This window comes from Kogia breviceps, chromosome 11, assembly GCF_026419965.1.
Source record: "Kogia breviceps isolate mKogBre1 chromosome 11, mKogBre1 haplotype 1, whole genome shotgun sequence".
Lineage (NCBI taxonomy): Eukaryota > Metazoa > Chordata > Mammalia > Artiodactyla > Physeteridae > Kogia > Kogia breviceps.
Genome location: NC_081320.1, coordinates 38186065 through 38474422, shown reverse-complemented (window position 1 = coordinate 38474422; position 288358 = coordinate 38186065). Strand labels below are relative to the sequence as shown.

Sequence of the window (288358 nt, the reverse complement as noted above, 5' to 3'; positions counted from 1 at the left end):
GAAATCAGAGAAAAGTCAGATCCATAGGTGAAGGGATGTTTACCTCTGTGAATCAGTGAGAAGTAGGAGCAAATGAAATGAAAGCTGAATACAACATTTTCTGAATAAATGTAACTTTTCAGCTGTCATCGAAAAATTAATACTCACTGTGATACAACATATTTAGTTTAGAAATTTAACTTAAATTTAAAGCTTAATAATTAGATTTATTGAAGAAACAAAAACATATTTGTGGGTTAGAATAAATAATGTATTCTGCTACAGATAAGAAGACTACATAAATAAACAGAAATAAGACTAAATAAAGAGGAAAAAATATATTAGATGATATTAACATTAAAAAATGACACTCATCTAAATAAAGAGGAGAGACAGAAAGAGAGAACTCATATCCAGCATATATTTAAAACTCCTAAATAAGAAGTCTTCAGATGTTAAAAAAAAGTCTTCAATGAGAAGATAATGTAATAGAAAAATGGGAAAAATATACCAAAAGATATTTCAAACAAGAGAGTACAGAATGTTAAGTAAACATATCAAAAGATGCTTGGGGGCTTCCCTGGTGGTGCAGTGGTTGGGAGTCCGCCTGCTGAGGCAGGGGACACGGGTTCATGTCCCGGTCCAGGGGGATCCCACGTGCCGTGGAGCAGCTGGGCCTGTGGGCCATGGCCACTGGGCCTGCACGTCTGGAGCCTGTGCTCCTCAGCGGGAGAGGCCACAGCAGTGAGAGGCCTGTGTACCACAAAAAAAAAAAAAAAGAGAGGAAAAGATGCTTGGCTTCCTAGTAGTCAATAAAATGCAAAAAAGTGATACCTGGAAGTATCACTCACCAACCAGAAAGTTCAAATGAAAATGACAGGTATTATCAAGATGACAAGAATGTGTATAATCCTTGGATCTCATTCACTGCTGATGAGGATGAAAAATCATACAAATGTTTTGAAAATATTTAGAAATATCTAAAAAGATAAACACATGAAAGCTATGACTCACAAATTTTACTACTGCATGTATACTGAAGAATAATTTATACACACACCACCAATGATCAAGTCCTAGAATTTATATTCCAGTGCTATTCTCAATAGACACAAAGTGAAAATCACTTATATTGTAATACACATTGGAATAAATTAATTAATAGTTATGTATTTACACTATGGAATCCTATGCAACAGTGGCAATGCGTGATCACAGCAACAGGCAACCATATAGACATATTCACAAACAAAATAAAATATAAAAGCCCAATCCAAAAGTGATTTTACTGTGCCATTACATTTATATAAAATACAAAATACAGGTAAAGTGATCTTTTTGTTAGATACCAGAACAATATTCAACCTTAAGGGGAGTCACTAGAATGGGACCAGGGGGCCTCTGAGTATCTGGCAATTTTCTGTGTCTTTATCTAGGAGCTATGTATAGAGTGTATTCAGATTCTAAATTTTCTGAAATTTGTCATTTCCTTACAAACCATGCATGTTTTAGTTGTTTTTTATACATAACAAAAAGTAAAAATGGTAGACTAGGGAAGGTAATTATATTAGCACTTTAATATCCATGCTTTTCAAGGTGGAAGTGAAAGGTATTAAGTACTTGAAATTGTGATTACTTCTTAAAAGTAAGGTGAAAATTTCAGATTAATAAATAAGCCATACTTCTTCATATATAATCCTCAAAGAGGAGGGGTAGAAAGGAGTATTTTTTTAATTTAATACAGAATCGTTAAGATAGAAAATAATGAAAACAGGGCTTCCCTGTTAGCGCAGTGGTTGAGAGTCGGCCTGCCAATGCAGGGGACACAGGTTCCCGCCCCGGTCTGGGAGGATCCCACATGCCGCAGAGCGGCTGGGCCCGTGAGCCATGGCCGCTGGGCCTGTGCGTCCGGAGCCTGTGCTCCGCAATGGGAGAGGCCACGGCAGTGAGAGGCCCACATACCACACACAAAAAAAAGAAAATAATGAAAACAGACTAGGTTTAAAAAAGAGCACACTGGACTTCCCTGGTGGCACAGTGGGTAAGAATTTGCCTGCCAATGAAGGGGACGGGTTCAATCCCTGGTCTGGGAAGATCCCACATGCCACAGAGCAACTAAGCCCGTGTGCTACAACTACTGAGCCTGCGCTCTAGAGCCTGCAAGCAACAACTATTGAGACTGCATGACACAACTACTGAAGCCCATGCACCTAGAGCCCATACTCCACAACAAGAGAAACCACTGCAAGGAGAAGCCCGTGCACCACAACGATGAGTAGCCCCTGCTCGACATAACTAGAGAAACCCTGTGCAGCAACAAAGACCCAACACAACCAAAAATAAATAAAATTAAGTATTGTGACTTGTGAGATGACTCAACTCACGTGGCTGTAGGTAAGAGGCCTCAGCTCCTTGCCACATGGATCTCTCCTTAGGGCTGCTTGAGTGTCCTCATGACATGCCAGTTCGCTTACCCCAGGATGAGTAATCTAGCAGAAACCAAAGCAGAAGCTGCAATATCTTTTATACCTTTGGAAGCTGCACTTTGTCATTTCTGCAATGTCTTATTAGTTAAAAAGTCAGCCCTTTTCAAGTGCAAGGAGGCACACAGGTGCATGAAGACTGGGATATAATTAGGGGATGTTTAGGGCCATCTTGCAGGAGGGTTACCAAAGTGGCTGACTCACCGAAGACTGAATTTTGTTTTCTTCACTGATGGAGAGAAAATGATCAGTGAATCTCATTGGTGGTCTTTGAGATGTATCAAAGCTACCTCTTGCTCTAACCCCCAGCCGTGTGGCTGACAGGGTCTTGGTGCTCCAGCCAGGTGTCACGCCTGTGCCTCTGAGGTGGGAGAGCAGAGTTCAGAACATTGGTCTACCAGAGACCTCCAGCACCTTGTAATATCAAACGGCGGAAGATCTCCCAGAAGTACCTGTGTCAATGCTACGACCCAGATCTCCCAGAGGTATCCGTCTCAATGCTAAGACCCAGCTCCACTCAAAGACCAGCAAGATCCAGTGCTGGACAACCCATGCCAAACAACTAGCAAGACAGGAATGCAGGCCCACCCATGAGCAGAGAGGCTGCCTAAAATCATAATAAGGTCACAGACACCCCAAAAGACACCACTGGATGCGGACCTGCCCACCACAAAAACAAGATCCAGACACACCCACCAGAACACAGGCACCAGTCCCCTCCACCAGAAAGCCTACACAACCCACCAAAGCAACCTTAGCCACTGGGGCCAGACACCAAAAACAACGGGAACTACGAATCTGCAGCCTGTGAAAAGGAGACCCCAAACACAGTCCCCAAAGCCAAATGAGAAGATAGAGAAACACACAGCAGATGAAGGAGCAAGGTAAAAACCCACCAGACCAAACAAATGTAGAGGAAATAGGCAGTCTACCTGAAAAAGAATTCAGAGGAATGATAGTAAAGATGATTCAAAATCTTGGAACTGGAATGGAGAGTATACGAGAAACGTTTAACAAGGACCTAGAAGAACTAAAGAGCAGACAAACAATGATGAACAACACAATAAATGGAATTAAAAATTCTCTAGAAGGAAACAATAGCAGAATAACTGAGGCAGAAGAATGGATAAATGACCTGGAAGATAAAATAGTGGAAATAACTACCACAGAGAAGAATAAAGAAAAAAGAATGAAAAGAACTGAGGACATTCTCAGAGACCTCTGGGACAACACTAAACGCACCAACATTCGAATATAGGGGTCCCAGAAGTAGAAGAGAAAAAGAAAGGGACTGAGAAAATATTCAAAGAGATTATAGTTGAAAACTTCCCTAATATGGGAAAGGAAATCATTAATCAAGTCCAGGAAGCACAGAGAGTCCGATACAAGATAAAACCAAGGAGAAACATGTCAAAACATATATTAATCAAGCTATCAAAAATTAAATACAAAGAAAAAATATTAAAAGCAACAAGGGAAAAACAACAAATAACATACAAGGGGATCCCCATAAGGTTAACAGCTGATCTTTCAGCAGAAACTCTGCAAGCCAGAAGGGACTGACAGAATATATTCAAAGTGATGAAAGGCAAAAAGCTATAACCAAGATTACTCGACCCAGCAAGGATCTCATTCAGATTTGACAGAGAGATTAAAACCTTTACAGACAAGCAAAAGCTAAGAGAATGCAGCACCACCAAACCAGCTTTACAACAAATGCTAAAGGAACTTCTCTAGGCGGGAGACACAAGAGAAGGAAAAGACGTACAATAACAAACCCAAAACAATGAAGAAACTGGTAATAACAACATACATATCAATAATTACCTTAAAGGTAAATGGATTAAGTGCTCCAATCAAAAGACTCAGACTGGCTGGATGGATCCAAAAACACTACCGGTATATATGCGGTCTTCAAACCTAGGGACACATACAGACTGAAAGTAAGGGGATGGAATAAGATATTCCATGCAAACGGAAATCAAAAGAAAGCTAGAGTAGCAATTCTCATATCAGAAAAAAAGGGACTTTAAAATAAAGACCATTACAAGAGACAACGAAAGACACTACATAATGATGAAGGGATCAATCCAAGAAGAAGATATAACAATTGTACATATTTATGCACCCAACATAGGAGCACCTCAATACATAAGGAAAATGCTAACAGCCATAAAAGGGGAAATCAACAGTAACACAATCATAGTAAGGGACTTTAGCGTCCCTCTTTCACCAATGAACAGATCATCCAAAATGAAAATAAATAAGGAAACACAAGCATTAAATGATACATTAAACAAAATGGACTTAATTGATATTTATAGGACATTCCATCCAAAAACAACAGAACGCACTTTTTCTCAACTGCTCGTGGAACATTCTCCAGGATAGAGCATATCTTGGGTCACAAATCAAGCCTTGGTAAAATTAAGAAAATTGAAATCGTATCATGTATCATTTCCGACCACAACGCTATCAGACTAGATATTAAATACAGGAAAAAATCTGTAAAAGAATACAAACACATGGACGCTAAACAATACACTACTTAATAACCAAGAGATCACTGAAAAAATCAAAGAGGAAATAAAAAAATACCTAGAAACAAATGACAATGAAAACATGACACAAAACCTATGGGATGCAGCAAAAGCAGTTCTAAGAGAGAAGTTTATAGCAATACAATCCTACCTCAAGAAACAAGAAACATCTCAAATAAACAAGCCAACCTTACACCTAAAGCAATTAGAGAAAGAAAGAAAAAAAAAAACAAAGTCAGCAGAGGAAAGAAATCATAAAGATCAGACCAGAAATAAATGGAAAAAAAAAATGAAGGAAACAACAGCAAAGATCAAAAAAACTAAAAGCTGGTTCTTTGAGAAGATAAACAAAATTGATAAACCATTAGCCAGACTCATCAAGAAAAAAAGAGAGAAGACTCAAATCAATAGAATTACAAATGAAAAAGAAGTAACAACTGACACTGCAGAAATACAAAGGATCATGAGAGATTACTGCAAGCAACTATATGCCAATAAAATGGACAATCTGGAAGAAATGGACAAATTCTTAGAAAAGCACAACCTTCCAAGACTGAACCAGGAAGAATAGAAACTATAAACAAACCAATCCCAAGCACTGAAATTGAGACTGTGATTAAAAATCTTCCAACAAGGGGCTTCCCTGGAGGCGCAGTTGTTGAGAGTCCGCCTGCCAATGCAGGGGACACGGGTTCGTGCCCTGGTCTGGGAAGATCACACATGCCATGGAGCAGCTGGGCCTGTGAGCCATGACCGCTGAGCCTGCATGTCCGGAGCCTGTTCTCTGCAACGGGAGAGGCCACAACAGTGAGAGACCCGCGTACCGCAAAAAGAAAAAATCTTCCAACAAAGAAAAGCCCAGCACCAGATGGCTTCACAGGCAAATTCTATCAAACATTTAGAGAAGAGTTAACACCTATCCTTCTCAAACTCTTCCAAAATATAGCAGAGGGAGGAATTCTCCCAAACTTTTTCTATGAGACCACCATCTCCCTGATACCAAAACCAGACAAAGATGTCAGAAAGAATGAAAACTACAGGCCAATATCACTGATAAACATAGATGCAAAAATCCTCAGCAATATACTAGCAAACAGAATCCAACAGTGCATTAAAAGGATCATACACCATAATCAAGTGGGGTTTATCCCAGGGATGTAAGGATTCTTCAATACATGCAAATCAATGTGATACACCATATTAAAAAACTGAAGGATAAAAACCATATGATCATCTCAATAGATGCAGAAAATGTTTTCGACAATGTTAAACACCCATTTATCATAAAAACCCTCCAGAATGTAGGCATAGAGGGAACTTTCCTCAACATAATAAAGGCCGTATATGACAAACCCACAGCCAACATCGTTCTCAATGGTGAAAAAGTGAAACCATTTCCACCAAGATCAGGAACAGGACAAGGTTGCCCACCCTCACCACTATTATTCAACACACTTTTGGAACTTTTAGCTAGAGCAATCAGAGAAGAAAAATAAATAAAAGGAATCCAAATCAGAAAAGAAGAAGTTAAGCTGTCACTTTTTGCCACTAGATGACACGATACTATACATAGAGAATCCTAAAGCTGCTACCAGAAATCTACTAGAGTTAATCAATGAATTTGGTAAGGTTGCAGGATACAAAATTAATGTACAGATATCTCTTTCATTCCCATACACTAAAGATGAAAAATCTGAAAGTGAAATTAAGGAAACACTCCCACTTACCCCTGCAACAAAAAGAATAAAATACCTAGGAATAAACCTACCTAAGGAGACAAAGGACATTTACTCAGAAAACTATAAGACACTGATGAAAGGAATCAAAGACGACACAAACAGATAGAGAGATATACCATGTTCTTAGATTGGAAGAATCAACATTGTGAAAATGACTATACTACCCAAAGCAATCTACAGATTCAATGCAATCCCTATTAAACTACCAATGGCATTTTTCAGAAAACTACAAAAAAATTTCACAATTTGTATGGAAACACAAAAGACCCCGAACAGCCAAAGCAATCTTGAGAAGAAAAACAGAGCTGGAGTAATCAGGATCCCTGACTTCAGACTATACTACAAAGCTACAGTAATCAAGACAGTATGGTACTGGCACAAAAACAGAAATATAGATCAATGGAACAGGACAGAAAGCCTAGAGATAAACCCATACACATATGGTCACCTTATTTTTGATAAAGGAGGCAAGAATATACAATGGAGAAATCACAGCTTCTTCAATAAGTGGTGCTGGGAAAACTGGACAGCTACAGGTAAAAGAATGAAATTAGAAGACTCCCTAACACCATACACAAAAATAAACTCAAAATGGATTAAAGACCTAAATGTAAGGCCAGACACTATAAAACTCTTAGAGGAAAACATAGGCAGAACACTCTATGACATCAATCACAGCAAGATCCTTTTTAACCCACCTCCTAGAGAAATGGAAGTAAAAACAAAAATAAACAAATGGGACCTAATGAGACTTAAAAGCTTTAGCACAGCCAAGGAAAATGTAAACAACACGAAAAGACAACCCTCAGAATGGGAGAAAAAGTTTGCCAATGAAGCAACTGACAAAGGATTAATCTCTAAACTTTACAAGCAGCCTATGCAGCTCAACATCAAAGAAACTAACAACCCAATCCATAGATGGGCAGAATACCTAAATAGACGTTTCTCCAAAGAAGATATTCAGATTGCCAGGAAACACATGAAAGAATGCTCAACATCACTGGTCATTAGAGAAATGCAAATCAAAATTACAATGAGGTATCAATTCACACAGGTAAGAATGGCCATCATCCAAAAAATCAACAAACAATAAATGCTGCAGAGCTGTGGAGAAAAGGGAACCCTCTTGCACAGTTGGTGGGAATGTAAATTGATACAGCCACTATGGAGAACACTGTGGAGGTTCCTTTAAAAACTAAAAATAGAACTACCATATCACACAGCAATCCCACTACTGGGCATATACCTGGAAAAAAAAAACATAATTCAAAAAGAATCATGTTCCACAATGTTTGTTGCAGTTCTATTTGCAATAGCCAGGACATGGAAGCAACCTAAGTGTCCATCAACTGCTGAATGGATAAAGGAGATGTTGCACATCTTCAATATAAAATGGAATATTACTCAGCCATAAAAAGAAATGAAATTGAGTTATTTATAGTGAGGTGGATGGACCTAGAGTCTGTCATACAGAGTGAAGTAAGTCAGAAAGACAAAAACAAATACTGTGTGCTAACACATATATATGGAATTTTTTAAAAAACCAAAAAAATGGTTGGGAAGAACCTAGGGGCCGGACAGGAATAAAGACGCAGATGTAGTGAATGGACTTGAGGACATGGGGAGGGGGAAGGGTAAACTGGGAAGAAGTGAGAGAGTGGCATGGACTTATATATACTACCAAATGTAAAATAGATAGCTAGTAGGAAATAGCTGCATAGCACAGGGAGATCAGCTCAGTGCTTTCTGACCACTTAGAGGGGTGGGATAGGGAGGGTGGGAGAGAGATGCAAGAGGGAGGAGATATGGGGATATACGTATATGTATAGCTTATTCACTTTGTTATAAAGCAGAAACTAACACACCATTCTAAAGCAATTATAGTCCAATAAAGATGTTAAAAATAAATAAATAAATAATTTATACACCCCCCAAATTAAATCTTTTTAAAAAATAAATAAATAAATAAGAGCACTCAATAACATGGTAACTCTAAACCTAAGTATTTTCAATACTACAGTAAATGTAAATGGATTAATGTCTTCTATTAAAGTGTAATTTTTTATATTATGTGCAACTAAATTTTTTCCCAATATACAGGTAAAATAAAAGAATTACATTAGAAAGGAGAAAACATTCCATGTATTTAAAAACAATAAAATGATAAGCATATAATATGCATCTTAGATAAAGTAGTCTTTAAGTTCAGAACAATTTGTCATTATTGTAACTAGTATTATTATCCCAATTTCTTAAAAATATTTCAATACTTTTTCTATTTGAAAAAGTATTTTAAGATTTTTTCTTTCCTCTTTTGTGGTCTAATACGTGGTAAGTATTTAGGTGCTAACATAACCTAAAAATATATGGCTTTTTTTTTACAGCTGAACAGAACTGAATTGAGAAGAAACAGATAACTTGAATAGACTGATCACTAAAAGCAAAATAGAACCTGTAATTTACAAAAACTCCCTACCAACAAAAGTCCAGGATCAGATGGTTTCACAGGCAAATTCTACCAAATATACAAAGCAGAACTTACACTGATTCTTCTCAAACTCTTCGAAAAGATTGAAGAGTAAGGAATACTTCCGATGACATTCTATGAAGCCACCATCACCCTGATATCAAAACCAGATGGGGGGACTTCCCTGGTGTCACAGTGGTTGAGAATCTGTCTGCCAATGCAGGGGACATAGGTTCGAGCCCTGGTCTGGGAAGATCCCACATGCCATGGAGCAACTAAACCTGTATGCAACAACTACTGAGCCTGCGCTCTGCAGCCCATGAGCCACAACTACTGAGCCTGATAGCCACAACTACTGAAGCCAATGCACCTACAGCCCATGCTCTGCAACCAAAGGAGCCACCGCAATGAACAGCCCACACACCACAATGAAGAGTAGCCCCCGCTCACTGCAACTAGAGAGAGCCCGTGCACAGCAATGAACACCCAATGCATCCAAAAATAAATAAATAAATAAATTTACTAAAAAAAAAAAAAAAACAAAAAAGATGGGGACTTTTATGCTGGTCTAGCAGTTAAGATTTCGCCTTCCAGTGCAGGGGGTGTGGGTTCGATCCCTGGTGGTGGAGCTAAGATCCCACATGCCTCACAAATAAGAAACCAAAACAGAAAACAGAAAAAATATTGTAAAAAATTCAATAAAGACTTAAAAAGAACAGAGAAAGACATTACCGAAAAAGAAAATTGCAGACCAATATCTCTGATAAATATAGATGCAAAAATTCTCAACTGAATATTAGAAAACCGAATCTGACAACACATAAGAGGATCATACACCATGACCAAATCTGATTCACCCCCGTGTCACAAAGTTGTTTCAACATATGCAAATCAATCAACATGATACACCCCATCAACAAAGGAAAAGCACAAAACAAATGATCATCTCAATAGATGCCGAAAAAGCATTTGAAAAACTTCAACATCCATTCATGATAAAAACACTTACCAAAGTGGGTATAAAGGAAACATATCAACATAATAAAAGCTATTTATGACAAACCCACAGCCAATATAATACTCAATGTTCATAAGATGAAAGCCTTCCCGCTAAAATCTGGAACAAGACAAGGATGCCCACTCTCACCTCTACTCTCAACATAGTATTGGAATTCCTAGCCACAACAATCAAACAAGAAAAAGAAATAAAATCTAACCAAATTGCAATGGAAGAGGCAAAGTTGTCACTATATGCAGATGATATGATAATATATATAAAGGAAACCCTAAAAATTCCACAGAAAAACTACTAGGACTGATAAACAAATTCGACAAAGTAGCAGGATACAATATTAACATACATAAATTGGTTGCAGTTCTTGGTTCTACTTTTTGTTTTTTAATTTATGTTCACTGCATTGGGTCTTCCTTGCTGTGCACGGGCTTTCTCTAGTTGTGGTCAGTGGGGGCTAGTCTTCATTGTGCACAGGCTTCTCATTTCAGTGGCTTCTCTTGCTGCGGAGCACGGGCTATAGGCATGCGGGCTTAAGTAGTTGTGGCACACGGGCTCAGTTGTTGTGGCTCATGGTCTCTAGAGTGCAGGCTAAGTAGTTGTGGAGCACAGGTTTAGTTGCTCCACGGCATGTGAGATCTTCCTGCACCAGGGCTCAAACCCTTGTCCCCTGTATTGGCAGGCGGATTCTCAACCACGGAGCCACCAGGGAAGTCCATGGTTGCATTTCTTTACACTAACAATGCAATATCAGAAAGGGAATGTAAACAAGCAATCCTTTTTAAAATGGCATAAAAAAAACCCAAAATACTTAGGAATAAACCTCACCAGAGAGGTGAAAGACTTATATGCTGAGAACTACAAAACATTAGTAAAGGAAACTGAAGATGATTCAAAGAAATGAAGGACATCCCACTCTCTTGGACGGGAAGAATTAATAGTGTGAAAATGGCCATACTACCCAAAGCAATCTACAGGTTTAATGTGATCCCTATCATATTACCCATGACATTTTCCCCAGAACTTGAACAAATAATCCTAAAATGTATCTGGAACCATAAAAAGTCAGAACTGTCAGCACAGTCTTGAAGATAATGAACAAAGCAGGAGGCATAACCCTCCTAAACTTCAGACAATACTACAAAGTTACAGTAATCAAAACTGCATGGTATTGGCACAGAAAGAGATACATGGATCAATGGAATGGAATAGAGAGCTCAGAAATAAACCCACACACCTATGGTCAATTAATCTTTGACAAAGGAGGCAAGAATATACAATGGGGAAAAGATAGTCTCTTCAGCAAGTGGTGTTTTGAAAGTTGGACAGCCATATGCAAATCAGTGAAGTCAGAACATACCCTTACACCATACACAAAAATAAACTCAAAATGGCTTATATGCTTAAATATAAGATATGACACCTTAAAACTCCCAGAAGAGAACATAAGCAAAACATTCTCTGACATAAATCATACCAAAGTTTTCCTAGGTAGTTCTCCCTAGGCAGTACAAATACAGTAAGTCACCTACATACGAACCTTCAAGTTGCAAACTTTCAAAGATGCAAACGTCCATTCACATGTCCAATCATGTAAGTTAGTTCACATGCCTGGCATACATTGTCACGTGCATGCATCCTCTATAAGTGGTTGTGCTTTTGTGTACTTTACAGTACTGTATAGAGTACAGTAGTACAGTACCTTTATTTCAAGCCCAAGATGTCTGGAAGCAAGTGTAAAAGCAGCGGTGATGTAGCTGGTAATGTTAAGAAGCACCAAGCGATAATGATGGAAACAAAAATGAAAATAATTGAGAGAGTGGAGCGAGTCACAAAGATTTTAGACATCGCTCATTCTTATAACATCAATCATTCAATCATTGACACGAATCTAAACAACAAGGACAAGATCATGGAACATGTGAAGTCTGCTGTGCCAACGATGTTGACAAAATATTGAAGAAGCATGGAAAAGTGACGGAGGAGATGGAGAAACTTCTCATTTTGCGGATGCAGGATCAACATCCGCGCTGAATCCTGCTCAGCTTAATGCTGATTCAAGAGAAAGCTAAAAGGCTTTATGAGATTTGAAGAAGAAACATGGCAAAGAATCAGAGGGCACATCTTTTAATGCCAGCCATGGCTGGTTTCATCAGTTCAAGGCTACAGCCAACCTCAACAATGTAAAAGTAAGTGGAGAGGCAGCAGGTGCAGGTAGGGTAGCTGTCCAGGAACTTCCTGAAACACTTTGAGCAATTATTGATAATGATGTGCATTTACCCAACCAGGTTTTTAATGTGGATGAGACACAACTGTACTGGAAGAGGATGCCAGACCGAAGTTACATCAGTAAGGAGGAAAAGTGGATGTCAGGCTGTAAAGCAGCAAAGGCTAGGCTAACTGTTGTTTGTTGGCAATTCTTCCGGTGATATGAAGCTGAAGCCTCTCTTAGTTTATCATTCAGAGAACACAAGAACCCTTAAAAACATAGCCAAGGGCTCTCTTCCTGTTGTATGGAAGCGTAACCCCAAATCCTGGATTACATAGGCCACGTTCCAGGACTGGTTTTGCCACAACTTTATCCCAAATGTAGAGAGATATTGCTTGGAGAAGGACGTCCCAGCAAAACATTCTTTTGCTGCTCGACAATGCTCTGGGCCACCCCCCATTCATGGATGACTTTCATCCCAACGTCAAAGTAGTGCATCTGTCACCAAATTCTACATTGCTCATCTATCCTATGGACCAGGGAGTTATAGCGACTTTCAAGAAATATTTATGTCACACTTTTTGTCAGGCAGTAAAGGTAAGTGACAAATCAGGAAGAACCTAGGGACAATTTTGGAAGGACTATAACATCTACAAGGCCATCAAAAACATTGACTTTGCATGGTGTGAGGGTATGGCGGTCACCATGAATGAGGTTTGGAAGAAACTTTGCCCACAGTTTGTTCATGATTTTTGTGGATTTGAGAAGGTAGATCAGAAGTCCGAAGAGGTCTTCAGCAACGTAGTGACCCTCAGCGAGAAGCTGGAGGTAGACCTGCAAGAGGACGATTTCATTGAACTCCTTGCTGTGCAACATGAGGAGATTACTGATGGAATTGGAGGCCCAGAGAAAGGATGAAGAGGGACAGGAGGAAGAAGAAGTAACTGAAGAACTGAAGAGATTCACGACACAGAAAATGGCAAGGGAATCTTTGTTATTTGAGGAAGCACTGTTAGTTTTTGAGGCACAGGACCCAAACCTACAATGGTACCCAAAGGTGGCAGCAACCATTCAGAATGCAATCCAGTGCTACCTTGTCATCTATGATGAGAAGAAAAGAGCTACTACCCAGACATCAATGGATCATTTTGTCAAGAGGGTAGACAGAATTAAATCCAGCAAAGAACCAAAACCTGTGCCATCAATGTCAGGCATGAGTGAAATGGCAGCTTGCCCTCTGTCTCCTACTGCTGATAATCCTTCACCTCTACCTTCTCCCACTTCCTCTCCCTCCTCCGATCAGTAACTCTTCTCGCCTCTTCCCTCGATGCCAGCCCCAGTAGCCCAGCTGTTGTACTGTATTACTGTACTTTTCAAGTTACTGTACTGTAAGATTAAAAATGTTTTCTTTATTTTTGTGTTTGTTTTTAATATATTATTTGTGTGAAAACTATTATACACCTATTACAGTACAATACCATATAGCCGACTGTGTAAGTTGGGTCCTTAGGCTAACTTTGTTGGACTTACAAACAAATTGGACTTACAAACACACTCTTGGAACAGAACTTGTTCATATGTAGGGGACTTACTGGAAAAGCAAAAAAGAAACAGGGACTAATCAAACTTATAAGCTTTTGCACAGCAAAGGAAACCATAATGAAAATGAAAATACAACCTATGGACTGGGAGAAAATATCAGCAAATGATGAGACTGACAAGGGCTTAATTTCCAAACTATACAAACAGCTCATACAACTCAATAACAAAGTAACAAATAACTCAATGGAAAAATGGGCAGAAGACCTAAATAAACATTTCTCCAAAGAAGACATACAGATAGCCAATAGGCACATGAAAAGATGCTCATCATCACTAATTATTAGAGAAATGCAAATCCAAATTACAATGAGGTACCACTTCACACGGATCAGAATGGCCATCATTAAAAATATCTACAATTAACAAATGCTGGAGGGGGTATGGAGAAAAGGGAACCCTTCTACACAGTTGGTGGCCATGTAAGTTGGTGCAGCCAATATGGAAAACAGTACGGAGGTTTCTCAAAAAAACTATAAAGAACGTTGCCATATGATCTAGCAATACCACTTGTGAACATATATCTAAACAAAACTATAATTCAAAAAGATACATGAAACTCTATGTTCATAGCAGCACTATTTATAATAGCCAAGACATGTAAACAACCTCAATGTTCATTGAAAACTGAATGTATAAAGAAGGTGTGGTATACGTATACAATAGATATTACTCAGACATAAAAAAGAATGAAATAATGCCACTTGCAGCAACATGGATAGACCTAGATATAATGATACTAAATGAAGTAAGTCAGAAAGAGAAAGACAAATAGCATATAATATCACTTATATGTGGAATTGAAAACAGGACACAAATGAACATGTCAGCGAAACAGAAACAAACACACGCAGTTATAGAAAACAGAGTTCTGGTTGCCAAGGAGAGAGTGAAGGAAAGATTGGGAGTTTTGGAATACCAGAAGCAAACTATTCTACATAGGATGGACAAACCACAAAGACCTACCATAGAGCAGAGGAAACTATATTCAATATCCTGTGATAAACCATAATGGAAAAGAATATATATATATATATATATATATATATATATATATATATATATATATATATAAAACTAAATCACTTTGCTGCACAGCAGAAATGAATACAACAAAGCATAAAGGCTGGAGAGGGTGTGGAGAAAAGGGAATCCTCCTGCACTGTTGGTGGGAATGTAAACTGATACAGCCACTATGGAGAACAGTATGGAGGTTCCTCAAAAACTAAAAATAGAACTACCATATGACCCAGCAATCCCACTACTGGGCATATACCCTGAGAAAACAATAATTCAAAAAGATACATGTACCACAATGTTCACTGTAGCACTATTTACAATAGCCAGGACATAGAAGCAACCTAAATGTCCATCGACAGATGAATATATAAAGAAGATGTGGCACATATTTACAATGGAGTATTACTCCTCCATAAAAAGGAACAAAATTGAGTTATTTGTAGTGAGGTGGTTGGACCTAGAGTCTGTCATACAGAGTGAAGTAAGTCAGAAAGAGAAAAACAAATACCGTACGCTAACATATATATATATATATATATATATATATATATATATATATATATATATATATATGGAATCTAGAAAAATGGTACTGACGAACCTAGTGACCTAGTGACAGGGCAGGAATAAAGACACAGATGTAGAGAATGGACTTAAGGACACAGGGGGAAAGGGGAGACAGGGACATAGTGAGAGAGTAGCACTGACATATATACACTACCAAATGTAAAATAGCTAGTGGTAAGCTGCCACATAGTACAGGGAGATCACCTCCGTGCTTTATATCCCCCAGAGGGGTGGGATAGGGAGTGTGGGAGGGAGGCTCAAGAGGGGGGGATATGGGGAATATATGTATACATATAGTTGATTCACTTTGTTGCAAAGCAGAAACTAATACAATGTTATAAAGCAATTATACTCCAATAAACATGTATTTTAAAAACCCACAACCCTGTAAATCAACTACACTTGAAAATATTTCTTAAGTGCAAAAAATTTTTTGAATGTAAGTTTTATTGCGTGTGTGTACCACAGGTTCAAAATATATGAATTATGTCAAATTGATTACATTGTTTTTCAAAATAAAGAATTGTTGATATTTTACATCAGCTTCATCACACAAGTTTAATAGAATGTTCCGCCATGAACTGACTTCCCACCTTAGAGACACGAGATTCTCATTCTGAAATCTCTTTCTTGCAAAAATGTCCAATTAGCATCCTAGCATTACAGAAAAGAAATGCTTTTTTCCAGATCTCAAATTCCATACAACTTTACTCAAGACATCATGTATGTGTTTTCTCACACACACACACACACACACACACACACACTGTATTTTATTTTTACAAGAGATAAATCAACTGACATCAAGCATTGTAAATGGATGACCACAACAAAAGCAACAATGATTGCAATTACCAAACACGAAACACACTCATACTATGTCATAATATTGACATTCAGTCCAGTAATCCTCCACTGTAACAGCTCCTTTACTTTGCAGTGAAAGACATCATGTATTTTAAACTTATCAGCACTCACCTGAGGTCTTTAAAAATCAACAAAAACATAATTTTGTGTTCTCTTTTTTATTTATTCTGGTTCTAAGTGGTCATTTCTCAGCGAAAGTATTTACATATGTTAACGTCATTTTATAACATCATATTTCAAATGACTACCTTCTCTCCAAAGATGAAATATGAGGCACTCATAATTCGGCTCTCCAAAACTTTACTCTCTGAATCTGTATTAGCCTTCTGCTGAACTCCACACTGTTCATTATTCTCTGAGAATATTCTTTTTCTAGTATGGCCATCTCACACACTCTTTCATTTCATGAAGGTTTTTCCTACAATTTTATGCCTCATCTATTTCTGAGAATATGCATTATTTCAGATTAATATTTATAGACACAAAGACTTCTCTATAATTTCCTGAGAGTTTCAAGAACTCCTTCTTCTTTTTTTATTTTTTTTATTTTTTTTTTTGCAGTATGCAGGCCTCTCGCTGTTGTGGCCTCTCGCATTGCGGAGCACAGGCTCCGGGTGCACAGGCTCAGCGGCCATGGCTCATGGTCCCAGCCACTCCACAGCATGTGGGATCCTCCAACACCAGGGCACGAACCCGTGTCCCCTGCATCGACAGGCGGTCTCTCAACCACTGCACCACCAGGGAAGCCCTATTATTATTTTTTTAATACCTAGATTCTGAAGCTCTCCACAAAGCATTACTAAAATCGCATTTACATAAGTATCTACATATTAATCACACATTAATGCATTTACAATTGTATTATGATTTATTGCTAATTTTGGAGCATAAACGTAGCTGTCTTATTTAGCACCCTCTTGGAAACCACTTTAATATTTGCACTTAGAAATTGAAAGAGAATGGATAAATAAAAACCTGAAGAATATGCAAATACAAGTTACATATTTCTCATAAAATTAGGTGATTATCTAACCTTTATCCAGAAAAAAGAAGAGCCCAGATATTCAGCAGGCATGATACTCAAGAACGTATGGTCTTCCATCAGGAAAACATGCAGTAATCCATGTGGCAGAGTTTACCTGTGACCAGCTGGGGTTAGTGACCTATGCATTCCTTACATGCAACATATCAGGAGTGGAAAAAGGGAATTTGTCAGTTGTGGCAAGAAGTATAAGGAAGATTTGTAGCAGGTCATGCTCATATATTCAACAGAGGTACAATCAAAATTTTGCTCAATTCTGGTAGATCTAAGTCTGTATCTGTTACCTCCATGTCTTTCCGGAGGAAATGTTAGAACTAACTTATAAAAAAAAGTGTTTGTTTGTTTGTTTTAATTACAGTCACGGTGAGTAAGACATAGCTCAGAAAAGCTAATGTGACTTAGTGATTCTCTCATCAGGAAATACAGTTTCTACTTCCTTGTTTATTCTCCACATCCTGTAGTAAGTAAAGTTTCAATGAAAGATAAATCTACAGGGCAAAAAGAAAAGAAAATTTACATGTGTTGATAAGATCATTTTGACAGGTTTCACCACGTATGTCAGTGTTTCGGGGGATAGACACAAGCCAGAGCTCCCTACTCTGACATTTTCACTGATGTCATTCCCCTTGATCCTCAATTTGAAAGTGTCTAAAAATGTTTTCTTCTTTAAGAAATTAAATAAAGAATGCTTTCTAGACATGATCCTCTAATGATTTTCGGTCAGTGGTCGTCAACAGAGGAAAAGCACAGAATCTCATCCCCACGGAAGGGTGACGTTCAGTCAGGTAAGAAAATTCTCCCTGAAATCAGAGTTTCATCTTTAACATGCAATCAAAGGCTTTCACAGGTTCTTCATCACTCTGCACTCAGCCCTACCATATGGGATTGGCTCTGAGAATCTCACATCAGATGACTGACAAACAAGTCATAGTACACTGATCTGCTACCAGATCCTGCCTCTCTTAATGATCTCCTGCAGGGACATTGGAATCGTCTAGGACATTTCCTGGAGCCCTCTACTCTATACAGGTACACTTCCAAGTAGAAACAGGAGTTTTGATTCTCACTGGGACCCCTGCTCTGTCCAACCAACCTCTCTAGAAATATGATGTTCTAATCTCTCCTGATTAGAACATTTCAAGGTATCTCCCTGTGCTAATTTAGTAAAGGTCAAATAGAAACAAGAAAAAGCAAACTATGCAGGGAGCAATATATAAGGTTCCTTTACTTCATGTATTTACCTAATATACCCCAAAATTGAGAAATATAGATTCATTTCATAATGGTCAAGAAAAGAAGAGGAGGAACCTCCATGCCAACAGTGTATATAAAATGGAATCAATATTGCATAAACTCCAGCGTAAGCTTAGCTACGAGGTACTAACTCTTCTCATAAAGAAGCAATAGTTCTCCATCATTTGAGGCACACTGAGGACTCAGGCAGCTGGACACTGAAGATATAGCTTCCTCACTCGAATTCTGTACCTGCATCACAGAGCAATGAAATATTCCCAAAGAATTATTAAGGATGAGGTGAGGAGCCAAAATAAAAAAGATGAATCCATAGTCACCTCTACCATCTGTTCTGCTGGATATTACCACCATCTTGGCCTAATATGACCTTCCCACTTTTCTCTGGGCCTCCCTACTTTCCATCTCCATCCTCTCATTATATCTTACCTACCCTTGGAAACGACTCTAGTTTTTCCACTTATCTTTATCAACAAGTAATCCAAATAGCAACTGTGTATATAACTCCTTAGAAACCTCATGTCTGACTCAGTAATACATGACTTTCGAAGTCCAAAGTTTTCCTAATTCCCTTTATTATTTTTTTCTAATTTCCATGTACTTAAACTCTCAGTACATCCACTTTTCTCAGTTCATCTTCCCTGCAAAATCTGTCAACCTAGACATAGATTTAAGTACAACCCTCTAATTATCTCCTAGGGAATCCAGTTTTTAAAAAAGCCTCAGCAAGCCTTATGGACTTTATTAAAGACTCTTTAAGATAACCCATGGGAGATAGCAGTACACCCACAGATATCTATTTAATACACCCTCAGAGTAATTTTTTTATAAAGTCTCTTCTGGCCAATGAAGACTCTCAGCTCTTCTTCTTCAACATATGCAGTTTCTCACCGTTCTGATTACTCTCTGCTCTATCCCAGGTCCCCTCCCTTCCCTGATATTACATTCTTTCCCAATTGTGTATGTTGGTAAAATCAAATAACATAAAATATAACATGTTAATTATTATAAAGTGTACCGTTCAGTGATATTAACTACATTCATATTATTGGGCGATCAACATCACCATTTCTCTTTCTAATTCTTTTCTACGTTTTAAAACTGTAACTCTATATCCTTTAAACATAACTTTCCTTTTTGTTCCATAACCACCTGAAAAGCATCATTACCCTCCCAATTTCTATGGTTTTGACTACAATAAATATCCCATATAATTGAAATAATTAGTTGTACTGTTATGACTCACTAAAAGTCACAAAAATGGCATTTTGGTAGCTAAATTTCCTCAAGATTCATTCATGTTGTAGAATATTCTTAGATCTTTTCCTTCTTAATACTGGATAATATTGTATTATATGGGTATACCACACTTTGCTTATCCGGGAACTAGTGGATGAACACTTAGGTTGCTTTCATATTTTAGCTACTGTGATTATTACTGCTCTAAACACTGGAGTACAAATATTGCTTTAAGACCATGGTTTTAATTCCTTTGGGTATACCTCATAGTAAAATTCCTGGATCATGTAGTCATTCTATTTTTCAATATCTGAAAAACTGCCATACTCTTTTGAAAAGCAGCTGTATCATTCTACATTCCTACTGACATAGCACAATGCTTCCAACTCCCTCACATCCTCACCAATACTTGTTTCCTGCTTCTGAATGTGTGCGTGTGCTTGTATGTGTATGCATGCACACAAATATATAAACATGCCTTTAGTGATAAGGAGCATCTATTCAAGTGCTTAGTCATTTGTACATCTTTTTGAAGAACCATCTATTCAAGTCTTTTTATCCATTTTTGAATCAGGGCGTTTGCTTTTTGTTGAGTTGTAGGAGTTCTCTGTATATTCTGAATAGAAATCTCTTGTCAGATACATGGCTTTCAAATATTTTCTCCCATCTTGTGGGTTGCCATTTTATTCTGTTTACATTGCTTTGATACACATTTTTTTTAAATTCTGAACTGCAAAATGTTTATTTTTTTTGTTAGCTCTACCTTTGTTGTTCCTTCGTTTCATATTGAGGAAAACACTGCCATATCCAATGTCATGAAGCTCTTGTCCTGTGTCTTCTTCTAAGACTCTTTATTTTACTAGGTCTTATATTTAGTTTCTTGATACGTTTTCATTAATTTTTGCATATGATGTTAGGTAAGGGTCCATCTTCCTTCTTTTGCATGTTGACAACAAGACTTAGCACCATTTGTTGCAAATCCTATCCTTTCTACTTTGAAAAGCCTTGGCAACTTGTCAAAAATCATTCGGCCATATATCAGGGTTTATTTCTGGGTGTTCTATTCTATTCTATTCTATTCTATTCTATTCTATTCTATTCTATTCTATTCGTCTTGAATAAGGGAGAAAATAGTATAACCTATCCAGGTTGATGAAGCACATAAAGAAAGACCTGGACTGAGAATTAGGAGGGCAATATAAAACAGCAGGGAGTAAAAGACAGTGTGAGAGAAGATCTTGTATTTGTGAGTTCATGGAAATATGATCATGCTAAAACCACTAAATGCCTGCCTTTGAACAATATGGTAAATGTGCTAGCAAGAAGCATAACACTTACCCATCTCTGGGAAATATAGTATGGGCATAAAGATAAACTACGCACAAATATATTAAAAAGGGAAGGGTTTTCATGGTGTGAGAATATTGCGGGATTTGAAATACAATTTACTTCTGTTCTACCATTGTCTCTAAAATTTATCAAAGTGTATATACAAGCAATTCCAATTCTGGTAATGTGCTTGACAGGTTTCTTTATGAACTTCAGCAGACCAGTAAATGTACATTCATAGTAGGACTGTTCCCTAATCCACAAAACAAAACAAAAAAACTGGAAAGACTAGACTTCACTTTGTCAACACACATACAGATTTCATGATGGTTAACGGTCCAAAACAGAAGGTGAGCATGGGTGCAAGAGGTTAATCCCCAGGCTGAGGTGGGGTGCAGAGTTTGAGTGTAACACAGGCTGAAAAGGCTTTTGTCCTATCCTTGATTTTTGAGGTATGGAAATTCACAGGTCACGACCTTCATTTCAAAATGAATGAATGCACTATTCAATTTTTTTTAAACAGGCGAAGTAAACATGAGTGATAATAAATTCCAAACTGTCGCTAATCAAATAAGATACTAAGAAAAATTAAATAATATGATTTAAGAATGAAGTGGAGAGATTGTCCAAGATGGTAGCGTTCAAGGACCCAGAGCTTGATGCCTCTCATGGGCACACCAAAGTCACAACAGTTTACAGAACAGCAATTGATGAAAAAGGCCGGGACCTACCATGAAAGATGTTTTACAGGGAAAGACATAAGAAAGGCACCTCGGCAAGACAGGAAGGGAGGGCACAATCTCAATAGTGTCAAGACCCATACCACCAGGTGGGTGTCCCACAAATGGAAGAATAATTACAATTTCAGAGGTGCTCCCAGGTAGCAAGGGGTATGAACCCAACATCAGGCTCCCAAGCCCAGGGATCCTGTTCTGGAAAGAAGAGTTCCTAGAAAGTTGGGCTTTGAAGACCAGTAGTGCTTATTTTCCAGAGAGCCAGAGGGTTGTGGGAAATAGAGATTGCAATCTTAAAAGATGCTCACAAAATCCCAAATGATCTGAGAATCAGAACAGAAGCAGTCATTTGAAAGGATCCTGGGTCACACCTACCTCCTGATCTTGGAGAATCTCCCAGAGAGGCAAGAGGCAACTACAGCACAGCCTCAGGGACATAGACAGTGGCAGCAGCCATTTGGGGGAGCTCCTTCTGCCTCGTGGCCTCTGGTCTCAGCAAGCAGAATTTCAGAATCCTCCCTCTATCTTTTTAGCCTCAGGAGATAGCCCTACCCATTTCCACCAGACTATAGACACAGGTACTAGGATGCTGCAGGTCAAGCAACTAACTGAGCAGGGGCATAGCCCCATCCACCAGCAAAGAGGCTGCCTTCAGATCCTCTCAATGCACAGCTGCCGCTGGACATGGGCCCAGCCACCAAAAGCCCCAGGACCAGCCTCCACACCTCAGTGAACAGGCACCAGCCCCAGAGTTCCTGGCCCCTCTGACAAGTGAGCCTGCCCTGTCCTTGGAGTCAGCCTCACTGTCAGCAGCTGATTACTGCACAGGGACTGGATGGAGCTTGGACCTACCCAACAGCAAACCTGCTCTAGCAGTGGGATCAGCCTCATACACCCACAGGCACACACCAGCTCCAGGAATACCACAGCCCAGCAGCCTGTGTGACCAGAACACTCCCTTGCAGGCCAGAAGCAGCCATGGACTCAGCTGGGTCCTGACTCTGCCCGTCAGAATGCCAACACAAGATTAGGGATACCCCACACCCTGCAGATAGCTGTGTCAGGAACAGTGATCCAACACCAACTCTGCGACTCCTGGGCCCTGCAGCCAGAACTCAGGACCTGTCTCTTCCTCCCAGTAGCCAGCATAGCCCCAGGACCAGTGACTGGGCACTAGCCCTGGTATCAACTGGACTGCAATTCTACCCATAAGTGAACCAGCACTAGATTTGGTGTCCCCCAGGGTTGTGCAGCCAGCTGCCTTATGATAGTCTCGCCAAGCAGCACAGACAGCCTCCAGACAAGACAGAGCCTGGCAAACAAGCAGCCTGGGGACAGCCAAGCCTACCAGACCACCCACAGTAGTCAGCCTACCACAACAGAAGAGCCCAAGCAGCCCACATAGGGGGTACACCTAGAACATATAGTTCTAGTGACCAGGGGACAGTGGGCTGCTGGGACACATAGGACCTCTCCTATAAAAGGTCACTTCTCCAAAGTCAGGAAATGTAATGAACCTACTACATACATAGAGATAAAAACAGCAAGTTAAGAAAAATGAGGTGACACAGAAACACGATCCAAATGAAGGAACAACATAAGAACTCAGAAGAAGATCTAAGTGAAGTGGAGATAGCCAATCTACTCAAGAAAGAGATAAAGGTAATGACTGTAAATATGATGAAAGAACTCACGAGAAGAATGGATGACCAGAGCAAGAGTTAGACCATTAAAGAACAACAAAACAGAGATGAGGAATACAATAACTGAAATGAAAAATACACTAAAAGGAAACTACTATAGATGAAATGATACAGAGGAATGAATCAGAAAACTGAAGGACAGAGTACTGGCAATCAGTGAAGATGAACGGTAAAATAGGTAAAAATGAAATGAGGAAAGTTGAAAAGACTTATGAAACAATATCAAGTGTACTAATGTTTGCATTATACTGGTCCCAGAAGCAAAAAGGGAAGAGAAAGCAGTGTAGAACATACCTGAAGACATAAGAGCTGAAAACTTCCCTAACCTGGGAAAGAAAACAGACAACCAAGTCCAGTAAACAAACTAAGGCCCAAACAGGATAAACACAAAGAGGACGACACCAAGACTGATTGTAATTAAAATGGCAAAAAATAAAGATAAAAAGACACTATTAAAAGGAGCAAAGGGGGCTTACCTGGTGGTGCAGTGGTTGAGAGTCCGCCTGCCGATGCACGGGACGCGGATTCGTGCTCCGTTCTGGGAAGATGCCACATGCCGCGGAGCAGCTGGGCCCGTGAGCCATGGCCGCTGAGCCTGTGCTTCCGGAGCCTGTTCTCCACAATGGGAGAGGTTACAACAGTGAGAGGCCTGCGTTCCGCAAAAAAAAAAAAAAAAAGGAAAAAAAGAGCAAAGGAAAAGTAACAAGTTACAAACATGGGAACTTGCATAAAGTTATCAGCTGACTTTTCAGGATAACCTCTGCATGCCAGAAGGGAGTGGCATGGTATATTTAAAGTCGTGAAAGAGAAAAGCCTATGACCAAAAAAACTCTACCCAGCAAGGCTCTCCTTCAGATTTGATGGAGAGATCTAAAGTTTTACAGAGAAGCAAAACTAAAAGAGCTCAGCATCGCCAAACCAACTTTATGAGAAATCTAAAAGGGGCTTTTCTAAGTGAAAAAGGAAAGGTCATGACTGAAACATAAAAATTAGGAATCAAAACTTACTAAAGGAAAAACCTCATTGGTTAAGGCAAATATTCAACAAAGACAGTAAATCAACCACATACACAGCTAATAGGAAGGATGAAAGAAAACAATAATAAAATCATCTATATTCACAATAAGAAGTTAAGGGACACACAAAACAAGTAGATGTAAAATATAAGGTCAAATTCAGTAACTGTGGGGGAGGAGGGTAACAATGCAGGGTTGTTAGTGTCCATGTAAAATTAAGAGCTCAGCAACTTAAATAATCACACACACACACACACACACACACACACACACACACACACACAAAACTGAAAGAAATTCAAACATAATATTAAAGCTAGTCCTCACATCACAGATGAAGGGAATAAAAGGGGAAGAAAGGAACACTAAAGAAATTAAAGAGGGATTCTAAAAATACCCAAGACAAATGAAAATGAACAGACAATGATCCAAAATCTATGGGACACAGCCAACGCAGTTCACAGGGGGAAGTTAGAGTGATACAAGCTTATTCTTAGGAAACAAGAAAAATATCAAATAAACAACCTAACATTACACCTGAAGGAATTAGAAAAAGAAGAAACCACAAAACTCAAAGCTGTCAGACAGACAAATTAAGAAAACTGTACCATATGTAATCACATCAAAAAGAATAAGATACCTAGGAATAAACACACCTAAGCAGGTACAGGACATGTGCTCAGAAATCGATCAGCCACTGGTGAAAGAAGTTGAAGGCAACCCCAAAAGATGGAAAAATATAGCATGTGCATGGACTGGAAGAATTAATACTATTAAAATAACCATACTACCAAAGACAATCTACAGATTTAATGCAATCCCTAGCAGAATACTAAAGCATTTTCACAGAACTTGAAAAAGTAATTTTAAAATTTGTATAGAAACACAAAGACCCCAAATAGCCAAACAATCTTGAGAAAGAACAGAGCTGGAGGCATCATACACCTTGACTTCAGACTATACTGCAAAGCAACAGTAATCGAAGAGAATTGTACCAGAGCAGAAACAGACACAAAGATCACTGGAATAGAATAGAGATCCCAGAAATAAGCCCACACAATTATATTTAATTGATTTATGACAAAGCAGGCAATATGGAGAAAAAACTGTCTCTTCAATAAGTGGTACAAGGAAAATTGGTCAGCTACATGGAAAAGAATAAAATTAGATTATTTTAGCACACCATATATAAAATAAATGCAAAACTGAATAAACACCTAAATGTAGGACCAGAAACCATAAAACCCCTTGAGGAAAATATAAAATATTCTTCAACATAAATTTAGGTTCGGTCTACTAAGGCAAATGAAACAAAAGCAAAAATAAACAAATGGGACTTCACTAAACTTAAAAGATTTTGCACAGCAAAGGAAACCATAGACAAAATGAAAAGACAACCTGCTGAAGGAGAGAAAATATTTTCACACGATAAGAGGTTAACACCAAAAAATGACCAAGCAAGGGTTCATATCTAAACTACAGAAACAGCACATATAACTCAATAGAAAAAAAAAAATCTTTTTGCAAAAATGAGAAGACCTAAATAGACATATTTCCAAGGAAAAAATACAGATAGACAGCCAGAACTCACAAAGATGCTAAACATAGTTAATCGGCAGTAAAATGCAAATCAAAACTATGAGATATATCACCTCAGTCTTGTCAGAATGGCTGTCATCAAAAAGATCACAAATAACAAAGGTTAGTGAGGATGTGGAGAAAAGGAAACTCTTGTACACTCTTGATGTGAATGTGAATTAGTGCAGCTACTGTGGAAAGCAGAATGGAAGTTCCACAAAAAACTAAAAATAGAACTACCATAATATGCAGCAATTTCACTCTTGGGTATATCACAAGAAAACAAAAACACTATTTCAAAAAAAGGACTGCACACCAATGTTCATAACAGTGTTATTTGCCATAGCCAAGATATAGAGTCAAACTAAGTGTTCATCAATAGGTTAGTGGATAAAAAAAATTTTTCATGATGATTTCAGCAAAAAATGAAATTTTGCCATTTGCAAGAACATGGATGGACTTGGAGGGTATTATTATGCTTAGTAAAATGAGCCACAGAGAAAACAAGCATGGTATGTTATCACTTAGATAAATTGAATACAACAACAACAACAAAAAAAACAGACTCACAGATTAAAGAACAGACTAGTGGTTACCAGCAGGGAGAGATAGGGTGGAAGAGCAAAATAGTGATAGGAGATTTTGAGGTATAATCCACTATGTATAAAATCAATAATCTATAATGATGTACTCTATAGCATGGGGAATATAGCCACTCTTTTAAAATAACTATAAATGGAGAAGAACCTAAACATTTATGAATCACCATGTTGTACCTCTGAAACGAATATAATAATGTAAATTAACTATAGATCAATAAAATATAAAGTAAGAAACAATAAAGGGGAGACAGATTATTAGATAGAAATCAATTAAATAAACACAAGTTTTGGAAATCAAGGAATTAAAAAACAACATGTAAGACACAACTTTGGCATTTAAAGTGTACAATCTATTCATTTAAAAGAAATCATTTAAGTGGTAAAATATGGTACCCATTCTCACAATTTTGTATATCTAGGATAAATTATTATCTACAAAGATATGTTACAAATATTCACCCAAAAAGAAAGAGAAAATTTGGATTAACTGATTTTAGTATACAACTTTAATATCAAAGTCTCTATCTAAAATTGATTTGAATAGTTCTGTTAGCCACTTCTAGTTTTTTTGTGATGTAAAATCTTTTAAAGCATAAAAATCAGCCTTTCTATATTATTCCATTAGACATACATAGAAGTTAAAAGAAATGAGAAAACAGAACAATCAACCAGGAAGGTGAATTTACTGAGAAACAGTCATTCTTTCTCACTCCTCCTTTTCTTTTCCTCCTTTTCCAGGTCTCTTTTGGTTCCAGTCAAGAGAAGTCTTGAGAGTTCTGAGAATATTTCTTTAAGGGCTTCAAATCACCATACTTATATATATCCTCTGCCACAACTACACACACAGGAACAAAAACAAACCTCTGCTATCTACTCATGTAGGTTGGATTCATGCAAAATTAACTCCTACATGGAGACCAACAGGTGAGTTTTCTACCTGTTCTTTATAACGTCCTTCCATTATAGTAAATCCCACACATGATGAGGCAGAAGCGGTTATGTGAGCTTTCCCTTGAAGTCAAAAAAGGGAGATCAGGGAGCTGATCTCCCTGTGCTATATGCAGCTGCTTCCCGCTAGCTATCTATTTCATCTTTGCTAGTGTATATATGTCCATGCCACTCTCTCACTTCATCCCAGCTTACCCTTCCTCCCCGTGTCCCCAAGTCCATTCTCTACATCTGCATCTTTATTCCTCTGCAGCGACTCCTGCTAGGGATGGATACTTCCTTTTATGCTCAGGGGAAATCCCCTAGTTTGAATAGGATTTGAGTTTGACCCTGTGAAACCATCAGAACTTCCCACCAGAGATAAATGAGGAGATTCTGGCCTTTATTAGTATGCACAATGAACACGGGTGTCCTGGCTGTGCTTGCCAACCCTCCTATTTTATCCACCTATTTTTATCCACCTTCCTCCCTGTGAGCACCTTTGACCAACCCTGAGCTCAGACCCCTGACCTATTACAGTGACTTTGTCAGTCATGCTTTAAAAATGGACAGGTAATAAAATGAATTTAACCTAGAAGCAGCAGCTCAATAAGGGAAATAAAATCATCAGAAGTTATCTAATCACAGCCACAGCCATCCAGGACTCTGTCTTATCTGCCTGGTCATAAGAATGGGGCCTTCCTAAACTTGAAGGACATCCAATCAAATAAGTAAAGGTGTTGCTCACCTCTGGCTCTTGGAGGGATTGCCAGGCAGTCTACCCAGTGTATACTAACTGCAAAAAACTCTCATGGTTCTGAAACACCTATGTTCCAAGAAAGCTTTTTGGGGTGCATGGAGAAGGTTTCTTTTGACATCAAGCAAAAAATAAATCACCAAGCTCTTTGAGCACAGGGGTTCTGAAGAGGGCAGTAGAAGGAAAGAATGGACACAAAAGACGATCTCCTCTGAAGTGAAGGTCGTTTTTCCAAAAGAGTAGGATTTAGTCTCAGTTAAAGGAGAACACTTTTAAATAGCTGGGACAGCTCCAAACTGCAGTTTAGGGAACAAGTGCTTCAGAAGAACAGTGCCTTAAAGTTCCTGGCAAGGCAGCAAGAGGATGAAGAGTTGGTTTTCCAGTTTTGAACACAGGAGTAAAGAAGCAGAGGCATGTCTGACTAAAAGGCCCTGAGATCCTATGGCATCAATGGGTCAGTTGCACGGGGCAGGGGGTGTGGGCAGCGATATTTCTCTCTCAAAGTCTCTCAGCGCAGCCACCCCTCCCAACCCCATCCCCCTACTCCCTTCACCCTTCCTCCCTCCACTGGTGGGTCCCCAGGGCCAGCACTTCTTAAGTTGGAGCATTCAGGCACCATCTCTGCACTCTGGATTCTTCCTGGAGCCTGGCAAGTTCTGGGACAGGAAACCAGGTCTGCAAGGCTGCTGGGGTGCAGTCGGACCTGGAGGCCTGGAGGGGAAATGGAGCTCTGAAGCCCATCCACGTCCTTGAAGCCGAGGGAGGAACACATCCTCCTAACAGTACTTCTCAAGGGTCAGCGTGCTCCCCACCCGATGGCGACCATACTCACTTGAGGCAGCAAAGACTGCCTCTAACTGGCCCCCTTGACTCTGCCTTAAGGGTCCTCGCACATGTGTGATAGCTCAGGTCCCGGATCTCTTTGGTCAGCTGAGGCCACTCCTGCTGGGGTCCCTCCAGTCCCATCCCCCAGCCCTTCCCTCTGGGACTGTATCTAATAGAAGAAAGAGCACAGAGGAATTGACTGAATCAAGGAACCTGGGAGCCTGGGTATGAGTTTGAAGACCGAGAACCTAAGGCACAATTACATATTATTAGAAACTCTTGTGGGGTGTGTGGGGGGAGGTTAGGAGGCTGAGAGGCTGAGTCGACCTGGTGAGTCCAGCCCCAGGACACCACACAGCCCAGCCCCCCTTCCCTGCCATCAGACAAGGGGTGCCGCAAATCCAGCCGGGACTCTGCACTTCCCCCTCCCTGATTCTCCGCCAGAAGAGCAGGTGGACCCTCTCTGAGGGCAGGGGCAAGACAACGGACCAAGTCCCCCTGCACTAAGGTGCTACTGGATGCTCTTCCTGAACAGCAGTGCTGGCTTGGAGCGAACTCGTGCACCGCCAAAGTTGGTCTCATCCTGCAGCTGATGGACGCAGGCTTTAAGTCAGCTGCCTTGACTTTAAATCAATCAGCCCCCCCTTTAAGTTAGGTGAGCCGACTTTAAATCACTGTCTGCCCCTCAAGGCTGCAACTTCAAACGTTGGGAACTTCACGTTGATCCCAGCACCTAACATAGCAGAATGCACACTGTAGTCACCGCCAAGCCTGGCTTAGAGGCAGGATATAAGATAAGGGGATGGGTGTGCACACATGGTGATGAGGGTGTATTTCAAGTACCAGAAGGATCTAGGTACTCTGCGGTACAGCAAGCAGTGCACGATGCAGCAGCTCCCTGGCAAAGCTGGTGATGCACAGGGAGAGCAGGCACACCCAGGCATGCCGATGTTCCAGGACGGGAGCTGGGGCACAGCAGCTAGGAGGGTGTGAGAACAGAGGATCTGAGCCGTCTTGAGAAAGGCAGACACAGAGGATGGATGAGAAACAAAGACCATATGAAACATGGATTTGAAAAACACACTCTGCTCTTGAAATTGGGGTGGGGGCACCCCAGATTTGAATCCTCCTCCTCCCCTGTAGCTAGTGCTTTGGCATTTGCCCAATTACTTATAAAATGTGACTGATAATATCTAACACATAGAATACTGCATTTGGAGTGGTTTGTGTGTTTATGTTTCTATAGGGGAATAAAATTTTCTACAAGAAAAATGTATATTTTCTGAAATAGATTGAAACCCCTTTTTAAAAAGTACTATAATCGGACTTCCCTGGTGGCGCAGTGGTTAAGATTCTGCCTGCCAAGGCAGGGGACGTGGGATCGAGCCCTGGTCAGGGAAGATCCCACATGCCATGGAGCAGCTAGGCCCATGCACTACAACTACTGAGCCTGCAGGCCACAACTACTGAGGTCCGGGCACCTAGAGCCGATGCTCTGCAACAAGAGAATCCACCGAAATGAGAAGCCCGTGCACCACAACAAAGAGTAAGCCCCGCTCACTGCAACTAGAGAAAGCCCACACACAGCAATGAAGACCCAACGCAGGAAAAAATAAATTAATTAAAAAAAACTACTATATCCATCTGTACATATTTCTCTGGGAAGAACAGAGAGAAGGAGTGCAAGAGTGAGAAAGACCACACATCCCTGCACATCCCTGATGCAGGTGCTCTGATGGCTCAGATAGTTTTATCCCCACTTTAACAAAGGAGGAAACAAGCTCAGAGAGGTTTAGTAATTTCCCCAAAGCCAAACAGCTATTGAGTGGCAGAACCAAGATCTGAAACAAGTCTGTTACCTTCAAAGCCTAAGCCCTCATCACAACAAAACTCAATTAATATTTACATTTATCGAATTACATTGCAACCTGGGGAGATCTTGGAACAATCCTGAATAAGAGTGAGAAAGAAAGAAATACCATTGTTCCTACAGTCAACCAAAAATTTTGGACACCTGCTAGATGCCTGGCCTTTTTTGGGGTTCAGCAGTGATCAAGACAGGAAGAGTCCTGCTTTCAGGAACCATGTAGTGGGGAGGAGAGATGGGTGCAACTTGGGTGAGGGATTTCACCTTGCTGGACCTCTGTTTGCCCATCTGGAAAATGGGATGGGTGTTCCTCATTTTCTGGGATTGTCCAGCCGTCACATTCTCTGATTCCATAAGAAGCATTTCTTTTCCTGTTTCTGTAAAATTCATTCAGGCCATGAGCTGTAATGAATATTGTTAGCTGCTCCCCAAATCACTCTGTTCCCACCCTTTTCCTGTGATCAGGTCTTTCCCGAAACATGACTCACAATCAATCAAGTCACAGAACCTAAGGGGCACCCTGCAGAAAAATTCCATCCCTTGCTTCTCAGGAGCTCTGCGGTCTACCTGCCAGGTAAACTTAACTCACCTGGCACAAGGTGGCCATCCCTGGTTTCACATCAACATGATCACAGGCACAAACCTCCTTGTTTTTCCATTTTTTCTTTCAGTTACTTGTTGAAACAACTGCACAAATATGACTAAGGTATAAAATCAGGCATCTTCTGCCCCCAGTGCCTACTAATAAATGATTTTCTGCCACTTTAATGATAAAGGTAGAACATTTCAACATTCTGTTGCCCTTATTATTTGTCATTTTTGTTGATATTTCTATTGAATGCATCTTGCAATATTTTAGCAATGGAACATTTATTTAGGTTGTTCCAGGCCAGGCCTTTAGTTATAAAGGTTTTGTTGTTATATTTTTATTATGTTTCCCTTAAAAACCATTATCCTAACTAAATGGATTAAGTCAATTCTATAGGCATTTATCTTATGATATTGATGAAACTAATACATAGAGGGCAGTAGTACAAGTTGATTGGACTTGAGAACCTCTATTAGCACAGTTAAGTATAAATATTGTCTATATGTAAACCAAAGTACATGCTGAGTGAGATTCTCCTACTCTTTCACTGTCTGCCCCTCAAGCCTGTGAGAAACGGAATATTTCTTGCCATCTCAGTAAACAAAGGATGTCACAGTCATCAGCACTTGCAGCCCTCCAATGTGAGCCAGCGGGCCCTGAGGAACTCAGGATATGCAAATACAGAATGCTGGCCCCAGAGAGCTGAGGTGCATATCAAAGGAAGGATTTCAGTGAGCCCAGACTCTGGCATCTTCCCATACAAAGAAAAGCGCTGCATTCCTCACCTTGGGAGAGCTGGTTTTCCTTAGTTAACAAACACCTTTTGATGTTCCCCATTACCTGCGCCAGTCCCCTGCCCTGTCCCCTTCCCCCGGTACTTTAGCTCAGGGAGGAAGGAGCGCAAAGGGGCTCGGCTGAATAAGGGGTCTGCGAGCCTCGGGAGGAGTTTTCGGTCGCTTTCCCCGCAGTCCGGATGAGGGGCGCTGACGCTGCAGCCGGACCCTGCACCTCTCTAGCCCCGTTTCCCCTCGAGACGCTCAGGCCGAGCCCCTCCCCACGCCCCCCAGGCCCCATGAGCCAAGCCGAGGGCAGGGGTGAGAGGAAGGACCGAAGTTACCAGGGACCAGACGCTGGGGGCCGCTCTTTCTGCACAGCAGCGGCGGGTGGCAGCGAAAACCTGCCCCTCAGAAACTGGTCTTGCGCTGCAGCCCGGGCACCAGACAACACGGAGGGTTGGCGCCCACTTACCCTGCCCGCCGTCCCCACGACTGTCGCGGCTTCATCCGCCGGGGCCCCTCCAGAGCCGGCTGCTTCAGTGAGGCCGCCTCAGGCTCCGGGGCAGTTCCGTGACGGCGGAGGTAAGAGACCCCGAGCAGGGAGTTCCAGCTCTGCGGAAACGCGGGCTCCGTTCTGGGCGCTGGGGGTGGGACCTCTCTGTCCCGAGGCCTTCCTGGAGGGAGGGGGGCGCCGGGGCACGAGCCACCAGGAGCGCAGGGCCCCGTCGGGGTTCGTGGAGGGGCGGCCCGGCCTGGGGCCCTGCCCACTGTGACCGCAGCCCAGGCCCTTTTCTGGAATCCTACACAAAAATGTTAGAAAGATACACAGTCTATAGTAAATATTCACAAATGAGTCTTCCTGTTGTGCTTACTATCCTATTAAAGGTGTAAAATCCATAAACACTTTAAGTTCTAAGTTAAATATGAATTTTTACCTTTCTAATTATGTCTCTGTTCTTCACAATTGTCCTTCATGAATCAGAGACTGTGACATCACTAGTTTAAAATGAGCTTGTTAAAAAAATAAAACTCAGGCCCATCGGACCTACTGAATCACAATCTGCATTTTACAGTCTCTCCAGTGTACTTGTATACCCATGAATAGTTGAAAGGTACATTTCTACCGCGGCATGTCTTCTCTGTCTGAGAAATACACACATTTTATCCAGTTTGATATAAATAAAACACTCAAAAATGCATTTGCCTGCTTTGAAACTATCATTTTGTCATTTCTTTTCCAGATAAGTATAGTCTCTATACTGGTTTTGTGGATCACATGCCATACTCTTTTTTTGTAGTTAGAAATAAGGTAGAAAAAGTTACTTTGTAAATATTTATATATATATATATATATTTATATAAACGTTATATATATATAACGTTACAGGAAAGATTAGGAGTTTGTGGGTATAATTTATCTTATTCTTTTAAAATTGCAGCCTCCCTTTTAATACACTTTCTAACTTCTTGGGATGTTTCTAAATGAACTGTGTACTATATGCTTCTGTTACAGTCCATACAATATTTTATTGTCTTATTTTCTGTAACACTTTTCCATGGATTCTTTGGGCGTAAGATATATTAAAAGGGAGACTGCGATTCTGTGACTTGCCTGGTGATGCAGTGGTTAAGAATTTGCCTGTCAATGCAGGGGACACGGGATTGAACCCTGGTCCGGGAAGATCCCACGTGCCACGGAGCAACTAAGCCAGTGGGACGAGGGGTCCTGAGTCCTAGATCCAGGCTCAGCCTTCCCTTAGAGCTCCCCAGAGAGCTGAGGGCCGCGAGGGCAAGCTGATGGCCTTCAGAGTATCTTCTCTTCAGTCAAGAGAACCCATCGCTTGGTGCTTTTCTCCTTTCTTTTCAGCTAAGGTTCATTCTCCCCTCCCTTGTCACACTTTCCAACTTCTCATCCTGAACTCACTGGTTTCTTGGCTAGATCACCTCCACCGGCTTTCCAGTCAGCTACCTCAATTCAGTAAATAGCAGCAAGGAGGGTCCTGCTACAGGTTTGTGGCTTGTCTCACAAAGCCAGGGTCAGGCAGAATATTCTACTTGAATTCAGTTGTTCAGGTTGCCAAAAAGCCTTACACTACTGGTACTTCTTGAACGGATCCCGAAAATGGGTGTCAGATCATTTCTGTCATTTCCAGTGCCTGGGGTAGGAGATAAGGTAAATGCGGATTAAGCACCTGGGAGGTTCTTAACATCTGGAGAAAGAGTATTCCTTTCGTGTCAGGAGATACCGTTATAGAGATAAATACTATTCAATTTCATAGAGCATTTTGATACAAGATAGACTTTCTGGAGAGTTACCTGTTAAGGCAGCAGAGAAGAGAGTTTTGAGTACTCATGGGTGAACAGTCATTGGATAGAGCAGTGGCTCTTAAGTGAGGCTGATTTTACCCTCACCCTTCCCCCAGGATGTTTGACAATGGCTGGAGACATTTTTGTTTGTCACATCTGGAGAAGGGGTGCTGCAGGCATATAATGGGTAGAGGCCAGGATGCTACTACATATCATACAAGGCACAGGACAGCCCTCCCCACCACCCAAAAACAATGAGCTGGCCCAAAATGTCAATAGTGTGCTATGGAGAAACCTTGGATAGAGACCGAGGACTGAAGAGAGGCTGAGGTTGTCCGATGTACTCTCACGTCAGGTAGTCAGTCACATTTGCCAGACTGTTGTGTGGCCCTGCCCCTTTCCCAGAATCTGTAGCAGGCACATTGATGCCAATGCTTGTCATGTCCTTTGGGTGTGAAACCCTTGGGGGCTCCTGAAAGTCCTAAACACAGGAAGGAGTGATTTAGGAGGGTGACGTGGGAGCCCTAAAGTTCTCTTCCTAAAGAGAACTTTAGGAAGAACAAAATTGTCCTCATGTGTTTGGGAAATGTGCCAGATGGAAAAGAGAGGAGGTGTGCCCTGGGGTGTACCATTCCAGAAGGCAGACTGAGACTGATGCGTGCCAGGGAGTCAGATTCTGAATTTGGTATAGACTGCTGTAGCAACTAGCAATGCCTAGATCTGTCTAGAGACTGCTGGGTTGTCTGTCACTGCAATGTTCCTGTATAGGCTGATGCCCACTGATTGGTGATATGATAGAGGGGGGCTGATATAAAGGATGCTCTAAGATATTGTGAATCTACACTATTTTACAATTCTTACCCAGGACTCGGAGCTCCTCGTTCATGAGCTGCAGAGTTCCTTGGATGTCTGCTCTGACATGTTTCATCCTTTGACATGTACCACTCATTTTTCAGGTACAAAACAAAGAATAGTTTTGCACAAAGCCCAAAGGGATATACTGAAAGAGTTATCGGAAAAGAATAATACATAGGTATGTATTTGCATTGCCTTTCTCCAAATATTTGCGACAGGTTAGCTGGTTAGTGGCTGCTTTCTCGTGCTCCAGCCCTTATAATGTGATCACCTCAGAATATCACAGGGATTGGAGCCTGTCTGTCTCTGCCCATGGCCCCTAGTTTCTTCTTGTCATTGCTTTCGATACTTTGTAAGGCTCTTCTCTTTTCCTCCTGCTCACAGCAGACATTGAGTAACTTGTAGTTGTTACTGAGATACATATTTCACAGTATAGTCCTTTCGAAATGAGAAAGGTTTACTTATTGTGGAAAACAGTGTCGGCTCCTGGGAGTGTTAGTGTCACTTGGTAATGTTTTTCCTAGGGCTGCCATGGTAACTGTCCTTGCCTGCTGACTCCCTAAGGTTTGAAAAGAATACTTCCTTGGATCTCAGGTGATATTGGTACATTCCTTCATTCATTTATTCATTCAGGAAATATTTTCTGAGCACCATGTATGTGCCAGGTACTTTTAACATGGACAGTGAATGAAAGAGACAAAATTCCTACCCTAGTGAACTGTACATTCTGACTTAATTGGCTTGGGCGAGGCCTGGCCATTGGTAGCTTTTAAAACCCCTCCAGCTGGGTTTCAGAACCACAGGTATAAATGAAGCACTTTAGGAATTGCAAAGGCATTGCAGAAATCAAAAGTGGCTAATGGTATGCCTTCACTATTCCTGCATTTTTCTGCCTGCATCAGGACTGTTGTGCAAGTGCTTATCATTTTCTTTTCAGCCCTTTTTGTTGTTTGTCTGGACCTGTTATCCCTCTTTCTAACCGAACACCCTACCTCCTTGTCTTTCAACCTCCAGTCCATCATCTCTATGGGATTTATCGTAAACTTGGTGGGAAGCCATTTCAGGGTATAAACAGAGAAGTGGTGTTAGCAGAGATGCCTTTTTCATACACCATGCAGGCTATTGTAAGAGAATGGCTAGGAGGGGACAGGTGTAGATTTGGGGAGACTCATTAGGAGACTGGCTTTGTGCACAGTGGTTGCCTTGGAGATGGAGTAAAGCAGGCAGGTTAGAGTCCTATTTGGAAGGTTAGTGATGGCTTGGAGGTGAATAGGAGTTAGTGATGAATTGGATGTGGGGAATGTGGTTAAGGATGTGTAACTGAGTAAATGGAGGTGCTATTTACTGAAATGGGAAAAATTTTCTGCCCACATATTGGCCTGATAAACACCTTCTCACCCTTTAGACCTTGAATCAGAGTTTACTTCTTGTTTAAGTATATTTTATTTTATTTCATTTTTATTTGGGCTGTGGTGCCAGCTTGCAGGATCTTAGTTCCCCAACCAGGGATTGAACCCAGGCCCGTGAATTGGAGGCACGGGGTCCTAACCACTGGACCACTGGGGAATTACAAGCAGAGATTTTTTCTTTCTTTTTTAAATATAAGTTTAAATTAATTGCTTAATTAATTTATTTATTTATTGTTGGTTGTGGTGTGTCTTCGTTGCCATGCATGAGCTTTCTGTAGTTGCGGCAATTAGGGGATACTCTCCATTGAGGTTCAAGGGTCTCTCACTCCAGTGGCTTCTCTTGTTGCGGAGCAAGGGCTCTATTCACGCAGGCTTCAGTAGTTGTGGCGCGTGGGCTCAGTAATCGTGGCTCACGGGCTTACTTGCTCTGCGGCATGTGGGATCTTCCCGTACCAGGGAGCAAACCCGTGTCCCCTGCCTTGGCAGGCGGATTCTTTTTTTGTTTTGGGGTTTTGTCATTTAAATTAGATGTTTATTCATATACTAATTTACATCACAAAAGAAATTTCTCATTTTATAAGCCATTATTGTGTCATTAAAATTAGAAAGTGTGACTCTTTAACTATGTTTCTGGAATGAATATTTCAACTATTTCTCAAGTCTGATTTAAGAATTTTATTTATTATTTTAGTCCAAAACAGAAAAGCTAGTTGTTGAGCTGATATATGATAATATTAGTAGCTTACAACTAGAGTCAATAAATCATTCTTCACATTAATAAATTATGTTTTGCATTCCTTTTTTATTTTCAACTGTTTTTATTTTAAAAAACATCTTTATTGGAGTATAACTGTTTTACAATAGTGTGTTAGTTTTTCCTTTACAACAAAGTGAATCAATTATACATATACATATGTTCCCATATCTCTTCCCTCTTGCATCACCCTCTCTCCCACCCTCCCTATCTCACCCCTCTAGGTGGTCACAAAGCACAGAAGTGATCTCCCTGTGCTATGTGGCAGCTTTCCACTAGCTATCTAATTTACATTTGATAGTGTATATATGTCCCTGCCACTCTCTCACTTCATCACAGCTTACCCTTCCCCCTCCCCATATCCTCAAGTCCATGCTCTAGTAAGTCTGTGTTTTCTTCCCGTCCTACCACTAATCTCTTCATGACATGTTTTTTCCTTAGAGTCCATATATATGTGTTAGCATACGGTATTTGTTTTTCTCCTTCTGACTCACTTCACTCTGTATGACAGACTCCAGGTCCATCCACCTCATTATAAATAACTCAGTTTCATTTCTTTTTATGGCTGAGTAATATTCCATTGTATATATGTGCCACATCTTTTTTATCCATTCTTCTGTTGATGGACACTTAGGTTGCTTCCATGTCCTGGCTATTGTAAATAGAGCTACAATGAACATCTTGGTACATGACTCTTTTTGAATTATGGTTTTCTCAGGGTATATGCCCAGTAGTGGGATTGCTGGGTCGTATGGTAGTTCTATTTGTAGTTTTTTAAGGAACCTCCATACTGTTCTCCATAGAGGTTGTATCAATTTACATTCCCACCAGCAGTGCAAGAGGGTTCCCTTTTCTCCACACCTTCTCCAGCATTTATTGTTTCTAGAGTTTTTGACGATGGCCAATCTGACCGGTGTGAGATGATATCTCATTGTAGTTTTGATTTGCATTTCTCTAATGATTAATGATGTTGAGCATTCTTTCATGTGTTTGTTGGCAATTTGTATATCTTCTTTGGAGAAATGTCTATTTAGTTCTTCTGCCCATTTTTGGATTGGGTTCTTTGTTTTTTTGTTATTGAGCTGCCTGAGTTGCTTATAAATTTTGGATATTAATCCTTTGTCAGTAGCTTCATTTGCAAATATTTTCTCCCATTCTGAGGGTTGTCTTTTGGGCTTGTTTATGGTATCCTTTGCTGTGCAAAAGCTTTTAAGTTTCATTAGGTCCCATTTTTTTTATTTTTGTTTTTATTTCCATTTCTCTAGGAGATGGGTCAAAAAGGATCTTGCTGTGATTTTTGTCATAGAGTGTTCTGCCTATGTTTTCCTCTAAGATTTTGATAGTGTCTGGCCTTACATTTAGGTCTTTAACCCATTTTGAGTTTATTTTTGTGTGTGGTGTTAGGGAGTGTTCTAATTTCATACTTTTACATGTAGCTGTCCAGTTTTCCCAGCACCACTTTTTGAAGAGGCTGTCTTTTCTCCACTGTGTTTCCTTCCCTCCTTTATCAAAGATAAGGTGACCATATGTGTGTGGGTTTATCTCTGGGCTTTCTATCCTGTTCCATTGATCTATATTTCTGTTTTTGTGCCAGTACCATACTGTCTTGATTACTGTAGCCTTGTAGTATAGTCTGAAGTCAGGGAGCCTGATTCCTCCAGCTCCATTTTTCGTTCTCAAGATTGCTTTGGCTACTCGGGGTCTGTTGTGTTTCCATACAAATTGTGAATTTTTTTGTTCTAGTTCTGTAAAAAATGCCAGTGATAATTTGATAGGGATAGCATTGAATCTGTAGATTGCTTTGGGTCATAGAGTCATTTTCACAACGTTGATTCTTCCAGTCCAAGAACATGGTATATCTCTCCACCTATTTGTATCATCTTTAATGTCTTTCAAAAGTGTCTTATAGTTTTCTGCGTACAAGTGTTTTGTCTCCTTAGGTAGGTTTATTCCTAGATATTTTATTCTTTTTGTTGCAATGGTAAATGGGAGTGTTTTCTTAATTTCACTCTCAGATTTTTCATCATTAGTGTATAAGGATGCCAGAGATTTCTGTGCATTAATTTTGTATCCTGAAACTTTACCAAATTCATTGATTAGCTCTAGTAGTTTTCTGGTAGCATCCTTAGGATTCTCTATGTATAGTATCATGTCATCTGCAAACAGTGACAGCTTTACTTCTTCTTTTCCTATTTGGATTCCTTGTATTTCTTTTTCTTCTCTGATTGCTGTGGCTAGAACTTCCAAAACTAGGTTGAATAATAGTGGTGAGAGTGGGCAACCTTGTCTTGTTCCTGATCTTAGTGAAAATGGTTTCAGTTTTTCACCATTGAGAACGATGCTAGCTGTGGGTTTGTCATATAAGGCCTTTATTATGTTGAGGAAAGTTCCCTGTATGCCTACTTTCTGCAGGGTTTTTATCATAAATGAGTGTTGAATTTTGTCAATAGCTTTCTCTGCATCTATTGAGATGATCTTATGGTTTTTCTCTTTCAGTTTGTTGATATGGTGTATCACGTTGATTGATTTGCGTATATTGAAGAATCCTTGCATTCCTGGAATAAACCCCACTTGATCATGGTGTATGATCCTTTTAATGTGCTGTTGGATTCTGTTTGCTAATATTTTGTGGAGGATTTTTGCATCTATGTTCATCGGTGATATTGGCCTGTAGTTTTCTTTCTTTGTGATGTCTTTGTCTGGTTTTGGTATCAGGGTGATGGTGGCCTCATAGAATGAGTTTGGGAGTGTTCCTCCCTCTGCTATCTTTTGGAAGAGTTTGAGAAGGATAGGTGTTAGCTCTTCTCTAAATGTTTGATAGAATTCGCCTGTGAAGCCATCTGGTCCTGGGCTTTTGTTTGTTGGAAGATTTTGAATCACAGTTTCAATTTCAGTGCTTGTGATTGGTCTGTTCATATTTTCTCTTTCTTCCTGGTTCAGTCTCGGCAGGTTGTGCATTTCTAAGAATTTGTCCATTTCTTCCAGGTTGTCCATTTTATTGGCATAGAGTTGCTTGTAGTAATCTCTAATAATCTTTTGTATTTCTGCAGTGTCAGTTGTTACATCTCCTTTTTCATTTCTAATTCTATTGATTTGAGCCTTCTCCCTTTTTTTCTTGAAGAGTCTGGCTAATGGTTTATCAATTTTATTTATCTTCTCAAAGAACCAGCTTTTAGTTTTATTGATCTTTGCTATTGTTTCCTTCATTTCTTTTTCATTTATTTCTGATCTGATCTTTATGATTTCTTTCCTTCTGCTAAATTTGGGGTTTTTTTGTTCTTCCTTCTCTAATTGATTTAGGTGCAAAGTTAGGTTGTTTATTCGAGATGTTTCCTGTTTCTTAAGGTATGATTCTATTGCTATAAACTTGTCTCTCAGAACTGCTTTTGCTGTATCCCATAGGTTTTGGGTCATCGTGTCTCCATTGTCATTTGTTTCTAAGTATTTTTTGATTTCCTCTTTGATTTCTTCAGTGATCACTTCATTATTAAGTAGTGTATTGTTTAGCCTCCATGTGTTTGTATTTTTTACAGATCTTTCCCTGTAATTGATATCTAGTCTCATAGCGTTGTGGTCAGAAAAGATACTTGATACGATTTCAATTTTCTTATATTTGCCAAGGCTAGATTTGTGGCCCAATATATGATCGATCCTGGAGAATGTTCCATGAGCACTTGAGAAAAAATGTGTATTCTGTTGTTTTTGGATGGAATGTCTTATAAATATCAATTAAGTCCATCTTGTGTAAATTATCATTTAAAGCTTGTGTTTCCTTATTTATTTTCATTTTGGATGATCTGTCCATTGGTGACAGTGGGGTGTTAAAGTCCCCTACTATAATTGTGTTACTGTCGATTTCCCCTTTTAAGGCTGTTAGTATTTAGCTTATGTATTGAAATGCTCCTATGTTGGGTGCATAAATATTTACAATTGTTATATCTTCTTCATGGATTGATCCCTTGATCATTATGTAGTGTCCTTCTTTGTCTCTTGTAATAGTTTTTATTTTAAAGTCTATTTTGTCTGATATGAGAATTGCTACTCCAGCTTTCTTCTGATTTCCATTTGCATGGAATATCTTTTTCCACCCCCTTACTTTCAGTCTGTAAGTGTCCGTAGGTTTGAAGGGGGTCTCTTGTAGACAGCATATATATGGGTCTTGTTTTTGTATCCATTCAGCCAGTCTGTGTCTTTTGGTGGAAGCATTTAATCCATTTACATTTAAGGTAATTATCGATATGTATGTTCCTATTACCATTTACTTAATTTTTTCGGGTTGTTCTTGTAGGTCTTTTCCTTCTCTTGTGTTTCTTGCTTAGAGAAGTTCCTTTAGCATTTGTTGTAAAGCTGGTTTGGTGGTGCTGAACTCTCTCAGCTTTTGCTTGTCTGTAAAGGTTTTAATTTCTCCATCAAATCTGAATGACATCCTTGCTGGGTAGAGTAATCTTGGTTGTAGGATTTTTTCCTTCATCACTTTAAATATGTCCTGCCACTCCCTTCTGGCTTGTAGAGTTTCTGCTGAAAGATCAGATGTTAACCTTATGGGGATTCCCTTGTGTGTTATTTGTTGTTTTTCCCTTGCTGCTTTTAATATGTCTTCTTTGTATTTAATTTTTGACAGTTTGATTATTATGTGTCTTGGCGTGTTTATCCTTGGGTTTATCCTGTATGGGACTCTCTGTGCTTCCTGGACTTGATTGACTATTTCCTTTCCTATATTAGGAAAGTTTTCAACTATAATCCTTCAAATATTTTCTCAGTCCCTTTCTTTTTCTCTTCTTCTTCTGGGACCCCTATAATTCGAATGTTGGTGCGTTTAGTGTTGTCCCAGAGGTCTCTGAGAATGTCCTCAGTTCTTTTCGTTCTTTTTTCTTTCTTCTGCTCTGCAGTAGTTATTTCCACTATTTTATCTTCCAGGTCACTTATCCGTCCTTCTGCCTCAGTTATTCTGCTACTGATCCCATCTAGAGTATTTTTCATTTCATTTATTGTGTTGCTCATTGTTACTTGCTTCCTCTTTATTTCTTCTAGGTCCTTGTTAACTGTTTCTTGCAAGTTGTCTATTCTATTTCCAAGATTTTGAATCATCTTCACCATCATTATTCTGAATTCTTTTTCAGGTAGACTGGCTATTACCTCTTCATTTGTTAGGTCTGGTGTGTTTTTATCTTGCTCCTTCATCTGCTGTGTGTTTTTCTGTCTTCTCATTTTGCTTATCTTACTGTATTTGGGGTCTCCTTTTTGCAGGCTGCAGGTTCGTAGTTCCCTCTGTCTTTGGTGGCTGTCCCCAGTGGCTGAGGTTCGTTCAGTTGGTTGAGTAGGTTTCCTGGTTGGGGGGACTAGTGCCTCTGTGGATGAGGCTGGATCCCGTCTCCCTGGTGGGCAGGTCCACGTCCGGTGGCATGTATGGAGATGTTGGTAGCCTTATTATGATTTTAGGCAGCCTCTCTGCTAATGGATGGGGCTGTAGACCTGTCTTGCTCTTTGTTGGGCATAGGGTGTCCAGCACTGTTAGTTGCTGGTCCTTGAGTGAAGCTGGGTCTTGGTGTTGAGATGGAGATCTCTGGGAGATTTTTGCCATTTGATATTACGTGGAGCTGGGAGGTCTCTTGTGGTCCAGTGTCCTGAGGTTGGTTCTCCCACCTCAGAGACACAACCTTGACACCTGACTGGAGTGCCAAGAGCCTTTAATCCACACGGCTCAAAATAAAAGGGAGAAAAAATAGAAAGGAAAGAAAAGAAGGAAGGAAGAAAGGAGGAAGGGAGGGAAGGAAGGCAGGAAGAAAGGAAGGGAGGGAGGAAGAAAGGAAGGGAGGAAGGAAGAAAGGAAGGAAGGGAGGAAGGAAGGGAGGAAGGAAGGAAGGAAGGAGGGAAGGAGGAAAGAAAGGAGGCAAGAAAGGAAGAAAGAAAGGGAGAAGACAAAATAAAGTAGGATAAAATATAGTTATTAAAATAAAATTAATTATTAAGAAGAAAAATTTCTATTAAAGAAAAAAATAAAACCAAACAAAAAAAAAAAACCGGGTCGGTCTAACCCTAGGACAGATGGTGAAAACAAAGCTATACAGACAAAATCTCACACAGCAGCACACACATACACACTCACAAAAAGAAAAAAGGGGAAAATAATAGTGTATCTTGCTCCCAAAGTCCTCCTCCTCAACTTGTGATATTTTGCTGTCTATTCAGGTTTTCCACAGATGCAGGGCACTTCAAGTTGACTGTGGAGCTTTAATCCTCTGCTTCTGAGGCTGCTGGGAGAGACCTCCCCTCTCTTCTGTGTTCGCACAGCTCCTGGGGTTCAGCTTTGGACTTGGCCCCGCCTCTGCGTGTAGGTCGTCTGAGGGCGTCTGCCCTTTGCTCAGACAGGACGGGGTTAAAGAAGCAGCTGATTCGGGGGCTCTGGCACAGGCCAGGGGGGAGAGAGGGGCACGGATGAGGGGCGAGCCTGCGACATCAGAGGCCGCGTGACGCTGCACTTGCCCGAGGTGCACCGTGCGTTTTCCCTGGGAACCTGTCCCTGGATCCCGGGACCCCGGCAGTGGTGGGCTGCACACCTCCCGGGAGGGGCGGTGTGAAGAGTGACCTGTGCTCGCACACGGGCCTCTTGGTGGTGGCAGTAGCAACCCTAGCGTCCCACACCCGTCTCTGTTGTCCGTGCCGACAGCCGCAGCTCGCGTCCGTTTCTGGAACTCCTTTACACGGTGCCCGTAATCCCCTCTCCTCACACCCCAGGAAGTGAAGAGGCAAGAAAAAGTCTCTTTCATGAAGGATTTATCTGTAGTATGCAATGCTATAGATAAATCCTTCATGAAAGAGACTTTTTCTTGAAGGGTCCATCGATGTAGCACACTTCATTGTTGTCTTATTTTAAGAAATTGCCTCAGCTACCCCAGCCTTAGCAGCCACCACCCAGATCAGTTAGCAGCCATGGACATAGAGGCAAGACCCTCCACCAGGAAAAAGATTGTGACTCACTGAAGGCTCAGATGATGGTTAGCATTTTTTAGCAATAAAATATTTTCAATTAAAAAAAAGTCTCTTGTCTCTTCAGTAGCTCCGCGCCCGTTTCTGGAGCTCCTTTAAGCGGCGCACTTAAAGCCCTCTCCTCGTGCAGCAGGAGGCAAAGAGGGAAGAAAAGGTCTCTTGCCTCTTACGCAGCTCCAGACTTCAACTGGACTCCCTCCCGGCCAGCTGTGGTGCACTAACCCCTTCAGGCTGTTTTCACTCTGCCAACTCCAGACCTTTCCCTGGGATCCCACTGAAGCCTGAGGCTCAGCTCCCAGCCCCACACACCCCGGGGGGTGAGCAAACAAGCCTCTTATGCTGCTGAGTGCTGACCGGCACTGATCCTCTGTGTGAATTTCTCTGCTTTGCCCTCCGCACCCTGTTGCTGCGCTCTCCTCCGCAGCTCCGAAGTTTCCCTCTCTGCCACCTGCAGTCTCCGCCCACGAAGGGGCTTCTAGAGTGTGGAAACCTTTCCTCCTTCACGGCTCCCTCCCACTGGTGCAGGTCCCATCCCTATTCTTTTGTCTCTGTTTATTCTTTTTTTCTTTTGACCTACTCAGGTACGTGTGGAGTTTCTTGCCTTTTGGGAGGTCTCAGGTTTTCTGCCAGAGTTCGGTGCGTGTTCTATAGGAGAAGTTCCACGTGTAGATGTATTTCTGATGTATCTGTGAGGAGGAAAGTGATCCCCGCGCCCTACTTTTCTGCCATGTTCTCGCTCCCCTGAAGACACTCTTCTAAATCAAAAGCAGTTCTCTTAACTTGCTGTTTCCTTCTTGGGTCACATTATGAACTCTTTCCGTGGCCACAGGGCATGTGTACTTTTAATTTCAGGGACTGCTGATATTCCAGGATGTGGCCATCGATTTCTCTCAAGAGGAGTGAGAAAGCCTGGGCCATGATCAGGGAGAATTGTACAGGGATGTGATATGAGAGAAGTATAGGAACCTGCTCTCGTTGGGTGAGGATACCTTCCTTCCAGAATTCCTTATCCAACCAGAGGGATTAGAGTCCTTCATTTGCAGAATGTCTCCTGAAATCTTCTGCTTCCTACAATAGGGTTTCAGATTGCAACGTTTCAGGACAGATTGGGAATTTGTGGGTATAATTCATCTTCTTTTAAAATTGCAGCCTCCATTTTAATATACTTTGGAACTGCTTGGGATGTGTCTATATGAACTGAGTACTATTGCTTCTGTTAGAATCCTTACAATATTTTATTGTCTTTTTATCTGTAACAATTTTCCATGGATTCTTTGGGATTAAGGTATATTAGAAGAAAGACTGCGATTCTGGGACTTTCCTGGTGATGCAGTGGTTAACAATCTGCCTGCCAAGGCAGGGTACATGGGTTCGAGCCCTGGTCCGGGAAGAGCCCACATGCCGTGGAGCAGCTAAGCCCATACGCCACAGCTACTGGGCCTGCAGGCCACAACTACTGAAGCCCACACGCCTAGAGCCAGTGCTCCACAACAAGCGCAACAAGAGAATCCACCGCAAAGAGAAACCCGTGCACCACAACAAGGAGTAGCCCCCACTCGTTGCAACTAGAGAAAGGCTGCACATAGCAACAAAGACACAACGCAGACAAAAATTAATTAATTAATTAATTAATTTTTAAAAGTACTAAATCCTTCTATACAACTTCTCTGGGAAGAACAGAGAGATGGCGTGGGAGAGTGAGAAAGACAAGTATTTAGTGCACATCTCTCATGCAGGTGCTCTGCTGGCTCAGGTAGATTTATCCCCACTTTACAAAGGAGGAATTTCAGAGAGGTTTAGTAATTTTCCCAAAGCCAAACAGCTCTTCAGTGACAAAACCAAGTTATGAACCAAGTCTGTTACCTTCATAGCCTAAGTCCTCATCACAACAAAACTCAACTAATATCTACATTTATCCAACTACATTGCAACCTGGGGAGTTCTTGGCACAATCCTGAATAAGGGTGAGAAAGAAAGAAACAGCATTGTTCCTACAGGCAACCGAAATTTTTGGAGCAGCTGCTAGATGCCTGGCCGTTTTGGGGGTTCAGCAGTGATCAAGACAGGAAGAGTCCTGCTTTCAGGAACCATGTAGTGGGGAGGAGAGATGGGTGCAACTTGGGTGAGGGATTTCACCTTGCTGGACCTCTGTTTGCCCATCTGGAAAATGGGATGGGTGTTCCTCATTTTCTGGGATTGTCCAGCCCTCACATTCTCTGATTCCATAAGAAGCATTTCTTTTCCTGTTTCTGTAAAATTCATTCAGGCCATGAGCTGTGATGAGTGTGGTTAGCTGCTCCCCAAATCACTCTGTTCCCACCCTTTTCCTGTGATCAGGTCTTTCCCGAAACATGACTCACAATCAATCCAGTCACAGAACCTAAGCGGCACCTAGCAGAAAACTTCCAACCCTGGCTTCTCAGGAGCTCTGCGGCCTACCTGCCAGGTAAACTTAACTCACATGGCACAAGGTGGCCATCCTTGGTTTCACATCAACATGATCACAGGCACAAACCTCCTTGTTTTTCCATTTTGTCTTTCAGTTACTTGTTGAAACAACTGCACAAATATGCCTAGGATATAAATTCAGGCATCTTCTGGTCCCAGTGCCTACTAATAAATAATTTTTTGCCACTTGAATGATAAAGATAGAACATTTTATCATTCTGCTACCCTTACTGTTTGTCATTTTTGTTGATATTTCTATTGAACGCATCTTGCAATATTTTAGCAATGGAACATTTATTTACGTTGTTCCAGACCCAGCCTTTAGTGGTAAAGCTTTCATTGTTATATTTCTATTGGGTTTCCTTTAAAAATTATTATCCTACTTAACTGGATTAAGTCAATTCTATAAGCATTTATCTTAGGATATTGCTGTAATTAATACCTAGAGGGCAGGTGTACAAGGTGATTGGACTTCAGAACCTCTATTAGCACAATTAAGTATAAATATTACCTATATGTAAACCAAGGTACATGCCGAGTGAGACTCTCTGGCTCTTTTTCACTGTCTGCCCCTCAAGTCTGTGACAAACGGAATATTTCTTGCCATCTCAGTAAACAAAGGACGTCACAGTCATCAGCACTTGCAGCCCTCTAATGGGAGCTGGCGGGCCCTGAGGAACTCACGATATGCAAATACAGAATACTGGCCCCAGAGAGCTGAGGTGCATATCAAAGGAAGGATTTCAGTGAGCCCAGACTCTGGCATCTTCCCATACAAAGAAAAGCGCTGCATTCCTCACCTTGGGAGAGCTGGTTTTCCTTAGTTAACAATCACCTTTGGATGTTCCCCATTACCAACGCCAGTCCCTTGCCCTGTCCCCTCCCCATGGTACTTTAGCTCAGGGAGGAAGGAGCGCAGAGGGGCTCTGCTGGCCTGCAAGCCTCGGGAGGAGTTTTCGGCCACAGCCGGAACCTGCACCTCCCTTGCCCAGTTTCCTCTCAGGACGCTCAGGCCGAGCCCCTCCCCACGCCACCAAGGCCCTGTGAGCCAGGCCGAGGGCAGGGGCGAGAGGAGGGACCAACGTTTCCCGCGACCAGACGCTGGGGGCAGCTCTTTCTGCACAGCAGCGGCGGGTGGCAGCGAAACCCTGCCCCACAGAAACTGGTCTTGTGCGGCAGCCCGGGCAGGGGACCAGGCCGAGAGTTCGCGCCCACTTGCCCGGCCTGGCGTCCCCAAGACGGTCACGACTTCATCCACCAGGGCCCCTTCAGAGCCGGCAGCCTCAGTGAGGTCGCACTCCCTGCGGGCTCCGGGGCAGTTACCTGACACCAGAGGTAAGAGACCCCGAGCAGGGAGTTCCAGCTCTGCGGAAACGCGGGCTCCGTTCTGGGCATAGGGTTGGGGCCCCTCTGACCTGAGGCCTTCCGGGAGGGAGAGGGGTGCTCCGGGCAGGAGCAACCAGGACTGCAGGGCACCATCGAGGGTAGTGGAGGTGCGGCCTGGCCTGGGGTCTCGCCCAATGTGGCAGAAATTTTGCTCATGGCCATTTTGACTGGTGTGAGCTGGTAGGTTTTTGTAATTTGGATTTGCATGTTTTTAATAATTCCTAATGTTCAGCATTTTCCATACCTTTATCTTTTTTATTCAACATAAAAGGAAAAAGTGGGAGTACAATATACCTCTTGAAATAGTCTTCTCGGAAGCTTGTCCTCTTTGGAATTTCTTGGTCGATTTTCGACCCCAGGATGTTTTTTTGAGGGGAGGTGTCATTTACAGGCCTGCAATGATTATGAATATTTAGGGACCATTAGCACTGGGTTTAAAGCTGCTCTTGTGGGAAACGGCCACAAGGCGGCAGCATTTCTCCATTCCTAAATGTGGTTACTAGGGCAGCAGAGTCTCTCTGGAAGTCATGTTCCTAGGTTGTAAATTAGAATGGAATGTGCCAGGAGAAAAACCCCATGAGTTTATGTCTCATTCCTTCTTGTTCGTTGTTTTAATTTTTTTTTTTTAATCGGGGTAATGATTAGAATATGGTTTGTCCTAGGTGTACACAGTCTGGTTCATTTGTACATTATATATGTCTATTCATGTACAGAACCTCTTCCCATGTAAATTATTAGAGAGTGTTCCGTAGGCCTCCCTTGCTATATGGTCGTCCTTTTTGTTATATGTATTCAATAGGTATTTGTATACGTATGGTAACCCTAATCTTAATTTATCCATTCCCCCCACCTTTCCTTTTAGATGAGCATAGTTTGTTTTCTAAGTTGGTGCGTGTCTTTCTCTGTGGAAGTGTGATCATTTGTGTCAGTTGTTAGATAACACCTATAAGTGATATCATAGGATATATGTCTTTTGCTTTCCAACTTCCCTCATATTCTGGGAGTATCTCTAGGCTCATCTATGATGCCACAAAGAACAGTGTGTCATTGTTTTCCATGTCTAATATTCCAGTGATTACATGGACCACATTTTCTTTATCCTTTCACCTGCCGATGCCCATTTTGGTGGATTCCATGGCTTGGCTATTGTGAATAGGGCTGAAGTGCCACTGTCGCAGCCTGTGTCTTCTCGATTCTGGTCTTCTCAGGTGAGAGGCCCAACGGTGGGCCTGCTGGACCAAACGGTAGCTCAATTTTTACTTTTACATGCAGCTCCTTTCTGTTCTCACTATTGGCTCTTACCACTTTACATCTCACCAGAAGCTGGAGGGTATACAGTTCTCTAAAACCGCTTCAGCACTTATTGTTCGTAGACTTTTAGCTGATGGTCAGTGGACTGGTGTGAGTTGAAACCATTTTGTATATTAGATTTGCAGGAGTCTAATAATTCCTAACGTTGAGACTTTATCCATTTTCCTTTTGTTAAGAAAAGAGTGGATAAAATTTACCTCTTCATACTATCTTCTTGAAAAAAATTGCCTGTTTTGAATTACTTGTCCATTCCCTAGCTCAGGATATTTGTGGAGGGCAGGTATCCTTTACAGCCTTGAGTCGTTGTGAATGTTAAGTGACCATCAGCTGTGGGCTTAGAGCCCCTCTTGCTTGAAACGACCACAAGGCGGCAGCATTTCTACATTTCCGACTCTGGGTTTTTGGGCAACAAAGCCTCCCTGGAAATCATGTAAGTAGGCTGAAAATTAGAGTGGAATGCGCCAGGGCAAGTCCCCAAGAGCTTATGTGTCCTTACTTCCTGTTTGTTTTTTAAATTTAACTTTTATTTATTATCAGAGTCAATTTGATACAAATGTTGTGCTTGTTCTAGGTGTACAGAACCGGGTATAATACGTCTATGTATCCATCTATTCTTCTTTGGATCCTTTCCCATGTAGGTTATTAAAGAGTGGTGAATAGACCTCACTTGGTATTCCATAGGTATTTTGTGATTATATATTTCATATGTATTAGTACATGTCTCTTAACCCCCATATCCTAATTCATAAATTCCTTACATCTTTCCATTTCATTAAACATAATTTTGTTTTCTTAATGCATGCGTGTCCTTCTCTTGCAAATAAGTTCATGGGTATCAATTTTTAATTAACACCTAGAAGTGATGTCACAGGATATCTGTCTTTCAGTTTCTTTCTTCATGTTGGGTGATTATTTCTAGGTCCTTATATGGTGATGCAAACGGCACTATTTCATTGTCTTCCATGGCTAATATTCCATTGTTTACATGGACCACTTCCCCTTTGTGCATTTTTCTGTTTCTTCCAAGTCTTGGCTATGTTAAAGCTTCCTGCATTGCAGGATTGCCAGCCTGTGCCTTTTCTATTCTGCTCTGCTCAGGTGATAGGCACATCAAAGGACCTCCCAGATCACGTGGTAGCTCAATTTTTACGTTTAATGCACCTCCATTATGTTCTCACTACTGGCTGTTACCAGTTTATATCTTCCAGCAGCTATAGGGTACACATTTCTCTGAAACCCCTTCAGCCTTTATTTCTTGTAGACTTTTTGCTGAACATCGTTCTGATGGCTGTGAGGTGAGCATTTCTGTAGATTGGATTTGCATGGCTTTATTAATTGCTGATGTTGTGTGTTTTTCAATTCCCTTTTCTTTTAAAGAAAAAAGAATGAAAAGACAAAACGTGCATAAAGTATGCCTGTTGAAACAGTCTTTGTGATATGTTGATGTCTTTTGAATTTTCTGGTCGATTTACGACCCCAGGATTTTTTTTTTTTTTTTTTTTTTTTTTTTAGGCAGGAGTCGTTTACAGGCCTGCAATTATTTTGAATATTAAGTGACATTTAGTGCTGTCGTGTGATATGGCCGCAAGGCTGCAGCACTTCTCCCTACCAAATGTGGTTACTAGGGCAACAGAACCTTAATGGAAGTCCTGTTATCGGTTGTAAATTAGAATGGATTCTGCCAGAAAAAAAGCCCCTTAAATTTATGTCTCATTACTTCTTGTTTGTTTTTTAATTTAATTTTTATTTTTTATCACAGCAAATTTAATTGCAATGTTTTGTTTATTCTAGGTGTGCAAGATGTGGTTTTTTCACACATATACATATGTCTATTCTTCTTCGGATCCTTTTTCTATGAGGTTATGACACAATGTTGAGTAGGCTTCTCGGTATTCCGTAGGTCTTTAGTGAATATATATTTCACATGTATTTCTCTATATATTTTAACCCCAATATCCTAATGTATCCAATCCTCACACCTTTCAATTTGGTGAACCATAAGTTTGTTTAATAAATCTGTGATTGCATTTCTCTGTGGAAATATCTTCATTGGTATCAACTTTTAGCTAACACCTATAAGTGATATTATAGGATATGTGTTTTTTGCTTTCTGACTTAGTACAATTTGCCTGATTAACTCTAGAATCATCTATGTTGCTGCAAATGGCATTGTTTATTTTTTTCCCCAGCTAATATTCCATCTCTACATGTAGCACTTCCTCTTTGTCCACCCATCTGTTGGTGGACTTTTTGGTTACTTCTATATCTTGGTTATTGTAATACTGTGCAATGCAGATTTGCCTGCCTGTGTCTTTCCAATTGTGTCTTCTTAGGTTATAGGCCCAGGAATGGGCCTTCTGGATCATATCATAGCTCAATGTTTACCTTTTAAAGGCACATCCATTCTGTTCTCATTAGTGGCTCTTTCCAGGTTACGTCCCACTTAAAGTTGAGGATGTGCCTTTCTCCACAACAGCTTCAGCATGTATTGTTTGTAGTTTTCTTGCTGATGGTTATTCTGAGTGGTGTGAGCTGATACCTGTTTGTGGTTGGATTTGCATGTGAATCATAATCCATTGAAATTGAGCTTTAAGGCATGTCCTTCTGTTTTTCAAACTGTTATTACAGCTTACTTCTTCAATTTTTTTTCTTGAAGTATGTGTCACATTTTGAAATTTTTTGGCCATTACCTCCCTCAAGACATTTTGAGGGAAGGTTTCATTTACAGCCCTATTAGCACAGGCTTCACAGCTGCTGTTGCAGGTAAGGGCCAGAGGGCAGCAGCCTTTCTATGTTCCCCATGCTGGTATTAGGGAAACAGACCTTCCGTCCAGTGGTGTTTCTCGGTTATAAATTAGAGTGCAGTATGCCTGGATAAACCCACAAAAGCTGATGTCTCCTTACTTTTGTTTGTTTGTTAAATTTAATTTTTATTTTTTAGTGGAATAATATTCCATTGTGTACATGGACCACTTCTTCTTTGTGCATTCCTCTGTTGATGGACGTTTTTGTTGCTTCCAAGTGTTGGCTATGGTAAATATTGCTGGAGTGCAGGATTGCCAGCCTGTGACTTTTTGATTCTCATTTTCTCAGGTGATAGGCCCAGCAGTGGGTATGCTTCATTAACTGGTAGTTCAATGTTTACCTTTTCAAAGCACCTCCGTTGTGTTTTCATTAGTGGCTCTTACCACGTCCTGTCCCCGTTAGAACAGAGTTTACGCATTTCTCCCCAATCCCTTCAGCATTTATTGTTTTCAGCATTTTTGCGGATGGCCATTCTGACGGGTGTGAGCTGATAGGGTTTTGTAATTTGGGTTTGCATGTCTTTAAAAATTCCTAACATTCAACATTTTTCCACGCCTCTTTCTTTCTCTAAAAAAAAGAAAAAAGTGTGAGTACAATATACCTCTTGAAATCGTCTTCTTGGAATGTTAACCTATTTTGAATTTTTTGGTCGATTTTTGACCCCAGGATTTTTTTGGAGGGCAGGTGTCATTTACAGAGCTGCAAGTTTGGTGAATACTTAGTGACCTTTAGCAATGGCTTTAAAGCTGCTGTTGTGTGAAATGGCCACAAGGAGGCAGCATTTTTCCATTCCCCCATCTGGGTTCTAGGGCCGCAGAGACTTTCTGGACATCGTGTTCCTAATTTGTAAATTAGAATGGAATGTGCTAGGAGAAACGTCCATAAGTTTATATCTCATTACTACTTGTTAGTTGTTTTATTTTTTTAATCAGGGTAATGATTAGAATATTGTTAGTCCTAGGTGTACACAATCTGGTTCATTTGTACATTATATATGTCTATTCATGTACAGAGCCTCTTCCCATGTAAAATATTACAGAGTGTTCCATAGACCTCCCTTGCTATATGGTTGGTCTTTCTGACATATGTATATAATATGTAGTTGTATACATATAGTAACACTCACTAACCTTAATTTATCCATTACCCTCACCTTTCCTTTTAGATGAGCATAGTTTGCTTTCTAAGTCTGTGAGTGTCTTTCTCCGTGGAAATATGTTCATTTGTGTCAGTTAGTAGATAACGCCTATAAGTGATATCATAGTATATAGATCTTTTGCTTTCCGACTTACCTCATGTTTTGTGATTATCTTCAGGCTCACCTGTGGTGCCTCAAAGAGCAGTGTTTCATTGTTTTCCATGGCTAATATTCCATTGTGCTCATGGACCACTTCTTTATCCATTCACCTGTTGATGGCCATTTTGGTTGCTTCACTGTCTTGGTTATTGTGAATACATCTGCAGTGCAGTTTTGCAGCCCGTGTCTTCTCGATGCTTGTCTTCTCATGTGAGATTCTCAGTGGTGCACCTGCTGGATTGAATGGTACCTCCATTTTTACTTTTAAACGCAACTCCTTTCTGTTCTCATTATTGGCTATTACCACTTTACATCTCACCAGCAGCTAGAGGGTACAGAGTTCTCTAAAACCCCTTCAGCATTTATTATTTGTAGCCTTTTTGCTGATGGTCAGTCTACTGATATGAGTTGAAACCTTTTTGTATATTAGATAGCATGAGTCTAATAATTCCTGAGGTTGAGATTTTATCCATTTTCCTTGATTTTAACAGAGAGTAAATCAAACTTACCTCTTCATACAATCTTCTTGAAAAATTTGCCTGTTTTGATTTTTTTTGTCCATTCCTTACCTCAGCACAATTTTTTCGTGCAGGTGTCCTTTACAGCCCTGAGTCGTTGTGAATGTTAAGTGACCATTAGCTGTGGGCTTAACGCCGCTCTTGTGGGAAACGGCCACAAGGCTGCAGCATTTCTACATTTCCAACTCTGGGTTCTTGGGCAACACAGCTTTCCTGGAAATCATCTTAGTCGGCTGCAAATTAGAGTGGAATGTGCCAGAGCAAACCCCAAAGTGCTTATATTTCCTACTTCTTGTTTGTTTTTTAAATTTAATTTCTATTATTTATCAGAGCAAATATGATAAAAGATGTTGTTTCTCCTAGGTGTACAGAATCTGGTGCATCATATCAATGTATCTGTCTATTCATCTTTGGATCATTTCCTATGTAGGTTATTATAGAGTGTTGAGTAGATGTCTCTAGGTATTCCATAGGTATTTTGTGATTATATATTTCATATATATTAGTACATGTCTGTAAAGCACCATATCCTAATTCATCCATTCCTTACACCTTTCCATTTGGTTAAACATAATTTTGTTTTCTTAATCCATGCGTGTCCCTCTCTTGGAAATAAGCTCTTGGGTATCAATTTTTAGGTAACACCTAGAAGTGATGTCATAGGATATCTGTCTTTTGGTATCTTTCTTACTTCACGTTGGGTGATGATCTTTAGGTCCTTCTATGGTGGTGCAAACAGCACTTTTTCATTTTCATGGCTAAGATGCCATTGCATACGTGGACCTCTTCTTCTTTGTGCATTGTTCTGTTGATTTACATTTCGGTTTCTTCCACATCTTGGCTATGGTAAATGTTCCTGCAGTGCAGGATTGCCAGCCTATGTCTTTTTCATTCTGCTCTGCTCAGGTGATAGGCCCATCAAAGGGCATACAAGATCACATAGAACTTCATGTTTTACATTTAAACAAACATCCATTCTGTTCTCACTACTGGCTGTTACTAGTTTACGTCCCCCCAGCAGCTAAAGGGTACACAGTTCTCTGAAACCTCTCCAGCATTTATTGTTTCTAAATTTTTTCTGATGATCATTCTGACAGCTGTGAGGTGAACATTTCTGTAGATTGGATTTTCATGGCTTTATTAATTCCTGATGTTGAGCTTTTTTCATGCTTCTTTTTTTACACAACAACAAAAAGACAAAGTGTACATAAAATATGCCTGTTGAAATTGTCTTCCTGAAATGTTGATGTCTTTTGAATTTTCTGGTCTATATACGATGCCAGGATTGTTTTTTGACGTCAGGTGTTATTTACAGGCTTGCAATTATTTTGAATATTACTTGACTATTTAGCACTGGGTTTAAAGCTGCTGTTGTGGGAAACTGCCACAAGGCGGCAGCATTTCTCCATTCTCAAATCTGGTTGCTAGGGCAGCAGAGCGTTTCTGGAAGTCTTGTTCCCAGGTTGTAAATTAGAATGGAATGTGCCAGGAAAAAGTCCCTTAAGTGTATGTCTCATTACTTCTTGTTCGTTTTTTTAATTTAATTTCTATTTTTCATCACAGCAAATTTTATTACAATGTTTTGTTTGTTCTAGGTGTGCAAGATGTGGTTGTTTTACACATATACATGTGTCTATTTTTCTTCGGATCCTTTTCCCATGTAGGTTATGACACAATGTTGAGTAGTCTTCTCTTGGTATGCCGTAGGACTTTGGTGATTATATATTTCACATTTGTTTGTATATCTCTGTTAACCCCAATATTGTAATGTATCTAATCCTCACAGCTTTCCATTTGGTGAACCATAAGCTTGTTTAATGAATCTGTGATTGCCTTTCTCTGTGGAAATATCTTCATTTGTATCAATTTTAGCTAACACCTATAAGTGATATGATAGGATATGTGTCTTTCGCTTTCTCACTTACTACAAGTTGCGTGATTATCTCTAGACTCATCTATGGTGCTGCAAATGGCATTGTTTCACTTTTCTCATAACTAATATTCCATCTGTAAATGTACCAGTTCTTCTTTGTCCACCCATCTGTTGATGGACTTTTTTGTTGCTTCCATATCTTGGCTATTGTAATATTGTACAATGCAGATTTCCCTGCCTGGATCTTTCCAATTCTCTCTTCTTAGGTTATAGGTCCAGGACTGGGCCTCTGGGTCATATCATAGCTCAATGTTTACCATTTAAAGGCATCTCCATTCTGTTCCCATTACTGGCTCTTACCAGGTTATGTCCCACTTCAAATTGAGGGTATGCATTTCTCCACAACTCCTTCAGCATTGATCGTTTGTAGTTTTTTTTTGCTGATGGTTATTCTGACTGATGTGAGCTGATACCTCTTTGTGGTTGGATTTGCATGTGTCTCATAATCCCTTGAAATTGAGCTTTCAGGAATGTCTTTTTATTTTTCAAACTCTGAATACAGCTTACCTCTTCAAATTGTTTTCTTGAAGGATGTGCCATATTTTGAATGTTTTTGGCCATTACCTCCCTCAAGACATTTTGAGGGCAGGTTTCATTTACAGCATTGCAGTAGTTGTGCATATAAAGTCACCTTTAGCACAGGTTTTAAAGCTGCTCTTGCCGTTAACGGCCAGAGGGTGGCAGCATTTCTACGTTCCCCACTCTGGTAACTAGGGAAACATACCTTCCTCCCAGTGGTGTTACTGGGTCATAACTTAGAGTGGAATGTGCCTGGATAAATACTCAAAAGCTTATGTCTCCTTACGTATGTTTGTTTTTGAAATTTAATTTTTATTTTTTATTGGAGTAATATTCCATTGTGTACATGGACCACATCTTCTTGTTCATTCCTCTGGTGATGCACATTTTCGTTGCTTCCAAATGTTGGCTATGGTGAATATTACTGGAGTGCAGCATGGCCAACCTGTGTCTTTTTGATCCTCATCTCCTCAGGTGATAGCCCCAGTAGTGGGCATGGGAAAATGCTCAACATCATGAATTAATAAAGACATGCACATCCAATCTACAAAAACGTTCACCTCACAACAGTCAGAATGATCATCACCAAAAAATCTACAAACGATAAATGCTGAACGGGTATTAGAGAACTGTGTACCCTCTAGCTTCTGGTGGGAAGTAAACTGGTAACAGCCAGTAGTGAGAACATAAGGTAAAAATTGAGCTACCATACGATCTGGAAGGCCCACTGCTGGGACTGTCACCTGAGAAGACCAGAATCAAAAAGACAATGGCTGGCAATCCTGCACTGCAGCCATATTTACCATAGCCAAGAGCTGGAAACAACCAAAATGTCCATCAGCAGATGAATGCACAAAGGAGAAGTGTTCCTTGTACACAATGGAATATTAGCCATGGAAAAGAATGAAACAGTGCCGTTTGCAACACCATAGAAGGAGCTAGAGATAATCACACAACTTGAAGTAACAAGGAAACTGAAAGACATATCCTATGATATCACTTTTAGGTTTTACCTAAAAATTGATACACATGAACTTATTTCCAAGAGAAGGACCCTCAAGGATGAAAAAAACAAAATTATGTTTAACCAAATGAAAAGGTGTGAGGAATGTATAAATCAGGATATGCGGGTTGACAGACCTATAGTAATACATATGAAAAATATAAATCACCAAAACCTAGGGAATACCAACAGAGGTCTACTCAACACTCTGTAATAACCTATGTGGGAAAGGATCCAAAGATCAATAGATACATATATATAATGAACCAGATTTTGTACACCTAGAACAAACACAACATTTGTATCGAATCTGCTCTAATAAAAAATAAATTTAAGAAACAAACAAGAGGTAAGGAGATATAAGCTGTTGGGGGGTTGCCTTGGCACATTCCACTCTAATTTTCAGCCTACTAACATGATTTCCAGGAAGGCTCTGCTGCCCAAGTACCCAGAGTTGGAAATGTAGACATGCTGCCGCCTTGTGGCCATTTAACGCAAGAGCAGCTTTAACCCCACAGCTAATGGTCACTTAATATTCACAAGGACTCAGGGCTGTAAAGGTCACCTGCCCTCAAAAAAAGTCCTGAAATAGGGAATGGTCAAAAAACTCAACACACATCAAATTTTTCAAGAAAATCAGGGGTAAGATTTACTCATTTTTTAAAAGGGGGTAAGTTTTACTCACTCTTTTTTTTAAAAAGGAAATTATTAGAAATCAGGAATTATTAGACTAATGCAAATCTAATCTACAAAAGGTTTCAACTCACACCACTTGAATGACCATCGGCAAAACATCTACAAATAATAAATGCTGAAGGGGTTTTAGAGAACTGTGTGCCCTGTAGCAGCTGGTGAGATGTAAAGTGGTAAGAGACAATAATGAAAACAGACAGAAGCTGTGTTTAAAAGTAAAAATTGAGCTACCGAAGGGCAACAGCTGGGCCTATCATCTGAGAAGACCAGAATCGAGAAGGCACAGGCTGGCAAAGCTGCACTGCAGCAATATTCACAATAGGCAAGATAAGGAAGCAACCAAAATGTCCATCAACATGAATAGACAAAGAAGAAGGGGTCAGGGTACACAATGGGATTTTTGCCATGGAAAACAATGAAACACTGCTCTTGGCAGCACCGTAGATGAGCCTAGATGTAATCACAGAACATGAGGTAAGTCAGAAAGCTAAAGAAAAATATACTGTGATATCACTTATAGCTGTTATCTAACAACTGACACAAATGAACATATTTCCACAGAGAAAAACACTCACAGAGTTAGAAGACAAGCTATGCTTATGTAAAGGAAAACGTGGAAGCAAAGGATAAATTAAGATTACAGTGAGCATACGTATACAAATACATATTAAATACATATATCAAAAAGACCGACCATATAGAAATGGAGGTGTATCGAACACTCTGTAATAATTTACATGGGAAGTTGATCTCTACATCAAGAGATATATATAATGTACAAATGAAACGGAATGTGTACACCTAGACAAAATATTCTAATCATTACCCCAATTTAAAAAATTAAATGAAAAAACTGAAGAAGGAATGAGACATAAACTTCAGGGGCTTTTTCCTGGCACATCCCATTGTAATTTACAACCCAGCAACAAGACTTCCAGAAAGGCTCTGCTGCCCTAGTAACAAGTTTTGTGACTGGAGAAATGCTGCTGCCTTGTGGCCGTTTCCCACAACAGCAGCTTTGAACCCAGTGCTAATGGTCACTAAAGATTCACAGTCATTGCAGGCAAGTAACTGACACCTGCTCTCAAAAAAAAATCCTGGGGTTGAAAATAGACCACAAAATTCAAAACAGGGCAACCTTCCAAGGAGACAATTTCAAGAGGTATATTGAGAAGATGTTGGAAGAGTAAGACGCGGGGATCACCTTCCTCCTCACAGATACATCAGAAACACATCTACACGTGGAACTTCTCCTATAGAACACCCACCGAATGCTGGCAGAAGACCTCAGACCTCCCAAAAGGCAAGAAACTCCCCACGTACCTGGGTAGGGCAAAAGAAAAAAGAAAAAACAGAGACAAAAGAATAGGGACGGGACCTGCACCAGTGGGAGGGAGCCGTGAAGGAGGAAAGGTTCCCACACACTAGAAGCCCCTTCGCAGGCGGAGACTGCGGGTGGCGGAGGGGGAAGCTTCAGAGCCCCGGAAGAGAGCGCAGCAACAGGGTGCGGAGGGCAAAGCGGAGAGATTCCACAGAGGATCGGTGCCGACCAGCACTCGCCAGCCCGAGAGCCTTGTCTGCTCACCCGCCGCGGCAGGCGGGGCTGGGAACTGACCCTTGGGTGGATCCCAGGGAAAGGTCTGGAGTTGGCAGACTGAAAACAGCCTGAAGGGGTTAGTGCACCACAGCTGGCAGGGAGGGAGTTCGGGAGAAGTCTGGAGCTGCCGAAGAGGCAAGAGACCTTTTCTTCCCTCTTTACCTCCTGCTGCGTGAGGAGAGGGGTTTAAGCGCGCCACTTAAAGGAGCTCCAGAAATGGGCGCGGAGCTGCCGAAGAGACAAGAGACTTTTTCTTGCCTCTTCACTTCCTGGGGCGCAAGGAAAGGGAATTAAGGGCACCACATAAAGGAGCTCCAGAAACGGGCTCGAGCTGTGGCTGTCGGCACGGACAACAGAGACGGGTGTGGGATGGTAGGGTTGCTACTGCCGCCACCAAGAGGCCTGTGTGCGAGCACAGGTCACTCTCCACACCACCCCTCCCGGGAGCCTGTGCACCCCGCCACCGCCAGGGTCCCGGGATCCAGGGACTGCTTCCCCGGGAAAACGCGTTGTGGGCCTCGGGCCGGTGCAGCATCACGCCAGCCTCTGCTGCCGCGGACTCGCCCCACATCCGTGCCCTGCCCCCCGCCTGAGTGAGCCAGAGACCACGAATCAGCTGCACCGTTAATGCTGCTCCTTTGACCCCACCCTGTCTGAGCGAAGGGCAGACGCCCTCGGATGACCTGCACACAGAGGCGGGGCCAGGTCCAGGGCTGAGCCCCAGGAGCTCTGCAAACAAAGAGAGGGGGAGGTCCCTCCCAGCAGCCTCAGAAACAGCGGGTTTAAAGCTCCACAGTCAGCTTGAAGTGCCCTGCATCTGTGGAAAACCTGAATAGACAGCGAAATATCCCAGGTTGAGGGAGTGGACTTTGGGAGCAAGATATACTATTATTTTCCCCTTTTTTCTTTTTGTCAGTGTGTATGTGGGTGCTGCTGTGTGAGATTTTGTCTGTGTAGCTTTGTTTTCACCATTTGTCCTGGGGTTAGACTGACCCTTTTTTTTTTGGGGGGGGGGTTCTTCTTTGTCTTTAATAGAAATTTTTCTTCTTAATAATTATTTTTTTTATTTTAATAACTGTATTTTACCCTACTTTATTTTGTCTTCTCCCCTTTCTTTCTTCCTTTCTTCCCTCCTTTCTTTCCTATTTCCCTCCTCCCTTCCTTCCTCCCTTCCTTCCTTTATTCCCTCCTTCCTTCCTCCCTTCCTTTCTTCCTCCCTCCCTTCCTTTCTTCCTTCCTTCCCTCCCTTCCTCCTTCCTTCCTTCCTTTCTTGCCTTTCTATTTTTTCTCCCTTTTGTTTTGAGCCGTGTGGATTAAAGGCTCTTGGCACTCCAGCCAGGTGTCAAGGCTGTGTCTCTGAGGTGGGAGAACTAACCTCAGGACACTGGTCCACAAGAGACCTCTCAGCTCCATGTAATATCAAATGGCGAAAATCTCCCAGAGATCTCCATCTCAACACCAAGACCCAGCTTCACTCAAGGACCAGCAACGAACAGTGCTGGACACCCTATACCCAACAAAGAGCGAGACATGTCTACAGCCCCATCCATTAGCAGAGAGGCTGCCTAGAATCATAGTAAGGCTACCGACATCCCCATACACGACACCAGATGTGGACCTGCCCGCCAGGGAGACGGGATCCAGCCTCATCCACCAGAACAGGGGCACTGGTCCCCCCCAACCAGGAAACCTGCTCAACCCACTGAACCAAACTCAGCCACATATCAATAATTACCTTAAATATAAATGGATTAAATGCTCCCACCAAAAGACACAGACTGGCTGAATGGATACAAAAACAGGACCCACCAAAAATAGATAGAACTACGAACCTGCAGCCTGCAAAAGGGAGACCCCAAACATAGTAAGATAAGCAAAATGAGAAGACAGAAAAACACACAGCAGATGAAGGAGCAAGATAAAAACACACCAGACCTAACAAATGAAGAGGTAATAGCCAGTCTACCTGAAAGAGAATTCAGAATAATGATGGTGAAGAGGATTCAAAATCTTGGAAATAGAATGGACAACTTGCAAGAAACAGTTAACAAGGACCTAGAAGAAATAAAGAGGAAGCAAGTAACAATGAGCAACACAATAAATGAAATGAAAAATACTCTAGATGGGATCAGTAGCAGAATAACTGAGGCAGAAGGACGGATAAGTGACCTGGAAGATAAAATAGTGGAAATAACTACTGCAGAGCAGAAGAAAGAAAAAAGAATGAAAAGAACTGTGGACAGTCTCAGAGATCTCTGGGACAACATTAAACGCACCAACATTCGAATCATAGGGATCCCAGAAGAAGAAGAGAAAAAGAAAGGGACTAAGAAAATAGTTGAAGAGATTATAGTTGAAAACTTCCCTAATATAGGAAAGGAAATAGTTAATCAATTCCAGGAAGCACAGAGAGTCCCATACAGGATAAACCCAAGGATAAACACGCCAAGACACATAATAATCAAACTGTCAAAAATTAAATACAAAGAAAACATATTAAAAGCAGCAAGGGAAAAACAACAAATAACACACAAGGAAATTCCCATAAGGCTAACATCTGATCTTTCAGCAGAAACTCTACAAGCCAGAAGGGAGTGGCAGGACATATTTAAAGTGATGAAGGAAAAAAACCTACAACCAAGATTACTCTACCTAGCAGGGATCTCATTCAGATTTGATGGAGAAATTAAAACCTTTACAGACAAGCAAAAGCTGAGAGAGTACAGCACCACCAAACCAGCTTTACAACAAATGCTAAAGGAACTTCTCTAAGCAAGAAACATAAGGGAAGGAAAAGACCTACAAGAACAACCCGAAACAATTAAGTAAATGGTAATAGGAACACACATATCAATAATTACCTTAAATGTAAATGGATTAAATGCTCCCACCAAAGACACAGACTGGCTGAATGGATACAAAAACAGGACCCATATATATGCTGTCTACAAGAGACCCACTTCAGACCTAGGGACACTTACAGGCTGAAAGTGACGGGATGGAAAAAGATATTCCATGCAAATGGAAATCAGAAGAAAGCTGGAGTAGCAATTCTCATATCAGACAAAATAGACTTTAAAATAAAAACTATTACAAGAGACAAAGAAGGACACTACATAATGATCAAGGGATCGATCCATGAAGAAGATATAACAATTATAAATATTTATGCACCCAACATAGGCGCACCTCAATACACAAGTCAAATACTAACAGCCATAAAAGGGGAAATCAACAGTAACACAATCATAGTAGGGGACTTTAACACCCCACTGTCACCAATGGACAGATCATCCAAAATGAAAATAAATAAGGAAACACAAGCTTTAAATGATACATTATACAAGATGGATTTACTTGATATTTATAGGACATTCCATCCAAAAACAACAGAATACACATTTTTCTCAAGTGCCCATGGAACATTCTCCAGGATAGATCATATCTTGGGTCACAAATCTAGCCTTGGCAAATTTAAGAAAATTGAAATCGTATCAAGTATCTTTTCTGACCACAATGCTATGAGACTAGATATCAATTACAGGAAAAGATCTGTAAAAAATACAAACACATGGAGGCTAAACAATACACTACTTAATAACGAAATGATCACTGAAGAAATCAAAGAGGAAATCAAAAACTACTTAGAAACAAATGACAATGGAGAAACGACGACCCAAAACCTATGGGATACAGCAAAAGCAGTTCTAAGAGGGAAGTTTATAGCAATACAATCATACCTTAAGAAACAGGAAGCATCTCGAATAAACAACTTAACTTTGCACCTAAAGCAATTAGAGAAGGAAGAACAAAAAACCCCCAAATTTAGCAGAAGGAAAGAAATCATAAAGATCAGATCAGAAATAAATGATAAAGAAATGAAGGAAACAATAGCAAAGATCAATAAAACTAAAAGCTGGTTCTTTGAGAAGATAAATAATATTGATAACCCATTAGCCAGACTCATCAAGAAAAAAAGGGAGGAGACTCAAATCAATAGAATTAGAAATGCAAAAGGAGATGTAACAACTGACTCTGCAGAAATACAAAAGATTATTAGAGATTACTACAAGCAACTCTATGCCAATAAAATGGACAACCTGGAAGAAATGGACAAATTCTTAGAAATGCACAACCTGCCGAGACTGAACCAGGAAGAAAGAGAAAATATGAACAGACCAATCACAAGCACTGAAATTGAAACTGTGATTAAAAATCTTCCAACAAACAAAAGCCCAGGACTAGATGGCTTCACAGGCGAATTCTATCAAACATTTAGAGAAGAGCTAACACCTATCCTTCTCAAACTCTTCCAAAAGATAGCAGAGGGAGGAACACTCCCAAACTCATTCTATGAGGCCACCATCACCCTGATACCAAAACCAGACAAAGACGTCACAAAGAAAGAAAACTACAGGCCAATATCACTGATGAACATAGATGCAAAAATCCTCAACAAAATACTAGCAAACAGAATCCAACAGCACACTAAAAGGATCATACACCATGATCAAGTGGGGTTTGTTCCAGGAATGCAAGGAGTCTTCAATATATGCAAATCAATCAACGTGATACACCATATCAACAAACTGAAGGAGAAAAACCATATGATCATCTCAATAGATGCAGAGAAAGCTATTGACAAAATTCAACACTCATTTATGATAAAAACCCTGCAGAAAGTAGGCATACAGGGAACTTTCCTCAACATAATAAAGGCCATATATGACAAACCCACAGCCAGCATTGTTCTCAATGGTGAAAAACTGAAACCATTTCCACTAAGATCAGGAACAAGACAAGGTTGCCCACTCTCACCACTATTATTCATCATAGTTTTGGAAGTTCTAGCCACAGCAATCAGAGAAAATAAAGAAATACAAGGAATCCAAATAGGAAAAGAAGAAGTAAAGCTGTCACTGTTTGCAGATGACATGATACTATACATAGAGAATACTAAGGATGCTACCAGAAAACTACTAGAACTAATCAATGAATTTGGTAAAGTAGCAGGATACAAAATTAATGCACAGAAATCTCTGGCATTCTTATACACTAATGATGAAAAATCTGAGAGTGAAATTAAGAAAACACTCCCATTTACCATTGCAACAAAAAGAATAAAATATCTAGGAATAAACCTACCTAAGGAGACAAAAGACTTGTATGCAGAAAACTATAAGGCACTGATGAAAGAAATTAAAGATGATACAAATAGGTGGAGAGATATACCATGTTCCTGGATTGGAAGAATCAACATTGTGAAAATGACTCTATTACCCAAAGCAATCTACAGATTCAATGCAATCCTTATCAAATTATCACTGGCATTTTTTACAGAACTAGAACAAAGAATTTCACAATTTGTATGGAAACACAAAAGACCCCGAGTAGCCAAAGCAATCTTGAGAACGAAAAATGGAGCTGGAGGAATCAGGCTCCCTGACTTCAGACTATAATACAAGGCCACAGTAATCAAGACAGTATGGTACTGGCACAAAAACAGAAATATAGATCAATGGAACAGGATAGAAAGCCCAGAGATAAACCCACACACATATTGTCACCTTATCTTTGATAAAGGAGGGAAGGAAACACAGTGGAGAAAAGACAGCCTCTTCAATAAGTGGTGCTGGGAAAACTGGACAGCTACCTGTAGAAGTATGAAATTAGAACACTCCCTAACACCATACACAAAAATAAACTCAAAATGGGTTAAAGACCTTAATGTAAGGCCAGACACTATCAAACTCTTAGAGGAAAACATAGGCAGAACACTCTATGACAAAAATCACAGCAAGATCCTTTTTGACCCATCTCCTAGAGAAATGGAAATCAAAACAAAAATAAAAAAATGGGACCTAATGAAACTTAAAAGCTTTTGCACAGCAAAGGATACCATAAACAAGACCAAAAGACAACCCTCAGAATGGGAGAAAATATTTACAAATGAAGCAACTGACAAAGGATTAATATCCAAAATTTATAAGCAACTCAGGCAGCTCAATAACAAAAAAACAAACAACCCAATCCAAAAATGGGCAGAAGAACTAAATAGACATTTCTCCAAAGAAGATATTCAGGTCGCCAACAAACACATGAAAGAATGCTCAACATCATTAATCACTAGAGAAATGCAAATCAAAACTACAATGAGATATCATCTCACACTGGTCAGATTGGCCATCATCAAAAACTCTAGAAACAATAAATGCTGGAGAGGGTGTGGAGAAAAGGGAACCCTCTTGCACTGTTGGTGGGAATGTAAAATGATACAGCCACTATGGAGAACAGTATGGAGGTTCCTTAAAAAACTACAAATAGAACTACCATATGACCCAGCAATCCCACTACTGGGCATATACCCTGAGAAAACCATAATTCGAAAAGAGTCATGTACCAAAATCTTTATTGCAGCTATATTTACGATAGCCAGGACATGGAAGCAACCTAACTGTCCATCAACAGATGAATGGATAAGGAAGATGTAGCACATATATATACAATGGAATATTACTCAGCCATAAAAAGAAATGAAACTGAGTTATTTGTAATGAGGTGGATAGACCTGGAGTCTGTCATACAGAGTGAAGTAAGTCAGAAGGATAAAAACAAATACTGTATGCTAACACATATATATGGAATCTAAAAAAAAAATTCATGAAGAGATTAGTGGCAGGATGGGAATAAAACACAGACCTAGTAGAGCATGGACTTGAGGATATGGGGAGGGGGAAGGGTAAGCTGTGACGATTTGACAGAGTGGCAGGGACATATACACACTACCAATTGTAAATTAGATAGCTAGTGGGAAGCTGCAGCATAGCACAGGGAGTTCACCTCTGTGCTTTGTGACCACCTAGAGGGGTGGGATAGGGAGGGTGGGAGGGAGGGTGACACAAGAGGGAAGAGTTATGGGAACATATGTATATGTATAACTGATTCACTTTGTTGTAAAGGAGAAACTATCACACTATTGTAAAACAGTTATACTCAAATAAAGATGTTTAAAAAAGAGGTATATTGTATTCACACTTTTTTCCTTTTTTAAAGAAAAGAGAAAGGCATGGAAAAATGCTGAACATTAGGAATTTTAAAAGACACGCAAGTCCAAATTACAAAAACCTATCAGCTCACACCAGTCAGAAAGGCCATAAGCAAAATTCCGCAAACAATAAAGGTTGAAGGGGTTGTGGAGAAGCGAGGTGGTAAGAGCCACTAATGAAAACACAATGGAGGTGCTTTGAAAAGGTAAACATTGAGCTACCAGTTAATAAAGCATACCCACTCCTGCACCTATCACCTGAGAAAATGAGAATCAGAAAGTCACAGGCTAGCAATCTGGCACTCCAGCAATATTTACCATAGCCAACACTTGGAAGCAATGAAAATGTCCATCAACAGAGGAATGTACAAAGAAGAAGTGGTCCATGTACCCAATGGAATATTACTCCAATAAAAAACATAAATTAAATTTAAAAAACAAACAAATGTAAGGAGATATAATTTTTGGGGGGTTTATCAGGGCACATTCCAGTCTAATTTATAACCGCGGCACACCACTGGCAGGAAGGTCTGTTTCCCTATGTACCAGGGTGGGGAAGGTAGAAATGCTGTCGCCCTCTGGCTGTTACCTGCAACAGCAGCTTTACAATCTGTGCACAAGTACTACAGGGCTGTAAATGAAACCTGCCCTCAAAATGTCTTGACGCAGGTAAAGGCCAAACATTTTCAAAATGTGGCACATAATTCAAGAAAACAATTTGAAGAAGTAAGCTGTATTCAGAGTTTAAAAAATAAAAGGACATGCCTGAAAGCTCAGTTTCAAGGGCTTATGAGACACATGCAAATCCAACCACAAAATGGTATCAGTTCACACCACTCAGAATAACCATCAGCCAAAAAACTACAAACAATCAATGCTGATGGGGTTGTGGAGAAATCCATACCCTCAATTTGTTTGTTTTTGTGTGTGTGTGTGTGGTACGCGGGCCTCTCACCGCTGTGGCCTCTCCCGTTGCAGAGCACAGGCTCCAGACGCGCAGGCTCAGTGGCCATGGCCTATGGGCCCAGCTGCTCTGCGGCATGTGGGATCCTCCCGGACCGGGGCTCGAACCCGTGTCCCCTGCATCGGCAGGCAGGTTCTCAACCACTGCGCCACCAGGGAAGCCCCCATACCCTCAATTTGAAGTGGGACATAACCTGGTAAGAGCCACTAATGGGAACACAATGGAGGTGACTGTTAAAGGTAAACATTGAGCTACTATATGATCCAGCAGCCCCATCTCTGGGCGTATAACCTAAGAAGACAGAATTGGAAAGACCCAGGCAGGCAAATCTGCATTGCAGCAGTATTACAATAGCCAGGACATGGAAGCAACCAAAACGTCCATCAACAGATGAGTGGACAAAGAAGAATTGGTACATGTACAGATGGAGTATTAGCCAAAGAAAAAAATGAAACAATGCCATTTGCAGCACCACAGATGAGTCCAGAAGTAATCACGCAAATAGTAGAAAGTGAGAAAGCAAAAGACACCTATCCTATGATATCACTTATAGGCGTTATCTAATAACTGACACAAATGTACATATTTCCACAAAGAAAGACACTCACAGACTTAGAAAACAACTATGCTTATCTAGACAGAAAGGTGTGGGGAATGTTCATTGCAGCTCTATTTACGATAGCCAGGACATGGAAGCAACCTAAGTGTCCATCAACAGATGAATTGATAAGGAAGATGTGGCACATATATACAATGGAATATTACTCAGCCATAAAAAGAAATGAAACTGAGTTATTTGTAATGAGGTGGATAGACCTGGAGTCTGTCATACAGAGTGAAGTAAGTCAGAAGGATAAAAACAAATACCGTATGCTAACACATATATATGGAATCTAAAAAAAAAATGTCATGAAGAGATTAGTGGCAGAATGGGAATAAAACACAGACCTACTAGAGCATGGACTTGAGGATATGGGGAGGGGGAAGGGTAAGCTGTGACGATGTGACAGAGTGGCAGGGACATATACACACTACCAAATGTAAAATAGATAGCTAGTGGGAAGCTGCAGCATAGCACAGGGAGTTCACCTCTGTGCTTTGTGACCACCTAGAGGGGTGGGATAGGGAGGGTGGGAGGGAGGGTGACACAAGAGGGAAGAGTTATGGGAACATATGTTTATGTATAACTGATTCACTTTGTTGTAAAGGAGAAACTAACACACTATTGTAAAACAGTTATACTCAAATAAAGATGTTTAAAAAATGGATAAATTAAGATTAGTGTTACTATACGTATACCAATACATATTTTATACATATATCAAAAAGACTGACCATACAGCAAGGGAGGTATACAGAACACTCTGTAATATTTTACATGGGAAGAGGGTCTGTACATGCATAGACATATATAATGTACAAATGAACCAGGCTGTTTTCACCTAAGACAAACACTATTCTAATAATTACCCCAATTAAAAAAAAATTAAAAACCAAGAAGAAGTAATGAGACATAAACTTATGGGGGGTTTTCCTGGCACATTCCATTCCAATTTTCAAGCTAGGAACACGACGTCCAGAAAGGCTCTGTTGCCCTAGGACCCAGATTTGGGAATGGAGAAATGCTGCCTCCTTGGGGCCGTTTCCCACAACAGCAGGTTTAAACCTAGTGCTAAAGGTCACTAAATATTCACCAAACTTGCAGGCCTGTACATCACACCTGCCCTCCAAAAAATTCCTGGGGTCAAAAATTGGACAAAAATTCAAAAGAGGGCAACCTTCCAAGAAGACAATTTCAAGAGGTATGTTGTACTCACAGTTTTTTCTCTTTTTTTAGCAGAAAAGAGAAAAGCGTCTCAAACTGATGAATTTTAGGAATTTTGAAAGACATGCAAACCCAAATTACAAAATCCTATCAGCTCACACCAGTCAGAATGGCCTTCAGCAGAAATGCTTCAAACACTAAATGCTGAAGGGATTGTGGAGAAATGCGTAAACTTTGTTCTAAGGGGGACGTGGTAAGAGCCACTAATGAAAACACAATGGAGGTGCTTTGAAAAGGTACACATTGAGCTACCATTTAATGAAGCATACCCACTTCTGGGCCTATCACCTGAGAAAATGAGAATCAAAAAGTCACAGGCTACGGGCCTCCCTGGTGGCGCAGTGGTTGAGAGTCCGCCTGCCGATGCAGGAGACACGGGTTCGTGCCCTGGTCCGGGAAGTTCCCACATGCCGCGGAGCAACTAAGCCCGTGAGCCATGGCCGCTGGGCCTGCGCGTCCGGAGCCTGTGCTCCGCAACGGGAGAGGCCACAACAGTGAGAGGCCCGCATACCACACACACACACAAAAAAGTCACAGGCTGGCAATCCTGCACTCCAGCAATATTTACCATAGCCAACACTTGGAAGCAACGAAAAAGTCCATCAACAGAGGAATGCACAAAGAAGAAGTGGTCCGTGTACACAATGGAATATTACTCCAATAAAAAATATAATTAAATTTAAGAAACAAACAAAAGTAAGGAAACATCAGCATTTGTGGGTTTATCCAGGCACATTCCACTCTAATTTATAACTGTGGAACACCACTGGCCAGAAGGTCTGTTTCCCTAGTACCAGTGTGGGCAACATAGAAAGGCTGCCGCCCTCTGGCCGTTAGCTGCAAAAGCAGCTTTAAAGCCTGTGTTAATGGTCACTTCATATGAACAAGAACTGCAGGGTTGTAAATGAAACCTACCCTCAATATGTCTTGAGGGAGGTAATGGCCAAAAAATTGCAAAATGTGACACATACTTTAAGGAAACACTTGGAAGAACTAAGCTGTAATCACAGTTTGAAAAAGAAAAAGGACATGCCTTAAAGCTCAATTTAAACAGAGTATGAGACACATGCAAATTCAACCACAAAGAGGTATCAGCTCACACCATTCAGAATAACCATCATCAAGAGAACTATAAACAATAAATGCTGGTGGTGTTGTGGAGAAATGCATACCCTCAAATTTAAGGGGGGTGTAACCTGGAAAGAGCTAATAATGAGAACAGAATGGAGGTGCATTTAAAAGGTAAACACTGACGTACCATATGATCCAGCAGGTCCATTCCTGGACCTATAATCTATGACAGAATTGGAAAGACACAGGCATGTAAATCTGCATTGCACAGTATTACAATAGTCCAGATATGGAAGTAACCAAAAAGTCCACCAACAGATGGGTGGACAGAGAAGAACTGCTACTTGTAGAGATGGAATATTAGCTAGGGAAAAAATGAAAGAATGCCATTTGCAGCACCATAGATGAGTCTAGAAGTAATCACACAACTTGTAGTAAGTGACAAAGGGAAAGACACATACCCTATCATTTCACGTATAGGTGTTAGCTAAAAATTGGTACCGATGAAGACATTTCCACAGAGAAAAGCAATCACAGATTCATTAAACAAACTTATGGTTCACCAAATGGAAAGGTGTGAGGATTGGATACATTAAGATATTGGGATTAACAGAGATATACAGACACATGTGAAATATATAATCACCAAGGACCAAGAGAAAACTACTCAACATTGTGTCATAACCTACATGGGAAAAGGATCTGAAGAAGAATAGATATATGTGTATGTGTCAAAGAACCACATCTTGCACACCAAGAACACACAAAACACTGTAATCAAATTTGCCGTCAATAAAAAATAAAAATTAAATTAAGAATACGAACAAGAAGTAATGAGACATAAACCTAAAGGGATTTTCCTGGCACTTTCCATTCTAATTTGCAACCTAGAACAGGACCTTATTAAGGCTCTATTGCCCTAGTAAACAGATTTGGTAATGGCGAAATGCTGCCTTCTTGTGGCCGTTTCACACAAATGCAGCTTGGAACCCAGCATTAAAGGTCACTGAATATTCAAAATATTTGCAGGACTGTAAAGGACACTGGGCCCCAGAAAAAATTCTGAGGTCAGATATCGACCAGAAAATTCAAATGACGTCAACATTTCAAAAAGACAATATGAAGTGGCATATTTTACGCACATTTTCTCATTTTCTTTTTGTTTAAAAAAATGCATGGAAAAATGGTCAATATCAGGACCTAATAAAGCCATGCAAATCCAATCTATAAAAACGTTCACCTCACAGCTGTCAGAATGATCTTCAGCAAAATAGTCTACAAAGGATGAATGCTGAAAGGCTTTTAGAGAACTGTGAACCCTCTAGCTGCTGGTGTGACGTAAACTGATAAGAGCCAGTAGTGAGAAGAGAATGGCACTGCGTTTACAGTTAAAAATTGAGCTACCATACGATCTGGTAGCCCAACTGCTGGTCTTATCACCTGAGAGCACCTGAGTCAAAAAGACACAGGCTGGGAATCCTGCACTACAGCAATATTTCCCATAGCCGAGACTTGGAAGCAACCAAAATGTCCATCAACAAATGAATGCACAAAGAAGAAGTGGTCCATGTACACAATGGAATATTAGCCATGGAAAGAAGGAAACAGTGCCATTTGTACCACCATAGAAGGACATAGACATAATCATCCAACTTGAAGTAAGAAAGAAACTGAAAGACAGATATCCTATCACATCACTTCTAGGTGTTACCTAAAAATTGATACCCACGGACATATTTCCAAGACAAGGACACGCATGGATTAAGAAAACAAAATTATGTTTAACCAAATGGAAAAGCATAAGGAATGAATGAATTAGGATATAGGGGTTAACAGACATGTACTAACACATGAAATATATAATCACAAAATGCCTATGGAATATCAAGAGAGGTCTACTAAACACTCTGTAATAGCCTACACAGGAAAGGAACCAAAGATGAATAGCTAGATACATAGATATAATGAACCAGATTCTGTATACCTAGAACAAACACAATATTTTTATCCAATTTGCTCTGAAAATATATAAAATTAAATTTAAAAAACAAACAAGAGATAAGGAGACATAAGCTCATGGGTGTGTGCCCTGGCACATTCCACTCTAATTTGCAGCCTACTAACAGAATTTCCAGGAAGGCTCTGTTGCCTAAAAACCCAGATTGGAAATGTAGACATGCTTCTGCCGTGTGGCTGTTTCCCACAAGAGCAGCTTTAAGCCCACAGCTAATGGTCACCTAACATTCAGAAGGACTCAGGGCTGTAAAGGACACTAGCCCTAAAAAATTTTGCTGAGGTAGGGAATGGACCAAAAAATTCATAACAGGCCAATTTTTCAAGAAGATAGTTTGAAGAGGTAAGTTTTACTCACTCTCTTTAAAAAAAGGAAAATGGATAAAAGCTCGACCTCAGGAATTATTAGACTCATGCAAATCTAATCTACAAAAAGGTTTCAACTCATACCAGTCGACTGACCATCAGCAAAAAGGCTACAAACAATAAATGCTGAAGCGTTTTTAGAGAACTGTGTAACTTCTAGCTGCTGGTGAGATGTAAAGTGGTAACAGCCGATAATGAGAACACAAAGGAGCTGCGCTTAAAAGTAAAAATGGAGGTACCATTCGATCCAGCAGTCACACCACTGGGCCTCTCACTTGAGAAGAGCAGAATCGAGAAAACCCGGGTTGCAAAAGCTGTCCTGCAGCGTTATTCACAATAGCCAAGAGTGTGAAGCAGCGAAAAAGTCCATCAACAGATGAATGGATAAAGAAGTGGTCCATGTACACAATGGAATATTAGCCATGGAAAACAATGAAACAGTGCTCCTTGAGGCACCATAAGTGAGCTTGGAGATAATCACAGAACGTGAGTAAGTCAGAAAGCAAAGACCTATATCCTATGGTATCAGTTATAGGCATTATCTAATAACTGAAACAAATGAATATATTTCCACAGAGAAAGACACTCACAGACTTAGAAAATTCTATGCTTGTCTAAAAGGAAAGGGTGGGGGGAATGGATAAATTAAGATTAGTGTTACTATACATATAACAATAACTACTATATACATATGTCAAAAGACGAACCATCTAGCAAGGGAGGTCTACGGAACACTCTAATATTTTACATGGGAAGAGGATCTGTACGTGAATAGACATATAAAATGTACAAATGATTGTGTACACCTAGGACCAACAATATTCTAATCATTACCCCGATTACAAAACATAATACAACCAACAAGTAATGAGTCATAAACTTATGGACGTTTCTCCTAGCACATTCCATTCTAATTTACAAATTAGGAACACGACTTTCAGAAAAACTCTGCTGCCCTAGTACCCAGATTTGGGAATGGAGAAATGCTGCCTCTTTTTGGCCGTTTCCCACAACAGCAGCTTTAAACCCAGTGCTAATGGTCACTAAATATTCACAATCATTGTAGGCCTGTAAATGACACCTTCCCTCCAAAAATCTCCTGAGGTCGAAAATCGACCAAAAATTCAAAACAGAGCAACCTTCCAAGAAGACAATTTCAAGAGGTATATTATACTCACACTTTTTTTTTTCTTAACAGAAAAGAAAAAGGCATGGAAAATGATGAATTTTAGGAATTTTTAAAGGCATGCGAACCCAAACTACAAAACATATCAGCTCACAGCAGTCAGAATGGCCATAAGCAAAAATGCTGCAAACAATAAATGTTAAAGGGATTGTGGAGAAATGCGTAACCTAGGTTCTGAGGGGGACGTGGCAAGAGCCACTAATGAAAACACAATGGAGGTGCTTTGAAAAGGTACACATGGAGCGATTAGTCAATCAGTCACACCCACTGCTGGACCTATCACCTCAGAAAATGAGAAACAAAAACTCACAGGCTGGCAATACTGCACTCCAGCAATATTTAACATAGCCAACACTTGGAAGCAATGAATAAGTCCATCAACAGAGGAATGCACCAAGAAGAAATGGTCCATGTACACAATGGAATATTACTCCAATAAAAATATAAATTAAATTTAAAAAACAAACAGAAGTAAAGAGACATCAGCTTTTGTGGTTTTATCCGTGCACGTTCCACTCTAATTTATAACCAAGGAACACCACTGGCCACAAGGTCTGTTTCCCTAGTAACAGCGTGGGGAATGGAGAAAGGCTGCCACCCTCTGGCCGTTACCTGCAAACGCAATTTAAAGCCTGTGCTAATGGTCACTTCATATGAATAAGCACTGCAGGGCTGTTAATGAAATCTGCCCTCAAAATATCTTGAGGGAGGTAATGGCCAAATAATTTAAAATGTGACACATACTTTAAAAAAACACTTTGAAGAACTAAGCTGTAATCACACTTTGAAAAAGAAAAAGGACATGCCTTAAAGCTCAATTTCAACGGATTATGAGACACATGCAAATTCAACCACAAAGAGGTATCAACTCACACCAGGAAGAATAACCATCAGCAAGAAATCTACAAACAATAAACGCTGAAGGTGTTTTGGAGAAATGCATACCCTCAACTTTAAGTGGGATGTAACCTGGAAAGAGCCACTAATGAGAACAGAATGGTGGTGCCTTTAAAAGGTAAACACTGAGCTACCATATGATACAGGAGGCCCACTCCTGGGCCTATAACATAAGAAGACAATATTGGAAAGACACAGGCAGGCAAATGTGCATCGCAGCGGTGTTACAATAGCTAAGACATGGAGGCAACCATAAAGTACATCAAGAGTTGAGTGGACAAAGAAGAACTGATACATGCACAGATGGAATATTCGCTAGGGAAAAAAGTGAAAAAATGCCATTATCAGCACCGTAGATGATTCTAGAGGTAATCAGGCAAATTGTACCAAGTTAGACAGCAAAAGACACATATCCTATAATATCACTTATAGGTGTTAGCTAAAAATTGATACCAATGAAGATATTTCCACAGAGAAAGTCAATCACAGATTCATTAAACAAACTTATGGTTTACCCAATGGAAAGGTGTGAGGATTGGATATGTTAGGATATTGGGGTTAACATAGATATACAAACACATGTGAAATGTATAATCACCAAAGACCTACAGCATACCAAGAGAAGCCTACTCAACATTGTGTCATAACCTACATGAGAAAACGATCCGAAGTAGTATAGATATATGTATATGTGTAAAAGAACCACATCTTGCACACCTAGAACAAACAAAACATTTTAATCAAATTTGCTCTGATAAAAAATAAAAATTAGGGCTTCCCTGGTGGCACAGTGGTTGAGAATCTGCCTACTAATGCAGGGGACATGGGTTTGAGCCCTGGTCTGGGAGGATCCCACATGCAGCAGAGCAACTAGACCCGTGAGCCACAACTACTGAGCCTATGCATCTGGAGCCTGTGCTCTACAGCAAGAGAGGCCACGATGTGAGAGGCCCGCACACCGCGATGAGTGGTCCCCGCTTGCCGCAACTAGAGAAAACCCTTGCACAGAAACGAAGACCCAACACAACCAATTTTTTTTTCTTTTTTTAAAAAAGAGAGCCCAAATAAGTCAGAAATGAAACAGATGATGTTACAACAGACACCACGGAAATACAAAGTATCCTAAGATACACACAGGGTAACTCAGGGCTCAGACTGGACAGAGCCCACTCTCCATTCCCCTGTACATGACTTACAGGAGCCTCGGGAACTGAGGAGGGGGTCCCTGAGGAGACACACGGGATAGAATACATTAGGCATTAACGTGACTGCATTCATCTTAAACGTGCCTGAACTACATTGACACGAAATGATTTTGTCCTGTATGTACATCGGCACCTCTAGTCGGAAATTCAGGTCTTTGGCTTCACCACCTCTACTGACAGCATTAGCTTCACCTGCTGTGGACCTTCTCCTATAGGATTTCTAGAACCACAAAGCATCAAAGCTTTACAGGACCCAGAGTCTGTTCGACTCCACTCAGAGTCTCAGAGTCTCAACTGCACTCAGAGACTCCACTCTTGGAGGGCACACTCAAAGTAGTGTGCACGTCAGGACCCAGGGGAAGGAGCAGTGACCCTGTAGGCAAATGACCAGACAATACAATAACTGAAATGAAAAATACACTAGAAGGAATGAGTAGCAGAATAACTGTGGGAAAAGAATGGATAAGTGACCTGGAAGACAGAAAGGTGGAAATCACTGCCAGGGAACAGAATAAAGAAAAAGAATGAAAATAAAAGAAGACACCCTAAGAGACCTCTGGGACAATGTTAAACGCAACAACATTCGCATTATAGGGGTCCCAGAAGGAGAAGAGAGAGAGAAAGGACCCGAGAAAATATTTGAAGAGATTATAGTCAAAACCTTCCCTAGCATGGGGAAAGAAATAGCCACCCAAGTCCAGGAAGCACAGAGAGTCCCAGGCAGGATAAACCAAAGGAGAAAAATGCCGAGACACATAGTAATCAAATTGACAAAAATTAAAGACAAAGAAAAATGATTGAAAATGATTGAAAGGGGAAAATGGCAAATAACATACAAGGGAACTCCCATAAGGTTAACAGCTGATTTCTCAGCGGAAACTCTAGAAGCCAGAAGGGAGTGGCATGATAAATTTAAAGTGATGAAAGGGAAGAACCTACAACCAAGAGTACTCCACCCAGCAAGGATCTCATTCAGATTTGACAGAGAAATCAAAAGTTTTACAGACAAGCAAAATCTAAGAGAATTCAGCACCACGAAACCAGCCCTACAACAAATGCTAAAGGAACTTCTCTAAGTGGGAAACACAAGAGAAGAAGATGACCCACCAAGACAAACCCATAATAATTAAGAAAATAGTAATAGGAACATACATATCGATAATTACTCTAAACGTGAATGGATTAAATGCTCCAACCAAAAGACACAGGCTCGCTGAATGGATACAAAAACAAGACCCATATATATTCTGTCTACAGGAGACCCATTTCAGACCTAGGGACACAAACAGACTGAAAGTGAGGGAATGAAAAAATATATTCCATGCAAATGAAAATCAAAAGAAAGCTGGAGTAGCAATACTCATATCAGATAAAATAGACTTTAAAATAAGGAATGTTACAAGGGACAAGGAAGGACACTACAAAATGATCAAGGGATCAATCCAAGAAGAAGACGTAACAATTATAAATATATATGTACCCAACATAGGAGCACCTCAATATATAAGGCAACTTCTAACAGCTATAAAAGAGGAAATCGACAGTAACACAATAATAGCAGGGGACTTGAACACTTCACTTACATCAATGGAGATCATCCAGACAGAAAATTGATAAGGAAACACAAGCTTTAAATGACACAATAGACCAGATAGATTTAATTGATATTTATAGGACATTCCATCCCCAAACAGCAGATTATACGTTCTTCTCAACTGCACATGGAACATTCTCCAGGATAGATCACATCTTGGGTCACAAATAAAGCCTCAGTAAGTTTAAGGAAACTGAAATCATATCAATCAGCTGTTCCGACCACAATGCTATGAGATTAGAAATTAATTCCAGGGGAAAAAAAACCGTAAAAACACACAAACACGTGGAGGCTAAATAATACGTCACTAAATAACCAAGAGATCACTGAAGAAATAAAAGAGGAAATCAAAAACTACCTAGAGACAAATGGCAACAAAAACACGATGATCCAAAACCTTTGGGATTCAGCAAAAGCAGTTCTAAGAGGAAAGTTTATAGCGATACAAACCTACCTCAAGAAACAAGAAAAATCTCAAATAAACAATCTAAACTTACACCTAGAGGAAGTAGAGAAAGAAGAACAAAACCCTAAGTTAGTAGAAGGAGAGAACTCATAAAGATCAGAGCAGAAATAAATGAAATAGAAACAAAGAAAAACCACAGGAAAGATCAGTAAAACTAAAAGCTGGTTCTTTGAGAAGATAAACAAAAATGATAAACCTTTAGCCAGACTCAAGAAAAAGAGGGAGAGGACTCAAATCAATAAAATTAGAAATGAAAAAGGAGAAGTTACAACAGACACCACAGAAATACAAAGCATCATGAGAGACTACTACATGCAACTTTATGCCACTAAAATGGACAACCTGGAAGACATGGCCACATTCTTCAAAAGGGATAACCTTCCAAGACTGAACCAGGAAGAAATAGAAAATAAGAACAAACTTATCCCAAGCAATGAAATTGAAACTGTGATTTAAAATCTTCCAACAAACAAAGGCCCAGAACCAGAGGGCATCACATGTGAATTCTACCAAACATTTAGAGAATGTTTCTCAAAACATCAATGTTTCTCAAACTCTTCCAAAAAATTGCAGGGGAAGGAACACTGCCAAACTCATTCTATGAGGCCATCATCACCCTGACACCAAAACCAGACAAAGATACTACAAGGAAAGAAAATTAGAAGCCAATATCACTGATGAATATAGATATAAAAATCCTCAATAAAATACTAGCAAACAGAATCGAACAACACTAAAAGGATCATACACCATGATCAAGTGGGGTTTATCCCAGAGATGCAAGGATTCTTCAATATACACAAATCCATCAATGTGATACACCATATTAACAAATTGTAGAATAAAAACCATATGATCATCTCAATAGATGCAGGAAAAGATTTTGAGAAAATTCAACACCCATTTATGATAAAAAAAAAAAAACAACTCTGCAGAGTGTGGGCATAGAGGGAAACTACCTCAACATAATAAAGGCCATATATGACAAACCCACAGCAAATATCATTCTCAATGGTGGAAAGCTGAAAGCATTTCCTCTAAGATCAGGAACCAGACGAGGATGTCCACTCTCATCACTATTATTCAACATAGTTTTGGAAGTCCTAACCACAGCAATCAGAGAAGAAAAAGAAATACAAATTGGAAAATAAGAAGTAAAATTGTCACTGTTTGCAGATGACATGATACCATAGATAGAGAATCCTAAAGATGCCACCAGAAAACTACTAGAGCTAATCAATGAATTTGATAAAGTTGCAGGATACAAAATGAATGCACAGAAATCTCTTGCATTCCTATACACTAACAATGAAAGATCAGAAAAAGAAATTAAGGAAATATCCCATTACCACTGCAACAAGAAGAATAAAATACCTAGGAATAAACCTACCAAAGGAAGTAAAAGACCTGTACTCAGAAAACTATAAGACACTGATGAAAGAAATCAAAGATGATATAAACAAATGGAGACATATACCATGTTCTTGGATTAGAAGAATCAATATTGTGAGAATGACTATACTACCCAAAGCAATCTACAGATTCAATGCAATCCCTATCAAATTACCGGTGGCATCTTCTACAGAACTAGAACAAAAAATCTTAAAATTTGTAGGGAGACACAAAAGACCCTGGATAGCCAAAGCAGTCTTTAGAGGAAAAAAAAAAAAAAGAGCTGGAGGATTGAGACTTCCAGACTTCAGACTATACTACAAAGCTACAGTAATCAAGACAATATGGTACTGACACAAAAACAGAAATATAGATCAATAGAACAGGATGGAAAGCACAGAGAAACACACGTACCTATGGTTAACTAATCTATGACAAAAGAGGCAAGGGTATACAATGGAGAAAAGACAGTGTCTTCAGTAAGTGATGCTGGGAAAACTGGACAGCTACATGTAAAAGAAGGAAATTAGAACATTCCCTAACACCATACACAAAAATAAACTCAAAATGGATTAGAGACTGAAATGTAAAACCAGACACTATAAAGCCCTTAGAGGAAAACTTAAGCAGAACACTCTATGACATAAATCACAGCAAGATCCTCTTAAACCCACCTCCTAGAGAAATGGAAATGAAAACAAAAATTAAAAAATGGGACCTATGGGGCTTCCCTGGTGGCGCAGTGGTTGTGAGCCTACCTGCCAATGCAGCAGACACAGGTTCGTGCCCCAGTCCGGGAACATCCCACATGCCCAGAGCGGCACGGCACGTGAGCCATGGCCACTGAGCCTGCGCGTCCGGAGCCTGTGCTCCACCACGGGAGAGGCCACAAGAGTGAGAGGCCCGTGTACTGCAAAAACAACAACAAAAAAAGGGACCTAATGAAACAAAATCTTTTGCACAGCAAAGGAAAACATAAACAAGACGAAAAGACAACCATCAGAATGGGAGAAAATATTTTCAAATGAAGCAAATGGCAAAGGATTAATCTCCAAAAAGCAGCTCATGTAGCTCAATATCACAAAAAACAAACAACCGAATCCAAAAATGGGTGGAAGACCTAAATAGACATTTCTCCAAAAAAGACATACAGGTTGCCAACAAACACATGAAAGGATGCTGAACATCACTAATCATTAGAGAAATGCAAATCAAACCTACAGTGAGGTATCACCTCACACCAAGTCAGAATGGCCATCATCCAGAAATCTACAAACAATAAATACTGGAGAGACATTTATTGGATAAAAGGGAACCCTCTTGCACTGTTGGTGGGAATGTAAATTGATATAGCCACTAGGGAAAACGGTATGGATGTTCCTTAAAAACTAAAAATAGAACTACCACATGACCCAGCAATCCCACTACTGGACATTTACCCTGAGAAAACCATAATTCAAAAAGAGTCATGTACCACAATGTTCATTGTAGCTCTACTTACAATAGCCAGGACATAGAGGCAACCCAAGTGTTCATTGACAGATAAATGGATAAAGAAGTTGTGGCACATATATATAATGGAATATTACTCAGCCATAAAGAGAAACGAAATTGAGTTATTTGTAGTGAGGTGGATGGATCTAGAGTCTGTCCTACAGAGTGAAGTAAGTCAGAAAGAGGAAAACAAATACCGTATGCTAACACATATATATGGAATCTAAAAAAAAGTTCATGAAGAACCTAGGGGCAGGAAAGGATTAAGGACACAAACGTAGAGAAAGGACTTGAGGATACAGGGAGGGGGAAGGGTAAGCTGGGACAAAGTGAGACAGTGGCATGGACATATATACACTACCAAATGTAAAATCGATAGCTACTGGGAAGCAGCCACATAGCACAGGAAGATCAGCTCGGCAATTTGTGTCCACCTAAAGGGGTGGGATAAGGGGGTGAGAGGGAGGTGCAAGAGGGAGGCGATATGGTGTTATATGTATACGTATAGCTGATTTTTTATACAGCAGAAACTAACACACAATTGTAAAGCAATTATACTCCAATAAAGATGTAAAAGAAAAAAAAAGCCCAGAGATAAACCTACACACCTATGGTCCACTAAACTATGACAAAGGAGGCAAGGATATACAATGGAGAAAAGACAGTCTCTTTATAAGTGGTGCTAGGAAAAATGGACAGCTACATGTAAAAGAATGCAATTAGAACACTCTCTAACACCATACACAAAAATAAACTCAAAATGGATTAGAGACTGAAATGTAAGACCAGACACTATAAAACTCTTAGAGGAAAACATAGGAAGAATACTCTTTGACATAAATCACAGCAAGATCTTTTTTGATCCACCTCCTAGAGTAATGGAATAAAAAACAAACAAATGGGACCAAATGAAACTTAAAAGCTTTGCAAAGCAAAGCAAACTACAAACAAGATGAAAAGACAATCCTCAGAATGGGAGAAAATATTTGCAAATGAATCAACAGACAAAGGATTAATCTCCAATATATATAAACAGCTCATGGAACTCAACAGTAAAAAAAAGCAAACAACCCAATCCCAAAATGGGCAGATGACTTAAACAGACATTTGTCCCAAGAAGACATACAGATGGCCAAGAAGCACATTAAAAGCTGTTCTACATCACTAATTATTAGAGAAATATAAACCAGAACTACAATGAGGTATCACCTCACACCAGTTAGAACGGACATCATCAGAAAATCTACAAACAACAAATGCTGGAGGTGGTGTGGAGAAAAGGGAACCCTCTTGCACTATTTGTGGAAATGTAAATTGATACAGTCACTATGGAGAACAGTACGGAGGTTCCTTAAAAATCTAAAAATAGAATTCCCATATGACCCAGCAATCCCACTACTGGGCATATACCCAGAGAAAACCATAATTCAAAAAGACACATTCACCACAATGTTCATTGCAGCACTATTTACAATAGCCAGGTCATGGAAACAACCTAAACGCCCATAGACAGACGAATGGAAAAGAAGTGGTACATATAAAAAATGGAATATTACTCAGCCATATAAAGGAATGAAATTGGGTCATTTGTAGAGACGTGGATAGATCTACATACTCTCATACAGAGTGAAGTAAGTCAGAAACAGAAAAAACAAATATTAACAAATATTAATGCATACATGTGGAACCTAGAAAAACGATACAGATGAACCGGTTTGCAAGGCAGAAATAGAGACACAAATGTAGAGAACAAATGTATGGACACCAAGGGGGGAAAGTGGAGGGGTGGTGGTGGTGGGATGAATTGTGAGACTGGGATTGACATATACACACATATGTATAAAATAGATAACCAATAAGAACCTGATGTATAAAAAATAAATTAAATTAAATTCAAAAATTAAAACAATAATATTTAAAAAAGAGAAAAAAGCATTTTCCTTCCCATAGACATATTTATATGAATGAATTATTTCCATGTTTATATCTATAAATGCAAGAAGAGGAATAAAACCTACCTTGAACCAAAAAAGAAGAAAAACATAACCCACTGGTCATACAGAGGAAAACCCTATCAGGGCACTTGCTCCAGTGGCGAACAATTCTGAAGTTGGTCAGAGGTGGGGAATCGTCTCCCATGCAGCCAGCAGCGCCCCCGCAAGGAGCGTCCTCATTGCAAAGCTGGGGGACAGTGCCGAGGCATCTCTGAGTAAACGTGAGCTGAGCCCCAGGCTAGCTGCTACTGAACTGTTCCCACTCTTCCCAGGTAAAAATGTGTGCAAGTACTTGAAAGCCTAGAGGAAGGGCCGTGGAGCCACAACAGCCACAGTACACAGGCCGACTTGGTGCCTGGAGGTCAGCCAGGCTGGTCCTGGCCCCAGGCACTCTTATGGAAGCTTTCTATTTCCCTGCCTGACGTACCCCTCCTGTCCCAGCCCTCACTGTTGTTTTTCCCTTCCTCACCTTTGCCCGGGGAGAAATTCCAGCGGCAGGTATGGGTAATACATCCTCTTCTTTAGCAGGTGGCAGCCTGGCAACTCCTTCAGAAAGTCCAGCAGAGCCCCACTCACACTGGGGCACCCACAGAGCCGCAGGCCCTACTCCCTCCCACAAGCCCAGCCCCGAGACTGCTGACAGGGCAGAGAATATGACGTCAGGTACAGCTGCAGGGACTCTTGCTGCCTGGAGGGGTGTTTATATTGACCTCAGCCCAGGCACAGCTGAGAAGGGCTGGCCGGCCAGGTCAGGCTGCCCAGGTCAGCCAATCCTCGCCTCTCAGGGGCTCACAGTTGCAGAAAATGGGCCTTGCTGCACCGGCCAGGTCCAAGGAACAGGTGTGGCATCCTGAGGGTCAGGATAGACAAGGGGCTGCAGCTCTAGCTTGTTTTCTAATCATTTTATCTGGTCCATGAGTGGGAGACAACTTCAAGAAGACCCTCTCTTAATGAGAGAAACCCAGGAGTCAGGGAAATGAGGGGTGGTGGGTGGAGACAAAGGCCTGGTGCCCCGGTTGCAGTGGAAGCTTCTGGAAGACTTGGCAGAGGGAGGCCGCACAGAGTGAAGGTCAGGGTCACAGACCTGTTGGAGCCGCTGTTTGTTAGTTCAAGTTCTGCTCTGAGGTGCTCTGGGGCAGCTCTGACCAACAGGTGAGCTGGGGGTGCTCTGCAATGAGGGCTATGGGCACAGTTCCTGTGTGCCCAGCCCTGCCGGTGTACCTGCCCAGGGGAGCTCCAAATCCTGGGAGGGGCCTGACCACTAGAGCCCCGAGGGCTGCTGGATACCTGCAAAGGTGAGCTCCATATCCTGGGAGGGCCCTGACCACTAGAGCCCCGAAGGCTGCTGGATACCTGCAAAGGTGAGCTCCATATCCTGGGAGGGGCCTGACCACAAGAGCCCCGTGGGCTGCAGGGTACCTGCCCAGGTGAGCTCCATATCCTGAGATTGGCCTGACCACGAGAGCCCCATGGGCTGCTGGCGACCTGGTAAAGGATGTCAGGACAGTCAGTGAAGCCACCGAGGATATATATCCAGTAGTTCCTAATTCCTACACACTGCTGGTCATTCTACCATCCACCAGAACATGCTATTCTGTATTAGACTTCAATATGCCTTCTTCTGTATTCCATTATCCCAGAGTCACAAGAAGTTTTGGCTTGTGAGTGGCAGGACTCAACATACAACAGAAACAATACCGCTGAGGCGTCCTGCCCCAAGGGTTCAAAAATTCCCACACCATCTTTGGGGAAACGTTAGCTAAAGACCTAAAAGTTCTACCTCTGGAAAAGGGAACCCTCCTTCAATAGGCAGATGACATTCTGATCGTCAGCCCTACTAAGGAGGTCTCTGAACTACTTAGCCAATAAAGGATAGAAGGTGTCCAAGAAAAAGGCTAAAATATCACAGACTAAGGTGACCTGCCTGGGCTTTACTCTCACAGAAGGTCAGAGAAGGCCATCCCAGGAAAGGGAAGAAGCCATTTGCAGCCGTACCCCTTCTAAAACTAGAAGACAGCTTAGGGGTTCCTGGGGAGGCCGGGGTTTACTGCATCTGGATCCTAACTACAGTCTAATAGCTGGGCCTCGATATGAAACACTGAAAGGAAAAGATGATGATCCTTTTGAATAGAATCCAGAAGTGGCCATTGAAGAATGGAAAGAGCAGTCAATTCAGACCCTTGCCCTGGAACTCCCTAATTTAACTAAACCCTTTGACCTTTACATTCCCAGTCGAAGGTGAATCGCCCTTGGAGTATCAGTGCAAAAACTGGGACCACTTGAAATGGAACAACGCAAGAATGCCCTCCAGGTAGGAGAAACTACGGTCACCAAGGGCTTGGCCCGCCACCTCATCCGGCCAGGATACTGGGGGTATCGAAAAACCTGGAAATCAGGAGCCTGCAAGGCCAGGTCCCTCCCAAGAGAAAAGGACCCCACGTGGTGATCCTAACCACCCACCAGGCCCTGAAGTTGCAGGGATTGCTCTGTGGGCACACTGACCTCGAGTGAGGAGGCCCTCCAACTCCAGCCTCCAGAGAGACAACCGGGGGCAACAGACCCCCATGACGACTCGTGTGACCATCACTTGACCTGGAGCTTCTCTCAGAAAACAACAAGAGTGTGCCCCAAAAGAGCAGACTACTGCTTGCAGGACTTACTGCACCCAGAGCGGAGCTAATAAGCTTGGCGGGGAAACCGTAAATAACGCTGTCACCATAGAAAAGCCTACAGACACCGCGGTGACGGCAGCCAATGAGACCAGCTGGACTCCTGGCTACTTCAAAAGGCCGTTGACTCAGTGGGCGTCATGGTCCTGGATCATCACCGGCCCTGGACTGTCTGGGAGTTGAGCAGGCAGGGCTCTGACACCTGGTGCTGTTTGTACGTTAATTCAGGGGCCTAATTGAAGAAAGCGCAGACTGCTGGTCAGAGCATCTAGGCTGGCAGAAACCCTCAGCCTAATGTGGCCAAACAAATGTGGGGTGGGGTAAAGCTGCCGCCCCCCAGCAACTCTGCACATCTCTTTCCTGGACCCTCAAAAGTCATTAGAATCTAAGCACTTCCAATGCTGGTGCTCAGGCAGACAAGCAGTGAGAGAGGAGGCCTGGGGACAATCAACCTCACCTGGAGGCTGCCAGGGAGCAGTTCTGCCCCTCCCCCACAGGTATGAGGACTCCCAACTCAGCACGAAGCAGTTGCAGAAGAGGGGTCTGCACCCTCAGCCCCCCAAGAATGAGGAACGGGACAAAAGGCAGAGGAGGGGTTTGTCGCCGGCAAAGCCCATTAAAAATTCCTGGGAGATAAAAATAGAATCTGGGCAATAAAATAAAATCTAACCTTTTTTTTCCTTTGTGCTTTGTCTAATTTCACATGCTCCTAGGTTTCCACATGCAGAGGTCCCACACCCGGCACTTCAGACCCGATTTCCTACTGCAAAATGGCTGGGCCGACACCTCAGCTCTCGGGGCCCCGTGCAGACTCAGCGACATAGAGCCTGAGCTCCAGCCAACCCGGGCCGTGGAGAGCTCTGCCCCCTCCCTCCCGCTGACGCTGCCGGGATCCCTACCCAGCAGCCTGTCCCACAGCCCACGGGGGAGTGCACGCTCTCACCTCTCCATTCTCTGATCAAAATATAAAGTTTCCTTTGCTTCTGAAGCAAACTCAGTCTCGTTCTTTTGGCTCCAGTGACCCTGGGCAGGGGGACCCTTGTTGGGACCACTCTGTAGGATCAGTAACAGAAATTGAGAACATTGTACCTTCAATGAACAGATGTGTGAGCCAAACTGTAATTAACATAGAGCAGTGTGTAAGGCTCGTGTAAAATAAGATGTTTCTAACACTTCCATTTGATATTTCCATCACTTTATTATAAGCAAGTTCAGTGGAGGGCTTTGTCTTATTTGTCAGGTCAACATTAGAGAAATGACGTGATTTCTTTCCAACGATGTACAATACATCTAATAATCTTGGCTGAAGCTTCAATCTTGTTTTGATTGCTTTTCCATTGAAAATGATACCTCTCCTTCAACTCCCCCATGTCTGAGAAGTATAAAATCTTAGAACGTATTATTACCAAAGGGGAAACGCGGGAGGAGGGATAAATTAAGAGTTTAGGATTAACACATACAAACTGTGATGTATAAAATAGATCGTCAACAAGGAACTTCTGTATAACACGGGGAACAACATTCAATATTGTGTAATAACCTATAAGGGGAAAAATCTGCAAAAGAATACATAACTATATCTACATCATCTATCAACGATAGATAAAATGTAACCTAAAGGAGGTCGATGGTGAGCTCTTCTGCCCTGAAGATTTCAATCATCTAAAGCTCGGACTCTGCCTACTGCCCAAGGCCCTTAATGATCATACATGTACCCGTAGCTTAAACATTTCCCAATTTGGGGTTCGGGGAGACACTGATTTGGAAAAATCCCTGGTGTTCTCCTTACATGAAAGGGGCTCTACCTACAGCTAAAACATGCCTGACACCCAGAAGATGGTACACCGTTTGATCGGGAAGAGTTTGGAAATGACACGTCATCTCCTCAGCTCCTGGTAGTCGGCTTCACCCCTGCAGCCTTTTTTCTAACAAGCTCCCCACTTGAAGAATCAGCACATTTAACCTCCTGTTTTGTACAGTTAGGAATTTGTAAGGAGGATGAACGGGAAGAGGGGGAACCAATGAGAGACCAGCTCTAGGTGTTTGGACAGGCACATGCCATTCTAATTTCCAATCAGGAAGAAGAATTAACCAAAGGCTCAGCCTGCCCCCTGGAACCACAATAGGGCGTGTAGCAATCCTGTGGTTTTGTGGCCAGTTCCCAAAAGAGGACTTAAAAATGGAGCTCAGGAGCACTGCAATTCACAAACCTGCAGGGTTATAAATGATAATGATCTTCCAAAAATACACTGAGGTAAGGCAACGAAAAAGATTCGAAAGCAAGGCAAAATTTCAGGAAAAAGTTTTCAAGAGGTATGTTGGAGTCGCCTTTAAAGCACATGAAAAGTGGCAGAACTTCGCAAATGATGCAGTTGGCCAAAACATGTATTTTTCCTAAATATATTTAGCAAAAATGCATACACTCTTTTTGGCCAACTAAACAAGCAGGACATGCAAATCAGCACTACAAAGAAGTCTCACTTCCCATCTGTCAAAAGGGCCATCCTGGAAAAGTGTAAAAACCAGAAATGCAGGACAGGCCATGGAGAAAAGGGAGTCTTGTGACACTGATGAGTGGGATGTAAATTGCCAACGGCCACTCTGGAGTAGTGTATGGTGTTTCCTAAAACATCTAAAAAACAGAACTACAATGCATAGGGCACTTCCACTCATTGGCGTATATATTCAGAGAACCAAAAATCGACAGAACACGGGCACCTCAAAGTTTAGGGCTGCTTGGTTTGCAAGGACCTCGGCTTGGGTACACTGAAAATATCCTAGGAAAGAGAAAAATGGGTAAACAAGTTGTGGTACTTATGTACAATGGAATATAACTCAGCCATGAAATCAATATCATAAGGCTACTAACAGCATAATGAGTATATTTAGGAACGATGATGTTAAGTAAAATAAGTCAGACAGAAAAAGAAACTTATGATAACATATCACTTACCAGGGTTTTCGAAAAATTGCTACACATGAACTGAATTACAAAACAGAACACAGAGTCACACATTTAGAAAACACACTTATGGCTGCTTAAGGGGAAAGGTGAGGTGGGGTGATGCATAAAACGAGAGTTTCAAATGAGCACAGATACCGTTCCATAAACCAAATATGTAATAGACATGACCTACTCATTGCTCAATGAACTGGACTCAACACATCCTATTCACTGCAGAAGAATACATCTGCCTAGTAAGAATCTTAAAAAGTATTTATTGGGCTTCCCTGGTGGCGCAGTGGTTGAGAGTCTGCCTGCCGATGCAGGGGACATGGGTTCGTGCCCTGGTCCGGGAAGATCCCACATGACATGGAGCGGCTGGGCCTGTGAGCCATGGCCGCTGAGCCTGCGCGTCTGGAGCCTGTGCTCCGCTACGGGAGAGGCCACAACAGTGAGAGGCCTGCGTAACGAAAAAAAAAAGTATTTATTGATATCTCTCTGTAAGTGAATCAGCTGGGTGTAAAACGGCATAAACACAGCATTGAAAATCAGCTGAACCCCATTAAAAATAAATTATAAAAAAATAAAAATTAAAAAAACAAACAGTGAAAGAGAGAAACATTCTTACAAAATTCTTTCAGGGGCTGTGATGAAACCCTGATTGACCACATCTAGACACACAACTGGATGAGACATAAGGCTGGACACTCTTGGGGCCAAGAGGATTGGTGAGGTTGGGTGAGCAAATGCAGACCCTTTAAAGTAATACTGCGTGGTACCCATTCCATGGGTCCCAACTCTCCAGGTTCAAGGGAATCTTCCTACAGCTAAAACATGCATGGGAAACTCATAGGATGGTACATTGTGTGATCGGGAAATGTTTCTAAAACACATCTCATTTTTCATCCCTGGTGCTCGGGTTTGCCATTCCAGCCGCTTTATTAACAATCTCCGCACTTGGAGAATCAGCACCTTTATTTAACCTCCTGTTTCGTACAGTTTGCAATTTGTCCAGAGGATGAACGGGAAGAGGGGGAACCAATGAGAGACCAGCTCTAGGTGTTTGGACAGGCACATGTCACTCTAATTTCCAATCAGGAAGAAGAATTAACCAAAGGCTCAGCCTGCCCCCTGGAACCAGAAAAGGGCCTGAAGCAATCCTGTGGTTTTGCGGCCAACTCCAAAAAGGCGAGTTGAAAAATGGAGCTCAGGGGCACTGCAATTCACAAACCTGCAGTGTTATAAATGATAACAATTGTCCAAAAATATACTGAGGTAAGGAAATGAAGAGGATTTGAGATCAAGGCAGTATTGGAGGAAACAGTTTTCAAGAGGTAGATTGGAGTCGCCTTTAAAGCACCTGAAAAGCGGCAGAATTTCAACAATGATGCAGTTGGCCCAAAAGGGCGTATGCGGTTTTTTCCTGAATATATTCAGGGAAAAAACGCATAAGCCCTTTTTGGCCAACGAAACAAGCGGGCAATGCACATCAGTACTACGAAGAAGTCTCACTTCGCATCGGTCAAACGGCCATCGTGAAAAAGTGTAAAACCCAGAAATGCAGGATAAGCCATGGAGAAAAGGGAGCCTTGTTATGCTGGTGGAAGGGATGTAAATTGCAAACGGCCACTCTGGAGAAGTGTATGGTGTTTCCTAAGACATCTAAAAAACAGAGCTACAGCGCAAAAGGCACTTCCACTCATGGGCGTGTATCTTAGCCCCGACCCTGCGGCGGAGTCTGGATCCGGGCCAGCCACCGCCAGAGCGTCTGGTGTGCCACTGCCTTCCAGAGCCGCCTTCTGGCCGCCCTAGCCCCGGCCAGGCCGGCGGGGAGCGCCCCCTCTGGCGCGCGCTGTGGTGGGAGGGGCCTGAGGAGGTGGGGGCCTGCAGCGGTGCCCGACCGGGGCGGAGGCGGCCTCAGCCCCGGGCGACTAAAGGAGAAGGCGGGGCGGGAGGCAAAAAGCGTACAGCACCCAGTATTCTCAGGTGGTCTCCCATCCAAGTACTAACCAAGCCCGACCCTGCTTAGCTTCCGAGATCAGGCGCGTTCAGGGTGGTATGGCCGTACGCAGGGTTGGGGACCGTGGGCTGCCTCTTGAGGCCCAGCTTCTCTGGCGCGTGCGCCTTACCGCCAGCCCCGCGGCCAGCCCGCCCTGGCAGGGCCCCGCTGCCCGCCCAGCCAGGGGAATGGAGGTCTCGGGTACCGCGGGGTGGTGGAGGGGTTGGCGACCTCCCAGCCCAGGGCGGGAGGGACCCAGCAAACCCTTTGGCGCTTGGCGCCCCGCCCCAGATCCCGCTCGTCTCTCACAGGGATGTGGCCCCGGAACATGTCCGGGGACGTGACAGGAATCATCTTAGCCAACTCAACCCCAGACATTGTGCTCCAGGATACATGCTATGTAGTAGCACACTTCCATGACCTAATGTCCATGGGAGCAGTCTTCACTATTATGGGAGGCTCCTACACGGATTCCCACTATTCTCAGGTTTTACAGTTAACTCAGCATGAGCAAAAATTCACTTCACAAGTATATTTGTAGTAGTAAATATGACTTCCTGCAGCACTTTCTTGGCCTCTCAGGGATGTCACTACATTAGTCTGTGTGCCCTGAGGCACACAGAACATGACATATGTTGTCTTTAGGCTCATTCATCTCAGTAGCAGCAGTAATGCTAATACTCTTCATATTTTGAAAAGCATTTGCATCTAAACAAGAAGTCTTAGCAGTGGAAACTCCTACTCCTAACCTAGAATGGTTACACAAATGCTCTCCACCATATCCTATGTTTCAAGAATCCTATCTATGTAAGTGTAAAATAAGGAAGGACTCAAGTCCTTTTCAACCAGTTTCAAGCCAACACCATAACAATTATGCCTTTCTCAATAAATGAGATAAAAGTAAAAAGTAATGTAGATTGGTCAAAGTTAAATCATAGGCTAAAATCCTGTATATCACTATGGCATATAAATTTCATCTAGGTTCTCAAGATACAACATCACCGATTATGGAAGAACTTTTACATTTTCATCATCACACATTAATAGTGATTTTTAAAATAAGTTCTCTAGTCCTCTATATTATTTCACTAATATTGACATCTAAACTAACTCATATACATACAATAGATGCACAGGTAGAGAAAATGTGAACAATTTACTAGCCATTATTGTAATCTTAATTGCCCTATCATCATTGTAAATCCTCTACATGATACATGAAATGAATAACTCTTTCAAACCATAAAAAACTATGGGTCAGTAATGATACTGAAGCGACAAATACACAGATAATGAAGATTTAAATGTTGACTTCTCTGTAATCCCCACATCGGAGCTAAAACCAGGAGAATAAATACTGATAGAAGTCAACAACCGAGTAGTTAGAGATAGTCATTGAATATTAGTTTCATCTGAAATTGTTGTATGCTCCTGAGCTGTTCCTTCTCAGGCCTAAAAAGAGCTGCTATCCCAGGACGCCTAAATTAAAGAATCCTAATACCAACAGGACCAGGCCTATGTTGTGGACAAGGGAGCTCGTTTTTGTGAGTTCAAGACTGGACAGAGTGATATGGCTGAGATATGGAGTGAATCTGGAGCCCATGGGGATGCACTTTGCAAGCTCCAGGATAGGAATGGGGCCTCTAGGGTGCCACGCCACCCACCATGCCCTCCCAAGCAGGATCTTGGCAACATTCTCTGTCAGTGATGAGGCAGCCCTAGCACTTGTCACGCCCTGATGTTGTGTCCTATGTGGGCCCCATGCTCTTGGGACCACACCCCACACTCTTCAGGTCCATGCTACAGGGTCCTTCGTGCCTCAGGAGTAGAGACCACAGAGCAAGCAGTTCCCGCCCCAACCAGCAGGAGGAGGGGAGGAGAGCAAGGGCACCAGGGGAATCTCACTCAGACAACAACAGCCCAGCGGTGCCAGTGGGGGCAGTGATGATGCAGATGAGGCACAGACCAAGAGATGGGACCAGAGGACCCAAAAGGCAGCTGGTCAGGTCCTGGCTCATCTGCACCCCGGACACCTTTGTCCCTCATACACCCCCTTCCTCATACACCCTCTCCTTAAATGCAAATTCTTCAGATGCAAACAGGCAGAGCTTCAGACTGAAAGTCAGCTCTTCCAAAATGACCCGTGAGCAAACACTGCAGGATTCCACTCCAGTGGGTGCCCTGGAGTCGACAACTCAGGGACTGAAGTGGATATGGGGGCCAGGGCAGCGGGAGGGAATGGAGAGGGAGACTCTCATGGTTGTGGAATTTGGGTTTTGCAAGATGAAAAGTTCTAGGGGTGGTGGTGATGGCTCCACGAGAAAGTGAATAGATCTGATGCCTCAGAAACGTGCACTTAAAATGGTGATGATGGTAAAGGGTACGTGACGTGTTTTATTTCACTTAAAATAAATTCTTAAAATTATGTCTTGTTAATTGAGATTCCATTTTGACTCCTCTTCATCACAGATGTTGGAGGCCCAGACACAGTCTCCTACCTTAGGGGCCATCACGGTACCCTCACAGAGCATGTGGGAGACCATTCTTAGGGGGGGGCGCTAGTCTGTGCTCAGCTGACCTCTGTCCAGGGGGACCCAGGCCGTGGTGACCCCCATAGATTAGGCATATGATATGCTATGATATTAATAGGATACCACCAAGTGTTGTCACTCACCAGAACACAGAGTAGCAGCACACTCAAACATGACTGACCTCATATGATTGTGACCAGATTAAGAGAAGTAAAGGAACCACAGGTTAACTAGGGCAACACCGTTAATGCAGTTTGGAAATCTCAAAGGGGACAGGACGCAAAGAGCACATATGCAGTCTCCCCGTACATGTGATCCTGACCCATGAAGATGTGGTAAGACGCACACAGTCCCCGCACCCTATACCTGGGGTCACACATCCACACTCACCAGGGTGACACACCTCCCCAGACCCTGCACCTAAAGTCACACCTTCTCTCTCAACAGGTGACCCCTCCTGCCCAGACACCTCCACCTGGGTCACATGTCCATAGTCCCAGGGTGACCTCACCTCCGCAGACCCTGCACCTGGGGTCACACGTGCCCTTGGTCAGGACACCATGGCTCTGCTGGTGGCTCCCCTAATGTGGAAACAAGCTGGGTTCCTGGGACCTCCTGGGATGGGAAAAAGTGTCAGGTGGGTCTCCTCTCACCACACTTGTCCCAGAGAACTCCTCTTTTCCCTTTGGTTCTGTGTGATTTTAACTGTTTTTAAAGCTTTCATGCTAGAGTTGAACACACGACCTTGGTGCTGGCAGGCTCAGTCCTTTCTCGTCTCACCTACATATTGAGAAAACTCACAGGGCAGCAGGGCTGAAAGCCAAGGGGCAGCTCTGGACACTGCTGAGTAGGGACAGTAGACTGGAAGGAGAGGTCAGCAGCAGCCTCAGCTGTTACCCATCGGCCTTTTGCCCACTCTGAGGTATCCGGCAATCAATTCACCAGCTAAACCTGCCTCTCTATGCACCATGTACATGCTGGTGAATTGGAATTATTGCCAGGTAACCCTCCTGAGGATTCTCCATGAGCCCCAGGGAAGGTGAGCCTTGCAGGGATTAAGACGAAGGCCCTGACCATAGCACTGACCCTTGGGAGGACCAGGTCACCACACTCAGAAGAGAAGCTGTTATGTAGACAAGCCCACCTCAGCTCCAGACCCCGGACATCTAAGCACTGACCTTCAGATGCAGGCATGGAGCTTCCCAGTGCTGAGGCCAGGCCGGGTCTCTACCCAGGTCCCTATAGTCCTAGCACAGACATGGTCAGGTCGAAATGTTCTTATCATAGACAACACATGGTTAGCTCTAAACATAATCAGTAGACGGGACATGCAGAGGTCTAAATGTACCACATAGACAAAACTTGATCATGTTTAAACTAGCTTAGGGCTGATCTCATAGGAGGTACAGATCATACACATGGGTCTCTCATCTTTGGACACCCACATCAGGAAACTGAACAAAATCTTTGTCATTAATCATTTCAACAGGCAAAACAGAAATGTTACCAATTTCTCTGGCCACCTGATGGTCAGGATCCACGGGTGAGCCGTGAACTTCTTCTTATAGTGCAGCCCAGTCTGCTGCAAGGACAGACAACAAGTGGCCTGATTCCAGACTCCCAGGCTTCCAGAAGGAGGTGGCCACACTGGAAGCCCAGGCAGGACAGTCCTGCATGTTCCGGGCCGGGAGATCCGGTCTGTCCATTCCGCTGGCCGATTCCAGGCAGGGCGCTCAGGGCCGCTGAGAGCCCTGCACTCAGGTCCTGCTTCCCTGCAGCGTGTGCGTCTGTGTGTGTGTGTAGAGGGGGCGGTGGCTGATGGCTCCCATGGCTTCCGGTCAGGTGACCTCATGCCCTGGGGCTGACAGCCAGCATGGACACTGAGCTGTCTTCGAGGGGAGGCACGGGAGAAGTAGGGACACAGAAGCCATTGGAGAGGAGAACCCACCGTGGAACTCCTTGCACACTGGCTCGCCCCACCCGGGGACCCGCCTGCCCATCGTGGGCAGCAGGTCACACCCCAGCCCCCCACTCCTGAGGGCAGGGCACCTGCTCTTCCCACAGCACAGGGTCTCACATGAAGGAGACCCAGTGGGGACTGTCACTGTCACTGCCCCACTCCTGATACTGTGTTTGGGGAGAATGAACCCCTTTGACTGGGCGATGGGACCCTGTGAGGAAAGAGGTGGTGGCCCCATCCAAGTCGGGGCCTGGCTGAGAGATGGGAACACAGGAGCCAACTGCAGGGCCTGGAGGCCAGGCTAACTGGAGGGGCACCCCCAGCCTTGGCTGGGCTCTCCAACTGTGACATTGTAGCTTTAGGGGACCTGGAGCAAGTGAGTGAATGTAATGGGGGTCTAAACTGGACCCTGAATGGGGCTTAAAGAAGGTATGAAGGATGTTACTGAGGTAGTGACAGTCATTGGAAGACTAACTCTGTGTCAGGCCATCCTGCTCCATCCATTTAAATCCCTGAGATCTGTGACCTTTACGTGGCTATGCAGGATTGTTAGAGCAGGTACGTGTGGACATATCTGGAGCACAATTCAGTCTGCAACCAACTTGCAAGTGGTTCCAGCAAACACAAAGGTGTGCACCCAGGCAAGCGCAACACACAAACATATGCACGTGCACAGCACAAATATATTCACACACTAGCATATGAACACACATGCATGCATATGCCCATACACACACTAATGTGTGCAAGTGCACATAACTATGCACATGCACAGCATATATATGCAAACAGTCACATGCACACGCATAGCACACACACAGGGAATAAAGTGAATCGGTAAAGCATTCATTCCTGGACACAAGTGAAGCTGACATGTATTTTTGCCTTTTCTTAGCTTTGATGTTTTTCACAATAAAAAGTTTATGAAAGGGGCTTCCCTGGTGGTGCAGTGGTTGAGAATCCGCCTGCTGATGCAGGGGACATGGGTTCGTGCCCCAGTCCGGGAGGAGCCATATGCCACAGAGCAGCTGGGCCTGTGTGCCATGGCCACTGAGCCTGTGCGTCCAGAGCCTGTGCTCTGCAACAGGAGAGGCCACAACAGTGACAGGCCCACGTACCACAAAAAAAAATGTTTAAGAAAAAAGTTAATGGCAAATGACTTTTTTTTGCGGTACACGGGCCTCTCACTGCCGTGGCCTCTCCGTTTCAGAGCACAGGCTCCGGATGCGCAGGCTCAGTGGCCATTGTTCACAGGTCCAGCCACTCCGTGGCATGTGGGATCTTCCCAGACCGGGGCACAAACCCGTGTCCTCTGCATCCACAGGCAGACTCCCAACCACTGCGTCACCAAGGAAGCCCACAAATGACTTTTGATTCATAGGACTTTCTGACGTTATTCCACAAATATTATGACAGGAGAAATGAATATAGATATTACATGTGTCCACTAATGGATGAATGGAGAAGAAAAACATGGTCTATCAATACAAGGGAATGTTATTCATCCTAAAAAGGAAGGCAATTCTGACACAGGCTGCAGCAGGGATGAGCCTTGCAGGCATTATGCTCAGTGATGGAAGATAGACACACACAAAAAGAAACAGTGCTTGATCCACTCATACAAGGCCCCTAGAGCAGTTGGAAACATAGAGACAGAAAGTAGGATGTTGAGTTCTAGGGGCTGAGGGAGGGATGATGGGGAGTGTGTGTTTAAGGGGGACTGTTTCAATTTTGCCAAATGAAAAAGCTGGAGGACGAGGCGGTCAGGTTTGCACAACAGTGCGAATTACTTCTTGACCCTGAAATGTGCACTTAAAAATGGTTGAGATAGTAAAGTTTACGTTATGTGTATTGGACCACAATTTTTAAAACTTTTATAAAACTACATGAAATAGTCCATGAATACTACAAGATGCACAACTTCTCTAACACCTGAGGGATTAAAACCATAAGAAAAATACTGTGCATACACCTACCAGAATGGCAGACATGAAAGACATAGTATCAAATATCAGCAGGATGTGGACCAATGGAAAGCCTGGTACGCAGCGGGGGAACGCAACCACTTCTGAGACAATCGGGCCTCAGATAGCGAAGTCCCTGCACAACACAGACCCGCAGTGCTCCTCCCAGCTGAACACAAACCCACCAGCCCTGCACCAGAACACATGGACATGGACTCCGCAGCCACAGGAGCCAAACCTGAAAGAACCTGAAGGCCACCACAAGCGGATGCAGAAATGAACCATGCACGCCCCTATGAAGGGATACTCCACAGCAATGGAGTACATTTTGTTTAAAGGTAGTAAAACTATAAAAATTATTTTTGAAAAAAAACTATAGTCACAGATGAAAGAATCTATAGTTCTGGCACCTAGGGATTGTCAAATGCTCCTAAAAATGGATTGTTGTGGAAATGTTTATTATAAGGAAATTGACATATTCTCTAGGAAGGATGGCGTGAATGGGCCTGCTACATTTTCTACATTGAAGACATATACAGGTTTTGATTCTACTTCTGTTAAATCAAGTGGGGCTTCATTGGATTTCTGCTACTGCGGAGATAATCAAATTCTGGGTAGGGGTCAGGATAAAATTAGCTATAGGTGTTCTTGTGTAATAATTACTGTTGAAAGTGTAAATGATCCATTTATTAGAAAGACTGAGAATAGGATAACTGCTACATTACTTCGTATGAGATTGTCTGTGCTATTGTCCCTAGAGCTCCAGTGAGTGAGTATTTTGAATGTGAAGCTCATCCAGATCTGAGGATGGAATAAATGGCTAGGTGTGATATGACTAATATAAATAATATGACTACATTCATATTAATTAGTGGATAAAATATGGGAAGAGGAATTCATTTTGTGAGAGCCAGGGTTAAGGCTAGCATTGGAGCAATAATATATAAATAGATGATGTTGATGGACATAGTGGTTCTTTAAAAAGTAATTTGAATACCTCAGCAATGGGTTGTAATAATCCATGGGGGCTGATGATTTTTGGCCCTTTCTGGATCTGTATATAGCCAAGGATTTTCCATTTAGTTAATATGAGTAATGCTATGGTGAATTAAATTGGGTAATTTGTGAAAGAATGTTGATTATACACATATTCTTAAGAAGAGGACTTGAACCAGTGCACATAAAGGTTTCCGTATTACATAAGTGTCGGGCTCTGCCACCATAACAAACCCTGATCTACAGTAAGGTATGTATAAATTAATTGAATGTAGATTATATCATCATTTAGTTTGAAGACATTTTGTAAAGTAAGCCGAATTGCTCTTGTCCTTTCATACTGGAAGAAATCTGCAATAGACAGAAACCAACAAGGATGACTCCAGTGTGAACTCAGATCACGTGAGAATTTAATCGTTGAACAAAGAGAAAATTAATAGCAGTTATACAATTGAAATGTCGTGATCCAGCATCAAGGACATAAACCATATTGCCGATAAGAACTCCAGAATACAATTCCACTGTTATCCCTAGTACAACTTGTTCCATTGATCAGCGTTTTAGAAGAACAGGTGATAAACCATTTTGACTAGTTGGTCTACATTTTAATCACTCAGAGGTGGGTTTATTCTCCAAAAAATAAATGGCGCACGGGCTCAAGACACACCGGGTTCAGTAGTTGTGGCACTCTGGCTAAGTAGTTGTGGCCCACAGGCTTAGTAGCTCGGTGGCATGTGGGATCTTCCCGGACTGGTGATCGAACTCGAGTGCCCTGCACTGGCAGATGAATTCTTAACAACTGCAAGACCAGGGAAGTACCAGAATCGCAGTCACCCTTCTAATATACCTTAAGCCCAAAGAATCCATGGAAAACTGTTACAGAAAATAAGACAATAAAATATTTTAAGGACTCTAACAGAAGCAATAGTACTCAGTTCATATAGACACATCCCAAGCAGTTCCGAAGTATATTAAAATGGAGGCTGCAATTTAAAAGGAAGATGAATTATAACCACAAACTCCCAATCTGTCCTGAAACGTTGCAATCTGAAACCCTATTGTAGGAAGCAGAAGATTCCAGGAGACATTCTGCCAATGAAGGACTCTAAACCCTCTGGTTGGAGAAGGAATTCTGGAAGGAAGGTATCCTCACCCAAGGAGAGCAGGTTGCTATACTTCTCTCACATCATATCCCTGTAAAATTCCTCCTGATCTTGGTCCAGGCTTTCTCACTCCTCTTGAGAGAAATCGATGGCCACATCCTGGAATATCAGCCGTCCTTGAAATTAAAAGTACACATGCCCTGTGGCCACGGAAAGAGTTCATAATGTGACCCAAGAAGAAAACAGCAAGTTAAGAAAACTGGTTTTGATTTAGAAGAGTGTCTTCCATTATTCAATTATATATATATATATATATATATATATGTATACATATATAATATATATATATATTTTTACAAAGTAACTTTCTCTACCTTATTTCTAAGTACAAGAAAAGAGTATGGCATGTGATCCACAAAACCAGTATAGAGACTATACTTATCTGGAAAAGAAATGATAAAATGATGGTTTCAAAAGAGGCATATGCATTTTTGAGTCTTTTATTTATATCAAAGTGGATAAAATGTGTGTATTTCTCAGACAGAGAACACATGTCGAGGTAGAAATGTACCTTTCAACTCTTCACGGGTATACAAGTTCACTGGAGAGATTGTAAAAGTGCAGATTGTGTTTCAGTAGGTTCAGTGGGCCTGAGTTTTATTTTTTTAACAAGCTCAATTTAAACTAGTGATGTCACAGTCTCTGATTCATTAAGGACAATTGTGAAGAGCAGAGACATAATTAGAAACGTAAAAATTCATATTTAACTTTGAACTGAAAGAGTTTTATGGATTTTACACATTTAATAGGATAGTAAGCACAGCAACAACAATCATTTGTGAATATTTACTATAGACTGTATCTTTCTAACATTTTTGTGTAGGATTCCAGGAAAAAGGCCTGGGCTGTGGCCACAGTGGGCGGGGCCCCAGGCCGGGCACCTCCAGGACCCCGGATGGGGCCCCGCAGTCCTGGTGGCTCCTGCCCTGGGCGCCCCCCTCCCTCCCGGAAGGCATCAGGTCGGAGGGCCCCATCCCCTGCGCCCAGAACAGAGCCCGCGTTTCCGCAGAGCTGGAACTCCCTGCTCGGGGTGTCTTCCCTCAGCCGTCAGGGAACTGCCCTGGAGCCTGAGGGGAGTGCGGCCTCACTGAGGCTGCTGGCTCTGAAGGGGCCCTGGCAGATGAAGTCGCGACAGTCGTGGGGACGGCGGGCCGGGTAAGTGGGCGCGGACCCTCCGCCTGGTCCAGTGCCCGGGATGCCGCCCAAGACCAGTTTCTGAGGGTCAGTGTTTTGCTGCCACCCACCGCTGCTGTGCAGAAAGAGCTGACCCCAGCGTCTGGTCCCAGGAAACTTTGGTCCCTCCTCTCGCCCCCACCCTCGGCCTGGCTCACGGGGTCTTGGGGACGTGGGGAGGGGCTCGGCCTGAGTGTCCTGAGGGGAAACGGGGTAAGGGAGGTGCAGGTTCCGGCTGCGGCCGAAAACTCCTCCCGAGGCTCACAGGCCCCTTATTCAGCGGAGCCCCTCTGCACTCCTTCCTCCCTGAGCTAAAGTACCCTGGGGAGCAGGCAGGGCGGGGGACTGGCACAAGTAATGGGGAACATCCAAAGGTGATTGTTAACTAAGGAAAACCAGCTCTCCCAAGGTGAGGAATGCAGCGCTTTTCTTTGTATGGGAAGATGCCAGAGTCTGGGCTCACTGAAATCCTTCCTTTGATATGCACCTCAGCTCTCTGGGGCCAGTATTCTGTATTTGCATATGCTGAGTTCCTCAGGGCCAGCCAGCTCCCATTGGAGGGCTGCAAGTGCTGATGACTGTGAGGTCCTTTGTTTACTGAGATGGCAGGGAATATTCCCTTTCTCACAGGCTTGAGGGGCAGACAGTAAAAAAGAGTCAGAGAGTCTCACTCGGCATGTACTTTGGTTTACATATAGGTAATATTTATACTTAATTGTGCTAATAGAGTTTCTCAAGTCCAATCACCTTGTACGCCTGCCCTCTAGGTATTAATTTCAGCAATATCCTAAGATAAACGCTTATAGAATTGACTTAATCCAGTTAGATAAGATAATAATTTTTAAAGGAAACCCAATAGAAATATAACAACGAAAGCTTTACCACTAAAGGCTGGGTCTGGAACAATGTAAATAAATGTTCCATTGTTAAAATAGTGAAAGATGTATTCAATAGAAATATCAACAAAAATGACAAATAGTAAGGGTAGCAGAATGATAAAATGTTCTATCTTTATCATTCAAGTGGCAGAAAATCATTTATTAGTAGGCACTGGGGCCAGAAGATGCCTGAATTTATATCCTAGGCATATTTGTGCAGTTGTTTCAACAAGTAACTGAAAGACAAAATGGAAAAACAAGGAGGTTTGTGCCTGTGATCATGTTGATGTGAAACCAAGGATGGCCACCTTGTGCCAGGTGAGTTAAGTTTACCTGGCAGGTAGGCTGCAGAGCTCCTGAGAAGTCAGGGTTGGAAGTTTTCTGCTGGGTGCCCCTTAGGTTCTGTGACTCGATTGATTGTGAGTCATGTTTCGGGAAAGACCTGATCACAGGAAAAGGGTGGGAACAGAGTGATTTGGGGAGCAGCTAACCACATTCATCACAGCTCATGGCCTGAATGAATTTTACAGAAACAGGAAAAGAAATGCTTCTTATGGAATCAGAGAATGTGAGCGCTGGACAATCCCAGGAAATGAGGAACACCCATCCCATTTTCCAGATGGGCAAACAGAGGTCCAGCAAGGTGAAATCCCTCACCCAAGTTTCACCCGTCTCTCCTCCCCACTACCTGGTTCATGAAAGCAGGACTCTTCCTGTCTTGATCACTGCTGAACCTCCAAATGGGCCAGGCATCTAGCGGCTGCTCCAAAAATTTCTGTTGACTGTAGGAACATTGCTGTTTCTTTCTTTCTCACTCTTATTCAGGATTGGGCCAAGAACTCCCCAGGTTGCAATGTAATTGGATAAATGTAGATATTAGTTGAGTTTTGTTGTGATGAGGACTTAGGCTATGAAGGTAACAGACTTGGTTCATAACTCGGTTCTGTCACTGAAGAGCTGTTTGGCTGTGGGAAAATTACTAAACCTCTCTGAGCTTATTTCCTCATTTGTAAGGTGGGGATAAATCTACCTGAGCCAGCAGAGCACCTGCATGAGAGATGTGCACGAAATATCGGTCTTTCTCACTCTCCCACGGCATCTCTCTGTTCTTCCCAGAGAAGTTGTATAGAAGGATATAATTCTTTTAAAAAATAATTAATTAATAAATTAATTTTTGTCTGCGTTGGGTCTTCGTTGCTACGTACGGGATTTCTCTAGTTGCAGCGAGTGGGGGCTACTCCTTGTTGTGGTGTGCGGGTTTCTCACTGCGGTGGATTCTCTTGTTGCACTTGTTTTAGAGCACTGGTTTTAGAGGTGTGGGCTTCAGGAGTTGTGGTCTGCAGGCTCAGTAATTGTGGCGAATGGGCTTAGCTGCTCTGCGGCATGTGGGATCTTCCCAGACCAGGGCTCGAACCCATGTCCCCTGCCTTGGCAGGCAGATTCTTAACCACTGCATCACCAGGAAATTCCCAGAATCGAAGTTTCCCTTCTAATATACCTTAAACCGAAAGAATCCATGGAAAACTGTTACAGAAAATGAGAAGCAATAGTACTCAGCTCATAGAGACACATCCCAAGCAGTTCCAAAGTATATTAAAATGGAGGCTGCAATTTAAAAGGAAGATGAATTATACCCACAAACTCCCAAACTGTCCTAAAACGTTGCAATCTGAAACCCTATTGTAGGAAGCAGAAGATTCCAGGAGACATTCTGCCAATGAAGGACTCTAAACCCTCTGGTTGGAGAAGGAATTCTGGAAGGAAGGTATCCTCACCCAAGGAGAGAAGGTTCTTATACTTCTCTCACATCACATCCCTGTATAATTCCTCCTGATCTTGGTCCAGGCTTTCTCACCTCTCTTGAAAGAAATCAATGGCCACGTCCTGGAATATCAGCAGTCCTTGAAATTAAAAGTACACGTGCCCTGTGGCCACGGAAAGAGTTCATAATGTGACCTAAGAAGAAAACAGCAAGTTAAGAGAACTGGTTTTGATTTAGAAGAGTGTCTTCCATTATTCAATAATATATATATATAGATATGTATACATATATATAATATATATATATTTTTTACAAAGTAACTTTCTCTACCTTATTTCTAAGTACAAGAAAAGAGTATGGCATGTGATCCACAAAACCAGTATAGAGACTATACTTATCTGGAAAAGAAATGATAAAATGATGGTTTCAAAAGAGGCATATGCATTTTTGAGTCTTTTATTTATATCAAAGTGGATAAAATGTGTGTATTTCTCAGACAGAGAACACATGTCGAGGTAGAAATGTAACTTTCAACTCCTCATGGGTATACAAGTACACCAGGGAGGTTGAAAAAGTGCAGATTGTGTTTCAGTAGGTTCGGTGGGCGTGAGTTTTATTTTTTTAACAAGCTCAATTTTAACTAGTGATGTCACAGTCTCTGATTCATTAAGGACAATTGTGAAGAGCAGAGACATAATTAGAAACGTAAAAATTCATATTTAACTGTGAATGAAAAGTGTTTTATGGATTTTACACGTTTAATAGGATAGTAAGCAAGCAACAACAATCATTTGTGAATATTTACAATAGACTGTGTATCTTTCTAACTTTTGTGTAGGATTCCAGGAAAAGGGCCTGGGCAGTGGCCACAGTGGCCGGGGCCCCAGGCCGGGCTGCACCTCGAGGACCCCCGATGGGGCCCTGCAGTCTTTGCCCAAACTAATGAACAGTTGAAAGTCAAATGTAATACTTCATCAGACGACGTAAAAATGCTTGCTCGCTGGCAAGGATTGTAGAGAACACAAATAGACCCAGAGCAACCTTTGTCAAAAGAGAATATTGTGCTCAATGTACAGCCATAGCTCTTTTCCATATGAGCAAACAGTCAGGAGGATAAAAGAACTTGGTCAAACTCACACAAGTAAGTAGGACAGAATCTGGTCTGTCTGTCCTAAGCGTTGTGTTCTTTAACCACCAGGCTAGCTTTTCTCAGATCTGATTCATGCATACTGTAACCATATAGCTCTGTTTGCCTTGAATCTTCCCTGTTTATACGTATGCCTGCTGCCGTTTTAAATACGGCCCACTCTGACTCCCCAAAGCAACCGAGAAGGCACAATCATTTGGTCACGATATACATGGACCACTGTGCTGGGACTACCCAGGAAGCTTATTTAAATAGTGCAACTTAGGGCTTCCCTGGTGGCGCAGTGGTTGAGAGTCCGCCTGCCGATGCAGGGGACACGGGTTCATGCCCCGGTCCTGAAGATCCCACATGCCGCGGAGCGGCTGGCTCTGTAGGCCATGGCCGCTGAGCCTGCACTCCGCAACAGGAAAGGCCACAAGAGTGAGAGGCCCACGCACCACACACACACACACACACACACACACACACACACACACACACACACACACAAAAGTGGCAACTTCCTGAGCCCTACTCCAAATCTAGATAAGTTTTCTGAGGGTTGTCTCAAGAATCCAGCTACAAGTCTTTTTAAGTGCTTTTGTGGAAGTCCCCAGGTGAGTCTCTCACTCTCCTAAGTTAAGAAACTGTTTATTGGGCCTTCCCCAGATGCCCAGCCAGGTCCTGTTAAGGTTGGAGTCCCCGCACCACATCAGAGGAATGCTCCCGGCCAAGTCATCTCTGGAGCCTTGGAGAATCTGAATGGTCTCATGCTGGCCCACCTGCCACGACAAACCTCCTCCAGAGCATTCCCCTTCACACTTCACCTTCTACCACTCCCAAAGGCAGTCTGCTCCAATGAGGCCTGACTTTGTCTGTCCTAAGGGGCACCCGCTGATTCAAGCACTTTAGGAGAACAAGGTGCTGTGCTTCTCAACCAGGGTGGACCAACCTCTAAAATGGTAGTCCAAGCAGTCTCTACCTCCTGGGCACATCCCCTCTGCAACAGCCCAAGTACACGAATGTCCCATCTTTGCTTTCTCAAGGTCGGCAACAGGGAGTCCCCGCCTAAAGAAGGTTCTCTCTCATTTCCACACTATCCAAGGCTGCCCCAAATGTGCTTCTTTCCTGTTGGCCTGCTCAGGCTAAGGGCAGAATCGTCTCTTTCCTTCTCTGAGACGGACCAAATCGTCTTAGTAACACTTCTTCACGGTGTTGACCATGTCTTTCACGGGGGCTGCTGCTGAGCCTTTCTCTCATCCTTTCATGGTGGAGAGAGAGAGAGAGGATTCTAATGATTTTTACCTCTAGGGGAGAGGGCGATTGTTATGATTATGTGATCATTCTGTATTATGTCTTTTCGACAGGAATTTGTTTGGACTTTCACGTTAAAGTGGGCCCACCATTCCCGCTTTGTGGGGTCATTCAGCACCCTCATTTTGCACCTTTAACATCTCTCTCAGTATCACCTTGGAAATGTTTGAAACGGCATGAGTTTGTCCTCACGTTCCTATCAGCTGGGAATCCGGGGCCCCAACATGAACCTAACCATTGAGCGCAACACCTCTCCACGACCTGTGTAACACTGGGTAGGCCCCTTCACCTCTCGGGTTTTTGAAGCCCTCGGGTGTAAAAATGGGAGGGTTCTATGAATCTATATTTGGGGCAGGACAAGGTCGAGAAGAGTGTGTCTCTGCTATTCTTCTTCCAAAGTGGAATGTCTGCACTCTCTTCCCCATGGGTCCACATGTCACTTGTCCTTCAGGCCCACTGCCAAGGAGCCTTCCCTGATTCCCCAGTCCACACAAATCTCTGCCTCTTAGGGTCAGGGCCGTACAACCTAGCTGCCTCCTAACGTTCATCTTGCCTCTCAAGCCGATATCACGATATGGGTCTCTCTTGCCCTCCTGTGGCCCCTGGGGCTGTGCCAGCCCACCGGCACGCCCCACGTGGGGTGTCTACTAGACTAGGGCATGGGTGGGGAGGCCCCAGCGTGAGGGCCCAGGCAGAGTACCTCTGCCTCCACCCTGCTCTCCTCCACAGAACTGCCCCTCCTCCTCAAGCCTGACCCCCAAGTCACAGGTTTCATACGATGACCTCACTGGCTAGTGAGGACCTCACAGTCCTTCTCACTGTTTCCATGGCAGTGTAACTGTGCAAACAAAGTTTGCTGCCCTCAGAGAAACTTCCCTACTGGTTCTCCACCAGAGACCAGTCTCTTTGGTTGTCTGAGACAGAATGTGTGACCGGATCCTCTACACATATTCCAACCTGTGCTCTGTTCCCTGGCTGGGCGGTGCAGGAGGAACAGCGAGACCGGGCATCTGCGGAACAGGCGTGGGGTACACACAACCTCACCTGGCTGCCACGTGTTTCTGTGGCTCTTGCCCACTACGTACACCCGAGTGCTTTCCCAGATGTAAGTAATACCAGTGACCTGGGACACCTTCAGGGTCCCACAGTGCTCACTGCTGAGGACAAGTGAAAGGTCAGCCCCGGACTACTGTGCAGGAAGCTTGTGATCTTTATAAATATAGCCTTCCGCTTTGGGCTACAGGATGCTTCCATTCAGACCCTTTCCTGATGGGCCTCTTAGCAAAAGACAAGTGCGTTGTTGTGGGCAAGTTGTACATGGAGCAGTTTGAGGAAGAGGGCCACTCTTGAACCACACCTTCAAACCCAGGCACCTCTGTGCTGGCACGGAGACATCGAGATCGGTCCCCTCAGACACATCCCATACTGAGCTGCTGAGTACTAGGGGAGACGGTGGTGCCATAGTCATGGGAAGGACGGAAGAACCAAGGGGCAGGGGGTGATGAAGTGCTAGTGAGACCGGAGGGCTGAGGAGATGGTGCCCCAGGAGGCTGGGTTGATGTGAGCCTAGATATGGTACCCAGAAGCCGGGTTCTGAGTCTCCTGTTCACTCTGCCTCAGTAGTGGACCTCGTGCTACTCTAGAGACAAGGATCCCAGGGCGAGAGTTCAGTGTGTTTGAAACAGGCAGTATACATGGGGCCCAAGAGGGGTGGCCAAGGTGGGAGTGGTCCTGAGCCAAGTTATATTAGATGATTGTTTTCGAAATCTTGAAAGGCATTTCCATGAAAGCCTCAGAAATGACAGACAGCAAGAAATGGTTGGTTTCTCTGTTGTGGAAGGGACAGATGGAGAGGATCATGAGTGCAATGACTTTCGGGTTCTACTGTTTTCCCTGGAAACGGTGAAGAGACTTCCTCATGTGCTGCAGCCGTAGGCTCCAGGAATTGCCTTTGCAGCCAGTTTCCCTTCTCCAGGGACTCAGAGAGGTGATGGGCCAAGGCTGTGTTTTGGATGTCCAGGAGATGAAAGGTCTTCGGCCAGAAACTGGGAGAGACTTGAGAGAGGGTAATCCTGCCAGGAGACAGTGTACAGCCGAAGTGACTGATCACTTCTGATTTTCTTTGCAGCAGCAGCGGCTCCCGTTTCTCCTCCGACACCTGGTCACTACCACGTCCTCTACCGGGGATGTGAAGAAACGCAGTTGGGCTGGCATGGGGAGACCTACTGCCTGGCTGGTGGCTACCGGGCCTACGGGGACGTTCCTTTGGCCACACCAGCAAAGGTGCAAGCCGAGAAGCCAGTCGCCAGACGAGCTCTGAAGAGAAAGTGTGCTCCGGAGGACTTGGACAAAGATCTCCGCTGCTCCAGACCAAAAATCCGGCGATTGCAGGAGTCAAGCAGCTTACTAGGATTACAAGGTGCTGTGAATCTCAAGCAGAGTGGCCCCACCTCTGGGCACATCCCCTCTGCAACAGCCCAAGTACACGAATGTCCCATTTTGGCTTTTGCAAGGTCGGCAACAGGGAGTCCCTTCCTAAAGAAGGTTCTCTCTCATTGCCACACTATCCAAGGCTGCCCCAAATGTGCTTCCTTCCTGTGGGCCTGCTCAGGCTAAGGGCAGTGTCATCTCTTTCCTTCTCTGAGTCGGACCAAATCGTCTTAGTAACACCTCTTCACGGTGTGGACCATGTCTTCACGGGGGATACTACGGAGCCTTTCTCTCATCCTTTCATGGTGGAGAGAGAGAGATAGAGGATTCTAATGAATTTTACCTCTAGGAGAGAGGGCGAGTGTCATGATTATGTGATCATTCGGTATGATGTCCTTTAGGCAGGAATTTGTTTGGACTTTCACGTTAAAGTGGGCCCACCATTCCCGCTTTGTGGGTCATTCAGCACCCTCATTTTGCACCTTTAACATCTCTCTCAGTATCACCTTGGAAATGTTTGAAACGGCATGAGCTCGTCCTCACGTACCTATCAGCTGTGAATCCGGGGGCCCAACATGAACCTAACCATTGAGTGCAACACCTCTCCACGACCTGTGTTAACACTGGGGAGGCCCCTTCACCTCTAGGGTTTTTGAAGCCCTTGGGTGTTAAAATGGGAGGGTTCTATGAATTTATATTTGGGGCAGGACAAGGTCGAGAAGAGTGTGTCTCTGCTATTCTTCTTCCAAAATGGAATGTCTGCCCTCTCTTCCCCATGGGTTCACATGTCACTTGTCCTTCAGGCCCACTGCCAAGGAGCCTTCCCTGATTCCCCAGTCCACACAAATCTCTGCCTCTTAGGGTCAGGGCCCTACAACCTAGCTGCCTCCTCACGTTCATCTTGCCTCTCAAGCCGATCTCAGGATGTGGGTCTCTCTTGCCCTCCTGTGGCCCCTGGGGCTGTGCCAGCCCACCGGCACGCTCCACGTGGGGTGTCTACTAGACTAGGGCATGGGTGGGGAGGCCCCGGCGTGAGGGCCCAGGCAGAGTACCTCTGCCTCCACCCTGCTCTCCTCCACAGAACTGCCCCTCCTCTTGAAGCCTGCCCCTCAACTCACACGTTCCTTATAGGACCTCAGTGGCTAGTGATGACCTCACAGGCCTTCTCACAGTTTCCATGGCAGGGTAACGATGCAAACGTGCTGCTGCCCTCAGAGATACTTCCCTACCGGTTCTCCACCAGAGACCAATCTCTTTGGTTGTCTGAGAGAGAATCCCTCACCAGACCTTCTGCATTTACTCTAACCTGTCCTACGTTCCCTGAGAGGGCAGTGCACGAGGTACACCGACACCGGGCATCTGTCCAAGAGGCATGGTGTACGCACAACTTCCCCTGGCTGCCACATGTTCCCTGGGGCTTGCCCAGCACATACACCTGAGCACTTTCCCAGCTGCAACGAATACCAGTGACCCGGGACACCTTCAAGGACCCACAGTGCTCACTGCTGAGGACAAGTGAAAGGTCATCCCTGGACAAGTGTGCAAGAAGGTTCTGATCTTTATCAAAGGAGCCTTCCCCTTTGGGCTACAGGATGCTTCCATTCAGACCCTTTCCTGATGGGCCTCTTAGCAAAAGACAAGTGCGTTGTTGTTGGCGAATGGTAAATGGAGCAGTTTGAGGAAGAGGGCCACCCTTGAACCGCACCTTCAAACCCAGGCACCTCTGTGCTGTCGTGTAGACATCTAGATCGGTCCCGTCAGACACATCCCATACTGAGCGGCTGAGTACTAGGGCCCACGGTGGTGCCCTATTGAAGGCAGGAGCGGAAGAACCAAGGGGGCGTGATGAAGTGCTAGTGAGACCAGAGGGCTGAGGAGATGGTGTCCCAGGAGGCTGGGTTGATGTGAGCCTAGGCATGGTACCCAGAACCCGGTTCTGAGTCTCCCGATCACTCTGCCTCAGTATGTGGCCTGTTCTAATCGAGATAAAAGGATCAGAGGACTAGAGTTCCGTGTGGTTGAAACAGGCACTGTAAAAATGGGACCCAAGAGGGGTTGCCAAGGTGGGAGGGGTTCTGATCCAATTTATATTAGATTACCTTTTTGCAAAACTTGAACGATATTTCCATTAAAGCCTCACAAGTGACAGACTGCAAGAAATGTTTTCTCTGTTGTGGAAGGGAGAGATGGAGAGGATCATGCTTGCAATGACTTTCGGGTTCTAATGTTTTCCCTGGAAACGGTGAAGGGACTCCCTCATCTGCTGCAGCCGTAGGCCCTAGGAATCGCTTTTGCAGCCAGGGTCCCTTCTCCAGGGACTCAGAGAGGTGATGGGCCAAGGCTGTGTTTTGGATGTCCAGGAGATGAAAAGTCTCTGGCCAGAAACTGGGAGAGACATGAGAGAGGGAGATTCGGCCAGGAGACTGTGCACAGCAGAAGGGACTGATCACTTTTGATTTTCTTTGCAGCAGCAGCGGCTCCCGTTTCTCCTCGTACAGCTGGTCACTGCCACGTCCTCAACCGAGGGTGTGGGGAAACGCAGTTGGGCTGCCATGGGGAGACATACTGCCGCGCTGGTGGCTACTGGGCCTACGGGGATGTTCCTTCGGCCACGCCAGCAAAGGTGGAAGCGGAGCGGGAGCCAGTCGCCAGACGTGCGCCCAAGAGAAAGCGCGCTCCGCAAGAGTCGGACGAAGATCTTTGCTCCCGACCCAAAATCCGGCGATTGTAGCATGGTGCCAGGAGGCGGACTCCACAGAATCTTGCTGGCTGAGCCATTCTCAAGAGAGGGCCATGGCAAAGCTCACAAGGTTACCACCCGCCACCCCCCCAACGCACCATTTAATGCCCCCGAAGCAAGAACAGGATGGAGAGTCAAGCAGCACGCACCCTGCCCGGAGGTTCACATGCTCCTTTATTCCCAGCCCCTTCTGTCCCCAGTGGGGTCCCCTAATGCTCGGCAAAGTGTTTTTCTGTAACAGATTTCTAAAGTTCGCCACAGCTCAGACTTAGGTCACTACCCCTGTGCTGGGCACTCCTGCCACCCGGGAAAGGTTCCAAAGGTGGAGCAGCTCCAGGGGGTGCCAGGGATCAGAGCAAAAACTTCAGAGGCTGGGGATGAAGGAGTTTGGGCACAGTCCCTAAAGCATCTCAGTGGTTGAGCTTCTGTGAGAAGGCACATCCCCACTGTGTGGGGAGGTGGTGGGGGGAAGGGGTCCCTAGAGGAGGCAGCTAGGGGGAGGGCCTGAGGCTGGAAATGGGGAATGGCGTGCGGCCTCTGAGCGAGCACAGGCACTTAGCCCTTGAGGTTTCTGGGAAAGCTAGAGCCACAAGGGCCACGAGAGAAGGCAAGTGGAGCAGCAGAAGCCAGGTGCCAGATCTCTCCTCAGAACCTATACTTCTCCACGAGGCCGGGCCTTCCACGCTGAGGTAGGAGCGATCCTGGCCAGAAGGACAGCCAGCGGCAGCTCTGGGAGGAAGGGTGCTGCACTGGGGGCTCTGCTGCCATGGAAATGACTTCATTTCCTTCCACTCAAATACCGTACAGACTGGGTTCCTGCTCTGGTGAGTACAAGGGTCACTGACTCTCCCCAGAAGGTTGTTCAGTTCACATCCCCAAAGTCCCTCTATTCGGGCCCTGGGGGGCGTGTAGCAACTCCTGAGGGCGCTCTTTCCTGAGGCTGGCTGACCGAAGTGGGGGAGGTTCCTGATAGGTCCCAGGTGCTGGTTGAAGTCCCCAGAGAATGGTCATGAAGGCTGGAGAGTCAAGTAGGTGGAGAGAGAAGGCCGGGGCCAGAGGGCCCCTACCTGAATCCAGAGCTCACAAGGTTATTACCCCCCACCATTTCCAGAAACTATCTCTTCCCCCATACCAGCCCCAATGGCCCGGTACCGGGAAACCGGGAGCCCAGAGCACTTGTGGCCACAGAGACACTCGCACGCAGCCCTCGGCGTGGGCGGGGCCTGCTGCAGGCGGATGGGGACGAGGTGTGCTCCCGGGAGGCCTCGGGCTGAAGGTGGCCCCCTGAGAGAAGCACCCCAGCTTGGACAGGAAGTTTAGAGGCGGGGGAGAGCAACCTAGGGCGCCCCCTCAGAGCAGTGGGAGTGGGAAGAGGGCCGGGGGCAGAGGGCACCCGCGATGGGAGGCCAGTGGGCTCTCAGCAGAGGCCAGCTGAGCCCGCGGGACCTGCCTCTGAGCAGGGGCCGGGAGGGCAGTGCTGCCCTGTGGCTTCCGGGCTTCGTGGATCACGGCTCTCCGCACACGGGTCGTAGGGTCCTCTGACCCTGTATCGCCTCCCTCACCCAGGGCCCCTCGCGAGGCCGCGCCGCTGGGTGGCCTGTGTCGACGGGCACAACCCCATCACCCGCCCCTCTCAGACCCGCCGCCTCTGCCCGCCTGCCTGGCCCTGTGCAGCTTGCGACCCAGGGGGCCTCGAGGGTCCCCGCGCACTCCGCCAGCGGCCTCTGCTGGGTCTGCTGCTCCTGCTGGGTCTGCTGCTGCGGCCGGTAACCCGTGTGCACACCACGCCGGCCACCTCCAGCACCCCAAGTCCGCGGGAGCGCACGCGGGCCCTGATGCGGGACTTCCCGCTTGTGGACGGGTGGCTGCAGTGTGTGAGGGCTGCTTGGGGCCGTTGGGGGCCTAGCCTGGATCTGGGCAGCGGAGGAGGTCCGGAGGTGCCCACACAAGCGTGGTGTGAGGCTCCCTCAGGCTGCCCCAGGCCAGGCAATGTATCCTGCCTGATCCCAAGACCTAAGGGGCCCACCCACTTGCCTTGACCTCCCTCCAGCCACAACGACATGCCCCTGGTCCTGAGGCAGTTGCACCACAATGGGCTCCAGGCTGTTAATCTGCGCAAGTTCAGCCACGGCCACACCAGCTTGGACGGGCTGAAAGACGGTCTCGTGGGTGCGCAGGCACCAAGGGGACACACAAGGTGTCCCCGTGGCTGCTGGGGAATAGTGGGGTAGTTTGGGGGCCTCCGAGACCACAGGTTAGGCACATTGGAACTATGTTACCATAGTGACCTAGAAAGTGCCATGCCATGGATGCTGGGGGCTACAGGGGTCACCGTGAGCCACCCTGACGGGCATCCAAGTACCACAGACAAAAACAATGCGTTACAGGTGACTTCTGGGCACAGTGAGCGCTGTGCCAGCTGAGGAGGCGATGAGAAGCCCAAGGAGTTCCAAGCCCCAAACCAAGCCCTGGCCTTCCCTCACTTCTGTTCAGCCTACGTCCCATGCCAGACCCACCAACGGGATGCCGTGCGCCTCACCCCAGAGCAAATCGACCTCATCCGCCTCACGTGTGCCTCCTATTCTGCGCTGGAGCTTGTGACCTCAGTTAAAGGTACACGGGGGACTTCCCTGGTAGTCCAGAGGTTAGGACTCCACGCTTCCACTGCAGGGGGCTCGGGTTGGATCCCCGCTCACCGGGGAAGAGGCTCAGGTTCAAGGGCTCCTGCTTTGAACCATCTTCTACTCAACATGTAGAAAACAAAGCCTTGATCTGCCCTCCTAAGCCTTGTCCTCTCTCTCCAATTATGGAGTCAACAGACACTTACTGAGCCTCTAAGATATGTCAAGCACTGGTAGGCACTGGACATAACCTGATGAGACAGGAGGGAAAGGTTCAGTAGAACACAGGGTTATAGAAAAGGCACTTAAAAATATGTGAGAAATTCAAACTGTGTATGCTGCTATGAAGGAGCAGTTATGTAAGGCTGTGGGAGTCTACGTCAGCAGGAAAGAGATGGATGCGGCTTGAGGAGGGCCTCCCTTAAGAAATAAACTCTGGGGACTACCCTGGTGGTGCAGTGGTACAGAATCCGCCTGCCAACACTATTTACGGTGGCCAGGACAGGGAAGCAACCGAAGTGTCCATCGAGAGACGAACAGATAAAGAAGATGTGGCACATATATACAATGGACTCTTACTCCGCCATAAAAGGAAATGAAACTGAGTTATTTGTAGTGAGGTGGATGGACCTAGAGTCTGTCATACAGAGTGAAGTAAGTCACAAAGAGGAAATTAAATACCGTATGCTAATACATATATATGGAATCTCAAAAAAAAAAAGGTTCTAATGAACCTAGGGGCAGGGCAAGAATAAAGACGCAGACATAGAGAATGGACTTGAGGACTCGGGGAAGGGGAAGGGTAAGATGGGAGGCAGTAAGAGAGTAGCATTGACAAATATACAATACCAAATGTAAAATACCTGGCTAGTGGGAAGCAGCTGCACAGCACAGGAAGATCAGCAAAGTGCCTTGCAACCACCTAGAGGGGTGGGATCAGGAGGGTGGGAGGGAGATGCAGGAGGGAGGGGATGTGGGGATATACGTATGCATGCAGCTGATTCCCTTTGTTATACAGCAGAAACTGACACACCAGCGTAGAGCAATTATACTCCAACAGACGTTTAAAAACAAAAACAAAAAAAACAATCCGCCTGCCAAGGCAGGGGACACGGGTCGGCTCCCTGGTCCAGGAAGCTCCCACATGCCGCGGAGCCAGTAAGCCCGCGAGCCACCACTACCGAGTCCACGTGCCACAATTAGGGAGGACCGCGTGCTCAGAGCCCGCGCTCCGCAACATGAGAAGCCACTGCACTGAGAAGCCCGTGCACCGCAAAGAAGAGTAGCCCCGGCTCGCCGCAACTACAGAAAGCCCGCGCCCGGCAACGAAAACCCAACGCAACGAAAAATAAATAAATAAATAAATTCATTCATTAAACAAATAATCAAAAGTTATATTAAAAAAAAGAAAGAAACGAAAAGCAAAAATCTCTGCTGGGAATTCCCCGGTGCTCCGGTGGTCTAGTGGTTAGGACCCCGGGCCTCCACGTCAGGGGGCCCGGGTTCAATCCCTGGTTGGGGAACTGAGATCCTGCAAGCTGGCATCGCAGCCCAATTAAAAATGCAATAAAATAAAATATAACTAAATAAAACAAGAAAGCATCTCTGATTCAAGGTCTAAAGGGTGAGAAGGTGTTTATCGGGCCACTATGTGGGCAGAAAACGTTTCCCATTTCAGTAGTAGCACCTCCATTTACCCAATTACACACCCTTAACCCACATTCCCCCCATCCAATTCATCACTAACTCCTATTCACCTGCAAGCCATCACTAACCTTCCAAATAGGACTCTAACCTGCCTGCTTTACTCCACCTCCAAGGCCACCACTGTGCACAAAGCCAGTCTCCTAATGAGTCTCCCCAAATCCAGTCCTGCCCCCTCCTAGCCATTCTCTTACACTAGCCAGTGCGGTGTCTGAAAAAGGCATCTCTGCCAACCCCACTTCTCTCTTTATACCCTGCAATGGCTTCCCACCAAGTTTACGATCAATCCCAAACAGATGATGGACTGCAGGCTGAAAGACAACAAGGAGGTAGGGAGGGTGTCAGGTTCGAAAGAGGGATGAAGGGTCTGGACAAACAGCGAAAAGGGCTGAAAAGAAAATGATCAACACTTGCACAACAGTCCTGATGCAGGCAGGAAAAATGCAGCAATAGTGAAGGCATACCAATAGCCTCTTTTGATTTCTGCAATGCCCTTTGCAGTTCCCCACGTGCTTCATTGATAACTGTGATTCTCAAACCTAGCTGTACATTAGAATCATCTGGGGACATTTGAAAAACTACCAATGGCCAGGCCTCACCCTAAAGCAATTACATCACAATATACAGTTAACTGGGGCAGGAATTTTGTCGGTATCGTTCACTGGACATATGAAAAGTAAGTGGCACATACATGCTGCTCAGAAAATAGCTCCTGAATGAATGAAGGAAGGAAGGAAGGAAGGAATGCACCACTGTCACCTGAGATCCAAGGAAGAATTCTTTTCAAACCTTAAGGAGTCACCAGGCAAGGACAGTTACCATGGCAGCCGTGGGAAACACAATACCAAGTGACACTAACACTCCCAGGAGCCCACACTGGTTTCCACAGTAAGTAAACCTTTCTCGTTTCTAAAGGACTATACTGGGAAATACGCATCTCAGTAACAGCTAGAGGTTACTCAATGTCTGCTGGGAGCAGGAGGAAAAGACAAGGGCCTTACACACTATCGAAAGCCAGGACAGGAAGAAACTAGGGGCCACGGGCAGAGACAGACAGGCTCCGACAGGCTCCAATCCCTGTGACATTCCGAGGTGATCCCATTGGAAGGGCTCGAGCACGAGAAAGCAGCCACTAACCAGCTACCCTGTCTCAGATATTTGGAGAAAGTCAATGCAAATACATACCTATGCATTATTCCTTTCTGATCATTCTTTCAGTGTATCCTTTCGGGCTTTGTGCGATTCTTTGTTTGGTACCTGAAAAAGGAGTGGCACGTGTCAACGGATGAAACATGTCAGAGCAGACCTCCAAGGAGCTCTGCAGCTCAAGAACGAGGAGCTCCGAGTCTTGGGAAAGAATCGTGAAAGTAGTGTAGAATCACAAGATCTTAGAGCATCCTTTATATCAGCCCCCCCCCTCTATCATATCACCAATCAGTGGGCATCAGTCTATACAGGAACTCTTGGACTCTGCAGTGACAGACAACCCAGCACTCTCTAGACAGATCAAGGCATTGCTCGTTGCTACAGCAGTCTATATCAAATTCACAATCTGACTCCCTGGCACCCATCACTCCCAGGCTGCCTTCTGGAATGGGACACCCCAGGGCACACCTCATCTCTTTTCCATCTGGCACATTTCCCAAACACATGAGGACAATGTTGTTCTTCCTAAAGTTCTCTTTAGGAAGAGAACTTTAGGGCTCCCACGTCACCCTCCTAAATCACTCCTTCCTGTGTTTAGGACTTTCAGGAGCCCCCAAGGGTTTCGCACCCCAAGGACATGACGAGCATTGGCATCAACGTGCCTGCTACAGATTCTGGGAAAGGGGCAGGGCCACACAACAGTCTGGCAAATGTGACTGACTACCTGACGTGAGAGTACATCGGACAACCTCAGCCTCTCTTCAGTCCTCAGCCTCTATCCAAGGTTTCTCCATAGCACACTATTTACATTTTGGGCCAGCTCATTCTTTTGGGGTGGTGGGGAAAGGCTGTCCTGTGCCTTGTACGATATGTGGTACCATCCTGGCCTCTACCCACTAGATGCCTGCAGCACCGCCCCGACCAGATGTGAACCAAGGAAAATGTCTCCAGCCATTGTCAAACGTGCTGGGGGAAGGGTGAGGGCAACATCACCCTCACTCAAGAGCCACTGCTCTATCCCATGGCGTTGTTCACCCATGAGTACTCAAAACGCTCTCCTCTGCTGGCTTAACAGCTAACCCTCCAGAAAGTCTATCGTGTATCAAAATGCTATAGGAAATTGAATAGTATTTACCTCTATAACGGTATCTCCTGACACCAAAGGAATACTCTTTCTCCAGAGGTTAAGAACCTCCCAGGTGCTTAATCCGCATTTACCTTATCTCCTACCCCAGGCACTGGAAATGACAGAAATGATCTGACACCCATTTTCGGGATCCGTTCAAGAAGTACCAGTAGTGTAAGGCTTTCTGGCAACCTGAACAACCGAACTCACGTAGAATATCCTGCCGGACCCTGGCTTTGTGAGACAAGCCTCAAACCTGTAGCAGGACCCTCCTCGCTGCTATTTATGGAATCGAGGTAGCTGACTGGAAAGCCGGTGGAGGTGAACAAGCCAAGAAAGCAGTGGGCTCAGCATGAGAAGCTGGAAAGGGTGACAAGGGAGGGGAGAATGAGCCTCAGCTGAAAACAAAGGGGAAAAGTACCAAGCGATGAGTTCTCTTGACTGAAGAGAAGATACGCTGAAGGCCATCAGCTTGCCCACGGGGCCGCCCTCAGCTCTCTGGGGAGCTCTAAGGGAAGGGTGAGCCTGGATCTAGGACTCCGGACTCCTGGTGTCGGACCCCAGGCCTGACCATTCACTCAGACTCTCAATAAATAACTTGTATTCAAAGACCTTGCACGGGGACCCCATCTGGGAAAACATCGCCACACCCTCATAAGTTACAGGGGGAGACCCGAACTGGCCAAGCCATGACAGGAGCTGTGAGGGTGACAAAAGAGCATTGCAGGGATCCGACATCGGATCACCACAAGCCCTCCGCCCTCCTGGCTCCTAATGCCAGGGCCCCATCACCGCGTATCCTCGGACCCCCGTCCTGCCTCCATCGCGCACCCTTCCCCAAGGTTGGCCGGGGCCTGGAGTCACCAGCCCCTGTTCGGACCTACCCACCTCGCCGCTGCTGAGCTCTACCCATCCCGCTCCTTCCACACGCTTCGCCAATTCCGCGGCCCTGACTGAGCCGCGCCAGCCACCGACCGCCAGAACTTGGCGCGCCCGTGAAGTCACTGTCGTGCGCCTCTCCCGCAGCAAGGGGAATAGGGCTCTGGCACCCCGGCTGCGGCTCTTGTCGCTCGTGGCTCGATTGCTTCTGGCGCTTCGCCGGGACCTCACGGTCCGCGGTCCCAACGAGCCCCGGCCCGGGGTGCGCATCCCGCGGGCTCTATGGTGGCGGCAGGAAGAGCGGCAGAGCGGGCAGCGGAGCCCCCCGCGACCGGTGCTGGTGCGACCCGGGCCGCTGCTGATCTCCGCGTGGCGGCCCGAGTTGAACCAGCCGGTACGCCTCACGCTGGGCCCTTGTCAGCCCGCGCCACTGGCTTCGCGCGGCTGGAAGAATCGCCGCGCCCACGAGGACCAATTCTCAACATGTAGAAAACAAAAATAAAGCCTTGATCTTCCCTCCTCAGCCTTGTCCTCTGTCTCCAATTAGGGATTTAACAGACACTTACTGAGCCCTGAAGATATGCCCAGCACTGGCAGGCACTGGAGATAAAATGATGAGGCAGGAGGGAAAGGATTAGTAGAACAGAGGGTTATAAAAAGGGAACTTACAAATGTCTGTGAAATTAAAACTGTGTATGGTGCTCGGAAGGAGCAGTTACGTAAGGCCGTGGGAGTCTGTGTCAGCAGGGAAGAGACTGGTGGGGCTTGAGGAGGGCCTCCCTTAAGAAATAATCTCTGGGGACTTCCCTGGTGGTGCAGTGGTTCAGAATCCGCCTGCCAGCACAATTTACAGTAGCCAGGACCGGGAAGCAACCTAAGTGTCCATCGACAAACGAATAGATAAAGAAGATGTGACACATACATACCATAGAATATGACTCAGCCATAAAAGAAATGAAACTGAGCTATTTGTAGTGAGGTGGATAGACCTCGAGTCTGTCATACAGAGTGAAGTAAGTCAGGAAGAGAAAAAACAAATATCGTATGCTACCACATATATATATATATATATATATATATATATATGTATATAAATGTTCTCATGAACCTAAGGGCAGGGCAGGAATAAAGATGCAGATAGAAAATGAACTTGAGGACACGGGGAGGGGGAAGGATAAGCTGGGACGAAAGAACAGTAGCATTGACATATATACAATACCAAATGTAAAATACCTAGCTAGCGGGAAGCAGCTGCACAGCACAGGGAGTTCAGCTCAGTGCCTTTCGACCACCTAGAGGGTTGGGCACAGGAGGGTGAGAGAGAGAGACGCAGGAGGGAGGGGATATGGGGATATAGGCATGCATAGAGCTGATTCACTTTGTTACACAGCAGAAACTGACACACCAGGGTAAAGCAATTACACTCCAACAAAGATGTTTAAAAACAAAAACAAAAACAATCCGCCTGCCAAGGCAGGGGAAACGGGTTTGCACCCTGGTCCGGGAAGGCCCCACATGCCGCGGAGCCAGTAAGCCTGCGCGCCACCTCTACCGAGCCCACGCGCCAGAACTACTGAGGACCGCGTGCATCATAGAGCCCATGCTCCGCAACATGAGAAGCCACTGCACTGAGAAGCCCGGGCACCACAACGAAGAGTAGCCCCTGCTCGCCGCAACTACCGAAAGCCCACGCGCGGCAATGAAGAACCAATGCGACCCAAAATTCATTCATTCATTCATTCATTAACCAATTAATCAAAACATATATTAAAAAAAGAAAGAAACGAAAAGTAAAAATCTCTGCTGGGAATTCCCCGGTGTGGTCCAGTGGTTAGGACCCCGTGCCTCCACTTCAGGGGGCCCGGGTTCAATCCCTGGTTGGGGAACTGAGATCCTGCAAGCTGGCATCGCAGCCCAAATAAAAATGCAATAAAATAAAATATAACTAAATAAAACAAGAAAGCATCTGTGATTTAAGGTCTAAAGGGTGAGAAGGTGTTTATCGGGCCACTATGTGGGCAGAAAACGTTTCCCATTTCAGTAAGTAGCACCTCCATTTACCCAATTACACACCCTTGACCCACATTCCCCACATCCAATTCATCACTAACTCCTATTCACCTCCAAGCCATCACTAACCTTCCAAATAGGACTCTAACCTGCCTGCTTTACTCCACCTCCAAGGCCACCACTGTGCACAAAGCCAGTCTCCTAATGAGTCTCCCCAAATCTACTCCTGCCCTCTCCTAGCCATTCTCTTACAGTAGCCAGTGCGGTGTCTGAAAAAGGCATCTCTGCCAACACCACTTCTCTCTTTATACCCTGCAATGGCTTCCCACCAAGTGTAGGATCAATCCCAAACTGATGATGGACTGGAGGCTGAAAGACAACAAGGAGGTAGGGAGGGTGTCAGGTTCGAAAGAGGGATGAACGGTCGAGGCAAACAGCGAAAAGGGCTGAAAAGAAAATGATCAGCACTTGCACAACAGTCCTGATGCAGGCAGGAAAGAAAATGCAGGAAGAGTGAAGAAATACCAATAGCCACTTTTTATTTCTGCAATGCCTTTGCAATTCCCAAAGTGCTTCATCGATAACTGTGATTCTCAAACCTCGCTGTACATGAGAATCATCTGGAGAGATTTTAAACGCTACCAATGGCCAGGCCTCACCCCAAGCCAATTAAATCAGCATAGACATTTCACTGTATTGCATTTTATTCCCTGCCCCAAAACATACATTTAGCCCCAGGACAAGGAAAAGGGGATGTGACTAGCAATAGAGAGAAATTTTCTGCACAACAATGGCCATGGCAAGCTTAGGCACTTTGGGTGAAATCTCTCTGGGAAGTACTGGCAGTGGAAGAAAAAGCCAAACTGACACACAAGTATTGCCTGGTGTGCATTTCCAGCCTCTGCCTTCTTTCTCATCTCTTGGTGGCAGGTGGAGGAAGTGGAGAAAAGGTGAAACTTCTTTATAAACCGGCAGAAGGTTATAGCATCCTCTCACTATCTCTGCATAGGTTCTAGTCTCTGCAGCACTACAGAAGCTTTGCCCAAAGTAATGAACAGTTCAACGTCAAATGTAATACTTCATCAGGCGAATTAAAAATGCTTGCACACTGGAAAGAATTGCAGAGAACACAAATGGACCCAGAGCAACCTTTGCCAAAAGAGAATACTATGCTCAATGTACAGCCATAGCTCTTTTCCACATGAGCAGTCAGGAGGATAAAAGAACTTGGTCAAACTCACACAAGTAAGTAGGACAGAATCTGGTCTGTCTGTCCTAAGCGTTGTGTTCTTTAACCACCAGGCTAGCTTTTCTCAGATCTGATTCATGCATACTGTAACCATATACCTCTGTTTGCCTCGAATCTTCCCTGTTTATACGTATGCCTGCTGCCGTTTTAAATACGGCCCACTTGGACTCCCTAAAGCAACCGAGAAGACACAATCATTTGGTCACTCTATACATGGACCACTGTGGTGGGGCTGCCCAGGAAGCTTATTTAAAAAGTGCAGCTTAGGGCTTCCCTGGTGGCGCAGTGGTTCAGAGTCCGCCTGCCGATGCAGGGCACACGGGTTCATGCCCCGGTCCGGGAAGATCCCACATGCCGCGGAGCAGCTGGCTCCGTGGGCCATGGCCGCTGAACCTGCACTCCGCAACGGGAAAGACCACAACAGTGAGAGGCCCACGCACCACACACACACACACACACACACACACACACACACACACACACACACACACAAGTTGCAGCTTCCTGAGCCCTACTCCACATCTAGATAAGTTTTCTGAGGGTTGTCTCAAGAATCCAGCTACAAGTCTTTTTAAGTGCTTTTGTGGAAGTCCCCAGGTGAGTCTCTCACTCTCCTAAGTTAAGAAACTGTTTATTGGGCCTTCCCCAAATGCCCAGCCAGGTCCTGTTAAGGTTGGAGTCCCCGCACCACATCAGAGGAATGCTCCCAGCCAAGTCATCTCTGGAGCCTTGGAGAAGCTGAATGGTCTCATGCTGGCCCACCTGCCACGACAAACCTCCTCCAGAGCATTCCCCTTCACACTTCACCTTCTACCACTCCCAAAGGCAGTCTGCTCCAATGAGGCCTGACTTTGTCTGTCCTAAGGGGCACCCGCTGATTCAAGCACTTTAGGAGAACAAGGTGCTGTGCTTCTCAACCAGGGTGGCCCAACCTCTAAAATGGTAGTCCAAGCAGTCTCTACCTCCTGGGCACATCCCCTCTGCAACAGCCCAAGTACACGAATGTCCCATCTTTGCTTTCTCAAGGTCGGCAACAGGGAGTCCCCTCCTAAAGAAGGTTCTCTCTCATTGCCACACTATCCAAGGCTGCCCCAAATGTGCTTCCTCCCTGTGGGCCTGCTCAGGCTAAGGGCAGAGTCATCTCTTTCGTCTCTGAGTCGGACCAAATCGTCTTCGTAACACCTCTTCACGGTGTTGACCAGGTCTTTCACGGGGGCTGCTGCTGAGCCTTTCTCTCATCCTTTCATGGTGGAGAGAGAGAGGGGATTCTAATGATTCTTACCTCTAGGGGAGAGGGCGAGTGACATGATTATGTGATCATTCGGTACGATGTCCTTTCGACAGGAATTTGTTTGGACTTTCACGTTAAAGTGGGCCCACCATTCCCACTTTGTGAGGTCATTCAGCACCCTCATTTTGCACCTTTAACATCTCTCTCAGTATCACCTTGGAAATGTTTGAAACGGCATGAGTTTGTCCTCACGTTCCTATCAGCTGGGAATCCGGGGCCCCAACATGAACCTAACCATTGAGCGCAACACCTCTCCACGACCTGTGTTAACACTGGGGAGGCCCCTTCACCTCTCGGGTTTTTGAAGCCCTCGGGTGTAAAAATGGGAGGGTTCTATGAATCTATATTTGGGGCAGGACAAGGTCGAGAAGAGTGTGTCTCTGCTTTTATTCTTCCAAAATGGAATGTCTGCCCTCTCTTCCCCATGGGTCCACATGTCACTTGTCTTTCAGGCCCACTGCCAAGGAGCCTTCCCTGATTCCCCAGTCCAGACAAATCTCTGCCTCTTAGGGTCAGGGCCGTACAACCTAGCTGCCTCCTAACGTTCATCTTGCCTCTCAAGCCGATCTCAGGATGTGTGTCTGTCTTGCCCTCCTGTGGCCCCTGGGGCTGTGCCAGACCACCGGCACGCCCCACGTGGGGTGTCTACTAGACTAGGGCATGGGTGGGGAGGCCCCGGTGTGAGGGCCCAGGCAGAGTACCTCTGCCTCCACCCTGCTCTCCTCCACAGAACTGCCCCTCCTCCTCAAGCCTGACCCCCAAGTCACAGGTTCCATACGATGACCTCACTGGCTAGTGAGCACCTCACCGGCATTCCACAGTTTCCATGGCAGTGTAACTGTGCAAACAAAGTTTGCTGCCCTCAGAGAAACTTCCCTACTGGTTCTCCACCAGAGACCAATCTCTTTGCTTGTCTGAGAGAGAATGTGTGACCGGATCCTCTACACATATTCCAACCTGTGCTCTGTTCCCTGGCTGGGCGGTGCAGGAGAAACAGCGGGACCGGGCATCTGCGGAACAGGCGTGGGGTACACACAACCTCACCTGGCTGCCACGTGTTTCTGTGGCTCTTGCCCACTACGTACACCTGAGTGCTTTCCCAGATGTAAGTAATACCAGTGACCTGGGACACCTTCAGGGTCCCACAGTGCTCACTGCTGAGGACAAGTGAAAGGTCAGCCCCGGACTAGTGTGCAGGAAGCTTCTGATCTTTATAAATATAGCCTTCCGCTTTGGGCTACAGGATGCTTCCATTCAGACCCTTTCCTGATGGGCCTCTTAGCAAAAGACAAGTGCGTTGTTGTGGGCAAGTGGTAAATGGAGCAGTTTGAGGAAGAGGGCCACTCCTGAACCACACCTTCAAACCCAGGCACCTCTGTGCTGGCACGGAGACATCGAGATCGGTCCCCTCAGACACATCCCATACTGAGCTGCTGAGTACTAGGGGAGAGGGTGGTGCCATAGTCATGGGAAGGACGGAAGAACCAAGGGGCGGGGGGTGATGAAGTGCTAGTGAGACCGGAGGGCTGAGGAGATGGTGCCCCAGGAGGCTGGGTTGATGTGAGCCTAGATATGGTACCCAGAAGCCGGGTTCTGAGTCTCCTGTTCACTCTGCCTCAGTAGTGGACCTCGTGCTACTCTAGAGACAAGGATCCCAGGGCGAGAGTTCAGTGTGTTTGAAACAGGCAGTATACATGGGGCCCAAGAGGGGTGGCCAAGGTGGGAGTGGTCCTGAACCAAGTTATATTAGATGATTGTTTTCGAAATCTTGAAAGGCATTTCCATGAAAGCCTCAGAAATGACAGACAGCAAGAAATGGTTGGTTTCTCTGTTGTGGAAGGGACAGATGGAGAGGATCATGAGTGCAATGACTTTCGGGTTCTACTGTTTTCCCTGAAAACGGTGAAGAGACTTCCTCATGTGCTGCAGCCGTAGGCTCCAGGAATTGCCTTTGCAGCCAGTTTCCCTTCTCCAGGGACTCAGAGAGGTGATGGGCCAAGGCTGTGTTTTGGATGTCCAGGAGATGGAAGGTCTTCGGCCAGAAACTGGGAGAGACTTGAGAGAGGGAAATCCTGCCAGGAGACTGTGTACAGCCGAACTGACTGATCACTTCTGATTTTCTTTGCAGCAGCAGCGGCTCCCGTTTCTCCTCCGACACCTGGTCACTACCACGTCCTCTACCGGGGATGTGAAGAAACGCAGTTGGGCTGGCACGGGGAGACCTACTGCCTGGCTGGTGGCTACCGGGCCTACGGGGACGTTCCTTTGGCCACACCAGCAAAGGTGGAAGCCGAGAAACCAGTCCCCAGACGAGCTCTGAAGAGAAAGCGTGCTCCGGAGGAGTTGGACGAAGATCTCCGCTGCTCCAGACCAAAAATCCGGCGATTGCAGGAGTCAAGCAGCTTACTAGGATTACAAGGTGCTGTGATTCTCAAGCAGAGTGGCCCCACCTCTGGGCACATCCCCTCTGCAACAGCCCAAGTACACGAATGTCCCATTTTGGCTTTTGCAAGGTCGGCAACAGGGAGTCCCTTCCTAAAGAAGGTTCTCTCTCATTGCCACACTATCCAAGGCTGCCCCAATTGTGCTTCCTTCCTGTGGGCCTGCTCAGGCTAAGGGCAGAGTCATCTCTTTCCTTCTCTGAGTCGGACCAAATCGTCTTAGTAACACCTCTTCACGGTGTTGACCATGTCTTTCACGGGGGCTGCTGCTGAGCCTTTCTCTCATCCTTTCATGGTGGAGAGAGGCAGAGAGAGGATTCTAATGATATTTACCTCTAGGGGAGAGGGCGAGTGTCATGATTATGTGATCATTCGGTATGATGTCCTTTCGACAGGAATTTGTTTGGACTTTCACGTTAAAGTGGGCCCACCATTCCCACTTTGTGGGGTCATTCAGCACCCTCATTTTGCACCTTTAACATCTCTCTCAGTATCACCTTGGAAATGTTTGAAATGGCATGAGCTCTTCCTCACGTTCCTATCAGCTGTGAATCCGGGGGCCCAACATGAACCTAACCATTGAGTGCAACACCTCTCCACAACCTGTGTTAACACTGGGGAGGCCCCTTCACCTCTAGGGTTTTTGAAGCCCTCGGGTGTTAAAATGGGAGAGTTCTATGAATTTATATTTGGGGCAGGACAAGGTCGAGAAGAGTGTGTCTCTGCTTTTATTCTTCCAAAATGGAATGTCTGCCCTCTCTTCCCCATGGGTTCACATGTCACTTGTCCTTCAGGCCCACTGCCAAGGAGCCTTCCCTGATTCCCCAGTCCACACAAATCTCTGCCTCTTAGGGTCAGGGCCGTACAACCTAGCTGCCTCCTAACGTTCATCTTGCCTCTCAAGCCGATCTCAGGATGTGTGTCTGTCTTGCCCTCCTGTGGCCCCTGGGGCTGTGCCAGCCCACTGGCACGCCCCACGTGGGGTGTCTACTAGACTAGGGCATGGGTGGGGAGGCCCCGGTGTGAGGGCCCAGGCAGAGTACCACTGCCTCCACCCTGCTCTCCTCCACAGAACTGCCCCTCCTCCTGAAGCCTGCCCCTCAACTCACACGTTCCTTATAGGACCTCACTGGCTAGTGATGACCTCACAGGCCTTCTCACAGTTTCCATGGCAGGGTAACGATGCAAACGTGCTGCTGCCCTCAGAGATACTTCCCTACCGGTTCTCCACCAGAGACCAATCTCTGGTTGTCTGAGAGAGAATCCCTCACCAGACCTTCTGCATTTACTCTAACCTGTCCTACGTTCCCTGAGAGGGCAGTGCACGAGGTACACCGAGACCGGGCATCTGTCCAAGAGGCATGGTGTACGCACAACTTCCCCCGGCTGCCACATGTTCCCTGGGGCTTGCCCAGCACATACACCTGAGCACTTTCCCAGCTGTAACGAATACCAGTTACGTGGGACACCTTCAAGGCCCACAGTGCTCACTGCTGAGGACAAGTGAAAGGTCATCCCTGGACAAGTGTGCGGGAAGGTTCTGATCTTTATCAAAGGAGCCTTCCCCTTTGGGCTACAGGATGCTTCCATTCAGACCCTTTCCTGATGGGCCTCTTAGCAAAAGACAAGTGCGTTGTTGCTGGCGAATGGTAAATGGAGCAGTTTGAGGAAGAGGGCCACCCTTGAACCGCACCTTCAAACCCAGGCACCTCTGTGCTGTCGTGTAGACATCTAGCTCGGTCCCGTCAGACATATCCCATACTGAGCGGCTGAGTACTAGGGCCGACGGTGGTGCCCTATTGATGGCAGGAACGGAAGAACCAAGGGGGCATGATGAAGTGCTAGTGAGACTGGAGGGCTGAGGAGATGGTGTCCCAGGAGGCTGGGTTGATGTGAGCCTAGACATGGTACCCAGAACCTGGTTCTGAGTCTCCCGATCACTCTGCCTCAGTATGTGGCCTTGTTCTTATCGAGATAAAAGGATCAGAGGACTAGAGTTCCGTGTGGTTGAAACAGGCACTGTAAAAATGGGACCCAAGAGGGGTTGCCAAGGTGGGAGGGGTTCTGATCCAATTTATATTAGATTATCTTTTTCCAAAACGTGAACGATATTTCCATTAAAGCCTCACAAGTGACAGACTGCAAGAAATGTTTTCTCTGTTGTGGAAGGGAGAGATGGAGAGGATCATGCTTGCAATGACTTTCGGGTTCTACTGTTTTCCCTGGAAAAGGTGAAGGGACTCCCTCATCTGCTGCAGCCGTAGGCCCTAGGAATCGCTTTTGCAGCCAGGGTCCCTTCTCCAGGGACTCAGAGAGGTGATGGGCCAAGGCTGTGTTTTGGATGTCCAGTAGATGAAAGGTCTCTGGCCAGAAACTGGGAGAGACATGAGAGAGGGAGATTCGGCCAGGAGACTGTGCACAGCAGAAGGGACTGATCACTTTTGATTTTCTTTGCAGCAGCAGCGGCTCCCGTTTCTCCTCGTACAGCTGGTCACTGCCACGTCCTCAACCGAGGGTGTGGGGAAACGCAGTTGGGCTGCCATGGGGAGACATACTGCCGCGCTGGTGGCTACTGGGCCTACGGGGATGTTCCTTCGGCCACGCCAGCAAAGGTGGAAGCGGAGCAGGAGCCAGTCGCCAGACGTGCGCCCAAGAGAAAGCGCGCTCCGCAAGAGTCGGACGAAGATCTTTGCTCCCGACCCAAAATCCGGCGATTGTAGCATGGTGCCAGGAGGCAGACTCCACAGAATCTTGCTGGCTGAGCCATTCTCAAGAGAGGGCCATGGCAAAGCTCACAAGGTTACCACCCGCCCCCCCCCAACGCACCATTTCCTGCCCCCGAAGCAAGAACAGGATGGAGAGTCAAGCAGCACGCACCCTGCCCGGAGGTTCACATGCTCCTTTATTCCCAGCCCCTTCTGTCCCCAGTGGGGTCCCCTAATGCTCGGCAAAGTGTTTTTCTGTAACAGATTTCTAAAGGTCGCCACAGCTCAGACTTAGGTCACTACCCCTGTGCTGGGCACTCCTGCCACCCGGGAAAGGTTCCAAAGGTGGAGCAGCTCCAGGGGGTGCCAACGATCAGAGCAAAAACTTGAGAGGCTGGGGATGAAGGAGTTTGGGCACAGTCCCTAAAGCATCTCAGTGGTTGAGCTTCTGTGAGAAGGCACATCCCCACTGTGTGGGGAGGTGGTGGGGGGAAGGGGTCCCTAGAGGAGGCAGCTAGGGGGAGGGCCTGAGGCTGGAAATGGGGAATGGCGTGCGGCCTCTGAGCGAGCACAGGCACTTAGCCCTTGAGGTTTCTGGGAAAGCTAGAGCCACAAGGGCCACGAGAGAAGGCAAGTGGAGCAGCAGAAGCCAGGTGCCAGATCTCTCCTCAGAACCTATACTTCTCCACGAGGCCGGGCCTTCCACGCTGAGGTAGGAGCGATCCTGGCCAGAAGGACAGCCAGCGGCAGCTCTGGGAGGAAGGGTGCTGCACTGGGGGCTCTGCTGCCATGGAAATGACTTCATTTCCTTCCACTCAAATACCGTACGGACTGGGTTCCTGCTCTGGTGAGTACAAGGGTCACTGACTCTCCCCAGAAGGTTGTTCAGTTCACATCCCCAAAGTCCCTCTATTCGGGCCCTGGGGGGGTGTAGCAACTCCTGAGGGCGCTCTTTCCTGAGGCTGGCTGACCGAAGTGGGGGAGGTTCCTGATAGGTCCCAGGTGCTGGTTGAAGTCCCCAGAGAATGGTCATGAAGGCTGGAGAGTCAAGTAGGTGGAGAGAGAAGGCCGGGGCCAGAGGGCCCCTACCTGAATCCAGAGCTCACAAGGTTATTACCCCCCACCATTTCCAGAAACTATCTCTTCCCCCATACCAGCCCCAATGGCCCGGTACCGGGAAACCGGGAGCCCAGAGCACTTGTGGCCACACAGACACTCACACGCAGCCCTCGGCGTGGGAGGGGCCTGCTGCAGGCGGATGGGGACGAGGTGTGCTCCCGGGAGGCCTTGGACTGAAAGTGGCCCCCTGAGAGAAGCACCCCAGCTTGGACAGGAAGTTTAGAGGCAGGGGACAGCAACCTAGGGCGCCCCCTCGGAGCAGTGGGAGTGGGAAGAGGGCCGGGGGCAGAGGGCACCCGCGATGGGAGGCCAGTGGGCTCTCAGCAGAGGCCAGCTGAGCCCGCGGGACCTGCCTCTGAGCAGGGGCCGGGACGGCAGTGCTGCCCTGTGGCTTCCGGGCTTCGTGGATCACGGCTCTCCGCACACGGGTCGTAGGGTCCTCTGACCCTGTATCGCCTCCCTCACCCAGGGCCCCTCGCGAGGCCGCGCCGCTGGGTGGCCTGTGTCGACGGGCACAACCCCATCGCCCGCCCCTCTCAGACCCGCCGCCTCTGCCCGCCTGCCTGGCCCTGTGCAGCTTGCGACCCGGGGGGCCTCGAGGGTCCCCGCGCACTCCGCCAGCGGCCTCTGCTGGGTCTGCTGCTCCTGCTGGGTCTGCTGCTGCGGCCGGTAACCCGTGTGCACACCACGCCGGCCACCTCCAGCACCCCAAGTCCGCGGGAGCGCACGCGGGCCCTGATGCGGGACTTCCCGCTTGTGGACGGGTGGCTGCAGTGTGTGAGGGCTGCTTGGGGCCGTTGTGGGCCTAGCCTGGCCCTGGGCAGCAGAGGAGGTCCGGAAGTGTCCACACAAGCGTGGTGTGAGGCTCCCTCAGGCTGCCCCAGGCCAGGCAATGTATCCTGCCTGATCCCAAGACCTAAGGGGCCCACCCATTTGCCTTGACCTCCCTCCAGCCACAACGACATGCCCCTGGTCCTGAGGCTGTTGCACCACAATGGGCTCCAGGCTGTTAATCTAAGCAAGTTCAGCCACGGCCACACCACCTTGGACGGGATGAAAGACGGTCTCGTGGGTGCGCAGGCACCAAGGGGACACACAAGGTGTCCCCGTGGCTGCTGGGGAATAGTGGGGTAGTTTGGGGGCCTCCGAGACCACAGGTTAGTCACATTGGAACTATGTTACCATAGTGACCTAGAAAGTGCCATGCCATGGATGCTGGGGGCTACAGGGGTCACCGTGAGCCACCCTGACGGGCATCCAAGTACCACAGAAAAAAACAACGCGTTACAGGTGACTTCTGGGCACAGTGAGCGCTGTGCCAGCTGAGGAGGCGATGAGAAGCCCAAGGAGTTCCAAGCCCCAAACCAAGCCCTGGCCTTCCCTCACTTCTGGTCAGCCTACGTCCCACGCCAGACCCACCAACGGGATGCCGTGCGCCTCACCCCGGAGCAAATCGACCTCATCCGCCTCACGTGTGCCTCCTATTCTGCGCTGGAGCTTGTGACCTCAGTTAAAGGAACACGGGGGACTTCCCTGGTAGTCCAGAGGTTAGGACTCCACGCTTCCACTGCAGGGGGCTCGGGTTGGATCCCCGCTCACCGGGGAAGAGGCTCAGGTTCAAGGGCTCCTGCTTTGAACCATCTTCTACTCAACATGTAGAAAACAAAGCCTTGATCTGCCCTCCTAAGCCTTGTCCTCTCTCTCCAATTATGGAGTCAACAGACACTTACTGAGCCCCTAAGATATGTCAAGCACTGGTAGGCACTGGACATAACCTGATGAGACAGGAGGGAAAGGTTCAGTAGAACACAGGGTTATAGAAAAGGCACTTAAAATATGTGAGAAATTCAAACTGTGTATGGTGCTATGAAGGAGCAGTTATGTAAGGCTGTGGGAGTCTACGTCAGCAGGAAAGAGACGGATGCGGCTTGAGGAGGGCCTCCCTTAAGAAATAAACTCTGGGGACTACCCTGGTGGTGCAGTGGTGCAGAATCCGCCTGCCAACACTATTTACGGTGGCCAGGACAGGGAAGCAACCGAAGTGTCCATCGAGAGACGAACAGATAAAGAAGATGTGGCACATATATACAATGGACTCTTACTCCGCCATAAAAGGAAATGAAACTGAGTTATTTGTAGTGAGGTGGATAGACCCAGAGTCTGTCATACAGAGTGAAGTAAGTCACAAAGAGGAAATCAAGTACCGTATGCTAATACATATATATGGAATCTAAAAAAAAAGGTTCTAATGAACCTAGGGGCAGGGCAAGAATAAAGACGCAGATATAGAGAATGGACTTGAGGACTCGGGGAAGGGGAAGGGTAAGCTGGGAGGCAGTAAGAGAGTAGCATTGACAAATATACAATACCAAATGTAAAATACCTGGCTAGTGGGAAGCAGCTGCACAGCACAGGAAGATCAGCTCAGTGCCTTGCAACCACCTAGAGGGGTGGGATCAGGAGGGTGGGAGGGAGATGCAGCAGGGAGGGGTGTGGGGATGTACTTATGCATGCAGCTGATTCCCTTTGTTATACAGCAGAAACTGACACACCAGCGTAGAGCAATTATACTCCAACAAAGACGTTTAAAAACAAAAACAAAACAACAATCCGCCTGCCAAGGCAGGGGACACGGGTTGGCTCCCTGGTCCCGGAAGCTCCCACATGCCGCGGAGCCAGTAAGGCCGTGAGCCACCACTACGGAGCCCACGTGCCACAATTAGTGAGGACCCCGTGCTCAGAGCCCGTGCTCCGCAACATAAGAAGCCACTGCACTGAGAACCCCGTGCACCACAAGGAAGAGGAGCCCCGGCTCGCCGCAACTACAGAAAGCCCGCGCCCGGCAACGAAAACCAAATGCAACGAAAAATAAATAAATAAGTAAATTCATTCATTAACCAAATAATCAAAAGTAATATTAAAAAAAGAAACAAACGAAAGGTAAAAATCTCTGCTGGGAATTCTACGGTGGTCAGGTGGATAGGACCCCATGCCTCCACTTCAGGGGGCCTGGGTTCAATCCCTGGTTGGGGAACTGAGATCCTGCAAGCTGGCATCGCAGCCCAATTAAAAATGCAATAAAATAAAATATACCTAAATAAAACAAGAAAGCATCTCTAATTCAAGGTCTAAAGGCTGAGAAGGTGTTTATCGGGCCAGTATGTGGGCAGAAAACGTTTCCCATTTCAGTAAGTAGCACCTCCATTTACCCAATTACACACCCTTGACCCACATTCCCCACATCCAATTCATCACTAACTCCTATTCACCTCCAAGCCATCACTAACCTTCCAAATAGGACTCTAACCTGCCTGCTTTACTCCACATCCAAGGCCACCACTGTGCACAAAGCCAGTCTCCTAATGAGTCTCCCCAAATCCAGTCCTGCCCCCTCCTAGCCATTCTCTTACACTAGCCAGTATGGTGTCTGAAAAAGGCATCTCTGCCAACCCCATTTCTCTCTTTATACCCTGCAATGGCTTCCCACCAAGTTTAGGATCAATCCCAAACAGATGATGGAGTGCAGGCTGAAAGACAACAAGGAGGTAGGGAGGGTGTCAGGTTAGAAAGAGGGATGAAGGGTCTGGACAAACAGCGAAAAGGGCTGAAAAGAAAATGATCAGCACTTGCACAACAGTCCTGATGCAGGCAGGAAAAATGCAGCAATAGTGAAGGCATACCAATAGCCACTTTTGATTTCTGCAATGCCCTTTGCAGTTCCCCACGTGCTTCATTGATAACTGTGATTCTCAAACCTAGCTGTACATTAGAATCATCTGGGGACATTTGAAAATCTACCAATGGCCAGGCCTCACCCTAAGCCAATTACATCAGAATATACAAGTTCACTGGGGCAGGAATTTTGTCTGTGTCGTTCACTGGACATATGAAAAGTAAGTGGCACATACATGCTGCTCAGAAAATAGTTCCTGAATGAATGAAGGAAGGAAGGAAGGAAGGAAGGCACCACTATCACCTGAGATCCAAGGAAGAATTCTTTTCAAACCTTAGGGAGTCACCTGGCAATGACAGTTACCATGGCAGCCGTGGGAAACACAATACCAAGTGACACTAACACTCCTAGGAACCCACACTGGTTTCCACAGTAAGTAAACCTTTCTCGTTTCTAAAGGACTATACTAGGAAATACGCATCTCAGTAACAGCTTGAGGTTACTCAATGTCTGCTGGGAGCAGGAGGAAAAGACAAGGGCCTTACACACTATCGAAAGCCACGACAGGAAGAAACTAGGGGCCACGGGCAGAGACAGACAGGCTCCGACAGGCTCCAATCCCTGTGACATTCCGAGGTGATCCCATTGGAAGGGCTCGAGCACGAGAAAGCAGCCACTAACCAGCTACCCTGTCTCAGATATTTGGAGAAAGTCAATGCAAATACATACCTATGCATTATTCCTTTCTGATCATTCTTTCAGTGTATCCTTTCGGGGTTTGTGCAAAGCGAATCTTTGTTTGGTACCTGAAAAATGAGTGGCACATGTCAATGGATGAAACATGTCAGAGCAGACCTCCAAGGAGCTCTGCAGCTCAAGCACGAGGAGCTCCGAGTCCTGGGAAAGAATTGTGAAAGTAGTGTAGAATCACAAGATCTTAGAGCATCCTTTATATCAGCACCCCCTCTCTATCATATCACCAATCAGTGGGCATCAGCCTATACAGGAACTCTTGAACTCTGCAGTGACAGACAACCCAGCACTCTCTAGACAGATCCAGGCATTGCTCGTTGCTACAGCAGTCTATATCAAATTCACAATCTGACTCCCTGGCACCCATCACTCCCAGGCTGCCTTCTGGAATGGGACACCCCAGGGCACACCTCATCTCTTTTCCATCTGGCACATTTCCCAAACCCATGAGGACAATGTTGTTCTTCCTAAACTACTCTTTAGGAAGAGAACTTTAGGGCTCCCACGTCACCCTCCTAAATCACTCCTTCCTGTGTTTAGGACTTTCAGGAGCCCCCAAGGGTTTCGCACCCCAAGGACATGACAAGCATTGGCATCAACGTGCCTGCTACAGATTCTGGGAAAGGGGCAGGGCCACACAACAGTCTGGCAAATGTGACTGACTACCTGACGTGAGAGTACATCGGACAACCTCAGCCTCTCTTCAGTCCTCAGCCTCTATCCAAGGTTTCTCCATAGCACACTATTGACATTTTGGGCAAGCTCATTCTTTTGGGGTGGTGGGGAAAGGCTGTCCTGTGCCTTGTACGATATGTGGTACCATCCTGGCCTCTACCCACTAGATGCCTGCAGCACCGCCCCGACCAGTTGTGAACCAAGGAAAATTTCTCCAGCCATTGTCAAACGTGCTGGGGGAAGGGTGAGGGCAAAATCACCCTCACTCAAGAGCCACTGCTCTATCCCATGGCGCTGTTCACCCATGAGTACTCAAAACACTCTCCTCTTCTGGCTTAACAGGTAACCCTCCAGAAAGTCTATCGTGTATCAAAATGCTATACGAAATTGAATAGTATTTATCTCTATAACGGTATCTCCTGACACCAAAGGAATACTCTTTCTCCAGAGGTTAAGAACCTCCCAGGTGCTTAATCCGCATTTACCTTATCTCCTACCCCAGGCACTGGAAATGACAGAAATGATCTGACACCCATTTTCGGGATCCGTTCAAGAAGTACCAGTAGTGTAAGGCTTTCTGGCAACCTGAACAACCGAACTCACGTAGAATATCCTGCCTGACCCTGGCTTTGTGAGACAAGCCGCAAACCTGTAGCAGGACCCTCCTCGCTGCTATTTACGGAATCGAGGTAGCTGACTGGAAAGCCGGTGGAGGTGAACAAGCCAAGAAAGCAGTGGGCTCAGCATGAGAAGCTGGAAACGGTGACAAGGGAGGGGAGAATGAGCCTCAGCTGAAAAGAAAGGGGAAAAGTACCAAGCGATGAGTTCTCTTGACTGAAGAGAAGATACGCTGAAGGCCATCAGCTTGCCCTCGGGGCCGCCCTCAGCTCTCTGGGGAGCTCTAAGGGAAGGGTGAGCCTGGATCTAGGACTCCGGACTCCTGGTGTCGGCCCCCAGGCCTGACCATTCACTCAGACTCTCAATAAATAACTTGTATTCAAAGACCTTGCACGGGGACCCCATCTGGGAAAACATCGCCACACCCCCATAAGTTACAGGGGGAGACCCGAACTGGCCAAGCCATGACAGGAGCTGTGAGGGTGACAAAAGAGCATTGCAGGGATCTGACATCGGATCACCACAAGCCCTCCGCCCTCCTGGCTCCTAATGCCAGGGCCCCATCACCGTGTATCCTCGGACCCCCGTCCTGCCTCCAACGCGCACCCTTCCCCAAGGTTGGCCGGGACCTGGAGTCACCAGCCCCTGTTCGGACCTACCCACTTCGCCGCTGCTGAGCTCTACACATCCCGCTCCTTCCACACGCTTCGCCAATTCCGCGGCCCTGACTGAGCCGCGCCAGCCACCGACCGCCAGAACTTGGCGTGCCCGTGAAGTCACTGTCGTGCGCCTCTCCCGCAGCAAGGGGAATAGGGCTCTGGCACCCTGGCTGCGGCTCTTGTCGCTTGTGGCTCGGTTGCTTCTGGCGCTTCGCCGGGAACTCATGGTCCGCGGTCCAAACGAGCCCCGGCCCATGGTGCGCATCCCGCGGGCTCTACAGTGGCAGCAGGAAGAGCAGCAGAGCGGGCAGCGGAGCCCCCCGCGACCGGTGCTGGTGCGACCCGGGCCGCTGCTGATCTCCGCGTGGCGGCCCCAGTTGAACCAGCCGGTACGCCTCACGCTGGGCCCTTGTCAGCCCGCGCCACTGGCTTCGCGCGGCTGGAAGAATCGCCGCGCCCACGAGGACCAATTCTCAACATGTAGAAAACAAAAATAAAGCCTTGATCTTCCCTCCTCAGCCTTGTCCTCTGTCTCCAATTAGGGATTCAACAGACACTTACTGAGCCCTAAGATATGCCAAGCACTGGCAGGCACTGGAGAAAAAATGATGAGGCAGGAGGGAAAGGATCAGTAGAACAGAGGGTTATAAAACGGGAGCTTACAAATGTCTGTGAAATTAAAACTGTGTATGGTACTTGAAAGGAGCAGTTACGTAAGGCTGTGGGAGTCTGTGTCAGCAGGGAAGAGACTGGTGGGGCTTGAGGAGGGCCTCCCTTAAGAAATAATCTCTGGGGACTTCCCTGGTGGTGCAGTGGTTCAGAATCCACCTGCCAGCACAATTTACAGTAGCCAGGACCGGGAAGCAACCTAAGTGTCCATCGACAGACAAATAGATAAAGACGATGTGACACATACATACCATAGAATATGACTCAGTCATAAAAGAAATGAAACTGAGCTATTTGTAGTGAGGTGGATAGACCTCGAGTCTGTCATACAGAGTGAAGTAAGTCAGGAAGAGAAAAACAAATATCGTATGCTACCACATATATATGGAACATATATATATATATATATATATGTATTTATATAAAGGTTCTCATGAACCTAAGGGCAGGGCAGGAATAAAGACGCAGATAGAAAATGAACTTGAGGACAGGGGGAGGGGGAAGGGTAAGCTGGGACGAAAGAACAGTAGCATTGACATATATACAATACCAAATGTAAAATACCTAGCTAGCGGGAAGCAGCTGCACAGCACAGGGAGTTCAGCTCAGTGCCTTTCGACCACCTAGAGGGTTGGGCACAGGAGGGTGAGAGAGAGAGACGCAGGAGGGAGGGGATATGGGGATATAGGCATGCATAGAGCTGATTCACTTTGTTACACAGCAGAAACTGACACACCAGGGTAAAGCAATTACACTCCAACAAAGATGTTTAAAAACAAAAACAAAAACAAACAATCCGCCTGCCAAGGCAGGGGACACGGGTTTGCACCCTGGTCCGGGAAGGCCCCACATGCCGCGGAGCCAGTAAGCCTGCGCGCCACCTCTACCGAGCCCACGCGCCAGAACTACTGAGGACCGCGTGCATCATAGAGCCCATGCTCCGCAACATGAGAAGCCACTGCACTGAGAAGCCCGGGCACCACAACGAAGAGTAGCCCCTGCTCGCCGCAACTACCGAAAGCCCACGCGCGGCAATGAAGAACCAATGCGACCCAAAATTCATTCATTCATTCATTCATTAACCAATTAATCAAAACTTATATTAAAAAAGAAAGAAACGAAAAGTAAAAATCTCTGCTGGGAATTCCCCGGTGGTCCAGTGGTTAGGACCCCGTGCCTCCACTTCAGGGGGCCCGGGTTCAATCCCTGGTTGGGGAACTGAGATCCTGCAAGCTGGCATCGCAGCCCAAATAAAAATGCAATAAAATAAAATATAACTAAATAAAACAAGAAAGCATCTCTGATTCAAGGTCTAAAGGGTGAGAAGGTGTTTATCGGGCCAGTATGTGGGCAGAAAACGTTTCCCATTTCAGTAAGTAGCACCTCCATTTACCCAATTACACATCCTTAACCCACATTCCCCACATCCAATTCATCACTAACTCCTATTCACCTCCAAGCCATCACTAACCTTCCAAATAGGACTCTAACCTGCCTGCTTTACTCCACCTCCAAGGCCACCACTGTGCACAAAGTCAGTCTCCTAATGAGTCTCCCCAAATCTACTCCTGCCCTCTCCTAGCCATTCTCTTACAGTAGCCAGTGCGGTGTCTGAAAAAGGCATCTCTGCCAACACCACTTCTCTCTTTATACCCTGCAATGGCTTCCCACCAAGTGTAGGATCAATCCCAAACTGATGATGGACTGGAGGCTGAAAGACAAGAAGGAGGTAGGGAGGGTGTCAGGTTCGAAAGAGGGATGAACGGTCGAGGCAAACAGCGAAAAGGGCTGAAAAGAAAATGATCAGCACTTGCACAACAGTCCTGATGCAGGCAGGAAAGAAAATGCAGGAAGAGTGAAGGAATACCAATAGCCACTTTTTATTTCTGCAATGCCTTTGCAATTCCCAAAGTGCTTCATCGATAACTGTGATTCCCAAACCTCGCTGTACATGAGAATCATCTGGAGAGATTTTAAACGCTACCAATGGCCAGGCCTCACCCCAAGCCAATTAAATCAGCATAGACATTTCACTGTATTGCATTTTATTCCCTGCCCCCAAACATCCATTTAGAACCAGGAGAAGGAAAAGGGGATGTGACTAGCAATAGAGAGAAATTTTCTGCACAACAATGGCCATGGCAAGCTTAGGCGCTTTGGGTGAAATCTCTCTGGGAAGAACTGGCAGTGGAAGAAAAAGCCAAACTGACACACAAGTATTGCCTGGTGTGCATTTCCAGCCTCTGCCTTCTTTCTCATCTCTTGGTGGCAGGTGGAGGAAGTGGAGAAAAGGTGAAACTTCTTTATAAACCGGCAGAAGGTTATAGCATCCTCTCACTATCTCTGCATAGGTTCTAGTCTCTGCAGCACTACAGAAGCTTTGCCCAAAGTAATGAACAGTTCAAAGTCAAATGTAATACTTTATCAGACGACTTAAAAATGCTTGCACACTGGAAAGAATTGCAGAGAACACAAATGGACCCAGAGCAACCTTTGCCAAAAGAGAATAGTGTGCTCAATGTACAGCCATAGCTCTTTTCCACATGAGCAAACAGTCAGGAGGATAAAAGAACTTGGTCAAACTCACACAAGTAAGTAGGACAGAATCTGGTCTGTCTGTCCTAAGCGTTGTGTTCTTTAACCACCAGGCTAGCTTTTCTCAGATCTGATTCATGCATACTGTAACCATATACCTCTGTTTGCCTCGAAACTTCCCTGTTTATACGTATGCCTGCTGCCGTTTTAAATACGGCCCACTTGGACTCCCCAAAGCAACCGAGAAGACACAATCATTTGGTCACTCTATACATGGACCACTGTGGTGGGGCTGCCCAGGAAGCTTATTTAAAAAGTGCAGCTTAGGGCTTCCCTGGTGGCGCAGTGGTTCAGAGTCCGCCTGCCGATGCAGGGCACACGGGTTCATGCCCCGGTCCGGGAAGATCCCACATGCCGCGGAGCAGCTGGCTCCGTGGGCCATGGCCGCTGAGCCTGCACTCCGCAACGGGAAAGACCACAACACTGAGAGGCCCACGCACCACATACACACACACACACACACACACACACACACAGACACACACACACAAGTTGAAGCTTCCTGAGCCCTACTCCACATCTAGATAAGTTTTCTGAGGGTTGTCTCAAGAATCCAGGTACAAGTCTTTTTAAGTGCTTTTGTGGAACTCCCCAGGTGAGTCTCTCACTCTCCTAAGTTAAGAAACCATTTATTCGGCCTCCCCCAGGTGCCCAGCCAGGTCCTGTTAAGGTTGGAGTCCCCGCACCACATCACAGGGATGCTCCCAGCCAAGTGATCTCTGGAGCCTTGGAGAATCTGAATGGTCTCATGCTGGCCCACCTGCCACGACAAACCTCCTCCAGAGCATTCCCCTTCACACTTCACCTTCTACCACTCCCAAAGGCAGTCTGCTCCAATGAGGCCTGACTTCGTCTGTCCTAACGGGCACCCGCTGATTCAAGCACTTTAGGAGTACAAGGTGCTGTGCTTCTCAACCAGGGTGGCCCAACTTCTAAAATGGTAGTCCAAGCAGTCTCTACCTCCCGGGCAAACCCCCTGTGCAACAGCCCCAGTAAACGAATGTGCCGTGTGGGCTTTTGCAAGGTCGGCAACAGGGAGTCCCCTCCTGAAGAAGGTTCTCTCACACTGCCACACTATCAACGGCTGCCCCAAATGGGGTTCCCTCCTGTGGGCCTGACCAGGCCAAGGGCAGAGTTGTCTCTTTCCTTCTCCGAGTCGGACCAAACCGTCTCAGTGACACCTCTTCGCGGTGTCGACCACGTCCTTCACGGGGGCTGCTGCTGAGCCCTTTATCTCATCCTTTCACGGAGGAGAGAGAGAGGACTCTAGTGATTTTTACTTCTAGGGGAGAGGGGAGTGTCATGACTATGCTGCCATTTCCTGTGATGTCCTTGTGTCACGAACTCGCTTCGAATTTCGTATTAAAATGGGCCCACCATTCCCACTTGGTGAGGTCATTCAGCACCCCCATTTTGCACCTTTGACGTCTCTCTCAGTCAACACTTGGAAATGTTTGAAACGGCATGAGCTTGTCCTCACGTTCCTATCAGCTGTAAATCCGGGGCCCCAACCTGAACCTAACCATCGAGCACAACACCTCTCCACTCCCTGTGTAACACTGGGCAGGCCCCTTCACCTCTGGGTCTTCTTGAGGCCTCAGGCATGAAAATGGCAGGGTGCTATGAACTTATATTTGGGGCAGGACAAGGTCGAGAAGAGTGTGTCTTTGCTTTTACTCTTCCAAGCTGGAATGCCTTCCCTCTCCTCCCCATGGGTCCAAACGTCACTTGTCCTTCAGGCCCACTGCCGAGGAGCCTTCCCTGATTCCCCAGTCCACACAAATCTCTGCCTCTTAGGGTCAGGGCCGTACAACCTAGCTGTCTCTTTCAACGTTCATTTTGCCTCTCAAGCCAATCTCAGGATGTGGTTCTCTCTTGCCCTCACGTGGCCCCTGGGGCTGTTCCAGCCCACCGGCACGCCCCACGTGGGGTGTCGACTACAGCAGGGCATGGGTGGGGAGGCCCAGGTGTGAGGGGCCAGGCAGAGTGCCTCTGCCTCCACCCTGCTCTCCTCCACCTTACTGCCCCTCCTGCTGAAGCCTGCCCCTCAAGTCGAGGGTTCCTTATATGACCTCACAGATTCCACGGCAGTTTAACTGTGGAAACACGCTCCCCTCAGAGAAACTTCCCTGCCGGTTCTTCACCAGATACCATTCTCTTTGGTGGCCTGAGAGAGGATGTCTTACCAGATCCTCTATATCTACTGAAACCTGTGCTCTGTTCCCTGGCTGGGCAGTGCACGAGGTACACCCAGACCGGGCATCTGTGCAAGAGGCATGGGGTACACACAACCTCACCGGGCTGCCACGTTTCTGTGGCTCTTGCCCAGTACGTACACCTGAGTGCTTTCCCAGATGTACGTGATGCCAGTGACCTGAGACACCTTCAGGATCCCACCGTGCTCACTGCTGAGGATGACAGAAAGCTCATCCCTGGACTAGTGTGCAGGAAGCTCCTGATCTTTATAAAGGGAGCCTAACGCCTTGGGCTACAGGATGCTTCCATTCACATCTTTTCCTCATTGGCCCCTTAGCAAAAGACAAGGGCATTTTTTGTTGGCAGATGGTAAATGGAGCAGTTTGAGGAAGAGGGCCACTCTGGAACCGCACCTTCAAACCCAGGCACCTCTGTGCTCTCATGTAGACGACATCTATATACGGGTCCCCTCAGACACATCCCATACGGAGCTGCTGAGTACTAGGGGAGAGGGTGGTGCCCTCTTTGTGGGAAGGCCGGAAGAACCAAGGGGGGTGAGGAAGTGCTAGTGAGACTGGAGGGCTGAGGAGATGGTGTCCCAGGAGGCTGGGTTGATGTGAGCCGAGACTTGGTACCCAGAACCCGGTTCTGAGTCTCCGGATCACTCTGCCTCAGTATTCGGCCTTGTTCTACTCTAGATACAAGTATCCAAGGGCGAGAGTTCAGTGTGGCTGAGACAGGCAGTATAAATGGGGCCCAGGAGCGGAGCCCAACGTGGGAGGGGTTCTTAACCAAGTTAGATTAGAGTATTCTCTTCAAGCCTTGACAGGCATTTGCATGAAAGCCTCAGAAGTGACAGGCTGCAAGAAATGTTTTCTCTGTTGTGGAAGGGAGAGATGGAGAGGATCATGAGCGCGATGACTCTCGGGCTCTACCGTTTTCCCTGGAAACGGTCAAGAGACTTCCTCATCGGCTGCAGCCGTAGGCTCGAGGAATTGCTCTTGCAGCCAGTGTCCCTTCTCTAGGGACTCCTAGAGGTGATGGGCAAAGGCTGTGTTTGGGTTGTCAAGTAGATTAAAGGTCTTCAGCCAGAAACTGGGAGAGACTTGAGAGAGGGAGATGCTGGCAGGAGACTGTGCACAGCAGAAGTGACTGATCACTTCTGATTTTCTTTGCTGCAGCAGCGGCGGCTCCCGGTTCTCCTCCGACACCTGGTCACTGCCACGTCCTCTACCGAGGGCATGGACAAACGCAAGTGGGCTCCAGTAACTCCGTGGGAGTCTCTGTCAGCAGGGAAGAGACTGATGGGGCTTGAGGAGGGCCTCCCTTAAGAAATAGTCTCTGGGGACTTCCCTGGTGGCTCAGTGGGTCACAATCCGCCTGCCAGCACTACTTACAATAGCCAAGACATGGAAACCACCTAAGTGTCCATCTACCAACGAATAGATAACGAAGATGTGGCACATACATACAAAAGAATATTACTCAGCCATAAAAGAAATGGAACTGACCTATTTGTAGTGAGGTGGGGTGGATATATCTACAGTTTGTCATACAGAGTGAAGTAAGTCAGAAAGAAAAAAACCAATACCATACGCTACCACATATATATGGAATCTATTTTATAAAAAGGTTCTCATGAACCTACAGGCAGGGCAAGAATAAAGACGCAGATAGAAAATGAACTTGAGGACACGGGGAGGGGGAAAGGTAAGCTGGGACGAAATAAGAGAGTAGCATTGACATATATACAATACCAAATGTAAAATAGCTAGCTAGTGGGAAGCAGCTGCATAGCACAGGGAGTTCAGCTCAGTGCCTTGCGACCACCTAGAGGGGTGGGATCAGGAGGGTGGGAGGGAAATGCAAGAGGGAGGGGATATGGGTATACAGGTATGCATATAGCTGATTCACTCTGTTACACAGCAGAAACTAACACACCACTGTAAAGCAATTATACTCCAACAAAGATGTTTAAAAACAAAAAATCAATCCGCCTGCCAATGCTGACGACATGGGTTTGCTTCCTGGTCCGGGAAAATCCCACATGCCGCGGAGCAACTAAGCCTGCGAGCCACCACTACTGAGCCCATGCACCACAACTACTGAAGTCTGCGTGCATAGAGCCCGTGCTCCGCAACATGAGAAGCCACTGAAGTGAGAAGCCCGTGCACCGCAACGAGAAGTAGCCCCTGCTCGCTACAGCTAAAGAAAGCACACGCGTGGCAACGAAGACCCAACGCAACCAAAAATTAATTCATCAAGTAATTAAAACTTATATTTAAAAAAAAGAAATAAAAAAAACTCTGCTGGGAATTCCCCAGTGGTCCAGTGGTTACGACCCTGTGCCTCCAGTTCAGGCGGCCTGGGTTCACTCCGTGGTTGGGGAACTAAGATCCTGCAAGCTGGCATCAAAGACCAAAAAAAAATGAAATAAAATAAAATATAATAACACAAGAAAGAATCTCTGATTCAAGGTCTAAAGGGTGAGAAGGTGTTTATCAGGCCAATATGTGGGCAGAATATTTTTCCCATTGCACTAAGTAGCACCTCCATTTACCCAATTATACATCCTTAATCCATATTCCCCATAACCAATTTATCACTAACTCCTATTCACCTCCAAGCCATGAGTAACCTTCCAATTATGACTCTAACCCGCCTCCTTTACTCCATTCTCCAAGGCCACCACTGTGCACAAAGCCAGTCTCCTAATGAGTCTTCCCAAATCTACTCCCGTCCCCTGCTTTGCATTCTATTACAGTAGCCAGTATGGTGTCTGAAAAAGGCATCTCTGCTAACACCACTTCTCTGTTTATACCCTGCAATGGCTTCCGACCAAGTTTAGGATAAATCCCAAACTGATGATGGATGGCAGGTTGAAAGACAAGAAGGAGGTAGGGTGTTAAGTTAGAAACAGGGATAAAGGGTCTAGGCAAACAGCGAAAAGGGCTGAAAAGAAAATGATCAGCACTTGCACAACAGTCCTGATGCAGGCAGGAAAAATGCAGGAATAGTGAAGGAATACCAATAGCCACTTTTTATTTCTGTAGTGCCTTTGCCATTCCCAAAGTGCTTCATTTATAACTGTGATTCTCAAACCTAGCTGTACATTAGAATCATCTGGACAGATTTTAAAATACTACCAATGGTCAGGCCTCACCGTAAGCCAATTACATCACAATATACAGTTCACTGGGGCAGGAATTTTGTCTGTGTCGTTCACTGTACATGTGAAAAGTAAATGGCACATACATGGTGCTGAGAAAAGTTCCTGAACGAATAAATGAATGAAGGAATGTACCACTATCACCTAAGATCCAAGGAAGAATTCTTTTCAAACCCTAGGGAGTCACCAGGCAATGACAGTTACGATGGCAGCTGTGGGAAACACAATACCAAGTGACACTAACACTGCCAGGTGCCGACACTGGTTTCCACAATAAGTAAACCTTTCTCATTTCTAAAGTACTATACTGTGAAATACGCATGTAAGTAACAGCTAGATGTTACTCAATGTCTGCTGTGAGCAGGAGGAAAAGACAAGGGTCTTACACAGTATCTACAGCCATGACAAGAAGAAACTAGGGGCCATGGGCAGAGACAGGCTCCGACAGGCTCCAATCCCTGTAACATTCTGAGGTGATCACATTGTAAGGGCTCGAGCACGAGAAAGCAGCCACTGACCAGCTACCCTGTCTCAAATATTTGGAGAAAGTAAATGCAAATACATACCTATGCATTATTCCTTTCCCATCATTCTTTCAGTGTATCCCTTCGGGCTTTGTGCAAAGCCATTCTTTGTTTTGTACCTAAAAAACGAGTGGCACATATCAATGGATGAAACATGTCAGAGCAGACATCCAAGGAGCTCTGCAGCTCACGAACGAGGAGCTCCGAATCCTGGGAAAGAATCGTAAAAGTAGGGTAGAATCACAATATCTTAAGAGCATCCTTTATATCAGCCACCCTCTATCATATCACCAATCAGTGGGCATCAGCCTATACACGAACTCTGCAGTGACAGACAACACAGCACTCTCTAGACAGATCAAGGCATTGCTCGTTGCTACAGCAGTCTATATCAAATTCACAATCTGACTCCCTGGCACCCATCACTCCCAGGCTGCCTTCTGGAATGGGACACCCCAGGGCACACCTCATCTCTTTTCCATCTGGCACATTTCCCAAACACATGAGGACAATGTTGTTCTTCCTAAAGTTCTCTGCTCCCACGTCACCCTCCTAAATCACTCCTTCCTGTGTTTAGGACTTTCAGGAGCCCCCAAGGGTTTCGCACCCCAAGGACATGACAAGCATTGGCATCAACGTGCCTGCTACAGATTCTGGGAAAGGGGCAGGGCCACACAACAGTCTGGCAAATGTGACTGACTACCTGACGTGAGAGTACATCGGACAACCTCAGCCTCTCTTCAGTCCTCAGCCTCTATCCAAGGTTTCTCCATAGCACACTATTGACATTTTGGGCCAGCTCATTCTTTTGGGGTGGTGGGGAAAGGCTGTCCTGTGCCTTGTACGATATGTGGTACCATCCTGGCCTCTACCCACTAGATGCCTGCAGCACCGCCCCGACCAGATGTGACCAAGGAAAATGTCTCCAGCCATTGTCAAACGTGCTGGGGGAAGGGTGAGGGCAAAATCACCCTCACTCAAAGGCCACTGCTCTATCCAATGGCTCTGCTCACCCATGAGTACTCAAAACGCTCTCCTCTGCTGCCTTAACAAGTAACTCCAGAAAGTCCATCGTGTATTAAAATGCTATATGAAATTTAATAGTATTTATCTCTATAACGGTATCTCCTGACATGAAAGGAATACTCTTTCTCCAGATGTTAAGAACCTCCCAGGTGGTTAATCCGCATTTACCTTATCTCCTACCACAAGCAATGGAAAGGACAGAAATTATCTGACACCAATTTTCGGATTCCGTTCAAGAAGTACCAGTAGTGTAAGGCTTTTTTGCAACCTGAACAACCGAATTCAAATAGAATATTCTGCCTGACCATGGCTTTGTGAGACAAGCCACAAACCTGTAGCAGGACCCTCCTCGCTGCTGTTTATGGAATTGAGGTAGCTGACAGGAAAGCAGGTGGAGGTGCAGGTAAAACATCACCACAAGGCAATGAAACATTATCTTTTGCCATACTTCCCCACATATAGCCATTGCTGGCTTTTGCCAGTTAAACTGTCAGAAGAAAATACCCATTTGGCAAACACATTCATGAAATTTACCCATATCTCCTACTGTTTGCAAGCCAATGGAAGGCATCAGCTGCACTGCAGTGACCAAGGCTACCTAGTATCTATGTTCAAATATAAAGCCGGGAATCTATTCTAAAGATAAAAAGAAATTCTTACGATACTCTAGTACCCATTTGAACCTTTATTACCGTATTAAGTGCTTGCCATGTAAATATTACGTAACAGCGTATAACCCTAGAGGGCCACTTTCCTGCTTGCAATGGAGTGGAACATTCTAAGTACAGCGAGCATATATCCCCCCCAAATGCAAGTGTCAAGGAAGCAGGGACTTTGCTTTATTCACAACTGTATCCCTAGGACCAGAACAAGTCTTGGCATATAAGAAACGTTCAATGAATTATCTGTTGAATGAATAAATGAATCACAGGTTTTCTGGATAGTATTATCTTAACATACTTTTTAATAGTAAATTTGAAAGGAATTTGCTGTACACACACATGCCACTGACTTGCCGCATGATTTAACTCACAAAGCAAAAAAACATACTTTTGTCAAACTTCATGTCCTCAAAATGTGAGCAGCATCATTACACAGACTCATAGGGTAGGGTTAGTCACCAGATTTGTATACAAAACTCAGTCTCAGTTGCCTTCACTTACAAAGTGATCCACTGCCTCTCCTTTCAGTTCCCGTAACTACTTCACTTCAACTATTATACCAATGGCAATAGCCACCTAACGTCTTTTCTGCCTTTCAATCCATCCAAAACACTTCCACCGGACCATTCTTACTAATGTACTATTTGATTACAACAACCCTGGTTTATTCTCTTCTCCCTATGGCACCCTATTACCTAATCATAAATGCCAATGATCATCTTCATGGTAAAGCACGCACCTGCCAAGGGCTTCTCATTATCATCATTTAATCCTCACAATGCGATAAGGTACGTTTGGTTTTTATTCCACTACACAGAGGCTGCAGACTGAAGCTCAAAAAGGCCAAGTAAATGGAAATGGAGTTTTGAACTCAGGTTGTCTAACTCCAGAGCTGGAGCACTTAACCCATATCCTAGTGCCTAGCTGGCACGAAGGGCTCTTTAAGATACAGCCCAGCCTACCTCTTCACTTTTCTCTCCTACTCCCTCACCTTCAGGAGGGTATATAGGTTTTATTTCACACTCCCAATCCTATCACTTTGCTGTGGCTGCGTGAACTAAGAAGGAGTCTGAAACCAAGCGCGGGCTTAGCAGGAGGCAATGCTGTGGTATGAAAGCAATGCCTGTGAGAAGCTAAGCACCATGCATCCCTGTCCCCCTCTCATGTCCCGTGCTTTGGTCACATACATTCATTCTCCCCTTGCTGACATTATTCCCACTTGAAATGTGTGTCCCCATCTGCCATCTTGAATCACCCTTCAGGGGTCATCTCTAGCACTGTTATAAAGCCCTTTTCTTAACCCATTACTAGCTTCCCGACCCTCCAGCTCTCTCAACCCTCAGAGTCTACTTTTTCCCTGGCTCATGTTGTGCTGCCTCAACCCCCAAATCAGCTCTCTATATAGTGGGCTGGTGCCCTGTGCATAAATCTCTACCTTCTGACATAGCTAGCAAAATACCTCGAAATTAGCAGATGTTCAGTAAACATCGGACGGGCTTCCCTGGTGGCGCAGCTCTTGATAATCTGCCTGCTGATGCAGGGGCCACGGGTGCGTGAGCTGGTGTGGGAAGATCCCACATGCCGCAGAGCGGCTGGGCCCGTGAGCCGTGGCCCGTGAGCCTGTGCGTCCGGAGCCCGTGCTCCGCAACGGGAGAGGCCACAACAGTGAGCGGCCCGCGTACCACAAAAAAAAAAAAAAAGAAAAATTGACTGGAAAGTAAAGAGGTTCCCAAGCATCCCCTCCCACACACAGTTCCCCCTATTAGCTACATCTTATATTAGTGTATAGTGTGGTATATGTTACAATGTATGAACCAATATCCATACACTATTATTATTATTATTATTACTTTTTTTTTTTTGCAGCACGCGGACCTCTCACTGTTGTGGCCTCTCCCATTGCAGAGCACAGGCTCCGGACACTCAGGCTCAGCCGCCATGGCTCACGGACCCAGCCGCTCCGCGGCATGTGGAATCTTCCCGGACCGGGGTGCGAACCAGTGTCCCCTGCATCGGCAGGTGGATTCTCAACCACTGCGCCACCAAAGAAGCCCACATACACTATTATTAATTAAAGTCCATAGCTTACATTATGATTCACTCTTTAAATGTATTATGACGTGTCCACCATCACTGTATCATATTTGTTAGATGTATTAATCATTGTGAAGAACAAATTGTGGCGTCATTGATCTTTTCTACTTCATTAATTTATGGTTTATTATTTCTTTTCATCTACTCACTTTAGAGTTATTGTACTTTTTCTCAGTTGTCAACTGGGAAAAATAAAAGCACCTTATTATTTCATTCAACCCAGGTTTTTCAGCCTTCCATAGACAGTTTCTTGGGCCAGTTCCTCACCCAACGTGCCTCAAATCCCCAAGTCTTCTTTCAGTATCTTAGGTCTAACTTTTTAAATTCAGTTTTGCTTCTCTATCTCCTCTTCTCTATGTTACCAGTCACCTGATAAATCCAGATGAGTATACTGTAAATTCACTGAAGGAGGAACATCTCTACCTTTCTACTGCAAATAAATTATTCCAATTTCTTTCAGTTCACAGTTAAAAACAAAGGTCTCTATCATTTCATTTCCTAAAACATGATCTTCATCATGACCCTCAGGCTTCAGAAGCCTTCTCTGGTACTTAGGTTAGCCTTCAAGGTCTTTGTAATCTGATACATTTTTTCTACCTGCACCTTTTTCTCTCTCAGTATAGGCAAACGTTCCACTCAAATGAAGCACAATCCACAAATTAGCCTTTATGCATTTTATCCACATTATTCCCCACTGTGAAGCATCTCTTCCACCTGTGAAATTTTCCACAATCATGCCAGGTTATCAAATGATTGGTTGCAAAAACTCATTCTTGCACTTATAAAATATTAATATAAAGTAACATAAAGCAATCTAGACATAACTTTTTCTCAACAATCTATTTTATCTTGCTAAACGAACTGGCAGTTTCTTAGATGCATGAACTATACTTCATACTTTTTCGATCTTTAAGAACACAACGAAGGACTCATCACATTGTAGATTTGCTAATACTTACTGAAATGCAGGTATATATCAAATAGAACATACCTTGCCTGCCAGGCGACTGCAGATGATTCCATTGCTAGATATAAGAGAGTCTAGTATTTCCTGTTAAAGTAACAATAAAAATTTAAATCGATTTCTTTTTTTAAAGGGTATGGTGGGTAGATTGTATCAACAAACTTAACATCTAACCATAGAACTGGTTTAGTAAATATTTCCTATTTACCTATACTAAGTGAAGTGAGATACAACGGGCATGTTAATTAGAACTTTGAACAAAACATCATCTGGAAGGACACAGATTCCAGCACTCCACAGTGCTGTAATCTGTACTGCCAACCCTGCGGATCAACCTCACTTTAAAATCCGTCAAGCAACATTTTTTTTTAAGGACCGAAAAATATTTTTAATTGAGGCATAATTTACACAGAGCAAAATGCACAGTCTTAAGTGATAAGACAAACCACTGTACCAATCAAAATATAAAACATCTCACAGGGCTTCCCCTGTGGCGCAGTGGTTGAGAATTCGCCTGCAGATGCAGGGGACATGGGTTCGTGCCCCAGTCTGGGAAGATCCCACATGCCGCGGAGCGGCTGGGCCCATGAGCCATGGTCCGTGAGCTTGTGCGTCTGTGCGTCCGGAGCCTGTGCTCCGCAACGGGAGAGGCCAGAACATTGAGAGACCCCCGTACCACAAAAAAACAAAAACAAAAAACATCGCACGAGTTAAGCAGAATCATGTAACACAGGTTCTGAGGTTATTATGTCAAGGCTACAGACGTGTTATATTACAAAGCCATTTCAAAATACTTAAAAATACAAATACTTAAAAACTCAACTTTTCGTTTAAACGACAACAAAATATACTACATAGAAGAATAACAATCATTACTTAGCTGTGTTCCTCCCACAGCACACTTTTAAAGGAAATAAGACTTGCAGCTTAGCAAGCATCACTCTCATCTGCCCAGAACATCACTCCACTGACACATGCGGAGACGCAGCACTTAATTAATGAAAATAAGCCATTTGGAACAGATTCTTACCATGGTCAACATGAGCCAAAACACAGGTATTCCTGATGCTAGCCGTGTTTTTCTGGAGTGGAATCATCTTATCCAAACTATTGAGCACCACGGTCACTTATGTCCTGTGACTATTAATTAAACACGTATTACAAATGGCCGAAGATCGGGGCGTTAAAAGATCAAAGTTTCTACTGCTGGGAGCTGACAAGACTTCTCGAGTCCCTTAAAGTAAGAGCCCAACGGCTGCTTCCTGAAGGGACAGACCCACCCAGGCTCAAGTCCAATTTGAGCACTTCAACAAATACTGTACCACGACTGTACTTGCGGAGTTTACTCATCCTTCCGGATCGGCCATTTGCGATGAATCACAAAGCTCGTGGGGGTTGGGTGCACAGTGACACCTGGAACTCTGCCCCGTACTCTGTACTCGAGCATTATTTCTCCAGGTCAGCGATTACATACTGGAACGGTCTTATGCAGGAGGGAGAGAAGATGCCGACATCTCTCTCTTCCCCTGCTCGATCTTTTTCCAAGCCTCTCCTATCACTCCCACTTGCTTTCACTGGAGGTGAAACACCCAGCTTCCCGACTAAATTTTGGGGTCACGTGCAGGTGCAGTGAACATCTTCCATTCCTTTCCACACTGGGGAAACAAAGGAAAAACAAACCCTCAACTCTACATTCCCTTTATCCTCACTCCCTTTTTCTTTGAGGATCCCGGGTCCACACTGAGAAACGGCCGGCCCGGCCCGGACACTACGTTCGGACGGCAGCCGCTCCCAGCCCGGGCTCACCCCTAGCCCAGTCCCCGCCCTTCCGCCGCGGCGACCCGAGACCGCCACTGCCTGGAGTAGGCGGAAGATGACGCCCGGACGCCTGCGGACCCGCACTTACCGGCTTCCGCCGACCAGCCAGTCCCCCTTGGACCCCAGCGCCCGGCCACACCACGCACTTCGCAGGCACCCAGACCTCCGCGTCCACCAAACGCACGCGCGTCAGGTGCGGGGCTGAGGACGCACGCGCGTCAGGTGCGGGGCTGAGGACGCACGACCTTTGACCCGTCCGCGTCTCTGGCGCCGCCGGAAGTAGGCCGTGCGTCCGTTAAACCCGCCCCTCCCCGCCGACTGACGGGACTGAGGTCAGTGCGGTGGAGTTGCAGGAGCTGCGCGTGCGGAGGAGCTATGGAGCTGACCCCGGGAGCCAGGAGCATGAGGACCTGGAGTCTGTGTCAGATTTGTACCTCCGGGTAAGAAACGGCCGGTGTGGCGACCGCCGGGGCTTGGAAGCGAGCTGGGGTCTCGGGGAACGGAACCCTCAGAGTGGCCGCCCCGCCATGTTGGAGGACGCGGGGCCCAGCGACGCCTCACTTATCCCCGGGTCCGCAGATGCTCGCTGCTCACCCGCCAGCTACCTTGGGTTAAGCAGTTCTGCTTTGTCGGGTCCTATCCAGGGGCGCAAACTGAAATGCTATGGCGCCAGGCGGATAATATACACCTGTGTAGCAGCGGCTGGATGTCAGGCTGCCAAGTGTGGAGACCTGATCCGACGGGGACAGTGTATGCCCACAAAATTTCTTTTTAAATTTATTTATTTTTGTCTGTGTTGGGTTTTCGTTTCTGTGCGAGGGCTTTCTGTAGTTGCGGCAAGCGGGGGCCACTCACTATCGCGGCCTCTTTTGTTGCGGAGCATGGGCTCTAGACGCTCAGGCTCAGTAGTTGTGGCTCTCGGGCCTAGTTGCTCCGCGGCATGTGGGATATTCCGAGACCAGGGCTCGAACCCGTGTCCCTTGCATTGGCCAGCAGATTCTCAACCGCTGCGCCACTAGGGAAGCCCCTATGCCCACAAAATTTAAAAAAAATAAATAAAAGGAAACGGAAGGAGAGTAGAACGGTGTGCAAGTCTATGGGTTTTCGACCCGTGTTACACTTTCTTCTGTTCGTAGCTTTCCATCCCGGCCTGACCATATTCCCGTTCCCAGTCCCATCCAAACTGCTTTCCTTTGGGATCTGACGGACTGAAAATGTAGAAGGTAGTCTCCTGAAACCCAGAATTGGTCAGTGAGTTCTGCCTAACCTGTAAGCAGTCATCTCCTTCCTCAGCTTCCTTGCTGACCCAGAGATTAGACGACTATTTGCTAAATAACTATTATGAATATGTCAATCCTGTCGTACTGTAATCCCCTCCAAAGGAAAAACACTTCACATGGTGATGGAAAGCAGTTTCCCCATAGTTTCAAGGAAAATGTTTTAAATTACTAATTGGATGTAGATTTAAAGATAAGTCGACCTTTGAGGATTTGATTCGTATCTGAAAACCCTGATGTGCAAGAAAATTGTTTAATTTTTTTTCTAATCTTTAAATTAATTTCTATCCAACCTAAGTTCCTTTCCCATCCAGCTGTCAGGAAATTTCAGTCTTCATTATGTTGGAGGCTCCCTTTTCTCCAAGCAGTAAAATGATCCAGGGAGCAGAGGCATTGCCAATGCAAGAGGAGTCTTCTCTGGGCTTTAGACATTGGTAATGCTTCCCCCTGAAATGTCTCTTGCTGAAGTTCGCAGAATCCCTTCAAGAGTGGTGCCACTGCTGCTTTGAAGTTTACGTATGAGGTACAAGAATCTTGGCAAAGCTGGGAGCCACTGTTGTAGGCTTCCACCTAGCCAACACTTGATATCCAGCCACCTCCTGGAACACTGATAGAATGGGGCAAAGACCCCTGCTCTTCTAAGAACTCCCTACCCCTCATCTTCTACCTCCTTCCTCTCTCTGGGGAATCGTCCCCTCTTCCCTCTTTTGCAGTCCAGGACCATCTGTTTCCTCTTAGGACCTTATTTTCAGAAGGACATCTGATTTCATCTCTTCATGAATTGTTTTTTAAAAGACAGGAGAACGTGTTGACTTCAGGCAGCTTATATCCTCGGCCCTTCCAAAAGTCCTGCAAGAAGGAAATATCAGGGTCCTGACTACCTGCTTGAAATAAAGGAGGGGAAAAAAACTGGGAGAACAAACTCATTAATATTTCAATACATTGCCTCTCTTTAGGAGGATCAAGATTGTCAAGAGACCCCTTCAGGGAAATTTTGACCTGCATCTGCTACTTTTTCATCTTGCTGTTTGAATCTTTTTTTTTCATACTATGTAACTAAATCTTTTCAAATGTCTATTTCTTTCACTGTGTCAGTCAAAACAGCCATCTATCTCAGAACATCGTTTTTCTCTGCAATGTGTATATACAATTGCTCATGTGAGTTAAACTATGATAAGTTATTTATGTTTGCATAGGCGACATCATTGCCCACATGGAATGGGCATCATTGCCCACAGTAGGCACTCACTATTCAGTGTGTGAAAGACAAAAAAGTCCTTTTAAGCCTAAACTTTTCGTTTGGACTCAGCTCTTTTGATCTTTGTCCGTTCAGTTCTTTTCTCTATTTTCTTAATGTGTACACTATATTCAAGATGCAGTCTTAGGCAGTAAGTATAAAAATATCAATAAAGAGAGGTTCTTGCTTTCCAGGAACTCATACATCAGCTTTCTATAATTTAGGGTTTTTGAAATGCTCTGTAGCAACTTTAATTTTTAGTGCTATCTATTTTCTTTTCATTTCAGATAGAGTTTATTTTACTTACCTAGCAAAAGTGGAGACCTTCAAACCTTTACTCCAGTACTTATACCTTTAACATTTCAGGCAACTCTTGCAGTGCTTTGGTGATTCCAGTTACTTTTGTAGGTTTGCGGCTCTTCCAGAGATGTGAAGATTTTCCATAGTCCTCATACTTTGGTGTGATTTGGAATCATCTAGAAAGGTTAAAATTGCAGATTCCACAGCTCCACCTAAAATAGTCAGTAGATAATGAAGTGGATCCCAGGAATATGCATTTTTAACCAGCACTGCTGGTGATTCTGTTGCTACAGACACAATGCAATGGGCAGGTATTGGACTGTTCACTGGGTATGACAGGGAACAGAAAGAAGGGCTTTCCCACTATGTTTATAGTCTTGTGGGAATGATAGTCCCACAACAAAAATCAGGTAAACAAGATAACGACACATTATAGTAAATGAGATGAAGGAATTGAGCAGTTGGTTGAGATAGAGCAAATGGGAATGGTTGCTCTTTTCTCTTCACCTTTATTCCTTTCTTTCTTGATGCCTTAATGATTCATAATGGAAATTTGAAATAAATTTCACACTGTTCATATTTATTGAATAAAGATTTTGCATTTAACCAGCTCGGAGTGTTAAAATCAAGAAAGTTTAACCTGCCACATCTTTCTGTCAAAGGCAGTTGCTTTTCCATTCTGTGCTTTCTCAGTTGCCTTGTTCAAGTAGCCTGTAATAATAAAAAAAAATAAAATAAAAAAAGAAATGTCCCAACTCCCAAAAGGTTCAAATATGCCAACAAAAGTAAAACTTCCATTTCTTAAATCATCATCTTTCCACTTACTAAAACATTAGATCTTTTCTTCGTAGTTTGACTAGGGAACTAGCAGTATTTGCAAGAGCCATATTCAAGGGGTTTGGAAGTCTTGCTTGACTCCCTCATGGTGACCACGTTGACTAGGCAGCAGAAAGCATCTGATTCATCTGTACCAACAAAGAATCGTGTGTCATTCTGTTCTATACTTTTCTATAATATAGGAAGAGACTGTGTAAAGAGCAGATGTCTGGACTTGTACAGGACTTTTGATCCTTTATAGCATTACAGCTGTCGCACAGTAGAACATCGCCAGAGTTGGCCGGAAGTCTGCCCTGAAAGTATGATTCCAGACATGTCAAGTGTTTTAGGATATATCAGATGACTGAGAGTGCATTTACCCTTTACTACTTCTCCATAGAAAGTAGCTTTGGGTTTGGAGGTAAACTTTCTAACTCCTAACTAATCTTACTAGAGAAAGTAAGACTTCTAAGCTTTCTCTGTCCTCTCCACTTCCTGATTGCATTTTAGCCTATTCCTCTCTAGCTGGTATTTGGGAAGAGCAAAGAACAACTCAGATGTCTTGAGAAGCAGAGATATGGGATTTATCCACTAAATAATATTTCATAAGCATTCGTTAACTGTCAGGTGCTATGCTAGGCACCTGGAATACAGTGGTGAGCAAAACAGTCATGATGTCTGTGCTCACAGACGTTGCAGTCTCGTGAAGGTGTCAGTCAAAAACACTCAAAATAAGTATGAAATTGCAACAGTGATCAAATCTGTGAAGGATAGGCGCAAGGTAACTTCGGATCCAGAATAAAGAGGCTTGACTTTATCAGGGAAATGAGAAAAATGAGCTAAAATCTGAAGGCTGTAAAGCAATTAACTGGATTAAGACTGTAAGAAAGTGCCTTCCAAGGAGAGAGCAGCATGTAGCAGGAAGGAGCATGGAAAGAAGGAAATTGTCAGAGAAGGCCAGCAGGAGCAGAGAAAGGAAGAGGAAGCACGGTGTGATTTGAAGCTAGTGAAAGAGGCCGTGTTCAGTTTTTTCTATATCCTTAGAGCAATAAGAAGCCACTGAAGCTTTCTTTTCTTTCTTGTTTTTTGTTTGTGTGTTTGTTTGTTGAGGGGGGTACGAAAGAGAGGTGAGGAAGAGGCTAGGGAGATGAGGGCAAGAATGACCTGATCAAATTTATGTGTGAAAGGATGATTTTGGGTGCAATGTAAGAAAAGATTGGAGAGAGAACTAGTAAATGAGTTTAGGAAGGTATTGAATTGATTTGAATGAGCTATTATGAAAGCTTGGAATGGTGATGAGAGAGAGAAAAGCGGATTTAAGAGATATTTAAGAGGCAGAATTGACAGGAGCTGATGATGAACGAAATATAGGAGGGAGGTGAGGCGTGAAGGGTTAGTCCTAGGTTTCTGAGTGCAACTGAAGAGACGGTGATGCCAGTCACTAAAATAGGGAACAGGCCAATAGGCCCAAATTTGTTGGGGGAAAATAGTTTGATTAGGGGTATACTAAGTTTTGAGGTGCCACTGAATATCCAACAGGCCACTGTAAAGACTGGTACGGAGCTAAGAGAGGAGGTCTGAGTGGAGACGTACGAGTGAGAGGTGTTTCCACATAGTTAGTAATTACAGCTGTGGGAGTAGGGGCGTTGTCCTCACGAGGGAACATTGGGTGAGAAGGGGAGAGTGGGTAGCCCCAGTGTCGAGGAACTGCCCAACTTTCTGACTGACTATAGGAGGGCGAAGCTGCATAGGAGACCAAGAAGAAATAGTGAGGAAGGCAGGGAGAGAGAACTTCTCAGAAATAGAGGGAGTGGGCAATAACGTCAGTTACAACTTGAGAGGTTAAGTAAGATGAGGACTAAAAACGCCTGATGATTTAATCACATAGAAGTCACGGTGCACCTTCAAGCTGTGTTAGAGAAGTGACAGTGCTGGCAACCAGGTTGAAGTGGGTTGATAGGGGTGAGGAAACGGAGTTAACAAGTCTGAGAGGTTATATCGTGACTAGAGAAGGGATTCAGTGAGTTTTGGTTTTTGGAGCTTATGGACATAAACAGAAAATATTGATTAATACAAGATGGTTTAAATGAATGATGCAATGAGTGAAACAATCCATAGTGTCCCAAAGAAAAAAAGCAATTTTGAAGACTTGTAGTCATTTGTAGAGCTAACATATCATCCTTACTGTGTACTAAACACTCATGCGTATGCTGTACATGTGTGCATGTGTCAGTCCTTCCAACAACCTGATGAGGTAGATGGTATTATTGTCCTATTTGATATCTAAGGAAACTGGAGCATGGAGCATAGACAGGGTAAGTTATCCCACATCATAAATCTGGTGAATGACAGAGCCAGGATTTGGACCCAGGTAGTCTGATCAGTCTGAGTCTGTGGTCTCACCACCCCACCAGACAACCTCAGTGTCTGCAGTACTACCTCTGCCACATAATGTTATATAATGTCCAGGGTGGCTAGGGTACCATATGACTCCTATCCCTGGCAAGGGCTTCTGGGGATCTGAAGGTGGATAAGACCTCAATACTATGAATATGATTTATGTCTAAAGGCCAGAGTTTAGACGTAAATTGTTTCTTCAATTGATTACTTAATGGTGAGCAGAAAGACAGCATGACTTCAACAAGAAGAGAGCATGCCCAAATCGTTTATTATAGTCCTTAATAGGATGAATAAGGATTTTGACAAAGTGGACCCAGGCGATAGAGTTAAAATTTTTTTCAGATTCATTAAATCTTTAACCTGAGATTTCCTTCCGGGTTAGGAAAAAATTCAATGATTTGAAGATTGTATTTATGTAAGATCCAGTTAACTGAGGATCCACTGTAAAGATGTTTCGAAAACTAGGATTTTTGACATTTATTTTTCTTATATTTAGTCACTGGATAGGACATAAAGGAATTCAATAATCTCTTTCAAGTAGCTTATCGACCATCACCATTTTAATAACTTCTTAGACTTTTCAAGTAAAAAAAAAAGTCTGGAAAATTTTAATACTGCATTGAAATACTTAGAAATAAAAGAACCTGTGAAGCTATGTTTCAAATTTATATGTTTCAGGTCGGATTCTCGTCCTTATGAAATAGTCAAACAGCCTCGCCATGCACCAGAAGAATATAAACCAAAGCAGGGGGAGATTGATCTTGGTACTACCTACAAATGGCATCTTAATTCTTGTAAAGTGCAGCGTGTGGCAATAGCTCGGCCTTTGGAGAGACAAGTTAAAAAAGGGAAGTTGGATACTGTCCCGACCTATAAAGGTAACTTGCCATTTCAAAAACTAAAGAGCCAAAAACCAAAAACTTTACTTCCAGCTTTGAGATCTAACATCAGATCATGATTTTGGTGTATTGCCAAACTTAAGTCTCTGTGGCTTAGGAAAAAACTTTTTTCTCTGTTGTCTAAATAGTATTGTATATGAGAAAAAAGCAGACTATTTGCTTGATGGAGAGTTAAGAGACCTGGATTCCTGTCCAAATTCAGCCACTTAATTAGTTTTCTCTATCTCAAACCATGAAAACAAAGGATACCACTGAACAAGCATTATGTCATATTTGTCACATTATGCCACATTTAGTCGGCACTGTTCCTTTCCTTCCATCCCAGCATGAGTTGAAACTTTACTGAGCATACTGGAGCCTTTGAGAAAGTCAAATAAAGAGCAACCCTCTTCTCCATTGAAGTTCTGAACCAAACGATAAAGCAAAAGAGTTAGCAGGTAGAGAACCAAAATACTCCCTTTATACTGACAAAGGCTGGAGTAGAGGGTGAAGCTTGCATCTGTTAGCAGATGGTCCCTGATACTGAACCTCAGAATACAATAGGTTTGTCCACCCAGTGAGACAGTGTTGGAGCACCACCTAGGCAACCTGCTCCTCCAAGACTTCCAGCATGGAATACCTTCTGCCTCCTGGCAACTGACTTGGAAGAGTAAGGACTGTACAACGTATGACCAGTTTCTTCCCAAAAATCAATCTGATTATATAATAGTCTGTTGCTTTTTGGCAGGGGGTGGGGTCCTTTAGTTTTAAACAATAGGCTCTCTTGTTAGTTCATATTTTTTCTGTATTTTTTTTGTTGTTAATAATGTAATTGCATATTTAGGCTTAAAGCCTTTTCACTAGTTATGTGATATAACTGAATGGGTATGTCCTAATATAAAACCCTTTTGTACGAGTGATGCCATCCACGATAAAAGTCATGATTTATACGTTAAACCGGTAATAACAGAATACATACTTTTTCTTTAAATGTCACTCTTACCAGTTTAATGGGTCACTAAAGTATATGGTATCAGTATGCTGTGATCTATATGTCAGCCCAGGAAGGAGATCCGTACAAAGAACACATTTTTAAGACAATGCACATGGTGAACAAATATATTGTTATAATCTAATATAGCATATAGTAATTGCTAAGATATGTATTTATTGGTATGCAGAGGAGATAGTGTATTGTGTAATAATTTGACATAAAAGATAATTGGTGAACCATCTGTACTAGGTCTTTTAAACAACCATAGTAAGATTTTCTTTTCTTTTTTTTTCCCCACAAAGTCTTTTTAAAAATACAATAGTGATATTCCTTGATGCTGTGACTATTTACATATGAGACACACACATACACAGTAACACTAGTTCTGGCTTCTCATTACCTGGGTTTCCTATAGATTCCTGTACGTCCACTCCCGTAATACAGTGTTGAGGATTCCTGGGTTCCTTCTAGCCTTCTCTCTCCTCATCTTCCCTAGTGAGGAAAAGTGATTCTTGTATTTCCAGGTTTTCAGGCATGAGACAACAAATACTAAGGGCTGAGGGAATAATTCGTCATTCTGCGTGATGATTGTACTGCAGGCTTTGTACATACCTACTGCAGGACAGGTCCATAGCTGAAGAGAAATCACAATGGGAAGAGACTCTCTCTCACTGTCACCTAAGAATTAGAGAACAGAGCAAAGGCAGAAATGGGGTATGATTAAAAACAAGAACGAAAAACTCTATAAGATGGTGAGAAGGGTGACATCTAGATTCTGGAGATGTGGTTCTGTGAAACTGGTGGCTCTTAGACAAACATACCTGCCCCTAGCAGCCTTGCTTTAGAAAGTCATTCAGATTAAAATGTAGATAATGAAAATAGGTCAGTATTTGATTTGATACTTTTTAGGGATGACTCTTCTGTGTGCTGGGCACTATAAGGAATAGAGATCTGAATTGAGCATCGTTGTTGACATTTAGAAACTTTATAGTTGAGTTGAGAAAAAAAGAGCAGTAATAGCCTGAAGAATTAAATAGTCAAAGAGAAATCAAAATATGAGGTATCACAAGAAGAGGCAAATAATTCACTAGAAAATTAACGGAACAATTAGGACTTCAAACAGACTAAGCAAGATATCACTCCAGGCTAGTCTGGGAATGCGTCACAGACTAGTAAGTATTGATATATAGAAAGAGGAGGGATATCCAAAAAGCTAGGATGAGGTGAGCAAAAAAATCATAAAGCCAGAAAGATAAGAGGGTTGTTCAGTGAACATGGTGGGAACCAGAGAATTTCAGGATCTGAGAGATTGGTGTATAGTTCCAAAAATGTAGGTTGAGATCAGATTGTGAAGTCTTGGTTGTCAGACTGAGGCGCTTAACGTTTTTCTAGTAGCCAGTAAAAATTTTTCAGTTCTGCTACCAGATAGGACATAGCAGATGGCAGAAAGCCATTACTTCCACTGAAACAGCTTAAAAACATACATAAATTTTTAAAAATCTCTTTTTAATGGAAGCAAAGAACTAAAATTACAGAGACAGGGGAGCCCTTCCTAGATGAGCTGAGATGGCCAACTGTGTACTTCTCTGGGAGCATTTGTCAGGTCTAGGCCAAGGCTGAAGATTAGGGTAGCATCAGCAGTGGGACTCTCGTAGGGGAAGGGAAACCAGCGGAGCACCTGACATGTAGGCCAGTGTGACCAACCGGAATCTGTAAATACCCCTGATGTGTGGCTGGTTTTCCTTGCGGGATGTCTGCTGAGTCATTAGGGGGCATGGTAGGCTAGAGGACTGAACCTTCTAATCATCAAATCATGTTTAAAAGGAAGCTAACTAACAGAACATTGGTTTCCCAAGGGCAAAACCAATTTTCTATGGTAGAAAAAAATGTTTATGAGAGCTGAAAAAAAAATCATGTTTTAAATTTTTAAACGAGATTTAGAAAATTTGTTACAGGAAATCAGGATTTTTGTTTTTAAATTTTATTTATTTATTTATGGCCGCACTGGGTCTTCTTTTCTGTGCGCGGGCTTCCTCTAGTTGCGGCGAGCGGGGGCCACTCTTCATCGCGGTGCGTGGGCCTCTCACTGTCGCGGCCTATGTTGTTGAGAAGCACAGGCTCCAGACGTGCAGGCTCAGTAGTTGTGGCTCATGGGCCCAGCTGCTCCGCGGCATGTGGGATCTTCCCAGACCAGGGCTCGAACCCTTGTCCCCTGCATTGGCAGACAGACTGTCAGCCACTGCACGACCAGGGAAGCCCCAGGAAATCAGGATTTTAAAACCCATTTTGTATTAATATTTTAACCAAGATTGTCCTTTAATATGCATTCTGAGAGTTGCATAATGTACATTCCCATCCGAACTCTTTTAATCCAAACATACTTTCTGGTAGCTTGTTGCCTCAATCTACTATCATTTGTACATGTGTTTATAATTATGGCAATTATAGGGTTATTCATATATGAGTTATTTATAAGTGCTTTAGGACTAATAGAACACCATTGAAAATGATACATGCATGATACATGCATGATACATGCATTCTTTTCATTGAAAATGATACATGGATTCTTTTTTCAAGAAAACAGTATTTTTTTTCCTTAGATTTCAAGGCATCTGCATAGTGTACCCTGAGTCAAGTTTTGGTTGGCAGTGTCAAGATGGCTGCACTGCTCCTCGCTGTGTTCAAGTTAGAAAGAGGCATTGTGGTGTGACAAGTAAAGGCTCTGTGGCTTGGGAATCAAAGCACCTGTGTTCAAGTTTCAATGACACCAGTTTCTACTTGTGCCATCCTAGGTAAGTGACTCTTGTCTTTGAGGCTCAGTGTCTTCATTTGTAAAAGAATTACGTGCTCTGCCTACCTCTCAGAAGTTTTGCTCTGAGCATCAGGTCATGTGATACAACATAATGCGTAAACTAAAAGTGCTAACCAAATGTCAGAGATTATTAATAAGTCACTCAGTCTCTTTCCGTACCTGTTTCTCTGTTTTCAAATTAGGAGAATTACCTACTCAATACTCACTTTCTGTCCTGTAGCAAGGACTGTAAAATAACCTAATCTGCTTCGAGCTTCCGAGTAGTATGATTTCTGAGACGAGACTTGCCCTCTAAAGCTTCACAAGCACCCTAGAAGTTGTTACAGAGAATGGAGAGCTTGGATGGGGGGGAATAATGTGTTTCGAATGACAGTACTTCCAAAAAGGGAAAAGCACTTGCGAGAGTAGTTTAAGGAATGACTGACAGCTCTGAAGAAAATTTTCACGGTTACCGCAGGTAATTATGCACCTAATTGCTGCTCCCAGAATCACGATGCAGAAGAAGAATCAGGCTTGGTATGGGCACAATTATGTCCTCCTCCTCCTCCAGTGTGAAGAGAAATGCCAAGAAGGGAAGGAGGGAAGGAATGGTGCCATTAAGTGAAGTAGAAAGAACAGACTGCAATTATAAATGCTGAGACTTTCCTAATGAATTAAACTCTTAGTGGGTGTTTTTTCTTTGATCAATGATGCATTATGGGATAATATGATTTATTTTATCTTTTTAGTCTTTAGTAGCTTTAGAACTGTTTCAAAATATATACTTAACTGAGAACAAGTCCATCAACATTTGGTTAAAATATTTTTCATTATGTGGAAGTAGTTTGTTTTTATTTACTTTCGTACTAATTAGGGAAAATTATGTTGACTTGATATATTAGTCATATTAATAGAGCATCATTAAATGAATTTTCATGAAATCATTTCTGCAACAGATCTTCTCTGGAAAAGATTAAAGAATAAAGTATTTTCCAGGTTAAGCTCTACATAATACACACACACACAAACACACACACAGAGTCACACAACATTTTAACAGCACTGGAAACTAGTAATATTATTATTTAACCATCTGCCAGATTTAGAATGAATTTCCACTAAGCCAAACTTGGATAAATCGGATGAAGGAAGGAGGGCATTTGGAGACAAAATTTCCACCCCCACCCCATCCCATCTCCATCCTGTCTCCCTGCATGTCCTTGTTGTGGAGAATGAGAGCACAGAATGAGACAGAAAGGCTTTGTAGTTTATAAACCCTGCAGGGACAACAACGCTAAGAGTGCACCCTGATGTAAACCGCGGACTTTGGGTGAATGATTATGCTGTGTTAATGTCAAGTCACCCATTGTGACACATGTACCCTCTGGTGCAGGCTATTAATAGTGGCAGGCTGTGCATCTGTGGGGGCAGGAGGTACAGGGTTACTCTCTGTACTCTCCACTCAATTTTGTTCTGAACCTAAAACTGCTCTAAAAAACAAAGAATATTAAAAAAACAAAGACTGCATGGCAGGAAGAAAGGAGGGGAGTGTTCACCAGTCAGAGGTTGGGAAGCCCGTACCCCAGCCCCTGAATACATCAGATTTAGACTTCCTTTCATACAAAACTATCTAAGGCCCTGTCTGAGAATCGCTGTGTGAGAGGAGTCTGGTAATATGAAGCGAAGAGGAGACCTCAGAACATTAATCAGAGAAGGGGAAGGTGAACCTTGTCATCATAAGTTAGCAAACTTCAAAAAGGCTGTTTAAAAAGAGTGCTGATAATGTACCTTTCAAAGGGTCACAGTGTCCAATAAAACATGAAGAAACGTCCATTTTGTTAAGGCTTTAGCTTTTCTTCTCTCTCCACTCATTGGTGTTTTACATGGATGGGTAGAGTTTCACCCCATGTCACAGACCTAGGACTTTCACCAATGTCGCCCCTCCCCATCCTCCCCTTCAACAGGGCACACAGTTTGATAGCTGCCAGGGCTATCTCTCCATCACCTCCAATGTCCCCATCAGTTCTTCTTTATTTGTAGCCATTATGGAACTATAATGACCAATGACACAGATTTGGAGCAACTGGAACACTCGTATGTCGTTAGTGGGAACAGCCACTTTGGAAAACAGTTTGCTAGTTTCTTATAAACATGCACATACCATGTAAGCCAGCAAATCCACTCCTTGGTATTTATCAAAGAAGAATGAAAACTTAGTTTTACATAAAAGCCTGTATGTGAATGTTTATAGAATTTTATTCATAATCACCCCACGCTGGAAACAACCCCTAGGTCTTTTAACTGGAAAAATGATACACCTCTATAGTATACCCATACCAAGCCAATTCAAGGAACAAACTATTGATTCACCCAATATCATGCATGAATCTTAAATGTCTTTTGGTCAGTGAAAGAAGCCTCAAAGGCCACATAATGTATGATCCCACTCGCATGAAACTCTGGAAAAGGTAAAATTATATGGACAGAAAATAAATAAATGCCAGGGGGTGGGGGGTGGAGAAATTATTGACCACCAAGAATCAAGATAAGGGAATCTGCGAGGTGATGGAACCGTTATGTAAGAAACTGTGCTGGTCGACAAACAACTCTGAATTTGTCAAAACTCTTAGAACTGTAAACCACAGAGGCAATTTGACTGCATGTAAAATTATAAAAACCATCACCAGGAGGTGGGGAGACTGCAAGGAGGAATGCAGACTGTGATAAATGAGGATGACTGTACTGCGAATGAATCACATAACCAAACTGCAGGGGGTGGGAAGGAATGGGATGACCTAAGTCACTCTGGAAGTGGGTTCTCACTGGACACCATAAGGCAGTAGACAAAAAGAATACTATACAAATACTGTACTCTAGTTGGTAATTTCTTGTTTTGCTTTCACAGGGGTATGTGTTAGCAGCTCTGAAACTACATGTATAATAAGGTCAAACCAAGAAAATATATTGCAGATAATGAAAGCCAGGCTTCTCCCTGTCAGAGAAAGAAGTTGACAAACAAGAAAAAGGTATGGACTATAATAATGACCCTATGTGCTGGAATGGCATTCAAGGTTTCAGTATGAATGCATAGATACAGGAAAAAAAAATTGTGTGTGTGCGTGCACATGCACGCGTATTCAAGGATTAGTGTATACGCAGTCAACCTTTTAACCCTCCCAATGGCCAAAGCTAGACTGCTTTGAGCAACAAAATAATGATAGTGTTGGATTTCAACCCCTAAATATATATCTAGATACAGATATCTAGATATAGATATCTATAGATATCTATAACTATATCTAGATATATAGATATATATGCATCCCCTGGAGTCTATATGGATATACATAAAGTGCATAAATGGGGAAGAAGGGACAACTCTTCCCTTCCAAAGGATTCCAATTAGCAGAAGTAGAAGGAACGAAGAAAATAGAAGGTCACGATTAGAACAACTTCGTAATAATTGTTGTAGGCACAATCCACGGTGGATGCTAACATTAAGGGATAGTATTTTAAGAAGAAGCAGAATATTTGTACAGTGTCAAAGTATTGTCTCTAAAATAAGTATTTATTTATTACAAAGAGAAAAATAGTAACTTAATAGACAGGAAACTTGGCAGAAACTACCTGAACCAAGGATCAAGTCACTAGTAATAGGACTTATTGACATATTGTTCCCCCTGTTAGTATGTATTAAGAAGGGCAATAATGCATAACCTCACTCTAATCTTGAGAAAACACTAGATAACCCCAGATTGAGGGACATTCTACAAAACCTGTAGCCAGTGTCATGGTCAAAAGCGTCAAGATCATGAAAGACAAGAAGAAATTGAGGAAGCATCACAGATTGGAGGAGGCTAGAGAGGCAAGGCAACAAAACACAATGTGGGATCCTGGATTAGACCTTGGGCAGAATAAAGGACAATAGTGGAAAAATGGTAAAATCCCAAAATGTTGATATGTAAAAGCCAGAATATTTGGGATTTCATCACACTGTACATGAGAGAGGACCCAAGCCTTACATTAGTGTTTAGATTGTAAAATGTGGACTTTTTTCGGTGTCCTTGCGGAGTTACTAAAGATTACAAAGTATTTCAAACTGCCAAGAAAATAGAGGGGATTTCCTAGAAAAATTTATCTGAGTTGGAAATAAAGTTGTAACTTTTCCACTGTCCCGATAATGCTGTCCACTGCTTGTAACCTATGTAGGCTTTAGAGAAGGAAGGAAGGGAGGGAGGGAGGGAAGGAAGGGGAAAGAGGGAAAGAGTCAAGGAGAAAAGGAGGAAAGGACAGAAGGAAGGAAAGAAAGAAAAGGAAAGAAGGAAGTAGTACACTGTTGAGATCTCTGAGGTGTCCCATTACTTATCTTCTGTGTGGCTCAGCCTCATTAGGCTAACACAGTCTTACAAGTTACTGTAAAATGGTTGATTTTTGTCTTCATCAAGTGACCTTGGAAACTCCAAGGCCTGTAGCAAATGAAGGGGAATTTCAATTCCAGCACCATGAATGTTTTCTAGAAAGACTCACTGCTCATCTTGAAGCACTATACACTTGACCCTTGCACAATGTGGGAGTTGGGGCGCCACCCTTCCCCGCCATGGAAAATCCACGTATATGTGTAGTTGGCCCTCCGTATATTCAGTTCCTCCGTATCCGAGGTTCCACATCCACATATTCAACCAACCTTGGATAGTGCAGTATTTACTAGTCATAGAAATCTGTGTGTAAGCGGATGCAAGCAGTTCAAACCCACAACTGTATAAGAGAAGGAAGCTATTAAAAGCGGTTACTCACCAACCGCTGCTAAAAAGTGTCTGTGTGCAGACATCTCAAATCCATCCCTAACCTCCTCACAACAGCCAAAACTCAAGGTGGGTGAGCGCCTTCTGCTCCTGCTCTCCCAGCTACCACCCACTTCCGTACCTGCTTCAGGCTGCCCGTTTGGAACTTCTGGCCACTCTTTCCTGCCCTTGACATTCTTTTAGGTGTGATTCACATGAAGTAAATGACTGGGATGAGGCAGTGAGAGTGAATCTCTGTGTGATCCGCTCTGAATCCTGTAACCCACACCCCAAAGACAGCCCAGGGCACTGAGCCCAGCAGGGTTGCTCCTGGACTCGGAGAGGCAGCCAAGGGGACCATACCCAAGGCCACCACAACCTGAATGCAGATAAGTCACCTGCCTTTGTAAGGATGCCGCTGAATAATCAAAGTACATTTATTTCTGAATTCCTAGTCAGGATCATAAAAGAGAAACACTAACTCTTTGGTGATAGAAACAGTAGTAAAATACAGTACACAGGAAAGTCATTTGAATGATAACGAGACAAAAGGTACAACAGCAAATGAAAAATAGCAACTTTAAATACAAAGTGAAGCAGTTTAATAAGAGATGTTGTTAATAAGAAAAATGCATATCCCCTGTCTTTATTACATACTGTACAAAATAAAATATTGCACCTTTGAGTCATATAATAAATATATACAAAGAGTATTGTACAAATGATCTCTCTTTTAATTTAAAAAGCCTTCAACAATCAAGTGTGATTGCGATGAACAACTCACAGGCTGGTGTGACCTCGTCACGTTCCCGCCCCCATTCCCAACCACCAAACCCTCCACGTACAGTAGCGTCCATCCCAGTGTCAGTGAGGCTGCAGTTAACGAACAAGAGACCTGGTGCTCAGGATATGGCAGAGAGACTCAGCAAGCTTGTCCACAGACAAATCCAAAGCCAGAACGCACTGCTCACTTATGAGTGACTGCGGACTAGGGCCAGCACACCTGCTTCGGGTAACTTTGCTGCCGACAGGCTATAGGCAACATGTGCACAGGCAGCTGGGACCCCGAGTAAAGAAGTATGACCACTTATTTGGGGTTGTGTGCCATCTAAAGCCATAACTGGTAGAATGTTAAGGTAAGAGCCCCCTAACCAAATCAGCTTTAGAACTTACAATTAAATACTACTCCCAATGCCTTCAGCAGCAACATCTTCTCCAAACTTTACCTCCACCCTGATGCCATCACTAATGCCAGCATTGGCACGATCCAAACCCAAACCAATTCTGGCCTAACCCTAAGCCATAAAGCCAACTCTAGCCTTAACAATAACTTAACCTCCATTTTTCTCACCTGACCCAAGGCTAAAACTAAAATGAACCCTAAACTTATTCAACAAATCCTAACTCTAACTCCTCATCCTAACTGTACCTTCCAGCCTAACCCTAATTCACTTCGGATTTACTGAAAAATCGGTTCAAATTAAAACAATTATTTACTATAAACAGCTCTTTTCAGCTATCATGTTTCATTGTTAGATTACTTTCTCATAATTTTTCCAAAATAAAAATCCTTAGGAATTCTATCTTATGCATAAATTAGGTCTAACAAGGCTTTGATTTTTCTGTTTGTGTGCAAGAGAATAGTGCTGAGAAAAGTCTCATTCACAGCTCTTAAAAGAACGCTTTGAATATACTTCAAAATCAGTAGAAGAGGTTAACTTTCCCTCTCCTTTAATTTCCAAGATGCCGCATTTGGTCACAGATCCATTTCCGTAGTTGTGAAAATGGCAGCAATGTTTCCTCTGTGTTTTCTTCCCTAAGTTCTCTGAGAGCAAGGACAAGATGCCATTCCCCCAGGATGCCTGGATCAGTCAGGGTCACAAGCCTGTCCAGAGCGATTGTCTCCTTTTCACAGACTAAACGTAAGGGTCCATAAAAATGCCATTAGAGCCAACATCTTAACAACTACTGGCCAGAGCTTCTAAAATGTAAATGCCTTATAAGCCTGTTGCAACCCTACAACTGAGAGAAGTCATCAGTTGCTGTGTTTCTCAAGCCTTCAGGATGTCATACTCTGTAATAGTCTATAAACACAGACCTACTAGAGCATGGACTTGAGGATATGGAGATGAGGAAGGGTAAGCTGTGACGAAGTGAGAGAGTGGCATGGACATGTATATACTACCAAATGTAGGGTGGATAGCTAGTGGGAAGCAGCCGCATGGCACAGGGAGATCAGCTCCGTGCTTTGTGACCACCTAGAGGGGTGGAATAGGGAGAGTGGGAGGGAGGGAGACACAAGAGGGAAGAGATAAGGGAACATATGTTTAAGTATAACTGATTCACTTTGTTGTAAAGCAGAAACTAACACACCATTGTAAAGCAATTATACTCCAATAAAGATGTTAAAAAAAAAAATCACAGGAAGAAGCAGCTCATGACAATGCACAGGTGATCTTGGTGATTTCCTGATTAGAAGGACATGACGAGGTCCCACGTGCAATGGTGTGCCTGCTACAGTATTTTATGTTAGTCCTGGAACATATCATTTAAAAGAGTTTCAATTAAAAACCGGCCATGAGGAAATGACAGTCCCAAATTTTAACAGTGGTGATTTTGCATCTTCTGATTGTAGACTCTAGAGGGTTTTTTTGTAAAGAAATACATGTTTTTGTGCCAGCTACATGGGGAAGAGAGCTTTTACATTTTGTTTCATCTTCACAGCGGCATTAGGACCCCCCTGCAAAGTTTTATCCTTCTTTCTTTTTTTCTTTTTTTTTTTTTTAATTTTATCCTTCTTGACATGACTGACAGCACCTTTGTTTGTAGAGGTCTAATGAACACAAATTAAGATGCTTTACAAACGTACAGTAGTGAGTTGTGTCTGTGCAGCCTCTTGCAAAAAAATACATATATATATATATCCATTTAACACATAGCACATTAGAGACCTAGTTTAAAAACATGCTTGATTTTATGAAAAGCGGGAAACTGAGATCACAGAGGGAAGCAAAGAAGCTAAGCTTGGGTTAGGGCCACTGCTTGGCACTGGAGTCAGAAGTGCCCTGGACTCACTTCTTAGCTGGGCCAAGTGGCTTCTTGATGCCCTCCGGGGACGTCACAGCCCTTCAGGCCACCTCTTCCTCCCAGTGCTGACAACAGCACTAGCTTCTGGGGTGTCATGAACCCCAGGGAAAACTTATCAAAGCTATAGACCTCTCCCTAGAAAACTATATATGATTCCATTTCCACATAACTTCAGGGCATTTACACACCTGCCCAATCCCATCCAAGGAAGCCTCGTCTGAGGGGCTGAAACTCCAAAGCAGAAAGAGGCTGTGGAGAGGCTCCCGGTGCTCGTTAGAAGGCCACCGACCACCCTACTCAGGCAACTATTTTTTTTCTCTAAAGAACTCTAAGTTGCATTCACATCAAAGCAGCTAATCTCCTGATGTCCCAAGATACCACATCCGTTCAGAACAGCCCTGTGGGCGAGACCCTGACAAGGTTGGCTCCATGCGGTCCAGTTTGCACAAGGCTTCGGGGTGGTCACGGTACCTGAGAGGGGTACGTACTATCACAGGAAGGCCCCAGGCAGTGCCGCCAGGAAGAGGGTTTCTTCCCCGGTTCGCGGCATCTCTCAGCCACCGTCTTGCAGCTCCTCGTGTGGACACAGTCCACCTTCCGAGACTGGAAGCTCTGACCACAGGCTGACGTACAGGGTCTCCAAGGGCCTGCGCGCCAACATGCGTCACAAGCCCCCGACGAGCAGTTCCTCCAAAAGGTGGGTCTGAAATGAGAAAAACAAACAAAAAAGTGGACAACAGGAGAAAGTGGGGTGTCACTTCTTGCTGGGATCAAGCCTTTTACTGTACTGTACTTTCCGTATAGCAAAGGCTTGACAATTCGGACCTTATTCAACAGGAAACTCATCTGCATTGCTCCTGGCTGACTAAGCAAAGTGGTGGAGGAATCACAACCTCAGTAGAGGCGAGCAAACCACGTGTTTCCATGAGCCTCCAGCACCACATCAAGGCACGCACCTCAAAAGACACAGTCTCCTGATGAGCTGGAGCAGATCGATTTAGGCAAGGAAGAGAAGAATGACACATTTGTTAACAAACTGTAAGCTCTGTTAAATAAGCACTTGAAATAGATTCTGGTATGAGTATGAATTTGTTTGTGAGCAATCTTCTCTGCTAAGAGGAGTGCTCTAGTTTACATTTAGGACACACTCTTAACTCGTGGTGAGAGCTAACAAAGACCTTTTGGGAAGAGGGGTCTACCTCTAGCCTCCTTCTCCTTTAAGACAGAACAGAAAGTAATGCCCTCTGTTTTGTTGTTGTCAACAAGGGTCCACTGTATGTGTATATTTATTTGACAACCATGTGCCAGAGAATTTTCCGAATACTTTACATAGATTGACTCCTTTAATCCTCACAACTACCCTACACAGTAGCTACTTAATTTTTTTAATTGAAGTATCATTGATTTACAATATTATATTAGCTTCAGGTGTACAATGTAGTGATTCAATATTTTTATACTTTATACTCCATTTAAAGTTATTATAAAATACTGGCTATATTCCCTGTGCTGTGCATTACATCCTTGTACCTTACTTATTTTATACCTACTGGTTGACACCTCTCAGTCTCTTAGCCCTGTCTTGCCCCTCCTCCATGACTTTCCCCCCACTGGTAACCACTAGTTTGTCTCTGAATCTATGAGTCTGTTTCTGTTAGAGTCATTTGTTTTATTTTTGAGATTCCACATATAAGTGACAGCATATGATATTTGTCTTTCTCTGTCTGACTTGCTTCCCTAAGCATATATACACTCCAGGTCTATCCATGTTGCTGCAAATGGCAAAATCTCATTTTTTATAGCTGAGTAATATTTCACTGTATATGTACCACATCTCCTTTATCCATTCATCTGTTGATGGTTACTTAGGTTGTTTCCATATCTTGGCTATTATAAATAATACTGCTCTGAAAATTGGGGTCCCTATATCTTTTTGAATTTATGTTTTCATTTTCTTCAGATTTATACCCAGGAGTGGAATTGCTATATCATCTGGTAGTTCTCTTGTTAGCTTGTTAAGGAGTCTCCATACTGTTTTCCATAGCGGCTGCACTAATTGACATTCCCACTCACAGTGTACAAGTGTTGGCTTTTCCCATCCTCAGCAACATTTATTACTTGTTGTCTTTTTGACAACAGATATTCTGACAGGTGTGAGGTGATACTTCATTCTGGTTTTGATCTGCATTTCCCTGATGATTAGTGATGTTCAGCATCTTTTCATGTGCCTGTTGAATCCCCTCTGATTTTTGAAAAGACATTTACCCTGGATGGTGAGCCACCTTAGTGCACCCACTTTGGGGTATCTGCTCTTGTTCCCTAAGGCAGGGCTCCTGGAACTGATGTATTTGTACCACATGAGAATGTCTCACCGTCCCCTAAGATAACTGGAAGAGGACCCTAACCTGAGCTAGTTCAATCACTGTCTTTCTCCCAGGAATCTGGAAGTTGCTGGAACAAGACATATAAACCTGAAGGCTGGAGTAGTGGTGGCCATACTCTGCCACATGGGCCAGAGAAGTACAGTAAAATAACATTCAGAAAGAACAAAGAGTGAAGCAGACACACACGGAGCTGCAGAGCTGAGAGGAGAAATAACTCCTCCTCATTTCTTGGTTACAGTCCTTCCTGAGGTGTCATGGCATTATCCCTTTGGATCGAGACATTTTTGTGTTCCTATAAAAGGCTCCCTATCAGTGCACATAATCCGTAAGGAGTGTTGAAACATCACTGGAAATGTAATTAGATGGAGAAAATTCTGATCACCTGAACTTCTCTAAGAGACTATTACACATAGTTGGAAGCAATAGTTTGATTAGCCAGTTAGGGGGAGACTCTATTAAAGGGTTTACTTAATACTGTCCCATCAAGCTGTTGATAAGACTTGTAAGAGGAAAAGGGATGAGGGTGTCCGCTTAACTGCAGGGTTTTTGTTTTCTCCAGTGGGTATGAACCTCAGGGGGGCGAGAAGTTGAGTTGCTTTGGACAAGAGGGCAGAGACTGAGTACTCTTCAGCCATCCCCTATGCAGAGATCAGCTTTTCTACTGAGAACAGTTGAAGAAATAGTCCAAGAATACTCAAAGAAAACGTTTGATAAGATGCCAAATTGTTCTATGTGAGAATGGTGGTCCTATCTTAATAAGATATTTCCCACCCTCTTTGTATAACTAATTCCAAGTTGACTTTTGTTGTTTCCAGCCTAAAGGACCTTAACTAATACAGCCTCTTTTTCTGCTTTGTTAGAAGACAGGGCCGGTGGGAAGTCAGAAGAAACTATGTAGCTTCCTAAACATGAAAGATGAGAGAGGCACAAGGAGCTAGAGACCAAGGCAGATGCTGAAACTCAGGAGGCTGGTCATTGAGGATGCAGCGAAAGAGTGCAAGGTCAGTCCAGCAGAGAGTGTCCCCTCCTTCCGGGCAGGGATGGGGATGGGGAGGCCGGAGCTAGGGGGACACAGTCTGGGCACCAACACTGTGCACACAATTGGAACTCGTGTTTTTCTGTGTAAAACATGAAAGTAGACATGGCAGCAGAAATCATAAGGTAACCCTGTTTCTACTAGTCTTTCTCAATTTCTCATGCCTATTCAGTCCAGCTCTGTTCCTACCTCAAATAACCCTTTTCATCATCAGCAAGATAGAACTACTGATTCTGTAGGGCAGTAGATTTCAAGTCTGGCTTACTATCAGAGGTATGTGGGCAGCTTTAACAAAATGTAGATTATGAAAGAATTAAAAACAAAAGAAAACATAAACAAACGAACAAAAGAGATATAGATTGCCAGGTTCCACTCCCTCTGAAAGATTCTTATTCATTAAGGGCCACTTGAGGCCCAAGAATCTTTCAAGACACTTCCCAGGGAATTCTGACTCATGGCAGAGGTTAGGAATTACCTCTTTGGGGAACAAACTCTCTAGGTCCTCCAGCACGTCCTCAGATCCCTGTGTTGTCTTCTTGCCATAATGTGGGCTAGTTTACCCTGATAATTCTCACTCCCTTTATAACTCTTTTCAGTGGAAGCCACACCTCCCAAACCCTTCCCAGGGCCAATAATAGAGGCTAGCAGATGGCCTGCTCACCACTGATTCTCTACCAGTGGCCACTAATAATGTTACTCCTTGTAACACACCCTCTAATATTTACTGAGGCCCTACTATGGCAACTGGGGGTCTCCAGCCAGCCCACTGCATTGTAAAGTGAGATCTAGTACCTCACCTACCTTCAGCGAGCCCACAGGAAGCATGCCCAGTCAGCAGAAGAGGTCTGTGGGGGAAAATGAGGCCAGAAAACTGCAAAAGAAACCCACAGAAGCTCTCTCAACTAACCTAGTCCTTCTTCCATAAACCACCAGATATTTGGGGAAAACTAACAGCATGAAAGAAAAGTACTAGGACACTAGTACTAAAAGCTGAACAGCCAACCCTGGAGGAAGCAGAAACCATAGAGAAAATGAAAGGCAACTTGACTCTTTTCCCCCTTCAGGGTCTAGGAATTTTTCTTCTATTACTTCTTTTATGTCTGCCCTTTCACTTCATTTCCATATCTCTTTCTCTAAAATCCCACTTAATCAGATATCCTCCTGATAGATCCTTCCGTGCCTTTTATCCTCTCTATTTCTTGCTTCTTGTGTTGGTTGGAAAGTTCATGGCATATCCAAGGGACTGAAAGAAGGACAGTGGCTGGAACACAAAGAGTGAGACAGAGTGAGGTCTCGAATGAGGCTGTGCAGGGAAGTAGGACTTGACCTTGCAATATTTTATAGGGCACATTGTGGATTTTAGTCAACCTTTTCTCTAAGAGCAAGTGAAGCCTCTAAAGTGATGTTAATCGAGCAGGGAGACGGGGTGTGGTGGTGGTATGATCAGATTTGCATTTTGGAAAAGATTACTCTGGCTGCAGTAGGGAGACTGGGTTGGAAAGGAGCATGGATGGATGAAGGGAGACCAGTTGGATGGCTTGGCCAAGGGTGATGGTGGTAAAGATGGAAAAAAGTGGATGGGTTGGAGAAAAAAATACAAAGAGCCAAAAGTAACCAGAAAAGCACAAATTACAATAAGATATATTTTTTCATCCATCAGATTGGCAAAATTTTTTAAATATTGAAAACCTATATAAAGTTGATTAAAAGGGGGACTCTCATATATTGTTGGTATAGACATTTTGATGGTAATTTAGTAGTATCCAAATGAGCATTACTGTCAATTCAAGTCCATATCTAAAATTTATCCCATAAGAATATTACCCTTTGTGCATAAAGATGTTCCGGGATGTTCACCGCAGCATTTGTTTGTAATAGGGAAACAACTGGAACAATCAAATGTCCATTAGCAATGGAGTGAGGTAATTCAAGTACAGCAATTCAAAAGAATAAAGTGACTCATGTACTCGGATGGGAAAAAGGTCTATAATGTATTGATAAGTAGAAAAAACAAGTTTCAGAAAAATATAGCCAGTATGTTGTAAAGAAAGCTCAAACCACGTAGGTGTTTGTAATATAAATATATCTTTGAGCGTGCAAAGTAAAACATCTGGGATGATACATATCAATCTGTGTGTGGTCTCCCATCTTCCGAACAAAATTGGAAACTGGGTTTTCTGTTGAGAATAAGGGCAGCTGTTCCAAACATTTTCCATTCGAGGAGAATGGTTCTGGCTGGAATTGTTTTGGGAATAGGAAATGCAGCTGACCCTACATTGTCAAACCGTACTGAAGGCTCAAAGTAGAAACAGAGCCAATTGTCAAGGTCATCTCATTTTCTCCAGCAATACTCAGGATGTGGAGGAGGAAGGAAGAGCCGTAGAGTGAGCATCTTCTATGACCCAGGCTGCTTAAGTGCTTCACACTAAACCAATTAATCAAAACTTCCCGCAAACAAGATAACCTACAGACTGGGAGAAAATACTTGCAGATGATGTGACCGACAAAGGCTTGATCTCCAAGATATACAACCAGCTCATACAACTCAACAACAACAACAAAAAACAAGACAACCCTATCCAAAAATGGGCAGAAGACCTAAATAGACATATGTCAGAAGAAGAAATACAGATAGCCAATAGGCACATGAAAAGATGCTCAACATTGCTAATTATTAGAGAAATGCAAATAAAAACTATAACGAGGTTCCACCTCACACCAGTCAGGATGGCCATCATTAAAACGTCTACAAATAACAAATGCTGGAGAGGGTGCAGAGAAAAGGGAACCCTCTTACACTGTTCGTGGGAATGTGAGGTGGTGCAGCCATTGTGGAAGACAGTATGGAGGTTCCTCAGAAAACTAAAATTAGAATTACCATATGATCCAGCAATCCCACTCCCAGGCATATATCCGGAGAAAACTATAATTCAAAAAGATACATGCACCCCTATGTTCAGGGCATCACTATTCACAATAGCCAAGACATGTAACAACCTAAATGTCCACTAACAGATGAATGGATAAAGAAGATGTGGTACCTATATACAATGGAAAACTACACAGCCATATGAAAGAATGAAATAATGCCATTTGCAGCAACATGGATGAAACTAGAGATTATCATACTAAGTGAAGTTAAGTCAGAAAGAGAAAGACAAATACCATACGATATCACTTATGTGTGAAATCTAAAATATGACACAGATGAACCTGTCTATGAAACAGAAACAGAATTACAGACATAAGAGAATAGACTGGTGGTTGCCAAGGGGGAGGAGGCTGGGGGAGGTATGGAGTAGAAGGCTGGGGTGAGCCGATGTACGTTTGTATATATAATGGATAGACAGTAAGGTCCTACTGGATAGCACAGAGAACTATATTCAATACTCTATGGTAAGCCATAATGGAAAAGAATATTTTTAAAAAAGAATGTGTATGTGTATAACTGAATCACTTCGTTGTACAGCAGAAAATAACACAACATTGTAAATCAACTCTACTTCAATTAAAAAAAAAACCAAACAAACCTCCAAACCAGAATTTCACATGGACACCCCACTGTGCAGATCAGGAGGTTAGGTAGTCCAAGGTTACACAAGAATAGAGTGGTAGAACTCCAAATTTCCCCATTAGTGTTCCCTCTTGGCTTTCTCCTCACTTTCTCTGGCTGGAGCACGCTCCTCTGGGGTGGTGGAGTCGCCAGACCGAAGGGGTCTGGGTGACCTCTGAGTGACCTCAGGGAACAAAGTTCTTCTATCCCTAAATAATCTGTCAGCTCAGACTTCTATAAAAGAGGGAAGCATTTTTTTTCTTGTGTAAGCCCCTTAACGAGATAAATGTTAATTTTATTCTCTGCTAAAGTAAATTTTATTCTCTGCTAATAACGTTGGACGTTATTCTGTGCCAACGTCCTAATCAAACAGTTTCTAAACAAAGGAATAAAATAGTTCATTGAAAACACTAGGTTACAGATTTAATCTGTAAACCTAAATGAAATATTATTAGGCTTCATCAGCTTTGTATATAGAGGGAAAGATACCTGTCTATTCTCAATGCTACTTTTTCCTTTCTCTTTGGGGTGTCTCTGTATGTTGAACATCCAAATAATTTGTAATGATAAATAGTACATGTTAATGCGTATTTTGGTATAATACATACTGTTGAGGATGGCACCATGAGAAATCATAATTTAGTAGTAACTGTCCATTATGAGAGGTGGTACAGAGGACAGATGATGCCACTTTCAGGCGATCATAGTCACTACTGAGGTGGCAGAGGTTGTGTGCTGCCCTAGGGCGGGGCCGGTACCTCCTGTCATCACAGCCGGACTCAGAACAGTTGAGGTGTTGACAAATTATATGATGCTGCTGCTGCATCCTCACAGCTCGACCCAGGCAACGTCCAGGACACTGGAACAAAAGCACAATGCAGTATAAACAACGTTGTGAGCTCATTCATTCTGGGGTTCCAAAACCATGTGCTGTGGCGGCATTGCTAAGGACTAGCTACAGGGGGTCAGCTGTCCCCAAGGGAAGTTAGGGAGGATGGAAGCCCAGCTCTAAGGACCAGACAGGCCTCCTTCAGAGCCAGAAGTTTCCTTTCCTCCTCTTTTCCCGCAGAAACTTAGACCACGTGTGGGCAGAAGGGGAAAGGACAGGGCCAATCTGTCTGTAATTGACCAGGCTTAGGTTCAGAAATGACTGTGCTTAAAACCATAAGCCATGGGCAGGTTTGGGTTTTCCTGCTCAGAGCAAAAATGAAGGCTCTGTGTTGAGGTGAGTTCAATTACAGAAAAAACATATTTTGACATGCAGTTCTTAAATTTTTCTGTACTCATAACACCTATTAATTTTTCTTGTAATTTGTTTTATGCTTGAAAAGGTCTTTCCTGTCCAGTCCAGTTTAATTACTTTTCCACTGAGCACTTTAATCAAGTCAGAATTTATTCTGATGAGCGTGATGTATGTGAGTTTGGGCTCTCATTTTACTTTTTTTTCTTACATTAGTTGACCAATTTCCCTCATACAGTCTTTTTTTTTTCCTAACATTATTGTGATATAATTCACATACTGTACAAGTCACTGTTTAATGTATACAATTGAATGGTTTTTAGAGTTGTGCAACCATCACCACAATCAATTTTAAGACATTATCACCATCCCCAAAAGAAACCCTGTCCCCTTTAGCATCTACTCCCAATTCCTCCCATGGCCTCTCCCCCTCAGGCCTAGACAACTAACTCTTGAGCTACTTTTTTCTCTAGAGATTTACCTATTGTAGACACTTCGTATGAAGAGAATCATACAATATGTGGTCTTTTGTATCTGCCTTCCCTCCCTGACCATAATGTCTTTAAGGTTCATCACCTTGTAATACATATTAGTACTTTATTCTTTTTAATGGCCAGATGATATTCCATTGTACAAATATACCACATTTATCTATCGGTCAGTTATTTCCAATTTCTGAAGTTTTATTATGGGTTTGATTTGAGTTATTCCCACTTTTTGGTTCTTATAAATAATGCTGCTATGAACATTCACATACAAGTTTTTGTGTGAACCTGTTTTCGTTTCTCTTCGTTACATACCTAGGAGTAGAATTACTGGGTCATATGGTAACCCATACATTGAACCTTTTGAAGAACTGTCAGACTGTTTTCCAAAGTGGCTAGACCATTTTACATTCCCGTTTGCAAAGTATTAAGGTTCCAATTTCTCCATGTCCTCATCAACACTTGCTACTATCTCTCTTTGTGATTAGCATTTCGCTAATGACTAATGATGCTAAATATCTTTTCCTGTTCTTATTGGCCATTTGTAAGTCTTTATTGGAGAAACGTCTATTCAGATCCTTTTCAATATTTTAATTAGTTTATTTGTGTTTTTATTATTGAGTTTGAGTGTTCTTTATACATTTGTGTGTGTGTGTGTGTGGTATGCGAGCCTCTCACTGTTGTGGCCTCTCCCGTTGCGGAGCACAGGCTCCGGACGCGCAGGCTCAGCAGCCATGGCTCATGGACCCAGCCGCTTTGCGGCATGTGGGATCTTCCCGGATCAGGGCATGAACCCGTGTCCCCTGCATCGGCAGGCGGATTCTCAACCACCGCGCCACGAGGGAAGCCCTCTTTATACATTTTAGAAACAAGTTCCCTTTCATATATATGATTTTAAAATACTTTTTCCCACTCTGTGGGCTGTCCACTTTCTTGATCATGTCCTTCGTAGCAAAAAAAGTTTTTAATTTTGATGTGGTCCAATTTATTTTTGTTGTTGTTGTAGCTTGTGTTTTGGTGTCATATCTAAGAAACCATCTCCTAATCCAAAGCATGAAGATTTATGGCTACATTTTCTTCCAGGAGCTTTATTGTTTTAGCTCTTAAGTTTAGGTCTCTGATAAATTTTGACTGAATTTTTTATATATGTTGTAGGCTAGGAATCCAAGTTCATTCTTTTGTATGTGGCTATTCAGTTGTCCTGCACCATTTGTTGAGGAGATTATTCCTTCCCCATTGAATGGTCTTGTCACCTTTGCAGAAAATCAGTTGACACAGATACATGGATTTATCTCCAAACTTTCAACTCTCTTTCATCAATCTATGTGTCTATGCTATGCTAGTACCACACTGTCATGATTATTACAGTTTTGTAGTAAGTTTTGAAATTGAGAAGTCTGAGCCCTCCAACTTTGTTCTTTTTCTAGATTGTTCTGGCTATTCTGAGTCCTTTATATTTCCACATGAATTTTAGGATCAGCTTGTCAATTTCTGCAAAGCAGCTGGGATTTTGAAAGGGATTGTGTTGAATCTGTAGATCAGCTTGGGGAGTGCTGTCATCTGAATAATATTAAGTCTTTTGATCCATAAATATAGGATGTCTTTTCATTTATTTAGATCTTTAATGTCTGGGAAAAAAAACTTTCTGTAGTTTTATACTATTTATTTTTTTTGAACTATTCTTCCCTCTATGATGAGCTGCCTTTGAACTTTAAACTCATTTTACATGGGTTTGTTTCTGTACTCTAATTATATTCCATGACTCACGTCTATTCCTGTACTAATGCTGCACTATTTTACTACAACAGCTTTGCAGCATGCTTTGACATCAGATAAGGAAAGTCTTTCTATACCTCTAGTAATTCGCTTTTCTAAAAATTACTTGTCCTCACTCATTCTCCCATATGAATGTCAAAATTATTGTTAAGTTCCGAAAAAAGAATTCTACTGTAATCTGAATTGGAATTACATGTTTCAGTTCACTTAAAGGAATGGACTGTTCAACTTTTCTCTTATGTGTTTCAACAGTGTGTTACAGTTTTCTTTATAGATTCTGTGATGGTTAATTTTATGTGTCATTTCTCACCCATACCTGATCAGGTGAAATTTAATGAGGCTTTGGACTTGGATTCGGTGTTGGAATGGGTTAAGACCTCTGGGGATATTGAGATGGAGTGAGTGTATTTTGCACATGAGAAGGACGTAAATTTTGGGGGGACCAAAGGGCATAATGTTATGGACCCGTTTCTATCCCCTCAAAATTTATATATTGAAGCTCTAACCACCAGTGTGACTGTATTTGGAGATAGGGTCTCTAAGGAGGTTAGAGGTTAAATGAGGCCATAAGGGTGGGGCCTTAATCTGACAGGAATAGTATCCTTATAAGAAGAGGAAGAGACACCAGAATTCTGTGTGTGTGTGCATGGAGAAGAGGCCATGTGAGGATGTAGTTAGAAGGTGAAGTCTGACCCCAGAAAGAGAAGTCTGACCCAAACCAACCCCGACAGCACCTTGATTTTGGACTTCTAGCCTCTAGAACTGGGAGAACATAAATTTCTGCCGTTTAAGGCACCCAATCTATGGTTTTCTCTTATGGTGCCCTGCAGACTAAGACAGGGTCTACTACACATTTCTTAAGCAGTTTTTCCCAGGTATTTTTTATTATAATAGCATTCAAGGTGGTATTTGGAATACCGGTTCTGAGACTTCTGTGCACATATTACTAGTGTTCCTCTGCTCCTTTTCTTGAAGTCTGCTCTTGTCCCTATTGCCTCAAATCCATCTATCTTGTGGCTTGTTATTGAGCTGCTGCATTCAAAGGTACCCGACCTTGGTTATTAACCTTTGTACTGGAGACAGAGACACTATGATTTCCAAATGCAATCCTTGAGGTCAGACACATACATTCATCTTAGAGACCAATCAGACTTTTCCCCCAAATTAAAAAACACAGTATTAGAAACAAGGTGATGATTTGTATGTGTGTGTGTTTTATTATATATTAGTCTCTTAAATCAAATAGAAAACAAAAAGTGGAGCTACAAACCAAAGTTATGATAGTACTAGCTTTTCTCATTACCCGTCTATCTACTTTTACCAGAGGTCTTTATTTCTTCATAAGGCTTTGAGTTACTGTCCAGGGTCCTTGACTGCAACCTGAAGAATTCCCTGTGGCAGGCAGGTCTGGTGGTTAAAAACTCTCTCAACTCTTGATTAACTGAGAACGTCTTTATTTCTCCCTCATTTTCGAAGGAAAGTTTTGCTAGATATAGGATTCTTTGTTGACGGTTTCTTTCCTTCAACACTTCAAGTACATTGAGCCATGCCATCTGGCCTCCGAGGCTCCTGATGAGAAATCTGCTCATGACCTTCCCGGCAATTCTTCTCTCAGCTTCATAGACTTTCATAACGTACCTTATCGGGTCTTATGCAACAGAACATTTTGTATAGTATTGTGAAGTCAGTTAAGTTGTAACATATTTTGAGACCAGAATTTAAGGAAAAGGAATTGAATATTTCAAGTGTAGACATTACGAGGTCTTTAAAATTATTACACATTTTCAAACTAGAAATAAAAAGGCCACTGAAGTATCCTACAGATTTTAATTTATAACAAAGTGAATACCAATATCTAATAACACAAGTAAAGAAAAATTTCTTTGGGATCCTTTTTCCTAAGTGTAAAGGGGCCTTGAACTCAAAAAGTGAGAAAACCACTGTGGCTTATCCCCAGCTTTGATGGGTCCATTTCTTGCTCTGACCTCACAGTGCACCACTGTTATGAACTTCACAGAAGCCCTATAGGAGCCCAGCTGGGACCAGGTTTTTGGTCCTTAGAGCCCAGGAAGCTGCTTTTGGTGACCTGACGGCCTTGGACCCACAGTTACCTTGTTTTTTCCTTGTTTCTGCCATTTTGTTGATTTTTTTTTCTCTTTACTCCTTTTTATTTTTCTCTATTCTTTGCCTTTTTCTCATTTTTCTTTATTTTTCTCTCTGTATTATTTCTTAAGAGTTTTAAATTTTTTCTTCTCAATTTTTTGGTGTTTCTTTTCCATTTCTTCTGCTTTGCTTTCTTCCTTTCTTCTTTTTCTCATTTTTATCTTAATTTTAGTTAGTATTGCTAGATTAGTACAGTTCGCATAGTCAGTATTGTTGGTATAGTTAGCATAGTTGGTATAGTTAATACTTTATTAGCATAGTTAGTGTAGTTAGTAGTAGTTAGCGCTGTTGGCACAGTTAGCATAGTTAGCGTTGTTAGTTAGGATAGTTAGCATTGCTAGTTAGTGCTGTCAGTCAGTGTAGTTAGGTCACAAGTATGCAGGGCCTCACAGCCAACTGTGCTGACAAGGAGGCTCATATTGATGATTATGAGATCCTTCACACCATTGGCGAAGGCAGCTTTGCTAAAGTGAAGCTGGCCCGGCACATTCTGACCGGGAGACAGGTGGCTGTAAAGGTCATTAAAAAGAGGCGTCGGAGCTTCTCAACTTTCCAGCAGCGACTTTTCCGGGAAGTGCACAGTATGAAGGCTCTGAATCACCCCAATATTGTAAAACTGCTGGGGGTGATTGACACGAAGGAGACAATGTTCTTAATAATGGAGTACCTCAGTGGTGGGGACATGTACACCTACTTGAACATACATGGCCGTATGACAGAGGCACAGGCCCGAGGCCCGTTCCAGCAGCTGGTCTCTGCTCTGCAACACTGCCACCAGAGGGGCATCGTGCACCGGGACCTGAAGCCACCGAACCTCCTCTTTGATGCCAACATGAATATAAAACTCACAGACTTTGGCTTCAGCAACAAGTGTGATGACAGCAGGAAACTGGACACGTTCTGCGGCACAGTCGCGTATGCTGCCCCGGAACTCTTGCTGGGGCAGAGGTACAGCGGCCCTGCGGCGGACGTGTGGAGCCTGGGAGTAGTGTTCTACAACATGGTAACTGGGTCCAGTCCCTTTGTGGGAAAAGACGTGCAGGAGCTGCGGAAGCAAATCTTAAAAGGGCAATATCCCATTCCAAATTACCTGTCTGTGGAGATAAGGAGTTTATTACAAAAAATGATCTCCCTCAAGCCCAGTGACAGAGGCACCTTACCTGACCTCATGAAGCACCCATGGGTGAATATGGGCCAGAAGAAGCCACTCCAGCCACCCTGTGAAGAGGACCTGGAGGTGACAGTGAGGAGGATTCTGGACTCGATGTGGGACGAGATCCAGGACGGAGGAGAAGGCAGTGTGAGCTCCAAGAAACCAATGGTGGGGTCCTCCATCATAGCTGCAGGGCCCTTCTCCTCCGGGGACCTCAGTGGCAATGAACTCGAGCCTTTTCCAAGCCCTGAGTTGTCCACCCTGGAAACCAGGCGGCTCCACCAGGGAGAAAATATGCAAGAGCAGGAAGACCAGCAGGCAGGGCAGAAGACCAGTGAGCCTGCCTGTCCCCCACCCAGCCTGGACTCAAGGACTGCCACCCCCAGCCCAGCCCACCAGTGTGGCCCTGGAGCATACCCCTGCACCAGCAGCAGGACTGGAGCCCCAGCGGGAACCAGCTGCCCCCTGCATGTGTCCAACACTGGAAGGTCCTCCCACGCTGCACAGCCTGAGAGTATGTCCTCATCCATTCCCTTTGGCCACAGCCAGAAAAAGCAAGGGGTGGCTGGGACAGTCTGGAACTTTTTAAAAAGGCATCTTGGTGGTTGTTGCCAGCTGCCCAGCAAGAGGCGTCGTAATAAAGTGAGCCCATCTGAACCCCATGGGTGACCGAGGCAGGAAGGTCAGGCCGCCGCGCTCCCTGGGACCCGGTCCAGTGGAAGGTGACTGTGTTCTCTGCACGGCTTTCAGAAGCATCGTATCCAAGACCATGGCCAGCTCAGAGGATGGTCCGGAGCAGCCAGGGCAACAGAGAGGCCACGGTGGCTGCAGGTCCGCCCCTCAACCCTCACCTGGGTGAAACTTCAGAGACTGGACTGTCATTCCTGTGGCACGTCTCCCCTCCCCCAGTCTTCTGTGTTCCGTGTTGGTGGGGGAGGGATAGTTCTTGTTCCAAGAACTCCTTGGTTCTTCCAATTCTAGTTAATAAACTTGATGCTCCAGAAGGATGTATCACACTCTGCTTTGCGTCTTCCCTGCACAGAATTGGGGCTGTGCATTTTCCAGTTAGACAAGTGTGTAACCATGTAGTGCTCGGAGTTAATCAGAACAACTAAAGGGAAAAATGACCTAAGAGAATTAGCACAATGACTCCCAACAGCAACAACTGCTGCCCTGCAGGGCAGAAATGCAGAAAGTGTGAAATACCTTCCTGCACTAACATTACCGAACATTTTCAGAAGGGCCGAGGGGAACTTTTGGTCCCTGCAGCCTGTGTTAACGACAACAGAGAGGCCCTTAAGAGGATAAGAAGGTCCCGTGAACCAGCCTGTGCGCGGTGTGGTAAGGTCCCTGTGCAGCTGAGTTTCATGACTGTCACGCAGCAGTTGGGCTCTCCTCTTCCCCCGTGCGGAGGGGCCCTGATGCATGGGTGTATTTTATTTTTTTGATGTGCACCATTTTAAAAGTCTTTATTGAATTTGTTACAATATTCCTTCTGTTTTATGTTTTGGTATTTTTGGCCGCGAGGCATGTGGGATCTTGGTCCCCGACAAGGGATCCAACCCGCACCCCCTGCACTGGAAGGCGAAGTCTTCACCACTGGACTGCCAGGGAAGTCTCTTTTTAAATTTCATTGTTTTGATGCATGGGTTTGACCACAGGGACTGGATGATTATACTAGATGATCATACTTTCAAAACACTGGATTGGTCAGCGTTCCCTGGTTCCCTGGTTCAATAAGCCCTTGAACACACGGGTGACTGGGCAGGGTCTTCTTCCCAGAGGCCTCTCTCTGGGGGCACATGCTCTCAGAGGCATCACCTGCACAGTCCCATTGGCTCTCGTGCGCTTACAGGTCACTTGCCGACGGCGGAATCCTTCACTGCAAGACACAGAGCACTCTGACCACGTGCCCGTGAACCACCTAAACAAAAAAGTACAGGAGCTTAGTAAAGACAGGTAGGACAGATCCTACAGGAAGTGCCTTCCAAAGGAAAAATCGATCCTAACATGATGACTGTTTCAGGGCCCTCACACGTCTCTCTGGGAATGGGCAGCAGCACAGATAACTCCCAGCCATATGCTCAGAGTTGCTTTTACTCAGAGAAGCAACAGAATCACCACATGGAGACAGCCAATAGAGGGGCGGGATAGAGCCGTCTTCAAGTATGTGAGGAGCCATGACTTGTGTGGCTTCATAGAGGAGAGCTAGGGCAAAATTAGGTGGAAACTTCAAAAAGGTGGGTTTCAACTCACTGAAACCAAAGGGAAGAAAATATTGCTAAAATCACCTATGTGCTCTTTGTGCTCTGAGGCATTTGCATATTTTCTAATGTAATTGTCATCTTGTTCCCATTCTTACAATGAAGACACCGATGTCCACAGGGTTAAATAGCTATGGTCACATGACTAACATGCCAGCAAAGCTGGGACTGCTTCTAGATTTATCTCACCCTAAAGTTCATAATGATTAAAGGAGACTGAACTAGGAACTGGACACCTTGGAGATATTGAGTGCTCTGTTACTCAAGATGTTCGAGCTGCCACCAGGATGCTGCAGAGTAGGGGTTCCTAACCTGAGCCCCATGGTTCTCCAAGGGAACCATGGACTTGGATGGGAAAAGGATTACATCTTCATTGTCACTAAGCTCTAACGGCAATTGAGTATTGCCTTCAGTTGTAAAAATGCAGGCCACAACATATAGTAGGAGTAGCAGCAATACCTGTGATTTTGTTACCAATAGAAATCATAGCTGTTTTCACATGACATGAAAATTGTGGTAGGCATCCAAAACAGCAATTACATTCATCACCATTTCAAAGTCAATGGTACTAGTAGATCCTATTATTTAGTGTGTTAATAGAGAAGCAAATTTACTACTACATCACATTTAAAACTCCTTCAGTAACTGTATTTCAATATAATTAATTGGCTTCCTTTGTAATCAAGTATATTTTATTTTATAGATTTAAAACCCTTGTTTGAGAAGGGAGCCATAGGCTTCTCTAGACTACGGAGGGCTCTGTGGCACTGAAATGTGAAGGACTCCTGATGGAGAGGGATCTAGGGTTAGATGATCTCTACTGTTTCTTCTAGGTATGAAAGTGTATGACTCTGTTTTTTTCTAGGAGTGGCTAAAGGCTTGAGAGTACTTAATAAATAAGGATAAACTTCCCAATGTGAATTCTCACTTTGTGAGAATCAAGAATTGACATAAACCAGTTTTCTTGGATCAAATCCCTCCTAGTTATTCTAGCATCCGTTTGCTGCTTCCTGAGGGACAGATGACTCTTGCACAAGCTCTTCCTTTGAAGGATAGGAAGAGCTCATGCCAGAGTCAAGGTGCCTGCAGCACTGGAAGACAGGTCAAGGTGCCTACGGTACCCACGGCTCTTCTAAGAACGTGTTCCGAGGCATCTCCTTTGTTTCACCGTGTGACCATGCCTCCCACTTCTCCTCCAAGGCACAGATCATGGATCCGGGGTGGGCATTTGCACAGAGCAGTGAGCTGGACAACATTATGTACACCTCCGATTCCTCCTCAGTAAAATGAGGTTGATAATAGTGTCTGCCTCACAGGTTTGTGCTCAGTAAGTGCTACTACTGTTTGGTTTTTGTCTTGGTTTGTTTTTTTCTTTGTTTTTACTGTGAATTTTGCCACTGTGAGCTAAAATATTGCCTGCCATATCAGTAAACAAAGGATGTTGCAGCCATCAAGCCATCACATGGCTGCCCTGACGGTGCACCACCCGGAGGAGACTCAGGATGAGACAGCACAGGACACTGGCCCCAGGCAGTGGAGGTGCACATCAAAGGAATGATTTCAGTGAGCCCAGACTCTTGCTTCTTCCCCTACAGACAAAGGCGCTAAATTCCTTAACTTGAGATAGCTGGTTTTCTTTAATTAACAGTAATCTTTTCATGTTCCAACTACCTGGTCTTTTGTTGCAGAAACTCCTATATATCGTGGCTCCCCAATCCGCTCCTTGCCACTTCAGAACAGTTTCTCAACATTATCTGGGATGCTATGTCCCAAGCTTGAAGTGCTCAGAATGTCTGTCGAATAAAACATACCTCTCGACTTTTAGGTTGTGCAGTATTTTCCTTCCACAGCATCACTGGTCAATTATCTGCTAGGCACTATGCTATTCATTCAACAAATATTTTTAGAGTGTGCAATGGGCCAATCAGTGTGCTGAGTGCTGGGGATAACTTGTTAATAAGCACACCAGCTGTGGATTTGCTCTCCTGGAACTGATGGTCCAGTACGTGGGCAAGACAGGCAGATTGTGGTAAGAGCTGTGCAGAAGAATGACACGGAAATAGAAAAACATATAGCACAGGGGTCTGGTTTAGTTTGGGGCCTAGGTGGTTTCCCTGAAAATAGATGAATAGGAATAACTAAGTGAAAAGAGAGGAAGAAGTATGTGCAAAGGCCACGAGTCAGGAGACAGAACGGTATATCAAACCGGCGAAAAAGACTATTGTGGATGGAGATCCAATAACCAGGCTGGGAGACACAGCAATGAGGCAGAAAGGCAGCCTGAGACCCAAGCACGGAGGGACTTTTATTCTTTCACTCATGTATTCGGTCAGGCAGCAAATAGGTACTGGGCACTTACTTACCATGTGCAAGGCATTATTATAGACATTGGGGGACAAATTGAACAAGATAGACACAGTCCCTATGCCAGGAATTTTGACCTTTGTCTTAAGAAGAAAGGGAAGGCATGGAAGGTTTTTTTTTAACATCTGTATTGGAGTATAACTACTTTACAATGGTGTGTTAGTTTCCGCTTTATAACAAGTGAATCAGCCATACGTCCACATATATCCCCATATCTCCTCCCTCTTGCGTCTCCCTCCCACCCTCCCTATCCCACCGGTTTAGGTGGTCACAAAGCAGCGAGCTGATCTCCCTGTTCTATGCGGCTGCTTCACACTAGATGTCTGTTTTACATTTGGTAGTGTATATATGTCCATGCCACTCTCTCACTTCGTCCCGGCTTACGCTTCCCCCTCGTCGTGTCCTCAAGTCCATTCTCTACGTCTGCTTCTTTATTTGTGCCCTGCCCCTAGGTTCTTCAGATCCATTTTTTCTTCTTTTAGATTCCGTAAATATGTGTTACCATACGGTATTTGTTTTTCTCTTTCTGACTTACTTCACTCTGTATGACAGACTCTAGGTCCATCCACTTCACTACAAATAACTCAATTTCGTTTCTTTTTATGGCTGAGTAATATTCCATTGTATAGAGGTGCCGCATCTTTTTTTTAACATCTTTATTGAAGTATAATTGCTTTACAATGGTGTGTTAGTTTCTGCTTTACAACAAAGTGAATCAGTTATACCTATACATATGTTCCCATATCTCTTCCCTCTTGCGTCTCCCTCCTACCCTCCCTGTGCCACCCCTCTAGGTGGTCACAAAGCACTGAGCTGATCTCCCTTGTGTTATGTGGCTGCTTCCCACTAGCTATCAATTTTACGTTTGGTAGTGTATATATGTCCATGCCACTCTCTCACTTCGTCACAGCTTACCCTTCCCCCTCCCCATATCCTCAAGTCCATGCTCTAGTAGGTCTGTGTTTTAGTCCCGTCCTACCCTGCGGGAGTCCGGCTCCTGCAGGTCCAGGAATACCCGAGGGATGGACAGCGTCGGCGAGGGGAGGTTAAATAAATCAATAACACTCTGTATGTGCAAGCATGGTCTCATATTTTATTTTCTCACAGTCAGATTTATATACCCTAAGTCATTACATCATCAGGTGCGTAGCTAAAACCTCAGAAGATATTTATAATAGATTGTACCTAATATTTCTATATGTACTTTTAAAATAATTCTAAAGGTTCTCAAAACATCATTGTTTTTTCTTAGAGTAGGTTCAATCTGTACTAATAACAAAGCCAAGCTAATATGTAACAAGCCATTAAAAGAAATTATGAAGGAGGAAGTTTCCTGAACTTTCCTGTGTATCGCAGAGGTCCGCATGGACAAGTCTTAACAATGTATCCCTAAATTATCTACAATATATTTCACAATTCAATCTATCACTGTGTTTTTCTGGGCAAGAAGCCTTGTCTGAATGGACGAGTCACCAATTCTCCAATGTTGGCAGTTGGCTCTGTATGATTAATTTATCCTTATACCAGAACCAACAATACCCATAATCATTTATTACTCCCATGTAGGGCCATTGTTTTTTTTTATTATTGGTGTTTTCCATAGAAACAACCCTACATTTCCAGGTTGTTTGTTTTTTTCTCCCACCAGCCAGGGGGTGTTGTTAAAAAGTCCCAATTCGTAGGTTTTGGTTTGGGACAGGGAAGAGGATGTTTTACACGGTTAAGCTTGGGACAGGGGGCAAATCCCCCATATACTTTTTCAAGGCAGAAGCACAAAATGACAAAACAGCTCAGAAGAGATGTAGTCAGCTTCCTGGGCACAGCACTGCCCTGCAGCGCTGTCTTGGAATGTTGTTCTATGACCCTGTCATGGCACAGAGGCTCCAGGTTGGCTTCTAACACTACCCCTAGGCTCTTCATGACATTTTTTTTCCCCTTAGATTCCATATGTATGTGTTAGCATACGGTATTTGTTTTTCTCCTTCTGACTTACTTCACTCTGTATGACAGACGTCAGGTCCATCCACCTCACTACAAATAACTCGATTTCATTTCTTTTTATAACTGAGTAATATGCCATTGTATATATGTGCCATATCTTCTTTATCCATTCATCTTTCGATGGACACTTAGATTGCTTCCATGTCCTGGCTATTGTAAATAGAGCTGCAATGAACATTGTGGTACAGGACTCTTTTTGAATTATGGTTTTCTCAGGGGATATGCCCAGTAGTCGGATTGCTGGGTCGTATGCTTGTTCTATTTTTAGTTTTTTAAGGAACCTCCATTCTGTTCTCCATAGTGGCTGTATCAATTTACATTCTCATCAAAAGTACAAGAGGATTCCCTTTTCAACAGAGGAGCATCGTGATGAGTTTGTGTTTTGGATTTAAGGTTTTTTTTAACGTGGACCATTTTTAAAGTCTTTATTGAATCTGTTATAATATTGCTTCAGTTTTATGTTTTGGTTTTTTGGCCGCGAGGCATGTGGGACCTTAGCTCCCCGACCAGGGGTCGAACCCACACCCCCTATATTAGAAGGCCAAGTCTTAACCACTGGACTGCCAGGAAGTCCCATGAGTTTGTGTTTTCAAAGATGGTTGTGCTTATAGACTGGACAAGGCACTCTAGAGACAAAACTCAGGAGGCTCCTGGAGTGGTCCTAGTGAGGAATGATGATGGCTTGGACTCCATTGGTAACAGTGGGAAATTGACAAGAAAGGATGGAAGTGAGAGGAAGGGGGGAGTTTAGGATGCTGTCAATGTGATCTGGAACACTGGGGACGGATCAGATTTGGTGGAGATCATGAGTTTGACTTTGGACATTTTTAAAACCATTGATTTGTGTTGTCTGTGACACAGAAAGGTTAGTAATGCTTTTACCCCTGGGGGTAGAGTCTAAGGAACTGTGCTTTTAACTTGTGCCTCTCATGATCTGGCCTACTGCCTTATCTGCGGGGTAAACCCATGAAATGAGCTTCACTGTGCTCTTAAGGTACACTGTGAGTACAAGAAACAGATTTGGGTAGCGATTAAGAACACAAGCTGTGAAATCAGACTATCAATTTGAATTCTGGCCCTTGTAACACTGAGGCCTAGGGGAGTTGTTCCAACTGTAAGATAGAAAATGAACGACATCAACCTCATAGGTGACTGTGAAGTGATCCACATAAAGCACTTAGCAGAGTGCCTTGTACGGTACATGCTAAACAAATCTTCCTGGTTGATTTATTAAATCCAAATGACTATGCATTTTAAAACAAGCCAAAACCTGGTACTGATGAGATAAGAAGAGTGACTCTACACACACCTCAAGGGACAGTCCCGGATGTTACAGGGCTGGACCCAGCCATTGGCTTCTGGAGGTGCTCACAGAAGGCCTCACTCACTTCCTGCCCATTGGCCATTACGCACTGGGGTCTCTGAACTCGGGCTCCCAAGTGGCCGCAAGTGGCAGAACAATGTGTCCAGCTACTAAGCTCCCAGAAAGTCTCTACGGAAAGGAATGAATGTCACGACAGCCCCCTGGATGAGAAATGATGAGGGGCTGGAGACAACCTGGCCAAAGACCACTGCCAGCTGTTTTCTGGTTAGCTGCCTGTCTGGTGCTCTGAGTAGCACACTGAGAATAAGCCACCATACAGTGCAAGGGAGTCCTTTAAATCTCCTTTTCCTTCAACTAGCTTATTGTAATAACTGGTGGGAATGGCAGCCAGAATGGGGCCCTTGGACCACAGCCTGGGAGAGGGGCTACTGCGGACCAGCTGGATCTGCCAGAAAAATCTCAGAGAGAAGCTGGAGGTATCCTTTGCAGTGCGCTGGCTCCTCAGGACTCTCCAAGCAGAGCCAACAGGACAAGAGTGGAGGGTCTCTCAGGGGATGCCCTAATGGGTTCTATTTCTCCAAAGTGGATCAGGCCGAGAAATGAAAGATGTTTAGCAGGGAGCAGGAATTAAGCAGAAATGTTAAAGTTGCATTTCAATTCCATTCTTACTTTTCCATGAATTCTGAATCTAAACTTCAGATTAGTCTTGAAACTGCATACATCATTTGTCCTGGAGACATCTAGAAAGGTGAAAATGGGAGTTTCCTTTAGAAACGTTGAAGCTGACCCCCTCCAATAATTATAGCGTTTTTTTCTTTAATCCCCATTCTAAGCAGCCTTTCCCTTCATTTTTGACACATGGTAAAAAGATAAGGTAGGACACGATGATGACACATTTGTATATGAGCATAGAAAGTGCCAGATTTTTTTGTAATAATCCCAAGTAATTGACAGTTACCAGCTGTGTCCACAGGCTCCCTCACAGAGGGACTGATTTAACTTAATCGTTTTCCCGGTTTTCCTTTTGATTTAGGAATTTTTGTCCAAAGTTGCAAACGGTATCATTTGCAAAGGAGAAGGGAATATATTTGTAGTTGCCCCCTAGGATTACAGTTTATTTAAAACAAATTTTAAAAATAGCTATGTTTGGGCTTCCCTGGTGGCGCAGTGGTTGAGAATCCGCCTGCCGATGCAGGGGACACGGGTTCGTGCCCAGGTCTGGGAAGATCCCACGTGCCGCGGAGCGGCTGGGCCCGTGAGCCATGGCCACTGAGCCTGCGCGTCCGGAGCCTGCTCTCCGCAACAGGAGAGGCCACAACAGTGAGAGGCCCGTATACCGGAAAAAAAAAAGAACTAAGTTTATTATTTTCCATTTAATCCTTATGGCCATCTTGTAAATTAGATTAGTTTTACTTGCAGAGGTGGACACTTAAAAAAGCTAAGTGACTTTCCCAAGGTACTTCAGCTGGATTGGGGCCCAGTGTGTCTGTCTCCAAATCTAACTCTTTCTACTCTGTCACATTTCACAAAGACACCTTGACGATTCAAGGCAGGACATACGTGCATTTCTTTAAAAAAATGTTTTTTTACTGAGGTATAATTCACGTACAATAAAATGCTCAGCTATCAGGCATGCGGTTTTATGAGTTTTCACAATTGTATGCACTTATGTAACCGTGATCCCAAGCAAGGTATATAACATTTCATCCCCCACAAAGTTTCCTCTTGCCTCTTTTTTAACCAATTTCCCTCTCCTCCCAGGCAACTACTTCTTCATTTCCATTAATACACATCAGTACTATCTGTTCTTGGTCTTCATACGATACGTAATCTTGTGTGTTTGGCTTCTTTTGGTTAACCTAATATTTCTGGGATTCACCCATATTGTGTATATCAGTCATTCATTCTTTTTTAAAAATAAATTTTATTTATTTATTTATTTAGTTTTGGCTGCGTTGGGTTTTGTTGCGGCGCACGGGCTTCTCTCTGCAGTGGCTTCTCTTGTTGTGGAGCAAGGGCTCTGGGCACATGGCTCTCAGTAGTTGTGGCATGCGGGTTCTGTAGTTGTGGCTCGCGAGCTCTGGAGGACAGGCTCGGTAGTTATGGCGCATGGGCTTAGTTGCATGTGGGATCTTCCCAGACCAGGGCTCAAACCTGTGTCCCCTGCATTGGCAGGCGGATTCTCAACCACTGTGCCACCAGGGAAGCCCTCATTTTTTTTTATTGCTGAATAATATTCCATTGTATGAATACACCCACAAAGTTACACCTTATTCTCATAAACATTTCTGATTTTCTTAACTCTACCTCACTCCCTTGGCCTCCTAAAGAGTTTTGCAAGCTGGAAATACCTAGATTAGGTTCTTGTGACCAAGTACTGATATGTGTGGAAAAAAATATTTGTGAAAGAAGGCAAATGAAAGAATTGATTCCACAGTTCTTAGCAAATCTTCCCTCTATTAATATTTATCAAGTTAGTAATTGTTTTGCAACTAGAAGACCAGTGTCTGCATTACCACCAATAATGATGCAGATTTGGGATATGAGCTCCGTGGGCTTCCTCAGGACTGAATTGTTTTTTAAAACGTTCAATATGGAAGTAAAACGTTGAACCCCAGAAGGCTGAGGGGGAAGGGAACAGCTGGCTGGACGCCTAGGAATAATTTTACTCAGTTTACTTAGTTTACATAGTTAATCATTATGTAGTACACTTGAAACCAATATAATATGTCAATAATACATGAACAAAACCAAAATGGGCAATGGACATGAAAAGACATTTCACCCATGAGGATATACAGATGACAAGTCAGCTCATGAAAAGATGTTCAACATCACAAGCTGTTAGGAAAATGCGAATTAAAACCATAATAACATACCAGTACACACCTATCAGAATGGCTAAAAAAAGAAAAAAGAAAAAAAATTAGTGACAATACTAAATGAGGGTGAAGATATGGAGAAACTGGATCACCATATTTTGCTAGTGGGAATATAAAATGGTACACCAGTTTGACAGTTTCTTTAAAAAGTAAACATACAACTACCCTAGGACTCAGCTGATGCACTTCTAGGCTTTCATCCCAGAGAAAAGAAAACTTATGTTCACATGAAAACCTACACAGGAATGCTTATAGAAGCTTTACTCATAGTAGCCCCAAACTAGAAAAAAACCCAGATGTCCTTCAGTGGGTAAAGAGTCAAACAAACTGTGGTTCAACCATACATGGAATAGTAGTAAGCAATAAAAAGGAACCAACCAGTGATGCACACAACAACTTAGATAAGTCTCTAGAGAATTATGCTGAAAATCCAATCCAGAAAAGGTTATATATTATTCAATTACATTTGTGTAACATTCTTGAAATGACAAATTATAGAAATAGAGAAGAGTCAGTCGTTAAGGAGGGGTTGGAAGTGGGAGGGAAGTGGGTGTGGCTATATTAGTGGAACAGGAAGTCTCTTCAAGGTGATGGATTACATCAATGTTAATATCCTGGCTGTGATATTACACTACAGTTCTGCAAGATGTTACCTTTGGAGGGACACTAGGTAAAGGAACAAGAGAACTCTCTGTATTCTTTCTTACGACTGAATGTGAATCTACAATATCTCAAAATAAAAAGTTTAATTTAAAAATTGGATATAAAATCCACAAAGAGATTTAATTACATTGAAACACTTACCCAAAGCCCCACCCATCTATTGCACTTGTAAATACCACATTTCCCTGGTCTGAAGAGAATTAAATGTGAGAATCATCCATGTCCTCCAAGCCAGTGCTCCAGTCATACACTTGCTCTCCTTGCTCAGAATTTGGATTCACTTGGGATTCAGTCTCTCTCTGCTCTTTCTTCTAGCACTTTAGAAGTAAAAAAGAGTTCCTGTGAGTGCATTAATCTAGGAGAGATGGTAAAATGGCAGAATGTCATTCAGATGCTTTGCACGCCCACGACAGGAGACAGTGTCTAACCCTTGCTAAGCCTAGAATCGTAAGTCACAGTTCGAGCTCATATTAAGCACACATGGATGGCGATGACGTTTATAACAATCATTAACTTATATGCTATCAACCCATTCTTTCCGCACCCAGCAGAGCTAAGTTGGAATACTTTTGAAAGGTAATTTTTGTGCTCATGAGTTGAAAGCAGACACTAATCTGTCGTACCTTCAACTTGGTTTCCAGTACCAGGGCCAGGTGTCACTAGAACTCATGGTTCCTACCCCCACAATCTTCCTTTTTAACCTTAGTCAACTCCCTCACCAGTTCTCACAGCAGATGTTTGAACTGTTCGCCCCTCTCTTCAGGCCCTCTTCCTGACCTCTAACCCTCAACTATTTTCACTCTCAAGTACGTAATCTTATTTCCTACCTCCGAGAGAAAATGGAACCTATTATTCAGAAATCCTGCAAGCTCCCCATAATTCAACCTGTAGTTCCATCTATATCTACAAATACCGCTGGCCCTTCTCCTTGTGCTGCAGGGTGGGAGTATTTCATCTGTACTCATCCCTGACTATCTCTTCAGGGAACTAGATCCACTGATCCATTCTTTTTCACTGCTCTACCTTTATCATTTCCTTTCTTTAGCAAATAAATATTCTCAAGTCAGTCTCATCAACGGTACTCCACCGTCTTGAAGAAGACATTTCAAACCTCCATGCATGGCATACAAGGTGCACCATCATCTAAACTCTATACTCCTTTCTACTCCCGCCTCTTACCACTACGTAACAGGATCTCATTCTTCAACTATAGCAAATAATTTGCAGTTCTTTGAATGAAACATTGTACTATGCTTTTTTTCCTTTATAACTTTGTGTATCTCATTCCTTCTCTCTTGAAGGACTTTACCATAATTCTCTACCTGGCAAACACTACCTCCCTTCCATCTCAAGGCCTCTTTTGTGAGACTTTTCCTAACTCTCCCTTTCCTCCTGACCCAGTCTGGGTGAAGCATCCCTCATTTATGCTCTCAAATCACATCCAGGGTTTATCTCATTGATCTCCAAATATCTCTTTTAAGTGTTTGTCTCCCCTACCACACTGTGAGATCTTTGAAAAGAGGGACTCTGACCTGTCTTTATAGTCATAGCCCTTAGCACAGAGTGAACATCCAAGAACTCATTCATTCAACATATAGGTATGTTAATGTTTGCTGAATAAAGAAATGAATGCTTTGGTAAAATTTCATCTAAAGACAGGTAATAAAAAAAGCCAAAGAATCTCCTAATATTGCTTCACTGTGAAACCAAACTACAGGATTTTAAACAAGAGAACATTGAAACCTATTGTCCAAGCTTTATATTCAAGGATGCTGCCAGGAGATGGAGGGGACTCCTAAGATGACACTTGTTCTACTGCCTCTCTTCTGGTATGATGACTGTGACACATGTGAATCGAAGTAAGTGAATTTTCTGTAGCAATGCCTCATACTCAACTCAGCAACTTCCTTACAACTCTTCTTTGAGCCACAATTTTTCAAATACCGAAGTAAAGGATAAAATACCTGTTCTAAAATATTCTTAAGGTGAGAATAGGCCTCTGTGGGGTGAATTTCAGTTCCACTCTCAATAGATCTATCATATTAATCACTAAAACTGGACCGATGTTTTCGAGCCAGGCTTGTCGCAGAACTGCCTGTGTCTGATTAAAAAAGAAAGAAAAATGTAAAGCTCGTGATTTGAAATAAGTAAAGCACATGAGAAAATCCTGATTAATAAGCAGCTCATTTCCATACTCCTTTATCACAACTCAGACCATGCCAGTCAGACACAGGTGTTCAACAGACATTAACAAAGTATATAACACAGAAGCATAGAACTACAGACAAGAAATCGTCCTTGCCTTTATGGAACTGACAACTTATTTATGAAGGATAAATAAAATTATGTAAAAGACAGTGAAGAGGGCTTCCTGTGTGGCGCAGTGGTTAGGAACCTGCCTGCCAACGCAGGGACATGGGTTCGAGCCCTGGTCCGGAAGGATCCCACATGCTGCGGAGCAACTAAGCCCGTGCACCGCAGCTAATGAGCCTGCGCTCTGGAGCCCGCGAGCCACTACTGCGGAAGCCCGCATGCCTAGAGCCCGTGCTCCGCAACAGGAGAGGCCACGGCAGTGAGAAGCCTGCGCACCACAATGCTGCAACTGGAGAAAAGCCCACACGCAGCTGCCAAGACCCAGCACAGCCAAAAATAAATAAATTTATTTTTTAAAAAAACACAGTGAAGAGTTTCGTGGAGACAGTGAAGAGTTTTGTGGAATTTTACACACACACACACACACACACACACACACACACACACACACAGTTTACTGAATTTTATTCAGTAAATAATCAGAAAACAAACACTCATGTTGCAAACACACAGGTTGAGAAACAGAACATTCCCCCAGAAGTCCCCTATGTATGCCTTCCTGATCATAAACAACCTCTCAGCATTAACCACTATTCTGCTATTCTAAAGTCAGGTCTGTTCATTTTACTCGTCTTCTCAGGGCACCTAAGACACTACAAAGACTAAGGCTGTGCTTCTCCAGTTGGGGGACCTGTGCCCTTACAGGCAATCAGACGGGAAGTTACAGAATAATTACAGCATATCTTCTTGGAATTATCAAATTTTCTCCATTTCTACAAGAAAACCTCATTTCATTGTGCTTTTGTTTTACTGTGCTTCACAGATGTCGCATTTTTTACAAACTGAAGGTTTGTGTCAACCCTGCATCAAGCAAGTTTATTAGGACCATTTTTCCAACAGCATTTGCTCACTTCATGTCATTATGTCCCGTTTTGGGAATTCTCACAATATTTTACAATTTTCATTATTCATCTATTTGTTGTGGTAATCTGTGATCACTGAACTTTGATGTTACCATTGCAACTCAAAGAAGGCTCAACAATCGTTAGCATTTTTTAGCAATACAGTATTTTTTAAATTAAGGTACATACATTTGTTTTTTAGACATAATGCTATTGCATACGTAAGAGACTTCAATATACTGTAAACATAACTCTTATATGCATTGGGAAACTAAAAAAAGTTCATGTGACTCGCTTTACTGTGATATTCATTTTACTGCAGTGGCTCAGAACCAAAACTGCAATATCTCAGAGGTATGCCTGAAATTTAAACCTTTTCTTATTCTTTTTAAAAAACATTAAAACAAATCGGGGCATTTAAGAAGTAGGACACAAAGGTGACAACATTTTTAAAGATAACACGTAAGGTTTCAAAGAAAAATTATTTTAAAAACTGAATTTAGAAAGCCACTCTTGAGTTTCACGTCGACCCGAGTTACATGCTCACTCTGGCCTTAGGGGTGAACTTTTTGAACTTTGGTGGGAAAGATAAGAAAGTCTAGGTTAAGGATCTGGAAGAGTAAGAGAGGGGAGGAGGAAGGCAGAGAGACAGCGTGTGTAGGTGGGAGGGGGGGTAGACTGACAGACCAACAAAAGACACTCAGTATCTTGCTATCAATTACCTCTCACAGTTCAGAAACTTTTCCACCAGAGTGAAACCTCCAGATCCTCCTAAACACCTCTCCCATTTTTGCTGAGTTCTTCTCCAAGAGGACATGACAGACACATCAAGGTACCTTAAAGTCATTCTCTCTACTACCCCTTCAAATCTTGGGGGATTTAACTCCATCACAGACCAGAACACTACTGAATGTGAAATGTAAAACCAGCTTTCTGATGGTCAGTGAAATGTCCCAAGTGGCAGAGTCATCGGCAGTCAGTTCCTCCTCTCTCCCCACACCTTCTTTAAGCAGTTAAATATTTCCATGTTACAATCCACTACCTGCGGACAGACCCCTTCCACAGCATCCACAATAATGCACCCATCACAAATGCAAACAGCCGTCGATACTTCTGAGGAGAAATCCACATGTCCTGGAGAGTCTATCAGATTAATCAGGTACTCCTCCTCACCTGAAATGAAATTGGAAGACACACATTTTCAGTTGTGCAAGTATACAGTACTCTTCCTCAGGCAACCCTGAGTAAGAGAGCTTCTAAGAAATGACTGAATAAAGCTAAAGAAGACAAAAGCTCAATCAACAGCTACCATTCCAATTTAGGAATTCCCAACGATGGAACTATCGATTCCAAACAGCATCAGTGGGCTTCCCTGGTGGCTCAGCGGTTGAGAGTCCGCCTGCCGATGCAGGGGACACGGGTTCGTGCCCCGGTCCAGGAAGAGCCCACATGCTGCGGAGCGGCTGGGCCCATGAACCATGGCCGCTGAGCCTGCATGTCCGGAGCCTGTGCTCTGCAGTGGGAGAGGCCACAACAGTGAGAGGCCCGTGTACCGCAAAAAAAAAAAAAAAAAAAAAACCCAAAAACAAACAGCATCGGTATAAAAGTTTAAAGGATTGTATTTTTCTAATAATCTAGTAACCACTTATCAAGAGCTACTGTGAGCCAGGCACTGTGCTAAACACTTGTGCTCATCACACATTATTGAGCCCTTAAAATATCCATACAACATAAACATTCCTCTACTCACTGTGCAGATTAGGAAATTGGGACTACAAGAAACTAATGGAAAAGACACAAAGCAGGTAGCCAACTACTTCCCTACAACTTCTCAAAGAGCAGTGTGTGAATATGCACAGCAAGACTTACAGTCAATTCTAAGTCACAAATTTAAAGAGCAGCTACTATGTGCCAAGCAGTGTGCTACGTGCTCTCACATTTGATATACTGTATTCTTTAATCCTCACAACAAAGTTGTAAGCTGAGGGCATGACTCATGCCTATGTGTCCTGTTTTAGCACTGAAAGTCTCACATCCCGTCAAACGCCAACGTCAGTCCCACGTCCCACTAAGCCTTAAGTCAGTCCCAGGCAAACCAGAACTCCTGGCCACCCTAGGTTACAGAGACATCATATTATCAATACAAGGTAATTAAGTAAACCAGCCAGAAAACCGGTAGTTCATTAGAATTCTATACTCATTCCCCATTCACTGATAAATCTGATACAATTCTCTTTTAATGGCATAATCATTACTTAAATGATCAAACACCTGAATATACCTATACTTTACTTTTGCTCCTCCTCTTAACTCAGTGTTTTTCAACTTTTGTGTGCTCCAGAACTACTACAGGGCTGAATGTTATAACTTATGGGCCATTTAAAGGAATTTCCCCAGTGTGATGTTAACAACTTGATGACCTGATTAGTGCCCTGTGTGACACTGATAATGATAAAACAACAACACTGTAGTAACCAAAGCCACAGCTCACATTTGTGGAGTGCCTATCTGGGCACTATCTGGCACTGTTCTAAACATTTTATAGACATTATCTAATGTTTTCTTACAACAACGCTTGCAGTAGTTACTACCATTAGGCCAATTTTACAGAGCAGGAAGCTAGGGCACGGAAAAGTAAAATATCTTTCTGAAGAACATCCAGCTAGAATCCAACTCTAAGGTAAATTGCCTAAGATCAAAGAATTCAAAATGGAAGAGTGAAAGTTCAAACCCATCTACCTTCAAAGTCATACCTTTAACCCCGATCCTCAAGATGGCATATATTTAATCTCACATGCCAAGATTCCACTGGTAGTGAATTTCTGAACACTAGGTTAAGGATTCCAAAATGCAGTGGGCTCGGTGGGAAATTCTGCCACCAATCAGCAAGACTGCCTTCTTCAATACCACTCCTTCTCCTGCTTCCTCTTTTCACACAAATTGCTTTGTAAGGAATTCTGGCTCTGATGCACCCACCAGGGAAGACTCCAACCAGAGAGCACTGTGGACATCTCTAAACAAAGTCAAAGAACCTGTGCCCTGGAACAATGGCCCCGTGTGCCTCCTTAATCGAGTCTTTTACTGTCAGGTCTCACAGCATCAGTCTCACAGCTACCCTTTAGGATAAGCACCAGGGTCCCAACCAAATAAACCAGAGAAAAGTGAGCAGTGCTAGCAAGGTTCAGGGTTCTATCTGCTCCCATCACATAAAACAAAAGTTATGAGATTCTTGAAGTCATTCAGCATTTTTGCAGCCCAACCCTTCATTTCCTAAACATGCTAAAGCCCCCACAAGGGAAGACATTTACCCAAGGTCACAAAAGCAGTTGCAAGACAGAAACACACCCGGGTCTATCTACCACCTTAGTCACTTCCTATGAAGGTCACAGATGCCTCTACACTTTGCAGCAGAGGAAACAACACTTGTTTGTTCATTTGGCTAGGAACCAGAATAAGAAACCCTGGAGTGAAAAAAGATTGATGTTCACTTCCTGGAACCCATATAAGGGTTCTAAACCTCTGCAACCTACTCAGAACTTCTCTATGTTCACATCACCCTGGAGAGAAAGTCAGAGATCAAGGACCAGCTATCTTTCACTCAATTTCACATTGCTAAGATGTGCCATTACCATAAAGCATGGGGCCTATTGTTAGAACAACTGAAACAGTAACAGCAGCACACCTTTGACTAAGAGTTAGAGTGACACAGAGAGAGATACATGCGTGCACACACACTTAAGATGAGAGACTTTAGCATGCTTAAGAGCTGACAGGCACCAGGACAAAGGAGATAAGTCCAGAGCACAAGTCTCAGTGACAGGAGGCAAGCAAGGATGCTAATAATGTTACAGTTTGAGGGGCAGTGGCAAAAGGTTGAGAGAATGCTCCCATTTTCTGTGAAACAGAACGTAAAAATGTCTGCTGAGATTGTAGGAGAGGGACTGAGAGGTGGACTGAAGAGACTAGAAGGTTTAAGAGAGCTGTTGGAGAGAATGAGCAAGGCCCGAGAGACAACATACTGGAATTCTGCCAGCAGCCCGAGGACCAGCCGATAACCCAGCACAAGTATGAGGAGAAAAAAGTGGAGAGAGTTAGCTCTATCGGGGTAGAGTTTTACTGGGAGGACAGAAGGTGAAGAAAGCAAACTGAGGACCTTGGCAAGACTGTCAGCAAAAAGACAAATCTGGGTTGTATGAGGCAGGAAGTAAATGAAGGACAGTGATGCAGCTCGAGACTGAAGGGCTTTCTGAAATCAAAGAATGGGTACCTTGCTACGCAGGCAAGAGAGCTGGGAAGAGTAAAGATTGTGGAGAAGGGAGTGTTTGAATTTGAAATGTCAAAGATGAACAGTTCTGGATGATGCTAAAATCCAGAAAGTAGCCATGCCAGAGGGAGGGTGAAGTGGAGATCTACACGTCACTACTGATGAAGCCATGCCGTTGGAGAGGTCATTTTCAGAAACGGTAAAAGCTACCCTGGTGGATCTGGGTAAAAAGGAAAACGATGAGCCAGGTGCCAAAGTCATTAATGAATGGGGACTGGGGACTGACTGATTTCCAAAGACTCCTGGTGCAAACGACGAGTCTGCAAATGTAATTACTTGGCTCCCAGGACTACTACCACATGCTAACTACTCTGTCTTCAGGGGAGTTTCTTAACCCCTGTGAACTCCATCTTGCATACATGTAAAATGAGGATAACATCCATCTCACACGATTGCTGTGAGGATCAAACAAAATCACGCATATGAGGCATCTGGCTCAGAATCCAACTATCGTGCACCCATTTTCTTAGATCTGGCATCAACTGAATGCATCACAAAGTAAAGCATTCATTATGTTAAGAGGAAATAATCTGATCTTTAGTCAAACAAGGGACAATGGAACCCTTCCCTCCCACCTGGGTCCCAAAGGAAGACGACAGAAATCAGAACCTCGGGTTAATGTTCACATATCTGGAAGGTAAGGGAAGCGACTGATACATGTCGGCCTTGTGTGAATCTGGATGGCATGAATCAGTTTCCCCGCGGCCTAGTCTTAAGAGATTAAGACCAGAGAGCCACAGAGTTGAAACTAACGTGGGTGTAAACTCTCCACTTGCCCACAACCACAACCCCTATGGAGGTGTTTATAAAGAGGTGAACCTGCACATGGATCTCTCTGCAGAAAGCCCTGCCATATCCTTGGTCTCCGCATTTGGAGTACATCCAAGCTACAGTGTGGCTGCCACCTGGGTAAATACTGAGTATCCCACTGAACCAGGTAGTTAGCTAGCTAGCACATATGCCTGAAGTACAAACTGAAAGCCTGTATGTTAACGCCAACTGCAATTTGTTCTACATAGTGCTTTACAAAATTTTTTTTTTTTTTTTGCGGTACGCGGGCCTCTCACTGCCATGGCCTCTCCCGTTGCAGAACACAGACTCCGGACGTGCAGGCTCAGCAGCCATGGCTCACGGGCCCAGCCGCTCGGCAGCACGTGGGATCTTCCCAGACCGGGGCACGAACCCGTGTCCCCTGCATCGGCAGGCAGACTCCCAACCACTGTGCCACCAGGGAAGCCCCCAATTTTTACTATGTTGCCAGTATTTTAAAAATTGGAGGATTTTACAAAAAAATCTTGATGCCAAGTTTTCTTGAAAAAACAAAACAAAACAAAACAAAAATACGGGGCATCAGTCAGCTGCAGCTGACTACACTAGCCCACAGCCAGGTAGTGGGCGGTGTTTCATGGGTGGGCAGAGGCTACTCTCTAACTCATAACAGTCCCACCCAGACTGCCTCATTCATGCAGAGCTGTTGACACCAGCACCATGTCAAGAACTAATAATATAGTACTTAATAATCAAATTAGGCTGGTGTTGGAATAAGTAGTTAACTCTTTGGGGGGGAATTTAAGTTAGACATCTACCTCACAGTTTGCATGTATACACATAACACGTGTACAATTATGGTAGGATTAAATGTAAGAACTGAAAGTATAAAAGAACTGGTGATAAACTAGAAGTAATTTTTATTTCAGTCTTGTGTTTTAATGTATATTCTACAACATACTGAATTTTCTATAATACATATAAACTTGTAAATTTATTTAAAATTTTTAAAAAGACAACTTAGAGTGAAAACTTCATTTCAGAAGTTCTGCAATAGCAATATTTGCTCACAGGTATAAAGAACAGCTACAGGGTAGAAATGACAACAACAGGCCTTCAGACAACAACAGTCCAGGAATTTCTAAGTATTTAATCCATCTGAATACATTTCTCTCATCTATAGTTGCATCCTAGGCTAAAGGATTCAAAGGTATTATATCCTCTTAGGATTTTTTTATAGAATGTATACTGGGATTGGGATTATTTCCTAACTCTTGAAATGACCAGATAAATGTATAGTATCCTTATGAGAAGGGCACAAAGAGAGGTGGCTAAGAAATAGGAAAATAACAAGATTTAACAATATGGCCCCAACATTTATACCAAATTTTAGTCACAAATGTAAAGATGAGAGAGGCTCCATTTTCTCAAGGAAGAACTGGGGCCCTGGAAAATGCTAAGATACGAATATCACCTTGATGGTTTTCAACACTCTATCTGTAATATGCATAGTTTTGGTAAGCTTATTTGTTTACCTTAAACTAGAAAAATACCTTATCTTTCAATCCAAGTGAGGATTTGAAAACATTTTTGAAAGCTGGTTAAATTAAGAGTCAAAACCAGAAAGCACTTTATTAACATTTAGTACAGAGATCCTCAACTAACAGGGCATTTGGAAGGGGCATGGGAAGGAGGGAAGAAGTGGTAAACACAAAAATCACCTGCAGAGTTTCTTCAACCATCAGGTCTCCCTCCTCCAGAAGGGAGATCCCCTTCAGGTTGTCCCACCTTCACAGCAGGAAGTGCCCCATTCCAGAGAGTCAATGCTGAGATAGTGATGAGAATGTATCTCATCTCTCGGATGTTTTGAGAACATGTCTCAGTCAACATCCCCAACTTCCACCCCCATTTTGCAGATGTGGAAAGCAAGGCTCTAACTGTCAAGTGTGGTGACTGCCTAACCCACAGCCCCTTCTAGGCCATCATGGTCACAAAGAAACATGTTGAATACTTTATGGCTCCACTCCAATCACCACTGATCAGACTAGGAGATGACCATCCAACTACAGGCTGGCAGTCCATAGGTGCAACCTCTGCCATAGCCTGGCATCAAAACACAAGCTGAGCAACATCCTGCTCTTGAGATGTATGCTCGTAAACGTAGGAGAAAGCAGCAGTAAGCAACAGAACTACGGGAAAAAAACAGGAGTTGAGAGGAGGGGTCAGGGAAAGGGGAGTTTATGAAGATGGAGGCACTAAGGGTAGGCAAAAGCTATAAAATAGAGAAAAGACTTACAGGGTGAAAACAGATAAAAACAGAGAACTCAACCCAAGGATGACGGTGGAGTTCCAGAGGGAAGATCCGTTAACTTTTACTGATGGTCTCTAGAGCCATCCTGGAACCAGAATCAACATCTGCCTTCAGTTTCTTTGAGATGTCATTCCAATAATGCTCCTGCTTTTGGATTTTCATGACTCTTGTTTCCAGTATCATTTCACACATATTCTGTTAATAAGCCATCCCACCCCAACCCAAGCTAGCTTAAGCCTCTGCTCTGTGCAATCGAGAAAGTATATCTAGGACACTCTGAAAGCAAGTTATCCAAGGTCATACAGTTCAACAAAATAAAGATTAGACCATTCAATTCCCTGGGACCTATAGCCATTTTCCTGCAACACTGTACCACAAAGACAAAAGGGAACTGGAATGACTAAAGGTGATGATACATAAAGTAAACCTTAATAAAATGGTTTAAAAAGGGGTGAGGGAGGGCTTCCCAGGTGGCGCAGTGGTTGCGAGTCCGCCTTCCGATGCAGGGGACACGGGTTCGTGCCCCAGTCTGGGAAGATCCCACATGCTGCAGAGCAGCTAGGCTCGTGAGCCATGGCTGCTGAGCCAGCGCGTCCAGAGCCTGTGCTTCGCAATGGGAGAGGCCACAACAGTGAGAGGCCCGCGTACTGCAAAAAAAAGGGGTGGTGGTGAAGGAACTGGAGACAAAGTCCAGAGAGCAACTAAAATTGACACTAAAGTAATCTTCAAATGAAAACAGACTAATAATATGAGTGTGGAAAAAGGAAGGCTACAAAGCTCTTAAAATCTATAAAAATAAGGAGAGAAAAGAAATAAACTGACCACTGACCCATTCACTGGATCACAGAATGAGGATGTTTAAAAGGTGAGAGGTAGTTTTTAAAAAATAAGGCATCAGGAGCTTCCCTCATGGCACACTGGTTGAGAATCTGCCTGCCAATGCAGGGGACACGGGTTCGAGCCCTGGTCTCAGAAGATCCCACATGCCGCGGAGCAACTAGGCCCATGAGCCACAACTACTGAGCCTGTGTGTCTGAAGCCTGTGCTCTGCAACAAGAGAGGCCGCGATAGTGAGAGGCCTGTGCACCGTGATGAAGAGTGGCCCCTGCTTGCCGCAGCAAGATAAAGCCCTAGCACAGAAACGAAGACCCAGCACAGCCAAAAATAAATATTAAAACAATAAAATTAATTTAAAAAATAAGGCATCAGTTTAAATACTAAACACTGGGAATTCATGTACCTAAAAGCTTCAAAACTGGTTTAGTTTAAAAACACTGTAAGACTCACCTCAAAGAGAAGAGTCATGTCCCATATAGTACAACCCTTGGTGTCAGTCCCAGAGATATGAAGGATAAATCACAGGTCTATTAGGAAAATGAAATATAGCTTTATTATTTTCTTCTAGTTATAAAAATTCACATTTTGTATAAAGTTTCCAAACAGTGCAAAATAAATATTTTGAAAAGTGTTAAGTTTCACATAATGCAGCCCCTAATAACTACAGTTAAGGTTCTGGTGTTTCCTTCCAGACACCTTTATCTATATATATAATATATTCTTATTACTAAAACACATTCATATCTTATAAGTATTTACTCTGCAACTTGCTTTTTGCCTCCTACTTTACGTTTTCTATATAATTACATATAGGTCAAACAGTTGCTTGAACAGCTGCATAGCATTTCACAGCATGGATGTATCAGTTTACTTAACTATTTTCCTTAACTATTTCACTATTTTCTTTAACTATTTTCCTTAACTATTTAAGGTTGTTGGCATTCTTTTCCCTAATACAAACTGTTGGGTGAATGTCAATGAACATATATCTCATGTGCCTGTATGACTGTTTCTGTCAGATAAATTCCTGGAAGTGTTACTGTCAAAATGGCATCCTGATCTGGGGATTAAAACTATAGTGATCATGGCAATGCATACACAGTCAAGTAAATAAGACTCTAGATCTAATAGGCAGGCCATAGGACAGAAGGAGGACCTAGCGAGGACATGGGACAATAAGGCTGAACCAGCAAGGTTCTAACACTCCAGACCTTCCTCTAAAGAAATCTATACAATCACCTGGGTGGAAGGGGGCACCTGTGAGCTGCCAGTTCTTCTGCCCTCAAGCCAGTCAGATGTCCCCATCTGTATTCAAATCTGGACAGCCTGACTCTGATCTGACAACAGATCATCTGGAAAGGTCAGAATGAAATTTGTGGAATGCAAAGCAAAAAACCTGAGGCCTGAAACTAATTCAGGAAGAGAAAGAAGGACACAAAAGATACAAAAACCATTGTTCTTTAAAACACAGATCGATTTACCTTTTGCATAATGTAGTGAAATGGCACTGGATTTCATCGTGATCCCTCGGACATGTTCATCCTCTCTGCTGTCCATGTACCTTAACTGTAAAAATGCAACATATGCATCCTTATTTCCCAATGAATTAAAATGTAATATTAAAATGACTGATTTGGATTTTTGTTTTAAACACTTAACTTTTTAGTCTTATTGCCATGAAATTGTTCGTTTTGTCCATTATTACCTTCTTAATTTCTGCAGCATTTTTCTTTCCTAGTACCACTTCTTTCTTCCACCTTTCCTTTCTCCTGATCAATGTTGAACTTTATATCAGTTGTAATGCAAGACAATCATAAACTGTCTACGTTGCTAGTAACTTTTTTTAAATTAATAGGCTTTATCTTTTTAGAGCAATTTTAAGTTTATACAAAACTTGAGGGCTTCCCTGGTAGCGTAGTGGTTGAGAGTCCGCCTGCCGATGCAGGGGACACGGGTTTGTGCCCTGGTCCGGGAAGATCCCATATGCCGCAGAGCGGCTAGGCCCGTGAGCCATGGTCGCAGAGTCTGCGCATCTGGAGCCTGTGCTCCGTAACGGGAGAGGCCACAACAGTGAGAGGCCCACGTACCACAAACAAATAAAAAAAAAAAAAGAAAAGAAAAATTGACTGGAAAGTAAAGAGGTTCCCAAGCATCCCCTCCCACACACAGTTCCCCTTATTAGTTACATCTTATATTAGTGTATAGTGTGATATATGTTACAATTAATGAACCAATATCAATACACTATCATTAATTAAAGTCCATAACTTACATTAGGATTCACTCTTTAAATGTATTATGACGTGTCCACCATCACTGTATCATATTTGTTAGCTGTATTAATCTTTTTGAAGAACAAATTGTGGCTTTATTGATCTTTTCTACTTCATTAATTTATGGTTTATTATTTCCTTTCATCTACTCACTTTAGAGTTATTGTACTTTTTCTCACTTCTCAACTGGGAAAAATAAAAGCACTTTATTATTTCATTCAACCCAGTTTTTTTAGCCTGCTATAGACAGTATCATGGGCCAGTTCCCCACCCAACGTGCCTCAAATGCCCAAGTCTTCCTTCAGTATCTTAGGTCTACTTTTTAATTTCAATTTTGCTTCTCTATCTCCTCTTCTCTATATTATCAGTCACCTGATAACTCCTGCTGACTATACTGTAAATTCACTGAAGGGAGGAACATCTCTACCTTTCTACTGCAAATAAATTATTCCAATTTCTTTCAGTTCACAGTTAAAAACAAAGGTCTCTATCATTTCATTTCCTAAAACATGATCTTCATCATGACCCTCAGGCTTCAGAAGCCTTCCTTTGGTACTTAGGTTAGCCTTCAAGGTCTTTGTAATCTGATACATTTTTTGTACCTGTACCTTTTTCTCTCTCAGTATAGGCAAACGTTCCACTCAAATGAAGCACAATCCACAAATTAGCCTTTATGCATTTTATCCACATTATTACCCACTGTGAAGCATCTCTTCCACCTGTGAAATTTTCCACAGTCATGCCAGGTTATCAAATGACTGGTTGCAAAAGCTCTTTCTTGCACATAAAATATTAATATAAAGTAACATAAAGCAATCTAGAAATAACTTTTTCTCAACAATCTATTTTATCTTGCTAAATGAATTGGCAGCTTCTTAGATGCATGAACTATGCTTTATATTTTTTCGATCTTTAAGAGCACAACGAAGGACTCATCACATTGTAGATTTGCTAATACTTACTGAAATGCAAGTATATATCAAATATAACATACCTTGCCTGCCAGGCGACTGGAGATGATGCCATTGCTAGATATAAGACAGTCAGCCAGAGTAGTTTTTCCTGTTAAAGTAACATTAAATATTAAATGTTAATTAACATTAACATTAAATATTAATTTAAATCGATTTTTTTAAAGGGTGAGGTAGGTAGATTGTTTCAACAAATTTAACATCTACCATAGAACTGGTTTAGCAAATATTTCCTATTTACCTATACTAAGTGAATCGAGATACAATGGGCATTTTAATTAGAACTTTGAACAAAACATCATCTAGAAGGACACAGATTCCAGCACTCCACAGTGCTGTAATCTGTATTGCCAACCCTGCGGATCAACCTCAGTTTAAAATCCATCAAGCAACATTTTTTATTAAGGACAGAAAAAATTTTTTTAATTGAGGCATAATTTACACAGAGCAAAATACACAGACTCTTAGGTGATAAGACAAACCACTGTACCAATCAAAATATAAAACATCTGACAAACAACTTTTACAGTTACTCAAATCTGTCCGACCAAGAATTTGATCAAGTTTATTGTAATGATTGCATCAGTCATCAGATATCCATAACTGTGTCCAGGCCTATAAACTTAAACTCTTGATAGCTCAGCATGACAAAAGGATAGCACAGCAATCATTTTTTCCTCTGAATGATATACTGGGTAAAACATCACCACAAGGCAATGGAACATTATCTTTTGCCATATTTCCCCATGTATGGCCTCAGCTGGCTTTTGCCAGTTAAACTGTTGGAAGAAAATACCCATTTGGCAAAGACATTCATGAAATTTACCCATATCTCCTACTGTTTGCAAGCCAATGGAGGGCATCAGCTACACTGCAGTGACCAAGGCTACCTAGTATCTATGTTCAAATATAAACGTAGGAATCTAATGATAAAAAAAATTCTTATGATACTCTAGTACCCATTTGAACCTTTAGTACTGTATTAAGTGCTTGCCATGTAAATATTACGTATCAGCGTATAACCCTAGAGCGTCACTTTCCTGCTTCCAATGGAGTGGAACATTCTAAGTACGGCGAGCATATATCCCCCCAAAATGCAAGTGTCAAGAAAGCGGGGACTTTGCTTTATTCACAACTGTATCCCTAGGACCAGAACAAGTCTTGGCATATAAGAAACGTTCAATAAATTATCCGTTGAATGAATAAATGAATCACAGATTTTCTAGGATAGTATTATTTTAACATACTTTAAAATAGTAAATTGTAAAGGAATTTGCTATACACACACATGCCACTGACTTGCCGCATGATTTAATTCACAAAGCAAAAGAACATACTTTTGTCAAACTTCATGTCCTCAAAACGTGAGCAGCATAATTATAGAAACTCGTGGGGTAGGATGTCACCAGATTTGTATACAAACCTCATTCTCAGTTGACTTCACTTACAAAGTGATCCATCACCTCTCCTTTTAGTTCCCATAACTACTTCACGTGAACTATTATATCAATGGCAATAGCCACCTAACGTCTTTTCTGCCTTTCAATCCATCCAAAACACTTCCACCGGACCATTCTTACTAATGTACTTTTTGTTTACAACATGCCTGCTTTATTCTGTTCTCCCAATGGCTCCCTATTACCTAATAATAAATAATGCTAATGATCCATCTTCATGGTAAAGCACGTACCTGCCAAGGGCTTCTCATTATCATCATTTAATCCTCACAATGCGATAAGGTGCGTTTGGTTTTTATTCCACTACACAGAGGCTGCAGACTGAAGCTCAAAAAGGCCAAGTAACTGGAAATGGAGTTTTGAACTCAGGTTGTCTAACTCCAGAGCTGGAGCACTTAACCCATATCCTAGTGCCTAGCTGGCACGAAGGGCTCTTTAAGATACAGCCCAGCCTACCTCTTCACTTTTCTCTCCTACTCCCTCACCTTCAGGAGGGTATATAGGTTTTATTTCACACTCCCAATCCTATCACTTTGCTGTGGCTGCATGAACTAAGAGAGAGTCTGAAACCAAGCGCGGGCTTAGCAGGAGGCAATGCTGTGGTATGAAAGCAATGCCTGTGAGAAGCTAAGCACCATGCATCCCTGCCCCCCTCTCATGTCCCGTGCTGTGGTCACATACATTCATTCTCCCCTTGCTGACATTATTCCCACTTGAAATGTGTGTCCCCATCTGCCATCTTGAATCACCCTTCAGGGGTCATCTCTAACACTCTTATAAAGCCCTTTTCTTAACCCATTACTAGCTTCCCGACCCTCCAGCTCTCTCAACCCTTAGAGTCTACTTTTTCCGTGTCTCATGTTGCGCTGCCTCAACCCCCAAATCACCTCTCTATATAGCTGGGCTGGTGCCCTGTGCATAAATCTCTACCTTCTGACATAGCTAGCAAAATACTTCGAATTTAGCACATGTTCCATGAACATCAGACGAGTTAAACAGAATCACATAACACAGGTTCTGAGGACATTATGTCAAGGCTACAGACGTGTTACATTACAAAGCCATTTCAAAATACTTGACAAATACTTAAAAACTCAACTTCTCGTTTAAAAGACAACAAAATATACTACATAGAAGAATAACAATCACTAGTTAGCTGCGATCCTCCCACAGCAAACTTTTAAAGGAAATAAGACTTGCAGCTTAGCAAGGATTACTCTGAACTGCCCACAGCATCACTCCACTGACACATGTGGAGACGCACCCCCTTCGTTACTGAAAATAAGCCACTTAGAAAGGATTCTTACCATGGTCAACATGAGCCAAGACACAGATATTCCTGATGTTAGCCGTGTTTTTCTGGAGTTGAATCATCTTATCCAAACTATTGAGCACCATGGTCACTTATGTCCTGTGACTATTAATTAAACACGTATTACAAATGGCTGAAGATCGGGGCGTTAAAAGATCAAAGTTTCTACTGCTGGGAGCTGACAAGACTTCTCGAGTCCCTTAAAGTAAGAACCCAACGGATGCTTCCTTCTGAAGGGACAGACCCACCCAGGCCCAAGTCCAATTTGAGCACTTCAACAAATACTGTACCACGACTGTACTTGCGGAGTTTACTCATCCTCCCGGATCGGCCGTTTGCGATGAATCACAAAGCTCGTGGGGGTTGGGTGCACAGTGACACCTGGAACTCTGCCCCGTACTCTGTACTCGAGCATTATTTCTCCAGGTCAGCGATTACATACTGGAACGGTCTTATGCAGGAGGGAGAGAAGATGCCGACATCTCTCTCTTCCCCTGCTCGATCTTTTTCCAAGCCTTTCCTATCACTCCCACTTGCTTTCACTGGAGGTGAAACACCCAGCTTCCCGACTAAATTTTGGGGTCACGTGCAGGTGCACTGAACGTCTTCCATTCCTTTCCACACTGGGGAAACAAAGAAAAAACAAACCCTCAACTCTACATTCCCTTTATCCTCACTCCCTTTTTCTTTGAGGATCCCGGGTCCGCACTGAGAAACGGCCGGCCCGGCCCTGACACTACGCTCGGACGGCAAACGCTCCCAGCCTGGGCTGGCCCCTAGCCCCGTCCCCGCCCTGCCGCTGCGGCGACCCAGGACCGCCACTGCCTGGAGTTGAAGGAAGAGGACGACCGGACGCTTGCGGGACCGCACTTACCGGCTGCCGCCGCCCACCCAACCCGTCTCGGATCCAGGCGCCCGGCCACACGATGCGCGTCGCAGGCGTCCAGACCTCCGCGACCACCATACGCCCGCGCGCCGGGGGCGGGGCTGAGGACGCACGACCTTTCACACTCCCGCGCGTCTGGCGCCTCCGAAAGTAGACGGTTCGTCCGATAGCCTAGCCCCGCCGGTTGCCTGGACTGAGGCCGGCGCGGTGGAGTTGCAGAAGCTGCGGGTGCGGAGGAGCTGTGGAGCTGACCCCGGGAGCCAGGAGCATGACGACCTGGTGTGTGTGTCACATTTGTTCCTGCGGGTAAGAAAGGGCTGGTGTGGCGACCTCCGGGGCTTGGAAGCGAGCTGGGGTCTCGGGGAACGGAGCCCTCAGAGTAGCCGACCTGCAAAGGTGGAGGATGGGGGCCCAGCGACGTCCCACTTATCCCCGGGTCCGCAGATGCTCGCTGCGCACCCGCCAGCTACCGCGGGTTAGGCAGTTCTGCTTTGTCGGCTCCTATCCAGGGGCGCAAACTGGAATGCTATGGCGCCAGGCAGATGATATACACCTGTGTAGCAGCGGCTGGATGTCAGGCTGCCAAGTGTGGAGACCTGATCCGACGGGGAGAGTGTATGACCACAAAATTTTTTTTAAACTTTATTTATTTTTGTCTGTGTTGGGTCTTAGTTTCTGTGAGAGGGCTTTCTCTAGTAGCCGGCAAGCGGGGGCCACTCTTCATCGCGGTGCGTGGGCCTCTCACTATCGCGGCCTCTCGTTGCGGAGCACGGGCTCTAGACGCGCAGGCTCAGTTGTGGCTCACGGGCCTAGTTGGCCCGCGGCATGTGGGATCTTCCGAGACCAGGGCTCGAACCCGTGTCCCCTGCATTGGCAGGCAGATTCTCAACCACTGCGCCACCAGGGAAGCCCCTATGCCCACACAATTTTTAAAAAATAAATAAAAGGAAACGGAAGGAGAGTAGAACGGTGTGCAAGCCTGTGAGTTTTCGACCCATGTTACACTTTCTTCTGTTCCTAGTTTTCCATCCCGGCCTGACCATATTCCCGTTCCCAGTCCCATCCAAAGTGCTTTCCTTTGGGATCTGACGGACTGAAAAGGTAGTAGGTAGTCTCCTGAAACCCAGAATTGGTCAGTGAGTCCTGCCTAACCTGTAAGCAGTCATCTCCTTTCTCAGCTTCCTTGCTGACCCAGGGATTAGACGACTATTTGCTAAATAAATAGTATGAATATGTCAATCCTGTCATACTGTAATCCCCTCCAAAGGAAAAACACTTCACATGGTGATGGAAAGCAGTTTCCCCGTAGTTTCATGATAAATGTTGTTTTTAATTACTAATTGGATGTAGATTAAAAGATAAGTCAACCTTTGAGGATTTGATTCATATCTGAAAACCCTGATGTGCAAGAAAATTGATTGTTTTTCTAATCTTTAAATTAATTTCTATCCAACCTAAGTTCCTTTCCCATCCAGCTGTCAGGAAATTTCAGTCTTCATTATGTTGGAGGCTACCTTTTCTCCAAGCAGTAAAATTTTACATCCAGGGAGCAGAGGCATTGCCAATGCAAGAGGAATCTTCTCTGGGCTTTAAACATTGGTAATGCTTCCCACTGAAATGTCTCTTGCTGAAGTTCGCAGAATCCCTTCAAGAGTGGTGCCACTGCTGCTTTGAAGTTTATGTTTTTCTTTTTGCGGTACACAGTCCTGTCACTGCTATGGCCTCTCCTGTTGTGGAGCACAGGCTCCGGACGCGAAGACTCAGCAGCCATGGCTCAAGGGCCTAGCCACTCCGAGGCATGTGGAATCTTCCCGGACCGGGGCACGAACCTTTGTCCCCTGCATCGGCAGGCAGACTCTCAACCACTGCGCCACCAGGGAAGCCCTGAAGTTTATGTTTGATGTACAAGAATCTTGGCAAAGCTGAGAGCCACTAGGGTTCCACCTAGCCAACTCTTGATATCTGGCCACCTCCTGGAACACTGTTAGAATGAGGCAAAGACCCCCGCTCTTCTAAGAACTCCCTCCCCCTCATCTTCTACCTCCTTCCTCTCTCTGGGGAATCGTCCCCTCTTCCCTCTTTTGCAGTCCAGGACCATCTGTTTCCTCTTAGGACCTCATTTCCAGAAGGACATCTGATTTCATCTCTTCATGAATTGTTTTTATAAAGACAGGAGAGGGCTTTCCTGGTGGCGCAGTGGTTGAGAATCCGCCTGCCGATGCAGGGGACATGGTTCATTCCCCGGTCCGGGAAGATCCCACATGCCTCGGAGCGGCTGGGCCCATGAGCCTGTGCGTCCGGAGCCTGTACTCACAACGGGAGAAGCCACAACAGTGAGAGGTCCGCATACCAGCAAAAAAATAAAAAATAAAAAAAAAATAAATAAAAAGACAAGAGAACGTGTTGACTTCAGGCAGCTTTTATCCTCGGCCCTTCCAAAAGTCCTGCAAGAAGGAAATATCAGGGACCTGACTACCTGCTTGAAATAAAGGAGGGGAAAAAAACAAGGAGAAGAAACTCATTAATATTTCAATACATTGCCTCTCTTTAGGAGGGTCAAGATTGTCAAGAGACCCCTTCAGGGAAATTTTGACCTGCATCTGTTACTTTTTCATCTTGCTGTTTGAATCTTTTTTTTTCATACTATGTAACTAAATCTTTTCAAATGTCTGTGTCTTTCACTATATCAGTCAAAACAACCATCTATCTCAGAACATCGTTTTCTCTGCAATGTGTATATACAATTGCTCATGTGAGTTAAACTATGATAAGTTATTTATGTTTGCATAGGCGACATCATTGCCCACATGGAACCACAAGGATTTATGAAAATTCTGACGTGCCTTGTCCCACAGCTGAATGTTTGGGAAAATATCCTCTGTATGGCAGTGTTCTTCCACCTCAGAGTCTGAAGCCCAAGGAATAATTTTGAGCATATAGTGGTAAAATGGAAGGAATAACAACATTTAAGTAAATATCAAGAAACTGTTTGCTTTACCTATTTTTCTCCCCACTCTTCTGGGTTTTTTTGTTTTTGTTTTTTGAATTTTTGAATTTTTTTAATTTATGTTTTATACAGAAGATTCTTATTAGTTATCCATTTTATACATATTAGTGTGTATATGTCAATCCCAGTCCCACTCTTCTGATTTTAATAAGGTGTTTTTGTTTTTAACTCTTTAAACCATTTAGTTGATTTAGTTGAACCAGTCTACGAAGCAAGAGACTAGTTGAGTCACAACTTGAGGGAAACATAAAGATGTGAATTAAGTTAAATGAGAAAAATGAGAAGGAAAGGGGATATATAAAAAGTTCTATTGATTGTTTTTCTTAACCTGCTAAAATCTCTGGTGTTTATCTGCTTTCCGTCGTGACCAGAACCTAGAAGAATGCAGCAGCTTCCTAATGGTTATGTTTGTATCTACTCTAGCTTTTGCATCTCTGATCTGTTTTCTAACTTTAGCCAAGATGACCTTTTTATGTACTATTTATTTTTTATTTTATTTTATTTTTTTATTGAAGTATCGTTGATTTGCAATGCTGTACAGCAAAGTGACTCAGTTATACACATACATTCTTTTTTTAAATATTCTTTTCCATTATGGTTTATTGACAGGATATTAACTATAGTTCCCCATGCTATACAGTAGGACCTTGTTGTTTATCCATCCTATATGAAATAGTTTACATCTGTTGGGACTTCTCTGGTAGTCCAGTGGGTAGGACTCTGTGCTCCCAAGGCAGGGGGCCCGGGTTCCATCCCTCATCGGGAAACTAGATCCCGCGTAGATGCCGCAGCTCAGTGTTCACATGCCACAACTGGGAAGACTGCATGCTGCAGCTAAGAACTGGTGCATCCAAAATAAATTTTTAAAAAAAGAAAAGAAGTTTACATCTGCTAATCCCGAACTCCCAGTCCATCCCTCCCCCATCCCCCACCCCCCGTGACAAACACAAGTCTGTTCTCCATGTCTGTCAATCTGTTTCTGTCCTGTAGATAGGTTCATTTGTGCCATATTTTAGATTCCACATATAAATGATACCACATAGTATTTGTCTTTCTCTTTCTGTGTTATTTCACTTAGTATGATAATCTCTGGTTGCATCCATATTGCTGCAAATGGCATTATTTTGTTCTTTTTTATGGCTGAGTAGTATTCCATTGTATATGTGTACCACATCTTCTTTATCCATTCATCTGTCGATGGACATTTAGGTTGTTTCCATGATTTGGCTACTGTGAATAGTGCTGCTATGAACATAGGGGTGCATGTATCTTTCTGAATTAGAGTTTTGTCTGGATATATGCCCATGAGTGGGATTGCTGGATCATATGGTAATTCTACTTTTAGTTTTCTGAGGAACTGCCACACTGTTTTCCATAGGGCTGCACCAACTTACATTCCCATCAACAGTGTAGGAGGCTTCCCTTTTCTGCACACCCTCTCCAGCATTTTTTATTCATAGACTTTTTTATTTTTGTGGTACGCGGGCCTCTCACTGTTGTGGCCTCTCCCATTGCGGAGCACAGGCTCTGGACGCGCAGGCTCAGCGGCCATGGCTCACTAGTCCAGCCACTCCGTAGCATGTGGGATCTTCCCAGACCGGGCCACGAACCCGTGTCCCCTGCATCGGCAGGCGGACTCCCAACCACTCCGCCACCAGGGAAGCCCCATAGACTTTTTAATGGTGGCCATTCTGACTGGCGTGAGGTGGTACCTCATTGTAGTTTTGATTTGCATTTCTCTAAATACTTAGTGATGTTGAGCAATATGACCTTTTTAAAATGCAGATCTAATCCTGTCACCTCCCTGCTAAAACTGCTGTTATATTTTCCCATTATATTTAATGTTTACCAAAATCCCTTCATTGTTTTCTCCCTGCTTTCTTTTCTGACTTGTTTTCACTGTAATGCCCTTTGCACTCTTACGGTTACATCTCATAGGACATTTTTATTTCTTGGAAGTACCAGGCTTCTCTTGTCACAGAGCTTTCCAAGATACTATGTTACCTGTGAGGAATTTTTCCTGCCTCTTTACCCTGATTAATGCATATTCAACCTATAGCTCTCAACTCAGTTATCACTCTAAAAAGGCTTCACTGACACTCATCCAGTTTGCAGGCTAGGTAAAAGTCCCCTATGTAAGTTCTCAAAGCATCTGCCTGTTATTTATCATTAGATTAGTTTCATTGTTCCATGAAGGCAGGAACTATGTCTATTCTTATCTCAGCATTCTATTTCCAGAAACCTTTTACAATGCCTACTAGCTCATAGTAGGCATTGACTATTTATTCAGTGTGTGAAAGACAAAAAAGTCCTTTTTAAGCCTAAACTCTTCATTTGGACTCAGCTTTTTTGATCTTTGTCAATTCAATAGGTTCTTTTCTCTATGTTCTGAATGTGTACACTATATTCAAGGTACAATCTTAGGCATTAAGTATAAAAATATCAATAAAGAGAAGTTCTTGCTTTCCAGGAACTCATACATCAGATTTCTATAATTTAGGGTTGTTCAGTGAACATGGTGGGAACCAGGGAATTTCAATATCTGAGAGATTGGTGTATAGTTCTAAAAATGTAGGTTGAGATCAGATTGTGAAGTCTTGGTTGTCAGACTGAGGAGCTTAACATTTTTCTAGTAGCCAGTAAAAATTGTTCAGTTCTGCTACCAGATAGGATATAGCAGATGGCAGAAAGCCATTACTTCCACTGACACAGCTTAAAAAAATACGTAAATTTTTAAAAATCTCTTTTTAATGGAAGCAAAGAACTAAAATTAGAGAGACAGGGGTGCCCTTCCTAGATGAGCTGAGATGACCAACTGTGTACTTCTCTGGGAGCATTTGTCAGGTCTAGGCCAAGGCTGAAGATTAGGGTAGCATCAGCAGCGGGACCCTCCTAGGGGAAGGGAAACCAGTGGAGCACCTGACACGTAGGCCAATGTGACCAACTGGAATCTGTAAATACCCCTGATGTGTGGCTGGTTTTCCTTGCGGGATGTCTGCTGAGTGATTAGGGGGCATGGTGGGCTAGAGGACTGGGCTAGAAGAGCCCACAGATATACACCACAGTCTCACTTGGGAGCAGGTGCTTAGGGGAGAAAGTCCCACTAGAATGAAGGCTCTACCACAAACACATCACAGGTCTTGTCCTTGAGAAACTTGTAACTAGAGGAAGACTATGTCTAACTGAAGGTGCCGCTGAATGCCAGCTGCACTCAGTTCCTGACTGGATCAAGGTGACCTGCCCCGTATCCTATCTGTATAACATAGGAAAGAGCAAGCTGTCTTCTGTTCAAAATAACATCAATTTTAGTTTCTATGGTTTTCTTATACATGACATTCGGCATAGAGTAAAACATTATGAGACCTATGAAGAATCAGGAAATATTTAAAGAGGTGATGGTCAAGAAACTTCCAAAATTGTTGAAGGAATCAGGCTTCAGAGTCACGAAGCTCGATGAACCCCAAAATAAACACAAAACCACATCTGGCAACTGTCGTCAAACTTCTGAGAACCAAGTAAATTCTTAAAAGTTGTAAGAGCAAAAACTACATATTACTGACAAAAGAAAAATTAGAAATGTATTGCACCAGAAACTATGGAAGCCTGAAGTTAATGCAATGACATTTTAAAGTACTAAAAGGAAATTTCAAACCCAGTGAATCCCAGCATTTTATATGTAGTGAAAATATCCTTCCAAAATAATGTAAAACAAAGACGTTGTTAGGGAAAAAAAGCAAAGAATTTCTTAGTAGCAGATACATACTACAAAAAGTACTTAAAGTTCTTCACATTGAAGGAAAATGATTCCCTAGAGAAGCATGAAATGCAGGAAGGAATGAAGCATACAGAAGGGGTAAATAAGTGGGTAATTGTAAAAGGGTATTAATTATATTAGGTGGTTTTATACAAATAAAGTCACAATAATTATATTAGGTGATTTTATACAATATAGAAGTAAAATATAACAATAGCACAAAAAGCAGAAGGATGTAAACGGAATTAAACTGTTGAAACCTTCCAGTGTTTTAGAAGTGGTGAAAACATCAATTTAAGTTTGACTAGGAGAAAAAGATCCCCTAAGAAGTCAAAAATGCATCTTTATTCTAAAAATACAGAAAGTTATCATTAAAATGCTAATGGAGAAAATGCAATAATAAGCATACCCTTTCTTAATCCAAAAGAAGGAAATAAGGGGTAAGGGAACAAAGAAAATATGGGACCAACCAAAAGCAAATAGCAATATAGTCAACTTATAAATGAAGTGACATCAATCCTTACATTAAAAGTAAATGAAATACGTATTACAATTTAAAACTCAAAGATTTATTACTCAAACATTAAAAAGATAGGAAGATATTATGGAAAACTTATACCGATAATTGTTCTAAAATGGAGCAGTGCCTTGAAAAATACAATTGGCCAAACTGACTCACGAAGGGAAAACCAGAATAGCCTTATATCTGTTAAAGAAATCAAATGTGTAGAATTTAAGGTGTAATTTACAACTAGAGCATAAAGAAAATTGGAGCATTTCTAATTTCTGAGTGGGTTATAGATGGCTAGATAAAAGTATTTCCAACCTAACAGTAAGCAGCCAGATAATATACAAAATCGTAAATATTCGTGAGTCCTTCAGAAAGCTGAGATCACAGGGGAAGTGAAAAACAACAGCAAACCTCTAACCTGAAGGAAGAACAGGAAATTATCCTGGGCCCAACCATTAGAGATCTACATCAAGGAGAGGGACAGACACACTGAGAGAGCCCCACCACTGAGACCCAGGGACACGAGGTTTGCTTAAGATTGAGGCTGGTGGGCTTCCCTGGTGGCGCAGTGCTTAAGAATCCGCCTGACGAGGCAGGGACATGGGTTTGAGCCCTGGTCCGTGAAGATCCCACATGCCGCAGAGCAACTAAGCCCATGCGCCACAGCTACTGAGCCTGCGCTCTAGAGCCCGTGAGCCACAGCTCCTGAGCCCGCGTGCCACAACTACTACTCTAACCCTTGCGCCTAGAGCCAGTGATCTGCAACAAGAGAAGCCACCGCGAGAAGCCCACGTGGTGCAACAAAGAGTAGCCCCTGCTCGCCGAAACTAAAGCCCGTGCGCAGCAAAGACCCAACATAGCCAAAACTAAAATAAACAAATAAATTTATTAAAAACAAAAAGATTGAGCCTGGACCTGGACAACAGAGGAACACCCCCTCCACACACACACCCACCAGATTGCTGAGCACTGAATAACAAGCAAAAACAGTGTACCATTGGAGAGAAGCAAGGTTACAGAGAGACATTCTCTGAGGTGCAGGTGCAAAGAGAATGCCTAAAGCTGAGGATGGCACAGAAATTAAGAAAACCAGCCCTCCCTCCCCCGCCCCAAAGCACAAGATAATGCCAGAGGAATTTAAAGCTGATGGTACACTGAAGGTAAGCCTAGCAAAAACAAAAGCCAAACCTAGCTCAGCTACTGATTGAGCTGACTTAACCCCCCTCACTAAAGGCCTGGCAAATGAAGATGTATATCCACTTCTGGGCATAAATACTATTTATCCCAGTCCCAACTGTGCTACACACAATATCCAGCTTTCAAATACAAATTATAAATTGCACAAAAAGTAATATTTTATTGAAGCACAGCAATGCCATTCATTTACATATTATCTATGGCTGCTTTCATGCCACAGTGTCAGAACTGAGTAGTTGCAACACAGACCGTATGGCCCACAAAGCCCTAAATATTTATGTAATGAAAATGAAAAAATACAATATTAAAATGTGTGGGATGTATCTAAAGCAATGCTTAGAGGGAAATTTATAGCATTAAATGTTTGCATTAGAAAAGAAGACAGTCTTAAATCAATAACTTAAGGGTCCATCTTATGAAACTAGAAAAATGAGCAAATTAAACCCAAAGCAAAGTAGAAGGAAAGAAATAATGAAGAGCAGCAATCGATGAATCTGTAAACACAAAAACAATGAGAAAATCGATGAAACCAAAAGCTGAATCTGTTAAAAGATAATAAAGTTGAATAACCCTAACCACACTGACCACGAAGAAAAACAGACACTAATTACAGATATCAAGAATAAGAATACGGATCTCACTATAGACTCTATAGAACCTTATTTTACATTATTGTTTCTTGTATTTCCTTATTCTTATTTTTGATGATTTCATCAGGTTGCTGTTCATTCCATGTTTGCCTCAAGAACGCAAAAATTAAAATTTAGGAAGTAAAATTGACAGGATGGGAAAACAACTTGAAACAGGGAGAAGGGAGTGAGGGAGAGAAAATTAGCTGGGTGAAACCTTTACCTGAGACACCAAATTCAAAATAGTGTTTTCTTGTTGATGTGTTATTTGGGGGGAATATGAGTCTGAGCAAGATGGTGAATTCAGTTGGGGCATACTAAACTTCAGTTTACCTCTTGTACATCTGTATAGAGGTGTCTAGTAGGAAGATGGATATGTTGGTTTGGATTTGAAGGGCGGTCTGGAGTGGAGATTCAACTTTGGGAGTCATCAGCTTATAGGTAGGGGTAAAACTGTGAGGCACGTTTGATGATGTGTCGATTGAGAAAGAAAGGATGGAGCCCCCTGACTGTATAAAAATTGGCCCCAATTCCATTTGATATTGAAACAATCCTCTATGGCTAATACGAGTTTTTGTTTTTAATGTTTTAAGGGAATTTTTAGAAGATCTATTTTTATTTCCATTTTTTTCTCAAATTTACCTAAGTAATTTTTTGTTTAAATTCCTTTATGCAACAAAGGTTCTCACCTTTAGGTATATTTTTCTGAATTTCACAAATCTTTTCAACTGAAGTAATTCTGAAATGGAATTATGTTTCTGAGAGCCTATCTCCAATAAGAGGAAACAGCATGGGCGTGGAGTATGTTTGGACGCCAGCTGAGTAAGAAATCTCAGCTAGGAAGGGAAGGCTGTGGGTGGATTCACTAGGGATGATGTCTGTGAAAAAATCAGCCTTGCTGTTACTTCAAGTTAAGAATAAGGTTATGCAGCAAAGGTCAAGATCAGATTCCTTAAAGAACTTTCAGTCCACGGACTGGTCCAGGCTGGATACTGGGTGGCACCGCCTGGCAGGAAGATTCACATGTGCTCGACTATTTCTAATCTCAGTGATTTCTCACTGTGCTGTAAAACTGAGGCCAAGAAAACCAAGGAATCATCTGAGAAGTGCTAAGTCATACAAACGTACATACGAAATAATTTAAGAAAACATTTCAGTGTATAAACACTTGTCAAGTAGAGTTATTAGTTATACTTTTGTTCTTAACTATTCCTTAATAGGGATTTGACAGTGCAAGTGTAGCCCTAGTAATAGCTAGGTCTGCCATATTCCTGTTTTTGTTCTGGGCAATTGAGCTGTTTTGGTTTCTGCCCACTGTTGATTATTTCATTTGTGGGTTGCAGGAGAGCTTGCATCTTCCTAGTACATTTATTCTCTACCATTATTCTGTTCTGTTCTAATCATTCATGCATTTAGTCATTGAATGTTTTTGAAAACTTGCTGTATACAAGGCACTGTGTTAAGCATAGAAAATGCACAACTGTGAATAAGACTTGGTCCCTGCTGTTGACAAGATCACAGTCTGGTGGGAATAAAAAGATATTTTATAAATATCTTCTAAAATATATGAACCAGAGAAGAAGGAGCCCAGAGGGGGCAGAAGATAACTCTAGGAGTATTGGGGAAAGCTTTACCGAGGGAATTACATTTGCTCCAGGACTCAGTGGGTAAGTCAGAGTTTGCCTGCAGTGGGGAAGGGCATTCCAAATAAAGAGAACAATGTATGCTAAACCTCGGGGTGATGACAGATCATGGAATGTCCTGGAACCTGTTAGAGGTTCATTATGGCTGGAGCATAGGATGAGCGAGCAACATGAAGCGACAGGAAATGAAGTGACCCCGTTCAGTTCATGAAGAAACATATAGTATTTAGTGGTCAGAACAGTCCATATTGCTAAGATCTGTAAAGAGCGAAGGGGCAGGGAAAAAAATAGTATATGGACCACTGATCCAGACAATCTATTAGCAACTTCAAATCATTAAGAAAAAATTAAAATTAAAGCAGAACAAGTACTCTTTCTCATTCCCTGAATAATTATCTCACCTGTGAGGATACACCTGACCAACTCTGATTCTCCAAGTGGTATTTACATGCAGGTGTTTATGAATATCAAGTGGTATTTACATGCAGGTATAATATTGGGAAGCCATAAGGAACCCACACAGTGTAGTCCTGATGCTTAACTGCATGATCAAAATCCAATATAATGCAGCTTGAGCTTTGTAACCTCCACTGACTTTTTCATACCGTGATAGTGAGATAATAACCATTGTCGGGCAGCAGTAACTAAAGGTCCACTCACTTCCAGTGTGAAAACCTGAAATGAAAAGTCCACGCCTGCATTTTGTTAAGAAGGATCGGGACAGAAAATGAGGGCTTAACATCTGGCAAATTAAGGTTTGCTCGTTTGTCTTTTTTAAAACGTGGTAGATTAAGCATTGAGTCCATCCAGAAAATCTGTTCTCATGCAGAGTGAGATAGGATGATTGGATCTCCAAGCACTGTCCAGCTCTACCATTTCACTGAGTTTCAGCCAAGACGAAGGACTTTTCCACCCTCCTCTAGTCTATATAGTTGTCCGCTTATAGGCAGGAAGCTTGACAAGATCATCTGGGATCCTTGCCAGCCCGAAGTCAATCATTTTGCTGTCTCATTCTCTGTGAGTTGCTGTGGTTCTAGAACAGTTTCAGTGTGTTACACAAGCGCATCCTCTTTCTAACTGTTCTACAGAGTCATTGTGGATGGAATGGGGGAAATACAGATACAGAAACCTACAAAGAAATAACAAGGAATATACGGCTGTTCTGTCGCTAATCATCTCAGTTCGGATGTGGAAAGTTCTTCTGTGCTGTATGCAAGTAATGCCCATTGTTGAAACCTGGAGTGCCTGGGTTTTGTTTTGTTTTGAACATTAAACTCTGGAGCAGCAGTTTTCACACTTCATGCAGCAGAATCACCGGGGGGTGGGGTTAAAACACAAATCTCTAGACCCCATTTCCAGAGGTTCCAACACAGCAGGCTTGGGATGGAGTCTGAGAATGTGCATAGTTGACATGTCCCCAGGTTATGCCAGTGCTGCTGACCTGAGGACCACACTTGGAAAACAGCTGCTCTAGAGTTTGCTTTCTAAGAATTGGGAATTAATGAGACAGGGTTTAATCGGCAGTGTTGATAGTATAGAGTTTTCATTTTTAAAGCGCCACCAGCCGGCGAACGAGAGTAATTATCCTTTAAAGGTTGATGTATACCTCGCAATGGCATACCCCCCAATCCTTAGAAACACTTTCAGGAAATTGTCATTGTAAGTTAGTGTAAATTGTCCCAGGATGTAGACAAAGTCACTTTAATATTAAAGTGTGCTTTTTTTATGAAGGAACGTTTTTAGGTGGCAAAGTTGTAAGCAATGCTTCCTTGTGTCAGGCTCATGTTCTGGGATTAAAACTAAAATAAGAAAGTTATCCTCCAACTCTGTGCTGTGTGGTTTCTGGTATCTAAGGCTCAAATAAACTAAGGTGAGGAGAAAGAAAATATCAGGGATTGCAACCCAGCATATAGATAACTAAGCATTGATGTAGCCAGTACATCACATCTCTAAATAGAGGAGGTTGGGCCAGTTGATTTTAAAAGCTCCTTGAATGTGCAAGGCTTGATGCCAAGTCCCTCTCCTGGCTGCATTCCCAAGGTAGGGCCTTCAGGCCTTGATTTTCTGTGCCTTGATCCTCCTGGACTGTTCTCTCCTGTGAGCATCAGCTCTTTTCCAGAAAACCTCAGTTCCAAGGTTCTGGAATTGCTGGGAAGAATGGAAGTCTCTCTTGCAGCTCACAGATTTCCCTGTAAGTCCACCCCAGAACAGCTCAGATTCATGGGAGAGCTGGTGCAAGATCCTCAGGGGCCAGAGGACATAGGACAATGACAGCCCTTTCCCAGCCCAAGAGTTCCTATCTTTTCAATTCTCAGGATAGCATTTCAGTGCCCCAAGCACTCCAGGAGCAAATGGAACATTTTATCACCCAAACATGGTCATTCCCAAGTTTTCTTCTACAGAATACATGGTTACCAAACACCAAAATGTTGTTATTCTTTCATATCCTATGCATTGGTGATAAAACAGATTAAAGAAATACGATGTGACCTCTCCCTCCAAGAGCTTACCTGCTAATGGGGTGGAGGAGGGAAACCAACCATGGCAATAGTTCTGCAGTAGAGGAATGTGGCCTTCCCTGACCCCCATATGCTCCTGAGAGACACCTGGGCAACCAGCACCTTTCCCTACCTCAACAGCCAGCACCCTGTAATGGTGGTAATGGTGTCTTCCACCAGTCTATGAGTTGCTTGAAGGCAAGAATGGTTGTTTTCCAACTTCATATTCCCATTGTCCAGCCCAGGCACAAAGTATGTTTCCTGAGTGAGTTCATAAATGAATCTGGTAAAAGTACATGGTTCTTAAAATCCAGGAAAATAAAAGTCTGTGAATGAATTCCTGATTCTTTATGACCTTGTTTTTATTATTCATCTTTTCCATGCAAGTGTTATGCAGGTTTGTTTCAAATTTTGCTTCCAGGAAAAGAGTCAGGTGGTCCCAAGCCCTCGTGTGTTTTGGTCCTGCTTTAACTCATCCAAGGCTGCACTGCAGAGATGTTAGTCCTGCCGTGCCATGTCTTGTTTGCATGAACTTCTGAATTCCTTCTTTTTCAAAGTATCAAAGAGGACTTTATCCTCAATTTCGGTTATAAAACAAAACTATCCTCACAGTCTGTATATGGTTGTTGCAAAGCCTCTTTGTAGATGCCTCTTTGAATGCATCCATCTGTCCATCCATCCCCTGAGCACCCCCAGGCTGTGGATGTGCAAGTCCCCATGGGGCACCACGAGGGATACGGAGAGAGCCAGGACTCCGCCCCTGTTCTCAAAGAACTCAGCAAAGCTTACTAAATGCAGCACGGTTTACTCAGAGCAAAAGCCTGAACCTAACATAGTTTCCTGCTCCCTTTGAATTAAGAGGCACCTGTCATCTTGGCTATTGGAAGAAATATCACCAGACTGGAGCACAGCCATCTCTCCGTCGTGATTGGAGGCATCGTGGAAGCACCCCAGTGACCAAACGTGACCATCCAATGTCCTGTAAAAGGTGAGTGGTCATTTCCAGTGGGAGAGCACAAGGCCAGCCCAGTGTGGCCGGGAGTTGCCAGCTGGCATTTTGGTAGCTCAGACAGCCCTACAAGCTTAAAATCTGATTTTCCAGCACCCAACAGAGTATCTGTCTTTCAAGGGTGAGCTGACACCAGCTCATGAGACCAGTGTGTAAAACAGAATGCAGTTTAATCATTCTCATTGAGGACTCTGAGGACATGTACAGGACCTGCCCTGTACACTGGCATGCTCATATTGGCAAGACCAGGACACCCTGTCCCGGTGAGCAGATCTGCGCAAAAGGCCAGCTTCTAGCAGGTGATTGCTTGGTGAGTGTGGAGTCGGAGCAAGGAGGTTTGTTGGAAATCATTAGCTGTGTCCTCCAGCTGGACAAAGGCTGTGCTAGGCAAGGCCAGGTTGGAGAGTGGGAATGTCAGGGTCCCGTGGCCTAGACTGTCTGTCCTGGACTGTCCTTGGGTGAGCATCACCAGTCTGTGCCTCAGCGGCTCTTTCTGCTTTGTTTAACAATAGCAGCTAAACCTTCTTTCTAACTGACTCATTCTTTCTTTAATAGAAATACCATTTTCAGTCTGACGTTGTCTTAATCTAGGGCCATTCTGTCTCTTTAAGCCATGGATTCTTAAGTCTTACCCCGGGCCCATGCATGCCCCAACTGAGATTAATATTATACGCTGTACACACGTACATTTTATGGGGGCCAGGGGGCCTGTGTGAATAGCTTTGATCAGTTTCTCAGAGAGACTTATAAACTCCTCAAAATTAAGATCTACTATGTTAGGGTGACCTTGCATGTGCCTGTCATTTACTGTACGTTGATTTAATTCTCTGGGGAACTGTATTTGCCTGGTTTCCTAGTTCTAATGGGGTACCTGGAGCTGCAGCCACCTAAGATGAGTCTTGCCGAGGCCAGAGAGCCCAGGGTAACCGGAGGAGCCCTTACGGCTGGTCTCGGTACCAGAGTAAAGGTGCACGTAATGACAGGATCCTAGGACACGGCCATTCAGCTCTAAGGCTCTCCCTCCCTGTCATTGTCAGTTAGTTACTTGCCATGTTTCCTGAGCTGCACCTTGGCTTCACAAGCAGTGGAAAGTTGCTAACGCCCAAGATATTATTTTTCACCCCTTGGAAGTCCCTGCAGTGTTTGGCCTACGCAGACTTTTGAAAAATCTCTCCAGCCTTCCAACTGACTCCACCCACAAATATGTGAGTTTTCTGGCAAAACACACCTACCATCACAGAGCGGGTGGCGTTCTCTGGCTGCAGCAAGGAGAGAAGCAGAACGGAACTCTGTAGTTGCCAAGCCACAAATGTCTAGAGTTTCTACATCTCTACACCTTCAGAGGATTCTGCAAAATAGACCTGACTTCTATTAAAAGAAACCTCAACTTTTAACATTATTTCTAAATTTCTTACTTCCCCACAATAGTTTACAATTAGGCTTTTGGGGGGACGAGCCATTGAAAGGACTGTGGTGTATTATTTGCTGTCGTAAGTCAGGGACTGCATTCAGTGGAAACTGTTTTCATGAGTGAAGCCTCCAGCTAAGACCATTAAGCTTGTCTTGGTTTATTCTCCGGCCAGGCCCAGTCAGCGTGTGTGCCCCTCCTTGACTCTTGCAGTCCCTTGGACCCTGTGCTGTGCCCCCTCAGGCCCGCGATGCAGCTCGGTGTTGGCAGTCTTCCTCTGCCTCTTCCCTCCTCCCCCCACCCCCCCTTTCAGCTCGTACTAGGAATGGACCCATTTGGTCTTGCTTTTACCTGGCAGTCATCCCCTATGGCCTACACCCCAGGAACTCATCAGGAGTTCCTTCCTTTTCAAAATAAACACCTCATTTGAGTTATGTGCCATTTTAAATAAGCCTGCAGTGAACTTACTGTGTTTTTTTATGGGCAGATGTCATAGCTAACTTTGCTTTTTATGGAGATTCATCTTTTTAAGTGAAGATGAAGTAATGATGAAGTTGATAAAGGGTTGGAAGACTTGGGTTTTAAGACAGATCCGTCACTAGCTAGTATATGACCATAGGTGAGTTCTGTGTCCGTCCTACTCTCATCTCTAAAATAGGAAATATCCTATATTAGTGGAAGAAGGGACTTGAGTTATCATCTAACTCAGCCCCATTTGATAGAGGAAGGCATTATACCATTTACAGACTTGAATACTGCTTTCCAAAATTACACTTTCATATTGCAAACTGAGATTAGATTATTACTGTCAGTCAGCGGCATGTATCAATTTTTCTTTTATTTTTCAGTTGCCCTTAAAATGTTTTCTACTAATCAGAGTGAGCTTATCTATTCATACCTTTTAGACAGATTCATAGTTCTTTCTTATAGCCAAACATGTTTTATTTAATGTGTGTGGTGTAGATATCAATAGTGATTGTCCCTAGTCACTCTTCTATGATATTTCTAATCATGATATTAAGTAATAGAACCTGAGAGTCTGCATTTCTAAGGGTTCAAAATTCTAAGTTATTTGCGAGAGTTATTTGTCTTATTCTTTGCTTTTGGTTTTTGCATTACGTGGGCCTCTCACTGTTGTAGCCTCTCCCATTGCGGAGCGCAGGCTCCGGATGCGCAGGCTCAGCGGCCATGGCTCACGGGCCTAGCCGCTCTGCGGCATGTGGGAGCTTCCCGGACCCGGGCACGATCCTGCGTCCCCTGCATCGGCAGGCGGACTCTCAACCACTGTGCCACCAGGGAAGCCCTGTCTTATTGTTTTTTAAAAAATAAGTTTCTTCTAAAAACGAGAGGGATGGGGAGTTTAAACTGCACCCTCTCTGCCACCTTCTGGTAAGACAGGGAAGCTCGTCTGAATAAAATGACCAGTAAATATCAAGAACTGGGTATTTTATTTTTTCGAGCATTAATGCTTAGCAAGAACATTATTTATCCTATAATTTCGTGTTAGGTGTGTAATGGGTTGCTTGTTTTTCTTATTACTTAAGCTCATTAGAGGTGCAGCTGATCTGAGTCTCTGCTCTAAAGTGTTCTTGTGTGTTGGGCTCCTCTTTCGTCTCCAAGAAACTCTCTTGGCCCACAGGTTGGAATGAGGTTAAGCTAAGAAGATGCTTTGGAAAACAGTTTGGCAATTTCCCTCAAAGTTAAACATTTGACCCAACAATTCCACTCCTAGTTATATACCCAAGACAAATGAAAACATATGTTCACACAAAAACTTGTACCAGAATGCTCATAGCTACTTTATTTTTAACAGCCAAAAAGTGGAAACAACTTAAATATATATCAGCTAATGAATGGATAAAGAAAATGTAGTATATCCATACAATGGGATTTTATTTGGTCATAAAAAGGAATGAAATATTGATACATGCTAAAACATGGATGAATCTTTAAAAATGATGGTGAGTGAAAGAAGCCAGACACAAAAGATCACACAGCGTATGATTACATATCCATGAAATGTCTAGAGCAGGCACATCCATAGAGACCGATTAAAGGCTGCCAGTGGCGAAGAGGAGAGGAAAATGCAGGAGAATGGAGAGTAATGACTAATAGGCAAGCGTTTCTTTTTGCGGTGATGAAAATGTTCTGGAATTAGATAGTACTGATGGTTGCACGACTTTATGAATACACTAAAAAAAACAAAACACCGAATTGTATACTTTGAGAGGGTGAATTTTATAGTATTTAAATTATATCTGATTAAAATCATAATCATAATACAATATATTAGCATGTAAAGTTAAAACTTACAGTACAATCATATATTTTATGAGTGTATGACTATATGGCAAAAATATACAAACATTCATGGGAAGGACATATACCAATGTCAGGATTGTTGGTACTCCTGGGAGAGAAAAGAAGAAAGCAAAGTTTAGGGACAGAACTTTAGCTGTAGGCGTAATGCTCTATTGCTTAAACAAGAACTAAAGCAAATAAGGCAAATTGCTTTCTAGAAAGGCTAAACTTACTAGTGATATAGATTTAAGCCCTACACCTCTGTCATTTCTGAGTTCCTCATTGATAGGAGAGGATGGGGAAATAAGTAGGTAGAAGGTACAAAGCTGAGTGCACACAGTGTGTGTACAAGCAGATGGTGGGAAGCAAGGGTCTAAGCAGGTAGCAGCAGGGTGCTTGGTGCTCTATGCGATGAATAGAGAGAAGGTAAGCCATTCATACCTAAGAGATGCTGGTCAGTTTCAGAAGAAACATATTACATAAATTTAACAGTATCTTCTTAATCCGGAGAATTTTTTAGGCTTAAGATGCTGTGAAATATGCCTAGAGTTTTGTTGATGTCTAACTGAATTATTAGCTTTCTTTACTGGCTTTAATGATTTCCCTTACAGGGGAGGACTTTGAGAAAATTTTTGTGGTGCAGCAAGATTATATGCTTAAATTCCTGAACACAGCCTCATGTGTCTGACAATTATTTTCCCCCGACAACTACTGGTTGACATTATGCAATGTGGAACTCAGTTGCCGTGATTTAACATCTTTAAGTCACAAATCCCTTTGACCACCCCCCATGCCCTGCAGAAAACTCTCTCTCCAGAAAAATACATTTACCCACAACATTTTCCATATAACTTTCAGAATACTTAAAGAGAAACCCTGAGGATAATCTGCTTCCTCTTGTTTTATGAACCGAATATTTTAGTGCTTTTGACCATATTCTAAATTAAAGCTAAGTTATCTTGCTTCATCTCTAGTTTTTGAAATGTATCCCCTCTTCTGTATTATGTTTATCTCTTATTTACACCATATACAATCCTTGAAAGCTAATATGTTTTAAAGTATTTTTAAAACCTCTTCTGCCACGCAAAAAGCCTACCCCCCTCCCTTGTTTTTCCTACTTCTGCCTATGATACAGAAATTTTCCCACCATTCTCCTCTCTGATCTGTATATTCAATCAATCAGTCAATCACAGAAGGTTGGAAATTCCATCCATCTTTCCATCCATTTAGCAAGCATTCACTAAGCATCTACTAAGCCCAATCTAGTTCCTTAGTGTACAGAGATGAATAAGATCTTGTTTTTGCAGATATATAGGCACGGAAACCATGATATAGCAAATGCAAAAGTATAAGTGTTTATGAAGACACACGGAGGAGAGAAGAGTTAAGTCTCCCAAAGGATCGGAGAAGGTTGACAGAAGAGATGACACTATAACCAGGCCACTTGGAACAAAAAGGAAGGCCATTTTTGTTGAAACAGTGTATATGCAAAAGCACAGAAACATGAGAGCTCCTGGCTTATTTGCAAAACCATAAGCAGATCCACATGACTTAAAGCAGAGGGTGTGAGGGAGAGTGGGAAGATGTGGGTTTGGAAGTATACATTGGGACCAGATTGTGAAGGGCTTTTACTGCCACGCTAAAACCCTTGGACTTCCTTTTATTGGAGGCGGGGAGGCAAAAAAAATTTTTTTCCTAATATACCTTATTTATTTATTTATTTATATTTATTTTTTAACATCTTTATTGGAGTATAACTGTTTTACAATAGTGTGTTAGTTTCTCCTTTACAACAAAGTGAATCAGTTATACATATACATATGTTCTCATATCTCTTCCCTCTTGTGTCACCCTCCCTCCCTCCCTCCCTATCCCACCCCTCTAGGTGGTCACAAAGCACAGAGGTGACCTCCCTGTGCTATGCAGCAGCTTCCCACTAGCTATCTAATTTACATTTGGTAGTGTATATATAACTAAATAAAACAAGAAAGCATCTCTGATTCAAGGTGTAAAGGGTGAGAAGGTGTTTATCGGGCCAGTATGTGGGCAGAAAACGTTTCCCATTTCAGTACGTAGCACCTCCATTTACCCAATTACACATCCTTAACCCACATTCCCCACATCCAATTCATCACTAACTCCTATTCACCTCCAAGCCATCACTAACCTTCCAAATAGGACTCTAACTTGCCTGCTTTACTCCACATCCAAGGCCACCACTGTGCACAAAGCCAGTCTCCTAATGAGTCTCCCCAATTCCAGTCCTGCCCCCTCCTAGCCATTCTCTTACACTAGCCAGTATGGTGTCTGAAAAAGGCATCTCTGCCAACCCCACTTCTCTCTTTATACCCTGCAATGGCTTCCCACCAAGTTTACGATCAATCCCAAACAGATGATGGACTGCAGGCTGAAAGACAACAAGGAGCTAGGGAGGGTGTCAGGTTAGAAAGAGGGATGAAGGGTCTGGACAAACAGCGAAAAGGGCTGAAAAGAAAATGATCAGCACTTGCACAACAGTCCTGATGCAGGCAGGAAAAATGCAGCAATAGTGAAGGCATACCAAGAGCCACTTTTGATTTCTGCAATGCCCTTTGCAGTTCCCCACGTGCTTCATTGATAACTGTGATTCTCAAACCTAGCTGTACATTAGAATCATCTGGGGACATTTGAAAATCTACCAATGGCCAGGCCTCACCCTAAGCCAATTACATCACAATATACAAGTTCACTGGGGCAGGAATTTTTGTCTGTGTTGTTCACTGGACATATGCAAAGTAAGTGGCACATACATGCTGCTCAGAAAATAGTTCCTGAATGAATGAAGGAAGGAAGGAAGGAAGGAAGGCACCACTATCACCTGAGATCCAAGGAAGAATTCTTTTCAAACCTTAGGGAGTCACCTGGCAATGACAGTTACCATGGCAGCCGTGGGAAACACAATACCAAGTGACACTAACACTCCTAGGAACCCACACTGGTTTCCACAGTAAGTAAACCTTTCTCGTTTCTAAAGGACTATACTGGGAAATACGCATCTCAGTAACAGCTTGAGGTTACTCAATGTCTGCTGGGAGCAGGAGGAAAAGACAAGGGCCTTACACACTATCGAAAGCCACGACAGGAAGAAACTAGGGGCCACGGGCAGAGACAGACAGGCTCCGACAGGCTCCAATCCCTGTGACATTCCGAGGTGATCCCATTGGAAGGGCTCGAGCACGAGAAAGCAGCCACTAACCAGCTACCCTGTCTCAGATATTTGGAGAAAGTCAATGCAAATACATACCTATGCATTATTCCTTTCTGATCATTCTTTCAGTGTATCCTTTCGGGGTTTGTGCAAAGCGATTCTTTCCTTGGTACCTGAAAAATGAGTGGCACATGTCAATGGATGAAACATGTCAGAGCAGACCTCCAAGGAGCTCTGCAGCTCAAGAACGAGGAGCTCCGAGTCCTGGGAAAGAATTGTGAAAGTAGTGTAGAATCACAAGATCTTAGAGCATCCTTTATATCAGCACCCCCTCTCTATCATATCACCAATCAGTGGGCATCAGCCTATACAGGAACTCTTGAACTCTGCAGTGACAGACAACCCCGAACTCTCTAGACAGATCAAGGCATTGCTCGTTGCTACAGCAGTCTATATCAAATTCACAATCTGACTCCCTGGCATGCATCACTCCCAGGCTGCCTTCTGGAATGGGACACCCCAGGGCACACCTCATCTCTTTTCCATCTGGCACATTTCCCAAACACATGAGGACAATGCTGTTCTTCCTAAAGTTCTCTTTAGGAAGAGAACTTTAGGGCTCCCACGTCACCCTCCTAAATCACTCCTTCCTGTGTTTAGGACTTTCAGGAGCCCCCAAGGGTTTCGCACCCCAAGGACATGACAAGCATTGGCATCAACGTGCCTGCTACAGATTCTGGGAAAGGGGCAGGGCCACACAACAGTCTGGCAAATGTGACTGACTACCTGACGTGAGAGTACATCGGACAACCTCAGCCTCTCTTCAGTCCTCAGCCTCTATCCAAGGTTTCTCCATAGCACACTATTGACATTTTGGGCCAGCTCATTCTTTGGGGGTGGTGGGGAAAGGCTGTCCTGTGCCTTGTACGATATGGGGTACCATCCTGGCCTCTACCCACTAGATGCCTGCAGCACCGCCCCGACCAGATGTGAACCAAGGAAAATGTCTCCAGCCATTGTCAAACGTGCTGGGGGAAGGGTGAGGGCAAAATCACCCTCACTCAAGAGCCACTGCTCTATCCCATGGCGCTGTTCACCCATGAGTACTCAAAACACTCTCCTCTTCTGGCTTAACAGGTAACCCTCCAGAAAGTCTATCGTGTATCAAAATGCTATACGAAATTGAATAGTATTTATCTCTATAACGGTATCTCCTGACACCAAAGGAATACTCTTTCTCCAGAGGTTAAGAACCTCCCAGGTGCTTAATCCGCATTTACCTTATCTCCTACCCCAGGCACTGGAAATGACAGAAATGATCTGACACCCATTTTCGGGATCCGTTGAAGAAGTACCAGTAGTGTAAGGCTTTCTGGCAACCTGAACAACCGAACTCACGTAGAATATCCTGCCTGACCCTGGCTTTGTGAGACAAGCCGCAAACCTGTAGCAGGACCCTCCTCGCTGCTATTTACGGAATCGAGGTAGCTGACTGGAAAGCCGGTGGAGGTGAACAAGCCAAGAAAGCAGTGGGCTCAGCATGAGAAGCTGGAAAGGGTGACAAGGGAGGGGAGAATGAGCCTCAGCTGAAAAGAAAGGGGAAAAGTACCAAGCGATGAGTTCTCTTGACTGAAGAGAAGATACGCTGAAGGCCATCAGCTTGCCCTCGGGGCCGCCCTCAGCTCTCTGGGGAGCTCTAAGGGAAGGGTGAGCCTGGATCTAGGACTCCGGACTCCTGGTGTCGGCCCCCAGGCCTGACCATTCACTCAGACTCTCAATAAATAACTTGTATTCAAAGACCTTGCACGGGGACCCCATCTGGGAAAACATCGCCACACCCTCATAAGTTACAGGGGTTGACCCGAACTGGCCAAGCCATGACAGGAGCTGTGAGGGTGACAAAAGAGCATTGCAGGGATCCGACATCGGATCACCACAAGCCCTCCGCCCTCCTGGCTCCTAATGCCAGGGCCCCATCACCGTGTATCCTCGGACCCCCGTCCTGCCTCCAACGCGCACCCTTCCCCAAGGTTGGCCGGGACCTGGAGTCACCAGCCCCTGTTCGGACCTACCCACTTCGCCGCTGCTGAGCTCTACACATCCCGCTCCTTCCACACGCTTCGCCAATTCCGCGGCCCTGACTGAGCCGCGCCAGCCACCGACCGCCAGAACTTGGCGTGCCCGTGAAGTCACTGTCGTGCGCCTCTCCCGCAGCAAGGGGAATAGGGCTCTGGCACCCTGGCTGCGGCTCTTGTCGCTTGTGGCTCGGTTGCTTCTGGCGCTTCGCCGGGACCTCACGGTCCGCGGTCCAAACGAGCCCCGGCCCGTGGTGCGCATCCCGCGGGCTCTACAGTGGCAGCAGGAAGAGCAGCAGAGCGGGCAGCGGAGCCCCCCGCGACCGGTGCTGGTGCGACCCGGGCCGCTGCTGATCTCCGCGTGGCGGCCCCAGTTGAACCAGCCGGTACGCCTCACGGTGGGCCCTTGTCAGCCCGCGCCACCGGCTTCGCGCGGCTGGAAGAATCGCCGCGCCCACGAGGACCAATTCTCAACATGTAGAAAACAAAAATAAAGCCTTGATCTTCCCTCCTAAGCCTTGTCCTCTGTCTCCAATTAGGGATTCAACAGACACTTACTGAGCCCTAAGATATGCCAAGCACTGGCAGGCACTGGAGAAAAAATGATGAGGCAGGAGGGAAAGGATCAGTAGAACAGAGGGTTATAAAAAGGGAACTTACAAATGTCTGTGAAATTAAAACTGTGTATGGTACTCGAAAGGAGCAGTTACGTAAGGCTGTGGGAGTCTGTGTCAGCAGGGAAGAGACTGGTGGGGCTTGAGGAGGGCCTCCCTTAAGAAATAATCTCTGGGGACTTCCCTGGTGGTGCAGTGGTTCAGAATCCACCTGCCAGCACAATTTACAGTAGCCAGGACCGGGAAGCAACCTAAGTGTCCATCGACAGACAAATAGATAAAGACGATGTGACACATACATACCATAGAATATGACTCAGTCATAAAAGAAATGAAACTGAGCTATTTGTAGTGAGGTGGATAGACCTCGAGTCTGTCATACAGAGTGAAGTAAGTCAGGAAGAGAAAAACAAATATCGTATGCTACCACATATATATGGAACATATATATATATATATATATATATATGTATGTATGTATATACAGGTTCTCATGAACCTAAGGGCAGGGCAGGAATAAAGACGCAGATAGAAAAGGAACTTGAGGACACGGGGAGGGGGAAGGGTAAGCTGGGATGAAAGAAGAGTAGCATTGACATATATACAATACCAAATGTAAAATACCTAGCTAGCGGGAAGCAGCTGCACAGCACAGGGAGTTCAGCTCAGTGCCTTTCGACCACCTAGAGGGTTGGGCACAGGAGGGTGAGAGAGAGAGACGCAGGAGGGAGGGGATATGGGGATATAGGCATGCATAGAGCTGATTCACTTTGTTACACAGCAGAAACTGACACACCAGGGTAAAGCAATTACACTCCAACAAAGATGTTTAAAAACAAAAACAAAAACAAACAATCCGCCTGCCAAGGCAGGGGACATGGGTTTGCACCCTGGTCCGGGAAGGCCCCACATGCCGCGGAGCCAGTAAGCCTGCGCGCCACCTCTACCGAGCCCACGCGCCAAAACTACTGAGGACCGCGTGCATCATAGAGCCCATGCTCCGCAACATGAGAAGCCACTGCACTGAGAAGCCCGGGCACCACAACGAAGAGTAGCCCCTGCTCGCCGCAACTACCGAAAGCCCACGCGCGGCAATGAAGAACCAATGCGACCCAAAATTCATTCATTCATTCATTCATTCATTAACCAATTAATCAAAACTTATATTAAAAAAGAAAGAAACGAAAAGTAAAAATCTCTGCTGGGAATTCCCCGGTGGTCCAGTGGTTAGGACCCCGTGCCTCCACTTCAGGGGGCCCGGGTTCAATCCCTGGTTGGGGAACTGAGATCCTGCAAGCAGGCATCGCAGCCCAAATAAAAATGCAATAAAATAAAATATAACTAAATAAAACAAGAAAGCATCTCTGATTCAAGGTGTAAAGGGTGAGAAGGTGTTTATCGGGCCAGTATGTGGGCAGAAAACGTTTCCCATTTCAGTAAGTAGCACCTCCATTTAGCCAATTACACATCCTTAACCCACATTCCCCACATCCAATTCATCACTAACTCCTATTCACCTCCAAGCCATCACTAACCTTCCAAATAGGACTCTAACCTGCCTGCTTTACTCCACCTCCAAGGCCACCACTGTGCACAAAGTCAGTCTCCTAATGAGTCTCCCCAAATCTACTCCTGCCCTCTCCTAGCCATTCTCTTACAGTAGCCAGTGAGGTGTCTGAAAAAGGCATCTCTGCCAACACCACTTCTCTCTTTATACCCTGCAATGGCTTCCCACCAAGTGTAGGATCAATCCCAAACTGATGATGGACTGGAGGCTGAAAGACAAGAAGGAGGTAGGGAGGGTGTCAGGTTTGAAAGAGGGATGAACGGTCTAGGCAAACAGCGAAAAGGGCTGAAAAGAAAATGATCAGCACTTGCACAACAGTCCTGATGCAGGCAGGAAAGAAAATGCAGGAAGAGTGAAGGAATACCAATAGCCACTTTTTATTTCTGCAATGCCTTTGCAATTCCCAAAGTGCTTCATCGATAACTGTGATTCCCAAACCTCGCTGTACATGAGAATCATCTGGAGGGATTTTAAACGCTACCAATGGCCAGGCCTCACCCCAAGCCAATTAAATCAGCATAGACATTTCACTGTATTGCATTTTATTCCCTGCCCCCAAACATCCATTTAGACACAGGAGAAGGAAAAGGGGATGTGACTAGCAATAGAGAGAAATTTTCTGCACAACAATGGCCATGGCAAGCTTAGGCGCTTTGGGTGAAATCTCTCTGGGAAGAACTGGCAGTGGAAGAAAAAGCCAAACTGCCACACAAGTATTGCCTGGTGTGCATTTCCAGCCTCTGCCTTCTTTCTCATCTCTTGGTGGCAGGTGGAGGAAGTGGAGAAAAGGTGAAACTTCTTTATAAACCGGCAGAAGGTTATAGCATCCTCTCACTATCTCTGCATAGGTTCTAGTCTCTGCAGCACTACAGAAGCTTTGCCCAAAGTAATGAACAGTTCAAAGTCAAATGTAATACTTTATCAGACGACTTAAAAATGCTTGCACACTGGAAAGAATTGCAGAGAACACAAATGGACCCAGAGCAACCTTTGCCAAAAGAGACTAGTGTGCTCAATGTACAGCCATAGCTCTTTTCCACATGAGCAAACAGTCAGGAGGATAAAGAACTTGGTCAAACTCACACAAGTAAGTAGGACAGAATCTGGTCTGTCTGTCCTAAGCGTTGTGTTCTTTAACCACCAGGCTAGCTTTTCTCAGATCTGATTCATGCATACTGTAACCATATACCTCTGTTTGCCTCGAAACTTCCCTGTTTATACGTATGCCTGCTGCCGTTTTAAATACGGCCCACTTGGACTCCCCAAAGCAACCGAGAAGACACAATCATTTGGTCACTCTATACATGGACCTCTGTGGTGGGGCTGCCCAGGAAGCTTATTTAAAAAGTGCAGCTTAGGGCTTCCCTGGTGGCGCAGTGGTTCAGAGTCCGCCTGCCGATGCAGGGCACACGGGTTCATGCCCCGGTCCGGGAAGATCCCACATGCCGCGGAGCAGCTGGCTCCGTGGGCCATGGCCGCTGAGCCTGCACTCCGCAACGAGAAAGACCACAACACTGAGAGGCCCACGCACCACATACACACACACACACACACACACACACACAGACACACACACACAGACACACACACACAAGTTGAAGCTTCCTGAGCCCTACTCCACATCTAGATAAGTTTTCTGAGGGTTGTCTCAAGAATCCAGGTACAAGTCTTTTTAAGTGCTTTTGTGGAACTCCCCAGGTGAGTCTCTCACTCTCCTAAGTTAAGAAACCATTTATTCGGCCTCCCCCAGGTGCCCAGCCAGGTCCTGTTAAGGTTGGAGTCCCCGCACCACATCACAGGGATGCTCCCAGCCAAGTGATCTCTGGAGCCTTGGAGAATCTGAATGGTCTCATGCTGGCCCACCTGCCACGACAAACCTCCTCCAGAGCATTCCCCTTCACACTTTACCTTCTACCACTCCCAAAGGCAGTCTGCTCCAATGAGGCCTGACTTTGTCTGTCCTAAGGGGCACCCGCTGATTCAAGCACTTTAGGAGAACAAGGTGCTGTGCTTCTCAACCAGGGTGGCCCAACCTCTAAAATGGTAGTCCAAGCAGTCTCTACCTCCTGGGCACATCCCCTCTGCAACAGCCCAAGTACACGAATGTCCCATCTTTGCTTTCTCAAGGTCGGCAACAGGGAGTCCCCTCCTAAAGAAGGTCCTCTCTCATTGCCACACTATCCAAGGCTGCCCCAAATGTGCTTCCTCCCTGTGGGCCTGCTCAGGCTAAGGGCAGAGTCGTCTCTGAGTCGGACCAAATCGTCTTAGTAACAACTCTTCACGGTGTTGACCATGTCTTTCACGGGGGCTGCTGCTGAGCCTTTCTCTCATCCTTTCATGGTGGAGAGAGAGAGGGGATTCTAATGATTCTTACCTCTAGGGGAGAGGGCGAGTGTCATGATTATGTGATCATTCGGTATGATGTCCTTTCGACAGGAATTTGTTTGGACTTTCACGTTAAAGTGGGCCCACCATTCCCACTTTGTGAGGTCATTCAGCACCCTCATTTTGCACCTTTAACATCTCTCTCAGTATCACCTTGGAAATGTTTGAAACGGCATGAGTTTGTCCTCACGTTCCTATCAGCTGGGAATCCGGGGCCCCAACATGAACCTAACCATTGAGCGCAACACCTCTCCACGACCTGTGTAACACTGGGTAGGCCCCTTCACCTCTCGGGTTTTTGAAGCCCTCGGGTGTAAAAATGGGAGGGTTCTATGAATCTATATTTGGGGCAGGACAAGGTCGAGAAGAGTGTGTCTCTGCTATTCTTCTTCCAAAATGGAATGTCTGCCCTCTCTTCCCCATGGGTCCACATGTCACTTGTCCTTCAGGCCCACTGCCAAGGAGCCTTCCCTGATTCCCCAGTCCACACAAATCTCTGCCTCTCAGGGTCAGGGCCGTACAACCTAGCTGCCTCCTAATGTTCATCTTGCCTCTCAAGCCGATCTCAGGATGTGGGTCTCTCTTGCCCTCCTGTGGCCCCTGGGGCTGTGCCAGCCCACCGGCATGCCCCACGTGGGGTGTCTACTAGACTAGGGCATGGATGGGGAGGCCCCGGCGTGAGGGCCCAGGCAGAGTACCTCTGCCTCCACCCTGCTCTCCTCCACAGAACTGCCCCTCCTCCTCAAGCCTGACCCCCAAGTCACAGGTTTCATACGATGACCTCACTGGCTAGTGAGGACCTCACAGTCCTTCTCACTGTTTCCATGGCAGTGTAACTGTGCAAACAAAGTTTGCTGCCCTCAGAGAAACTTCCCTACTGGTTCTCCACCAGAGACCAATCTCTTTGGTTGTCTGAGACAGAATGTGTGACCGGATCCTCTACACATATTCCAACCTGTGCTCTGTTCCCTGGCTGGGCGGTGCAGGAGGAACAGCGAGACCGGGCATCTGCGGAACAGGCGTGGGGTACACACAACCTCACCTGGCTGCCACATGTTTCTGTGGCTCTTGCCCACTACGTACACCTGAGTGCTTTCCCAGATGTAAGTAATACCAGTGACCTGGGACACCTTCAGGGTCCCACAGTGCTCACTGTTGAGGACAAGTGAAAGGTCAGCCCCGGACTAGTGTGCAGGAAGCTTCTGATCTTTATAAATATAGCCTTCCACTTTGGGCTACAGGATGCTTCCATTCAGACCCTTTCTTGATGGGCCTCTTAGCAAAAGACAAGTGTGTTGTTGTGGGCAAGTGGTACATGGAGCAGTTTGAGGAAGAGGGCCACTCTTGAACCACACCTTCAAACCCAGGCACCTCTGTGCTGGCACGGAGACATCGAGATCGGTCCCCTCAGACACATCCCATACTGAGCTGCTGAGTACTAGGGGAGACGGTGGTGCCATAGTCATGGGAAGGACGGAAGAACCAAGGGGCAGGGGGTGATGAAGTGCTAGTGAGACCAGAGGGCTGAGGAGATGGTGCCCCAGGAGGCTGGGTTGATGTGAGCCTAGATATGGTACCCAGAAGCCGGGTTCTGAGTCTCCTGTTCACTCTGCCTCAGTAGTGGACCTCGTGCTACTCTAGATACAAGGATCCCAGGGCGAGAGTTCAGTGTGTTTGAAACAGGCAGTATACATGGGGCCCAAGAGGGGTGGCCAAGGTGGGAGTGGTCCTGAACCAAGTTATATTAGATGATTGTTTTCGAAATCTTGAAAGGCATTTCCATGAAAGCCTCAGAAATGACAGACAGCAAGAAATGGTTGGTTTCTCTGTTGTGGAAGGGACAGATGGAGAGGATCATGAGTGCAATGACTTTCGGCTTCTACTGTTTTCCCTGGAAACGGTGAAGAGACTTCCTCATGTGCTGCAGCCGTAGGCTCCAGGAATTGCCTTTGCAGCCAGTTTCCCTTCTCCAGGGACTCAGAGAGGTGATGGGCCAAGGCTGTCTTTTGGATGTCCAGGAGATGAAAGGTCTTCGGCCAGAAACTGGGAGAGACTTGAGACAGGGAAATCCTGCCAGGAGACTGTGTACAGCCGAAGGGACTGATCACTTCTGATTTTCTTTGCAGCAGCAGCGGCTCCCGTTTCTCCTCCGACACCTGGTCACTACCACGTCCTCTACCGGGGATGTGAAGAAACGCAGTTGGGCTGGCATGGGGAGACCTACTGCCTGGCTGGTGGCTACCGGGCCTACGGGGACGTTCCTTTGGCCACACCAGCAAAGGTGCAAGCCGAGAAGCCAGTCGCCAGACGAGCTCTGAAGAGAAAGTGTGCTCCGGAGGAGTTGGACAAAGATCTCCGCTGCTCCAGACCAAAAATCCGGCGATTGCAGGAGTCAAGCAGCTTACTAGGATTACAAGGTGCTGTGATTCTCAAGCAGAGTGGCCCCACCTCTGGGCACATCCCCTCTGCAACAGCCCAAGTACACGAATGTCCCATTTTGGCTTTTGCAAGGTCGGCAACAGGGAGTCCCTTCCTAAAGAAGGTTCTCTCTCATTGCCACACTATCCAAGGCTGCCCCAAATGTGCTTCCTTCCTGTGGGCCTGCTCAGGCTAAGGGCAGAGTCATCTCTTTCCTTCTCTGAGTCGGACCAAATCGTCTTAGTAACACCTCTTCACGGTGTTGACCATGTCTTTCACCGGGGCTGCTGCTGAGCCTTTCTTTCATCCTTTCATGGTGGAGAGAGGGAGAGAGAGGATTCTAATGATATTTACCTCTAGGGGAGAGGGCGAGTGTCATGATTATGTGATCATTCGGTATGATGTCCTTTCGACAGGAATTTGTTTGGACTTTCACGTTAAAGTGGGCCCACCATTCCCACTTTGTGGGGTCATTCAGCACCCTCATTTTGCACCTTTAACATCTCTCTCAGTATCACCTTGGAAATGTTTGAAATGGCATGAGCTCTTCCTCACGTTCCTATCAGCTGTGAATCCGGGGGCCCAGCATGAACCTAACCATTGAGTGCAACACCTCTCCACGACCTGTGTTAACACTGGGGAGGCCCCTTCACCTCTAGGGTTTTTGAAGCCCTCGGGTGTTAAAATGGGAGGGTTCTATGAATTTATATTTGGGGCAGGACAAGGTCGAGAAGAGTGTGTCTCTGCTATTCTTCTTCCAAAATGGAATGTCTGCCCTCTCTTCCCCATGGGTTCACATGTCACTTGCCCTTCAGGCCCACTGCCAAGGAGCCTTCCTTGATTCCCCAGTCCACACAAATCTCTGCCTCTTAGGGTCAGGGACGTACAACCTAGTTGCCTCCTAACGTTCATCTTGCCTCTCAAGCCGATCTCAGGATGTGGGTCTCTCTTGCCCTCCTGTGGCCCCTGGGGCTGTGCCAGCCCACCGGCACGACCCACGTGGGGTGTCTACTAGACTAGGGCATGGGTGGGGAGGCCCCGGTGTGAGGGCCCAGGCAGAGTACGTCTGCCTCCACCCTGCTCTCCTCCACAAAACTGCCCCTCCTCCTGAAGCCTGCCCCTCAACTCACAAGTTCCATACGATGACCTCACTAGCTAGTGAGGACCTCACAGGCCTTCTCACAGTTTCCATGGCAGGGTTACGATGCAAACGTGCTGCTGCCCTCAGAGATACTTCCCTACCGGTTCTCCACCAGAGACCAATCTCTTTGGTTGTCTGAGAGAGAATCCCTCACCAGACCTTCTGCATTTACTCTAACCTGTCCTACGTTCCCTGAGAGGGCAGTGCACGAGGTACACTGAGACCAGGCATCTGTCCAAGAGGCATGGTGTACGCACAACTTCCCCCGGCTGCCACATGTTCCCTGGGGCTTGCCCAGCACATACACCTGAGCACTTTCCCAGCTGTAACGAATACCAGTTACGTGGGACACCTTCAAGGACCCACAGTGCTCACTGCTGAGGACAAGTGAAAGGTCATCCCTGGACAAGTGTGCGGGAAGGTTCTGATCTTTATCAAAGGAGCCTTCCCCTTTGGGCTACAGGATGCTTCCATTCAGACCCTTTCCTGATGGGCCTCTTAGCAAAAGACAAGTGCGTTGTTGCTGGCGAATGGTCAATGGAGCAGTTTGAGGAAGAGGGCCACCCTTGAACCGCACCTTCAAACCCAGGCACCTCTGTGCTGTCGTGTAGACATCTAGCTCGGTCCCGTCAGACACATCCCATACTGAGCGGCTGAGTACTAGGGCCGACGGTGGTGCCCTATTGATGGCAGGAACGGAAGAACCAAGGGGGCGTGATGAAGTGCTAGTGAGACTGGAGGGCTGAGGAGATGGTGTCCCAGGAGGCTGGGTTGATGTGAGCCTAGACATGGTACCCAGAACACGGTTCTGAGTCTCCCGATCACTCTGCCTCAGTATGTGGCCTTGTTCTTATCGAGATAAAAGGATCAGAGGACTAGAGTTCCGTGTGGTTGAAACAGGCACTGTAAAAATGAGACCCAAGAGGGGTTGCCAAGGTGGGAGGGGTTCTGATCCAATTTACATTAGATTATCTTTTTCCAAAACTTGAACGATATTTCCATTAAAGCCTCACAAGTGACAGACTGCAAGAAATGTTTTCTCTGTTGTGGAAGGGAGAGATGGAGAGGATCATGCTTGCAATGACTTTCGGGTTCTACTGTTTTCCCTGGAAAAGGTGAAGGGACTCCCTCATCTGCTGCAGCCGTAGGCCCTAGGAATCGCTTTTGCAGCCAGGGTCCCTTCTCCAGGGACTCAGAGAGGTGATGGGCCAAGGCTGTGTTTTGGATGTCCAGTAGATGAAAGGTCTCTGGCCAGAAACTGGGAGAGACATGAGAGAGGGAGATTCGGCCAGGAGACTGTGCACAGCAGAAGGGACTGATCACTTTTGATTTTCTTTGCAGCAGCAGCGGCTCCCGTTTCTCCTCGTACAGCTGGTCACTGCCACGTCCTCAACCGAGGGTGTGGGGAAACGCAGTTGGGCTGCCATGGGGAGACATACTGCCGCGCTGGTGGCTACTGGGCCTACGGGGATGTTCCTTCGGCCACGCCAGCAAAGGTGGAAGCGGAGCAGGAGCCAGTCGCCAGACGTGCGCCCAAGAGAAAGCGCGCTCCGCAAGAGTCGGACGAAGATCTTTGCTCCCGACCCAAAATCCGGCGATTGTAGCATGGTGCCAGGAGGCGGACTCCACAGAATCTTGCTGGCTGAGCCATTCTCAAGAGAGGGCCATGGCAAAGCTCACAAGGTTACCACCCGCCCCCCGCCAACGCACCATTTCCTGCCCCCGAAGCAAGAACAGGATGGAGAGTCAAGCAGCACGCACCCTGCCCCGAGGTTCACATGCTCCTTTATTCCCAGCCCCTTCTGTCCCCAGTGGGGTCCCCTAATGCTCGGCAAAGTGTTTTTCTGTAACAGATTTCTAAAGGTCGCCACAGCTCAGACTTAGGTCACTACCCCTGTGCTGGGCACTCCTGCCACCCGGGAAAGGTTCCAAAGGTGGAGCAGCTCCAGGGGGTGCCAACGATCAGAGCAAAAACTTGAGAGGCTGGGGATGAAGGAGTTTGGGCACAGTCCCTAAAGCATCTCAGTGGTTGAGCTTCTGTGAGAAGGCACATCCCCACTGTGTGGGGAGGTGGTGGGGGGAAGGGGTCCCTAGAGGAGGCAGCTAGGGGGAGGGCCTGAGGCTGGAAATGGGGAATGGCGTGCGGCCTCTGAGCGAGCACAGGCACTTAGCCCTTGAGGTTTCTGGGAAAGCTAGAGCCACAAGGGCCACGAGAGAAGGCAAGTGGAGCAGCAGAAGCCAGGTGCCAGATCTCTCCTCAGAACCTATACTTCTCCACGAGGCCGGGCCTTCCACGCTGAGGTAGGAGCGATCCTGGCCAGAAGGACAGCCAGCGGCAGCTCTGGGAGGAAGGGTGCTGCACTGGGGGCTCTGCTGCCATGGAAATGACTTCAGTTCCTTCCACTCAAATACCGTACGGACTGGGTTCCTGCTCTGGTGAGTACAAGGGTCACTGACTCTCCCCAGAAGGTTGTTCAGTTCACATCCCCAAAGTCCCTCTATTCGGGCCCTGGGGGGGTGTAGCAACTCCTGAGGGCGCTCTTTCCTGAGGCTGGCTGACCGAAGTGGGGGAGGTTCCTGATAGGTCCCAGGTGCTGGTTGAAGTCCCCAGAGAATGGTCATGAAGGCTGGAGAGTCCAGTAGGTGGAGAGAGAAGGCCGGGGGCAGAGGGCCCCTACCTGAATCCAGAGTTCACAAGGTTATTACCCCCCACCATTTCCAGAAACTATCTCTTCCCCCATACCAGCCTCAATGGCCCGGTACCGGGAAACCGGGAGCCCAGAGCACTTGTGGCCACACAGACACTCGCAGGCAGCCCTCGGCGTGGGCGGGGCCTGCTGCAGGCGGATGGGGACGAGGTGTGCTCCCGGGAGGCCTTGGACTGAAAGTGGTCCCCTGAGAGAAGCACCCCAGCTTGGACAGGAAGTTTAGAGGCAGGGGACAGCAACCTAGGGCGCCCCCTCGGAGCAGTGGGAGTGGGAAGAGGGCCGGGGGCAGAGGGCACCCGCGATGGGAGGCCAGTGGGCTCTCAGCAGAGGCCAGCTGAGCCCGCGGGACCTGCCTCTGAGCAGGGGCCGGGAGGGCAGTGCTGCCCTGTGGCTTCCGGGCTTCGTGGATCACGGCTCTCCGCACACGGGTCGTAGGGTCCTCTGACCCTGTATCGCCTCCCTCACCCAGGGCCCCTCGCGAGGCTGCGCCGCTGGGTGGCCTGTGTCGACGGGCACAACCCCATCGCCCGCCCCTCTCAGACCCGCCGCCTCTGCCCGCCTGCCTGGCCCTGTGCAGCTTGCGACCCAGGGGGCCTCGAGGGTCCCCACGCACTCCGCCAGCGGCCTCTGCTGGGTCTGCTGCTCCTGCTGGGTCTGCTGCTGCGGCCGGTAACCCGTGTGCACACCACGCCGGCCACCTCCAGAACCCCAAGTCCACGGGTGCGCACGCGGGCCCTGATGCGGGACTTCCCGCTTGTGGACGGGTGGCTGCAGTGTGTGAGGGCTGCTTGGGGCCGTTGTGGGCCTAGCCTGGCCCTGGGCAGCAGAGGAGGTCCGGAGGTGTCCACACAAGCGTGGTGTGAGGCTCCCTCAGGCTGCCCCAGGCCAGGCAATGTATCCTGCCTGATCCCAAGACCTAAGGGGCCCACCCATTTGCCTTGACCTCCCTCCAGCCACAACGACATGCCCCTGGTCCTGAGGCTGTTGCACCACAATGGGCTCCAGGCTGTTAATCTAAGCAAGTTCAGCCACGGCCACACCACCTTGGACGGGATGAAAGACGGTCTCGTGGGTGCGCAGGCACCAAGGGGACACACAAGGTGTCCCCGTGGCTGCTGGGGAATAGTGGGGTAGTTTGGGGGCCTCCGAGACCACAGGTTAGTCACATTGGAACTATGTTACCATAGTGACCTAGAAAGTGCCATGCCATGGATGCTGGGGGCTACAGGGGTCACCGTGAGCCACCCTGACGGGCATCCAAGTACCACAGAAAAAAACAACGCGTCACAGGTGACTTCTGGGCACAGTGAGCGCTGTGCCAGCTGAGGAGGCGATGAGAAGCCCAAGGAGTTCCAAGCCCCAAACCAAGCCCTGGCCTTCCCTCACTTCTGGTCAGCCTACGTCCCACGCCAGACCCACCAACGGGATGCCGTGCGCCTCACCCCGGAGCAAATCGACCTCATCCGCCTCACGTGTGCCTCCTATTCTGCGCTGGAGCTTGTGACCTCAGTTAAAGGAACACGGGGGACTTCCCTGGTAGTCCAGAGGTTAGGACTCCACGCTTCCACTGCAGGGGGCTCGGGTTGGATCCCCGCTCACCGGGGAAGAGGCTCAGGTTCAAGGGCTCCTGTTTTGAACCATCTTCTACTCAACATGTAGAAAACAAAGCCTTGATCTGCCCTCCTAAGCCTTGTCCTCTCTCTCCAATTATGGAGTCAACAGACACTTACTGAGCCCCTAAGATATGTCAAGCACTGGTAGGCACTGGACATAACCTGATGAGACAGGAGGGAAAGGTTCAGTAGAACACAGGGTTATAGAAAAGGCACTTAAAAATGTGAGAAATTCAAACTGTGTATGGTGCTATGAAGGAGCAGTTATGTAAGGCTGTGGGAGTCTACGTCAGCAGGAAAGAGACGGATGCGGCTTGAGGAGGGCCTCCCTTAAGAAATAAACTCTGGGGACTACCCTGGTGGTGCAGTGGTACAGAATCCGCCTGCCAACACTATTTACGGTGGCCAGGACAGGGAAGCAACTGAAGTGTCCATCGAGAGACGAACAGATAAAGAAGATGTGGCACATATATACAATGGACTCTTACTCTGCCATAAAAGGAAATGAAACTGAGTTATTTGTAGTGAGGTGGATGGACCTAGAGTCTGTCATACAGAGTGAAGTAAGTCACAAAGAGGAAATCAAATACCGTATGCTAATACATATATATGGAATCTTAAAAAAAAAAAAGTTTCTAATGAACCTAGGGGCAGGGCAAGAATAAAGACGCAGACATAGAGAATGGACTTGAGGACTCGGGGAAGGGGAAGGGTAAGCTGGGAGGCAGTAAGAGAGTAGCATTGACAAATATACAATACCAAATGTAAAATACCTGGCTAGTGGGAAGCAGCTGCACAGCACAGGAAGATCAGCTCAGTGCCTTGCAACCACCTAGAGGGGTGGGATCAGGAGGGTGGGAGGGAGATGCAGGAGGGAGGGGATGTGGGGATATACGTATGCATGCAGCTGATTCCCTTTGTTATACAGCAGAAACTGACACACCAGCATAGAGCAATTATACCCCAACAAAGACTTTAAAAACGAAAACAAAGAAACAATCCACCTGCCAAGGCACGGGACATGGGTTGGCTCCCTGGTCCAGGAAGCTCCCACGTGCCGCGGAGCCAGTAAGCCCGCGAGCCACCACAACCGAGCCCACGTGCCACAATTAGTGAGGACCGCGTGCTAAGAGCCAGTGCTCCGCAACATGAGAAGCCACTGCACTGAGAAGCCCGTGCACCACAACGAAGAGTAGCCCCGGCTCGCCGCAACTACAGAAAGCCCGCGCCCGGCAACGAAAACCCAATGCAACGAAAAATAAATAAATAAATAAATTCATTCATTAACCAAATAATCAAAAGTTATATTAAAAAAAGAAACAAACGAAAAGCAAAAATCTCTGCTGGGAATTCCCCGGTGCTCCGGTGGTCTAGTTGTTAGGACCCTGTGCCTCCACTTCAGGGGGCCCGGATTCAATCCCTGGTTGGGGAACTGAGATCATGCAAGCTGGCATCGCAGCCCAATTAAAAATGCAATAAAATAAAATATACCTAAATAAAACAAGAAAGCATCTCTGATTCAACGTCTAAAGGGTGAGAAGGTGTTTATCGGGCCAGTATGTGGGCAGAAAACGTTTCCCATTTCAGTAAGTAGCACCTCCATTTACCCAATTCCACATCCTTAACCCACATTCCCCACATCCAATTCATCACTAACTCCTATTCACCTCCAAGCCATCACTAACCTTCCAAATAGGACTCTAACTTGCCTGCTTTACTCCACCTCCAAGGCCACCACTGTGCACAAAGCCAGTCTCCTAATGAGTCTCCCCAATTCCAGTCCTGCCCCCTCCTAGCCACTCTCTTACACTAGCCAGTATGGTGTCTGAAAAAGGCATCTCTGCCAACCCCACTTCTCTCTTTATACCCTGCAATGGCTTCCCACCAAGTTTACGATCAATCCCAAACAGATGATGGACTGCAGGCTGAAAGACAACAAGGAGGTAGGGAGGGTGTCAGGTTAGAAAGAGGGATGAAGGGTCTGGACAAACAGCGAAAAGGGCTGAAAAGAAAATGATCAGCACTTGCACAACAGTCCTGATGCAGGCAGGAAAAATGCAGCAATAGTGAAGGCATACCAAGAGCCACTTTTGATTTCTGCAATGCCCTTTGCAGTTCCCCACGTGCTTCATTGATAACTGTGATTCTCAAACCTAGCTGTACATTAGAATCATCTGGGGACATTTGAAAATCTACCAATGGCCAGGCCTCACCCTAAGCCAATTACATCACAATATACAGTTCACTGGGGCAGGAATTTTGTCTGTGTCGTTCACTGGACATATGAAAAGTAAGTGGCACATACATGCTGCTCAGAAAATAGTTCCTGAATGAATGAAGGAAGGAAGGAAGAAAGGAAGGCACCACTATCACCTGAGATCCAAGGAAGAATTCTTTTCAAACCTTAGGGAGTCACCTGGCAATGACAGTTACCATGGCAGCCGTGGGAAACACAATACCAAGTGACACTAACACTCCCAGGAACCCACAATGGTTTCCACAGTAAGTAAACCTTTCTCGTTTCTAAAGGACTATACTGGGAAATACGCATCTCAGTAACAGCTTGAGGTTACTCAATGTCTGAGGTGAGCAGGAGGAAAAGACAAGGGCCTTACACACTATCGAAAGCCAGGACAGGAAGAAACTAGGGGCCACGGGCAGAGACAGACAGGCTCCGACAGGCTCCAATCCCTGTGACATTCCGAGGTGATCCCATTGGAAGGGCTCGAGCACGAGAAAGCAGCCACTAACCAGCTACCCTGTCTCAGATATTTGGAGAAAGTCAATGCAAATACATACCTATGCATTATTCCTTTCTGATCATTCTTTCAGTGTATCCTTTCGGGCTTTGTGCAAAGCGATTCTTTCCTTGGTACCTGAAAAATGAGTGGCACGTGTCAACGGATGAAACATGTCAGAGCAGACCTCCAAGGAGCTCTGCAGCTCACGAACGAGGAGCTCCGAGTCCTGGGAAAGAATCGTGAAAGTAGTGTAGAATCACAAGATCTTAGAGCATCCTTTATATCAGCCTCCCCCCTTCTATCATATCACCAATCAGTGGGCATCAGCCTATACAGGAACTCTTGAACTCTGCAGTGACAGACAACCCAGCACTCTCTAGACAGATCAAGGCATTGCTCGTTGCTACAGCAGTCGATATCAAATTCACAATCTGACTCCCTGGCACCAATCACTCCCAGGCTGCCTTCTGGAATGGGACACCCCAGGGCACACCTCATCTCTTTTCCATCTGGCACATTTCCCAAACACATGAGGACAATGCTGTTCTTCCTAAAGATCTCTGCTCCCACGTCACCCTCCTAAATCACTCCTTCCTGTGTTTAGGACTTTCAGGAGCCCCCAAGGGTTTCGCACCCCAAGGACATGACAAGCATTGGCATCAACGTGCCTGCTACAGATTCTGGGAAAGGGGCAGGGCCACACAACAGTCTGGCAAATGTGACTGACTACCTGACGTGAGAGTACATCGGACAACCTCAGCCTCTCTTCAGTCCTCAGCCTCTATCCAAGGTTTCTCCATAGCACACTATTGACATTTTGGGCCAGCTCATTCTTTGGGGGTGGTGGGGAAAGGCTGTCCTGTGCCTTGTACGATATGGGGTACCATCCTGGCCTCTACCCACTAGATGCCTGCAGCACCGCCCCGACCAGATGTGAACCAAGGAAAATGTCTCCAGCCATTGTCAAACGTGCTGGGGGAAGGGTGAGGGCAAAATCACCCTCACTCAAGAGCCACTGCTCTATCCCATGGCGCTGTTCACCCATGAGTACTCAAAACACTCTCCTCTTCTGGCTTAACAGGTAACCCTCCAGAAAGTCTATCGTGTATCAAAATGCTATACGAAATTGAATAGTATTTATCTCTATAACGGTATCTCCTGACACCAAAGGAATACTCTTTCTCCAGAGGTTAAGAACCTCCCAGGTGCTTAATCCGCATTTACCTTATCTCCTACCCCAGGCACTGGAAATGACAGAAATGATCTGACACCCATTTTCGGGATCCGTTCAAGAAGTACCAGTAGTGTAAGGCTTTCTGGCAACCTGAACAACCGAACTCACGTAGAATATCCTGCCTGACCCTGGCTTTGTGAGACAAGCCGCAAACCTGTAGCAGGACCCTCCTCGCTGCTATTTACGGAATCGAGGTAGCTGACTGGAAAGCCGGTGGAGGTGAACAAGCCAAGAAAGCAGTGGGCTCAGCATGAGAAGCTGGAAAGGGTGACAAGGGAGGGGAGAATGAGCCTCAGCTGAAAAGAAAGGGGAAAAGTACCAAGCGATGAGTTCTCTTGACTGAAGAGAAGATACGCTGAAGGCCATCAGCTTGCCCTCGGGGCCGCCCTCAGCTCTCTGGGGAGCTCTAAGGGAAGGGTGAGCCTGGATCTAGGACTCCGGACTCCTGGTGTCGGCCCCCAGGCCTGACCATTCACTCAGACTCTCAATAAATAACTTGTATTCAAAGACCTTGCACGGGGACCCCATCTGGGAAAACATCGCCACACCCTCATAAGTTACAGGGGGAGACCCGAACTGGCCAAGCCATGACAGGAGCTGTGAGGGTGACAAAAGAGCATTGCAGGGATCCGACATCGGATCACCACAAGCCCTCCGCCCTCCTGGCTCCTAATGCCAGGGCCCCATCACCGTGTATCCTCGGACCCCCGTCCTGCCTCCAACGCGCACCCTTCCCCAAGGTTGGCCGGGACCTGGAGTCACCAGCCCCTGTTCGGACCTACCCACTTCGCCGCTGCTGAGCTCTACACATCCCGCTCCTTCCACACGCTTCGCCAATTCCGCGGCCCTGACTGAGCCGCGCCAGCCACCGACCGCCAGAACTTGGCGTGCCCGTGAAGTCACTGTCGTGCGCCTCTCCCGCAGCAAGGGGAATAGGGCTCTGGCACCCTGGCTGCGGCTCTTGTCGCTTGTGGCTCGGTTGCTTCTGGCGCTTCGCCGGGACCTCACGGTCCGCGGTCCAAACGAGCCCCGGCCCGTGGTGCGCATCCCGCGGGCTCTACAGTGGCAGCAGGAAGAGCAGCAGAGCGGGCAGCGGAGCCCCCCGCGACCGGTGCTGGTGCGACCCGGGCCACTGCTGATCTCCGCGTGGCGGCCCCAGTTGAACCAGCCGGTACGCCTCACGGTGGGCCCTTGTCAGCCCGCGCCACTGGCTTAGCGCGGCTGGAAGAATCGCCGCGCCCACGAGGACCAATTCTCAACATGTAGAAAACAAAAATAAAGCCTTGATCTTCCCTCCTAAGCCTTGTCCTCTGTCTCCAATTAGGGATTCAACAGACACTTACTGAGCCCTAAGATATGCCAAGCACTGGCAGGCACTGGAGAAAAAATGATGAGGCAGGAGGGAAAGGATCAGTAGAACAGAGGGTTATAAAAAGGGAACTTACAAATGTCTGTGAAATTAAAACTGTGTATGGTACTCGAAAGGAGCAGTTACGTAAGGCTGTGGGAGTCTGTGTCAGCAGGGAAGAGACTGGTGGGGCTTGAGGAGGGCCTCCCTTAAGAAATAATCTCTGGGGACTTCCCTGGTGGTGCAGTGGTTCAGAATCCACCTGCCAGCACAATTTACAGTAGCCAGGACCGGGAAGCAACCTAAGTGTCCATCGACAGACAAATAGATAAAGACGATGTGACACATACATACCATAGAATATGACTCAGTCATAAAAGAAATGAAACTGAGCTATTTGTAGTGAGGTGGATAGACCTCGAGTCTGTCATACAGAGTGAAGTAAGTCAGGAAGAGAAAAACAAATATCGTATGCTACCACATATATATGGAACATATATATATATATATATATATATATATATATATATGTATATAAAGGTTCTCATGAACCTAAGGGCAGGGCAGGAATAAAGACGCAGATAGAAAATGAACTTGAGGACACGGGGAGGGGGAAGGGTAAGCTGGGATGAAAGAAGAGTAGCATTGACATATATACAATACCAAATGTAAAATACCTAGCTAGCGGGAAGCAGCTGCACAGCACAGGGAGTTCAGCTCAGTGCCTTTCGACCACCTAGAGGGTTGGGCACAGGAGGGTGAGAGAGAGAGACGCAGGAGGGAGGGGATATGGGGATATAGGCATGCATAGAGCTGATTCACTTTGTTACACAGCAGAAACTGACACACCAGGGTAAAGCAATTACACTCCAACAAAGATGTTTAAAAACAAAAACAAAAACAAACAATCCGCCTGCCAAGGCAGGGGACACGGGTTTGCACCCTGGTCCGGGAAGGCCCCACATGCCGCGGAGCCAGTAAGCCTGCGCGCCACCTCCCCCGAGCCCACGCGCCAGAACTACTGAGGACCGCGTGCATCATAGAGCCCATGCTCCGCAACATGAGAAGCCACTGCACTGAGAAGCCCGGGCACCACAACGAAGAGTAGCCCCTGCTCGCCGCAACTACCGAAAGCCCACGCGCGGCAATGAAGAACCAATGCGACCCAATATTCATTCATTCATTCATTCATTAACCAATTAATCAAAACTTATATTAAAAAAGAAAGAAACGAAAAGTAAAAATCTCTGCTGGGAATTCCCCGGTGGTCCAGTGGTTAGGACCCCGTGCCTCCACTTCAGGGGGCCCGGGTTCAATCCCTGGTTGGGGAACTGAGATCCTGCACCTGGCATCGCAGCCCAAATAAAAATGCAATAAAATAAAATATAACTAAATAAAACAAGAAAGCATCTCTGATTCAAGGTGTAAAGGGTGAGAAGGTGTTTATCGGGCCAGTATGTGGGCAGAAAACGTTTCCCATTTCAGTAAGTAGCACCTCCATTTACCCAATTACACATCCTTAACCCACATTCCCCACATCCAATTCATCACTAACTCCTATTCACCTCCAAGCCATCACTAACCTTCCAAATAGGACTCTAACTTGCCTGCTTTACTCCACATCCAAGGCCACCACTGTGCACAAAGCCAGTCTCCTAATGAGTCTCCCCAATTCCAGTCCTGCCCCCTCCTAGCCATTCTCTTACACTAGCCAGTATGGTGTCTGAAAAAGGCATCTCTGCCAACCCCACTTCTCTCTTTATACCCTGCAATGGCTTCCCACCAAGTTTACGATCAATCCCAAACAGATGATGGACTGCAGGCTGAAAGACAACAAGGAGCTAGGGAGGGTGTCAGGTTAGAAACAGGGATGAAGGGTCTGGACAAACAGCGAAAAGGGCTGAAAAGAAAATGATCAGCACTTGCACAACAGTCCTGATGCAGGCAGGAAAGAAAATGCAGGAAGAGTGAAGGCATACCAATAGCCACTTTTGATTTCTGCAATGCCCTTTGCAGTTCCCCACGTGCTTCATTGATAACTGTGATTCTCAAACCTAGCTGTACATTAGAATCATCTGGGGACATTTGAAAATCTACCAATGGCCAGGCCTCACCCTAAGCCAATTACATCACAATATACAAGTTCACTGGGGCAGGAATTTTTGTCTGTGTTGTTCACTGGACATATGCAAAGTAAGTGGCACATACATGCTGCTCAGAAAATAGTTCCTGAATGAATGAAGGAAGGAAGGAAGGAAGGAAGGCACCACTATCACCTGAGATCCAAGGAAGAATTCTTTTCAAACCTTAGGGAGTCACCTGGCAATGACAGTTACCATGGCAGCCGTGGGAAACACAATACCAAGTGACACTAACACTCCTAGGAACCCACACTGGTTTCCACAGTAAGTAAACCTTTCTCGTTTCTAAAGGACTATACTGGGAAATACGCATCTCAGTAACAGCTTGAGGTTACTCAATGTCTGCTGGGAGCAGGAGGAAAAGACAAGGGCCTTACACACTATCGAAAGCCACGACAGGAAGAAACTAGGGGCCACGGGCAGAGACAGACAGGCTCCGACAGGCTCCAATCCCTGTGACATTCCGAGGTGATCCCATTGGAAGGGCTCGAGCACGAGAAAGCAGCCACTAACCAGCTACCCTGTCTCAGATATTTGGAGAAAGTCAATGCAAATACATACCTATGCATTATTCCTTTCTGATCATTCTTTCAGTGTATCCTTTCGGGCTTTGTGCAAAGCGATTCTTTCCTTGGTACCTGAAAAATGAGTGGCACATGTCAATGGATGAAACATGTCAGAGCAGACCTCCAAGGAGCTCTGCAGCTCAAGAACGAGGAGCTCCGAGTCCTGGGAAAGAATTGTGAAAGTAGTGTAGAATCACAAGATCTTAGAGCATCCTTTATATCAGCACCCCCTCTCTATCATATCACCAATCAGTGGGCATCAGCCTATACAGGAACTCTTGAACTCTGCAGTGACAGACAACCCCGAACTCTCTAGACAGATCAAGGCATTGCTCGTTGCTACAGCAGTCTATATCAAATTCACAATCTGACTCCCTGGCATGCATCACTCCCAGGCTGCCTTCTGGAATGGGACACCCCAGGGCACACCTCATCTCTTTTCCATCTGGCACATTTCCCAAACACATGAGGACAATGCTGTTCTTCCTAAAGTTCTCTTTAGGAAGAGAACTTTAGGGCTCCCACGTCACCCTCCTAAATCACTCCTTCCTGTGTTTAGGACTTTCAGGAGCCCCCAAGGGTTTCGCACCCCAAGGACATGACAAGCATTGGCATCAACGTGCCTGCTACAGATTCTGGGAAAGGGGCAGGGCCACACAACAGTCTGGCAAATGTGACTGACTACCTGACGTGAGAGTACATCGGACAACCTCAGCCTCTCTTCAGTCCTCAGCCTCTATCCAAGGTTTCTCCATAGCACACTATTGACATTTTGGGCCAGCTCATTCTTTGGGGGTGGTGGGGAAAGGCTGTCCTGTGCCTTGTACGATATGGGGTACCATCCTGGCCTCTACCCACTAGATGCCTGCAGCACCGCCCCGACCAGATGTGAACCAAGGAAAATGTCTCCAGCCATTGTCAAACGTGCTGGGGGAAGGGTGAGGGCAAAATCACCCTCACTCAAGAGCCACTGCTCTATCCCATGGCGCTGTTCACCCATGAGTACTCAAAACACTCTCCTCTTCTGGCTTAACAGGTAACCCTCCAGAAAGTCTATCGTGTATCAAAATGCTATACGAAATTGAATAGTATTTATCTCTATAACGGTATCTCCTGACACCAAAGGAATACTCTTTCTCCAGAGGTTAAGAACCTCCCAGGTGCTTAATCCGCATTTACCTTATCTCCTACCCCAGGCACTGGAAATGACAGAAATGATCTGACACCCATTTTCGGGATCCGTTCAAGAAGTACCAGTAGTGTAAGGCTTTCTGGCAACCTGAACAACCGAACTCACGTAGAATATCCTGCCTGACCCTGGCTTTGTGAGACAAGCCGCAAACCTGTAGCAGGACCCTCCTCGCTGCTATTTACGGAATCGAGGTAGCTGACTGGAAAGCCGGTGGAGGTGAACAAGCCAAGAAAGCAGTGGGCTCAGCATGAGAAGCTGGAAAGGGTGACAAGGGAGGGGAGAATGAGCCTCAGCTGAAAAGAAAGGGGAAAAGTACCAAGCGATGAGTTCTCTTGACTGAAGAGAAGATACGCTGAAGGCCATCAGCTTGCCCTCGGGGCCGCCCTCAGCTCTCTGGGGAGCTCTAAGGGAAGGGTGAGCCTGGATCTAGGACTCCGGACTCCTGGTGTCGGCCCCCAGGCCTGACCATTCACTCAGACTCTCAATAAATAACTTGTATTCAAAGACCTTGCACGGGGACCCCATCTGGGAAAACATCGCCACACCCTCATAAGTTACAGGGGGAGACCCGAACTGGCCAAGCCATGACAGGAGCTGTGAGGGTGACAAAAGAGCATTGCAGGGATCCGACATCGGATCACCACAAGCCCTCCGCCCTCCTGGCTCCTAATGCCAGGGCCCCATCACCGTGTATCCTCGGACCCCCGTCCTGCCTCCAACGCGCACCCTTCCCCAAGGTTGGCCGGGACCTGGAGTCACCAGCCCCTGTTCGGACCTACCCACTTCGCCGCTGCTGAGCTCTACACATCCCGCTCCTTCCACACGCTTCGCCAATTCCGCGGCCCTGACTGAGCCGCGCCAGCCACCGACCGCCAGAACTTGGCGTGCCCGTGAAGTCACTGTCGTGCGCCTCTCCCGCAGCAAGGGGAATAGGGCTCTGGCACCCTGGCTGCGGCTCTTGTCGCTTGTGGCTCGGTTGCTTCTGGCGCTTCGCCGGGACCTCACGGTCCGCGGTCCAAACGAGCCCCGGCCCGTGGTGCGCATCCCGCGGGCTCTACAGTGGCAGCAGGAAGAGCAGCAGAGCGGGCAGCGGAGCCCCCCGCGACCGGTGCTGGTGCGACCCGGGCCGCTGCTGATCTCCGCGTGGCGGCCCCAGTTGAACCAGCCGGTACGCCTCACGGTGGGCCCTTGTCAGCCCGCGCCACTGGCTTCGCGCGGCTGGAAGAATCGCCGCGCCCACGAGGACCAATTCTCAACATGTAGAAAACAAAAATAAAGCCTTGATCTTCCCTCCTAAGCCTTGTCCTCTGTCTCCAATTAGGGATTCAACAGACACTTACTGAGCCCTAAGATATGCCAAGCACTGGCAGGCACTGGAGAAAAAATGATGAGGCAGGAGGGAAAGGATCAGTAGAACAGAGGGTTATAAAAAGGGAACTTACAAATGTCTGTGAAATTAAAACTGTGTATGGTACTCGAAAGGAGCAGTTACGTAAGGCTGTGGGAGTCTGTGTCAGCAGGGAAGAGACTGGTGGGGCTTGAGGAGGGCCTCCCTTAAGAAATAATCTCTGGGGACTTCCCTGGTGGTGCAGTGGTTCAGAATCCACCTGCCAGCACAATTTACAGTAGCCAGGACCGGGAAGCAACCTAAGTGTCCATCGACAGACAAATAGATAAAGACGATGTGACACATACATACCATAGAATATGACTCAGTCATAAAAGAAATGAAACTGAGCTATTTGTAGTGAGGTGGATAGACCTCGAGTCTGTCATACAGAGTGAAGTAAGTCAGGAAGAGAAAAACAAATATCGTATGCTACCACATATATATGGAACATATATATATATATATATATATATATATATATATATGTATATAAAGGTTCTCATGAACCTAAGGGCAGGGCAGGAATAAAGACGCAGATAGAAAATGAACTTGAGGACACGGGGAGGGGGAAGGGTAAGCTGGGATGAAAGAAGAGTAGCATTGACATATATACAATACCAAATGTAAAATACCTAGCTAGCGGGAAGCAGCTGCACAGCACAGGGAGTTCAGCTCAGTGCCTTTCGACCACCTAGAGGGTTGGGCACAGGAGGGTGAGAGAGAGAGACGCAGGAGGGAGGGGATATGGGGATATAGGCATGCATAGAGCTGATTCACTTTGTTACACAGCAGAAACTGACACACCAGGGTAAAGCAATTACACTCCAACAAAGATGTTTAAAAACAAAAACAAAAACAAACAATCCGCCTGCCAAGGCAGGGGACACGGGTTTGCACCCTGGTCCGGGAAGGCCCCACATGCCGCGGAGCCAGTAAGCCTGCGTGCCACCTCTACCGAGCCCACGCGCCAGAACTACTGAGGACCGCGTGCATCATAGAGCCCATGCTCTGCAACATGAGAAGCCACTGCACTGAGAAGCCCGGGCACCACAACGAAGAGTAGCCCCTGCTCGCCGCAACTACCGAAAGCCCACGCGCGGCAATGAAGAACCAATGCGACCCAAAATTCATTCATTCATTCATTCATTCATTAACCAATTAATCAAAACTTATATTAAAAAAGAAAGAAACGAAAAGTAAAAATCTCTGCTGGGAATTCCCCGGTGGTCCAGTGGTTAGGACCCCGTGCCTCCACTTCAGGGGGCCCGGGTTCAATCCCTGGTTGGGGAACTGAGATCCTGCAAGCTGGCATCGCAGCCCAAATAAAAATGCAATAAAATAAAATATAACTAAATAAAACAAGAAAGCATCTCTGATTCAAGGTGTAAAGGGTGAGAAGGTGTTTATCGGGCCAGTATGTGGGCAGAAAACGTTTCCCATTTCAGTACGTAGCACCTCCATTTAGCCAATTACACATCCTTAACCCACATTCCCCACATCCAATTCATCACTAACTCCTATTCACCTCCAAGCCATCACTAACCTTCCAAATAGGACTCTAACTTGCCTGCTTTACTCCACATCCAAGGCCACCACTGTGCACAAAGCCAGTCTCCTAATGAGTCTCCCCAATTCCAGTCCTGCCCCCTCCTAGCCATTCTCTTACACTAGCCAGTATGGTGTCTGAAAAAGGCATCTCTGCCAACCCCACTTCTCTCTTTATACCCTGCAATGGCTTCCCACCAAGTTTACGATCAATCCCAAACAGATGATGGACTGCAGGCTGAAAGACAACAAGGAGCTAGGGAGGGTGTCAGGTTAGAAAGAGGGATGAAGGGTCTGGACAAACAGCGAAAAGGGCTGAAAAGAAAATGATCAGCACTTGCACAACAGTCCTGATGCAGGCAGGAAAAATGCAGCAATAGTGAAGGCATACCAATAGCCACTTTTGATTTCTGCAATGCCCTTTGCAGTTCCCCACGTGCTTCATTGATAACTGTGATTCTCAAACCTAGCTGTACATTAGAATCATCTGGGGACATTTGAAAATCTACCAATGGCCAGGCCTCACCCTAAGCCAATTACATCACAATATACAAGTTCACTGGGGCAGGAATTTTTGTCTGTGTCGTTCACTGGACATATGCAAAGTAAGTGGCACATACATGCTGCTCAGAAAATAGTTCCTGAATGAATGAAGGAAGGAAGGAAGGAAGGAAGGCACCACTATCACCTGAGATCCAAGGAAGAATTCTTTTCAAACCTTAGGGAGTCACCTGGCAATGACAGTTACCATGGCAGCCGTGGGAAACACAATACCAAGTGACACTAACACTCCCAGGAACCCACACTGGTTTCCACAGTAAGTAAACCTTTCTCGTTTCTAAAGGACTATACTGGGAAATACGCATCTCAGTAACAGCTTGAGGTTACTCAATGTCTGCTGGGAGCAGGAGGAAAAGACAAGGGCCTTACACACTATCGAAAGCCACGACAGGAAGAAACTAGGGGCCACGGGCAGAGACAGACAGGCTCCGACAGGCTCCAATCCCTGTGACATTCCGAGGTGATCCCATTGGAAGGGCTCGAGCACGAGAAAGCAGCCACTAACCAGCTACCCTGTCTCAGATATTTGGAGAAAGTCAATGCAAATACATACCTATGCATTATTCCTTTCTGATCATTCTTTCAGTGTATCCTTTCGGGGTTTGTGCAAAGCGATTCTTTCCTTGGTACCTGAAAAATGAGTGGCACATGTCAATGGATGAAACATGTCAGAGCAGACCTCCAAGGAGCTCTGCAGCTCAAGAACGAGGAGCTCCGAGTCCTGGGAAAGAATTGTGAAAGTAGTGTAGAATCACAAGATCTTAGAGCATCCTTTATATCAGCACCCCCTCTCTATCATATCACCAATCAGTGGGCATCAGCCTATACAGGAACTCTTGAACTCTGCAGTGACAGACAACCCCGAACTCTCTAGACAGATCAAGGCATTGCTCGTTGCTACAGCAGTCTATATCAAATTCACAATCTGACTCCCTGGCATGCATCACTCCCAGGCTGCCTTCTGGAATGGGACACCCCAGGGCACACCTCATCTCTTTTCCATCTGGCACATTTCCCAAACACATGAGGACAATGCTGTTCTTCCTAAAGTTCTCTTTAGGAAGAGAACTTTAGGGCTCCCACGTCACCCTCCTAAATCACTCCTTCCTGTGTTTAGGACTTTCAGGAGCCCCCAAGGGTTTCGCACCCCAAGGACATGACAAGCATTGGCATCAACGTGCCTGCTACAGATTCTGGGAAAGGGGCAGGGCCACACAACAGTCTGGCAAATGTGACTGACTACCTGACGTGAGAGTACATCGGACAACCTCAGCCTCTCTTCAGTCCTCAGCCTCTATCCAAGGTTTCTCCATAGCACACTATTGACATTTTGGGCCAGCTCATTCTTTGGGGGTGGTGGGGAAAGGCTGTCCTGTGCCTTGTACGATATGGGGTACCATCCTGGCCTCTACCCACTAGATGCCTGCAGCACCGCCCCGACCAGATGTGAACCAAGGAAAATGTCTCCAGCCATTGTCAAACGTGCTGGGGGAAGGGTGAGGGCAAAATCACCCTCACTCAAGAGCCACTGCTCTATCCCATGGCGCTGTTCACCCATGAGTACTCAAAACACTCTCCTCTTCTGGCTTAACAGGTAACCCTCCAGAAAGTCTATCGTGTATCAAAATGCTATACGAAATTGAATAGTATTTATCTCTATAACGGTATCTCCTGACACCAAAGGAATACTCTTTCTCCAGAGGTTAAGAACCTCCCAGGTGCTTAATCCGCATTTACCTTATCTCCTACCCCAGGCACTGGAAATGACAGAAATGATCTGACACCCATTTTCGGGATCCGTTCAAGAAGTACCAGTAGTGTAAGGCTTTCTGGCAACCTGAACAACCGAACTCACGTAGAATATCCTGCCTGACCCTGGCTTTGTGAGACAAGCCGCAAACCTGTAGCAGGACCCTCCTCGCTGCTATTTACGGAATCGAGGTAGCTGACTGGAAAGCCGGTGGAGGTGAACAAGCCAAGAAAGCAGTGGGCTCAGCATGAGAAGCTGGAAAGGGTGACAAGGGAGGGGAGAATGAGCCTCAGCTGAAAAGAAAGGGGAAAAGTACCAAGCGATGAGTTCTCTTGACTGAAGAGAAGATACGCTGAAGGCCATCAGCTTGCCCTCGGGGCCGCCCTCAGCTCTCTGGGGAGCTCTAAGGGAAGGGTGAGCCTGGATCTAGGACTCCGGACTCCTGGTGTCGGCCCCCAGGCCTGACCATTCACTCAGACTCTCAATAAATAACTTGTATTCAAAGACCTTGCACGGGGACCCCATCTGGGAAAACATCGCCACACCCTCATAAGTTACAGGGGGAGACCCGAACTGGCCAAGCCATGACAGGAGCTGTGAGGGTGACAAAAGAGCATTGCAGGGATCCGACATCGGATCACCACAAGCCCTCCGCCCTCCTGGCTCCTAATGCCAGGGCCCCATCACCGTGTATCCTCGGACCCCCGTCCTGCCTCCAACGCGCACCCTTCCCCAAGGTTGGCCGGGACCTGGAGTCACCAGCCCCTGTTCGGACCTACCCACTTCGCCGCTGCTGAGCTCTACACATCCCGCTCCTTCCACACGCTTCGCCAATTCCGCGGCCCTGACTGAGCCGCGCCAGCCACCGACCGCCAGAACTTGGCGTGCCCGTGAAGTCACTGTCGTGCGCCTCTCCCGCAGCAAGGGGAATAGGGCTCTGGCACCCTGGCTGCGGCTCTTGTCGCTTGTGGCTCGGTTGCTTCTGGCGCTTCGCCGGGACCTCACGGTCCGCGGTCCAAACGAGCCCCGGCCCGTGGTGCGCATCCCGCGGGCTCTACAGTGGCAGCAGGAAGAGCAGCAGAGCGGGCAGCGGAGCCCCCCGCGACCGGTGCTGGTGCGACCCGGGCCGCTGCTGATCTCCGCGTGGCGGCCCCAGTTGAACCAGCCGGTACGCCTCACGGTGGGCCCTTGTCAGCCCGCGCCACTGGCTTCGCGCGGCTGGAAGAATCGCCGCGCCCACGAGGACCAATTCTCAACATGTAGAAAACAAAAATAAAGCCTTGATCTTCCCTCCTAAGCCTTGTCCTCTGTCTCCAATTAGGGATTCAACAGACACTTACTGAGCCCTAAGATATGCCAAGCACTGGCAGGCACTGGAGAAAAAATGATGAGGCAGGAGGGAAAGGATCAGTAGAACAGAGGGTTATAAAAAGGGAACTTACAAATGTCTGTGAAATTAAAACTGTGTATGGTACTCGAAAGGAGCAGTTACGTAAGGCTGTGGGAGTCTGTGTCAGCAGGGAAGAGACTGGTGGGGCTTGAGGAGGGCCTCCCTTAAGAAATAATCTCTGGGGACTTCCCTGGTGGTGCAGTGGTTCAGAATCCACCTGCCAGCACAATTTACAGTAGCCAGGACCGGGAAGCAACCTAAGTGTCCATCGACAGACAAATAGATAAAGACGATGTGACACATACATACCATAGAATATGACTCAGTCATAAAAGAAATGAAACTGAGCTATTTGTAGTGAGGTGGATAGACCTCGAGTCTGTCATACAGAGTGAAGTAAGTCAGGAAGAGAAAAACAAATATCGTATGCTACCACATATATATGGAACATATATATATATATATATATATATATATATATATATATGTATGTATATAAAGGTTCTCATGAACCTAAGGGCAGGGCAGGAATAAAGACGCAGATAGAAAATGAACTTGAGGACACGGGGAGGGGGAAGGGTAAGCTGGGATGAAAGAAGAGTAGCATTGACATATATACAATACCAAATGTAAAATACCTAGCTAGCGGGAAGCAGCTGCACAGCACAGGGAGTTCAGCTCAGTGCCTTTCGACCACCTAGAGGGTTGGGCACAGGAGGGTGAGAGAGAGAGACGCAGGAGGGAGGGGATATGGGGATATAGGCATGCATAGAGCTGATTCACTTTGTTACACAGCAGAAACTGACACACCAGGGTAAAGCAATTACACTCCAACAAAGATGTTTAAAAACAAAAACAAAAACAAACAATCCGCCTGCCAAGGCAGGGGACACGGGTTTGCACCCTGGTCCGGGAAGGCCCCACATGCCGCGGAGCCAGTAAGCCTGCGCACCACCTCTACCGAGCCCACGCGCCAGAACTACTGAGGACCGCGTGCATCATAGAGCCCATGCTCCGCAACATGAGAAGCCACTGCACTGAGAAGCCCGGGCACCACAACGAAGAGTAGCCCCTGCTCGCCGCAACTACCGAAAGCCCACGCGCGGCAATGAAGAACCAATGCGACCCAAAATTCATTCATTCATTCATTCATTAACCAATTAATCAAAACTTATATTAAAAAAGAAAGAAACGAAAAGTAAAAATCTCTGCTGGGAATTCCCCGGTGGTCCAGTGGTTAGGACCCCGTGCCTCCACTTCAGGGGGCCCGGGTTCAATCCCTGGTTGGGGAACTGAGATCCTGCAAGCTGGCATCGCAGCCCAAATAAAAATGCAATAAAATAAAATATAACTAAATAAAACAAGAAAGCATCTCTGATTCAAGGTGTAAAGGGTGAGAAGGTGTTTATCGGGCCAGTATGTGGGCAGAAAACGTTTCCCATTTCAGTACGTAGCACCTCCATTTAGCCAATTACACATCCTTAACCCACATTCCCCACATCCAATTCATCACTAACTCCTATTCACCTCCAAGCCATCACTAACCTTCCAAATAGGACTCTAACTTGCCTGCTTTACTCCACATCCAAGGCCACCACTGTGCACAAAGCCAGTCTCCTAATGAGTCTCCCCAATTCCAGTCCTGCCCCCTCCTAGCCATTCTCTTACACTAGCCAGTATGGTGTCTGAAAAAGGCATCTCTGCCAACCCCACTTCTCTCTTTATACCCTGCAATGGCTTCCCACCAAGTTTACGATCAATCCCAAACAGATGATGGACTGCAGGCTGAAAGACAACAAGGAGCTAGGGAGGGTGTCAGGTTAGAAAGAGGGATGAAGGGTCTGGACAAACAGCGAAAAGGGCTGAAAAGAAAATGATCAGCACTTGCACAACAGTCCTGATGCAGGCAGGAAAAATGCAGCAATAGTGAAGGCATACCAATAGCCACTTTTGATTTCTGCAATGCCCTTTGCAGTTCCCCACGTGCTTCATTGATAACTGTGATTCTCAAACCTAGCTGTACATTAGAATCATCTGGGGACATTTGAAAATCTACCAATGGCCAGGCCTCACCCTAAGCCAATTACATCACAATATACAAGTTCACTGGGGCAGGAATTTTTGTCTGTGTCGTTCACTGGACATATGCAAAGTAAGTGGCACATACATGCTGCTCAGAAAATAGTTCCTGAATGAATGAAGGAAGGAAGGAAGGAAGGAAGGCACCACTATCACCTGAGATCCAAGGAAGAATTCTTTTCAAACCTTAGGGAGTCACCTGGCAATGACAGTTACCATGGCAGCCGTGGGAAACACAATACCAAGTGACACTAACACTCCCAGGAACCCACACTGGTTTCCACAGTAAGTAAACCTTTCTCGTTTCTAAAGGACTATACTGGGAAATACGCATCTCAGTAACAGCTTGAGGTTACTCAATGTCTGCTGGGAGCAGGAGGAAAAGACAAGGGCCTTACACACTATCGAAAGCCACGACAGGAAGAAACTAGGGGCCACGGGCAGAGACAGACAGGCTCCGACAGGCTCCAATCCCTGTGACATTCCGAGGTGATCCCATTGGAAGGGCTCGAGCACGAGAAAGCAGCCACTAACCAGCTACCCTGTCTCAGATATTTGGAGAAAGTCAATGCAAATACATACCTATGCATTATTCCTTTCTGATCATTCTTTCAGTGTATCCTTTCGGGGTTTGTGCAAAGCGATTCTTTCCTTGGTACCTGAAAAATGAGTGGCACATGTCAATGGATGAAACATGTCAGAGCAGACCTCCAAGGAGCTCTGCAGCTCAAGAACGAGGAGCTCCGAGTCCTGGGAAAGAATTGTGAAAGTAGTGTAGAATCACAAGATCTTAGAGCATCCTTTATATCAGCACCCCCTCTCTATCATATCACCAATCAGTGGGCATCAGCCTATACAGGAACTCTTGAACTCTGCAGTGACAGACAACCCCGAACTCTCTAGACAGATCAAGGCATTGCTCGTTGCTACAGCAGTCTATATCAAATTCACAATCTGACTCCCTGGCATGCATCACTCCCAGGCTGCCTTCTGGAATGGGACACCCCAGGGCACACCTCATCTCTTTTCCATCTGGCACATTTCCCAAACACATGAGGACAATGCTGTTCTTCCTAAAGTTCTCTTTAGGAAGAGAACTTTAGGGCTCCCACGTCACCCTCCTAAATCACTCCTTCCTGTGTTTAGGACTTTCAGGAGCCCCCAAGGGTTTCGCACCCCAAGGACATGACAAGCATTGGCATCAACGTGCCTGCTACAGATTCTGGGAAAGGGGCAGGGCCACACAACAGTCTGGCAAATGTGACTGACTACCTGACGTGAGAGTACATCGGACAACCTCAGCCTCTCTTCAGTCCTCAGCCTCTATCCAAGGTTTCTCCATAGCACACTATTGACATTTTGGGCCAGCTCATTCTTTGGGGGTGGTGGGGAAAGGCTGTCCTGTGCCTTGTACGATATGGGGTACCATCCTGGCCTCTACCCACTAGATGCCTGCAGCACCGCCCCGACCAGATGTGAACCAAGGAAAATGTCTCCAGCCATTGTCAAACGTGCTGGGGGAAGGGTGAGGGCAAAATCACCCTCACTCAAGAGCCACTGCTCTATCCCATGGCGCTGTTCACCCATGAGTACTCAAAACACTCTCCTCTTCTGGCTTAACAGCTAACCCTCCAGAAAGTCTATCGTGTATCAAAATGCTATACGAAATTGAATAGTATTTATCTCTATAACGGTATCTCCTGACACCAAAGGAATACTCTTTCTCCAGAGGTTAAGAACCTCCCAGGTGCTTAATCCGCATTTACCTTATCTCCTACCCCAGGCACTGGAAATGACAGAAATGATCTGACACCCATTTTCGGGATCCGTTCAAGAAGTACCAGTAGTGTAAGGCTTTCTGGCAACCTGAACAACCGAACTCACGTAGAATATCCTGCCTGACCCTGGCTTTGTGAGACAAGCCGCAAACCTGTAGCAGGACCCTCCTCGCTGCTATTTACGGAATCGAGGTAGCTGACTGGAAAGCCGGTGGAGGTGAACAAGCCAAGAAAGCAGTGGGCTCAGCATGAGAAGCTGGAAAGGGTGACAAGGGAGGGGAGAATGAGCCTCAGCTGAAAAGAAAGGGGAAAAGTACCAAGCGATGAGTTCTCTTGACTGAAGAGAAGATACGCTGAAGGCCATCAGCTTGCCCTCGGGGCCGCCCTCAGCTCTCTGGGGAGCTCTAAGGGAAGGGTGAGCCTGGATCTAGGACTCCGGACTCCTGGTGTCGGCCCCCAGGCCTGACCATTCACTCAGACTCTCAATAAATAACTTGTATTCAAAGACCTTGCACGGGGACCCCATCTGGGAAAACATCGCCACACCCTCATAAGTTACAGGGGGAGACCCGAACTGGCCAAGCCATGACAGGAGCTGTGAGGGTGACAAAAGAGCATTGCAGGGATCCGACATCGGATCACCACAAGCCCTCCGCCCTCCTGGCTCCTAATGCCAGGGCCCCATCACCGTGTATCCTCGGACCCCCGTCCTGCCTCCAACGCGCACCCTTCCCCAAGGTTGGCCGGGACCTGGAGTCACCAGCCCCTGTTCGGACCTACCCACTTCGCCGCTGCTGAGCTCTACACATCCCGCTCCTTCCACACGCTTCGCCAATTCCGCGGCCCTGACTGAGCCGCGCCAGCCACCGACCGCCAGAACTTGGCGTGCCCGTGAAGTCACTGTCGTGCGCCTCTCCCGCAGCAAGGGGAATAGGGCTCTGGCACCCTGGCTGCGGCTCTTGTCGCTTGTGGCTCGGTTGCTTCTGGCGCTTCGCCGGGACCTCACGGTCCGCGGTCCAAACGAGCCCCGGCCCGTGGTGCGCATCCCGCGGGCTCTACAGTGGCAGCAGGAAGAGCAGCAGAGCGGGCAGCGGAGCCCCCCGCGACCGGTGCTGGTGCGACCCGGGCCGCTGCTGATCTCCGCGTGGCGGCCCCAGTTGAACCAGCTGGTACGCCTCACGGTGGGCCCTTGTCAGCCCGTGCCACTGGCTTCGCGCGGCTGGAAGAATCGCCGCGCCCACGAGGACCAATTCTCAACATGTAGAAAACAAAAATAAAGCCTTGATCTTCCCTCCTAAGCCTTGTCCTCTGTCTCCAATTAGGGATTCAACAGACACTTACTGAGCCCTAAGATATGCCAAGCACTGGCAGGCACTGGAGAAAAAATGATGAGGCAGGAGGGAAAGGATCAGTAGAACAGAGGGTTATAAAAAGGGAACTTACAAATGTCTGTGAAATTAAAACTGTGTATGGTACTCGAAAGGAGCAGTTACGTAAGGCTGTGGGAGTCTGTGTCAGCAGGGAAGAGACTGGTGGGGCTTGAGGAGGGCCTCCCTTAAGAAATAATCTCTGGGGACTTCCCTGGTGGTGCAGTGGTTCAGAATCCACCTGCCAGCACAATTTACAGTAGCCAGGACCGGGAAGCAACCTAAGTGTCCATCGACAGACAAATAGATAAAGACGATGTGACACATACATACCATAGAATATGACTCAGTCATAAAAGAAATGAAACTGAGCTATTTGTAGTGAGGTGGATAGACCTCGAGTCTGTCATACAGAGTGAAGTAAGTCAGGAAGAGAAAAACAAATATCGTATGCTACCACATATATATGGAACATATATATATATATATATATATGTATGTATATAAAGGTTCTCATGAACCTAAGGGCAGGGCAGGAATAAAGACGCAGATAGAAAATGAACTTGAGGACACGGGGAGGGGGAAGGGTAAGCTGGGATGAAAGAAGAGTAGCATTGACATATATACAATACCAAATGTAAAATACCTAGCTAGCGGGAAGCAGCTGCACAGCACAGGGAGTTCAGCTCAGTGCCTTTCGACCACCTAGAGGGTTGGGCACAGGAGGGTGAGAGAGAGAGACGCAGGAGGGAGGGGATATGGGGATATAGGCATGCATAGAGCTGATTCACTTTGTTACACAGCAGAAACTGACACACCAGGGTAAAGCAATTACACTCCAACAAAGATGTTTAAAAACAAAAACAAAAACAAACAATCCGCCTGCCAAGGCAGGGGACACGGGTTTGCACCCTGGTCCGGGAAGGCCCCACATGCCGCGGAGCCAGTAAGCCTGCGCGCCACCTCTACCGAGCCCACGCGCCAGAACTACTGAGGACCGCGTGCATCATAGAGCCCATGCTCCGCAACATGAGAAGCCACTGCACTGAGAAGCCCGGGCACCACAACGAAGAGTAGCCCCTGCTCGCCGCAACTACCGAAAGCCCACGCGCGGCAATGAAGAACCAATGCGACCCAAAATTCATTCATTCATTCATTCATTAACCAATTAATCAAAACTTATATTAAAAAAGAAAGAAACGAAAAGTAAAAATCTCTGCTGGGAATTCCCCGGTGGTCCAGTGGTTAGGACCCCGTGCCTCCACTTCAGGGGGCCCGGGCTCAATCCCTGGTTGGGGAACTGAGATCCTGCAAGCTGGCATCGCAGCCCAAATAAAAATGCAATAAAATAAAATATAACTAAATAAAACAAGAAAGCATCTCTGATTCAAGGTGTAAAGGGTGAGAAGGTGTTTATCGGGCCAGTATGTGGGCAGAAAACGTTTCCCATTTCAGTACGTAGCACCTCCATTTACCCAATTACACATCCTTAACCCACATTCCCCACATCCAATTCATCACTAACTCCTATTCACCTCCAAGCCATCACTAACCTTCCAAATAGGACTCTAACTTGCCTGCTTTACTCCACATCCAAGGCCACCACTGTGCACAAAGCCAGTCTCCTAATGAGTCTCCCCAATTCCAGTCCTGCCCCCTCCTAGCCATTCTCTTACACTAGCCAGTATGGTGTCTGAAAAAGGCATCTCTGCCAACCCCACTTCTCTCTTTATACCCTGCAATGGCTTCCCACCAAGTTTACGATCAATCCCAAACAGATGATGGACTGCAGGCTGAAAGACAACAAGGAGCTAGGGAGGGTGTCAGGTTAGAAAGAGGGATGAAGGGTCTGGACAAACAGCGAAAAGGGCTGAAAAGAAAATGATCAGCACTTGCACAACAGTCCTGATGCAGGCAGGAAAAATGCAGCAATAGTGAAGGCATACCAATAGCCACTTTTGATTTCTGCAATGCCCTTTGCAGTTCCCCACGTGCTTCATTGATAACTGTGATTCTCAAACCTAGCTGTACATTAGAATCATCTGGGGACATTTGAAAATCTACCAATGGCCAGGCCTCACCCTAAGCCAATTACATCACAATATACAAGTTCACTGGGGCAGGAATTTTTGTCTGTGTCGTTCACTGGACATATGCAAAGTAAGTGGCACATACATGCTGCTCAGAAAATAGTTCCTGAATGAATGAAGGAAGGAAGGAAGGAAGGAAGGCACCACTATCACCTGAGATCCAAGGAAGAATTCTTTTCAAACCTTAGGGAGTCACCTGGCAATGACAGTTACCATGGCAGCCGTGGGAAACACAATACCAAGTGACACTAACACTCCCAGGAACCCACACTGGTTTCCACAGTAAGTAAACCTTTCTCGTTTCTAAAGGACTATACTGGGAAATACGCATCTCAGTAACAGCTTGAGGTTACTCAATGTCTGCTGGGAGCAGGAGGAAAAGACAAGGGCCTTACACACTATCGAAAGCCACGACAGGAAGAAACTAGGGGCCACGGGCAGAGACAGACAGGCTCCGACAGGCTCCAATCCCTGTGACATTCCGAGGTGATCCCATTGGAAGGGCTCGAGCACGAGAAAGCAGCCACTAACCAGCTACCCTGTCTCAGATATTTGGAGAAAGTCAATGCAAATACATACCTATGCATTATTCCTTTCTGATCATTCTTTCAGTGTATCCTTTCGGGGTTTGTGCAAAGCGATTCTTTCCTTGGTACCTGAAAAATGAGTGGCACATGTCAATGGATGAAACATGTCAGAGCAGACCTCCAAGGAGCTCTGCAGCTCAAGAACGAGGAGCTCCGAGTCCTGGGAAAGAATTGTGAAAGTAGTGTAGAATCACAAGATCTTAGAGCATCCTTTATATCAGCACCCCCTCTCTATCATATCACCAATCAGTGGGCATCAGCCTATACAGGAACTCTTGAACTCTGCAGTGACAGACAACCCCGAACTCTCTAGACAGATCAAGGCATTGCTCGTTGCTACAGCAGTCTATATCAAATTCACAATCTGACTCCCTGGCATGCATCACTCCCAGGCTGCCTTCTGGAATGGGACACCCCAGGGCACACCTCATCTCTTTTCCATCTGGCACATTTCCCAAACACATGAGGACAATGCTGTTCTTCCTAAAGTTCTCTTTAGGAAGAGAACTTTAGGGCTCCCACGTCACCCTCCTAAATCACTCCTTCCTGTGTTTAGGACTTTCAGGAGCCCCCAAGGGTTTCGCACCCCAAGGACATGACAAGCATTGGCATCAACGTGCCTGCTACAGATTCTGGGAAAGGGGCAGGGCCACACAACAGTCTGGCAAATGTGACTGACTACCTGACGTGAGAGTACATCGGACAACCTCAGCCTCTCTTCAGTCCTCAGCCTCTATCCAAGGTTTCTCCATAGCACACTATTGACATTTTGGGCCAGCTCATTCTTTGGGGGTGGTGGGGAAAGGCTGTCCTGTGCCTTGTACGATATGGGGTACCATCCTGGCCTCTACCCACTAGATGCCTGCAGCACCGCCCCGACCAGATGTGAACCAAGGAAAATGTCTCCAGCCATTGTCAAACGTGCTGGGGGAAGGGTGAGGGCAAAATCACCCTCACTCAAGAGCCACTGCTCTATCCCATGGCGCTGTTCACCCATGAGTACTCAAAACACTCTCCTCTTCTGGCTTAACAGGTAACCCTCCAGAAAGTCTATCGTGTATCAAAATGCTATACGAAATTGAATAGTATTTATCTCTATAACGGTATCTCCTGACACCAAAGGAATACTCTTTCTCCAGAGGTTAAGAACCTCCCAGGTGCTTAATCCGCATTTACCTTATCTCCTACCCCAGGCACTGGAAATGACAGAAATGATCTGACACCCATTTTCGGGATCCGTTCAAGAAGTACCAGTAGTGTAAGGCTTTCTGGCAACCTGAACAACCGAACTCACGTAGAATATCCTGCCTGACCCTGGCTTTGTGAGACAAGCCGCAAACCTGTAGCAGGACCCTCCTCGCTGCTATTTACGGAATCGAGGTAGCTGACTGGAAAGCCGGTGGAGGTGAACAAGCCAAGAAAGCAGTGGGCTCAGCATGAGAAGCTGGAAAGGGTGACAAGGGAGGGGAGAATGAGCCTCAGCTGAAAAGAAAGGGGAAAAGTACCAAGCGATGAGTTCTCTTGACTGAAGAGAAGATACGCTGAAGGCCATCAGCTTGCCCTCGGGGCCGCCCTCAGCTCTCTGGGGAGCTCTAAGGGAAGGGTGAGCCTGGATCTAGGACTCCGGACTCCTGGTGTCGGCCCCCAGGCCTGACCATTCACTCAGACTCTCAATAAATAACTTGTATTCAAAGACCTTGCACGGGGACCCCATCTGGGAAAACATCGCCACACCCTCATAAGTTACAGGGGGAGACCCGAACTGGCCAAGCCATGACAGGAGCTGTGAGGGTGACAAAAGAGCATTGCAGGGATCCGACATCGGATCACCACAAGCCCTCCGCCCTCCTGGCTCCTAATGCCAGGGCCCCATCACCGTGTATCCTCGGACCCCCGTCCTGCCTCCAACGCGCACCCTTCCCCAAGGTTGGCCGGGACCTGGAGTCACCAGCCCCTGTTCGGACCTACCCACTTCGCCGCTGCTGAGCTCTACACATCCCGCTCCTTCCACACGCTTCGCCAATTCCGCGGCCCTGACTGAGCCGCGCCAGCCACCGACCGCCAGAACTTGGCGTGCCCGTGAAGTCACTGTCGTGCGCCTCTCCCGCAGCAAGGGGAATAGGGCTCTGGCACCCTGGCTGCGGCTCTTGTCGCTTGTGGCTCGGTTGCTTCTGGCGCTTCGCCGGGACCTCACGGTCCGCGGTCCAAACGAGCCCCGGCCCGTGGTGCGCATCCCGCGGGCTCTACAGTGGCAGCAGGAAGAGCAGCAGAGCGGGCAGCGGAGCCCCCCGCGACCGGTGCTGGTGCGACCCGGGCCGCTGCTGATCTCCGCGTGGCGGCCCCAGTTGAACCAGCTGGTACGCCTCACGGTGGGCCCTTGTCAGCCCGTGCCACTGGCTTCGCGCGGCTGGAAGAATCGCCGCGCCCACGAGGACCAATTCTCAACATGTAGAAAACAAAAATAAAGCCTTGATCTTCCCTCCTAAGCCTTGTCCTCTGTCTCCAATTAGGGATTCAACAGACACTTACTGAGCCCTAAGATATGCCAAGCACTGGCAGGCACTGGAGAAAAAATGATGAGGCAGGAGGGAAAGGATCAGTAGAACAGAGGGTTATAAAAAGGGAACTTACAAATGTCTGTGAAATTAAAACTGTGTATGGTACTCGAAAGGAGCAGTTACGTAAGGCTGTGGGAGTCTGTGTCAGCAGGGAAGAGACTGGTGGGGCTTGAGGAGGGCCTCCCTTAAGAAATAATCTCTGGGGACTTCCCTGGTGGTGCAGTGGTTCAGAATCCACCTGCCAGCACAATTTACAGTAGCCAGGACCGGGAAGCAACCTAAGTGTCCATCGACAGACAAATAGATAAAGACGATGTGACACATACATACCATAGAATATGACTCAGTCATAAAAGAAATGAAACTGAGCTATTTGTAGTGAGGTGGATAGACCTCGAGTCTGTCATACAGAGTGAAGTAAGTCAGGAAGAGAAAAACAAATATCGTATGCTACCACATATATATGGAACATATATATATATATATATATATATGTATGTATATAAAGGTTCTCATGAACCTAAGGGCAGGGCAGGAATAAAGACGCAGATAGAAAATGAACTTGAGGACACGGGGAGGGGGAAGGGTAAGCTGGGATGAAAGAAGAGTAGCATTGACATATATACAATACCAAATGTAAAATACCTAGCTAGCGGGAAGCAGCTGCACAGCACAGGGAGTTCAGCTCAGTGCCTTTCGACCACCTAGAGGGTTGGGCACAGGAGGGTGAGAGAGAGAGACGCAGGAGGGAGGGGATATGGGGATATAGGCATGCATAGAGCTGATTCACTTTGTTACACAGCAGAAACTGACACACCAGGGTAAAGCAATTACACTCCAACAAAGATGTTTAAAAACAAAAACAAAAACAAACAATCCGCCTGCCAAGGCAGGGGACACGGGTTTGCACCCTGGTCCGGGAAGGCCCCACATGCCGCGGAGCCAGTAAGCCTGCGCGCCACCTCTACCGAGCCCACGCGCCAGAACTACTGAGGACCGCGTGCATCATAGAGCCCATGCTCCGCAACATGAGAAGCCACTGCACTGAGAAGCCCGGGCACCACAACGAAGAGTAGCCCCTGCTCGCCGCAACTACCGAAAGCCCACGCGCGGCAATGAAGAACCAATGCGACCCAAAATTCATTCATTCATTCATTCATTAACCAATTAATCAAAACTTATATTAAAAAAGAAAGAAACGAAAAGTAAAAATCTCTGCTGGGAATTCCCCGGTGGTCCAGTGGTTAGGACCCCGTGCCTCCACTTCAGGGGGCCCGGGCTCAATCCCTGGTTGGGGAACTGAGATCCTGCAAGCTGGCATCGCAGCCCAAATAAAAATGCAATAAAATAAAATATAACTAAATAAAACAAGAAAGCATCTCTGATTCAAGGTGTAAAGGGTGAGAAGGTGTTTATCGGGCCAGTATGTGGGCAGAAAACGTTTCCCATTTCAGTACGTAGCACCTCCATTTACCCAATTACACATCCTTAACCCACATTCCCCACATCCAATTCATCACTAACTCCTATTCACCTCCAAGCCATCACTAACCTTCCAAATAGGACTCTAACTTGCCTGCTTTACTCCACATCCAAGGCCACCACTGTGCACAAAGCCAGTCTCCTAATGAGTCTCCCCAATTCCAGTCCTGCCCCCTCCTAGCCATTCTCTTACACTAGCCAGTATGGTGTCTGAAAAAGGCATCTCTGCCAACCCCACTTCTCTCTTTATACCCTGCAATGGCTTCCCACCAAGTTTACGATCAATCCCAAACAGATGATGGACTGCAGGCTGAAAGACAACAAGGAGCTAGGGAGGGTGTCAGGTTAGAAAGAGGGATGAAGGGTCTGGACAAACAGCGAAAAGGGCTGAAAAGAAAATGATCAGCACTTGCACAACAGTCCTGATGCAGGCAGGAAAAATGCAGCAATAGTGAAGGCATACCAATAGCCACTTTTGATTTCTGCAATGCCCTTTGCAGTTCCCCACGTGCTTCATTGATAACTGTGATTCTCAAACCTAGCTGTACATTAGAATCATCTGGGGACATTTGAAAATCTACCAATGGCCAGGCCTCACCCTAAGCCAATTACATCACAATATACAAGTTCACTGGGGCAGGAATTTTTGTCTGTGTCGTTCACTGGACATATGCAAAGTAAGTGGCACATACATGCTGCTCAGAAAATAGTTCCTGAATGAATGAAGGAAGGAAGGAAGGAAGGAAGGCACCACTATCACCTGAGATCCAAGGAAGAATTCTTTTCAAACCTTAGGGAGTCACCTGGCAATGACAGTTACCATGGCAGCCGTGGGAAACACAATACCAAGTGACACTAACACTCCCAGGAACCCACACTGGTTTCCACAGTAAGTAAACCTTTCTCATTTCTAAAGGACTATACTGGGAAATACGCATCTCAGTAACAGCTTGAGGTTACTCAATGTCTGCTGGGAGCAGGAGGAAAAGACAAGGGCCTTACACACTATCGAAAGCCACGACAGGAAGAAACTAGGGGCCACGGGCAGAGACAGACAGGCTCCGACAGGCTCCAATCCCTGTGACATTCCGAGGTGATCCCATTGGAAGGGCTCGAGCACGAGAAAGCAGCCACTAACCAGCTACCCTGTCTCAGATATTTGGAGAAAGTCAATGCAAATACATACCTATGCATTATTCCTTTCTGATCATTCTTTCAGTGTATCCTTTCGGGGTTTGTGCAAAGCGATTCTTTCCTTGGTACCTGAAAAATGAGTGGCACATGTCAATGGATGAAACATGTCAGAGCAGACCTCCAAGGAGCTCTGCAGCTCAAGAACGAGGAGCTCCGAGTCCTGGGAAAGAATTGTGAAAGTAGTGTAGAATCACAAGATCTTAGAGCATCCTTTATATCAGCACCCCCTCTCTATCATATCACCAATCAGTGGGCATCAGCCTATACAGGAACTCTTGAACTCTGCAGTGACAGACAACCCCGAACTCTCTAGACAGATCAAGGCATTGCTCGTTGCTACAGCAGTCTATATCAAATTCACAATCTGACTCCCTGGCATGCATCACTCCCAGGCTGCCTTCTGGAATGGGACACCCCAGGGCACACCTCATCTCTTTTCCATCTGGCACATTTCCCAAACACATGAGGACAATGCTGTTCTTCCTAAAGTTCTCTTTAGGAAGAGAACTTTAGGGCTCCCACGTCACCCTCCTAAATCACTCCTTCCTGTGTTTAGGACTTTCAGGAGCCCCCAAGGGTTTCGCACCCCAAGGACATGACAAGCATTGGCATCAACGTGCCTGCTACAGATTCTGGGAAAGGGGCAGGGCCACACAACAGTCTGGCAAATGTGACTGACTACCTGACGTGAGAGTACATCGGACAACCTCAGCCTCTCTTCAGTCCTCAGCCTCTATCCAAGGTTTCTCCATAGCACACTATTGACATTTTGGGCCAGCTCATTCTTTGGGGGTGGTGGGGAAAGGCTGTCCTGTGCCTTGTACGATATGGGGTACCATCCTGGCCTCTACCCACTAGATGCCTGCAGCACCGCCCCGACCAGATGTGAACCAAGGAAAATGTCTCCAGCCATTGTCAAACGTGCTGGGGGAAGGGTGAGGGCAAAATCACCCTCACTCAAGAGCCACTGCTCTATCCCATGGCGCTGTTCACCCATGAGTACTCAAAACACTCTCCTCTTCTGGCTTAACAGCTAACCCTCCAGAAAGTCTATCGTGTATCAAAATGCTATACGAAATTGAATAGTATTTATCTCTATAACGGTATCTCCTGACACCAAAGGAATACTCTTTCTCCAGAGGTTAAGAACCTCCCAGGTGCTTAATCCGCATTTACCTTATCTCCTACCCCAGGCACTGGAAATGACAGAAATGATCTGACACCCATTTTCGGGATCCGTTCAAGAAGTACCAGTAGTGTAAGGCTTTCTGGCAACCTGAACAACCAAACTCACGTAGAATATCCTGCCTGACCCTGGCTTTGTGAGACAAGCCGCAAACCTGTAGCAGGACCCTCCTCGCTGCTATTTACGGAATCGAGGTAGCTGACTGGAAAGCCGGTGGAGGTGAACAAGCCAAGAAAGCAGTGGGCTCAGCATGAGAAGCTGGAAAGGGTGACAAGGGAGGGGAGAATGAGCCTCAGCTGAAAAGAAAGGGGAAAAGTACCAAGCGATGAGTTCTCTTGACTGAAGAGAAGATACGCTGAAGGCCATCAGCTTGCCCTCGGGGCCGCCCTCAGCTCTCTGGGGAGCTCTAAGGGAAGGGTGAGCCTGGATCTAGGACTCCGGACTCCTGGTGTCGGCCCCCAGGCCTGACCATTCACTCAGACTCTCAATAAATAACTTGTATTCAAAGACCTTGCACGGGGACCCCATCTGGGAAAACATCGCCACACCCTCATAAGTTACAGGGGGAGACCCGAACTGGCCAAGCCATGACAGGAGCTGTGAGGGTGACAAAAGAGCATTGCAGGGATCCGACATCGGATCACCACAAGCCCTCCGCCCTCCTGGCTCCTAATGCCAGGGCCCCATCACCGTGTATCCTCGGACCCCCGTCCTGCCTCCAACGCGCACCCTTCCCCAAGGTTGGCCGGGACCTGGAGTCACCAGCCCCTGTTCGGACCTACCCACTTCGCCGCTGCTGAGCTCTACACATCCCGCTCCTTCCACACGCTTCGCCAATTCCGCGGCCCTGACTGAGCCGCGCCAGCCACCGACCGCCAGAACTTGGCGTGCCCGTGAAGTCACTGTCGTGCGCCTCTCCCGCAGCAAGGGGAATAGGGCTCTGGCACCCTGGCTGCGGCTCTTGTCGCTTGTGGCTCGGTTGCTTCTGGCGCTTCGCCGGGACCTCACGGTCCGCGGTCCAAACGAGCCCCGGCCTGTGGTGCGCATCCCGCGGGCTCTACAGTGGCAGCAGGAAGAGCAGCAGAGCGGGCAGCGGAGCCCCCCGCGACCGGTGCTGGTGCGACCCGGGCCGCTGCTGATCTCCGCGTGGCGGCCCCAGTTGAACCAGCTGGTACGCCTCACGGTGGGCCCTTGTCAGCCCGTGCCACTGGCTTCGCGCGGCTGGAAGAATCGCCGCGCCCACGAGGACCAATTCTCAACATGTAGAAAACAAAAATAAAGCCTTGATCTTCCCTCCTAAGCCTTGTCCTCTGTCTCCAATTAGGGATTCAACAGACACTTACTGAGCCCTAAGATATGCCAAGCACTGGCAGGCACTGGAGAAAAAATGATGAGGCAGGAGGGAAAGGATCAGTAGAACAGAGGGTTATAAAAAGGGAACTTACAAATGTCTGTGAAATTAAAACTGTGTATGGTACTCGAAAGGAGCAGTTACGTAAGGCTGTGGGAGTCTGTGTCAGCAGGGAAGAGACTGGTGGGGCTTGAGGAGGGCCTCCCTTAAGAAATAATCTCTGGGGACTTCCCTGGTGGTGCAGTGGTTCAGAATCCACCTGCCAGCACAATTTACAGTAGCCAGGACCGGGAAGCAACCTAAGTGTCCATCGACAGACAAATAGATAAAGACGATGTGACACATACATACCATAGAATATGACTCAGTCATAAAAGAAATGAAACTGAGCTATTTGTAGTGAGGTGGATAGACCTCGAGTCTGTCATACAGAGTGAAGTAAGTCAGGAAGAGAAAAACAAATATCGTATGCTACCACATATATATGGAACATATATATATATATATATATATATGTATGTATATAAAGGTTCTCATGAACCTAAGGGCAGGGCAGGAATAAAGACGCAGATAGAAAATGAACTTGAGGACACGGGGAGGGGGAAGGGTAAGCTGGGATGAAAGAAGAGTAGCATTGACATATATACAATACCAAATGTAAAATACCTAGCTAGCGGGAAGCAGCTGCACAGCACAGGGAGTTCAGCTCAGTGCCTTTCGACCACCTAGAGGGTTGGGCACAGGAGGGTGAGAGAGAGAGACGCAGGAGGGAGGGGATATGGGGATATAGGCATGCATAGAGCTGATTCACTTTGTTACACAGCAGAAACTGACACACCAGGGTAAAGCAATTACACTCCAACAAAGATGTTTAAAAACAAAAACAAAAACAAACAATCCGCCTGCCAAGGCAGGGGACACGGGTTTGCACCCTGGTCCGGGAAGGCCCCACATGCCGCGGAGCCAGTAAGCCTGCGCGCCACCTCTACCGAGCCCACGCGCCAGAACTACTGAGGACCGCGTGCATCATAGAGCCCATGCTCCGCAACATGAGAAGCCACTGCACTGAGAAGCCCGGGCACCACAACGAAGAGTAGCCCCTGCTCGCCGCAACTACCGAAAGCCCACGCGCGGCAATGAAGAACCAATGCGACCCAAAATTCATTCATTCATTCATTCATTAACCAATTAATCAAAACTTATATTAAAAAAGAAAGAAACGAAAAGTAAAAATCTCTGCTGGGAATTCCCCGGTGGTCCAGTGGTTAGGACCCCGTGCCTCCACTTCAGGGGGCCCGGGTTCAATCCCTGGTTGGGGAACTGAGATCCTGCAAGCTGGCATCGCAGCCCAAATAAAAATGCAATAAAATAAAATATAACTAAATAAAACAAGAAAGCATCTCTGATTCAAGGTGTAAAGGGTGAGAAGGTGTTTATCGGGCCAGTATGTGGGCAGAAAACGTTTCCCATTTCAGTACGTAGCACCTCCATTTACCCAATTACACATCCTTAACCCACATTCCCCACATCCAATTCATCACTAACTCCTATTCACCTCCAAGCCATCACTAACCTTCCAAATAGGACTCTAACTTGCCTGCTTTACTCCACATCCAAGGCCACCACTGTGCACAAAGCCAGTCTCCTAATGAGTCTCCCCAATTCCAGTCCTGCCCCCTCCTAGCCATTCTCTTACACTAGCCAGTATGGTGTCTGAAAAAGGCATCTCTGCCAACCCCACTTCTCTCTTTATACCCTGCAATGGCTTCCCACCAAGTTTACGATCAATCCCAAACAGATGATGGACTGCAGGCTGAAAGACAACAAGGAGCTAGGGAGGGTGTCAGGTTAGAAAGAGGGATGAAGGGTCTGGACAAACAGCGAAAAGGGCTGAAAAGAAAATGATCAGCACTTGCACAACAGTCCTGATGCAGGCAGGAAAGAAAATGCAGGAAGAGTGAAGGCATACCAATAGCCACTTTTGATTTCTGCAATGCCCTTTGCAGTTCCCCACGTGCTTCATTGATAACTGTGATTCTCAAACCTAGCTGTACATTAGAATCATCTGGGGACATTTGAAAATCTACCAATGGCCAGGCCTCACCCTAAGCCAATTACATCACAATATACAAGTTCACTGGGGCAGGAATTTTTGTCTGTGTTGTTCACTGGACATATGCAAAGTAAGTGGCACATACATGCTGCTCAGAAAATAGTTCCTGAATGAATGAAGGAAGGAAGGAAGGAAGGAAGGCACCACTATCACCTGAGATCCAAGGAAGAATTCTTTTCAAACCTTAGGGAGTCACCTGGCAATGACAGTTACCATGGCAGCCGTGGGAAACACAATACCAAGTGACACTAACACTCCTAGGAACCCACACTGGTTTCCACAGTAAGTAAACCTTTCTCGTTTCTAAAGGACTATACTGGGAAATACGCATCTCAGTAACAGCTTGAGGTTACTCAATGTCTGCTGGGAGCAGGAGGAAAAGACAAGGGCCTTACACACTATCGAAAGCCACGACAGGAAGAAACTAGGGGCCACGGGCAGAGACAGACAGGCTCCGACAGGCTCCAATCCCTGTGACATTCCGAGGTGATCCCATTGGAAGGGCTCGAGCACGAGAAAGCAGCCACTAACCAGCTACCCTGTCTCAGATATTTGGAGAAAGTCAATGCAAATACATACCTATGCATTATTCCTTTCTGATCATTCTTTCAGTGTATCCTTTCGGGCTTTGTGCAAAGCGATTCTTTCCTTGGTACCTGAAAAATGAGTGGCACATGTCAATGGATGAAACATGTCAGAGCAGACCTCCAAGGAGCTCTGCAGCTCAAGAACGAGGAGCTCCGAGTCCTGGGAAAGAATTGTGAAAGTAGTGTAGAATCACAAGATCTTAGAGCATCCTTTATATCAGCACCCCCTCTCTATCATATCACCAATCAGTGGGCATCAGCCTATACAGGAACTCTTGAACTCTGCAGTGACAGACAACCCCGAACTCTCTAGACAGATCAAGGCATTGCTCGTTGCTACAGCAGTCTATATCAAATTCACAATCTGACTCCCTGGCATGCATCACTCCCAGGCTGCCTTCTGGAATGGGACACCCCAGGGCACACCTCATCTCTTTTCCATCTGGCACATTTCCCAAACACATGAGGACAATGCTGTTCTTCCTAAAGTTCTCTTTAGGAAGAGAACTTTAGGGCTCCCACGTCACCCTCCTAAATCACTCCTTCCTGTGTTTAGGACTTTCAGGAGCCCCCAAGGGTTTCGCACCCCAAGGACATGACAAGCATTGGCATCAACGTGCCTGCTACAGATTCTGGGAAAGGGGCAGGGCCACACAACAGTCTGGCAAATGTGACTGACTACCTGACGTGAGAGTACATCGGACAACCTCAGCCTCTCTTCAGTCCTCAGCCTCTATCCAAGGTTTCTCCATAGCACACTATTGACATTTTGGGCCAGCTCATTCTTTGGGGGTGGTGGGGAAAGGCTGTCCTGTGCCTTGTACGATATGGGGTACCATCCTGGCCTCTACCCACTAGATGCCTGCAGCACCGCCCCGACCAGATGTGAACCAAGGAAAATGTCTCCAGCCATTGTCAAACGTGCTGGGGGAAGGGTGAGGGCAAAATCACCCTCACTCAAGAGCCACTGCTCTATCCCATGGCGCTGTTCACCCATGAGTACTCAAAACACTCTCCTCTTCTGGCTTAACAGGTAACCCTCCAGAAAGTCTATCGTGTATCAAAATGCTATACGAAATTGAATAGTATTTATCTCTATAACGGTATCTCCTGACACCAAAGGAATACTCTTTCTCCAGAGGTTAAGAACCTCCCAGGTGCTTAATCCGCATTTACCTTATCTCCTACCCCAGGCACTGGAAATGACAGAAATGATCTGACACCCATTTTCGGGATCCGTTCAAGAAGTACCAGTAGTGTAAGGCTTTCTGGCAACCTGAACAACCGAACTCACGTAGAATATCCTGCCTGACCCTGGCTTTGTGAGACAAGCCGCAAACCTGTAGCAGGACCCTCCTCGCTGCTATTTACGGAATCGAGGTAGCTGACTGGAAAGCCGGTGGAGGTGAACAAGCCAAGAAAGCAGTGGGCTCAGCATGAGAAGCTGGAAAGGGTGACAAGGGAGGGGAGAATGAGCCTCAGCTGAAAAGAAAGGGGAAAAGTACCAAGCGATGAGTTCTCTTGACTGAAGAGAAGATACGCTGAAGGCCATCAGCTTGCCCTCGGGGCCGCCCTCAGCTCTCTGGGGAGCTCTAAGGGAAGGGTGAGCCTGGATCTAGGACTCCGGACTCCTGGTGTCGGCCCCCAGGCCTGACCATTCACTCAGACTCTCAATAAATAACTTGTATTCAAAGACCTTGCACGGGGACCCCATCTGGGAAAACATCGCCACACCCTCATAAGTTACAGGGGGAGACCCGAACTGGCCAAGCCATGACAGGAGCTGTGAGGGTGACAAAAGAGCATTGCAGGGATCCGACATCGGATCACCACAAGCCCTCCGCCCTCCTGGCTCCTAATGCCAGGGCCCCATCACCGTGTATCCTCGGACCCCCGTCCTGCCTCCAACGCGCACCCTTCCCCAAGGTTGGCCGGGACCTGGAGTCACCAGCCCCTGTTCGGACCTACCCACTTCGCCGCTGCTGAGCTCTACACATCCCGCTCCTTCCACACGCTTCGCCAATTCCGCGGCCCTGACTGAGCCGCGCCAGCCACCGACCGCCAGAACTTGGCGTGCCCGTGAAGTCACTGTCGTGCGCCTCTCCCGCAGCAAGGGGAATAGGGCTCTGGCACCCTGGCTGCGGCTCTTGTCGCTTGTGGCTCGGTTGCTTCTGGCGCTTCGCCGGGACCTCACGGTCCGCGGTCCAAACGAGCCCCGGCCTGTGGTGCGCATCCCGCGGGCTCTACAGTGGCAGCAGGAAGAGCAGCAGAGCGGGCAGCGGAGCCCCCCGCGACCGGTGCTGGTGCGACCCGGGCCGCTGCTGATCTCCGCGTGGCGGCCCCAGTTGAACCAGCTGGTACGCCTCACGGTGGGCCCTTGTCAGCCCGTGCCACTGGCTTCGCGCGGCTGGAAGAATCGCCGCGCCCACGAGGACCAATTCTCAACATGTAGAAAACAAAAATAAAGCCTTGATCTTCCCTCCTAAGCCTTGTCCTCTGTCTCCAATTAGGGATTCAACAGACACTTACTGAGCCCTAAGATATGCCAAGCACTGGCAGGCACTGGAGAAAAAATGATGAGGCAGGAGGGAAAGGATCAGTAGAACAGAGGGTTATAAAAAGGGAACTTACAAATGTCTGTGAAATTAAAACTGTGTATGGTACTCGAAAGGAGCAGTTACGTAAGGCTGTGGGAGTCTGTGTCAGCAGGGAAGAGACTGGTGGGGCTTGAGGAGGGCCTCCCTTAAGAAATAATCTCTGGGGACTTCCCTGGTGGTGCAGTGGTTCAGAATCCACCTGCCAGCACAATTTACAGTAGCCAGGACCGGGAAGCAACCTAAGTGTCCATCGACAGACAAATAGATAAAGACGATGTGACACATACATACCATAGAATATGACTCAGTCATAAAAGAAATGAAACTGAGCTATTTGTAGTGAGGTGGATAGACCTCGAGTCTGTCATACAGAGTGAAGTAAGTCAGGAAGAGAAAAACAAATATCGTATGCTACCACATATATATGGAACATATATATATATATATATATATATATATATATATATATATATATATATGTATGTATATAAAGGTTCTCATGAACCTAAGGGCAGGGCAGGAATAAAGACGCAGATAGAAAATGAACTTGAGGACACGGGGAGGGGGAAGGGTAAGCTGGGATGAAAGAAGAGTAGCATTGACATATATACAATACCAAATGTAAAATACCTAGCTAGCGGGAAGCAGCTGCACAGCACAGGGAGTTCAGCTCAGTGCCTTTCGACCACCTAGAGGGTTGGGCACAGGAGGGTGAGAGAGAGAGACGCAGGAGGGAGGGGATATGGGGATATAGGCATGCATAGAGCTGATTCACTTTGTTACACAGCAGAAACTGACACACCAGGGTAAAGCAATTACACTCCAACAAAGATGTTTAAAAACAAAAACAAAAACAAACAATCCGCCTGCCAAGGCAGGGGACACGGGTTTGCACCCTGGTCCGGGAAGGCCCCACATGCCGCGGAGCCAGTAAGCCTGCGCGCCACCTCTACCGAGCCCACGCGCCAGAACTACTGAGGACCGCGTGCATCATAGAGCCCATGCTCCGCAACATGAGAAGCCACTGCACTGAGAAGCCCGGGCACCACAACGAAGAGTAGCCCCTGCTCGCCGCAACTACCGAAAGCCCACGCGCGGCAATGAAGAACCAATGCGACCCAAAATTCATTCATTCATTCATTCATTAACCAATTAATCAAAACTTATATTAAAAAAGAAAGAAACGAAAAGTAAAAATCTCTGCTGGGAATTCCCCGGTGGTCCAGTGGTTAGGACCCCGTGCCTCCACTTCAGGGGGCCCGGGTTCAATCCCTGGTTGGGGAACTGAGATCCTGCAAGCTGGCATCGCAGCCCAAATAAAAATGCAATAAAATAAAATATAACTAAATAAAACAAGAAAGCATCTCTGATTCAAGGTGTAAAGGGTGAGAAGGTGTTTATCGGGCCAGTATGTGGGCAGAAAACGTTTCCCATTTCAGTACGTAGCACCTCCATTTAGCCAATTACACATCCTTAACCCACATTCCCCACATCCAATTCATCACTAACTCCTATTCACCTCCAAGCCATCACTAACCTTCCAAATAGGACTCTAACTTGCCTGCTTTACTCCA

The 288358-nt window shown here is 45.1% G+C and overlaps 1 protein-coding gene, 5 long non-coding RNA genes and 1 pseudogene across 14 annotated transcripts; 2 read left to right on the top strand and 5 right to left on the bottom strand.

Moving 5' to 3' along the window:
- Window positions 1–91625: 91625 nt before the first annotated feature.
- Window positions 91626–91734, bottom strand: LOC131766003 (5S ribosomal RNA; annotated as a pseudogene).
- A 7768-nt stretch (window positions 91735–99502) lies between these two features.
- LOC136792141 (uncharacterized) lies at window positions 99503–103979 on the bottom strand. The gene is made up of 2 exons (XR_010835484.1): window positions 102662–103979; window positions 99503–100417 (listed from the first exon to the last, which is right to left on the bottom strand). It is a non-coding gene; the product is annotated as an uncharacterized lncRNA (long non-coding RNA).
- An 89-nt stretch (window positions 103980–104068) lies between these two features.
- On the bottom strand, window positions 104069–150344 carry LOC136792073 (uncharacterized). Its single transcript, XR_010835240.1, has 5 exons — window positions 150296–150344; window positions 145565–145641; window positions 134394–134470; window positions 117211–117282; window positions 104069–104284 (listed from the first exon to the last, which is right to left on the bottom strand). It is a non-coding gene; the product is annotated as an uncharacterized lncRNA (long non-coding RNA).
- A 956-nt stretch (window positions 150345–151300) lies between these two features.
- On the bottom strand, window positions 151301–152289 carry LOC136792072 (uncharacterized). The gene is made up of 3 exons (XR_010835239.1): window positions 152175–152289; window positions 151591–151923; window positions 151301–151408 (listed from the first exon to the last, which is right to left on the bottom strand). It is a non-coding gene; the product is annotated as an uncharacterized lncRNA (long non-coding RNA).
- Window positions 152290–152389: 100 nt separating this feature from the next.
- On the top strand, window positions 152390–228493 carry LOC131764948 (uncharacterized). Of its 8 annotated transcripts, XR_010835477.1 has the most exons (8): window positions 152390–152526; window positions 158795–158994; window positions 162592–162783; window positions 165688–165808; window positions 171488–171688; window positions 173895–174035; window positions 226122–226249; window positions 228391–228409. It is a non-coding gene; the product is annotated as an uncharacterized lncRNA (long non-coding RNA). The 8 variants fall into 8 exon arrangements; XR_010835475.1 differs by lacking the exon at window positions 226122–226249 and having other exon boundaries at window positions 228391–228493; XR_010835476.1 differs by lacking the exons at window positions 226122–226249; window positions 228391–228409 and adding an exon at window positions 214100–214216.
- Window positions 200118–214425, bottom strand: LOC131764950 (uncharacterized). 2 transcript variants are annotated; one of them, XR_010835482.1, is made up of 7 exons: window positions 214281–214425; window positions 213697–214029; window positions 213402–213511; window positions 210661–210728; window positions 208875–208959; window positions 207844–207920; window positions 200118–200326 (listed from the first exon to the last, which is right to left on the bottom strand). It is a non-coding gene; the product is annotated as an uncharacterized lncRNA (long non-coding RNA). The 2 variants fall into 2 exon arrangements; XR_010835483.1 differs by lacking the exons at window positions 207844–207920; window positions 208875–208959.
- LOC131765166 (stabilizer of axonemal microtubules 1-like) lies at window positions 214468–217266 on the top strand (the record flags this gene model as incomplete). The annotated part of the gene is given in 2 exon segments (XM_059078630.2): window positions 214468–214598; window positions 217083–217266. Coding segments are annotated over 2 exon segments (315 nt in total), but the record flags the coding sequence as incomplete, so codon positions are not given.
- Window positions 228494–288358: the final 59865 nt, after the last annotated feature.